Source organism: Solenopsis invicta, chromosome 16 (assembly GCF_016802725.1).
Source record: "Solenopsis invicta isolate M01_SB chromosome 16, UNIL_Sinv_3.0, whole genome shotgun sequence".
In the NCBI taxonomy this organism is placed as follows: domain Eukaryota; kingdom Metazoa; phylum Arthropoda; class Insecta; order Hymenoptera; family Formicidae; genus Solenopsis; species Solenopsis invicta.
Genome location: NC_052679.1, coordinates 7,847,974 through 8,080,465, shown reverse-complemented (window position 1 = coordinate 8,080,465; position 232,492 = coordinate 7,847,974). Strand labels below are relative to the sequence as shown.

The 232,492-nt window shown below is 37.3% G+C and overlaps 16 protein-coding genes and 2 long non-coding RNA genes across 45 annotated transcripts; 9 read left to right on the top strand and 9 right to left on the bottom strand.

The window, feature by feature from the left end:
• The first annotated feature begins 14,066 nt into the window (after positions 1-14,066).
• LOC120359709 lies at positions 14,067-21,859 on the top strand. Its single transcript, XR_005576483.1, has 2 exons — positions 14,067-18,717; positions 19,661-21,859. It is a non-coding gene; the product is annotated as an uncharacterized LOC120359709 (long non-coding RNA).
• A 1,773-nt stretch (positions 21,860-23,632) lies between these two features.
• LOC120359710 lies at positions 23,633-30,877 on the bottom strand. Its single transcript, XR_005576484.1, has 2 exons — positions 30,531-30,877; positions 23,633-27,089 (listed from the first exon to the last, which is right to left on the bottom strand). It is a non-coding gene; the product is annotated as an uncharacterized LOC120359710 (long non-coding RNA).
• Positions 30,878-33,666: 2,789 nt separating this feature from the next.
• LOC105204719 (cyclin-dependent kinase 8) lies at positions 33,667-36,985 on the top strand. 2 transcript variants are annotated; one of them, XM_011173908.3, is made up of 11 exons: positions 33,667-33,925; positions 34,550-34,652; positions 34,753-34,863; positions 34,956-35,096; positions 35,195-35,384; positions 35,483-35,597; positions 35,674-35,772; positions 35,848-35,920; positions 35,995-36,092; positions 36,190-36,295; positions 36,621-36,985. In XM_011173908.3, exons 1-11 carry the CDS (start codon positions 33,795-33,797, stop codon positions 36,819-36,821), a joined length of 1,368 nt encoding a protein of 455 aa, XP_011172210.1. In that variant the 5' UTR covers positions 33,667-33,794; the 3' UTR covers positions 36,822-36,985. The 2 variants fall into 2 exon arrangements, with proteins under 2 accessions (XP_011172210.1, XP_039314553.1); XM_039458619.1 differs by lacking the exon at positions 33,667-33,925 and adding an exon at positions 33,957-34,107.
• A 297-nt stretch (positions 36,986-37,282) lies between these two features.
• Positions 37,283-62,270, top strand: LOC105204716. Its single transcript, XM_011173904.3, has 26 exons — positions 37,283-37,453; positions 45,511-45,611; positions 45,702-45,817; positions 48,420-48,579; positions 48,954-48,987; positions 51,839-51,980; positions 52,220-52,399; positions 53,070-53,459; positions 53,665-53,856; positions 53,934-53,995; positions 54,684-54,872; positions 54,966-55,137; positions 55,224-55,331; positions 55,577-55,647; positions 55,723-55,849; positions 55,955-56,207; positions 56,428-56,543; positions 57,100-57,238; positions 57,453-57,587; positions 57,675-57,825; positions 58,012-58,139; positions 58,221-58,361; positions 58,501-58,652; positions 58,842-59,202; positions 59,492-61,080; positions 61,376-62,270. Exons 2-26 carry the CDS (start codon positions 45,545-45,547, stop codon positions 61,634-61,636), a joined length of 5,436 nt encoding a protein of 1,811 aa, XP_011172206.2. The 5' UTR covers positions 37,283-37,453; positions 45,511-45,544; the 3' UTR covers positions 61,637-62,270.
• LOC105204717 (ecdysone 20-monooxygenase) lies at positions 62,175-94,948 on the bottom strand. 8 transcript variants are annotated; one of them, XM_039458615.1, is made up of 13 exons: positions 94,589-94,948; positions 94,094-94,193; positions 93,757-93,806; positions 68,517-68,652; positions 67,932-68,075; positions 66,729-66,927; positions 65,967-66,157; positions 65,476-65,674; positions 64,936-65,098; positions 64,427-64,593; positions 64,242-64,320; positions 63,953-64,150; positions 62,175-63,866 (listed from the first exon to the last, which is right to left on the bottom strand). In XM_039458615.1, the coding sequence occupies exons 4-13, from the start codon at positions 68,635-68,637 to the stop codon at positions 63,741-63,743; spliced, it is 1,587 nt and encodes a 528-aa protein (XP_039314549.1). In that variant the 5' UTR covers positions 68,638-68,652; positions 93,757-93,806; positions 94,094-94,193; positions 94,589-94,948; the 3' UTR covers positions 62,175-63,740. The 8 variants fall into 8 exon arrangements, with proteins under 8 accessions (XP_039314549.1, XP_039314552.1, XP_039314550.1 ...); XM_039458618.1 differs by lacking the exons at positions 93,757-93,806; positions 94,094-94,193; positions 94,589-94,948 and adding an exon at positions 90,112-90,306; XM_039458616.1 differs by lacking the exons at positions 93,757-93,806; positions 94,094-94,193; positions 94,589-94,948 and adding an exon at positions 89,939-90,075.
• On the bottom strand, positions 80,382-86,264 carry LOC105204718 (uncharacterized aarF domain-containing protein kinase 2). Its single transcript, XM_039458621.1, has 3 exons — positions 85,808-86,264; positions 85,199-85,315; positions 80,382-84,427 (listed from the first exon to the last, which is right to left on the bottom strand). Exons 1-3 carry the CDS (start codon positions 85,814-85,816, stop codon positions 84,242-84,244), a joined length of 312 nt encoding a protein of 103 aa, XP_039314555.1. The 5' UTR covers positions 85,817-86,264; the 3' UTR covers positions 80,382-84,241.
• Positions 94,949-95,101: 153 nt separating the features above from the next.
• On the top strand, positions 95,102-96,494 carry LOC105204715 (transmembrane protein 216). The gene has a single exon (XM_011173903.3). The coding sequence runs from the start codon at positions 95,509-95,511 to the stop codon at positions 95,935-95,937; it is 429 nt and encodes a 142-aa protein (XP_011172205.1). The 5' UTR covers positions 95,102-95,508; the 3' UTR covers positions 95,938-96,494.
• Positions 96,445-99,491, bottom strand: LOC105204714 (adenosine 3'-phospho 5'-phosphosulfate transporter 1). Its single transcript, XM_011173900.3, has 8 exons — positions 99,460-99,491; positions 99,050-99,258; positions 98,764-98,969; positions 98,380-98,604; positions 98,060-98,210; positions 97,351-97,562; positions 97,160-97,285; positions 96,445-97,065 (listed from the first exon to the last, which is right to left on the bottom strand). The coding sequence occupies exons 1-8, from the start codon at positions 99,489-99,491 to the stop codon at positions 96,898-96,900; spliced, it is 1,329 nt and encodes a 442-aa protein (XP_011172202.1). The 3' UTR covers positions 96,445-96,897.
• A 7,269-nt stretch (positions 99,492-106,760) lies between these two features.
• LOC105204712 (RNA-binding protein Nova-1) lies at positions 106,761-126,439 on the top strand. 5 transcript variants are annotated; one of them, XM_026139310.2, is made up of 6 exons: positions 107,840-109,162; positions 111,922-112,068; positions 112,154-112,311; positions 112,639-112,990; positions 113,381-113,835; positions 119,763-126,439. In XM_026139310.2, the coding sequence occupies exons 1-6, from the start codon at positions 108,781-108,783 to the stop codon at positions 119,793-119,795; spliced, it is 1,527 nt and encodes a 508-aa protein (XP_025995095.1). In that variant the 5' UTR covers positions 107,840-108,780; the 3' UTR covers positions 119,796-126,439. The 5 variants fall into 5 exon arrangements, with proteins under 5 accessions (XP_025995094.1, XP_025995095.1, XP_025995096.1 ...); XM_026139311.2 differs by having other exon boundaries at positions 118,455-126,439; XM_011173898.3 differs by lacking the exon at positions 119,763-126,439 and adding an exon at positions 113,906-113,935.
• A 794-nt stretch (positions 126,440-127,233) lies between these two features.
• On the bottom strand, positions 127,234-133,745 carry LOC105192944 (probable maleylacetoacetate isomerase 2). Of its 2 annotated transcripts, none has more exons than XM_011157235.3 (5): positions 133,512-133,745; positions 132,338-132,389; positions 131,898-132,046; positions 131,608-131,812; positions 127,234-131,231 (listed from the first exon to the last, which is right to left on the bottom strand). In XM_011157235.3, exons 1-5 carry the CDS (start codon positions 133,527-133,529, stop codon positions 131,002-131,004), a joined length of 654 nt encoding a protein of 217 aa, XP_011155537.1. In that variant the 5' UTR covers positions 133,530-133,745; the 3' UTR covers positions 127,234-131,001. The 2 variants fall into 2 exon arrangements, with proteins under 2 accessions (XP_011155537.1, XP_039314554.1); XM_039458620.1 differs by lacking the exon at positions 133,512-133,745 and adding an exon at positions 132,499-132,699.
• Positions 133,746-134,387: 642 nt separating this feature from the next.
• On the top strand, positions 134,388-137,395 carry LOC105192941 (protein salvador homolog 1). Of its 2 annotated transcripts, none has more exons than XM_011157228.3 (7): positions 134,388-134,478; positions 135,058-135,134; positions 135,729-135,856; positions 136,041-136,274; positions 136,388-136,612; positions 136,703-137,005; positions 137,100-137,395. In XM_011157228.3, exons 1-7 carry the CDS (start codon positions 134,388-134,390, stop codon positions 137,200-137,202), a joined length of 1,161 nt encoding a protein of 386 aa, XP_011155530.1. In that variant the 3' UTR covers positions 137,203-137,395. The 2 variants fall into 2 exon arrangements, with proteins under 2 accessions (XP_011155530.1, XP_011155531.1); XM_011157229.3 differs by having other exon boundaries at positions 134,422-134,478; positions 135,647-135,856.
• On the bottom strand, positions 137,033-138,075 carry LOC105192943. Of its 4 annotated transcripts, XM_011157231.3 has the most exons (4): positions 137,899-138,074; positions 137,636-137,841; positions 137,416-137,570; positions 137,044-137,197 (listed from the first exon to the last, which is right to left on the bottom strand). In XM_011157231.3, exons 2-3 carry the CDS (start codon positions 137,802-137,804, stop codon positions 137,416-137,418), a joined length of 324 nt encoding a protein of 107 aa, XP_011155533.1. In that variant the 5' UTR covers positions 137,805-137,841; positions 137,899-138,074; the 3' UTR covers positions 137,044-137,197. The 4 variants fall into 4 exon arrangements, with proteins under 4 accessions (XP_011155534.1, XP_011155535.1, XP_011155532.1 ...); XM_011157232.3 differs by having other exon boundaries at positions 137,033-137,217; positions 137,636-138,075; XM_011157233.3 differs by having other exon boundaries at positions 137,033-137,193; positions 137,636-138,075.
• A 2,610-nt stretch (positions 138,076-140,685) lies between these two features.
• LOC105192940 (serine/threonine-protein phosphatase 2A 56 kDa regulatory subunit epsilon isoform) lies at positions 140,686-160,540 on the bottom strand. The gene is made up of 9 exons (XM_011157227.3): positions 160,402-160,540; positions 145,724-145,920; positions 145,208-145,402; positions 144,965-145,095; positions 144,692-144,809; positions 144,010-144,285; positions 143,696-143,925; positions 143,362-143,516; positions 140,686-143,053 (listed from the first exon to the last, which is right to left on the bottom strand). Exons 1-8 carry the CDS (start codon positions 160,538-160,540, stop codon positions 143,366-143,368), a joined length of 1,437 nt encoding a protein of 478 aa, XP_011155529.1. The 3' UTR covers positions 140,686-143,053; positions 143,362-143,365.
• Positions 160,541-164,318: 3,778 nt separating this feature from the next.
• On the bottom strand, positions 164,319-167,643 carry LOC105201058. 2 transcript variants are annotated; one of them, XM_039458610.1, is made up of 4 exons: positions 167,386-167,643; positions 165,499-167,266; positions 165,060-165,389; positions 164,693-164,950 (listed from the first exon to the last, which is right to left on the bottom strand). In XM_039458610.1, exons 1-2 carry the CDS (start codon positions 167,571-167,573, stop codon positions 166,573-166,575), a joined length of 882 nt encoding a protein of 293 aa, XP_039314544.1. In that variant the 5' UTR covers positions 167,574-167,643; the 3' UTR covers positions 164,693-164,950; positions 165,060-165,389; positions 165,499-166,572. The 2 variants fall into 2 exon arrangements, with proteins under 2 accessions (XP_025995107.1, XP_039314544.1); XM_026139322.2 differs by lacking the exon at positions 167,386-167,643 and having other exon boundaries at positions 164,319-164,950; positions 165,499-166,516.
• On the top strand, positions 167,458-169,664 carry LOC105192939 (JNK1/MAPK8-associated membrane protein). 4 transcript variants are annotated; one of them, XM_039458611.1, is made up of 6 exons: positions 167,458-167,579; positions 167,649-167,871; positions 167,973-168,156; positions 168,256-168,725; positions 169,007-169,176; positions 169,246-169,664. In XM_039458611.1, exons 4-6 carry the CDS (start codon positions 168,280-168,282, stop codon positions 169,536-169,538), a joined length of 909 nt encoding a protein of 302 aa, XP_039314545.1. In that variant the 5' UTR covers positions 167,458-167,579; positions 167,649-167,871; positions 167,973-168,156; positions 168,256-168,279; the 3' UTR covers positions 169,539-169,664. The 4 variants fall into 4 exon arrangements, with proteins under 4 accessions (XP_039314545.1, XP_011155528.1, XP_011155527.1 ...); XM_011157226.3 differs by lacking the exon at positions 167,458-167,579 and having other exon boundaries at positions 167,642-167,871; positions 168,059-168,156; XM_011157225.3 differs by lacking the exon at positions 167,458-167,579 and having other exon boundaries at positions 167,642-167,871; positions 167,977-168,156.
• Positions 169,665-169,736: 72 nt separating this feature from the next.
• LOC105192938 (maltase 1) lies at positions 169,737-175,271 on the bottom strand. Of its 2 annotated transcripts, XM_011157222.3 has the most exons (10): positions 174,814-175,271; positions 172,604-172,982; positions 172,259-172,512; positions 172,055-172,180; positions 171,749-171,975; positions 171,489-171,669; positions 171,181-171,407; positions 170,610-170,615; positions 170,248-170,397; positions 169,737-170,160 (listed from the first exon to the last, which is right to left on the bottom strand). In XM_011157222.3, exons 1-10 carry the CDS (start codon positions 175,084-175,086, stop codon positions 170,079-170,081), a joined length of 1,905 nt encoding a protein of 634 aa, XP_011155524.2. In that variant the 5' UTR covers positions 175,087-175,271; the 3' UTR covers positions 169,737-170,078. The 2 variants fall into 2 exon arrangements, with proteins under 2 accessions (XP_011155524.2, XP_011155525.2); XM_011157223.3 differs by lacking the exon at positions 170,610-170,615 and having other exon boundaries at positions 174,814-175,269.
• A 550-nt stretch (positions 175,272-175,821) lies between these two features.
• Positions 175,822-178,105, top strand: LOC105192937 (vesicle transport protein USE1). Of its 2 annotated transcripts, none has more exons than XM_039458612.1 (5): positions 175,822-176,112; positions 176,457-176,506; positions 176,847-177,085; positions 177,139-177,483; positions 177,667-178,105. In XM_039458612.1, the coding sequence occupies exons 1-5, from the start codon at positions 176,011-176,013 to the stop codon at positions 177,705-177,707; spliced, it is 777 nt and encodes a 258-aa protein (XP_039314546.1). In that variant the 5' UTR covers positions 175,822-176,010; the 3' UTR covers positions 177,708-178,105. The 2 variants fall into 2 exon arrangements, with proteins under 2 accessions (XP_039314546.1, XP_025995106.1); XM_026139321.2 differs by having other exon boundaries at positions 175,860-176,112; positions 177,157-177,483; positions 177,667-178,097.
• A 3,478-nt stretch (positions 178,106-181,583) lies between these two features.
• On the top strand, positions 181,584-209,825 carry LOC120359739 (RNA-binding protein 38-like). 5 transcript variants are annotated; one of them, XR_005576522.1, is made up of 4 exons: positions 181,584-181,757; positions 198,617-198,743; positions 208,060-208,207; positions 208,298-209,825. XR_005576522.1 is itself a non-coding variant. In XM_039458556.1 (3 exons), the coding sequence occupies exons 1-3, from the start codon at positions 181,686-181,688 to the stop codon at positions 204,896-204,898; spliced, it is 348 nt and encodes a 115-aa protein (XP_039314490.1). In that variant the 5' UTR covers positions 181,591-181,685; the 3' UTR covers positions 204,899-205,544. The 5 variants fall into 5 exon arrangements, 2 of the variants coding, with proteins under 2 accessions (XP_039314490.1, XP_039314491.1); XR_005576521.1 differs by having other exon boundaries at positions 208,293-209,825; XR_005576520.1 differs by having other exon boundaries at positions 181,591-181,757; positions 208,060-209,825.
• Positions 209,826-232,492: the final 22,667 nt, after the last annotated feature.

The window sequence follows — 232,492 nt, the reverse complement described above, 5'->3', positions numbered from 1 at the left end:
TACGAAACATTTTCAGCAAAACACTTTCTAGTACTGATTTCAATGACTGTAAACAGAATATTTTTTTCCTCCCTCCAATATTACACCGTTAAAAATGTCACGAAATTACATAAATTTTTAATACACAATGGTAAATGATATTTAAATCATTCGTAACTGAAATGATATTTAATGTACATGTTAACAAAGTTAAGTTTAAGTGAATTAAAATACGTAAGTACTAAAATTTAATATATTTTTAATATACAGAGGTAAGTGATATTTCAATTCACCGTACGTTGTGTAAGCATCAATGTACATACATACATGTTCATTAAATTTAGTTTCGCGCCAAAATTTGCACACCTCGCGTTTGTCGTCGACTATGAGCCGCGAGAGTTTTGCCAGTCTTGTTGATGCGGTTATTGTCAGTTATTGTCGTATCGTCCTCGTATTCCTAACTCCCCTACTGGGACGGACACCAATATTTATTGAACTGAACTCGTCGAGACGGTTGAATTATTCGAATAAATGTTTTTGTTGGATCTTGTGGAAGGTTGGATGTAGAGGTTACGATATCGTCCTTTTGCGAAAGAGAAAAGAGGACGGGTTATTTTCATATTGAAAATAGAACTGGAACTGAAACGTTTACCGCGAGGTATCAAATAATATGCAACGTTCTATTTATTCGTGATACAAAATGTAAGTACGTTACACGTAAATGCACGGTTGTAAATTTGAATCGGCGACTTTCTTAGCTGACATTGCGATGTGCGTGAAATAAACACACTTGTAACTAGGATTGCCAGATGTCCGGGATTTCCGGGATTGTCCCGGAATTTGTCGACTGGTCCCGTGTCCAGTAATGAAAGTTTTTTGTCCCGGAAATGATATTTTTAATATGGTCACATGTAGAAATGATAGTAAGATAATTTATTTTTCAAAGTTGATATGAATAGTACGAATAAAAAGTACAAATTATACTTTATGATAATAAATAAAAAAGATTTCATATAATAGTTTTTACTTTATTATTTCCTTTAAATAAATCATATACACCGTTATCAGGCGACTCAAAAACTAGGATATGTAGTTTTCTTAGTTTTTTTTTTCTAAATAATCAGAGAAAAACTTTTAAAAGAAATATACATTTTAGTTTTTTAACTCGCTTTTCTATCTTAAAAAAAAAGTTACTTCAGTTTAAAATTATTTTTTAAAAATTGATTACAGTATACTATGATTTATGTGGAGACATTACTGATACAAGAACTCTTTAACAATAATTAATATCCGTTTTTCAACCATCGTCTCAGAGATGTCTCGGAAATATTGATATTAGATCCGGCAACCCTACTTGTAACGCGTATATGCGTAAAGAATCGGCAAAGATCTTCGAAGTTGTTGAAGTGTAAATAATATCATTTTCGTCGGTGGATTTTGCATTTATATAAAATTGAATTGGTGAAATAACCGTCTGATCGGTCCATAACCAAGAAAGTCGCGAGTACTCAAAGTAATGAATGTGTACATTAAATTCAATAAAAATATATGCTTTTAAAGTAATACACGCGTCAATGAAATTTAAGACATTAGTAAATGAATATTCTTCATTGCTTTTCATTTACGTGCTTAAACCAAGCTTCCATTACATATTAATTAAAAGTCATTTAAGAAATTTTATTCTAACAGTGTGTTTAATCGCTTGGAGTTGACTGGATTTATAAGGATCTGTAACTTTATGTTGAACGAACACCGTTAAATCATTAATTGAACGCAAATCCAGTTTAAATATTTATTGTTATTAATATTTGCTGTAGAGGAACTACATATATTGGAATTGGTTTCTTTCTGTTATAATACCACACCAATTTCAAACAGGTGACGCGTAATATTAACCGTAGGATCGCAGATCGCATTTCTTTGATATTCAATCCATCAAGCATATCCACCCATCGTCGGTTCAGAACTATCAACGCCCGCTCTCGATAGTTGCTATTTGGATACGTGGCAGATAAAAGCATTGTAATGCGGACGTTTAGGTTTCATGACGCGCGCTTATCGCATCAAGTCTGACGAATCGTTTTCCCGCGCCTCCTCCGATTGTGACGTCTAAAATTCTGAAAATATTTCGTTCAAGAGATTGTAAAATCTTTAAGATGTCTTGATTTTGATTTGTTAACAATAACAGAAAACGTACCGAAGACACTCTTACTTATTTTGTATTGGTAAATGCATAAAATAGATACAATTCGATTTTCATATCACGATCAACATTTTCAGCGAAAAGAACAAGCTACGATCAAGATTTACAACTATACTTATTTGTTAATCCACAAATGCAAATCGAAAGAGGAAATTAAATTACTTTGGTATATGGGGCATTCCCAATGGGGTGAAAGAAATCCACCTACAAATAAACTGCTTGGGATTTTTGAAAATGATAATGAAAACATGTTAGTGGACATATTGTATAAGGTTGATGATAAAAAAAAACAAATATTATAAATATTATAATTTACAAATATTATAAATATTATAAATATTATGCGTATACGTAACGCAAGAGGAAATGATTCACGTGGTTTTTTATTTTTTATATGATGATTCAATACGTATACGGTATATAGGCACGAATCTTACAATTAAAACGAAGCGCTGAGAATAAATTCCGAAAACGTCGGAAATTAATTACGCTTTTCCAGGTCAGTCCGTATAAACGCGACATGCGCAAGTCCCAATTCTTGCTTTTGGCACACAGCAGCGGCACTGCGATCGTGTTTCACGCGACCCTTAGGCGCAGTATCGATTGCCGCCACCTTGCGAGGGTGAAATTGGGTCGCAAGTACCCTTCCCATAGGGAGCAGTCGCTCGCTATTCTCCCTCCCTCTGTACATGTCATTTTATATTGTTCTCTCGCTCTTACCAGCCCATTGTTAAATTCGTGCCGTTGTCGTTGCTTTTGTTAACGTGGCTAATAATAATCGGAACAGGATGCATCCTTAATGCTACAATATAATCCCATTTGTCATATTTCTAATGTATTCCTTACGTAACCGTGTTTTATTTTTATTCTTTGAAAATGTTTTTTGTTTTTCAATACGATATTAAATTGTAAGCGATTATTTATGAATGTCAGGGACACTTGTCCCAGATCCGAAATAGTAAATTTACGTGCGCGCGCGCATGTGTGTACTCGCGGCCCATTTACCCTCTTCTCTTTCTAACTTGGTATTTTATTGGTACCCTCTGTCGTCTCCTTTCTCTTTTTTCTTACAGGTGCCTACTTATGAGAATTTTCAGAACATTAACATCACACCTAAATTGATAAAATGCATATTTTAAAAAAGAAGATGATTCAATTCTTGACTTGCGAGTCACGCTGAGTCGAGTTCGTTCTTTAAGTGTCCACTTGGGGAACCCTGTTTACATATTCTATCATATTCTACCCGCAGTTTATCCATTCCCCGGAACTTGTCGGTCTTCAGTGTCACGTGGATAGGGTATAGTAGGCTGTTAGACAGCGAGCGTTTTGCCCCTCTGCCCGGGGTAGGTTGCTCGCGCGTTTGCGTTTTGTGCCTCGGAGAGGGTTGCTAGTGGGTGGGGGAAGGGGGCATCTTTGACATAAATAATCAGTAGTGGAGCACCGCGGTGCCGGTCTGGTCGCCATAGCAACGGCATCGATCGAGGCCTACCGAGAGGTCGAAGCTAAACTACCCTCCTTTTTTCTTCTTCCCTTACTATCTTACTTCGCGTAATCCTTCTCTTGCTCTACACAATTCGTCCGCCAATAGGGTCGGCTCTTCCGCTCTGCTTTCTTAATAATTTGCCTCAGCCGCTTCCGCTTCCTGGTCGTTTAGCCATCCGGCAAGGACAGCACATGGATTCTTATCAATTATCAGCTCATTTTTTTATACAAAAATTTTATACGCGGAGAATATTGCATCATACATTAATTATACATGTAATTATACATGATGCTTTAGAAATGCGCGAGTATAGATTATCTTTTATGTTATTTAACAAATTGTTGGAATTTGTAAACATACAATACTATTCTTCTTAAATAAAATATAAATTATCTAAAGAAGGTTTAAAAAATATTTTTTTTCTTAGATTTCTTTTAAATTATCTATATTAGATACCTCTATTAAAAAAGATAATATTAAAAAAATAGTGTTTTAAAAGAATAGTATTTTTCTACTTTACATCTTACAGATGCCTACAAAAAAATATAAAATATAATGAATGAACTAAATCGAGAACGTTGAAAAGAATCGTGCTGCAAAAGCTTAATGAATCTTTCTAACTGTAAAGTTTTCTTTGAGGTGTAAAATGTCTGCTAGAAATATTTTAGAATGAAAACTGGGTCTTGCCTAGTAACCTACTTTACTATATTTTCGAATACATTGGATCGATATTCCGTTTCATTGGATATATGCGTATACGCGCGCGCGCACATGTTTCTGTGTGTGAGCATACATATATATAATTGGAAAAAAGATTAGAGTTAACCCTAAAACACATTAGTGGGTTTGAGAGATCCCTTTTAAAATTTTGATCACTTGCTGTATGAAAACGGAATGAGATAGGAAATTCGAACCACGGTATAAAAAAAGTTTGAAATCGCCTTTTTCACTTGATATGGTTGATAAACTTTTTTGGTCAACTAGAGTTCGAACGGCACGATAGCAAAGTTTCGTTGGGGTCAATGGAACCTATGTAGTGTGTGAATGTAACTTTTTTATGAGTAATTTTACATTAAAAAACCGGACAAAATATATTCGAACAGGTTTGAATATGTTTTGTCCATTTGCGTATGTTACTCACATATATTCTGTCTAAAGTTAAAATACTATAGTGCTGTGGAGAAGGTTTCTATGCGAAGTCTGAAATATATCATAAAACGCATCAATTTTCAATTTTAGACACTTGGAGTTAATAAAAAATATCTCATATTCTCCTTGTTACACAATTATATTTTTTAAAAAAAATAATAATAGTTTCTTCTTTGTGGAAGCGTGACTCTTTAGCAATAAAATGCCATATTTTGAAGTCATTAAAAGTTTTTTGTTGCAAAGATATGATTTTTTAAAGAAAAAATAAATTTTTGAACAATTTTTAATTTTCGTTTAATGATTTTTTCTTTATAACTTTACAACAAACCATTTTTCGACCATGTCGATTATGCAGTCATATTTCTGTTCATTTCAGATTATGAACGTTCATTAAAGAAAAAGATTGTTGATTGGAACCAAAGTTGTAGATTCTCCAAGTTGAGCAAGGTTAACCAGATGAGAAATACATTAACGTAATTCTCCGGATCGAATGTGTTTAAAAGTTAAATATACTTTTTTGGACATTTTGAAATCGATTTGGATCAAGTCTCTCTCTCTCTCTCTCTCTCTCTCTCTCTCTTTCTCTCTGACGCGCGCGCGTGTAAATGTTAGCCTGACGTGGGAAAAGCGCGGAAAGAAACGGCGAGTCGCGTAATCCGCAGTCCAACGTTCGTGTACGACGTTCGTGACGAAGCATTTCAAGGCTGAGCGCTGTCGTCCCCCTTGTCCGCCTTCTCGTCCCAGTTCGTCCACCGTCGGTTTCATCCTCGTCTGTCCGGCATGTAAGCGGTGTATAATCACGTCGCGTCGCGTCACGTCGCATCGCATCGCGCAGCGGCGGATCTATCCCTATCGCATGACTCCGCAGCGTTACGCAACAGCGTGAACGCGACGTTGCCGAGCGGTGATGCCGAGCGTGAGTGCGAGCGCGAGCGCGCTCGCGCTTGGCCACAACCGCGGCCAAGAGGCGGAGGCGTATATACATATATATATACCAAGTATATTCACATATGTACATATACGTATATAACTCGGTAGACACGCGCGTATGCTTTGTGACGTAGGGCCTGGTTCGCGACTGAGGTTGTTATAGCGGTCTGGTGGAATCTAGGTAAAGGCTCGGGGATCCGACCTGGTTTGAAATCCGCGATCCCGATACTTCCGACGTGAATGCGTGAGCGGTGCGTCTTTGCTAATCTCCTCCATTATCGTCAAGCAAATGCAGTTTTAATTATTATGCGATATTGCACGACTGATTAACTAGATTCATAATATAGATACATGGCATTAAATAACCAAGATCGTAATAATAAATACAAATGATTCGAAGTTGAGTCAGTAGAAGGTCGGAGTAGAGGTCGCTCATTTCCGGCAAAGGATTCGTGTTATATAGTTAGCATCTTCGTTACACTTCCGCATAACGCTGCCCTATCCGTGAAGAGACCCCGTAAATGCATGTACGTAACAACACACCTGCAATCGCACAAGTGCACGCGATGCTCGCGTGCCGCCGCTCCTTATTTAGCGGAATATAAAGACTAATTGTCCTGCCGGACAAACATATCATACTGGAACATTTGAAACCCATGAGATCGTCAAAGTTTACTAACGCAGCAAAGAAATTATATAAAGAAGAGAGAATGGGTACAATGAGATACAACAAATTTCCATTTTTTTTTTATCATCACGAGAGTAACAGTTTACGAAAACGTAAATGTAAACGACAATTTTTACTCTTCAGATAGAGATTGTACATTTGAACGATGGGAAAGAGAGAAAGGAATGAATGAGAGAGATTGGTAAAAAGTCTGCAGCTCTTTCCATCGCATATTTCTCCGCGTTTCTGCGTTACTTTTCCTATTCACTCGTTCTTCCCCACCCGCACACTCTGGTAACGTTTCCTTCTCGAAATCTCCTCGACGCCGAAGAGCGGTCTCTGACAATGGCTCTTTTTTCCGACGACGACGTCCGAAGGTCGAAACACGAGACGCGCGCGAGCCGGTATCGAATAGGAATAGCACAACGCGGACGAGGCAAAATGGCGACGAGCGTAACGTTCACGTAACTGAGGTAGGGAATCCCTCCATACGTTGGCTAAATCTAGCTCGCGATTTTTTCTCGAGCACCCACAAGGTCGATTAATTATGCTCTCGTCTTTTTGTGGCTCGGTGGTCATTATGGAGGTTTCTTCTCATTGCCGCTGCGCGCTTTACGCGCTAACTCGCGTGCTCTTATGTATTTTATTACGCTATAGGAAAAGATAAGAAGATAAGAAGATTCTCCTTGTTAAAGTTTTGCGACGAATATTCTATCATCTATACATCCCGAGAGAGACGGATAAATAAGATGTTATCTTCAATAAATGCACGTTTTTAATCATACGATTGAATATAACGGACGAGAACACGCGCGCTGGAAAATCATATACGCGCTTGCATAACGTTGAGCGAGTAACACCAGTTTTGTAACTACAATTCGCAACCGGTTGCGGCGACAGAATGACCGCCGGCATTTCTTTTTATGCTTTATGCAAAAAAAAATTCGTTGATGCGTAAGTGTACAAACGTATACGCGCGAGCGTACATAGATAAAAGCGATAAATATTTTCAATAAGTAAATATTATGTGCGTAACATTTTTTGACGTATTTCTTTATCGCTTTGTCGTCTATTTCATACATGTACTTAATCTCACAACGGCTTATTGTAGTATTACTATTTCTCTCACATACTAATTAATTCACATTTCAATTCTTGTTTTGATTGTAATAACCTTGGACGCCAGCAATATTATAAACTAAACATGACAGGGCCGTAGCAAGGGGGGTGCCAGAGGGTGCCCAGCATCCTCTAACATTCTTTTGGCATCCTCTAAACAAAACAAATAACGACTAATGTATCAATCTTTCGCTTTTTTAATATTAAGACTTTATTATTGTATTTGTATACATAAATGCAATGACAGACGTTCTTTTTGTTTATACATAGATATAATGCATATTATTATTTTGTTTTTGTATTTTTTATATTAATATATTTTATTTTTTAGTTTTTGAAAAAGGCTTTATATTGATATCCTAAAATGTTATTTCGATTAAATTGTAAACACCCTCTACTTTTCCCCAGACACCCTCACAAATTTCGTTCTAACTACGACTCTGAAACATGATCAAATAGAAAACCATAACATCGTCCACTCCTTTACGCAAGTTAAATTTACAATTATAGTTTAACTTATACCTGTAGAAGTAATGAAGAAGAAAAACATTTAGGCTATTGTTTTATAATAATTCACTATATATTGCAATGGAATATTTTTTATTGTAATAATCATGTTTGAGTACGCAATGCATAGCATGATTATATCATGTAAAGTTACAATTATGATAGTTTCGACACGTAGACGCTGCTAAGTGAGCAAGCAGTACGCTTGCGTGATGTTTTCTACATACCGGGTGCCCTACATCTCTTAACTACGCTCACTGTCTACAATGTATTGTGCCCATGTACTATTGGGCAATGAGTAAAAAATTTTAACAATTAACAAGTGAAATCAAAATGAAAATATCAGAAAAGGTCAGAAAAAACACAATCGTATCATTTAATCCATTACAAAGAATAAGTCTTTGAAGAAATTTCATGAGATAAAATAATTTCGTGAGAGTGTAATGCAATAAATAATATATAAAAAAGATAATCTTCTTATATAATAAAAATGTATAAAAACAAATATATGATAAAATATGTAATAGCTATATTATTTATGATCTATGTAGAATTGTTAAATATACATATTGTGGAGCGTACAAAGGGAAATAATAGAAAAGGTATTTGTTTTTTTCAAATTCGCATAACGTTCAAAATAAAATTAAAAGTTAATTTAGAAAACTAAAAGTTTAAAATTAAATAAATAATTAGAGAGAAGTAAGTAAAAAACGATACTATATACTAAATTTTTGTAACGATTATTGTTATCTGTCCTATCGTAAAAACTTCAATATATAAAGTGAATTAAATTTAAGTTTAAAAAAAACAAATCGTCTCTTTTTGGAATCTATTGATGAAATTCGGTTCCATCTTGTATAAATAGCAAAGAATATTGAAAGAACGCGTTTAGCAAGAGGGCCAAGAACAACGTGCGCGTAATGGTACGCGCGTGTGCAGTGACACAGATCCACACCTCCAATCTTCTCTTCCTTCGCCTTCCCCTTTTTATCGTTTACCCTTTTATAAACTGGGCCATCAATGCGATATGCTATGAGACGACCGTATAAATTTACCTGTAAAGTTTTCGAGTTATCCACAAATTTTCAAATCATTTTCATCTCGTTTCTTCGTTTGTACTTTAAACATTTCTATCCATGAAAAATATCAAAGACACATTTAAATATGTATTTTTGTAGCCTTTTATGTCTGATAAATTTAAATCTCTTATGTTGAAAAGCTTCAAAATTTGACTAGTATCTGCGATAGCACGGACTTCTGTCTTGGCAAGGCTAAGAACCAATGGGATTAACCGTCAGTACCGCACCGGTTATGTCACCAAGCGTGAGAACGATCCGTGATCCTTCCAAGACTCCATGAACATTCCCTTCCTTCTCGTCGGTCTGAGCCGATACGAGGCAAGAGGGCCGACTGTAAGAAATTCAGCTTTCAGGGAAGGCGGGGGTAATTGTGCAGCTTGAGAGGCGAGGAAAGAGCATCACGCATTGGTATTTCCGTTGTTCGTATCGCTTCTCTGTTTGGCAGGTTTGGCCGCAGGAGCATGCGCGCAACGTGTGCCCACCTACCCACTCATCTACCTGCCTACTAATCTGCCTGCCTGGTTACCTGTCTACCGGTTTACCTTGATCCCTTGAATAGGCAGTAGGTGGATTGTTAAGTACATCTCTCTTACGTAAGTTAGTTTGCCGCATATGCCAGAGTATCAGCAAGAAGAGAGAGAAAGAAGGGGAGAGGAGACTGCGCAGAAAGAAAAGATAAATAATAGGAAGACAAAGAAAAAGAATGAGATGAGCAATTGATGATTTTTATCGCTATAATTTATCACTTTTATTTTCTTCTCTCTTTTTTGAATTAAAAATAATTTCGCAAGATATCTCTGTTTTCTCTAAAGAAGAAAATTATTTTTTGTGATAATATTACATTTATTAATAATCGTTTGCATTGATAAGAGAGATAATTTGGCGCGGAGGTTTTCAAATAAATTATACATTACAGAACAAGTTAGATATTTTCAAGTTACAAGTATGTATTATATTTCATGGTTGCATTTATTTTACAATTGTTTTTGTAATTTTGGCTTTCACAAGATTTTAACATAATAATTCATCTATTGACATCAAATTTTTCGTTTTGACTTTCGCGAATCTCTTCAGTCAACCTGTTCCTCTTTCACGACATTGTACGAAGAATCGGGATGAGGAAATACTTAATCGTTTCCATGTACAATGACGAGTAATTTTCCTACATGATGCGCCATGACGCGCGAATCGGTCTGCTCGCGCGTTCACAATTTCCGGGAAGAGAAGAACGCGAATGCCGGTCAGTCCGCTTCCCGTAGGAGAGGCGCTTGTTGTCCTTGAGTTGTTCTTGATCCTCCCTCGACAGTTCCTCCAGCAGAAAGCTTCGTTTCACAGGGCGTGGTTTAACGATGACCTCAGCGGCCATCTTCGACCATGGAGTCGTTTAGGAATGGTGGGTGAGGGTGAAAGTCGGGGTGGGCTTTTGGGCGAACAGGACGAATACCGTAAAGGGTCCGTAGGACGGAAATGGATGGAAAAAAAGAATGTGCCATCCTCCATTCTCATACATATCTCGAAGGTTTTTATTCAAAATGTCGGAAGAACCGATTTTTTTTTCTCTGTAAAAGATATTCAATATAAAAAATAAAATATGACGAAAAAGCTAATCTTTCACACGACGATTCTTCGTGATATGGAAAATGAAGCGCTATTGCTAAAAACGAGAGCACTCATTGTCAGTACTTTTTTTCAAAAGTATATTGTACGAATAACTTGACTGTCACTATTAATGTAATATTGGTATTAACAAACGCGAGGTTGCCGATGACTCTCTTATGCTTCCAAGACTGCCTAATAATTGATATCGTCGTCGATTACGCAACCTATTGGTCTATGCATATATGCATATGTGTACGCGCGCGCACGTAGATACATTTGTACGTACAGGATGTCTGGTAAGAACTATAGCACTTTTTTCTTTCACCGTGAGCAGCGTGAAATTGAATGGAAAAGCGCAATTTTTCTAATAATAAGAAATTAATATTTACAAATGAGTGTGCATCCAAGCGATTTAGCTTGGATGCAAGAGAGCGCTATGCATCAATCGTAGTTGCTAAAAGCGCACTTCCCTCAATGAAGAGCTCTCTTGACGCACGCGTAACAACCGTAATTGGCGCGTAACACTGGGTTGTCTCTTTCTCGCCACGCATTCACATTCATCAGATTTTTTTATTTGTTATCAGTTTAATTGATTCCACTTATCCATGAGAGAGGTGATACAGTTATTATTAAACGCTCTACATGTACGTATGCTACATATTGATGATATGACATTTAATATCCATCAGCAAATCGTATATCTATTACTATATAATCATTTAAACTTATTACATTGTTTGCCACCCGTTACATTCTATTATTTATAACCCTTCGGAGACAATATTCAGATAGATGAAATACAGCCAAAATATGATAATGAAGCTATTTATACATTAGGTATAAAGAAGATGCGGATTCTTTTTCGAATCTTAAATGCGCTATTCAGAGAAAGGTACGCTGACTTCAGCTCGAGAAATAACTGTGCTGACTTCAGCGCTTGAGTTTCGTTCATAAACGATGCGTGCCTTTATCCGTCTTAGTTTCTTCAAGGCCTAGCCACCTAACCCCCTTTCGTCTCCTTCTTCTATCCCTTCCAATCGACGGATTCACTACACGCTTGTATCACGATACCATTTCGCTCGTCTCGCTTCATCATGGCTGCTATCGTTTTATCTTTCTTTCTCTCTCTCTCTCTCTTTTTGCTTCCTTGCATCTTTCATATATCTTCTTCTCTTTCTATTCGTTTCATCTTTGTCTGCCATCTCCGCGTTCTTCTCTAGCATCATATGCTTCAACTCCTCCTTCCCCTTGCAATGATCCACGGTCTTTACCGCTGTCTCTTTGCCCCACGAGCCAACTGTTTCGCAATGATGTCATCCGCGCCATTGGCGTCGACTCGATAACTTTATCAAAAAATTTTTATAATGAAACTATTTAGTAGTGCAAATATTGACCGGTCGGATTTCGTCTCCAGTATTTCAAATTTAATGTAAAAAATGCATACTCAAATTTTATAACAGCATTACATTTATACTTAAAAAAAACGATTGAAAAAATAATAAATAAAAATATATTACTGAGTAATATAATTCTAAGAATACTTAATCTCTATTCCGACAATGTTAACGACTAAAAAATTTGGTTTGCTTATTTTGCACTTTTCTGAAATCAAGTACGGCGCGATGCCATAAAGCAAAATGATGCAATATTGAAGCCAATAACGAATAAAATTAGATGATAAGGATGGAATTTGAGTGCAAAATTCGATCTGCAATAAAAATAAAAATACTTCGCTCATCTATATGAAAGATGGCTGGAATGCTGCGTAAGAAAATGGCGCTTTAGCACTCGCAAATGGTCGTGTGTTCTACGCTCCTACGACAGAAAATATTTTTCGCCAGATATATTTAGAATTTTTTTTTCTCTTGATTTGTTAGCATTTAATAAATTTAAAATAATTTTTTATAGTATCAACATTGCGTGATATGTACATAGATGCTACTATTTCTATCACTTGTGTAATAGTTCTTTTATTAATTTGTTGATATTACAAAAGTCTTGTATTCCATCTACTCTTACGTTTTTCATTCACTAACAAGTAAATACAATATTGAGATTTTATGCTCTATAATAAAAAAAAAAAAAACCATAATCTTTATGTGAATAAAGAAAATTGGTTCCATTTTCTTTTCCTTAATTCATACATGTACGTTTTGTCTATTCTTCAGCATTATCAACTTTAACTCTTTTTTTTGTCACCTAAATCCTCAGAATGCCTACAGTCATGTTGCATAACAATAAAAAAAGATAATGATGTAAAGTTCTCCTTTTACAATTAATTTTTTTTATAATTTCTTTGACAAAATATTGTAAACAGTGTGTTCTCAATCATACGTCTTAATTTCTACAAATGGACACCATTGCGTTGCGTAACACATTTAGATACTAGCTGGAGTATGATTAACGCAAGCGCTGTTTGCTCAGACATAAAGCAATATACGTAACTATTGGCTATACATGTTTCCCACAAACAATTCAAAAATTTATTCTAAAGAATATTAGATAAGGGGAAAAATATTACAAAAAGAAACATGAATGACAAAGATTACATTTTAATATTTGTTAGTCTCTTACTGATATCACAATATTGATTATATTAGTTATTAAGCATTTTAGCTTTGAACTAATTTGTGTAAAAATACATTTTGTGTATCGTGTGCATCATGTTTAGAAATAATTTAACATTTTATAATACAAATAAGTTGCTAACAAGTTGCTCGTATAATTTATTATCCGCTCAATTAAAGCTATCTAGTCTAGTACTATGTTAGTACTAATTATTATTAACAATCATACCATGCTGAAAACATGAATAGTCTTGTAATGTTAGTCGTCGATACCATAAATAAGAATTAGATTATCGACTTTAACTTAGAATATTAGAAAAAAAAAGAGAAAAAACATTGACATGCTTTGTACATATGTGTGTGTGTGTGTGTGTGCGATAAGCTACAAAAATGATAAGCATATATGAGATGCACATGGTGCAATTAACGTGCATGAATACAGTTATTTTCGACTAATGGAACAATGGACTGTTAAAATTTGTAGTAAATACACTATTGAAATAAAAATAAAAAACAATCTTGGATAATAAAATTGTACTTTTAATATGTAGGTAATATACAGTTGGTGATACAAATACACGTTAAAAATATGAAATTTATATTTTTTATTTTGATATCATTTTGTCGCAATACATTATATAAGATACAAGATAAAATATAGAATTGATATATATCAAGTTTTTAAAATATATATTTTACCAATAAATAAAGTATTACAAGCTTCAATAATAAAAACCGATTTAATTAATAGTATAAATTAAGAATTAGAGAATAGGTCCGTAAATTCATAAATGCGAATGTATCGAAGATTTAAAAAATTAAAGATGTACACGTGTATTGATTGAGATTTGTCGATATGATATAATGAAAAAGAATGTGCATGAAAAAATATGTAGAAAACGTCATGTCGATCTAGTTAGTTTCTCGGCCGGTCGAGAAAAAGAATCTGCGACGGCCGGTATTTGCCGAGTTACGAAAGTAAGCAGCTTTAGAAAGTATATAATAGTACGCGACAAGGTGAACGGCGGCCTAAGCCCGGGATCTTGCACGATTACAAAGTCCAACAGCGTATTTAGGCAACACTAATTTCGTATGTAGATGGAACTTAAATTATAATAATAATTTATCGATATTTTCATTCGACATTTTTAATAGCGTGATAAATATTTAAAAAGATAAACTTGTGCAATAAATCAATAATTAATGTGTATGTTACAAAATGCATGTGTGCATATGGTTCCAGAAATATTATTTAAAATCATTCCCTCCAAGCATAATATTTTTGTATTTCTACAATATTTCTAAAATCCAAAGTCTTACAAAACGTTTCATTAAATCACATACTGGAAATAGTGATGGTAATTCTGGAAAATTTTGCACACGTACAATTTAACATAATAATTTACGATATATATATATATATATATATATATAATGAAATAAGTCATAGCACTCAAGGATGTGCGAATCTAAATGTTTGATGATTATTGATACAAGAATAATCGCAATAGATACATCAAATTGAGAAGAAGCAAATGAGTCGTCGAGAGAATTTCCATTGAAGTATGGCCGGTACTCGCTCAGTGTTTTCCGTGATCCCAGAGCCTCTTAATATTGTTTGTTACAGCTGGGGGAACATGGCTTCCACTGTTGAGCCCGAGCAATGTATGTTAAATCGCGAATGCAATAATCTGTAGATCCACGGATCTAAGATTAGATAGGAAATTGAGGAATTGAAGAGGTCAAAAGTTTTAAAAATAGAAGATAAAATGTGTATACATTGTAAAACCAATAAAAGGAATTCAAAACCAATAAAATGTCATTGAACAAAAAATTTTTAACATCAGTTTATAACGTGCAAAGTACTCAAAGATTTAAATATGTAAGATTAAAAGAAAATTATATAAAAATAAAATAAAGCGTCATCTTTAGAACTAAAGATCTGTTAATCAAAAATCTAGAATGAAACGTAAAATTTCCTAAAATTATAATAGGATCAATGGAATGACGCGTGGTTTCATCACGAGAGAGACTTTTAGTCGATTCTGGCTCTCATCCCATATATGCCTCGGTTTTATAAGAGGATTAGAGAATTTGAAGGTTACGAGTGAAGGGATACGATGTGAATGGTAAACGCGTTCTGAGAACCCATATCCTTTCTATATGTACATAAAGACGTAGATTATCGAAATGAATATATCATATACTTATTTTCGATATATTAAGGTGAATCTAAGATCCATGAATAGCAGATCCGCAGAAGATAACAATATCAGGAAAATAAATTAAAAAATGAAGTTTTCGTAGTGTCAAAATATTACACTTCTAGCTACCATACAATTAAATACAATACAAATTCAATTTCCTTATTTCACTGTTCTGCAGAGAGTTAGGAATATTGTTACTATCGCGCCGTACTCGTTCTTTCTTTCTCATACAAAAGAACGAAAGAGAAGGACGAAGATTTAGAATGTAGAACGATTCGATTTTTAGCGCGCACGTCCGACGGATGGAAAAAAAAAAGGGGATCTCCAACGTCGTTGGAAGAAGAAAGCAGTTTACGTTATAATAAAATTGTGCTTTGTCGCGGGGCCGATAGGAGAGAGAAAAAGACTGACTGTCGTTTTGCATATAAGCCAAGCCAGTTTCTCACCCCCACTGACCCAGCGACCGAGAGAGCCTGCGCTGTTGTCGCTGGCTCGCGTGCGCGCGCGCGCGCGCACGGCAAAAGAAGTGGCTGGGACGACTGGGATGAGCCTTCCCGTCCTCCGCTGCTTCCTGCTGCGTTCCTCATCGCTACGTATTCTCCGCAGTCGGCCGCCGTAACAAACGTTAGATCACACACTGGCGATCGAGCCGGAGCTACACGGCACGGTCACGTGACAGCGACAGTTGCGTCACACAGTTCGGCCCCTCTCGCCGAGCCGACCAACGAGTGAGAGGGACCCGCCATCTTTATTCACCGAGTGAGCGACAATGTGCGAAAATGAGAGAAAGAGGGACCGCGAACACACACGGCACCAACAACGATGGACCACCGACATTTTCTTTTCCAATCTTTTTTTCTAATTTCAATTCCAACGATCGACACACGAATGTGAAAGTAGAAAAATATTAACTTGGTAATACTGTAAAGTTTCGTACCTCTAACAAAGTCGAATAATAACGGAGATATTGCGCGACTCATAAAATATAAATTTTTTTTTATAACGGGAGAGCAAAGTATCAAAAATCAATTCGCAAATTATGATTTGTAAAATGAGAATTTGCTGAGCTTATAAAGTATGAAATTTAATGTTTAAAAAGTTGTGAAATCTCGAACAAATTTGGAAAACTGAAAAACTAGTCAATCAGTTAAGCAGTTAGTAATCGAGGAGTGAAGAAATCGACAAGCTGTCATTAATAGCTTTCACCTTTCTCGCAACACAGTTTCGGCAATTCGCCAGACAGAATGCACAAAGTTCGATCGCTAGATCTCTATTCACCACACTGGTTGGCGTTGGTCCTCGAACGGAAATATTGAATGATACTAGGCTTGCGCGATAAGTATATAGAGATGGGAAAGAGGGGAAAAAAGAGAGAACCAGAGAGGTCCAAAGGTTGCGGTAAATAGGTCAAACAGTCACAGTCAATGAGTCGCATACTTTTTTTTTCTCCCGCGTCCGTTTTCCATACGCAGAAGGAAAGTACCTTAAGAGAGATCGATTTTTCTTTTCTTCTCTTTCTCATCTCTTTTCCGTCTTTCTTTTGTCTTGAGAGAAAGCAGATTTTTTTTCGGCGATTAACAGGCCTGTCTTGATACTCACACACAGGAAAAGATCAAATCCAAAAATACGTACGATGTCGAGTGCGAAATCAAACCAGCATGAGAGTCCTGCTTCCGGTCACGCCACGCACGCAGAAATCGCGATTCGTGCGACATTACTCGTATAGGCGGCGCCTGTGGTTTCTGTTGGTTCCTCTTCTTTGAAAATGGACGTTTGTATCTTTGAGACACAATATTACTCTTTTCGGCTTCTCATAATCCCCCTTTTTCTAAACTGCTCTTATTTACGTTTTCTTTTTTTTCTTAATGATATCGCGATAGACAAGTCTTCGTAAACTTGAATAAAGTAATCGATTGAAAGTAATCGATTTAATTCAATCCTCTTGATACTATAAAGCAAAGAAAAGTACTCGAGAAATAGATGGTGCCCGTTACTATAAAGCCGATTAGCTTCTGGAAACCGTTCTGTGTGTATATATAGATTCAAGATCTTGATTAAATAGAATTACTCTGGATTTCTCGTTTCCTTGAATTCCTCCCGTCCCAGCAAAGAAACCGGAAGTTGTATTAATATCGGCACTTTTTCTTTTGAGTTTTCAAAAGAAAAGATTTTGGAAAACTCAAAAGAAAAAAAAGAGAAATACTCTTCGGTGAATTATCCGCAGCGAATGAAGAAAACGACAGGTGAATCGATCGAGTGGCCATTCGAAAAAGCCATCGTTAGGCGGCGAAGGCGAACGAAGCAATAGTACGGACTGCGGACCGAGACTAACGCGAAACACAACCGAACCGGAGAAGGAGCTGCGACGAACGAGAACGCGGACGAGCGCGTAGCTCGAGCCGTACCGCACTCTCAGCTTTTACCCCCCACCACGATTCAGCACGATCGGCCGCATCCGGCGATGACGATGGCGCGCACTCGCCAGAAGTCGCAGGAACACAGTCGCTTGCTGCTATTGGTCGAACGCCGTTGCTACTTGAGTCGCGATTGGTTGACGCGCGCACACACAGCCATTCACGCGAAATATTGCACACTTGGCACGGCTTGCTGCCCGCCTCCCTTCTCCCAACCTCGCCCTCTTCTCCCGACACACGCGCATCGATATACGAGAGCACGAGCGTGCGCACATTTCGCACGCGCGCGCAATATTTCCATTGTCGGCGATCTATGTACGGTGGACGGCGCGGCGCGTATATCGTTAACGCGCGTACGTACAAGTAGGTTCACTCTCGCCAGCACGATTCTACGACACAGCCGAACAGGAACTGCTGGCGGTGCGCGCGAGAACCCGCTACTTATGCTACGAGTGGGAAGAAACAGCGGCAGCGGCGGCGACGGCGGAATCGAGCCGTGCGCCGCGCCTCACCGCGCCGCCTGTGCGGTACGCTTCGCCTTTGGACTCGCTATTCCAACTACCGCGAATTCTAACAGCCAATCGCCGTGGCTACGTTATAGTGCGATTCAAGCCGGAAGATTCATTTGGTTATGTAAAACCTGCATCGCGCGCCATAGACAAGATTAGATCGTGTATCTACACTTCTCTTCAGATTTTTCAAATAATAAAATACGTACGATCCTTTTTTGTTAAAACAGCGAGAGAGAAAGAGGATTTTTCTCTGCTTTTCATCAATCACTAAATAAAAGCCATAATCTATTTATAACGATACAGTAAGACCATTAATATATTGCACTTACTCATAAGGAAAGATTTATCAACACAAAAAATATAAAGTTGATTTTTCCATTCAAATTCTGGATTGCTATTACATGTTTTGCAGCCACGTATAGTTTGAATAATAAAAATCATCACACTGCTTTTTTACACAAAATCCATTATAGTTTTTCAATTTTCTAACCTACACACATCTTTATACATAATTAAAATTTATTCCCTGTTAAATCTGTAACGATAATGAAAAATAAGAAAGAATTTTGTATGCTTATTCGTATCAACGAAATGATTTATAATTTAATTTTATCAATGTGTACTTCACCTTTCTCTCTACACACTTATTTGTGAAATAAAAAATAGAAATTTGTATAGTTTTCTTTCTATTCCTGTTTATCCTTTAATTTGCAAAATGTTCATTTTATGGCAAAGGCGGTGGCCGAACCTTTGACCCATTTTTCTATCGATCTTGCCTGGTTCTGCATCTAGGGCGTCTCGACAGCCGCGGCCCCGGCTGTCGAGATTTCCGCCACTCCCTGAACACGGAGTCCTCGCGGTGACCTCGCACTCTATTGTATTTGTATGTCAGAAATCTATCTAAGTTTTAATATTTTATATAAATATAAAAATCGATAGAAAAATGATTCCAATGTGGATGTAACGTATAATTAAAAAAGAAAAGGTTTCCTATAATAAAAAATAAATGATTAGATAACGTAACGTGTATCTGTAAATGAGTGGATATCGATCATTAGATGCATGTGATATTTTACACTTGAAATTAAATTTATAAAAATAAACTTACTATTTTACATGCAAAATTCAAAACATAAAATTTATGTGCAAAGTTATTGATAACAAAAACATGTAATACGGTAAAATAATATTTGGATATCATGAATATTATTTGTGAATAATATGATATATATGCCATCTTTTTAGGGATTAACTGCGTCTTGCGAAATGTTTTAGTCTTCCGTGATCAGCGTGGATTCCGACAATGTGTGTTTCATCGAAAAGAGAGAGGAATGTTTCATTATCTGTGTGTTACGTAACGCTCGACGATTGTTGAACGAGCATTGAAGAACCGACAATTAACAATTCAATGATTAAACGATTAAACGAAGACAACGGAAATGGAAAGTACTATTTATTCTTGTATTACTATTGAACAAATCTAGTTTACCTATTTATAAGGATTTTTGTTAAACTCGGATAATAGATTACTCCGACAATAAGACATTTGAATGTGTAATCGAACTTGAAAAAAAAGAAAGGTTTTCTATCGAAATGCAACAACTTAACAGACTCGAATGTTAACCGTAACGATAGCGAAGCAGTTGAAAGGGTTAAAGCGATTTGGTAGCAGTAGCGTTCAGTCGCGACGTGGTACGTGGTACAACCAGGAGGATGGTGGGGAAAAGAGGAAGGGTTAGACCGATCCGTAAAACGTCGGGACTCAACTCGTCGACCGTCCTATTTCTGCGCTCGGGAAAGTTCGTACACCGAAGCGATCGCGCACGAAGCGACAGAGATATAAGTAGGTCGTTCGTAGCCGCACGTGTCGTCCTTGACTCACATAGAGTGGCGCGCAGGCGCTCGCTGTTGCCGCATTGCTGGTCGCTAGGGCTCTTTCTTTGTCGTCTCTGCGCGCGTTGCACGAGTGTGTTGGTGCTTTGTGCGCCTGGATCAGATACTTGTATGCGTACGTGCGTTCGCGCGCTCGTTTGCGGATGGGAGCTTCCCGTTGCTCGATAGGTGCGCGTGCGCGTATATACATATAGGGTGTCTGAAAAGAATATGTTTGCGCGGTGAAAGTTTCCTTCTTTTTTTCAGCTTTTTTGCTCTCGAAGCATTCGCGGATTGAATAATTGGAAAAGGATACATGAAAAATATCCAACTGAAAGAGCATATCTGTAGAATTTCCAAAAAGGAAATCACTTTAAACATTAGTAAAGTATTAAAATCTAGTTTTTTCACTCCAACTATCTCGTGTAGCATTTGTGCATGACCAAGAGCGATAATCGAAAGTGATAAAAAAGAGAAAGGTTATCAGAAAAGAGTTTTATTTCCTCTTCCTTGTTGGGAATGAGTGCGATGTATCGAAGCATGCGTGATGCAACGCGCCATGACAAAATTATACATGTTTGATTTTTTTCTTCATGTTTGTTCGCGTTTATAACTTATAAACCATTAGTTGCTCGGCATTATTACGCAAAAGTTAACGACAATAGAGTCTATAAAATAGATTTAGCTTACGACCTTTGCATTCTACAGTCGCGAGACTTAGCGACGGCAATTTACTATTGTTGTCAAGGACATTCTCGCATCACGAAGACCTCGGTACGGAGAATCGACGGTAGCTTAGCTTGGCTTTGGCATCGTGGCATGAGTATTGATCGCAACGGGAACTCAAAGGGGAGGCCACCACGCTGGGCTATTCGAACCCCAATTGGATCACCCTACCTCATGTGGTAGGCAACCAGAGGAGAATACGAGCGAGGACAGCCTATTTTTCAATATGTTAGGAATGAGATATTTATATATATATACGAGATGTGTAGAATGCTGAAAATGAGACTGGAATAGTGATATTCTATTTCTGGTATGTAATAACGATATGAAATTTCGCGAGTTTAATAAATGATCAAACTAGAACAGATACGTTAATTCTGAAATAATGACAGATTGTTAACGTTGTGACTGACGTTACGATCGTACAATCATATATAATTACACTTGAATGTTTGAGCCATATTGCTGTGGTATATTGAGTCAGTGTATAGTCATTGATCAGGCAAAAGAGTTGTACATGCAATTTGACGACCATGAATTTTATGATTTGTAGTGTTGATTTTTTCCTAGATCAAATAGGTGTGCATTAATACGTGGAAACTTTACAAATCGAACATCAAAAGGCTCGTTCTTTTTCCATACTCTAAGCCTGAATACGGTTCATGAGAGAAAAGATAAACCATGCAAAATTCAGTCGTCAGGGATAAAACAAAAAACAAACCTAAATTCTTCTATTAATTATTAATCATTATTTGGAATAATTATAATTTAGAAGATACTAGTAGATTACTTAGTATCTTCTAATACTAGTTCTATATTGTATTAAATAAACTAGGAAACTATTTATTTTTTTTAGAGGATATTTTTTAATATCCGTAAAGTATAACTCAATTAATGAATATAGATCTGTAAGTACGTCGCACTAATTATGCGATGCGTAAATTACAATTTTACAATTCAATCTCTGCATTCAGCTCAATTACGCGTTTCTCCTTGATATTTTCCTTTATCCTTGGCGCCATAATCCAACCGTTCTCCTCCTGCCTTCAAGTCATTAGGAACGGATGTCCGTGAATTATTTTTGTGACTTAGTTACGGAAAATAAGAATAAAATAGCGGAACTTTGTTAAATACAAATATATATGCTAAAAAAGTTAAAAAGAGGATGAGAGAGAGGAGAGAGTTGATGAATACGCTCATACACACATACACACATACACGCGCATGCGCGTATGTGCATGCACGCACGTGCGTGCGATTTTTCTACAATTTATTAAAATTGCCTCGTACCATAGGACATATTTTGTCTCTTCAAAATCTCTTTGCATCGTTACGATTTTATACTTTAGTACGAGGTTACTCGTATAGAGCGACGTTCCTTAGATAAGCATGTTCTTATCTACACGCGTGCTTACGTAAGCAACACTCGCGCAAACCCTCACATGGATCCGCCCCGTTCACCTCTGCTGTCACTTATCTTTTCCTTTTCCTCGTATTCTTTCTTTCCTTATCGGCCTTCGCGGTTCTTCCTTGGAGTGTCGTAATCGGAATGCCCGACTCGTCGTGATTTTATAATACAGAGTGTTCCCATACTTTCCAAATTCATCCTTTGCATCAATTTGATTGCATTTCTTTTAAGATTAAATATTTTGAATATATATTAAATAATGGATATCAATATCTAAAAAAATATCTCTAAATAGAGATAACATGTTTATAATTGAATTTAGATGGTTAACAATATAACATTGAATTTAATTTATTTTTTTTTACAAAGGAAATATCTCGATTTTGAGACAATCTAATTTATCATTTCCAGACGAATAAATTAGATAAATTTGTATCCATTCTTGTTAACATTTCACGTAAATGCTTTTGCTCGTATGTGAATAATTCCATTGCAAAAATTTCAAAAATAGTGTACATATTTATGCATACATTTTATGTGTTTTTGATCTGATACATTGAATTATATGGTCTTTTCCTTTTTGCCAATTTGACATAGAAAAAACATTACATAATATTTCCTATGCAAGTCAATTTAAAAAATATATAAATTAATTACTTTTTAAGATAAATAGTAATGATTTGATTGTTATTTAAGTGTTTTGTCAAACATGGAAAATATACAACTTTCTGCGCCTATGCATCGTTGTACAGCGTATGTACATACCACGTGTCCTATTCTTGCGTGACTAAAGTACTACTAGAAAGCACGTGGACTCCCACTTTGTTAAATCGGATACAAGTGTGAAAGAAATAAATGAAGTCTATGTAATTCAAAAAGGTGAGACAAAGGAGAATAATTACGGAATAATTAGAGAAGAGTTAAGATAAGAAAAAAAAAGGGAAAAAGGTGACGGAAAATTTACACGACAGTAAAGGACGAAAAAAAAAACAAAAAATTAAACAAAAAAAGATGATGAATAAAATAAGAAAGAAATTAATGTTGATGAAAGTAGAAAAATCGATGAGATTAAAGGTGAAAAGAATAAAGAGATTAAAATTGAAAATGACAAAACGGAAGGAAGAGAAATAGAAAAAGATACAACGAGAGAATAGCACAAGAAGAAAAGATATATCATGAAGTCGATCATGGGAAATCATGAGAGAGAGAGAGAGAGAGAGAGAGAGAAGAAGAAGAAGAAGAAGAAAGAAGGAGTGACAGTGAGAAGACGGAAGAAAATGGGACGGGAAGAGTGAGCTCTTGGTGGGGTCGATAGTTGGCCGAGTTGCTGAGAGTGTCGGTTGTGTAACAAAAGAGCGAAACGAGTAACAAGAATCCCTGGGGTGCATTTGATGGCTTCCTCGAACGAGGCGATAACTCCTCTTTCACACGATAAATTAATTATCATCAAATATAATTAAATAAATGTACAAATTGAGAAAAGCCAATCTGCATATACCTGTTTATCAAATTGTGAGATTTAGAACAGCGAATTTAGTGTCTCATATGCCACATTATCTTTTTAGAGCAAAAATATACAGGAGATTGTGATAATTTCGTACCAAGCACCCACATGTGTATAATAAAACTGCTTTATGATGTTACTTGATTATAATGATATCGATTATTGTTCAATAGCGTGTACATAATTGTCGCGTGACTCTGAGATTGAAAGTGAGCGACGCTTGATGAATCATTACTGTGGTTTAGTTCCTTGCAGCGTTATTGATCGAATGGCTATAGTAACTTAATCAATTTTAGATCTTTGATTATACTTTAACTTTTTGAAAATTATTAATCCGACACACTAATATTAAAGTCAAAATACGGCAAGGAAAATATTGAGTAACAAATAATACTTGAAAACGTGTATCGCATGCGTCCCCATAAATTTTTCATGAATTGTTGGCACGAATGACCAGCCGGCTGCACTTGACTCTCCTAGATGCAAGATAAATAGGTGCGGCTGGTTCCTATTAATAGCGGGTCGTTTACGTGACTCTACTATGAGCGGCCAAACTCGTACTGTGTCAAGAATTTCTCACATCATAAATTATCCATAATTGCGCGGTGTCAGTCACGAATGACCAAACTATCATCACAATCAATACCGAATATTTCAGATAATCATAGTTGTATATACAATAAAGTCAAATTAGATATCAGCGATATTTTGTCAATTATAAAAAGAACAATATCTTTGAGATCGTAAAACTTTCATTACATGATCAGCTAATTGTTTATACTTAAGAGTATGACCATATTCAATGGATAATTGAAGCAATATATATATATACATACACTCAGCGATCAATAAGCTCTAGTCGTTACATTAATCATGAACTGCGAGTATGTAGACAGACGGTGATTTCTCAGTTTGGAAAATTTTCCGAGGGACAGAATCATTTTCGCTGGGTGCACTATCAAAGCTACTATATCAGTGGATGCCGCTGTAGCAGTATCCTTGTTGAGATTTTGTTTTATTACACATTTAATAATTGTAATTAAGAAACTTTTACCAGTATTTTCTTCTCCACTAACGTATAATGATGACTTTTTTATCTGACATTATGGTATTAGTGACTCTATCAAATATTCTTTTTTGATCTGCATTCAGTTTTGAAATCATTTGAGACATATCAATCTCTCCATGACATTTATTACCAAGATTTTTAAAATCTTGCATTGCTTCGCCAGCTTGTCACGAATATAGATGCAATAAAAACTCATCGAATCTCAAAGCAAAATACAATTTTATTTTTTATACTAAATTACATACATATAGATATAAATATACTAATTTTATAATAAATAATAAACAAAAGACATAATAAGATATAAGGTAAAATAATCCGTTAAGCCAGAATATAAGTCCAGAATATTTCTTAAACTTCTAAAATATCAACATGATATACATATAAAGATAAACTTATCTTACTGGATGTTTATAAAGTTTTTGAGCTGGTGTATCTACGGAAAGATAGAAGGGAATAGAACTGAATAAAATCTGGCATAAGGGGCATCGACCTTTCGACACGTGTCCCCTAGTATATGTTACATTCGATGAACCAAGCAGTTACAGCTTTTCTAGATTTATTAACAATTTCATTACTAGAAATATTCAGTATTGCTACAGCTGGGCATTATTTTCTATCCCCCCCCCCCAAACAAATTATTTATTTAAAATCTTTAATTAAAAAGCTGTCTATTATCACATATATGTGATACGGTTTATTATTTTATTGCTATAAATTTTTCTTCGCATCTGACAACCTGTCCTGCATTTTGTTTGCCCTTGCTCCATCGATGAGTACGAAGACGAGAACGATAACTGTGACGAGCCTGAAGTATTGATCAAACGGTATTCTAGCTTTGCGTCTCTATACCGCATCACGACACAATGCGAACGGAATTGCAGGTGAAACGCATAGATTATAAATTACAAAAATTTCCTTTACTTGTATTTACATTTAACATTTGATTTAAAAACACATTATTAGAACGTATCACAAAACAAAATACATCGAGTTCTAAATTATTACTATATATATGTATAATATATGTGTCATATAATTTCCAATTTATCTTAGTTTCCTTGTTTATTTAAGATTGTATTTTTCTGTTTTTCTTCCCTTTCTTTTCTCTCTTAGATTTTCACAGTTTCTCTCTTTCCTTTTCTCTACTTTCTTAAATTGTTAAATGATTGTTGAACATTATGTAACTAATTAGTCTGCATGCACTTGTAATATTATGCAATGAAACAGCATAGCGCAGAACGCAATATAATGTAATTGTCAACGCTAGCACAATAATTTGTTTTCATAGAATAGAACTCGATAGAATTGCACTAAATTTTTTCTAAATCTTTCGTCGTTAAACGTGAAGAAAGGGTAACGATAATCAAAACTGAACTATGACCCATTTGATCTCGAAACCAGCAACAGAACTTTCTTTGAATTTATACTAAGATTTCATACATTTTTGCATTCCTAGTGAAACAGTAACGTAAATAATGATTACCATAGATTGAAAGTAACATTAATTTAATAAGTGAGCTATGTATCCTATTGTTAAAAAAATATATTATAATTTCAAGTATTTATCAATACATTTTAAAATAATGTAGACATAAACAGAGTTACAACTGAAGTATATGTTAGAACTGGGTGAAATACATTTTTAAGAATTTATTATTTATGTCGCGCCGCGGCGTGTATAAATTCGCTTTTCATGGAAAGATGAGTGGTGAATAAAACAATAGCATTTTTATAGACATTTATAACAGAGTTTTGCAGTACTTACCGAGAATCAGCAGAAATCTTTTTTTTTTTACTAATTCATATTTTTAGTTTTTTTAGGGCTTTGTGTTTAAGCACATTTATATTTCAAGGTTTCATTAATCCATTGACTTCGTTAATGACAAAGTCATTGTTGATGTCTAGATGCTCTCTTTTTGTTCTAACTTGTGCTATCTTCCGTTGAAACTAGATCACGCGTATCTTTTGGTAAATGTGTCAACCGCCTAGACGCGGGATCAATACTTACGCCCTGGTTTTGCCTCCCCCATCATCCTCCCTCGCCCACGATCCACAGATCTGCGCCCCCTCACCACATCGTGTTATTCTCCTTCTGTTATAAAGCCGGGCTTATTTTAGAGCAGTTGCTTTTATCTTTTTATCTAATACTTATCATTAAACGCGTTTGCTGTCGTTTGAGTGTTCGTAAATGACTCATGTTCAAAAATTTACACAGTAGAAAAGATCTAGTAGAGAAGATATAGGTATATATTTCGGTAGAATCGATTTAATGTATCAACTGAAAATATCATGACAGAAATATGTGATACAAAGACAACATGTATATTTAAATATTTCTTTTGTACACCATAAGTATGAACTCGTTATAGTATTGTATCATTTAATATCATTCCGAAAAATGAATGTTCTTTGTGGTAATTCGGAGAATACAGTTGCATTATTATATTATAGCAATAATTGCAAGTGCATAATCAATGATGCGCAATTCGTGAGATTACTAACACTTACCTAATTTGTTTTGCGAGTATTGTAATAGATCGCTATCTTTGAACTTGCAGATAGCTATTGTAGCAAAAGACTAAATATCTTTAAAAAAAATAACAAATTTGCCAGAAGATGATCGACTGCGCGTATGTTCGCAAATGTGTATACTTTCACAACCATCGTTATTTCGTAAAGTAAGAAATACGAGTTTTCACTCTTTAATATTGCTGTGATTTTAAAGTATTTATAGACGTTTCTTGATAAAAAAAGAATATCTCATTTATATACACGCGCGCACGCGCGTGTGTGTGTGTGTGTGCGTGCGTGCGTGCGCGCGCGCATATATTTATTTTATTATATTTATTATTATTATTATTACATTTGGTTTATATTCATATAAACCAAAAATTTTTTTTGCTGAAAAAATTAGAGAGAAAGAGAGAGAGAGAGATAGAGAGAAACAAACCTTGAGTAGGCCAACTTAAAATAGCCTTAATTCGAATTAATTTTCTTTCTATCTATATCATATAATTCATTAATAAATATTAATCGATATGAGAGTCTGAAGAATAAAAAACATATTAACATATTGATATGTGCAAAGGAAAAAGTGGCCTAAATCATACAGTAATATTTGTACAGTAACATGTGTAACAAATCGAAAGTAACATATATATATAGAATTATAGATAGAAATAAATATATTCGAGGAATGAATCTTCAATAGCGAGGTCGGATCAATGAGGAACGCTTGACCCAATGACCTGGAACTGCGCATACTATATAGTTTACAAAGTACGACCTGAATTAGTCGAGAATGTACGTGCGCTAGAAATTTGACCAGAATTGAATTTCTTCTACGTGTTATTTTTTCTCCGTTACTTTTGCTTATCACTGGAAATGGTAATTACAATTATTATTTGTCAGCGATAATTATTATACCATAGAGCATTTTTTCACAAATGCGTTTTACAGACTGTTACTCGGGAGTTTGGTTATTCTTTAACTATTGCATATCTGCGTCGCTATCATACATGCGTATGGCATTATGTATTTACATGTTAGTTTTTTCAGTGACAATCAAGTTGTCGCTCTCATACATCTCGTTCGTCCACTTTTACCGGCGAGTAAACGGAAGAACCCCAAAATAGGTCAATGACCTAACTGATGTATGACTTTCGATCTTACCTCACTCGATCAATCTATTGATCTTAACCGTTAAATCGCGTTTCCATTCATTATGGGATGTACATACATCCCATAGAATAAACGCAAATTTATTGTAATTCAATTTTTAATTTTTCACACAATTTTTGTAGAAATTCAGCATTTTTGTAATATGTTTGAATTACGGATTTCCTATAATTTATGAATGATACTGCTTTGCGTGTCAATAATTAGTAATACATGTAACGACGTTTATATGTCGTAAAATATTACTCTTTTGTAATAAAGATATTTTTGATAAAAAATATTATGTTAGATATATATAAAATTTTTTGCGTGTATATATATATATATATACGCATATATACACGCAAATATATATATATATATATATATATATCAACACGTTACTGAAATTAAATAGCTCTTATTTTGTAATAAAAAAATAGAATGAAATAAATTAAATACAATTTTGTAGAAAAAACGTATTTTTATTAGCGCATAGTGCATAAAAAGAAAATACATTTATAAACTCGTACTGTTCTTTAATTTGTTTCACTTTATCCATTAACTACAAAACAATTTAATTTTAATAACTTTTCGATTGTTATTCTACAAAATATAGTAGAAATAGCTTTTAATATTCAAACAATTATATATATTTTCACAAATTAATTCACCGAGTAATTTTTGTAACGTTATTCGTGTATAATGCGCATCCGAGTTTTTTATTCTAGAATAACATAATTTTTGTTGATTAAAAAATTGGAAATTTAATGATGTTTTGTTGTCGTGTATGTACGTATCTCGTGCACAGGCTAATTTTTGGCTCAAGAGGTCGAATATATAAATCGATTTTAGTATAGGACATTGATCGATCATATTGAGATCATCATCTCTAAATAATGTAGTTGGTAAACCAACCGCTATATCTTCGATAGTTGATCCTTCGATTATGTAAGAAGTTCTTGTTAAACACTCACAGTAAGAGCGGAGGTCGCGAAGCGATTGCCACATTTGAAAGTGACGGCGGCGGTCTTTTCCTACAGAACCGTCTTTCAATTCGACAAATCTGTGTTTGCTATGCCAATTCGATATACACATTATGATAAGAAAAGAACCACGATTGTATTTTACAAAAAGCAGATGACATGCACCAATTATTGTAATATTTTTATCATTCAAAAACTTCTCAGTTCATTAGTAATACTATATTTTATTTTAAAAGTATTTTTTTCTTTATACATGATAAAAATGTTTTTTTGTTTTTATAAATGTATTTACATTACACTTGCATAAATATATTCATATAATTTTATAATTTATTATCACATATAATTTAACTGTAAAATTTCCAATTCAGTGATAATATATTGTGATTATAAATTTGATAATAGTACAGAATAGTGTATATATAAAGTATATGTATAAAGTTTATTTATAAAACTTCGATCTATACACACAGTCATAACATATTTAGGTGGAATTGTTTATGTACAAGTTTAAAAAAAAAAAATATATATATATATATATATATACAGGGTGATTATTAATGACTGTTTCCACGTTTTACCTTAGGAGCATGATTTATCGACGGATACGTATTTCTAACATATTATTATATTAGAAATTACAAATGCGTGCTCCTATGGTAAAAAGTGGGAACAGTCATTAATAATCACCCTGTATATATTTAAATTTTGAAGAGAACACAGGGATAAAATACATCGAAATGACAAACTTATGAAAAGGAAAAATATAGTAATTTTAAGCATTATTATAATCGACCGCTACTAATAAAAAATTAAAATTCACTCACTTCTCTCTTTCTCCCCTTTCAGATTAAAAAATATAATTGTACAGAGTAAAGATGTAAACTTACACAATGTTATTAGATGATGTACTAGGGTATACCCGTTTTCTTTGTACATCAGCGATCTTTCGAAGGCGCGCACCATTCGTTGGAAAGTTTGGTGAGGGGGCTAGATCTAGGCAAAAGGGGACTGGAAGAGAGAAGCCAGGTCGACGACCTCCGCACGTGGAGCCGTTCAGAAGTAGGCCACACCGTGACATCACGCAAATGGCAAAATGGCCGCCACCGTCGAGAAACCGGCACAGCACACTCAAGCACATTTCATAGAGCGCTCTACGTGCGCGCGTTCATTCCTCGGAATAGGCATACGTTGGCGCGCGCGCGCGCGCGCGCGCGTCTCCGCGGCGTCGCGCTGATCGCGCACATTACACTCGCGTGCGGCGGAAAGTTGGTGTCTGGTGCGCGCATGTGGCGCATGGTGGCGTGTGCTGCTAACGTGTCGCATTGCCGCCCGCCGCCTCCGCGCCGTCAATTCCCCTTCAATATGGCGGCTCATAACGATTTACCGATTGACATCTACATATTTCATAAGACAATTTTATTGCTATTTTGTGCTAATGTCAAGTTAATGACATAAAACGAGTTTGAGTAACCTCGACCTAATTCCTTTTAACTTAATTGACAGTACACTTTTTAAGTAACATCCTTCGTACCGTTTTGCTAACACGAATAGAATTATTATTTATTTTTCAATGCAAGGAAAGATTGATTAGTTTAAAAACAGCGAATTATATAACATTTTATTGCATGACATTCTATTCGAAATGTCAATGGAGTCGTTGACTAAGATAGTCGCAGTTTAATAACGACAAATCTATAAATACAAGTTGCTAATCGGTTAATAACAGCAAGTTAACAGCAAAAAACAGAATAAATTCAATTTTTTCAGATCTATTTATTCTTTTGCTTTCAATTTCAATCAATTAAAATTTTCGTGTTTCATATTATGAACCAATATTCTATAACTGAAACATTTCTTGTTTTGCTTAATCAGAAGATGTATAAACGAAAAAACATGATGCAATTTATTCGACATTCGATGATGTCCACATATCGTTATAAGACAACGGTCATCGTTTTGGAGTTACAAATGACTAAAAATGATATAGCATTACGAAGAATTAAATTTTGCATCTATTAGATATTGCTTTATAGACAAATAGTATAATACAATATAATTTATGGTAGAATTTTCAAAATTAAATTGCCATTAAAAAAAAGTAAATTTTCAAATTCTTTCTATTAATATCCATTTTCATCAATGTAGATTAATTTTAATCTCGATTTAACTTTCTCTTCATCTTTTTCTAGTTTTTTAAGAATTGAAAAAAGATAAAGAGAAAGTTAAACCGAAATAGTTAATGTACATTTGGTGAAAACGGACGTAAGACAATTTTTTCGCGAATATCGTTTTCACAAACCATCCAACAGAGACGCGCGTGTAGAAAATCGCGAATCCGTTCTTTATTCGGCACGCGTGCATACGAGAATGGATGTATGCGCGCGTATGCGCCTGAGTGTCCCACGGGACACTGCAGGACTGCACACCGCATAATACTGCAGTCGAATTCGACGGACTTATATCTTAGCGAAAGCTTCGAGATGCATCACCGCAAAATACGTGCACCATAGCGTCTGCATTCTAATTACGCGATATGTGCATGCGCTCATGACTTGTTCTTTAATTTTTATATATATAACTGCAGTTTGTAGAAAGCTTTTTTTTAATTCTTTCGCAATACTAACGTAATCGTTACTACATGATTACATTATTTATTCTGAGAATGCGAATCACACACGCATGCTTGCACGCACATACACATATATTTTGGCGAATAATAAGATTTTATCCATTTTAACCATTAAACCATGCATATGCACATGGCATGATCCTTTTCTCGTGTATTAAATGTTGTTTGATTGTTCGGATTATCCTGATGGTTAACGAAAAGAGCAGTAGGCGAGCTGTAACAGGTAGCGGAAGTATGTTGCTGTCGAAAGCGGCTGTAATTACGTGTAACGATAGCGCTTACGTAATGCATATTTAAGTCGACGTCGGCAATGTTGCAGGAATTCAAAGGAATTAATGGCGTCGTTTTCTGTTGCTGTTGCATGATTGTTTTTTTTTTTTAGTATGAACGGTATTGAGATTGCATGTTATTTTGTTAATGTCTTTGTATTCTTTTAGGAATGCAAAATAGCAATGCAATAGTTTACTTATATAATTATTATAATAATTTATTTACGTAAGCAATGACTTTCGTTATTTGTATATTATAACACTATTATTGACCGGAATTTAATTTGCAATGTATATTATTATATTATGATACGTATTAATTAGTATTATAGTATTTTTTTTTAATGATTAACTTGTCATGAAATTTTCTTATTTATTTACTGATAAATATATATTGCAAAAGCCTTAATAGTTTTTATTCAATTTCTGAAAAGTTTATTGCAATTAAATTTTGAATATTATAACGATAATGTAAAAAATAATTTATCTTTTGAAAACAGTCGAAAACAGCCGATAAAGAAAATTAATATCAATAATTGCTTTGCAATTTGCTCGCTTGGTGACAGCACAAGTCAATCTTAAGGATTTAAGCATAAAAGTAGTGGGGGGTGATGTCAAATCCGAGTGCTCAAGATGGCTGCTACCGGAAACCGCCATTTTATCCACCAATTTCAAAGCAAATAATTGATCATATTTTGTGATAATGATAAGTTTGAATCGATTCCCATTGTTATGAAATTTTCCGTCATTTAATATCTACTAATTAAATAATTTCAATTACGATTAATATTTATCAACTTTATTCTATAACCCTCCAAAGTACTTCAATTATTTTTATGTAGATATGATATGGTTTCATTATATGTTGTTCTAATATCACATCGTATATACGTGTCTTCCTGTGTAATTACGTATATTTTTGTGTGCACGTTGTATTTGTGAAGAAATATGTAAATAATATTGAAATTTTATATATAATATTATAACACACATCATCCATACATAAAATTGATTTTTTTGCAACGAGACAAAATAATTAATTAAAAACATTTTAGAGTATTCTTTAAACAATAACTCTTATTTTACCTGATTTTTGCAACGCGCATGCGCAAAAAGAAGCGGCACCGCTAGCAGCACCGTCTCTGACAAGTCTGACGTCTGACGTGCGTAGTGTGCTCCCGGAGCTCGTGCGTATGCACACGCGTGATAAAAATGTTTGTTTATAGTTGATAATTGTTCTGATAACGCTAAACATGATGGATTATGAATTTAAGATGAAGACGCAGAAAGACCGCACGAAGGTCGAGGATCTATTCGAGTTCGAGGGTTGTAAGGTTGGAAGAGGTACTTACGGGCACGTATACAAAGCCCGTAGGAAAGAAGGGTTAGTCTCTCTAACCTGACTTATGATTACTCTGCAAAATATCTCTCTTTTATCTCAACACGTTTCGATCGACTCTACCTTCAATAGTTTAATCGCGCGGTTTCCTTAAATTGAAATACAAAGACACCAATTCGTTCCACAAAGTGTCTCTAAATCTACATCTTGAAGCTGAATTTCCGTCGGTATATAAATGCACCTACCGTCATTCTATTGATCGTCTTTTATTCAAGATTTCTTGAATGCTAGAAAGCGCATTTATTTACTATTTACCTTGTCTGAGTTGCATTTAGCGATTATCTAATTTTTGATTCTTTAATTTAATTTGCCTAATGTGAAAATTGTCCTTAATACATTTGCTAATTTTCAGTATAAGTGTTGAACATTAAGTTATAAAATGTTGGCAAATGTAAGCACACAAGCATTATTAAAATCCACATTATTTGTAACACTTTCATGATCTGTTTGAAAGATTTGGATAATATCTGATTATTGTTTTATATATATATATATATATCTATGTGTATAAATTAATGTAGAAATTTGTTAAATCAATTGTACTATGACTTTTTTTTACTGAGAAACACCCTGCTTTCCATAAATTTAATGTACAAATGTTGGGAATAGTGTTTCAGATAGCGAACTAAAGTCTCGGCCTGATACAAAAGACTTTGGCCTTAAGCAAATTGAGGGTACAGGACTTTCAATGTCTGCATGTCGAGAAATTGCTGTGAGTCACCTCATTGCTCTCAAATGATATGGAAACATTTGTCTGCAAGATGGAATAGAAAAGTAGATGGAAATGTGACTTATTTTTTGTTTTATTCCAGTTACTCAGGGAACTAAAGCATGTCAATGTTATTACTCTTATTCGTGTTTTTCTCTCACATAACGACCGTAAAGTTTGGTTGCTATTTGACTTTGCTGAACATGATTTATGGGTATGTTTACTAATTTAAAAAATCAAGTATTTTTGGCCTTTTATTCAAATACATACATTTTGTGTAATAATGCTTGATTATATTACTTGCAGCATATAATTAAATTTCATAGAGCAGCAAAGGCTAATAAGAAACCTGTAATGGTGCCGAAAGGCATGGTCAAATCTTTATTATATCAAATTTTAGATGGTATTCATTATTTACATTCCAACTGGGTACTTCATAGAGATTTGGTAATTATTATTGGCATTAATAAATATTGTCTTTTTTTCCTATGTTTGTTACATTCATGGATCATGTAATAAAATATTGTTTTTTTTTTCTATTTCAGAAACCAGCAAATATTTTAGTAATGGGTGAAGGAAATGAGCGGGGACGTGTGAAAATTGCCGATATGGGCTTTGCTAGATTATTTAATGCTCCTCTTAAACCTTTAGCAGATTTAGATCCCGTTGTAGTTACATTTTGGTATAGAGCTCCGGAATTACTTTTAGGTGCTAGACATTATACGAAAGCTATAGGTCCGTTTGTGTACTTATATTTTGAAGCATATATATATATATATATATATATATTTCTCGCTTGTAGAAAATTGTATTAAAAATGTATTCTGTTGCAGATATATGGGCTATTGGCTGCATATTCGCGGAACTCTTAACATCTGAACCTATATTTCATTGTAGACAAGAAGATATTAAAACTAGTAATCCATACCATCATGATCAATTAGATAGGTGATAATATAATACAGTTTGATTTGTATACGGAATGGAAGTATGAAACAAATAATATAAACGAATTTTTCTTTAGGATATTCAATGTGATGGGATTCCCACTAGAGAAAGATTGGGAGGATATCAAAAAGATGCCAGAGCATCCAACATTACTCAGAGATTTTAAGAGATCCAAGTGAGTTCGTTAGTTTAATATCACGCCGACATTTTATTCGAAATGTTTAAATTTCGGTTCTTTTACTTTTTTCAGTTACGCAAATTGTTCACTTACCAAATACATGGACCGGCATAAGATCAAACCCGATAGCAAGGCATTTAATTTGGTATGACATAAAGAAAAGAAATTAGACAAATTTAGTAAGCTGGATAAACACAATTGTTATCGTTACTATTTTAGTTACAAAAATTACTGATGATGGATCCAAACAAGCGTATTACCTCCGAGCATTCTATGCAGGATGCTTACTTCCAAGAGGAGCCACTGCCAACACAAGAGTATGAATCTATTTTTCTATACCTTTACAATATACCTCGCATAATTCATATGTTTGTCAATTATTTCGTTAAATTGCATTTCTCATGAAAATCTTAGCATATTTGCCGGATGCCCTATCCCTTATCCCAAAAGAGAATTTCTTACGGATGACGATACTGAAGAAAAGACTGAAAACAAAGCGAGGCAAAATCAGCAACAAACGGTAATTACTTCCGAAATATATTGAGAGCATTTATATGGTAATATTTTATATGGTTTAAGCCGCAACTACTATAATAAGATAACCACTTTAATACTACAGATGTAGTTTGTAATATCCAAATAAGTATCTATTTATAATTATATACCTTCTACATTTTTAAAAAATATGGTTTCGATTATTCAAACGGCCCCATATGACCGCCGCAGTGGCAAGGCAAGTGAAGCCCACTTTGCCGCTGCCTAAGCTCCGTCGCTATATGGTAGTTGAGGATTGAACTGATTTTTTGAACGTCGCCTTGTCGCTCATCCGAGTATTCGTGAAACAGCAACAGCAGAATCAACAGCAGCAAGGTAACGGCGATCACAATCACGGGCAGAACGCGAAACGGGTGAGACTGAACGGACCGCACGGTGCTCCCGAGTTCCATCAGCACCAGAGCCACGCGATGACCCATCAACAACCACCAGGGATGGTTTATTCGACTACCCAGCCAACGCAACCGTCGAACTTTCATCAACGTTTTTAATTTTGTCACAAGTAATTAGATCGATGCGACGAAGTCAGGCTGAAACTTAAACTTTCACTAATGCATTAATTTAATTCACTAATCCTGTCAACAAAACGGTCAGTCGGTCCGTGTATATTCCGCATAAGTATAATAATACAACTTTATTTATATATACATCTATATATACATCTATACGAAAAATTATTTTTGTCCCATGTCCGCTTTTACTTCCGCTTTCATCCATCCTGTGTTTCCATTCTTACCAGTGATAGATTATACATGCTAATGTCTTCGGGGGGAAGGTCTTGATCGTAAGAGCGCCGATGATGGTCGCGAAGACGGGAAAGGTTGGACAGAACGGGAAGCGAAAGGAAGGGCTCGATCACGCGTGGGGCGAAGGGGAAGGAAAGTGGTCGGGCGTCGATTAAACGGCGGAGGGGGATCTATCGCGCACGCGCGCAACGCGAATCGCGCGCACGATTGCGACGGACGTCGTGTCGTCGCGGGCTCCTGAAACGCAGTTTCCGCGAATCGCTGCTCGGCGAAAAAAGTGCGTACAACGGAGCGTGCCGCTCCGATCGCTCGAGATGTTAGTCAGGCGATGCGCCATCGGTCCGGGAGTCGTCGCGTTGGTCCGATGAGAGAACAAGGTGAGAGGTCCCGATTGCGTTAACACTCGTCTTTTCTACATTGTATGATGCAGAACCGTTTTTTTTTTTATTCGTTGACTATTACAGGCATCCTGTCTAGAGCCTAGTGAACATTTTGAAAACCTGAAAAAATCTTGCAGGATATTTTGAAAATGTCCAAAAAACAAACATTAACTAATTTATCAATTGTTTAAAATAGTGTATATATATCGGTTATTTATTGAATATAATTATTATATCGAAAAAGAGATCGAGAATATTTAATGTTTAATATTTGTGAAGCTTTTAAGACTACAATCTTGTGATGAAAATTTATGTCGATATATCAATCAGCTTATACGTTTTGGGAAAAATATATTCTTTTAATAAGTGTGAAGAATTTTTCAAGAGCCAAACTAAACTATTCTCAACGGTGAATAATCATATTTACCGCTGGACACGCCAATAACAGACAGACTGTACATTCATGTTCTCGTCGCGCTTGTTCAGGGTTAAATGCTTCGTTTTCATCTCTGAATACAGTCTCCGTATATCGAGTAAGTAAGATGCGACAGATTATGGATACGTAGTGTTGATTAAAAAAAAAAAAAAAAAAAAAGTGGAGAAATACAGAAAAGAAAAAGCCTGCTGCGCGATTCAGCCACTGTATGCGATTCTCGCCGTGTAGTGATTTCAATGCCTCTTCACCCGCAAAGGTGATATCTTTCGCACGATCGTGTTTGAAATTTTCGGGCTTTTCGCGCAACGCAAGGACAACTCGTTGGAAGAAAGATTGTTAAACACCCATACCACAGTCGCAAGGTGCGGTTTCACTTAGCGATACGCGATTAGTGCCGACAGTACAGTGTTGACACTCTGTTTGATGGCACCGTTGAACAGGGCCGCTGCTGTTTTAGGCTATTTTGGAGAATTTCGATCCAACGAAGCTTCGGCTTATAAATAGAGAACGCCGTATTGAAATAAGTATGGGCTTGTTTGAAATATACAACATGCAACATCATAAATATTTAATTAGTTGTAAGTACAAGAGACCGTAATAAAATAACTTTCACATTACATCGCGCTCTATGTTACGCCATAAATCTCATTAACGTTCCATTTAAATCGTTCCGTTTGACGTAAAAATAAGATGTTAGTTTATTTTAATTACATCATAGAAGTATACGTGTCATGCATTTGCAATAGTTTCGATTCTATTCTCTAGTTGACTATTGACTTCGATTAAAATATGCAAATCACATTTGTCATTATTCGTTACGTTATGTTATTGATACGTATGAAGATATATATTATTTTATTTCTATTATCATGTAATAACACGTAATATCATCGAATTCCCAGAGCCTTAGTGAAACCGACCGTTACTCGATAAACAAATGTGGCATTTAGAACGGCGAATGCGCGTTGCACGATAATCATGCTCTTGATTGCAAGGCGTGGAGGAAATGTATCGGTTGAAAATATCTATTTGATTCCATCCAATCTTTTATTTCGCCTTCGGAAATAGAGAGAGAGAGAGAGAGAGAGAGAGAGTCCGTTGGATTAAAAGAATTAAATCGCCCAAGCAGAATGTAAACGAGGCGGAAAAACGCCGGCAGCTGAAATGCTACGCCGTTTAAACACATCAAAGAAATAGCATAGAATAGTATTTCTTATCGCCTTCCTATTACAGTTATGACTATAATAGAGATAAAGGAGACAAAAAGTTACGCAGCACTTGCTTAAGCTTCGCATCAAGCTCAAAAATGCAATAAAAATACAATATATTCTAGGCAACTGTTTAAGCGCAAAAAACAGAGCAAAGATCAACGCTACATTGATATAATTTTATATTCGTAAAATAGGACTACAAGACTTTTTTACTTTTATATATCCACTGCTTTTACAGATCAATTCTCATGGATACTGTTGTAATTAATTGGAATCATGATTGAGCAAAGTATAAAGATTAGAAAAGCGGAGAAAATTTTAAATTGCCAAAGAGCTTTCCTACCTATCGTCATTACAGATCGTCTGCATATCGACGTTCGTCCAGTGTCCACGTTTAATGGTATACAAATACAATTATGAAGTCACGAAGAATTTTTCTCGCTATGCGATATTTTAATCAGCATCGCGAGGGAATCGCGTAATAGTATGCGTGATCGCGATCGATATCTCAATTAAACGCGCTGATCGATTAAATGGAGCAAACGTACATGATAATCGAAACGAATGATAATAGCAAAAAAAAAAACAAAAAAAAAATTTCTCTTTCTCTCTCTCAGTTATCTTTGATAATCGTTATTACTAGAATTAAAAAACACTTTGAATCAATTTGCAATAATCTCATTATTATTGTTATTTTTAAAGATTATAAGGTATTTCGTCGTGTTCGTTCCAAGTGATCTTTTACGATCCATTTTGGGATTGGTTCAATCACCGGGATCGCTCAATATGCAACTCTGATTGTTCGCTCGAAGGACGTAAACAGCAGACAACGGACAGATAAAATCGATCGTAAAATGTAAATTTCGACGAGTCGCGTTCGTCGAAGCGGCGAGCGGCCGATTTCTTCACGTCGCGTCGCGTCGTCGTGCCGCCACGTGCGCGATGAAAAATACCAACGATCTAGTATGCCCGATCGTCCGGATCGCGCATTTTATTTCGCTTCGGGCAAGGACGATCGTATTATGCCATCGCCCGCTTTCACGCCGGCTTTCAAAAAAACGTGACGGTACTTTCAACGAACGAGACATATTCGTCGCTCGGACGCACACTTTTCTGTTGGAGGAGATTTGCCTTAATTCCGCGAGACTCGATTTGCAAACCGTTTATGATCGCTGTTTGAAGATCTCGGAGCCTCGAGACCTGACCATTCATCTTTTCTTTTTTTTTTGTGCACCTTTACCAAGAACACAGGGGCGAACCTGTTATACTGTCGGCGCATCAGCTGTCCCATGCTCACTGATCTACCTCAATCATTCATACAAATTGTATTTCGTAAAATTCACGAAATAATCGATGCCAGAAATAGAATATGAATCGTACTCTAATTAAGTTTTATTCAGTTTATCTCGATGCAATTTTTTTTTTTTATTAATTACATTATTTCTCACATTTCGTACATTGCTCGTCGTACAGAGTGAAATAAAATACAGAAAATATAAAACAAGAGCGCACTATAATATAGTGCAAGATGTGCGAAGGTGAGAAAATCCTGTCCATTGCGTTTGTAATACGTCGTCGAAACTAGCACGACTTAAACCTTCGACTCTCCCAAACTCATCGCGAGGTCAAGGCCATCCCGTAAGAGGTTTTAAGTGGCCCAGGTTAGGATCTAAAAGACCTTCCACCGGTTAGCGCCCTATATGGAAATGTTGATGCCTACCCTTGCCCGAGTCTCTCTTTGATCGTCACGTAATCGATGGGCAACCGCGCCTCGCTTTTATACGCCGCTCGAGTTGGAAAATAAAAAAAGTCTTTCCTCGAGCTCGAAAGCGTTTAGACCGAAATGCGATCGTGGCGCGAGGGCAGCGAGATGAAAAGGGGGACAGAACAGAAAATCGGTCCGATTGGCCGTGACTGCGCAACAGTACATGGCCATTGATTACTCATTTGGCGCGTGCCTTTTTCCGCTAATGGATAACAATGAAAACATCGGCCAGTCTTTATACGTACGCGAGACAGTAAATCAGGCGATTTAGGTACAATCGCTTCTCGCGTTCGTCAAGATGTCGATCCGATAGTTGAAAATGCGTTCGTTCGATCAATTTTATTTCATGTAAATATGAGATTTAAATAATCTGCGTATCAATGATCGCTTGACACAGTTACGTGTTCCTCCTTGACCATATTTTAATCGGGGCATTTTTTTTTATAAATCGCTTTTCGAGCATCATTTGTGTACGAAACCATCAATTCATAACTCTGACTTTCATTAGAATCCTTCTTGGACTTAACGAAAATGGGCGGAATAAAAAAATATCTAGCAATATGTAAAGTTGAAATATCTCTTTTTTTGTTTGAGAGCTTCTTTCTCAGATCCACTCTTTACTCAATGCATGGATATATAGTAGTGATGTAGCTAACTCACCATCGGATTATAATTCTGTCTGAAGAACGCGCACTGCCCACTCGCGATTCTCTTCGGCAATCGAATTCTTAGTGATTTACGATTCTTCGAATGCCGTTTTATATTTCTTTTCGTAAAACTATATTAAATTATATAAGTATATTAAATTAAAATAATCTAAATGCATAGAAAAATATGGCAGGGGTTACGTTAAATAATGTAAATTACGATTGTTCGATTCTTCAACCGGATCACTTACAGTAGTGCGAGTACAGAAAGACAAAATTGAGACAATTCGGCAGTAAACCGTGAAACATGAGGCATGAATCGAGAATACTCCATCTATAAACTCTATTCAGCTAATAAACTCGCCAGGATGCGCATCCAGGATGTTAATCATCTTCTATACGATTTTGCAATCTTTCCATTTTACTCTTGCTGAATTATAATGCAAGAGAGTGTGTCGTCAGAGGACTTTCTCCTCCCTTTTACAAAACTTGTTTAAGTAATATACAAATTTTCCTGACGATTTCCCAATTAGATTGCTTCTATATCCCGATATTATATCGACAATCTCTTCTCCGTTCCCTGTTGCGATGCAGCTGTGACATTTGTTCTTATTACGCCAATCTTGTCCAAGGAACGGGCTTCTCTCTGAATCGCGAAAATGAATCGAATTAAGATCGCGTCGATCGCACTTCTCTCTGGCGTGACGAAGCCGAGGAACGACATTGGCGACAGCCGAAACCTCTTTTGTCGCGAGTGAAAGACGTGGGAGGGGAAGAGTGCGATGGTGGGTGAGCTCAGGGGGACGGAGTGATCGGAAACCAGGGAGGCAGGGAGAAAGAGAGAGAGAGAGAGAGAAAGAGGGGGTGGGTGGGGGGGGGAGGAGAGGCGAGGTCAACAAGGTGCCCGATATGGTATCCTGCGACCGCCGCGAGTGCCATTTTACTTATACACACGGTGATGGTGCGTATACCGCTCGAGTATACATGCGAGTGTGTGCTCGATCGCGCCTTCCTACGCTGCCTACAATTAGCAGCTATCGTCAAGTCGCTGTTAACCTGCCGAATGCAATTTCGTACATCCACCCGAAGTGGCCCTGCGTTTCTCTTCTCCTCTCCTCTCCTCTCCGTTCTTCCACGGAGGAAGACGTCCTTGCGCGGGAAGCGCGCATTTTTCAAGAATCTCACGTTCGTCCCGTCGCGCGCACGTCCATAATTGGCACGGTGCGCGTTATAACGTTTACATTCATACACGGCTAGTCGTAACTTTTCAGTTTCATCGGACCAAATGTTCGTATTATTAAACAGAAGAAATGCAGCATTACTCCCAGGATTACTCATCCTCATTCGCGTAGCAACCACGTCCCAGGAAGGGCACAAATTCCTTAATCAATTCGGGATATAGAGATTCTTTCGCGTCGCGCGTGCGCGTGCGCGCGCGCGCGCGCGCGAACGATTCCATTAGGGAGACGGCGCGCGATCCTTGACGCTATCCTTCCCGGATTAAAAAAGAATCTAAATTGCTCGGCGCACCTGGCTTTTTGCAAGATCGTCACTTCGAGACCGTCCGCGGCCCTCTTAAGATGGACAGCGCGGCCGTAAACGCGTGCGCTCGAGCGAGCGCGCTTCGAGGTCGCGTCTCGCCGCGCCGTCGGTCGTCGAGGAATGATATGCCTCGCAGGAAGCTCGCTGCTGTCGCGCGCGCGCGTGTACCTGGCACGCGCGAGCGTGCTCAATTTACACGGCAAGCAGCACGGCAGCCTGCTCGAGCGACACGCGGTGCACGGTGCACACGCGTGAATCATCGCGTGGGCTTTTTACCTGACTGCGTTTATATTCGGAATTGCAGAGCGCGGCCTGGTGCTTTCGGCTAGCCTAGCAGGTACCAGAGAGCGCTTCTCGTCTCGTCTGGTCTCCGATCTGATCTCTAGTCTCGTCTCTACGCTCGCGTTCGTTTTCTTAATATCCGACCGATCTATTTTTAAGCGTGACTAGCACGAAGTACGTGCACGCGCGCGCGCGCACGCATGATGACGCAATCCTATGGTCTTTCCCCTTGTATTTCCTTCCGTGGCCGACGATAGGATCGAGCCCATGATAGGAGTTCAACCGATTGATGATGACACGTACGCCGGCTTTCCTCGACGAATTAATCTTGGTCAGAGAGAAATCGAGCAATCGCCTGTTGTAGGTCAAAGGATCGAAAGGGACTCGTTCGAGCGAGTCCCTTTCCGTACGTTTACAAGTTTTACGTCAGTTTTAATCGGAGATTACGCGTGTATACTTTAATCCTGTAGCTACCTATCGCTACTACTACCGTCCGACTACTCTCTCTCTCTCTCTCTCTCTCTCTCTCTCTCTCTCTCTCTCTCTCTCTCTCTCTCTCCGTCGTAGCTCTTTCTTCTTTTTCCTGCGTACTCTCGCTTCGTTCCGACTGACGTCAGCAGAGACTTTCTCACTCCTTTCCGCTAACCGTCTGCATCCGGTGCAATGCAACGGTCGCACGACGCGGCGACAGTGACGTTCTCGTATCGACGAACGGCGACTGCGAACGTAATGCCTCGAATTCTTTCGAGCGCGAGAGTTTTACAATAATGCGCGCGCACACGTGGACGGCGCGGGAACGTTTCACGTTTGCACGTGCCGCCTTCCGTCTACGGAATTCTTTAAAGAATATCGCTACGTTCGGGCTAATGATCACGGTGTTACGAGCCTTTCACGAAATTTACACGTTTCACACAGGATAGTTCGTTCCCTTTGCCCGTTTCTCCTTTCTATACGGCAACGTTTTCCTCTTGTTATGGAAGATGTAATTGTAGAATGCATAACGACGGCGACGTATTATAAACTTAGCTCTCGGCATGTCCGGATACGCACGCTTGAGCTTCAACCTAGACCTCGTGCTTCGTGCAGCCTCGATCCACTTGACTCGTTATTGCGAATTCGATGCCTTGCGAGGAGAGGCGATATGCCAAGTCCAATCCCAAGAATCATTAATCTTCGCAGCGTAAATGAAGCGTTTTCACGCTTTAATACAAAGCGATCACAGTCTTCGGACGACGCTTAGGAAATTCACTTTTTTGCACGATTGAGTCATAGAGTCCGAGAGACAGAAACACGTTGCTTATTTCTCGGATCGACCGATGCTCAGTTAAAACCATGATCAATGGCCGGCGTTTTATCTCAGGTCCCACATTTACATTTTTACGTCGGTTCTACGAATTTTCGGTTTAAGTGGGTGTAACGGAATTGCCTCGTCAACTAAACGTCTCTTCGTTGAAGATGGAGATAAATTACAACAAATATAAAAAAAGAAAATAAAGAGAAACGGAATAAATGTCGACGAAAGAATCATTCAATTATTTTATGATCGAGCGCCAAAGTGAATTCTCCGACAGAGATATCGCTTTAAATTTAAATTTCAGTTTTAATACTCAATTCAATATATGTACATGAATATTATCCTCGTTGTAAAAGTGGATTATCAATTCTAAAAGTAATCGTCTAATACATTCACATACACGTGCTTAGAGAGCACTTTATGGCTGCCATTGAGTGCTAATTAGTAAGAGAAGTTTCGTGTCCATTGCGAAACTTTAACTAGTATTGAGTTTTATCATGCGGTTTTCTCCGTTTCTACAACAGTAGCGTCTCATTTTAATGGTGAATTAAGAAGAATTATGCGTGCTAATGCACCGTTACCTTCTACACGCGTTCGAAGCAATTAGCGTTTATTGCGAATGAGCTATCAAACGTTCTATAAATCAGATAGGCGTGTGCCGTTAGATGCCTAAGCGCCTAAACGTCAGTACTTTGTTCCGGTTCTAACGTAATTACAGTCAAGTATAATGTCTTAAAATTACCTTCGTGATGCACGCCAGAAATTTTATTTTCATAGAACAAATTGATTTTTCTGATCTAACAAACGTACACATTTAACACGAGAGTTGAAAAAGTGTGTATACGACATATAGAATTCCTTTTTTGTACCGTTACAGACTGAAAAGAGCAGCATCCGCAGATGCAGCCAATATGGATTCCCACGTCGGTCTCGACTACATCGTGGACAATCCCGATTATTGCGTCAAGCTCGCCTCAGGTAAATTGTTGGACGTTCCCGATCTCCGATTCCGTAATCTCGCGAGATCCATGCCGCGTATTAACGCCTCTTATATCTCAATGATTGCAGCGTTGGAAACGGCGTGCCCATCCGTGAAAAAGCAAGTAGTGGAGTTGCTATCGGCGCTGTGCGTCTACAGCCAAGGCGGCAGGCAAAGAGCCATCGATACTCTTCACACGTACCAGGTGATTATTTATAAAAGTACATCGCGTGTGAAAGTACAATTTTCGTTCGTCTCCGATTACGATTTCGCGTTATATGGCACATTCGCACGATGAAGATATAATGAAACGGTTGGATCGATCGTTAAAATTGCACGAGGCACGGCGCGGTGCGGCGTTTTAGATGGCAGCAGAGATAGCAGCCGCGTATCTAAAGTAATGCCGCATTGTGAGGTAATCGTGTGCCGCGCTTAGATAAAAGTCACGGTTCAAGATCGACAATTCCTTTGAACGCAAAAGAACGAAGCGCACCGAAATAATGCTTCTCCTAAATGCGATGTACAATAACATGCCGTGCTATCCAAGTATAAGAGTGAGTTGCCGTAACATCCCTATTGTATATCGTCGCGAATCAATCGTGTTGCGAAATATATTTTTATTGAGATACCATTTGCATACAGAGAACAGATCACCGTCGTTCTCTCGATCGCGCGTTTCCAGCTGCGAAAGATAAATTTTTTGTCGTATCGCGCACAGGTTAAAGGAAGCGGAATATGGATGCAGCGGAATAAATTATAATACGTTCGATCAATGTAAATTAGAAAATTTAGAGTTGCATAAGAGTCGAAAGTGATTCTTCGTTTTGGTGAAACAAAGGTTTATCAATTAAAACGGCGAAAAAATTTGTCAGTCTAAGGAGAACGAGAGAACATCGATAGTCTTTGCTTTCGTGCTCGTTACAACGGAAACATCGATATCCCGAGATAACATTTTCCGGTATTGAAGACGAGTGATGATACCTCACAGACTTCAATCTAACCCTAGACTGCGTACTACCTCTTATGTATTATATGTACACCCAAGGACTTTGATTCTGTCCATGGGGAAATTTTCCAAACTGAGAAGTCGCTATCTTTCTACATACTTACAGTTTATGATTAACGTAACGACCAATAAGCTCTAGTCGTTACATTAATCATAAACTGCGAATATGTAGAAAGTGGTGACTTCTCAGTTTAAAAAGTTTCCTCACGGACAGAATCAAATTCCATAGGAGTACCCTATTTTGATGTATAGTCGTGAGCTAAAAGGTTACAACACATTTTCTTCGATTGTTTTTGAAATGTAGACTTGCTCATCAAACGGCGAACATAATTGGTTCTTACCTGTGGATCCAACCAATTACGTTCGCCGATCAATGCAACCTTTTAGCTCACGACTGTACTTCTAACTTGTACAAGACGCATGCGTGAAATAAGAGCACAAGGAATATGGCTGCCTCAAGTGTTTGTTTTTCTATGCATTACGATATTTACACATATAATATACAGGGTGTTCATTAATGCTTGTCTCCATGTTTTATCATAAGAGCACGTATTTGTTATTTCTAATATAATTACATGTTAAAAAAACATATCCGTCGGTAAATCATGCTCTTATGGTAAAAAATGGGTACAACCATTAATGAACACCCTGTATACTTACCTGAAGAAAGATTATATTCCACAATTTTTATTTTGTATACTTCGACAATCTTTTATTACGTACCTTAATGGCAACAGATTAAATATATTCTGCATATAGAAACTTTGTCTCTTTTAACCTCTCATCGCTAGTCCACATATGCTAAATAGTTATCCACATAGAACAATAATCTCCAATGGACGTCTAATGGACGTCTGCCGTGGAGGTTTGAACCTGTCAGTGTACGCTCTATAGACGTCCAGTGGATGTTCCACAAACGTCCAGTGGACGTTCCATAGGCAACCAGGCATCCACAATTCCACATTGCGCACGTCCATTGGACGTCTGTTAGACGTTTTCAACACATGTCCATTAGATGTTATGAGAATCATTAATAAAGGGATCGTGGAGCCTTAGTAGACAAACCGACATTACGTGAATCAATAATAGTAAAATTATAGTTTTTTACTATTTTCACAAATGTGGGATAGTATCTGGAATAACTTTTTTTTTATTTGTTTAAATAAGAATGCAACTAGAAAATATATGTCAATATAATACAACAATTAAATTAAATATGAAAAAATCTCATGGAGCTATGGTGGTTGGATGGATGTCTAATGGAAATCTATCTAACTTCCATAATGAAAGTAAAATCCCATGGAGCTATGAAGGTTTCATGAATTTCTAATGGACGTCCGTCTGACTTCCACGATGAAAATAAAATCTCATGGAATTATAGAGGTTAAATGAATGTCTAATTGAAATCTATCTGAGTTCCCAAATAGAAGTAAAATCCCATGAAGCGATGGAGGTTTCATGGACTTCTAATGGGTGTCCATCTGACCACTATGATGGAAATAAAATTCCATGGAGTTTTGGATGTTTCATGGATTCTAATGAACGTCCATATAACTTCCACCATGGAGATAGACGTTCCATGGAGCTATGGAAGGGTGATGGACATCCACTGGAGATCAATTTCTATGTGTTATAACATTCTTTGTGCTCTTATTTCGCACATACCCTGTGTCTCGATTTTGATACATAGATTTTGGATACGCGTATATAAAGCTAATACATGAGGAATTCGCAATCTAGAGTTATATAGAAGTCTGTGTGATAACTCCGATCTTAAATGGCGATCTATGTCCGAATGCAGGAGCGAAAGGGCGAGCGTTATCGATTACGAGTCGTAGTCGACGAGCTACAGAAAGCGACGGCCGAGGATTACCAGACGGCACTGCTGGCGTTTATAAATTGTTTGGTCATCTCGACGCCGGTGCTCAAGGACCGCATACGTATTCGCAACGAGTTCATCGGTGAGTGAAGGAGAACGGTACTCGAGTTTTCTTGGCGGATGCCATTAAGGCGCAGCTTCCTCGTCGCCTTGAGACTGACCCCCCCCCCCCCCCCCTCCTCTCGACAATCGTGTATTTCCTCGAAAAATTTTTTACACCAATGATCAATTTAACGTGAAACATCGTTCGAACATAATTACAATTTCTCATTGTGCGTTGACGATTTCATTTAAAAGGTTTGTCGACTATTTTCTTTTTCTCTATTCTATATCCTCTTCGGTTTCACCTGATCAAATCCTCGTATACAAAACGCAAATTTCGCAAGATAAAATAAACAGATTGAATCTCCGTAATCATATTGATTAAAAATAGCATTGATACGATTTTCGTTGCAGGCCTCAAACTCCTGCCGATCCTGAACGAGCTGCGGTGAGTACACTACGACGACCCGGATCCGCGGCATTAACTTATTAACACCTTAACATTTGTGGAATAATAAATAATAATAAATGTTACGAAAAAGGACGCTTTATTGTACCCGTACCTCTTCCTTCGCACGCCGCCTAACGTAACGCGGAGATACAATTACATAAAATAAAGGATTGGTTCACTAACGAACGCGAGGACCCTTGTCGCGTGAAGGTACTGACGACCTGAACGTTGATTCACTTGCATGCACTAATCCAAATAATGTTTCTAATACAAAAGTGCAGTGACTTTTTGAAATAACTCAAATTTCTGCCTTACTTCCCGAACGGTTCCAAAATTGCAAATTTACGCAAAATATTTGCGTAGACGGACAAATTTTATATTGTCGGAAGATTTTATATTGCCTTAAATAATTTTGCAATTTTGTATGTTTCACGCGAGCAAATTCTACACTATACTTTACATGAAAAACATCAATATTTTGTATTTCAAATTAATTCTTTCTTGTTTCCTCTTGAACATTTTTCTGAGATCACAGTTCGAAGCGTTTATCAATAATGTTACATGTATCGCGATTGTTACACACCGCTTATCGCAGTTGTTGGGCAAACAGTGAATAGCACAATCGAGCAATTGGGTTAGGAGTTCGTTCATGAGATGTATTACGTGAGTTGCATCGCAATTTGCACGAAAGAAAAGATCAAATCTGGGAAGTAATTGTTTTCTTACAGCAATTAATCCAATGTGTGTAACGATCCGAAAAGCGTAATCCAGGGAATGAAATTGGTGATGAGCGATGAGCAAGAAATAGAATGGAGTGTAGAATCCGAGCGATTCGTCTTCCTCTGAGTATTTTTGATACATTCTCGTCGAGGAAAGAGCAAGAGCGAGAGAGAGAGAAAGAGAGAGAATTCTCTCCAATTGGCAAATAAAAATACTAATTCTAACAAATGTTTCAAATTGGAAGATCAAAAAGTTTGTAATTAAAAAATGATTTTCAATTAAAAAAAGTTTAAAAAAAGAAGTAGAAAAGACAAACAAAGGGAAGGAAGATAGATAGAGGGAGGAGGGGTAAGAAAGGGTCGCGACGTCACAGCAGTGATGGGAAAGGGGACGCGAGGAAAGCCCGAATTAACTCCTCACCGGCACCGATGCACCTGCGGCTGCATCTCGCGCCGTGCTGGAGCCAGAAATGCATTCGAAGTCGCGACGCGCCGGCCGGCGTTCTCCGCGTTGCCTCCGATTCTCGGATTCCCGTGACCGACGATTACTCTTCTTCGTCATATTTTGCTCTTTGGAGCTAACGTCCTCGGCATCCGCGCGATCAGCGATACGGAAGAAAAGGAAAGAGGAAAGGAAGGGTACGCGCCGCCGTTTTCTTCCCGACTCTCGATTTTGTTGATCTACGTAACAACCGATATCTCGGACGGAATAAGCTATAACAAGCGTCCAGTATAAAAAAAAAAGAAAAGGTATCGACGAATCTCATCATCATTTCACTGAATCTTGTTGTTGCTGTTTTTTTTTTTCTTCGAGAAACTAGAAGTTCTTAGTGTGTTTTCAAATCGATGTGTTCATTCCTACGCCTTTGGATGTTTCGCAAATGCAAAACGTTCGTATAATTTGTATTTGGCGTGGCGAAATTTCATTCCAGCGGTAAAGTACAAACGTCCGTTTTGCTACGCGCGACACACGCGAAGATTTCGAGTATTTTAAGGGAGAGAAGAAAGCATTTAAGAAAATTCTATCCTCTTTTTGGTTCTTTTCCACGCTGTGCGTGCCGGCATCGCTCTCCGTGAGTCATTACCGTGCTCACATACGTGTTCTTTATCCACTTCTGTTTTGCTCGTAGCAAAGATCGATGGCAGGATTGGACCGCCGCGCCGCAGAGAGTATTTTGGTACGCTCTCTCGGTAGGACGCAACTGGAAAGCTACCCAGATCATTCTGGATGCTCGACTTATCTCACAGTTTGAATCTCAATCGCGTGTCTCCGTCTCGACTTTTAAAATCGCTACACAGTGTATTTATTTACTCTGCTACATAATCACTGATGGAACTGACAAAAGTTTTGTTTTTTTTCTATGGAATGGAAAGCTTCCATTGTTGGAGACTTTCCAAGCATAACAACGAGCCACAATATTGCCAGAAAATGATATCAAAGTGATCGATCGTGATCGATCGAAAAGTGACTTTTAATGATCGTTTTGCGGTCCCTTTGACATCGTGATGACGCCTTGTTCTGCTTGAGTTAAGACTGCTCACTGTGAACGTTTTTATTTGAGTTTCACGACAAATGTATCACCGAGTGACTTGAATGAGAATGACGTCGCGAGTGATTAAACTTGTATTTGTCTTGTACTTGTGCTTTCGTAGCGCCTAGATCATTTCACGTCAACGCCGATCTATTTATTGGATTTGAAAATTGATACCGAAATACGTGGCGACTATTTCCGTGCGCTTTAAAGATGCAAAATCATCCACGGAACGCTAGCTATTCCAACACCCCGCGACACGTGAAATGCGTGCATTCTTGATTTACAATCACGTTTCGATTTGTTCGCGTACAGAATTTAACTGCGTAATGTCTACGGTATTTATCGTAATATCTTGTTATTAACCATTTTTGGGTCAGACGAAAATTCTCAAACTACAAATCGGCTGCGTATTAATTGAAAATATTGAATTGAGAGCCAAGTTGAAAATACAAAATGTGAAGGGAGAACTTTTGTCGTGCTGAGAATCGAATTTTTGGAAAGAATATTTGAAAATCAAACAATAAGACAAAAAGTATAGCGCAATAAAAGCCTTTGAGTGTCGACGGATCAGGATGACGGCGGTTATTCTTACAGGAAAAGTCATGCGCCAGATGTGAGGGTACAACTGGACGCTTTCGACGATCAGAGGGAGACCGACGAGGAGCTCACGAATCACGGACCGCCCGGGATCGATCTCTCCTCTCATGTGGACGTCTTTTACGCTATTCTTGGCCAAGTGAGCGACTTCCGGCATTTCCTCTATTTTCTTCCCGCCAATATTCTCCATAAACTTTTGCGACCAATCTTGGAAATATTAATTTTTTACCGTTGCGCAATTTGTCCCTCTATTCGCTTCAACTAATCATCCATTGAAGTTCCATGCCACTCGATTTCTAAATAAAATTTATTCAAAGTCTTGTAATCGAGTTGAGAGCTCGCGTAAGAGACGCCTGACAAAACGCAGAACATCCACAGGTCGCAGACACTCCGCAGGAGATACCCTTTCTGAGTGTCTTACAGCATCTGCTGCGGCTGGACCCGAAAGACGCCGCTAGCGATCTGGCATGGGACACTGCGGAGACCCTGGTGCATCGAGCCACGTTACTGGAGAGTCGCGAGGATGTTACCAAGTTGTTGAGGTCGCCTAGTCTTCAAGTAAATGACCGAAATTTTTTTTTTTCTCATTTACATCTATCGAAGAGAAAAGGAATAGTTATTAAAAATTCGCCAAGTTGTTTTGCAAAAAAAAAAATAGGATTTCACCTAACGTTTTTCCAATCGCTCCTGCGATCATTTATAATGCAATTCTTCAACGTAAGCGAGAGCCGATAGTAAATTCGCTGACTCTATCCGTTACGACTATGTTTTTCTCGGACTTTCGCCGATTACGCAATCGACGGCGACGTATTTGATGACGAAGGAGAGGACTTTGCGTTACATCAGATCAACTCAAATTTCACGATCACTCTCGCGGGAATCGTCGCCAATGTCAACTACGCTAACATAGGCTAATGTAACACCCGCCATGTACTTTTACTTTCTGACCGTACTTGACCGAAAGACGCGAGTCCATAAAAGAAGAAACCTGTACCACGCTTCGTGTCGATGAATCACGAAGTGCGCGCAGTTACATACACGTAGACTTATCCGTGCTCCTTCCGTCAGTCGCGCAATGATTTTACAATGCAAGAACTTGTCTCCAAAACGTAATTTCAAAGATTTTTTATTTTCTTTCTTGTTTTTTTTTTTACAATCAACTACACTTGGAATAAATAAATAAAAAAAAATATCCAACAATTTAACGATATTCACGAAACTCGAGCAGACAAATCTATGCTGTCACTGTCGCGGTGCCGATCAGACGTGCGGAACGTCGCGAAAAGCATCGCTGCCAGCGAGCAACGGTTCGACGGCGCCCTTACCACCGCCGCCGCCACCGCCGGTTCCGGTGGCGCCGAGTCTACCAACCCCGTCGAATGGTAGCGGTTTCGTTCTGCCACCGCCGCCTCCGCTACCGCTTTCCGCCAACGTCGCCACGTCTGATGCACCGATGGAGCCGCCGCCAATGCCACCGCCCCTACGCGTGCCCTCCGTCGCACGCGCACCTACCCCCGAACCGCCCAGTAATCACGCTAGACTGCTGCCGCAACAAGAAATTCCCACTCCTAGAACGAAGATGAAGACCATCAACTGGAACAAGATACCTAATCATAAGGTATTTGAGAGATAAACTATCGTCTTTAGGGTCTTTAAGTCGCATTAAATAATGTTTTACTCTACCCTAAGTGCATCCTGGAATTAAGTAAAGAAACCTTAAATTAAATTGAGAGAATTCTTAAATTAAAGGAAGAAAATAATGAGAAATTAAATATTATACGATGTCTACGTTCCTTTTTTGTTTCTTTACTTTTACGTTATAGGTGATTGGCAAACGGAACATCTGGTCCCTCGTCGCGAACGAACATCAGAATTCGCCGATGGCGGATCTAGACTGGGCCGAGATGGAGGGCTTGTTCTGCCAACAAGCGCCGCCGATGGTACCACCGGCGACCTACTCGACCTCGTGTGGTACCGGCGTCGATGCCGAACGACGTCGTCGAGAACCGACGGAGGTTGCCCTCATTTAACGCTATGTTGCTCTGCTGTAAACAGTAACATTATATTATTAATTATTTTCTTTTTAATTTAGATCGCGTTACTCGACGGAAAGAGAAGCTTGAACGTTAATATTTTCCTGAAACAATTTCGAAGGTACGAGAATAAGAAACTAACAAAAATATTAAGAAATATTCTACATTAAAAAAATGACTATCTTAACCCGTTGAGGTCACTAAGGGTTCAAAAGACCCCATGTTAACTTTGAGGGTACACAAACCGTTCAACATCGAACAACCTTCTATGAAACTAATTTTTATCTAAAAGTATACTATCTTGAGAATACATCCCTAAATTTTTATTGAATTATTTCAAAAATTAAAAATTTTATGAATATTTTTCTAAAAAAGTCAAGTTTTGTATTTTTTTTATTTGAATTTTTTTATTATGTTAAATTTATTTGAAAGTATACTATCTTGAGAATACACCCCTAAATTCTTGTTGAATTATCTACAAAAGTAAAAATTTTATGAATATTTTTTGTAAAAAAGTCAAATTTTGCAGTTTTTAATTTGAATTTTTTTATTATATTAAATTCTAATTAAACAAAAAAATTGTTGGATGATAAAGAACAGATTCAAAGTATGTCCAGTAAAATTTTTGCGACAAAATATTTAAAAGTTGGCAAATGGCAACTGATTTTGTGCAGGGGGGGTCTAGTGGACCTCATGTAACCGTTATGTTATTATTTAGAAGAGTGACCTTAACGGATTAAAAATTGAAAGAAGCTCTGCAGATTGTACTATTACTATCATCAGAACATTATCAGAGCATTTTTCTTCAGTTCGAACGAGGATATAATCCAATTGATCAAGGAGGGCGGTCACGACGATATCGGCGCGGAGAAGCTACGTGGTCTGCTAAAAATATTGCCGGAAGTGGACGAGCTCGAGATGCTCAAAAACTTTGACGGCGACAAGACGAAGCTTGGTAACGCTGAGAAGTTCTTTCTGCAGCTTATCCAAGTGCCAAAGTAATATTTGATTATATGTGTTGTATACCTAGCGAAAGATCAATATCTTTCCTATTAAATTAAAAGTGAAATAATAACACTGTCGATATGTAGTTATAAGTTACGCATCGAGTGCATGCTACTGAAGGAAGAATTTGCGGCGAATATGAGCTACTTGGAGCCAAGCATTAATTCGATGATTCTTGCCGGGGAGGACCTCATGACGAACAAGCCTCTGCAGGAGGTGCTGTACATGGTCCTTGTCGCCGGTAACTTTCTCAATTCGGTACGCATTCGCTCGCCGTCGAACAGTTGAGATTCCGGACAATGTTGATACGGACAAGGAAGAATTGATTTATATCGCGCTTACAGGGCGGTTATGCTGGCAATGCAGCGGGCGTGAAGCTCTCCTCGTTGCAGAAGCTAACGGAAATTCGTGCGAACAAGCCAGGGATGAATCTGATACACTACGTAGCATTGGTAAGCCATTGATTAATTAATGATGTATGATTGAGTAAAATCAAATGTGTACAGTGCGGTGCAATAATTTGAAGAGCCTAGTAGATGGCTGACTTACCGACGCAGTCTAGCATGTATTGTATAATGTTAGACTGTGGCGTCGATACGACAGCCATCTACTAGGCTCTTCGAATCATTGCACCGCACTGTACGTATCCAGTATAACAATTTAAATGAAAGCGTGTACTTTCGTAATTATATTTTAGCAAGCCGAGAGGAAACGGAAGGATTTACTAAGCTTTGCGAAAGATATGAATGCCCTAGAAGCAGCAACAAAGTAAGCATTATTATACTTGTATTACAACGATCGTAAAACAAACATTGGTCTCATAATAAGGGTTTTTTTTACAAGGACAACGATCGAGCAATTAACCAACGAATTTAATAGCTTGGACACGAAGATCAAAAAGATTAAGAATCAAATCCAACTTTCTTCGACCGAAAGCGATATACAGCAACAGATGGCACAGTTTCTTCAAGTAACGAACCTAACGATTAAATTTGTAGATATAAAAAATACGAGATTAAATTTTCTAAAAAAGACAGTAAAAAGTTAATGAAACTTTTGCTTGAAATCCGAGCAGATGGCTGAACAAGAAATGGCGCAGTTGAAGAGGGATATGGAAGAGCTTGAGGGAGTGAGACGATCGCTCGCGGAATTCTTCTGCGAGGATACGAATACGTTCAAAATCGAAGAGTGCTTTAGGATATTTCATCAGTTCTGCCAGAAATTCAATCAAGCGGTAGCGGAGAACGAGAGACGACGCATCCAAGAAGAACAGATTTTGGCGCGACGCAAGCAGCGCGAGGAGCAACTGCTGGCGAGAAAACGACTACGTAAGTGCACTTGTGTCTTAAAAAAACAAACAGTTATGTATATTTTTACAAAAACTAGTGCAGTATTTGTATTTCACGACTTTTATTTTGAAGCCAGCGATCGTTTCTCCGTAAATCGCTCGAAATAATTCTAAAAACAAATCACAATGAATATCGATTTTTTGAGATAGCACGTTTTCTTTCCTTGCCTTTTGATACATAAGATTCGTTAAATACGCAGTGAGCAATCAAGCGGAGACCCCGGGCTCGGAATCCGAATCTAATTTGATGGACTATGGGCTCTTTGAACTCCATCCCGGTTTATCTCAGAGAAGTTACAGCCGTGGCGAAGCCAAGGTAAATTATATTTTGCCATCTGTTTATCATGTACTTGTTTAAAAAGGATAATAGCGCTAAATGAAATACGAATAAATGTTTTAAAGTAAAAGTAGTCTTTGAGTTAGAAAAAATTGATTCGATTTAATATACGTATAGATGATTTCGTATTTGACTACATGTAAAATATAAATATTATTATGTGGACTCGGCTCACTTTGATTTCAGATCTATCAAACTTAATAATAATATACTTTGTATGAGATAATCGAATGTCTTTGTAAACTTGACAAATTTTTTCTTTTTTTTTTCTTTTTCTGTATCATGAAATAATACATACACTGTAAAAAATAAAATGCCAATTTAACACTTTTGTATGTCCCAGAAAGTCCACTCTAAACTTGAAGTTAAAATTACTCTTATTTTAACTTAATAACTTAAAAGAAGTGTTATTTTAACTTAAAATTTAGAGTGAACTTTCTGGGACATTTTATTTCTTACTGTGTAAATATAGTTTTTAATTTTAAATGCTATCGAAATAATGAGACACGATTAACAAATATTCGACGATATCTAGATAAGAAGGCTGCAGAATAGCGGTGTTACGTCGGACGAGGACGTCTCCGTCATTGGATCACCGAGCATCCGACGTCGTTTAGGATCGTGTTCTGGCGGTCCCGATCAACAATCTACCAAAGAAGATACATACTCACCAGGTATCACGTCGCAATTTGTGTGTTGAAAAAAGCTGAGAAATTAAAAGTTCCTTAAATAGCACGAAACGTTACTTTCTTCTAATTAATCAAATTATTGCCAATAAGAATTGAATATTTTTCAATTCTCTACAACCTTTGCGCAATCTGTTTCTGTGGTTGACAGGCAAATATCAACGTAATCGCGATACGTATTTCACGATATTTTATTTGACAGACGTCACGCCGAACGGCACGCTTCGTCGGCGCAGGAGTAGAATACCTTGCGAGGATGACGACGGAAATTTGATGGACTTCTTACGAACGTCTGGACAGGATAATACCCGGGAGAGAAAATCATGGGGAAGTTTAGGTATTTAATAATATTTCATAGCGCTACAGCGCTATTATTACGTGTGTGCAAAACGAAAATGAATTTTTGAATTGAAAAATTTCCAAGATCGATCATGGGCACGGAGAGCACGCGGACAGTCGCGAAGAGGGGATCTGCTAAACGCTGATTTTTCGGGAGATCGGGAACGGCCGAACTCGCCGTCTCCTCTTGCGGAGAGCAAACCATTTTTGCAAGAGGAGGAAGCGAAACCAACCGGGTGAGTCGCAGTAGCAACGTAATTTGCATTCTACGGCCTTTGAATCGCACTCTTACATGTGAAGATTCGAAATAAAGAGGAATGTGTATATGAAACGACAAAAAAAGAAAGGGAATGAAAAACAAATGTAACGGAAAACAAATTCTTATTGTTAGTAAAGTTTAATTCATCATTTGTGGAAATTAGGAAAGCTTGGCGACAAAAGATCGAAGCTTGGCTTTCGGAGAACGAGAAGGAGGATCGTGCGGGCGAGCAACTTCAAAGAAGAGCGAAGCAATTGCATCAAGCGAATCGACGGTCCTTCGAAGACTCGGGTGAGCAAGTTTACTTTTTGCAAATATTGAGGTAACTTTTTTAATACCATGCTTTTTAACATGAGACGTGTCCAATTGCAGAAAGCGAAGGCAAGAGCCCGATGAACAACACTTTGACGGAAGACCAAACCATGCTCGAAGGAGGAGGGTTCTCCGAAGTTTACGACTGGCGACCGTCTGTCGAGAAAACGGACGTGATGCGTACGATGGAGGCCATTGAAGGTGCGCATAAATTGTAAATTTATTGCTTTATTGAGGCACATCAGTTGGTAAATATTTCTATAATGTAATAATTTCAAACGAGCTAAGATATAACGATCCGTGGCGATTGACGAATTTAAGGGAATATCGTTCTTTTTAGAAGCTCAACCGCTATCGTCTCAAGACAAGTCTCCCTGGCGAAAATCGAGCTTGAACGTACCAAATAGTACGGAAGAGGGTGATCCGCGTTATTCCCGTAGATTTAGATCGAGGCATAGCACGGAGAACGCTCTCATGCCGAGCACTCTGCAGGTAAATGTGAACCAACCAACTTATCGGGCTTAATTTAATGACAAATAAATATAATAATTTATAAACAAGAAAATAATAGTGTTTTCAAAGTGAGAACTTTTCTAATTGTAAGTAGAGTCTGACAGAGGAAAGTAATTGAATATTTTTAGAGAATATTAAAGTTTCAAAGAGTTAAATTACGATTCGCAGGCGATCAGAGAAGAGGATAGAAGGAAAAACAAAGTCAATGACGCGATAAATTTAGATACTCAGGACGAGTTAACAATCTATCTCCGGCAGCCGTACACCGGAACGCAAGCGCCTGCGACTCGGCGATTCTCTAAGCTCGGCAGAAAGGCCACGGATGAGGAAAGAGTCAGCGATAAGATCGAGATCGATTCGGACAATATTGAGACGCCACCAGCAACCAGACGGTTGTTCAGTCCGCCGAAGGAGGTGAAACCTGTGGAGAAGGAACCCTGTAAAAGGGAACGTTGCAGCAGCTCCCTCCAGAATCGAGAAGCAAAGACTGCGATATTGAAGCCGATTAGCCCCACGGATCTTGGTACTGGTAAGCACAGCAATCGGAAACAAACGAAAGTTTGTTCGGCCCAAACTGACACATTAAAATTTTTAATATCTACACGGTGATCCATAATGGCTGGAACAACTCTTTACCATAAGAGATGACTTACCGACTGCACTCCGTGTAATTTATATGAAGCGAAGTCAGTAAGTCATCTCTCATGGTAAATAGTTATTCCAACCATTATGAATCACCCTGTATATATAACTTGTAACTTTAAAAGCGTCTCAGAATATTAATTTCCGCCGATAAAATGATATATCTCGGTTCCCAGGTAATTTTGATAGGTACTCGGCGACGCGACGGACTCGCAGATACAAGAAAAGTCAAGATCCTACTGGAGGGGATAAAGACAAGTCAGACGTGTCGAATCTCGAAATGATTTACGACGAAAAATCGACGGTGCAACGGCCTAATACTTTAGCTCTGACCAATGAGGAAATTTGTCACGAGGACGCGGACGCCATGCTGCGCGTCTGGCAAGATAAGCTGAAGCGACGGGACTCTGCCTCGCCGTCGTTGTCGCGCGACATTGATGCCGCGTTAGCGGAAATCGCGCGTTCCGGCGAGGACCTTCAGCATCTGTCGCGTTCAGCGTCGACAACGTCGACAGCGACGACGACCATAACGGCTCACAGAAATTCGCGTCTTCCGGTCAGTCAACCACCGCCAGTGGTGGCGGTGACCAATACCGTATTAAGTCCAGTGATGCAGGAGTCGCGGCCGCGCGAGCCTGTTGCGGTGCTCGCCGAACGGGCGGTAACGAGTCGCGAGCGTCATCGAAGCATGATCGATCCAAGTCAGGTGAAGGAAGCGGTTCGTTTGACCAGCAACCCACCTAGTCAAGTGAATCAGGATCAGGAAATTATCAATAGCTTCTCACGAAATGGAAGCTCGCCACGCGATCGAAAAAGTGAGCAGAACGAAGCGTCCAAGATCGTAGAAGAAGAAAAGCGCGCGGATCTCAAGTCCGTCGAGGTTACGAGAGAGCTCGAGAAGGATGATGATCCGCGCGATGATCGGCCGACGACTCGGCAGAACTCCATGTTCCGCAGTCGATTTATCCCCGATATAAGTGTGACATCGTCTCCGCTGCTGCCGCCGCCACCGCCGTCATCTGGCAAGAGCAGAGATCAGGAGTTGAACGACGAGGGCTTCGAAGAGACGCAAAGCCTCGTGTCGGAGACCTTGAGCCAGGAAACGTCCTCGGGCAATTACGAAACGGACACGCATGACTCGACGCGATGCTCGCCGGCGGAATTAGGCGGTTACGGCGGCGAACAGCGTCGACGCAGCGCCATCACGGTGGTGGTCGACAGTGAGCTGGACGGTCGAAGATTATCCGTCGACAAATTGCTCAAGTCGACTTCCGACAAACCATTCGACAAGAAGACGACCGCGAGGAATGCATCGGAAAAATCCAGCTTCTTGCCGAAGCGCACTGCCAGCGCAAAATGCGAGTCCACCGTGTTGAGGAAGACTGACTCTTTGAAAAGAACCTCGAACGTTGTCCCATTGAGCGACACGGGAACGTCGAGGAGCGAAGTACAACGTTCCGGTTCCAGGAGCAGCCTGCGCAGCTCACGGAGCTCGCTGAACAGCGCGACGTCCGTCAACACGGTGCGGAATCTGGCCGCGAATCACGCGCATCTGCGGAGCTATACTTCGGCCATCAGAGCGCTGACTAATGATTTGAGAAAGAGCAGCAGTCCGTCCAATAGTCCACTGCCGTCGAAAGACGGAGTCGACAAGAGACGACAGAGTCCTCGTCAAATTGCTGTCAGCAGGATACCTGCCAGCAGAAGCAGCAGCAGCGGCAGCAGCGTTGGACCAGCGATGAGGAACGTTAGAAAAGCACCCGAGGTATAATCTCATATAAAAGACTTACCTCGTATTATATTCAAATCATGAAATACACAATACAAATCTAGAAATACTAAATTTTTTTTCGAATAGAGAAAGAGAGATACCAATTAGTTCCGACGAGCGTTTCTTAACTTTCCGCTTATGCTACTACGTTATATGTTAATATAGTAGTTTTCCTTTAAACGATCTTTTGAAATAAAATGCCATTATCGTATGGCATATCTCTTTTCTCACTTCGGTATCTCTCATTGTCAAACAGGAATGTCCTCAATTAAATATCGTTAATTGTCAGATGGTGCCTGGCATGCCAAAGGTGACAAGAGGCCGGCCGATCGCCTCGCGTAGCAGTAGCAGCGGAAGCAGCGTCGGTCGACAGTCAATCTTAGGAAATCGACCTCTTTCCGGTGATAAGATGTCCGCAACGAAGAGCAGATTGATGCAGCCGCGAGTCAGCTCTAAGAGTCACAGCTTTATGAGGCCTACGGCCGCCAGCGTCAACAAGGGTTCTACACCAAACTTGCCGAAAAGCATGGTCAAAGTTATGGTCAAGTGATAACTCTTATTGATAAAGAAGGAAATTGCATCCGCTGTCAAAAATTTAAACTCAAAAAGAATTCATACATTTAACAATCGCATTAGAATTAACAAACCGTTAACGTTTACGCAAGATAAGCTGAATCCGGGAGTCTGACAGTTGATACTAAAGCTGTAGCTGTAAGGACAATAATTTCAACGGACAGCTCGAAAGTGTTGATAGTTTTATCGTAAGATAGACCTGCAAGATTAGATAATGAAAATTGTTCTCGCTTATTACGTCATTTCTCTCATAATTGTTAAACCAAAATAAGTAAGACTATTATCATGTCTCTAGCTATACGTCGTTATCATACCAAATAACGTGAGTGCCCGGATAAGAGGAAAATAATCAAATTTTTCTAGTTTTATCGCGCGCGACGCCCACGTTATATGATTAAGGAAACTTTAAGGGGAACGCCCCAATCTTTATATCTGGCGCCAAATTGAGGAAGTTTCCCTTTCAGTAGCCTAGAAAACATATTTATATGAAGTATATGTAACATACTCGAATAATGTGCATGTACGATATATTATATAATTCTTACCGTTAACAAAGATAAATATATTGTAGAATATATGTCCGACAAATAAATTAACATATTACATGATAATGCAATTCGAAATACGATGCAGAAAAACTGCGTGACATTATTAAATAAATTTACAATTAATTATATATAATTTGCGAAAAAGAACAAAACTAAAAGTTTGCTGAATAATTGCAAACACGAATAATCCGCATATTGCACCATTTTATATATACGTATATGCTTTATGCCACCACATTCAACAAGAAGTATCTACATATTTTATGTACAAAAATGTAAATCAATGATCATTTTCATCAACGATCTATTTTCAAATTGAATCAAAAGAACCGTGTTTATCCGAAAGAGATGTTTAATGAGATCCCTCTCCGAGTATAATTCGGCACCGGCGCTTTCTAAAAAGCGTAATAATCGAAAAAAAACTGACTTTTTTTTCGATTGTCAACGGATTACGCGTTGCATATAAATCTTTCGTACGGTACGTAAATATAACAGCTAACGGCTAGTCAACCGGTGCGCGCAATCGACAGGCGGTATCAGGTTCGTCTCGCTTTCGCTATAAACGGAATCTGCAGCTTAGAAATAAATAACTATAAATTATAATTAAGCTTGCTGCTTTCTATGTGCCTGACAAATCTAATTACTGTGCGAAAGGGGGGAGGGGCGATTATACCGTGATTTTGACACAGATTAACTCGACTCCCCTTCTCCCTCCTTCCCTCTCCCCTCCCTCCGGATTGTTGGTCTCGATAGCTATACAGAATGACATAGTTTGACAAACAAAATTCAAATCGTTAATAAATTATCAAATGTCTCGACATTACCATATATATATAGCTTTCTATATAACACAAGATCAACATTTCTTTGCGATTCTATATACATTAATTAATTAACTATTATTGCTAGTTATTATGAATAAAACTAAATAGGGCGGTTAAGGAACTCGTGGGCACATTTGCAATTACATCACCGCCGCATCTTTTTCTCAAATATTAATAGTTATATCTTTAATTAATTTATTATAAATATAAAGTAACGCGAGCTCTGTGACTTCATTTTGTGCGCGCAGTTTTCTTACGGTACACGGGGGAAAAAATATAGAGAAAAGAATTGAGAATGATGCGAAGTAGGAAAGTGATACGGGGTATTGCAAGCAATGTGCGTCAATGTCTTAAAAGGTAGGAAGATCCCAATGTTTACGCTCCTACAGTTAGATGTACAAAATATCGTAACATTAAGCAAGAGTAAACAATGAATACCCTCAACGGACGAACGGAGTTCCTTTCAACGAATTAAAAGATTAAACCGCCCTATTACAAATAATACACACACACATACACACACACACACAAATGTAAAATAATAACGCTCGAAAATCAATCAATGAAAAAAAAATGAGGCCGAACCAGTTCAATTCGCGCAAGGAAGTGAAACCTGAACTTCACTCGACGACACTCGAGCGATCATTCGTTCACTCGATTAACATTCAAATGTTCGATAAACAGTCGCCGATGAATCGTGAAAAATCGTTCAGGTCATCTCGGCCCTCGACTCACGATCTCGAAATCCGAGCGACACGGGACTTTGCGGTGCAAGAATAAACTCGAACTGCAAGCCGAGTTCTTCCTCGACGACGATTTCAAATTCTCGAACGATCTAAACGTCAATCAACAACAAAAGCAATCCTGACAGTTTCTTTCAATTTCTCTTCTTATTTTTATTTTATATTTCAGTTTGCATACCTTTGCTAGAATAAGCTGCAGCGCAAGTTCTACAAAACGTTTCCCTGGGCATATTCTTCTACCAGCTCCGAAGGGAGCTACCAATAGCGGCGAATGGGGTGCCATTGGTTTCAGCCATCTTTCTGGCAGACATTTGGACGCATCTTTGAAATTATCGTCACTCAATCCAGCTATCCACGTATGCAATAATACCACAGTCTATAAAAAGTTTCAAGAGACAGCAAATTGTGAATACAAGTATTCCCCCAGTAATCGAACATAGAGGTGTGTTGCTATTTATTTAACTCACTCCAGGATCAAGGCGATATCCTTCCAGTTCTATAGGCTCATCTAGTATACGCGCTATGCAAGGTGTCGTAGGTACGATTCTACAATACAATATGTTCCAACATAGAATTACATTTGCCTAATATATTTTTAATTGCAAAGATATAGAAACGTGTACATAATATTGACTGAAAAAATGAAAAAAACCTGAAGGATTCTGTGATGCACGCGCGTAAGTATTTGGCCTTTCGCAGATCGTCCACTGTGAGATCGCAACCGGGAGGCGCCAGGGATCGTGCCTCGTTGTAAAGAGTTTCTTGCACCTCGGGGTTACGGCCGATCAAGTTGAAAAGGAACACCAGCGTGTTGCCTAGCTGCAAACGTCCAACGACTGTGTCTTTAGCCCTGTAGTGGTAATTGCACGGGTTGACAGTCCGAACGATATAATAGGCAAAAACGACGACTAAGAAACATCTAAAAGACGCCGACGTCTTAAACGGTAAATCTCGATGATTCAGGCTCGTTTTACAACAAACAAACTGCCACGCGCTTTTTCTTTTGGAAATAAATTATTTATCCAGTATATAAAATGTACGTTTGTGAATTGGTTTTTTTTTTTAAATTTAATTACAACGTATTGCTGAAATGTATCTAATGATTTTTTAATAACCACAACGCGCGCACCAACTGTAATTAGTACAATGTGGTTCTCTCACTGTGTGTATTCCTGCCGCTATGAAATCCACTATAGCAGCTTTCTTATCTCTCATATCGAGATCTTTCTGTCGCAAAATAGAGAGAAACACCGCTTCGACGGACTCATCTCTGGCGTCGTCCTGTTTCTCCAACATGGTCGCCTCTACGAGATCCGAGATAATGCTAAGCAAGAAGAAGAGAGCGATAAGATAACGGCTCGATCGATTGTTAGTTTTTACTTATCTTCTAGACTCGCGCGTATCGTGAATTATTACAAACGCGATACAGTTTGCAAAAAAGAAAAAGTAATTTCAATTGATTTAAATCTCGATTTCTTTCGCGGAAGACAAAGTGTTTCGATATCGTGAAACTTGGACAATATCTCTTCTGATTTAAAAGTAAAGTTTAAAACAATTTTATAAAAATAAATTGAAGCGGCTTAACAAATAAATTCGAGAGTGATTCGAGAGTGCGCGGGGAGACCAATCGACCGTTCAGTGTAACTTGAATGAGCAGTTAATAGAAAGCGAGGACACTGATCGCAAATACGCGTGACGTACTTGTATATAGTGTCCTCGCTCTCTATTAGCTGCTTGTACGCGGATGTCGGTAGCAGCTTCCAAAGCGGCAGGCCGTAAAAGGCGTCGCGCGAGGCCGTGAAGTGAATCCTGACCGCTTCCGCTAATCTCGTTGTGAGCGTGCTGCTGGAATTTGGCTTTAGGAAGCCTAGGTGACGTCCCAGGATCAGCGTGCACGTACCTAAGGACGAAGGGAACGAGACAGCGGGTTATCATTTAACAAATCTAACAACGAAAGTTGTAGCCCCTGAAACGCGAACGAGGGGCACGCAACCTCGGTCCTTTCTCTCATCGTAGAACAGATAATAGAAACTAAAAATAGTTGCCTTAGCTTTCTTCGAAACTTAAAACGCGTTGTAGCGCGTCTAAAGAAACGAGATTATCTTACAATTAGAGAGATAACGGACTGCGCGATTAGGAAATACGCCAGCAAGTTCAAAAATAAAATGTGAAACCACATCAGCGAGACTTACTCTCGAGTCCCATTCTGTAAGCGAGCTCTTCGAAGCCTCTCACGGTTAAGCGGCTCGTTCTGCGTTCTCGGATTAGATCGATGAATCCATCGGTGACGATATTGAGCGCCGGAAAGAAACCAAATACAGTACCGGCACCGGTGAGCTCCGGCGTTAAGGCGGCCCGAAGCTTCTGCCATGTCGCGCCTTGTCTATCAGAATTAGTTATTTATTAATGATTATGCGATTGTTCTCGCTTCTCTAAAGATCCTACACGATCCTTATCCCGAGAATCAATCGATTAATATTATTTCTTTCACCCTTTATAGTTACGACAAGGTATTCCAGCACCTTGTAAGAAAAAATACGATTCTATACGAATATTCTCCCCTTCGTACTTCGTCACAAGTACACACTTTTTCTTCTATTATATTATTTATATTTCAATTAAAAAGTTTTAGCCTTTGTATTCTTTATTCGAACGTATATACGAAATTGTTAAGAAAAGAAGACAATCGCGCGCGCGCGCATTGTACGACGTAACGGTATTGAATAAATTTGGCAAAATGCATCCACACAGCACATGTCGATCATTGATACCGTTAATAATGGAACGAGCAGTATCCACCGGATCATCCGGCACTTTAAACGAAAAAGTTTCAATTCAAGGTACAAACCGAAATTACACGAGGCGACCTTAAACTTGACCTCGATACCGCCGCAGTGCGGCGGCGCGTAATCGTTGCGTAGCGCGCCAATCACAACGCGGGCTACTCTACTCACTCATTGACCAGACCAAGGTTGGTGTAACGATCGCGCCGGGAGCGCCGGTAGTGGGATATGACCTCCTGCGGAGGACGAAGCGGGTACCTCGAGCCTCGCTTGAGGACAGCTTCGATGTCGCGACGGGAGAACACGGAGACCACGAGGCAATTCCACAGCGCCTCCTCCTTGCACAACGGCCCGTATCGCTGATTCAAATCTACTCTTGAATCACGGGATAACGAGCCATGTTAAAATACCGTATACCGATATCCGGGCGTGTCGTAACGGAGCGTCGTCGCGTCGAGTGCTCCGAATCGACATTTGGAACACGCATCACGCGACTCTCCTATACGAGCGCACTTGGATGAAAAAGTACAACTCTCGGTTCAACGCACTTATCTTTTGATAAGAATCTCCAACGCGAAGAAAAAAGTCTTTCGATAAACCCCTAACAGCACGAGATATCGTATGAATATTCTAGAATATTCTAGATATCGTACGAATATTCGTACAATATCCACAATATCGTACGTATATTTATGCGATATCACAATATTGATTAGATATGTGCTGCTAGGGACGAGATACGTTTGAATGAGAAAATACAATCGAATAAAAATGTCAGTACAAAATATATATATATATATCTCGCTGATCCGAGAGTTAGTTAACAATAGTTGCCCTAGTGCACGAGCAACTGTTTACCGTTGCGTGCGACGTATATACGATAATTCGCGTTGGATGAATTTCGGATATACACATGTAACGTTCTATGAATAATTTTCCTTCTTATGGATTTCATCGGCATGACATAAGCAACTTTTTAACCAGATGATGTAAAGTAGCTTTCTGCTAGAAGCTCTCCGTATTCCTCCGTCTCTCGCAATTACAGCAATTCACCGCGATAAGATTGGAGTATCTTTGACCCTGACCCTCTAAAAGAGACACGTTTTCCTCGCCTTTCCCCTCGTCCCGATTTAATCGCGTAGGTTTTTTACAGGCCCGGTTGACCCATCAACTATTATATAAATCGAACGGACACATTGGCACATAACGAAATATTTTTATATAAGAAACTCATCATTTTCCTTCTTCCTCTTCTTCTTCTTCTTCTTTTACTCTGTCACGCAACTTTGGGACATCATCGGTGAATTGTACCAAAGAAGAGAATCTTAGACGGCGTTGATGCGCCGCTACAAGGACAAAAGTCAAACTCCTTACCTTTATATGCCTCGTGAATCTTATTCAAGCGATAGTAACCGAAACGGGAGTATATCCATCTGGTGCCCAAAATCGGTAGAGCGAACGGACCCGGCACGTCACGCGCCGTTTTGAACTTTCTGCCGTTGTCACCTGTGTTGTCGTCTGCGGAGAGAGATCATCGACTCTTAGAGGAACAAGGAATTCGCGGAAGAAATAAGAGTTGCCTGAATAATCGAGGTCTTCAGAACGCTCCGAGCTTTATCTCTCAGCTAATTTAAGACGCTTTATTTATCGAGCAACTGTTTTTCGATTGCCTTTATTCTTTCTCGCCAAAGAGGGTTTTACGCAGTAACGAATGTGACATTGTCAACGTCACATATTCCATAATGTTATCGATTAAGAAACTGAGTTTAGCTCTCGACAAATATAACATTCGATAATGATAAAAATGATAGAGAAGAAAGAAAGTCATGAGCAGTGCCATTGACCGATATCACGCAGATGTCAAGGGTTCATGTTAACCGAGAGAGAGAGAGAGAGAGAGAGAGAGAGAGAGAGAGAGAGAGAGAGAGAAAGAGAGAGATCGAGGAGATCCGCACTTACCGGCGTTCGCGTTGTAGTTCCTGGTCCAGAACCACCAGGGCGGTCGATAGCCGGTAGCCAACACCAGGATCGCGAGCAGCGCCGCTGCGATGGTCTCGAACCACACTCCGGACAGCAGCATCCTCCAATCGAATCCCTGCACCGAGGCGGATTAAAGACAGAGAGATCCTTTTTCCCCGACAACGCAATCGCGAAATCGATTCGTTCTTTGCTCGCGCGAGAACGCGGGAGCGAGAACGATTATCTCGCGTTACGACGCGCGAAACGTTTGTCTCTGCTTCGCGAATACGTCGCTCGAAATATGTAAGTATTACGACTGGCAGCGCCCGTATCTCTCGGAGCGAGTTTTGAGTCATTATTTGGACGCCTCGTCGTACCAATTAACGTACGCTTGATAGATTCACTTTTTAGTAACGGCTTTTCAGACATGGGAATCTTGCAATTCTGTGACAAAGCTTTCCCAAATTTGCAGCCCTACTTAATTGGTTACTCTACCCCGTAGATAGAATGTGATATCCGATGGGATAAAACCACGTTACAATCGCGGATGCATTACGAAGATGAGAACCAAGACCTCCTGCATATCCGACACTTAACTCTATATTGTGATTGATGAAGATGCATTTTTCATGGTTTCACGTGTGCGGCTCCGATGAAACACCGTTTGCGCCCCGATTTAGCATCGAAAAAACGCACGCACCGACGCAAAATAAACGACAGACATTGCACATTTTTGTCGACGATTCTCACAGAGACAGGAAGAAGGAGAGAAAAAGAAAAGCAGAAAAAAAATAGAAACAAATCGAGTCAAAATAAGATAAAGAATGAGAAACGTGCGGATAACAGCGATCGCTTATGGATCTCTTCGTAACTGACTGAGTGCCCCAGTGTTATTTACGGACAATTCCTCTATTTGCAATTCGCCGATAACACGCTCTCGGTGTTGCCCCGATGATCCTTAGTCTCTCTCTCTTTCTCTCTCCCTTTCTCTCCCTCCCCGCGCTCGCTCATTCTGAGTCACTGACGTATCAAAGCTGTTACACGCAGATCGGGAAGAAAATAGTGTAAACGATAGCCGTGTAACTGTGCGTGCGGGTGTTGCAATGCCATACTGAACCGAGGGTGAAGGATCCGTTGCGAACAGTCTGTATTGTTTATCCGCGAACATTATATATATATATATATATATATATATATATATATATATATATATATAAAATGTATATATATATATAATATATATAACATACATACATATATATATATATATATATATATATATATATATATAATGTGCGCGTGCGTGCGTGCGTGCGTGCGTTTGTGTGTGTGTGTGTGTGTGTGTGTGTGTGTGTGTGTGTGTGTCTGTGTGCGTGCGTGCGTATGCCTCGACACTCAATTCAACATTAACAGTTAACAAAAACAATAGCGTCAACGCGAAAACACTGTTAACGTCGATTAGAAAGCTAAATAAATTACCCCGTGAATTCTTCGACTAACTTGAGCTCGAACTTTGAACTTGAATTGTTCCTTAGCTCCGTAATTCTTCGCGTCAAGTGTGTAACTACGGACAGAATCTATTGAAATAAATTCACTTGTGTGCGTGTGTGCGTATATATATTCTTCACGTATCTTCACTTTTATCGTGTACCTCTCACCATATCTTTCGCATTCCCCTTTATGTTCGCGGATAAATAAAGAGTACGATTAAGATAATAACGCTGTTTTCGGAAAAATGACAATAAATTGCTCGTCGCGCTCAACGAGGACGACCGCGGACAAAAACACGCGATTTTCGTTGAGGGAGAAAATGCCCGGGGAAACGAACGGGAGGCAGGCAGGCAAGCGGCGCCACATTCCACAACGTTTTCTTATAGCGATTTCCGTGTACACGGGACGCGTCCCGAGCTCCTTGACCGGCTACATTGTTCCTCCTCATTAATGACTTTAATTAAGCGCACCGCTACGTTAGTACCGTCTCATAGTCGGCGCGATATTCCTGTCTCCCACCGGCGATGGGAGTCTTTCAAGGATGTGGTATCTATCGAGGAACATAGAACGTCGCGTTCCGACGAAGCCGCATTCTTCCCTAATAACGTGATTCCGATCTTTATTTACCTTTTGCTCACATTCACTCTATTCTATAATATCTTACTTTATATGCACATTTCGAAAAATCGTTAAGAAAATGTTAAATTCGACGCTTGATCAGTTAGCGAACATTTACGTGTTATTACAGCATGCAAGTAAATAACAAATATGTTAGAAAATAAGAACTCTGAACACTGTCAACGAGAAATTACGAAATAACAATTAATTCCTATTTAATATAATCCTCGATGGGATATTCATTCATCTATATTCATCAACTGTAACGATATCTGCTCTTTGCAAACTTATTATAGCAACGATATCTGTCTTCGCAAACTTATTATAGCAAGATGTAAAAAAACAGTTTAAAAACGTTAAGTATCATAATTAGTAAAAATTTAATTTTATGCAGAATTGATTTCTATTTTCTATTTAATTTACTTATTTTTTGTAAAACTTCATGTCCAACATTTGAACCTGTTCTACGCTTTACGAATAGACTATTCTTAGCTCGCTCAACCAGCGTCAATGATCGGAGCTTTGGATCGAAACTCTAATAAAGGTCTAATAAAGAGTGGAGCGAAATATATCATGCATACCTCGCGGAACCAGTCCTATGCTAAAAGAAAGAAGACAAAGTGCTCACTGCAGCTATCGAAAGCTTATTTCGGTCCTTTTTTTCTTTCTACTCTTACGCGATTTCTATTTTTTCACCGTGGCAAAACACATTAGACTTTATAAAATTAAAAATAAAAGAATAAAAAAAAAACAGCTAACAATGAGAGGGGAAACTGAAACGTTAACGGAAGTAAGACTTTGATCTTCATTGCGTTCGTGAGATTGTAAATGAATAAATTTAAATAAATTAAAAAAGTGAATGATTCTAAGCTCTTGCGTATGTATAATTTAAATTTATTACAATTTGGAAAGTAAAAACAACGTACTCCATATTCGAACATGAACCTCTCTTTTCTTGTTTTGCATTTCAGATTCGCTCTTTTCATAGTCCGCTCCCTCGCTACGTAATTAAGAGTCACCCTGTATGCAGCGTCATGTGCGTAGCATGTATCAAGAACAATAACCCTGGAGTTTTACTCATATTTTTCTTACGTTAACATTACTCTAGGTTAAAATTCATCCACATAATTAAGAGTTCTTTACACTTTTTTCAACTATACATATAGATTACAAAAGAAAAGTGTCAGATTAATTCAAGATTATTTTAATACAAACAAAATCTTATTAAATATTAATATTTTAAGCTATCAAAATTTTAATAACAAAAGTATCAAACTTGAATTGCACTTGAGCGAATTCTCAGCTACAGTAGCATTAACTCTGGAGTTAAATGCCTTCGTATTTACATGGGACCGGATAAAGTGTTTTCGTCCTGCTACTGATTGGAGAAATTTCGCTCTCTGTACGCACTGTGCGTCGTCGCGCAGCCACCGAGGCGTCGCAGATGATAACAAACGCGGGTAATTGTGTGCGAAGACATTGGAATGGCAGCGTGTCGCCACCGACCAGTAAATAAAGGATTATTGCTGGGGAGCAATTGAAGAAAGCGCGAGTGAGAAATAAGAAGTACAGAGGAGGGGGGGGAGGGAAGAGGGGGAGAGAAAAATAATCTGTCGGGTTGCGCCAGATTACCCGTGACGAGACGTGCGATCGCGTAGCTGGATCGTTATCTGTCTTTCTTTCTTCTTTCCTCTCTTTTCCCTTTCCTTTTGTGCCTTTCTCCATGCTCGCGAACGGGCGAGATATGTAACTTGCGGTTTGTTTCGCACGTGAAAATGCCCCTTAAACGTCTTACACGCGCTGAAGAATCTTAGTGCCAGTTGTTTCGCGAAAAATAGATGACATAATAATTTTCTATTTGCTTCGAGGACGAACACATAGGATCGTCAATGATTGCGATGAAGTAATTTAGGATCGAATCGGCTTTCTTCGCGAAGAAAGTCGAGGAGCTTATTGTTTTATCGCCTAGCTCCGTTTCTGTTCTACGCTTCGTCTATCAATTAAGTAAACGAGAAATGAATAACGCTGTGCGCGCGCGCCTTCTTAATGATACAGTTATTATCTACTTTCGCGGGAGCGCCACTCGATCATAAACTTTATTGCTGAACGTTACTCGGCACTTTTTCCCCCCACGTGTGGACGGAATTGTATCTGGTGCCACCGGCGCACACAAGACGGATTAATTGTGCTCTCGTCTCGCCCGTAACACATGTGTATTTATCATATATGGCACGTATTTTGATTTTATCTATATTTCAATTCAAGTTTTCCACTTGTGACGATCGGATTTGAGAGAAAAATGATCAATCACCGCGTATCGTACCAATATCGTCACGGAAAAGGTATCAGCGTAAGACAAATTTCGTAACTTACGTTCCTTCTACGTTCCTTCGTCGTCGCCATATCCATCGCGAATATCGAACGATTCGAGGAAATGTTTATCCAAAGTGTAAATGACGAGTGTCTTCCTGCCCCGTTCGCGGAAGAAATGTCAAAAGAAATGTAAATTCCAGACAGTCGGGGCATAAAGTAATAGTAACGAGGAATATTATCTCATTAGTTGACCTATTTGTCGGACACGCAATTATTTGCTTTCATTTGATAACCCACTGATAAGTTAAACCGTAAGTTAGGAATAGCGTAATGAACTCGAGCGCAAAATTATGCGCTCGGTGTCTTGGAATCAGTGTCGAGTCATTCGTTCAAATTCATTTATTGATGCAAATGTTGGCATTATTTTGGCTCGCTAGTAACGATAAATGGTTTCGCTAATCATTTCCAGCACTGATTGAGTGCATCCCGTTCGCTCTCAGACTCTTTACAATTTGCGTTTTCTAATGTGTGCGTGCGTGCGCGTGTGCGTGCGTGCGCGTGTGCGTGCGTGCGTGTGCGTGTGCGTGTGCGTGTGTGCATGTGTGTGTGCGTGTGCGCGCGCGCGTGCGTGCGTGTAAGAATAAGAGAGAGAAAAAGAGAATATGAAATGTGCATACTCTTCCGCGAGAGATGATTTCAGAGCACCGAGAAAACATGTGCAACATGGGAAAGTGCTGTGAAAAGTGGCGTCGATCACGCGATTATGCAAATCGCATGCCGCCGTTTCCGTATAACGTTCCCGATTACGCGTACATGGTGTTGGGGAAATTGCAATTCCCGTTTCTCGCGATTATACATATACGTTCACGGTACGGTTCACTCTCTTCGGGCATAGCCGTAATCGCCGTAATCGCCGCGCGCGAGTATCAAGCAATTATCACCGCGTGTTGTGTGCGTTTTGTATTGTTAGCGCCACTTAACATTTCGCAAATAAAATGATTGACCGCCGCGCCGTCTCGAGCTTGCCGACTGTCTGTCGCAATTAAACAAAGGGCTCTCCGGAAAAGAAACGTCCCGGGCGCCGATATATACAGGGTGTGTCGAGAGAGATAAAATGACGAAGTAAGGCGAATGGAGTTTGTAGAGTGATTTTTTTTCTTTTAAGATTTCAATTAACATTTCTCTCTGAGATTGCGCAAAGTGTAAGTAGACGTTCGTCACGCATGGCGCGGAGACGCAAGGGATTGAAGGCAGGAAAAGTCCACGACAGATATACGATAGCGCAAGTTGGGTGAGAATGTGCAACGTGTTGTTAGCTATCACACGCAGAGAGGAGATACGCTCCCGTGAGAGAAGATACGTATTACCTCGGTAACAGGAAAAGATTGTCAGGCAGACGGCAGGTGATCTTGTTATCCCGGTTTACAAACAAGGAGCACAACGTTTCTGACAACGTTTTACTTTACAATAACAAAGCTTTCGTTGTTCGGACACATATACGTATACCCGTTGCGTGCCCGCCAAATCGTAGTTGGCTCATAAAAAATTCATACACATCTTTTAGCCTACGAGTCCTCTGTCGCTATCTCGAGACCTTACTTTGTCACATTTGCTACATTCGGCGAAGCTTCGAGAAAATTAATATGTTGAATATTTTTAATTGAGAGGAGAGAGAGAGAGAGAGAGAGAGAGAGAGAGAGAGAGAGAGAGAGAGACAGAGAGCGCGACACGTTCCTCATTGTATCAGAAATCAGCGCTCTGTCGCGCGAATATTTTTAGCCAAAATAACAATTGTTGTCTAGATTGTTACTTCGTGAGTTATCTTACTTTGCGATATCTTGTTAGCAATTTTCTTCGCTTTAAAGATCGAAGCCGGAAATCGCCGTAATTTCGACGACAAGCCGCACCGCGCCGCGGGTGTACGAAAAGAATGTATCTTACCTCAAATCAGCTGTCAAATGTCAGCGTCACTGTCGCGTTCCCATTGTTACGCAGATGAACTTGAAACATTGTGTTTACCCCGCGTCATTCTCGCGGAATGTAAACTCGTCGAAATTACGGCGGCTCCGTATTCCGTATAATTTTTCTCTTTCCTCCCGCTTTCGCACACGGAATTTCCACGCGAGTCGCCGATCGATTGCAATCTGCACTTCCGCGATCCTTCGCGTCAACGCACGCCTCTCGTCTCTCATTGGTAAAATCGGTGAAAAATGTGAAAACTGCCGCGACAGTCGTAATTACCATGACGCGGGAGATGTCCGCCGCGACGAAAACTCGCCCTCGCGCGTTCGTCTCGGAGCCGGGTAGCGCGCGCCGTGCGCCGCCGTCCGCAGTAACACACGATCAGCAAATCGCACGCATGTCCACGCGCCGTCGTCGCACCGCTTACGCGCGCGCGCGCGCGCGCGTGTGTGTGCGTGTGTGTGCGTGTGTGCGCGTGTGGATGTGTTATGTCGCGGAGCGCCGCGCACCAGTCTCTCCCCCGGCGACCGACGACGGCGCGACTTGGCCGCGCCGAATTCTTCTCACTCTCTGACTCTGTGTCTGTGATCCGGTCCGGCGGCGGGCAGCCTGGTCTCTCTGGTCTGGTCTACTCGCGCCGATCGGCGCACGCGTTTTCTCTGTCTCTCCCTCTCGCTCTCTCTCTCTGTCTCTCTCTCTGTCTCTCTCTATCTATCTCGCGCGCGCGGCTAACGCGCCAAGCGAACCCGGAAATCCACGCGGAACGCCTCGCGTGCTCGTGGTACCCTACACACAGGTGGTAGGAGAGCGACCGTAGGATGCTCGCGTTTCTCAATGGATCTACATAAAAACGAATAGCTCCGAACGCGCGCGCGACCACATGCTCCTCCGTCTCTTATAGGGTGTCTCGTAAAAAGCGGGATCACATCGCGCGGCCAAGAATGTCTTCTTCCTCGCCGACCGACCGACCGATCGATCGACCGATCGATCACTCGTTCACTCGCGCTCGCTCGCGCCCGCTTTTCTTCTTCTTCTTCTTCTTCTTACATTTTCTATCAAAATACTAATTGTCGAGACTTGTGTTTCCGACATATGTGTTTTTAATATATTTAATATTTTTCTTACGTTTTTTAAATTTTTGTTTTCTAACCAACGAAGTCAAGCTTTCTTGATGCATACCCGTCGCAATGTATAATAACCGGGTAACAGAATGGAGAAAATGTTTAAGCTTGAAAAAACGTATAGGTATTAAAATCTAAATTAACTTGATCAAAATTATTATCATTCGATTCAAGGATGATAAGATGTGATAGATGACTTTTCAACACAGAAAGACGAAGAACTTTCAAAGTATAATATTGCGAGAGACTGCATTTTAATTAATAACATGTAACAAAAAAAAATTAATCAAAAAGATAAAACAAAATATTTAATGTTGGTTAAAAAAGCTATCGAAACAGTAATTGCGATTGCAATTTACAAACTTGACTAATTGATAAATGATTTTTAAATTAAATTTAAAAACATTTAATCATAAAGCTGTTAAAAATAATAATTTTTAAAAATTATTATCAGTAGTCTCGTACATTCGTATAGTAAAAAAATGCTTTATGATCTGAAATGCTTATAATCTCTTCGAGCATAAAACATTAATTTCAAATAGAGCAACAGATATATTAAATGTTCATACTTAACTTTTAAATGTAGGCTATAAATACGACATATCATTCTAATACTATTCCCGCATTTGAACTAGAAAATCATTGAACCGATAAACGTAAGCACGTGCATTAGCCGTAGGTGTGAAGTTTCTAGAATTAAACGCTTTGCTTGATAAGTGTTAAGTAGCTGATACAACGTATACATATAAATCTAACATGTAATGACCGCCTCGCGGTAGAGAGAATTTTCAAACCTTACATCAAATCTTTTTTAGACGTAAGTTTAAAGAAATAAAGATGATTCTCGAATATAAAGTGACGCATACATATTTCCCACACGAGTAATTTCAATAAAACAGATAGGTTTTATTTCAACATTTCGAATTAGAGTTATGGAGCAATAATACTTGAAAAAAAATCACAACTATTCTCGACTCGATGGGCGAGCGGGGTGTTAAAAGATATTTTGAAAATAACTTACAAGTTTCAAGCGCATTATCATTATCACCGTCGTCAGGATCGACTCAACTTTCCGTTGGCGCCTACAATAAACGTATTATCGTGCACGAATTTCCGTGGAAATCGATCAATCAGGGAAATCAGGTACCGGAGTAGGTACGAAATCAGGTACGAGAAGCGATCGCTGATCCGTCCGGACTGCCACGCTAACGTTGACAACGATAAACCGACTATTGTATTGTCCAACTCGTTGGACAGCCGCGACGGCACTGATCCCAAAAAGTTCCTCGGGAACCCTCATGTTTTCCAAAAACTCCGAAAGCGTGACAGGGTTGGAGGAGGAAGAGGTCTGGCGGTAGAATAGAAGTGGGAGTAGAAACGGAGGTGGAAGAAGAGCGGGTGAAGGATGAAGAGAAGGAGGACAGAGAGAGAGAAGAAGAAAGAGGGAAGAGAGAGGGCCACCACGAATGGGGAGGGTTCTCGCGGTGGGATGCACGAGGGAGGGAGAGGGGCCCGCGACCCGGACGTACAAGTGAGAAGAGTAGCGCGAATACGAGACGAAGGAGGAAGGGTACGCGAGGAGGCGATGGAAAAGAAGAGATATTGCGAAGAGAGAGAGAGAGAGAGAGAGAGAGAGAGAAGAGGAAAGAGGGAGACGCATGTGCCCGGCGAATGAAACTTTTGTAGCAGTTAATTGCCACGTTGTTCGACGTATCGATCGGATTTATGAATGGTAGTACGCCGAAAGAAGGAAGGGGACGATTAGCGACGACCCGCGCAAAGTCCACTCGAGGGATGAAACGAGGAGCGATCATCGTCTCTCTCTCTCTCGTTTTGTCCCCTCGCACGGAGGAATCACAGGACGGAGCTGGGGCCCACCACCGGTTCATCTCCGTCTCGCGACGTCACCGGAGACAAGCTCTCTTATCTCCTTGTCCTCTCTGTTTACATGCCCCGTCGTGCCCTGCTCGTAGGTCCCGTGATCGCGCCGCGACATGGTTGGCTGTCGCCGATGGTGGGGCCCCGTGGGATCCAGTGGGAACCCGCGGCGCGCGCAGTGGGGGTTCCGGATGACGGACGGCCCGGAACGGATCGCAGATGGCGCGTTGGAACGCTTCCCCGCCGCCGCGCGCCGTCGAGGATACGAGTCGCTCCCGATCGGGGGAGAGACTGATCCTCGCGACGTCCCGCCACCGCTACGGGATGCCGTAACTATCCTCGCCTCCTCTCGCCTTTTCTCGTCCTCTCGTCTTTTTCTCAGACGAAAATAGCCATCGGGTCAGTCCGCGAGTACGTCCGCCTTCGAGTTGCCATTTAAACTTTCCACCGTTAAACTTCCGTCATTTCTTCTGCCCTCCTTCTAACCGCAAATCACGCGAACCACTTCGTCCCCGAGACATTCATCCTCGAATTCTCCTATCTTTTACAAGTTGACCCCTTCGACGTTTCTTTTTCGCTCCAAGATCGAAGGGTTAATTAGCGTAAGCGAAGAAATAACGAGTGCGGTAGTGCGGAAAAATCGAGGGAGGGTCGACGAGTTATCGCGCTGATACAACGTATTGATGACCTTTAAATGTAATCAATTATCCGAGGAGTATGCCGATTAGATAAATCGCTCGCGAGAGATTCATGAATAGAGAGATAACGTAATAGAAAGCGAGACGTGACAGAAACGACTCTAGATTTACATAGAAGCTGCGTACATAAGCTGGAGAGGTTCTCGATTTCTATAATAATAATCTTATTCATCGGCTTTTCATTCGCGGAACCATCTTTCTCTCTCTTGTGAAACTTTACTTTGAAATCGAAATCTGCGTGAAACCGAGTAGTCCCGGTCAGCTGCTTTAACAAGTGATGTCGCAAAAGCGTGTTTACATAAAGCCTAGGATTAATTATTCTTAAACGGATTAACGACGCTTACAGAAGTACAGATAATCGGTGAATAGATTTGTTGGCTGTGAAACGAAACTCAATCGTTGCGCGAGAGAAACGTGAGAAACGATCGTCCGTTGATGTATTTTCTGATAACTGAAGTAACGAGAGAATAGTACACGCGTGCAGACGGGATCTAATTTTCGCGTCCAAATCGCAATCTCGTCGCGCGTCTCTCTCGCGGTGAATTTGCGCGATCACGCGTAACGGCCGTCAACCGGATCGAACAACCGGCATTTCGTCCCCACGAAGGGCGTAAACAACTCCAACAAGAAGAGGAGGGGGGGGGGAAGGGGAGGTGAGCAAGATGGAAAAAATCGAGAAAGACCTGAAAACCGGAGCGAGAGATTAGAGCGAACTGTCTTCTACGCCGAGTAGAAAATAGACCTTCAGCAGCTTATCTAGATGTTCTAAAAACTGGAAGTGGCCGGTATAAACATTGGCGGCGGATACGTCCAGTAATTCGGGAGGGAAGGAAGACGGGATCGGGTGACGTGTGTAAAAATCTAGATGGGGCCTCCGCATCTCCTTCGCGGAACGCCACCAAATGAATTTTATAATCAGCAGATTAATATTCATAGCGTAATTAACTTGGAAACGAAATCTAAAAATATACGGACGATAAGGGAAGCTTGTCCCACAAATACTAAAACCGGTAATTTTGGTCCTATCTCTTTTCGCTTCGCAGACACCTGAACACGCTTTTATCGGGAGAAATAGATATTATTTCTACCCGACGTACCGCGAGAATCTAGCCGAAAAAGAAAGAAACGACGCGACGGCTCGAGACCTTTTAAGAACTCTCTTTCCATTTAAGGGTTAGATATTTGTCCGCCGTCTTGCAATGGTGTGAGACCACTGTCCGCGGAGTGGAGCGAACAGCCGCATAGAACGGGCTAGACCGGGTCAGGGGGAAATGATGTAGCTCTATCACGTACATAAGAGGGCGTGAACACGTGGAATGAGACGTCGATCGGAACTCGTTTCTATTCCAACGGAATAAAACCAAGTAAAACCGAGCGTCGAGACGGCGCAGGCCAATCCGAACGGAAGATACGGTACAGTGTACAAGGAAGTGTGTTGTACGCAGACGTGAAAAACATTACAAAGACGCTGGATACAAAGGGCCAGCGTACGTCGCGATGCAAAGATCTGAATTTCTCTGCTGTTCTCCCGATTGCGTCGTATTTTCCTTAAATACATCTTTAGATACACCAAATTTTAATATTTTCTTTTCGTAAATTATTTCTTCTCTCAATGTAGTCTATAATATTTTTATTTTTATTTTTATTTTCATTTTTTTTATTGTTTTATTATTATTTAATTTTTTTTTTTCTGTATCTTTATCTTCTATTCTTATTACTGTCATTGTCAGTATCACTGTTTTTTAATTCTTCTTATTGATTCTTATATATATATATATATATATATATATATGTTATCTGATTTTGTTACTAAATTATCTTGTCGTTCCTAAATTCTTAGAGGGCAGCCTTAGAATTTCAATAAACACTTAATCAATCAATCAATCTCTCTCTCTCTCTCAACTATTTCATTTTTATTGTAATTATTACGTATAAATTGTAACATATATTTATTATTAAACGCGCGTTGCGAACGTGTGTGATTGTCAAGCGTTTAATCTGCACAATCGCCATAGACATTCTTATTTTCTACGAGTGTTCTCAAATCGACAAGAACAAAGTTTTTATTTTTTATTTTTTGGAATAGGTCCCCTACCGAATCTAAACGCGTTCCAGTTTAAATTATTATTATTAACAAGCGGGCATGCGTTGGTTCTATAAATCTCGAAGTATGGAACGCGCGTTGGTCGTGTTTCTCCGATTGCGTATGTCTGGCCGGAGCTAAGTTTCCATAAGTAGGTACAAAAATGCGCCGCAGAACGCGCAAAATAACCAGTGATATTAATAAGCGACACAATCGTTTTCTACGATCTAGCGCGACCTCCTTTTTAAACGTCAATTCGACCCAACCGACCGGGGAAGTTTTGCAATTGCGGATTTAATTAACCCCCTGCCTTCCCGTTAACGCCCCTTTTTAAATCATCTCGTTATTCGTTAAATATTACCTGGGCATGTATCGTGGAACTTTTCGGAATGGATTCCGATTCAAATTATTTAAATTATTATTCAGATTGCTGTTATGTTTTCTAGAGAAAACGGAATAATTCCAGAATCCATAATATGTGCCGTGATGTATTCCCTTTGAAATTTACAATACATAAATTTAGTCCTGAAGCCTAACGCGGGGTCACGTTCGCGTTAAGAAAAACGATGCGCAAATTCTTTCCCAACGCTAATGATAATTTATGAGCGCTGTACCGTTAGCTAGCTCACGCAATTATAGTGAGGCTGCTAGATAAAAGGCGCATCGATCCTGTCGCTAAAATAACTCGTATAATCCTATGTAATAATTTGGGCAAATTTCTAATTTTACATTTATAAATTCAACGAAGCATCTAATGCTTTTGGCCTTAAGCGTGCGTGCAAAGCTAGAGGAATCTTTTGGAGGAGACAGAAAAATTGACAAATGTCGGATGTTTTATAGAGCGACCGGCTATAGCGCGACAGCCATAGCGAGAACGTTACACACTACAGAGTTTGCTAATGGAATAATGCGTTTTTACTTAGAAGTTTAATTTTACAGAACGCTATATTAATCCCTTGATAGATAAGGGATAACGTCCGTTTGAATTAAGAGAAGACCTTTGAGAGAAAAATAAAATGTTTCCTTCGCGCAAGATAAAATTGCGCTCATGTTTACGGAATTGACAAACGCGAAATACCTGTACCGATGTATCAAATTATAAAAAAAATATCTATAACTTGACTGTCGGGTAAACTTTAAAACTAAATTTACTTGTAAATAAATACAAAAATATATGTTCTCAATGAAAGTAACTTGTATTACGAATTACAAGTAAATTTTACTTACTTGAATTAATGATTATTTTAATATTAGCGTAACGATATAGTTACAATAAGTTGCGCGTTAATCGGAAAGATCAATTATTTAAGATCTATTAGCGAAGAGACCGAGACGATTGCCGTTTTCCTTTTTTTCAGTTTTTCCATCACTCTCAGCGTCAGCCGAGAAAACACTCCTCGGTGGTAGGTTCGGCACACCCTATATACGCGCAAACATCTGTTCCTACGGCGCGAAATAATCGCACGCATAAATAAACCACGACAGAGGCAGGCGTGCGTGTCTCACGTGAAGCAGCGAAAACGTGACTTCGCCGTTCACAATTCGGCGTCCCGAAAAAGTCGCGACGCGAAGCGAAGATTCTTCCCGAGAGAGAATCTCCCGTGTGACACGCGATATTTTATGTAGACGTTCGACGCGATATCTAAAAAAAACCGCCACAAAAACGTCATTCACGATATTTCGGCGGTGAACCCGACGCGGCTCGGCGAGTAATAATTTATTCCGAGTAACAATAAGGATATTCCAAAATAAGGATATTCCAAAAATTCTCGAGACACGTTCACCGAATATCTTTTTTTTCTTTCTTTTTCTTGACATTGTATTCCGCTGTATACAGGATGTGAGACGTGAAGTCTGTCTGAACTCTGTTGCTAAAGAGACGGCCTGTTGCTAAAAAAAAACTGGTTTTCGAAGTTGGCCCTGTGTGCGTTGCTTAACTGCGCCTAATTATCACGTTCCGTTTTGAGTCCCACAGGGCAGAAGGAAACCTATTTCTTTTACGAAAAACGACGTAGGTCCGGGATTTGCCCTGCAGGTGACGTGTGAAAGGGAGACAGAAAGCCGACCGTACTATAAAAGCGGTTGGTTTATTTCTTAAAGATGATCGCGCAACTAATTGGACCAAATCTAACCTTCGCTCGGCCTTCCGCTGTCGCGACAAATCACATTTACTTTCTCGTACTTTGTCTCTTGGAATTTTAATTATTCGCCTGTAAACGTGTGAACAGCAACGCATCTTTCTATCGCCACATTTTCGAGAGAGAGAGAGAGAGAGAGAGAGAGAGAGAGAGAGAACACGCGAGATTATTTGATAAATTTGACAAATAGATCCGGCGAATTTTTTAAGAATTTTTTTTTCCTTTTATATCTCTTTTTCTCAAGCATAATTATGGAGTGAATCTAAAAATAGAATTTACCAAGCGAAGAGCCAAGATTCCCAAAATAACAAGCGATTATATGTATATACATTACCATATCGCGTAATCAAGTTCTCATCTTCGACCTTCGAAGGAAAATAAACTAAAATAAGATGAAGAAACAGCGAAGAATAAATGAATAAAAAATGAAGTAAAAGGTGAACAACACTGGAAGATGCATAAATAAAGTAAAATATAAAGTGAAAAAGAATGAGAAAATAAAAGATAGCATTTATTTATTTTTATTTCTTTACTTCCTCTATGTAAAAAGATTTTCTCTCTTATTTGTTTGTTTCGTTAATAAACTGCTATAGCGTGCGTGAATCTAACGCGAGACACGATATCGATATTTGGCTGAATACGCGGAGTCAACGTTCCTTAAAAAGTCTTCGAGGCGGTATGTCGACACGAATCTACCGACTTAGCTCCGCGTATTTGTAACTCGATCAACCACTTGCGGTTTTTGTGAAAAGAAAGAAAGAAAGAAAGAAAGAAAGGAAGGAAGTGATTCAACGAATTTCGATTAATAGTCCGCTTCTCATCCATCACCGAACGGTAAATCCACGCACGTAATTCGGTGTGTGCGGATGCAAGGAGGGTACGGGCACAGGTGCATGTATGCGCGTGCACGTATGCAGTACGCCCCGACTGCGCCGCGCCGTGCGGCAAAGAGACCCGGCTGACCAACCAGGAAGCGATCACGCACAACTCGCCGGAATTCTGTCGGATGCGATTACACGGCGCGGTGGTTCGTTTTAAAAATGGGAATCCTCTCTCCATTTTCCCTTCCTCGCTCCCTCGCCCCCTTTTTTTCCCTCTCTTTCTCTCTCGCGCAAAGGCGCGCATCATCGTCTCTGACCGCCGCGTTATTAAAGCTGGAATTCGCCCGAGCCCGGAACCATACCTTATTCCCTCGATTTAAACTGCGCAACGAGAATAACGTTTATTGGGCATGTAGCGTGTTTAACGCGTTACGAGACAACGAGAACATACATAACGCATTCTTCACAATTAAATGCAAACGATCGTTTTATTGTTACGAGAGACACGGTATCAAATGATAAAAAAAAGTAGAAATGTTGTAGAAATGACATTCCGGAGGAACTTAACTCTCGTTCGCGCACAGCCTCGTCTTTATTCGTTGTTATATGGCGCTGCTGAGCACGTAGGGCAGGAGTTCCGTGAAAATATCGACGTTGGGATCCAGGCATCGGCCGAGGCCCTCGATCACCAGCATGCTGAGAATCACGCTGCTGAAGGATCCGTCCTGCTTGACTCGGTGACGGACCATCGCGGAGAATAATTCCGACACAACGGTACTTACGTTTACCTGCGGATAAGCCAGGTGCCGTGCGTACATAGCAATTACTTCTCTAAACAGGAAAACTTATACGCGGGAAGGCGTGTTCTATACGGCGCGGCGCGGCGTCACGCTCTTTCGACGACAGATCGACAAACTTTTTCGCGTCGTGGAAGCGCCTATCTTTAGAATCGCAATAATCGCGATTATCCATTATATACGTTACGATACCGGTATGAAAAACTGGTTAGTCCACCCTTAGCGCGTGTTAATACTTTATACGATATACGCCTCGTAATTGCGCGCCGCGCCGCGCCGCGCCGCGCCGCACCTAACCTATACGCGCGAGTACATCTCTCAGAGGCCGATTGATCTCGATTGAATTCGTACGATCTTAAATAGCGCATCCGACAGTGTAATCATGTCATTTACATTCGCGTTGTTACTGTTATTATTATTGTTGTTGTTGTTGTTATTATTACTCCGCGCTACACGGTGATTCGACATAGTTGAAACGGCGGAATGGTATTTGATACAATCATTCTCGGTACAATCGCTGTACACGGTAAAAATAATAACTATGGGAGGGATACGGGGATCGGGATCGATTCCAAGAAGGGAATGCGATCGAATCAAGGTTCAGACAGGCAGGCGCGTAAAAAATTAATAACAGTCCCGTACAATTTCAATCGAGCGACGACACGGTGAATGGATTTCGCTTTCGCAAAAATACGATACGATTTTTCGTCGCTTCAGCGATTTCTCTCTCTCGAACTTGGTAGGGTATACCTCGTTACTAACGTTAAACGGATTGCAAAGGTGAGACTTGATGATGTTTCTCATGGAGCATTTGAAGCCGTCCGGGTCGGGGGTCATGTGCGAACTGTGCTCCAGAATGTACTGCGCCGCCATTTCGCCCTACGTTACATTTTGCACATAAAATTACAAGTCTCGGTCGAGAAGAACAACGTGAGATATGCTAAAACAACAAGATGTGAGAAAATAAAAAGCGACGAGCGTATGTGCGTACACGTCGATTGCATTCAAGTATGAAATGAATCTTTCTCCGCGGATCGAAATTCACGTTCGCGCGAGTAGCGCAGCCGATTACTTTTATATATCGTAAATATTTTACCGTCTACTTAACAACGACGATCTCCTTGCCCGCGAGAGTGGATACCGGAAAAGATGTGCCTTGATTAAAAATAGGCGTCTCGCCTGGGGGGAAAGGGGGGAAGGTTTACGTCCCCCATTAAAATACCGGAGGAAAGCATGCTTCAGTAAGAAGAGAAAAAAAAGAGAAAGAAAGGAGAAAGAATAAACGTGTTCCGCCGACTCAAGTTCCCCGTTAAGAAAGCTCGAGCAAAGAGCGCATGTTAATAAAAAGTGAACGTTATCTCCCGGGCTTACGTTTCCCATTAGCACCGAGTAAAAAACGTCTCGGAGATTTTGTCGGCAGCGATCATTCAGAGATACCACTAGGCCGCAGTCCAGTATGATCAGGCGTGGGTCGTGCGCCACGTAATCGAGGGTAATGACCCGCCGAAAGGTGTTGAACAGGCTCGCCTTCGGGACGACCGCTTTTTCCACTAGAATGTTGCCCGGATGCAAGTCACAGTGGATGAAATTATCCTTAAATATCTACGGTCAAATGACGATATCAACGCGTTATTTTTCATTTTCGATCGAAAGTAATTCTATATACGGGGCATTCCACGTGAAAGGGGTCGCACCTAAAAATAAACTGTTTCGGATTTTTAAAATGATAATGGAAATATGTTAGTTGACACGTTGCATAAGGTTGATGATAAAGAAATAAGTATTATATGTCTTGCATCAAAGACATCGAAAGCTGTCGTTTAAATTAAAGAAATTTTTTTCTTTTTTTAACATTTGCACCTAAAATTGAAACATTTTTAGAAACATGATTTTTTTTTTAATTTTTCTCGTAAACTTTCAGATGAAAAATGTTAATTTTAGTGAGAAAAATTTAATAGTATTGAAAAAATTAATTTTTTACTCTTAAATAAAAAAATGAACGATTATATATCCATTTTTGAAGTCTGAAAAAATTCTCAAAAATACTTTAATACATGTAGAATATCGTACCATAAAGCAAATTTTGGGATTACAATGGGATCCTCTCGAAAACGAATATTTTTTTCCAATACAAAATTATAATTTCAGCCAAAAGCTACAGATAATATCAATTTTTATTGAAAAAAAATATTTTACATGTACTGAAGTATTTTAAAAAATATTTTCAGATTTTTAAAAATGGATATAATTAGGTGGACCCCTTTCACGTGGAATGCCCCATATGTATAGGGCATTACGTCAATCTTGCACAAAATTATGTGATTGGAGACTCGTTTAAAATTCGACATTGATTCCTTTTTGGAATTGAAGAATTTTAACGCAATTGCATTTTGACAGTTGAATTCGGTTGATGACAGTAGTAATTAGCAGGGTTGGGTAAGTTAATACATTTTTTTAACTAAATTAAGTTAAAGTTGATGGTACGTAAAATTAATTTAGTTACGTTAAAAATTACCTAAATAAAAAATTAACTCAGTTAAAATTACATTATGATTAAATTAACTTAAGTTAAAATAAAAGTTAATTTTAAAAATTATTATTTATATAAAATTAGAATATCATAATTTTTAAAAATTGCATTATTTTAAATAGCAAAACAATTATAATGTAAATTATCAAATAAATTTCTTGTTTTATTTATAATTTAAGAGTTTATATGAAATAAAAAGAAATAGCGTTTTTTATATAGTCATGTATTCTTTTACAATTTTTACATTTTATGATCAAATTATTAAAAATATGATTTTACATAATGTAAAATGTAACCTTATATATGATATACCGATAAAATATAATCCTATTTAAAAAATTTATCATTATTAAAATAATTACTAAATTTTAATAAGAACATTATTTCAAAATGATCAGTTAACTGTCCTTGTAAGTCATCAACCAATATTCGTATCAATAATAAACCATGCCTGCACTAAACATTCGTTCTACATGTGCTGAGGGTGATATCGACGTATTATACTGTCATATATATAGATAAAAAAAGTTAATAAGTTAATGCATTTAAAATTAACTAAATTAAGTTAAAAGTTATTAACTTTTTAACTTTTTGTTTAACTTTTAACTTTTTAATTAGTTACTACCCAAGCCTGGTAATTAGACACGGTTCAAATTATATTGACCATTTTAAGGATCGTCGCGATTCCTATCTTGGCAAGTTTCCGCTGTAAAGCAGCATCGTCGTGTTCAAGATAATCGGATATTGGTGAACCTTCGTGAAAACTCTCGACGAGTATCCCGCGACGAGTCAGGTGCGTGTAAGGATACGGGAACGCGATGTCGCTTCTCCTCGAAAAATTTGCCGAAAATCTCACGAGATTCGAGGCTTCCAATCGCATGTCGACCTTCGGCAAAATCGATTTACTGTTAGTCAAATGCGAGCCGGCGCTTTGCTTTTAAAGTAGAGATTACTCGGAGATTGAATTCGGCACAATTGGAACGAGTCACCGTCTGGATTATTTCTGTTCTCTCATTGTCACGAGTGAAGTGACTACTTCTTTTATTTCGTCTCGCGCGCGCGCGCGCGCGTGAACTCATTAGAATTATGCCGGGCTCCGACGAGTCTCAATCCCCGGGACAAAATTCTTCAAGGATCCCAACATGGTTTGTTTTAACTCAAAACTTTTCTCAAATTATGCAGAATGAACTATGTAAGAGTCGTGGGAAATTACTTGGTCTTCCATTATGCGTGCGAATTCGTCGATACAATCCGTGAGACTGAGCCAATGCAAATTCGGAATCAAGTACGTCACGCACTTGGAAAAGCCGCGCATTATCGCGATATCCCTTCTGAAGTAAATAAATGTAAAGTGTCTCACGTGTTATTGTCGCATTGACATTTGGAAAACAAATTATCTCTAATGAATTGAACTTGTGTTCGACGAAAACGTTCTGGTCCCGTCGAGAGTGAACTTTTGGTTGTTGAAAACAAGAGAGATATCTCGTGAATTAATAGCGCCGTCATAATTAATTTCAAAATTAATTTCCAAAGACTTGCAAGTTAGGAAGATATATAAACATTTTCGTCGAAGGAAAATTTAAAGATAGCGATATGAGACGTCAGGTATAACGTAAATTGAAATGCAGCCACGGTCTTTTATCATGGGGGCTTTTATCGGTGACGCGTGATTGAGCGTTATCGCAAAAACCTACTGTGAATTATCTACGCGATATTGCAAAGAGAGTACTTGAGTTGGTCTTTGATGCCGGGATGCAACACTTTTACCGCTACGGCCTGCAATTTCCTGGCACGCGGACTGGTAGGCGCGAATTCATCACCTTCGTAGAGAGTTCTGTCTAAAATTGTTGATATCGGTTTTGTTTCTAATTTATTATTTACAATTAATAAATGATGATGCTACCGTGACAAAAAATCAAACAAAATTTTATAAAGCGAATTTGACAATTATTTCATTTTTATTATATAGTTATTTTTCACCGTCCACTTCTAACATTCAGATTGCGAGAAGAAAACCATTATATGTTCAAATTTTTTGGAAGGCCATCAGATACATCCAAACATCTACTTTTATATCACAAAATGTGCAGGAAACAATTAAACAAAATAATAATAATAAAAAGTTTGATTTGTCTTAAAAAGATTTCTTTCCAAATTGAACAACAATGTCTTCTGCGGTCGCAGCTAGGTTTTCGTGCTTGTATTGTTTGTGTGATTTTATATACTTTCCTCAAGTTCAATGAACTGCGCGCCGAATTAATTTTCAGTCATAACACAATTCTAAATTGAACAAGATTAAGTAACATCACGTATTATTAAATATTAACCTTTTTCCCCCCTGAAAAAACTGTAAAGAAATTATTGCAAAAAATATCACCTCAACCAGGGTTCGAATCTAGGACCTCCCGAATCTCCGGTATGGATGTCTTAGCCAACTCGACCACTGAGGCTATGATAATATTTCTCGCAATAATCGACGAGTTAGAACGCTTTCCAAGGCAGCGTGACTTTTAAAGTAGTAGAGAGAGATATTTTGATCGTCGCTGTATCAATACAAATTGAACAAGAATGCCTTCTACGGTCGCAGCTAGGTCTTCGTGCTTGTATTGTTTGTGTGATTTTATATACTAGATTTCTTTTCTTTAATATAGTTAGTAATTGCAAGATAAGTAATAAAGTATCATTTCAATCATTTCTATATTGTACGAATGTTTTTGCAAGAGAAAGAAAATTTGTAAGGCTTCGGAAATAGTATCATCTCAACTATTTTGCGTTATTTTGGGCCTGCGATTGGCCCAATTTCTCTACAGGTTCAGTTAACGCGGCTATGCAAATCGGGCAGGCCCAAATATCTGCCGCTTAAACACTCGTCATTAAAGCGACGGTGACCTTTCGCGAAATAGCGCCCGTGCGATTTCTATCGCGACAAGAACGCACGCGAGGGGAGCAAGTGAAAATGCTTTCTAGCTTACTTTCCACGAAACGTGACGTTCGAGGATCCCGCGTCGCACTCAGGTCGATCCACGCCTTGTACACCTACGCATTTCAATTTTGGATGACGCAGGATCGCGCGAATAACATTCATTTCGTCGATTGAATTGGATCCTTATAGCACACCAGCCTATCTTATCGATCGACCGCATACCTGCGCGCAGCAACCTGAACCGATCGGTCCTTCGTCGTCGAACTTGACGAATAAGTTCCGCCACGAAGGACCATACGTGGCCTCGAGGAGACGCTCCGTATACAGCCAGGGATGTGAAGTCGCGTTCCGTTGCAACTGTGACAGCGTATCGCAGACGTTCCGTGGAAAGACGTCTCGTCGCGTCGACACCCACTGGCCGAACTTGATAAAAATCGGCCCGAGAAACTCGATACCTGTGGAAAAATACGCTTTCTCGCGATCAAATTCCACGAGCGATCGAATCTACTGATTATCTCGCTCCGAACGGGAGCCTTAAAGTTGACGCGATAAACAATTATTTCTGATACATTATTGTAAACATTATTAAAATATAAATAATTTATTATTAACGATTAATAATAACGATTTGGAACGTCCAGATAGATTAATTTTCGCGAAAATTATTTCTTCACGTAATTCAGATCTGCAAAGCTGAGGCTAAAATAAAAATAAGAGAAGTTTTTTTTACGCAGTACAAAGAAAATACTAAAAGTTGAAGGTCGAAGGTATTTTCAAGTACGACATTAACTTTGAAAATCGTGTAGAATAGATCATTTTGTAACCATTTAAATAATGTATCTGTTCTATGTCATTATGCTATGAAAAGACAGATTCTATTCAATTTCTGCTGACAGGACTCGCAGCTTCGATATCAAGAGGCGCGGTCGCGTCTCGCGCCAAATTGAACGCGAAGCGAGAGAGACCGCACTTTGAAAATCGAGTAGACTAGATCATTTTGTAACTATTTAAATGATGTATCTGTTCTATATCATTATGCTATAAAAAGACAGATTCTAGTCGGTTTCTGCTGACAGGACCCGCAGCTTTGATATCAAGAGGCGCGGTCGCGTCTCGCGCCAAAGTAAACGCGAAGCGAGAGAGAGACCGAGCCTCTTTTTCCACTCTACTCGAATCTGTAGTGTTACCGCTTATAAATATAATATTTTGCTTCCCGGATTACCTTTTCGCAGGATATTGGGAAACGAATTTGCGTGAGTCAGGTGCGTTATCAAGTACGCGGCGAGTAGGGTGGTAATGACCGAGGTTACAATCGCGACCCTCGCTAACACGAGGATCATCTCTCGCGCGTCGACGAAAAAATCGTCCCTCTGTAGCTCCTCCTCCTCTTCCTGCTCGATGGAAACCGTTTGTGGTTCGCGGATGTGCGCGCGAGGATTGCGGGACAGCGTGGTGGATGCGAAGTTGCGGTTCGTCCAATGCTTAGGATACTCGTAGCGGCAACGCGCCATCGTCGGCGAGTGAAAACGACGTCCTTCTCGAGAACGATAACGCGATCGTCGACGGAGACTCGCGAGAAGCCGTGCGAGACAGTTCGGGCGCAGCGACATCGCCGTGATTCATAATTTCCTGGACAAACGTTTGAAGGGTTGGGAGGGAGAGAGGAAGGAAGGGAGGGAAGGACGGATCCTATGTCTCGCGATCCGCGATATCGTTCTCGCACGCGTCCATGTCGCAAATTGGCGCGAAACTTTTTCTTTCTTCCGAGATAAATTCTGCTCGATTTGATCGCATCCGCGCGCGCGCACTTTAGCGCATTTTTCCTGGTAAGTAATCTTGGTTATACGCCTGGTTATACGTCTTACGTTCGACAGTAACACACATTGCTCTGAAGTCCGCACAGTATTCGTTTATAAATGCCAAATTGTAAGATAAATGTGTTTTGGTTGATAATTACCGACGTAGGGAAATTTACCTACTGTGTACTTTCAATTCAAGAGAGATAATTTAAAAAAAAATTAATTCCATCTTGTAAATAATTATTTGCCGTAAACGAAATATTGAGAGAATGTAATCGATCGGTATAAAAATTTTAACGTTCCCTAGAATAACTACTCTAAAATTAATAAACGAATGTCGATAATTACTAATTATATCAGAAAAAAATTAGTGCTCGTTGATGATATTTCACGTAAAATATAACTTAAATTTTAAAAAGTCAATGAAGTATCGCATAGCAAGGATAAATAAAAACTCAAAATCACAGCAATCGATTATCAAATAAAAAAAAAAAATAATCCAACATATATTATTATAGTCTTCCCACGAAGAACAGACAGTGACTTTTCTTGATGATGGCAATGTCGCGCCGTTCAAGACTAGAGTTAATATATTTGAAATTTCAAAATTTACAGGCCAAAAAGTCCAGACATTTTGTTTGCAATTCCAGACGCATAAAAACAGTGTTTGTTATAAAGCTCTACATTCACACAATTTTTTTCAAAAATTTTTAAAAACTTGACTATCAGTGATTTTGTCTAGAATTTTGTCTGTTTAATATGAAATAGTAACAAAAAAGAAACAATAAAACAAAATTAATTGCAAAAATACCAAGGCTGGTAAAAACTATCAATAAACATAAAGGAAAGTATGCGTATGTATGTATACATACATATACAAATGTATTCCTATTTTGTTAAAAGCGCAGTACATTTGTTATGCAGTTATGTATTTTCGACTAAACTTTCGACTAAATTTAAATAATAAATTAATGATATCATTGATATTAAAACGCTATACATAAATAAATATATACGTTTAGTTTTGTTCTGTTTATTATTTACTAAAAAATGTAGTCAAATTGGTTGTTATACAGTCATCAAATTCGATCCATCTAGTGTTAAAAAACAGAACAATGTCCGTAGAAAAGAGGACGGATGACAACCTTATTCAAGACGAGAGAAAAGTTTAAGAGCAGTCATAGTCACAATTTAACTGTGACTTTATTTCGGAGCAGCATCTCTGTGATCACAAATTGCACTGTAAAAAAATTTTCTCAAAATTACCCACTGTAATAGGTGTAAAGTTATTAAATAGTTGTAAATTGCCACGCATTTGTAAATTTGCAACGTACGAGGGTAAGATTAATTTTGTAATTTGTAATTCAGTAGATTGGAGAAATAAATTTACAACATGTATGGAAAGTTATAGAAATGATAAGGTAATAATACGTTTTGCAGTTGCATTATTGTACCTTCAAATATTGTCTCTCTAGCATACATGTTGTAAACAATAGAGTGACTACTATTATGTCCGCGCATATAGTGATGCTAGGCGAGACAAATCACTTTTCACGCATGCACGCCGATTGCATTATATTTCACAGCGATACATGGATATTGTTGTATTATGTAATGTAACAAAAATTTAGATAATTAAATATAATATTTAAAATATTCTGTTACGTATAATTTTCCGTATAAAATAAAATATATTTAGTCGATAAAAGCAGTCTTACATATTTTTTGTAGGATTACATAATTTATATAAAATTACATAATTTTTTTATATTTACGAAATTAATCGTATAATTTTTACATTTATTACAAGTAAATTTTTTACATGTAATACATTACATTTATTACATGTGAATTTTTTTACAGTGTGTGTAGATATTGAGCTACGTAGAAATGCTTTAAAATAAAGTTACACTTTTAGTACTTCTATTTTAAGTATGAAACGCTGTACACTTGCTTGCAACATCTTTGTATTGTTATTAAATTAATGCATACACGCATCTAAATGTGTGATATGTACATTTAATAAAATTGTCATCCGTTACCTCAATAAAAAATTTGTCCAACTTACCAACTGATGCGCAACAGCGGAGTTACGTCTGCCACGTAGCTACGTTGGTTCTGTAACACAAATATAAGATTTATAACGGTTATTCTTAATCACATCAATTTTTTTCGTTATTCCTATTAAATACTTACTTCCTACTAAATACATTAAAATAATTATACATTGTCTGAAAAAAAGAACTTTACAAGAATAAATATTTAAAAAATTTTAGAGATTATTATTTAATTCTATTTCTTTAATTATTTGAAATTATTTTGAAATTATAAGACAACACAATATAATTTAAAAAATTGAAATTAATATAAAACATTCATTTTTTATAAATAAAAAATATTAATACCGCAAAGTTGCTCCGCCGGTGTCTGATGCTTCTCCTAAGCCTCTTCTTTTTCTCAAGCTGTTTGGGTTGTCAATTCCGTGCAAGACTCTCTCACACAATACTGTATTCGCAAAAACGTGGGAAACCGTAGCACAATATTTTATATACATATTTTTAAATGATCATATTTCGGTCCGTTAAAAAGTTCTAATAAAAAATTGAATAAAAAATAAAAATCGTTGGACCGAGTGATGACGCTACAGTCGCACGATGCTAACTTGACAAATCTCTGATGAATGGGGCCCTTATTTTCATCACTACTAACGCCCCACTCTTATTTTTGCGCTATATGTATTCTAAATTGACTCGATTGTAATCTAAATGCAATAATGAGCAAAATTCTTAATTATTACAGTGATTATTATCGACTATGTATCAAGTACGCTCGAAAGAATCGTGTGAATCTCTCGTGCGAGTGTACGTCATCGACGCTATACTTAATTCAATGCACTTTACCCAGTGGCAAATATGCGCCTAGGACCTCGATATAGAACGAGGGCTTCCGAATCAAACTGGAATTAGAGGCCCCAGAACGAATTAGACCGGAATACACTGATTCACTGATGCACACCGATTCACTGCTTCACCATCTCACTCCACTCGTCGATATTCACTCGCGATACACGGTATGTAACGCGTTACGACGCGTATCCCCCACACTCCACAGGACAGTCACGATAATCTTTCGCGCGTGATACTCACTATTGTGACAAAAGCATCTATTTTGCACGATAAAGACCGCGCGAAACGCGGAGCGTTAGTTTAAAGACACGACTCCACGAGCCGTTACGACGCGTACTTACATACAGACTTGTTTTCGACCTTTTCAAGTTTCGAGGATCGCAATTTTACCTGTCGATATATCTCGAATCGGGAGCGGGCCAATAGCGTTGCGATATGGTGGCTCAAAGTGCCACTGACAGCTGGCGCCTCTCTCTCTCTCTCTCTTTCTCTCTTAAGAAATTCACTTGAGTTTGCGTCATTGCGCGCGCACGGTGTCGCTCGCGAATCTAGCGATATAAAAATAAACGCGTTATGAGCCGCATGAGCGATGAGCATGGGAATTGAATTCGCAGGGTTTGATACACAAGTCGCATTACTCCCTTGCACCCCGCAAACGAGCTGGTATAACAGATATATTAAGCCGCGGAGCGTGCATCGTAACGAGAGGAAAATAAAGTGACGCTAAGGGACGAGAGAGATCCTTTCGTCACTCCTTTTCTTGGAAAATGGTTCGTGATTAAAAGGAGTAGCTAGTTAACAGTTGTGTACGAACGATGCCATTCGTTGGACTGTGCAACATTCATTCGTAAAGCCGGCTCCGAAGCTTTCTACCGCTGGCGGCGTTCGAGTGAAGAGGGTGTCGTCCAGTGACAATGACCATCGTAGCCAACTCCTCGCTCACGTACGAGATTCTGATGTATCTTAATTCCTTTTACTTCGGCATGTTCGCCGTGTGCGAGCTGAGCATGAGGATATTCAAGACCATGAATCTGCCGTCGCCGGGCGCAAGCAAGACCTTGACAGAATTCGCGCTGCTGTTCTTCTTGATACTCACGGAGAGCGGTAGAATTTATCTGGGAAGAAAGGGAAATCTGACTGAACGTGGGCTACCGATCCTCATTGGGATCTTCCTGACTGTTCCCAGTTCCCTGGCAACGGTCTACTTCCTGCTCTGGCAGGACTACGTACTCAAATTGGAGGTGATCCTTTGCAGCATACAGTTGGTTTTACTGGCGTCCGAGGTGATCATTGCGATCATGTGCCTTATAGCCATCTACCGACCGTCAATCCCTGGGAAATAATTAGCTGTTGCCGTTATTAATTGTATTCTAGTCGCACCATGACTTTTTCATGTTCCATACTTGTCACACTTAAATATAATCTCTTTCAAGTGTCGTTGATTCATCAAAATCAAAGTGCTTACTAGTGTTTTTGTCACACAATAAGACTTCTCAGTGTGTACAATTTTTATTATTATATTTCTACGTGTAAGAGACAACCCTATAAAAGAGTACCACATTATTTTCTCAACAATCTTATGTAAATTCATGTAAATCCTGCATACTACTTTTGCTGCAAATATTTTTTAGTAAAATATAAAAGACTGGTAATAAAAAATTTGTATGCTATTTATATACGACTTCTACGCAATTAAAATTATAACACTGCCATTTATAAATTCTCACATTTAAGCATAAATGTGTAACTGTGTCATAAAGGACAAAAGGGACTGTATGTAAAGTATGTAATGCTATATTCCTATTTCTATATTGGACGTAATTATTTATGGTAAGAAATTTGCACATATGTTTGTTGTGTATATGCATTTTTATCAAAATAAATATTTTTCAAATAAATAGTACAATATTTACGCCATAATACATGTGGCGTAATACATTTTCAATTCGTAATGGTATAATGCCGACATTTTTTTCAGATCACATATCTTCAAGTACATATCTTCCTAAATATGTTACATCTGTATGATATATAATGAACATACTCTACAAAACTTATAATAAATATTTCTCTCAAAGTCCATACAATTAAAAACTATTGATATACATTCGTGATATTTAGAATATGAAAAGAAATTACAATAGCATTATAAATGAAGGATTAAAATTTAGCGTCCATAATTAGTCAATATCTAATTACTACGACAGAATCCTATCCTACTCTAGGACAATTACAATAAACAGTTGATAAAATTCTATTTGTATGGCAATTAAAATTGCAATTCTGCCTAACTAATACAACTCTTAATGCTTTATACTATTTGCCGCGACTCTGCGTTTTCTGATTGCACTTAATTGTTTGTTGCAGTAAATTCGTAAAAATACCGAACTAAAAACCAATACTATACCAAATACTCCGACAACGGTGATTTCATGTTGATAGATTAAACATGATAGTAGTATCGCCAAACCCTGCAGAAAGCAATATTTAAGTACGGATTATATTAAGGATTATATTTGAATTTAACCTTTTTTTTAACAAATTGATAATAAATAAATTACATACCTGACGAATAGTCATCATAATGACAAATGTAATGGATCCAAATTTCGAAATGGTGTAAAAAATATACAATTGGCCACTTGCTGAACAAATCGAAATCAGCAAACAGTCGATTATAAACCTGGGATACTGTACGATAAAAATCATTAGTCAAACATTATAAGCAACTAATGTGTCTAACGCAAATTAATTACCGTTGTCATGAAAGAAAATATTAGTGGAAAGCTTGATTGTTGAAACAGAGACATTGCAGTCAACAAACAAGAGAACATATTAACTGCACACATCATTTGTACGCTTGTTACGCCATAATCTATAAAGAGTGCATTTTGCCAGGTACTTGTAAAACTATCTAATAATAAGTAACCTCCAAGTAAAATAACACCGGAGAGCGTTGTTGCTCCATCTGAAAACATTCATAAATTTGTCATGCTGATTGCAATTAAAATAGTATAATGTATTGCACACGTTTAACAAAATATTATTGCAAACACATGAGAAGAAATGTCACTTTTTGGTCTAAGCAAATCTTGTGGTGCTAATAATATATTTATATCAATTATTAAATATATTTTTCAGTTTTCTGAACTATGTGCTGATATGGATTGTAAACTGAGTAAAAAGTTAAAAATAATATCTCAAATTAAACTGATTGTCAATCTTAATAACGATACTACAAGAATCTTAGAAAACCGTAAAGAATTTATTGTAAAAAATATCCCAGCCAACATAGGTGATATTTATGATTGCGTTTTATATTTGATAATCCATATTAGTTTATACAATTGAAAAATGTATGAATTAATGATTAATACAAAAATATTATCAACATCAGGTTTGATCAAAGACATTTCTTCTCATACTTGTGTTATTCCATATCAGTTTAATATTCAACTCTATTACCATTTTTATGATCAGAACTGTCCAACATAAAAAGCGTCATTCCAATAGAAATAAGAATTGCGGTAACATATTCGTAGTATTCGTATGTTGTATGCGAAATTATTTTTCCCATTATCATAACTGGAATAATTTTCGAGGCTTTAGCTAAAACCTAAAAAAAAATAATTGCACATATATAAAACACTTTACATACATATGTAACATACATATATAAATACTTATAGCTGGGGATATAAAAAGTTCTATTACTAACTAGAGAAATGATTGGAAAGTTATGTACAGATATATAGACTGTATAAGAGTAAAATACAATTTTTTACCTGCGATGGAAAACTGACATATTTCAAAGCTTCATACTGACACCAACTGCTCATGATATTTGACAGCGAACAAAATGCATACTTATATAATGGTGTCTTATGTTGCGGCTGACGTTGAACAAGTAGATACAATCCTGACATCAGGAAAGCAAGTATGCGATTCACGAACACTAAAAATTGTGAATCTTGAAATCGCGTTTTATTGCCAGAAGCATCTTCGTATTCCTAAAAATAAATCAACATAATTTTGGTTTAATTAGGAAATTATGTTATAAGAGCAACATTAAAATCTCACATTAACTTGTAATATTATAATAATGTAAAAAGCATAAACACTGTTTCTTTTATAAATATTTCTTTCATCAATAGGAATTTGACCAATACCTGCGTCATTATCTTTTCTTGCAAATAACCCCACGTTAAATAACTAATTTGCAATCCAAGAAAACAATATATCAGGAGTAGAGTATCTTGAGCGAAGGTACGCTGGACGTGAGTGGAAGCATTAGAAGCATAAGGTGAGTCCAAGAGACCTGTCTCGCAGTGTCCCATAAAGCACGAATGCACCAGTCTAGAAATACAGCCTTTTCCTGCATAAATATTTTTTTCAATTTACATAATGTATGTAAGAATATTATATTATAGTGCTTTTTTTCAAATTGATACTTGCCATTTCTCTGAATGTATTTTGTATAGCGTACATATTTATATATAAGGCAACCTGGCAACAGCACAGTGGCGTATCCCAATAAATTTAAACATAATCGAATGATCCAACTGTATGTAGACGTTTTGAGAATCTCATCTCCATTGCTTGTGAATAATTTTATAATCTCGCTAGTTCCAAATATGACGCTAACTGAAAGTAGTAGCAGCACGCTACCAAATATATTCTCTTTAATTACGTAACAATAAAAACATGAAAATTATGTACCTACTAATTAATTATAAAACACGACATGAAAAATTCGAGTGATGGATGTGTATGCTAAATTAGCTTATCCAATGCATTATACCATAAAAACAGAAACTATATGCAATTACATTTACGCTTTCGACAAAGTCGAGATTGAAACGTACCATATCACGATGTCACCCACAAAGTTTCCCATACTCCTCGAGAGAAACTTTGGCGATGGATATCAATTATCCCATAACCTTCGTTACGGACGTCCTCTTGTCCAGCTCACAAGCACGCAGGCTTAAAGAAGCCTCCACCCGTCCTGCATCGTATTTATATACTGTAAACAATTGTCATTAAATCTGTAATTAATCTTATCTCCGGTCTACTCTAATTTTATCATGCCACAAGCATGGTGTTTCTAATCTTCGTCATAGACGAAACGTGCAATATATACATATATAGGACATCTAGGACATGTATGCATGCTCTGACATATTCGCGATACGTATCGCAGATCGCAGGAAGACGTCAGGACCGAATCGAGTCTTTTAGGGTGCCCCCAATCAACATATTTAGATATTATTTCAAGTCATTATTCGAATAATGAAAAATTATTGTTATTAAGCGATACATTTGTTTATTGCCTCTAAAATTTTTATACTTTTCGTCCTTTTATTTTATATACTATCCTATTATAGATTTATTTCACTTGACAAGTGCAGACAGTGTGACAGTGACACAGCTATAAAGAATAGATAAATTTTGTTAATACATTAAACGGATTAATTATACAGCCGGATTCACACCTGGACGGAAAAGCAGTGAGCCAATCAGAAATCGCGCTGGTAATGATATCTAATTCTGTTTACTACCAGCGCGAGTTCTGATTGGCTCACTGCTTTTCTATCAAGAGGCGATATTCATAATCAATTCTTATTTCAAGATCGTCTTAAATAACGTCTTAAGATGCTAATACGGTTCTCTGATTGGTTGATGACATCTTAAGGTGGTACTTAAGACAATCTTAAATATAAAAATCGACTATGAATACCGACCACTGTGTGAATTCTGTCTGACGAATAGGTTCTTTCTGCACCCTTTTCACGCACGAAGTAAATACGATCCTGTCAATATGGCGTGCCATGAGCGCGTGCGGCATGCGCAATGGTGATTAGTTCGCGCCTCGAGGGCGATTAAATTTGATTCGGCGTTAGAAAATGCAAGCCTAATGCTCGTAATCGTGGGCATCTATAATGATGACGAGGCGAAGGCCGGCGAGAGACGCCTCGTCGTTTCTGCTACGTTCGTTGGCAAACGGCGAGCGACCTTGAGGCACACGCATTCGGTTCGGACCAGTTCGGACGCGCTTCGCGTCGTCGTATTATGCATCGTCGCGCTGCCGCTTGGCGCTTGCGTGGCACAAGCGCCGAGTACCGGGCATGAGCGACTGAGCAGTGAGCGATAATGCACCTGTACATACATACATGCGATATATAGGTATACATGGGTATACATATATATGGCCGACTAACCCGGAGCCGTCCTAAAAAAGCACACGAGGTGATCTCTGGCTCGGTGCAAGGACACGCACGCGCGGCACACGTTGCAAAAGCCAACCCTCAAACGTTTTCTTTCTCTTCCACCCTGCCCTGCAGCCTGCAGCTGATGCGCGATACCTTTAATTCCGGGTCGAGTCGTCGAGTAGTCGCGTCATCCCACTGCACTCCCTTCGCCGCCCCTGACGTCGCGCGAACGAAATCGTATTTATGGAGATGACCCACGATCGATTTGAAACTGATTTTTTTCCTTAATGCATTTGAGACTCTCAAATTTCCGTCTAATTTCCAATAAGAGGAATTTGTCCAAGATTAGATAAGGGATAAGAATTCGTTTCGCAGTTTACAGCGCGATAAACGTATCGAGCTCGAATAAATTTTTCAATTTTCCTTTCTTCACTTCTTTCAATCCTCAACGCGAATTATCTTTAGAAAAATTCACGTTGCTTCGTGCACAAGTTTCTCAAAACTCGATTAAATTCAGTCTCTTGTTTAATATAAGTTTTTTTTAAATATAAGAATCTTGACGAATCGTTAAAACACCCGCAAACCAATGTTTCTTTTTTTTTTTAACAAAAATTCTTTTACTCGTTCGATGCAGTCGATTGCGTCGACGTTTAGCTGAAATCGAAAATTCAAGTATGTTTAAACCGGTTGACCACAGCTATTACATTACGTCGAGAATGATAGACGGAGAGAGAAAAGAGAGAAAAGAGCGAGTGAGACAATCGTCGGTTTCCCCTCTCGTGTTTAGCGGATGCTGGATAGGTGACGCAATCGAGGAAAAATTCCATGATCGTTAACCAATGACGCGAAAGATCCGAAAAGTTATTAAAAGATTTCTTTCACTAACGATCAGTTTCGTTAACCGTCGACTCGGCAACTATAATAATAATAATAATAATAATGCTTAACCGACTACGAAAAGCATTTTCTTTCCCTCCAATATAGAAATCGTCTTCTTTTTTTCTCTCTCCCTTCCTCCCGCCCCTTCACGTCGTTCGTAATGCATTAACGGCCGGTTGTTATCGGCGTTATCAGGCCCGTTAAGTATCGCAGGCGTACTTTATTGAACGGAGAATTAATGGTCCAATGATGGTACAGAAAATTAATGGATAACGCACTCGGCGCGACCCGGAGGTCGCGATATATCGGCATCGTGCGAGCAGAGCGTGGCGAATGCTGCGAAGAAGTCGTTTGTTTCCGCCTTGAGTTACGACTGGATGAAAAGACTCGAATAGAAGCGAGTCCTCGTCATCGGTACCACGCGCGTTATTTCTTCAATTATTATTTACATATTTCTTCACCTATAAATCATGCTTAATCTACAATAAACGTTAATTGATTGTATTACCCAAACGCACAAGCTGTTGGAGATTGACAATTTATTACAAATAATCCAATACAGTACAGAAGATTGCAGTAATATTGTAGCAATGTTGCAATGTTGCAAATTGCAATGCAATATTGCAGAGATATTGTAGAAACATTGCGACGTTGAATGTTGAAGTGTGAATATTTTTTTCAATATTGAACCCGTGTTGATTTTTCTACATTAGATATTGCTGCAATGTCTCATTGACATTGTATCAATATTTCACAATGTTGCTGCAATATTCGTAATCCTGCGATTACATATTGCTGAGACGTTGATACAATATTAGCGTGCTGTATGGGTAAGATGGTTTTCTCTGCGTGAAAGCACTTTGCCGTAAACTCGAACGTTTCTCCAAATTTTTGTGCAATCGATGGAATATCTTGACGACTTATACATCTTATTAGTTATTTCGTTACCGTTCGCATATTTAATTCGAAATTCCATTTTCTTGGCGCGATTGCGATACAAAAATTATTCACGCCTTGACATTTCGTTAAAAAACGATCTCTTCTCGACTCGGTCGACGAGGAGCATCGTGTTTATTACTAAACTTCTCGTATTATGAGCGAACGTGTGAGTTCGCGCTTGTCCCATCCATTTACCGAGGAATTCTCTCTCTCTCTCTCTCTTTCTCTTTTTTTCTTTCTGTTTCAAGCACGCGTAATACGCGACCGCGATGTTATGTATTATTATGTATATAAATATACATGAACCGAAGGCCCAATCTCTCGCCGTTCCACTTTTTTTCTCGCGTCGCGGTGAAACCTTGAAAATGGTACACCTATATCCCTGCCCTACTTTGCTACGCGGGATTACGTCTCGGTTTTCTAAACCGTCCCGGATCATTCTGGTGGACAATCCAGGATGCGCCGTATCGTGCGCAAGCGTTCGCACCGACTCACGTTGCAATGAGGAGTGCGTTAACAATGAGCGTTGTAAAATGCCACAACATTCATCGGCGTCAATGCGTACGAGTGCTCTTTGCATCAACACCTAACGTCCAAATGCTATATGTATATCATGACTAATCGTCGTAAGGAAAAACAACTAACAATGACCATCAGTTACTGACACCTAGTACCGCGACGACCGTTGCATTGTATGAAGTTAAAGGAACACTGGAATCAAAGCACGATCTTTTTCCATATATAAAATCTGCTGATAACGAACAATAGATTGAAAAATGCATCAATAAAATTAATGCACATGATTTTATGCCGAGAGAAAGAAAGAGAGAGAGAGAGAGAGAGAGAGAAAGAGAGAGTTTGATTGATTGATTGATTGATTGATTAATTGATTAAGTTTTATTTATAATAATGCGCTCTAGGACATTTTCTCTCAAGCGCTTACAATTACATATAATATAATTGTACAGCAAAAGTATAAACATAAGCAGACAAATATAAGAAACAAGATAGAAAGTTAAGAAAGATTGAGAAAATTACAGAAAGAGTTAACATAAAAATATAATAGAATGTTAAGAAAAGAAAAGAAAAAGAGATGATCTAAAAGGAGCCGCATAGTAAAGAAAAATAACCGGAGAGAGAGTAAGAGAAGTGAGTGAATTAGATGAAATAGAAATAATGACTCACAAAAAATCAGAATACGTAAGTGATACAACTGTATTTAGTAAAAGTAAATTATATACACTGTAAACAATTTATTGCCTGATTTATAATATTTGAATTGTAATTCTGATACACGTCACAGATCTTGGTTGAAAATTATTGTTAGACTCGATCTCACATGAAGAGATATTTTTCGACTTATTGTTAGATAATAAAGCATTAGTTAAAAATAATATTAAAAAAAAATTTAATAACAATTGTGATCCCAATAGGTTAACTGTCCGCAGACTAGCCGTTCTATTTTTTTTTTTCATTGCTATTATAGGTCAGACTACCTGGGCCACTGGATAAATGGTCGGGTTTGTGTTTAAAAAATTCTGTAAGGTTGCCGAAATCGCACCACTTTTGACATAAAGGCTTATAACTAAGGAATTATGAAGAATATCTATAATTTTTTTACGTCATAATGAAGTATGATATTTCTTCTTTCATATATATCTTTTTCAGAATTTTATGTATTGTCATAAATTTTTAAATGACGATTTTTAAGAAGCCTTCAAACAGTGCGATTTAGGCAACTGATCTCCTAAATCGCACCACAGGTTAATATTACTCTTCCTAGAGTAAAACAACACTTTTTCTGCTAGATTTTTTTCTCGAGCAAAAATGCGTTAGATAAGCATAATTTTATTAATGTTGGAGATAAATACCGTAAACTAAATATAATTTCAGTCAGTGTCATCATATCGATAATTTTTCAATGATATTGTAATAACATTGTTACATTGTGGCAATATTAGTACAATGTATGCTTGTATGATTATTATATTTGATTATATATATATATATATATATATATATATATATATATATATATATATATATAGCCACGATCAAAGCAATTTAGGAGACTAAAGCATTTTGTAAAACTTTCTTTGTTTAATTTACAAATAAGAGTACAAAGTTATTTGAACTTTGCTAATCTAATTTTAATAATATTGTGATCATTACAAATTATCGAAATTTTGATTATTTATTTTACCTTTTTTTGCAATCAAGTTACAAAATGTGTTGAAAAATAGCAACAAAGTTATCATTTTTCTAAAAATATTAATTACAAAATTTCTATTGTTCTTAACGTGTCGAGTTCAATAGAGGATAATGATAATGTTATGTAGTTACCAAACAATCCTGAAAAGAGTGTACAAGTACTGTAGTTGAATTTATACGCAAGGTGGTGCGATTTAAGAGCCGGTGCGATATCGGCAACCTTACCCTATACTCTTTTAACATTTAGGAATACAGAATTTAGGATTGTACAATTATGTGACTCTGGTTTTTATTTTTTTTCATACATATGTCCGAAAATGGGAAAAATTATCTGGGTCATTATGACCTAGGTTGTCTGCGAAGAGTGGACACATTTTTATCTTGAGCTGAACCAATTTTTAATCTCGAGAATCTAACTGTTTTATGATTCATTACCAGATAAAGCGTGAACTGCAAAAGTCTCTAACGAGACTAAACGAATTGACGCGGAAAGCTCGAGACAGTCACTTTTACAATTTGATTTTCTAGATTCGTAATCTCGAGTGTTCGAGATTGCGAATATCGTTTTAGTAAAGTGCGGTTAAAAGTCGCTGCGCGACGAGAGAATTTGTTCAAGCTCCAAGTGCCTTTATCATCCAGCATTGACATTGGCGTAAACATTTGTCAGTTTGCTTAGCGTTTAACAGATATTTGTAACCCAGTATCTTTGTTCCGATAATTTCGAGTATTCTAATTGTTAATCATATCAGCGCAAGCTGGGATAATAACTCGTGCTTGGGAATTTTTTTAATAGACTCTTAATTCGAGACTCTGATCAACGTAACGTCCGCTTATCGCGTAAAATGTTTCTCGTCATACCAATTAGTTTAACGTTAAATTAAAGAGGAAGAAAAAGAAAAACAATAATGTTATCAAGCGCAGATACGTAGTCGCGCAACGAGTGCCTTTTCAAGAATATGCATCTGGCGAGAACGCGCGAGGGTATTTGACGCTTAGGCCCGATTTTTCGTTATGCGGTTAACTTATGGTTAAACTTAACCTTGTGTTTTATCCAATGAGCTTCACCCAGGATGATGCCATAGCTGAAGCTCATCGGTTAAGACATCAGGTTAAGTTAACCACAAGTTAACCAGAATACAAACTGACGAAGAAAAAAAAGAACGTACTCGGTGCTCTTCGTAAAAGAACTTTGCTCCGGAACGGGCGTAATTATCGTCGAGGTATATCTATGCCGCGATACATTTATAGACCGCCAAGGATAAGAAATCCGTGAGAGCGCTATCGCGCACGATCCGCCGTTCGCGTCGCGCACGAATGCAGCGAGTCGCGCTATCGCATTTAAAGGAAAAAAAAAAGCGCAAAGGTCGCCGAAGATTGCTCATCGCGCGCTCGACGCGCGGAAAGAGACGCGAAGTGAAATCCTCAGGACCAAGAACGCTAGCTCGTATGTCACGAATATAGAGGAGTGCGACGCGGACTTGGGAATTTCATTCTACATTGGGAATTCTAACGGTCAAATTCGAGCAGTCTCGTCTCGCTCGCGTAGTATACGTCTAGGCGAAAGCAATTCCGCCAATCGGGCGTAATAATTAAAAAGCGGTCGAAGGCGGCAAACGTCAGAGTCCGCGCCGCGCGTGGTGGGATGGGTGCGCGGAGGAACAGCCAGAACAGCAGCGCGATGCGGCGCTGTAAGTCGTAAATTCGATCTGAAGTGCGCGCGCGCGGGTCACGAAGGCGCGCAGGACGACGCGACGCAGCGCCAGCAGGTTATTACGTCCGTTATACGCCCCCCGCCGCAGCCGCGGTGGCTTACGTAACGTAGCGTGTGTAGCGCGCACCATCCGTGGGAGTTGGGACTCGGAAGGGTCCCGGAAGCATCCGTCCGTCCATCCACGATCGGTCCAACTTTTCGCGCGCGCGACCGCGGCGGCTGCATTCGGCTCGCTCCGCCACCGAGCCGAACGGGAGCCCGCGCGCGCGCGCGCGCTGAGCGCTACGGAAGAGGGAGAGGGACAGAGATAGAGAAACTGCGCGCGCACAAGAGGGAGGGAGAGAGCAAGCGGTAGGTCAAACTCGAGTTGGACGGAGACGCGGCGAAACTAGAGAGAGAGAGAGAAAGAGAAGAAAGAGGAGGTGTATACGTGTGCGAGGGCACACCGACTACACCGAGTTGCGCGCGAGTATCACAACCAGCTGGTTGGCAAGGGAGTCGCGAGCAGTGGAGCAGTCGCCAGTGAGACGCGGCCAGGCACCCCGCGAGCGCGTGTGTCGTTCGTTCGTTCGTGCGTGCGCGCATACGTACCCGTGGCGCGTAGAAATTCCCATCCTCTCTCTCTCTCTCTCCCCCTCTCATCCACTGTCACCTCCTTCTTTTCCCTTTTCTCCCTCTCTTTTCCTGATTCCTGGTCACACGCGTTCATAACGTATATTCGTAACGTCGTGTGCCTCTCTGTGCTCTCGCGCCTCGCGCCTGGTACCTCATTCTCGGACACGACACTTGTCCCCGCGAAGCGAGTATCGTCTGCTCTGCCTCCTCCAGCAGCGCGTTTCTCTCTCTCCTTCGCACCGTTTTTTCTCTCGCTCTCTCTCCCTCCTTTCCTCCTCCTCCTCCTCCTCCAATCAGAAGGCAAGAAGTGAGAGAGAGAGAGAGAGAGAGAGAGAGAGAGAAAAAAAGAGACACAGAGAGAAGCTGTGAGTACGTGTGGCGTACATCATTCAACTTTGATTGTGTGGGGCCGCTCTGCTGGTGCGCGCCGCCGTCTGTTCTCCCCGTAATCTCTGCGCGGTGGTACGCGCGCGCGCGCGCGCGCGTGCACGATCTCGCGCGTGTGTGTGTGCGTGGATTACGTACGTGCGCGCAACGAGCGAATCAAGATGGCCGCCGATTCAGGAATGGAGACGTGTCCCTCCCCGGAGATTGCGGACTCCAGAAAGCGGCCGCTCGACTGCGACGCGGAGAACGGCGCAACCAAGAGGTCGCACTACGGATCAGGTATTTTCGATCGGGCGTCGTTGACGCCGCTTGTCAACGTCGTCGGCGACGCCGTCGCGAAATCGCGCTACCGATTTCACTCGTTCGCTCCGTTCGCCCGTTCACCACGTCGTCGCCGTCGTCGTAGTCGTAGTCGTAGTCGTAGTCGTAGTCGTAGTCGTAGTCGTAGTCGTAGTCGTCATCATTGTCATCATCATCGTCATCATCGTTATCGGAGTTTAGTCTCTCATACATACTCGCACATTGTCCGCGCGACGATTGACGATGATTGAAGATACGTAACGTCCGTCCCTTTTCCTCCTTCTCGCTCCGTTTCTTTCTCTCTCTCTCTTTCTCTCGCGCGCGCTCTCGCCTGTCTCTTTCTCCCTCTCTTGCCTCTCGCACGCGCCTTTGACAATCTCGTTGTCGTCATCGTCATCGTCATCGTCGTCTTTCGCCGCGCTCTGTGTTGACACAGCGGATCCCCGATTCCCTTTCGTTTCCCACTTCGTGGGACTCTAATGGTCGATGGATCGTCGTTTCTCGTCGGTCGCATCACGAGTATCACGACGAACAACACACACGGTGCACAGCGCCTCGCCTCGCGCATCCTCGCGCGCCCGTGCCACGTCTCCTTCCGCCTGCCTCGTCGTCGCTTCGTTTTTCTATTTCCTCTCTCTCTCTCTCTCTCTCTCTCTCTCTCTCTCTCTCTCTCTCTCTCTCTCTCTCTCTCCTTTTTCTTTATTCTCGCTCTATCGCGTATGTATTTCACCTTCCTCGATCTACGGAGTCGCACGCGTGGGACACGTCCGAGTTTGACGGCGAAACGGTGTTTTGAATTTTGACGTTCCATCCGCGCGACATCCTTCACTTCCTCTGTTTCTCTTTCTCCCCCTCCTCCTCCTCTCACATGCTCTCGCTCTTGCTCTCGCCCTCAACTACGTGTGGGCGGTCGTGCCTGCGAAACGTCGTTAATGGAGGACCGCTTCCACGGCGGTGGCTGCTCCTACGGTGACTCTGCAACTTTGCCGTACGAGCATCGTGAAAATAACGGCATACGTTTCCACCGCGCCGCCGCCACCGCCGTCGCCGTCGTCGCCGTCGTTGTCGTCGCCGTCGCCGCCGCCGTTACGTTCTCGTCATCGTCATCATTGCCGTGCATTATACGCGCGCGCCTGTCACGGCACTCCGCACCGCTCCGTTCCGTGTCACGCTCGTCGCAATCGTCGTCGTCGTCGTCGTCGTCGTCGTCGTCGTCGTCGACGTCGTTGTCGTCGTCGTCGTCGTCGAGAAGCCGCCACCGCCGCTGCCATCCGCGCGCTAGAACGACGGCGCCCACTAGGATGTGGCACATCGGTGAGTGAGTTTGTCACGCACGCACGTACCCGCCTCGCGTCTCTTCGCCTCCCCGAGGAGGTTGACGGGTCAAGGTCGCCGGGCCAGCCAGCCAGCCTGCTAGCGGGCGAGCAAGCGAGCGAGCGAGCGAGGCCGAGCCGAGCCGAGCCAACCAGCAAGCCAGCCAGCGCGCAGGGCCTCCATCTGTCAAACAGCTGTTTGCCTTCTGCACGTTCAACTTCCTGCTGTGCACCGTCCCTTTTACTCCGATCGCATCGATCTCGGTTGACCGTTCGACGACGTTCGCTCGTCGAAAAAAGTGCAACCGAGTGAAGTTGGTGAACCGAGACTCTCCATCGAGTCTTGCGCCACGTCGATTCTTTTGCCGTGACGTCTATCTTAGAAGCTTAACGTCTTTAATTTTTTTTTTCTATTTAACGCTTTTTAGGTTATTTCCTGTTTTGCCCTCCCCCACCCTCTCCCCTTCGTTGTCCTCTGTAACCACGTGACGAATTATGGTTTTAAAAAAAAGTGGTTTAATCGAAAAGTAAAGTTGATTAATCGAGATCACCGTTGTAATCGTGTCTCTCGTTTTGGTTTAGCTGCCTCTAACTCGCTGCCCGCTCAGTGTCCCTTTTGGCACGTTCACATCCAAGTTAGTCATCGTGTTGACCGTGACCGAGTCGGTTTCTTTTTTCTATAATACCATCGATTTTAATGCTGTTTAGAAAGATATACGTGATAAAAAGTTTTATTAAGCTGGGATGCATTACAAAAATTAAAACGAACCAAGAAGCGAATAATTGTTTGAATAAAATTGCCTAATCAAGATAACCTATGCAATTGAAAACGTACGTGCGTCTTATTCGGTCCGCTTAATCGTGCGTTAAATTTTTTTTTTTTTTTTTTTTTTATAATCTTTGCCGATACATTTTTTTCGAAACTTTAATAAATCAGTTTGTCATTGATCACGAAAAGGTCAAACGAGATCGTTTCTCAATGCTTTACGCAAAACTACGATCTCGATCGATAATCGTTAATCGATCTGTTTCTTCATAAGTGGACATTTTTTCTCGTTTGCGTATCGCCACTCGATTAATCAACATCGTCGACGTCATTCGCTTTTCCAAAGTTTCCTCAATCGTCTATGATCAACCTCGATTGTGTTCTCGAACGCGAGTCGAGATCTCGCGATCCACAAGATCTATGCCGAATCTCGTGGCCGGGAAATTCCGATGTACGTAGATCAGAGAGATCGATCCGGTTTGATCTTGTGCCTTTAGTCGATGAGTCGAGTGTTTGCTCGACTGACTAGGCAACGCGCGACGTTTCTCGTGTCGCAATGCACAAAGAACGGTGAAAAGACAGATCCATTACATTTGAAAATTAATACATAGTTTCAAGAAAGTTATTGTATTTACATCAAATGTTTAATAATAATAATCATTTTCGTAAAAACGTTATCATATGGAAACACATCAATAACGTCTTGGATATCGATAGAGCTTTTAACTGATGATCTCATTTTGTTTGTTTTTCAGGAAAATGCATAATAGTGATAATTTTAATCGTGCTGTTTCATTCCCTCGATTATAGATTACTTGTTTGAAAATTTTAAGGCAAATAAGAGTCAAATGACACATCGAATTATTATTTCACATTGAATTATTATTTTACAGTAAAGAGAATTAAAACTATGGCTACGCGTCACTTAACTTTTATTACCGTTTAATATTTTCGAGATGATAGTTATCCTAAACAAGTAGATGCAGCAACAAGATTGAATTTATCACAATTACACATTAAATCAGTCTGTCACAAAATAATGGGATGGAAAATTTTCATTGATCCATATTGAACGTGTGCTAAATAACACTGCAGCATTAAATATGAATAATTACTCATGAGCTTTTAGTTATATTTTATTGCGTGATAATATACAAGGTGTCCTAGAATTTGCGCACAGTACGATGCACAGTACGATTCTCTGTGCTGAAAGCAAAAATTTCCCCTCTGATAAAATTGTGCTTAAATTATACTTTTAAAAGGGAATTAATCTGAAGCTAATGAACGAGCGTCATACGTGAATTAGTGACACAGATACTATTTTAGAATTCTTTAAAGGTTTTAGAAATTTCATGTATGATATTTAAATGTCATTGTTATGAATAGAACTTACTTAATGAGAAAAAATGTTCTAATGTGAAATTGACTAATATTATTACTGCTGCTTATCTAAAATCGAGGCTAAAAGTACAAAATGAATGAATAAATTAGATTCATTTGATAATATGTGAATAATGCTTTATTTTAAAAATATTATGTAGTCCTGAAAAGAGATAATTTAATATATTAATATTTCAAGGCGTATGTTCAGAATATAGCCAAAAGCTTTTAAATCAATTATGTACATGTTATTATCTAATCCATTAATTTCACTGCACAGTCATTATTTGAGTGATACCAGTTTGAGAAATGCTCTTTTATTAAATGAGTTTTATTGAAAATAACGATTTCAATATCATGCAGTTGTTACATAATCCTTCGAGAAGTAGTAAAACACGTGAGCGCGCCACTTGTACTTGATTCGTTACGAATTCTCGTTCGTTAACTTTAAAGTGCTACCGTTTAAAACATATATTTCTTAAACGCAGTAATGAGGGAAGTTGTGCTTTTCTAGCACAAAAAATCAAATTTCATGTGCGCGAAATCTGATATACCGATGCTTGTTAAATACACGAACATTATTAAGAAAATGGCGTTTCTTTTTTATTTTGTAGGAGGAGATGGAACGTATCATCTCAAAGTGTTGGTTCCCGGCGTGGCAGCCGGGGCCATTATTGGAAAAGGTGGCGATACAATTGCTCAACTTCAAAAGGATACAGGGGCAAGGGTGAAGATGTCTAAATCGCACGATTTTTATCCGGGTACGCGTTTACTTTTGTGCACGTGCGAAATGCGTTTTCGCGGCTACCTTCATCCGTTGATTACCGTTTCGTTCGCCTGTTACAGGAACTACCGAGAGAGTATGCCTTATCACAGGCACCGTAGACGCTATTATGGAAGTCATGGAGTTTATCATGGACAAAATACGCGAGAAGCCTGATCTTACTTCGAAGACTACGGTTGACTTCGACTCTGGAAAAGCCACTGCGGAGAGGGATAAGCAGGTAAGCAGATAAGACTGAAATATTTTTGTTGCAAAATTGATTTCTTTTTTTCTTTTTTCTAACAAGATATTTTTCATACGAGATATATATATATTTTTTAATGACACAGATTCGTTATTACTAAAAAAAATTGCTCCTCGTGTAAAAGTACGTAGTGCAGTGTTAAAAAATAAATTTGCAGACAGATTTGGAATAGCCTCTCACACTTTTTTCTAGGCATTGTACATTCCAGATGTCTTTCGATAACAATTACCCAAAAAGTTTATACAACGACGTTTATACAAATTTTGTACGCGTGCATTACATGAATCTAAACTGCTATTTCAGGTCAAAATTTTAGTGCCTAATAGCACTGCGGGAATGATAATCGGCAAAGCTGGAAACTATATTAAACAAATTAAAGAAGAATCTGGCTCGTATGTTCAAATCAGTCAGAAAGCTAAGGATCTGTCCCTTCAAGAGCGATGTATAACGGTGATCGGTGAGAAAGAAAATAATCATAGGGCGTTACATATGATCTTAGCGAAAGTGGCAGATGATCCGCAAAGCGGCACCTGTCTTAATGTCAGTTACGCGGACGTAAGTGGTCCCGTTGCCAACTACAATCCTACAGGCAGTCCGTACGCTCAAGCTCCCACAAGCACTCCTACATATACATCTACAGCTGGTTTAAATACAGGTTAGTTAACGAGTCTTTCAATAATGCAGATAAGTCATTTCGTATGCGATGAATATGTTCTAGTACATTATTAGTACAATGTTATCGATTTTAAGATTATCGTCTAATAGCAGCATTTATAGATGTAAGCCTACAAGTACGCGCTTTCTCATTATTCTTTATTATTTAACATTATTTTTTAACATGTCTATTATATAAAGCGATACAAAAACTTGTGTATTGATGTGTGTGCGAGCGTGAAAAAGAAATCGCGCGTTTTTCCATGTTGGTTTACTTGAATTCTATCCATCATCTGCTTGGATGTCACGTACACGAGGCTTACTGACGAGATTCTCGTCGTCTTTGACGCACGTGATTAATAAATACGATGGTTGCCTATTTATTTTCCAGTGAGTCTGTTGAACGGCGCTGGTTTGAGTCTCAATCTGAATCTGGGCGCGGCTATCACCGCCGGCACAGCGCCGGTGACGACGCAGTTGCTAGAACATATAAAACTGAATCTACGTACGACAGGTTTCTCCGAGCCCGCCGCTACAGAGATACTCGCCGCGATCGCGACTCTCGCCAAGTACAATATCCTTGGGATGGGAATCGGGATGCCGTCAAGTATGAGCTATTTGGGCAATCCGATGGACAGTACGACAACCGCGAACGGCTCGAACAACAACGGCGGTGTGTTCGGACCGATCGGGACTGTGCCTGCGCTCGGATCCACCTCGCCGACGCCGCGCAACACCCTTGATCGGTACGAGCCGTTCGATCCATTCCGACAGAACAACACCGCCGCCAGCGCGATACATCTCAACAACAATTCATTCGGCCTGGGCACTAACCAGTTATCACTTGTAAGTAAGAGTCCTACACAGGTAGACGCCAACAACAAGGAGACCAAGAAAGTAGACATAGAAATTGCAGAGGTTATAGTGGGAGCTATTCTGGGACCCGGTGGTCGTGCCCTCATTGAGATTCAGCACCTAAGTGGCGCCAACATACAAATCTCTAAGAAGGGCATGTTCGCCCCTGGTACCAGGAACCGCATAGTGACTATCACGGGTTATCCCAATGCGATCAACACTGCTCAGTACTTGATTGAGCAGAGGATCAGTGAAGAGGAGGCGAAGCGAGCACGTCAGAATGCCATCGCCAGTATGATCCATTGATTTCAAGTACAGCACTCCTCTTGTTCATCCCCATTATTGAGCTCCGTTGTTCACCTCTTCACACCCTGAGAAGAGAGAGCGCGCCCGGGATACGGCGGTTCTCTTCTTTCCTCTTATACTTTTGACATATACATATATATATGTACACACATATGTATATATATATTTTTTTTTTTTTTCGTCCAATTGCCAATTTACCGCCCGTTGTCATCTATCGCGCTGCGTTGTCACTATAGCGCTTGCATTGTCGCATCATTTATGTTCATACATCCATCATGGCTCGTCAACATTTATCTATCTTTTAAGATTATTATGATATATATGTATATATATACACACATATATATATATATATATATATATATATATATATATATACATGTATGAATATTATGTATGTTGTATAATATATAACTACTACGATTGTTCTGTGATACACCACATTACGGGGCTTTATCACACACGACACGCGCGTACCGCATCAGAGTTGCCACGAATAATAATTAGTTGTTATTGTCTATAGCGTATTACCGTTGAGGTAATCCACTATGTAATTGTTATCGGATTCAGAATATACGATTCGACATCTCTTTTAGTCACACAAATGTTCACGCCACACCAACTACTACATTATATCCGGAAATAAGGCTTCTTCTCAACAGACAGACTTTTGTCTGGATAATTGCATCCCCAAGTTCTTACGGGATACGGTCACCGTAACCGAAGCGCACCTCATACAGAACTCAACATTAAAACGGCACTGTAAATCTGAGTCAATCATCGATCGGTCAACTGAAATGATTGATCAATGAAATTGGAGAGTTCCATGATCAACATTCTGCATTGTCTTTCGAGATAGGAAATACTTAGACTAATGAATTTTTCTCACCTTTACAAAATACATTATTTACTACTTTCACCAAGTACAGAGTAATATCTTGGCAAAACCAAAGAGTTTATACATACCGGATGTTTCACGAAGAAAGAGTTTGCGAGTTTTTGAGACTTGAAATTGCTAGCCTTAAAAATGTGTAACTTTTTTCCTGAAATATCCTGTATAAAGCTGAAAGATCTTGGCTGGAAGTTTAATATATATATATATATATCCCAAGTGAGAGAACTATTCTATATATATATATAAACATATATTTATATATTTACAATGTGCCGCTGGCTGGTCCAGCTAAATAAATAATGAATAACTCCTTATTGCCAAGTTATATTCTTAATTCTAAAGTGTTTGAGTCTTCAGAACCTCAATTAAGTTTCGTAGCGTTTAGAGTAATACATATACATATACAGAGCTATATATAGAGATTTTAACGTCAAACGTTGTTACTTTTTAACATGTATTTCTAAGAAATGGAAATCTATTTGCGCTAGCATTTGTTCACTAGGATAAGCAATATTTTTTGCGCATCACGTTAGATGACATTCTCAGATAACAATTTGTATAATTGTTCCATTATTTATATACAACTTTTTAGTCTAATTATTTCCTATTCTAAGACGATCGGCAGTTGACTACGATTAAAATCTAAATATATTTTATTTTAGTCTCTTTACTTTAATCGGACTTAATATTGGAATTTATTATTACGTGCCTTTTGGGAGAAAGTAGTGTGTATGGGCGTTTGCTTTCTCTAAATGACGTGAACGCTTGTTCGTTTAAAATCCTTTTCGTAAGTCTTTTATTTATACATGAGCGTTTCTTTGATCGTTTCTTCTCGCTACGCATGAGACTTTTTACCGATATAATTTCATATATTTTACATAATTTACCAGATATGTTGATTATTCGATTGTAGACATCGTAGCGTTGGTACGAGACTATACTTTTTATTGATTATTTTAATTATTATCTTGGAAAATTTCCATTATTATATCATATTTTGGGGTTCTGTATGGTAAAACGAACGTTTGTATAGAATACTAGAAAATTTCCATTTAATGGCAAAATGTGAGTCAAATAAGAAATTTTAATAAATTTTGAAGCTTTCTCGTGCAGAAGCGAGCCGACAAGTCATTGAATGTGTTAGAATCGGTTTAAAAATTTTCAAATAAATCTATTGCGTTTCCGCCGTTTGATCAAAAGAAAAAATATCTGCTACGAGATGTTTTTACAATCATTCTTTCTGTGGGAATAATTAAAATATAGGAAGGGATGATACGAGCTAGGTAGTAATCAATAATGGGTTTAGTTAAAATGTTTATTGAAATGTTAGCTATATACCGTTGAATGAAATATATAACTGTACATATGTGTGTACATGTGTACGTGCGCGTGTGTGTACACACACGCACATAGGCATACAGGCATATGTATATATATATATATATATATATATATATATATAATATATATATATATATATACACATATACACACACATACATACATACATACATATGTATACACAAATAATTCATCATTGTAGGCATTGGCCCATTTTTCTTTAAACAATGACTTGTATATTTATAAATATTACATAATAGGAATAATTATAATAACATATTATGCAGAAAGAGGAAGATATATATATATATATATATATATATATATTCGTATGTGTGTGTATATTCACACACATATATATTGTAATGAAGGAAGATACAGGTTATTACAAAAAGAAGAAATGATAAATTATAAATTATGTGTATATGCATGTATGTATAAACATTAATATAAATATACACACACATTTATACATGTACGTATACATACTTATATGTATATGTATACATGATACAAATATATATATATATATATATATATATATATATATATATATATATATATATATATATATATGGTTGTGTGTATATAAAAGAACATGGAATGATATTATAAAAGATTGTTGACAAAATATTTGCGTCCGCAAAGAGGAGAAAACACATTTATGTTTATCCATAAATTCTATGTGAACTATTATCAATTAAACTTTACTGTGTTGCCCAAATATATTGAAAAGTCACCGAAATATGAAATAATTAACTAGGTTGCTGTAAATAGATCGATTCTAAAATTTTAAGAAAGCATAAATGTAAATTATAGTGTTAATTTAATTTATATGGATTAGTGTGTTCTAATGGCCTTTGTGCTATTAACGGCAGCATAATATATTTCATTAATATTGATTAATATATAATAATATCATCGTCACGCATTTTCTGGTCATCATATTAGATTGGCTACCATTTTCATTCAGTTAAAAGTCTTCTTCTATTATAGTTGGCTACGAATATTATCTGGCTGACTGCCGGTAGGGCGAACGATGTTGCTAAATTTGTCGCGCAATATAGAACCGAGCGCATAAAAAAAAAGAGGCATTTCGAATGTCGAATTCGGATTTGCCTTTAGCCACTTGCGGATGTTTATGTAGGACACAGACACTGTTTTACATTGCCACTGCTACAAATATGTACGTTACCTGTTAGATTTAATATTATTTATTCGTTCTTCATATTCACGATGATACATTATTTATCGTCCTTAATATTTATTCGCAGACAGATGCGTTAAATTGTGAAGCTATCGTCTAAAGATCGGTATCTTTATTTTATATTTCCTCGTTGTTAAAGTTGTGAGAAATAGCTGTATAGTCTTATCCAATGATGTAACGTCGGTTAAACGAGATTGGACGACTGAAAATTTTGACTTTTATTTGAAAATCGCTCGTTGGCTGTGTACCTGATCGCTGAGAAGCGATCGCTCGCTCGTCGAGTGACCGCTATATCTCTTTTAGGAGATTCGAGTTTTGAATCGTCATCCGTCTCCAAGCTCGTTCATCGTCCGTTATCGTACATTCGCAATAGTCATGCAGTAATCCTAGCGCCGCTCGAACGATACAGCTTATATAAATTGCAAGAAACAATCGCCGTAGGCATATATATTCCATCTTCGTTAATGCGGAGTGTGAAGCACACTAATTTTGTGATATGCATCGCCTGTTGGTACAAATGACACGAGTTATGACGTACATGTTTGTAGAAACGCAATACCCAAGCGAGAAGAAAAAGTATAGGCGGAGGACGAGGAAGAGGTGATTATCTCTCTCTCTCTGACGAACAACTTGTAGGTAGCATCATGTTAAACTATAATAGGATAGGGTTACGGGTTCTCTCTGATATTAAAACATTCCGTAGTAGAGCAGATTACGTATAAGACTAGCTGTGATGGAAAGCTGATGAAAAGAGATTGTATATTATACCAGCTGCCAGTACATGAAAAAAAATGACACAAAACGACATCGTCGTTACGTCATCTTTGATAGAATGTAAAATTGTAGGATTTATTTGCGCAGGTAAAGTAAAGTGCTTGCGACGACATGTGAAAAGTTCGGCCAAGGCAAGGAGAGATCAAGGAAGGAAACGGAAGCTTTGTCAGTGTGCACGATTAAATTTAACATGCCCGGTTACAAGCACGTTACAGAGCAATCTTACGCGCGCAATGATGTGTCCGTGTAGTTTTTATCACGATGGGGAATGACAAGAAATCAGGACGAAGCCGATTCCCTTCCTATATGTGAAACGCGCATTAACTCGTGCAACACGAATCTCCTTGCGAGTATTCCTTTGCGGTAAGAATCAAATACAGGAAAGCAGCATAGATCACGTATATAGAGGCCATAGCGCGATCAGCCAGTCTAACATAAGTATTCTCTTTAGTGTAACGTTGGTTTAAAGCGTATCGCCTCTTACATTTTAATAACTACATCGATATGTACTACTGTGCGTAGAATTTGCAGAATTACGTTCGAAAATGTTACTTCGCTGCCGGTTCCAAGAGTCAATTTCTTTACAGTTTGCTTAATGCAATCTGTTTAATCCGGTATAGCGAGATACATTTTGAGAGTATCTTTAATTTAAGGTATTCATTTTCAAAACCCAGAAAATAAACAAAGTGTTCGGTATACATATATTTTTGAAGATTCGAAAAATCGACAACGAGAAAAAAATGTAAAGAATTTCAATTTCCAAAGCATAATGATGTGAAACGGGCTTGCTTTTACACTCGCTTCTAGAAATTGTCACGCTCCATAGTAGTCCGGAGATGAGCGAACACAAATCGCCATACCATTGTCGCAGTAACACTTTCGACGGAATTTTCCGATGTTGCTTAACGGCGTAAGCGTATATACTCTAGTGCACTAGCATGTGTGTGTGTATATATATATGTATATATATATATATGTGTGTGTGTGTATCTTCGATATATTACGTAGTATCGAGATGTTTAACAATAACGTCAACAAGTGCACGGTTCCGCGTGTAAACTCGAGCTGTGTGAAATCGGTCCCTATGTGCGGCCAATATTGAAGCAGATATACTTTTGTCGAATATTAGGTCGACAATCGACATGCCGCAATATATTGTACGTATATTAATACATATATATATGTACAATGTATATGTATTGATGACAAAACTATTGTATCACATATTGATCGCATAGGTACCGTTTAGTCCTTTCCGAGCCAACGATTTCAAAAGGAATCGCTTTCGGCGGGACGTTTCCCTTTAAATTTTTCATTCAAAGATCATGCAATCAGCAATTATCGAAAGAAGATATGAAAAATATTTCTCGTTTATATATTTTTGCTACATTTCAGAGGAAATCGGCGTACATTCGGTGTCACGAATAGGACAATTCGATTCCAATCGGGGAACGGAAAGGACGAAATATTCGCACGTGCGTCGTTGAGGATTTTTCTAAAACGATCGACGCGGTGATGTAGCGGCTGCATCTGCACAAGATGGCAAAAGCAGTATTGATCGGCCAGTCAATGTTACCTACGAGTTGTTTTAACGAGAGGACGATGTTAGAGTAGACCGGCAGTCGTCGCCCGCCCTTGTTAGGAGAGTCTTTTATTTTTTCATACAGCGCTTTGTTTTGTACAGTTTAAAATATATTTCTCCGTTCGCAAATATACTGCTAAGCACGAAAATCGCGACGCGACGGATAACGCGCGTGTACGCGTCACTTCACCAGTCGATAGTTGTAACCGCAGAACACAGTTAAGCATAGATTGTGTGTAGCTAGTTTCTTAAATCTCTTACGAAATTACGTAAAAAAAGGGAAGAGAAAGGGAAGATAATTACGTATCTGTATACATACGTGTACGCTCGCATGTGCACATGAGAATACACAAGAAACGAATTAAGAGAGGAAAAATGAAATTATAACTCTCGTAAAGAAATATATATATATATATATATATATATATATATATATATATATATATATATATACATATACATATATAAATATAAAAGAAAACGTGGAGGTGTAGCGTAGTAATCAGGGAACTGTAGGAATTGCATTGACTCGCCTCAATTCTAATTATGAATATTGTTACAGTAACTATTAACTGAATTTGACACTTGTCGCCGTGCGCGGAGGGTGACTCGCGTGTCACGTTACTTGGCTGTGTGTGTTAGGCTACATCGTAAAAATCATGTTCCATCGTACTTTCATCGCTCCACTTTGCATTAAGCTCCATTGAATTGGATGTGAGACGAGAGGGGAAAAACGCGAGAAAAGGAAAACGCAAAAAGATGCAGGATGACGGTATTCGGAGTCGCGTTTTATGCTAAGGGTAAAAAAAAAAGAACAGAAACTTCTGTCTGTCACCCGCACTCCACACCCATTAGTGCCATATCGAACCCTCTCCATCTCTCCCCCCATCCATCTCCTTTCCTTGCCATCCATCGGCCACCACACTTGTTAACGTTTGACAGTAGAACATGTTGTTAAAGATATGTATATTCTGCGCGACGCACGCAGGCCGTTTTCAATAAAAAAAAATCGGACTATATCATTTATTTCACATTATATACTGAATAATGTTATGGAGCAGATACTTTATTATACACACCTATTCTTAGTTTGCAGTACATGGAAAATAGGCATTCTCATAATAGCTAAAGATAGAAAAAGGAAAAGATACTATGGAAAGAGTAACAACCCATGCTGCAAATTGAGAGGGATGTTATTTAATAGATACTTTGATTCCAATGTCGCGTTACACGTTCGCGTTTCCTGGTTTTACATATACACGTATAGTCATGTGTCCTATTTTAGTCTTATCCTACGTTTGATCGGTGATAATAGCTAAAGTCAGAAATGCAACAGTGTATAAAGTGATTGATATAGGCGCATGGTAAATTTGGCAAATTATATCGAAATTAACCATCGCGATTGCTGCCGAAGAGAAAAGAGAAAGATCGATCGTGTAAATTTTACCTCAAGGTCAGACAAATTCAACGATCTCGCCAAAAACGCGATGGTTTTAAAGATCATTGACGCAAAAAAAAGAAAAAAATTATAAAATGTTCGTATCAATGGATCGAGGGCCTATATACCGATTGACCAATAGCAGATTAAAAAAAAAAAAAAAAGAAGCACAGGCATATAGAAGTAAATTGTTCGAGATACATGACGGTTAATTATTGCTTCAGAAAGAATGTTGCATCTGTCTCTGTAAAGTTTCCTCTAATTGTTAGTTTACTGCCACTTTTTTGCAATCGTTCACTATAATCAAATATCTAAATGATAGGGCAAATATTTGCCGATAGCCAAGGAAATCTATGTAAAACGTTATATAACATTAAGACATGTTACATTAAGATATCGCTATAGAGAAGGTCAAAAAAAAAAAAAATAAAGAAAAAGAAAAGAGTTTATTTATTGCATCCTATTGCATTGATTGACAATAGCAGAGGCGAAATTATTTATATAGTACGAAAGTATAAAGATTATCGGAGATCACAGGCACAGGAAAAATCATTCGATTAAACGTGATTCGAGATATTTCTCATATCACGAATATTCGTTTTCTTAATTGTTAGCGACATTCTCATGAAGTGTAGCGAGCTAAGCCCATCTTCTATTGAGAAATAAAAAGAGAGTAAAGTAAAATAATAATAATATATTAAAAAAAAGAAAATTATGTATCGAAAACGTAACGAGGCGGCGTTACAATGTCCGCGGTAACTAGAACGCGCTCGTTAAAACATAATTAAGAGGGTTGTACAAAATTGTATGTAATGTTATTTTGTCGGAAGTGAGAATATTAATAGAGTTAGACTGTTAATATGGTATATTATTTTTGGGTAAGCGTAATGTAAAACAAAAGGAAGAAAAAAACGAAAGGAAAGGATTAAGAGACACTCGGATGTGAGATCGTTGTTGTTGAGGTAGAGGTAGCACATAGCAGCTCGGGGATTAAAATGGAGAATTAAAGAAAAACAATTAAATAACATTAAGTAGATAAAGAAAGAGGAGAAGGAGGAGGAGACTATTGAGTACCTTGTTGAGTATAAGTAGTCGTATATTGCTATAAATCGCAAGTGCACATGGGTGCGCGTGTGCTCTCACCCTACATATTCGTTCACACACGTACATACATACACACATACACGCATACACATTGTATAATGTCAAAAGTGCATGCTTACACGCGAATAGAAGATATTGCAGATTGAGAGAGAGAGAGAGAAGGAGAAAGAAAAGGAAAGAGAACGCGCGTTTGCGTTTTACTTTCGCGATGTTAGTCTTTTCGTGCGTCACAATTACGACGTACTCGGTGAATTATTAGAAAGAGAGGGAGAAATAGCGTTATCTTCCATGATATAATATATATATATATATACATAAATATATATAATCGAGATATATATATATGAGGGCGAAAGAGAAAGAGAGAGAAAGAGAGAGAGAGCAGCTGGCTGCGAAGGTACCATAGAGATTTATTCGTCTCGCACCGATGGTGAAATCACGATCAAGTATTGTACCTTACATTCCTTCGGCTATAAAGTAATTTAAGGACATACACGGACGTGCATATGCATACATACATACATACATACGTACATACACGCATTACACACATGGCAGCGCGTTTTCTCATCATACGTTTTACCGAGTTCGAATTATGCTGCACACGATTAGACGAAGATCCATTTTGTCACTCATTACACATTCTATCCCGCAATTGTGTACACAAGACAGATTCGGCTTGTTTTCTTTCCTTTTTTTCCTTGTCGACACGACACGAGAATGACGGTGCATTACGAGCAATGGGCAAAATTGCGTATTTTTTAATATTCCGAGGTGTCTCTCGTCTCTCCGCGAGAGAGGCTGGAGAAAATAGAAGAGAAAAGGGGGGGGGGAAAGGGTATTGCGATTCAGCTAAGAAAAATCTAAGATTATCGATATTTACAATAAGTTTTAAGTAGTAAAAGTAGTCGTAACTCTACGGAAGGTACGGATACACTTTAGACGAGTAAGGGATTCGGGGAGGCGAAGCGAAAGATTGTAATTCGGCTGTCGTCGCGAGACGAGACGAGATGAGATGAGAGAGAACGTCCGTGGTATCTTTGATAACGTCGAACTTTTTCCGTCATCGCGTAAACGTGGTAATCTCGTGAATTAACGGGAGAAACTGCTAAAGATACGACCCTAACAGCATGAGATGTTGTATGAATATTCTAGAATATTCTAGATATCGTACGAACATTCGTACAATATTCGTGATATCGTGCGTATATTTGTAAAATGTCACAATATTCGTTCGATATCTTGTGCTGTTAGGGGAAAGACCGTTTTCACATTCGTTCGCACGCGATCCGAAAATAATATCTCGACAGTTCTCAAACGTGTGGATCGCGCATATCTTCGGATACTCGCGAGCGAGTGCTCATCGAGAGAGAAAGAGAAATGTAATACCAAAAGTCACAAGAGCTGGCGCATTCTTTTCAAGTCCCCGTTCGATTCGTCGATGTGTCAATTGTTATTTATTAGCGGGGTCGGCCAGTCGTGACTCTTGGTACTTTGCTTCGCATCTGCCGAGTGTCGTGAGAACTGTCGTGAGAACTGTCATTCGGTGCTCAAAAGTTCGGAAACCGTAACGTAAGGTTCTCCAAACTCGAAAGAGCAACGCTATACTTTTCGGTTCGATGGTGCCAGGTCGACGATACCAGGGACGTTTATGCGGAGAGAGATGGTTGTACGGCAAAAAGATAATCATGTGTGAGGGATTGTGCTATGGGCAAAAGAAAGCAAAACGAGAGGCACGGTCTTGTCCGTGAGCTGTCAGGGTACGCATATTCATACCGCTCGTAAAGGCTTCGATAGAGAATCCTCTATTTGTTGATCAAAACACAAAGGAAAAAAAAAAAGAGAGTGATGATTAACGCGTTTTACTTTTGCACTTTCGCTCGTCGATAAAGTTTATAGATTGTCTGCTGTCCTGACGTGACCGCTTTGGGCACCACTATTGTTATCGATAAAGTATAATTTAGTTCACAGGCATTTTTTTTTTCCGAGAAGGGCTAATCTTAATATTATTACTTTACACTCTAACCACATTTATTTGCATCCATAAATTGTTATTCTCTTTCATCATCAATTTATTCCATTCAATGTTGAATAATTATATAAAAAGAGTAAAGGAGAGAGAGAAAAAAAAGCAAACAGACAAACATAATATATTAACTATTTTCACTCATTGAGAAGCATCGTTACCTGTATGACAAGTGACCATAATAAGAGCATAATAAACAATCGCTCATTAAATGCATTCTGTTGTTCTTCATTTCATGACCTGGCCACCGTCCATACATCCATCCATTGGTCCATTCAGTGTCGCAGTATGATCATACGTCATACGCGTTCTCATCGTTTCTCATTCACCAAGATCTCTCTAGTCTCCGTTCTACGTACTCGACCTAGAACAAAAGACGAAGCACAATTGTAATTTTGTGGAAATTCGGCGGGTCCCTGTTTCGAGTTCCCGCGTTTGGAATGCACGCGACGAACGAGACGGCCCGGCCTTCCAAATTTCGACAAAAAAGAAGGGAGAGGAAGAATTTAAGAAAAACACGTACAATAGCGAAACGCGGAAAAGCCGAAAGTACAATATAGTAGAGTAGCGTGACGCTTGTCGTATATACATTATTATTTCGATCTTTATATGGACGCTCGTCAATCCGAGATTTCTAGCTTTTTCTAGTGAAAGAGAGAGAGATGCAGGAAGGCAATTAATATATCTAGTAATTTTTATAATAATAAGAAAGCGCGTCTCGTCATTATATTTTATCTGTTATTATTGATATGAGATTTTATTTAGAAATTTTTTTTTCTAAATAACGCGACTTTCCTCGGCGGGGGGAACTATTCGCATATGTTGGTGCCCACCGTGCCGTTTTGCTCTTTCCTCGTTCCCCCGCTCCATTTTATTGTAAAATACTAAAATGCACGCGCCGCCGAATAGAATCACACACGTACGATATTTATGCTCGCGATGCGGTTTTCGCAGCGATGCTCTTCGCCGATTCTGCGTATATACGGCCCGATTTTCCGAAAGGCTGGAAAGAGAGGTATCAGCGGAGTTTGACACTTGGACCGCCGAGCTAATTTTGCGCGCGACTGTAAAGCGAGCGGAGTCTCTTGCCGATGTGTTGCCCTAACAGCACGCGATATCTAATGAATATTGTGATATCGTATAAATATACGTACGATGTTATGATATTGTACGAATATTCGTACGATATCTAGAATATTCTAGAATATTCGTATGATATTTAGAATATTCTAGAATATTCGTACGATATCTAGAATATTCTAGAATATTCGTACGATATCTAGAATATTCTAGAATATTCGTACGATATCTAGAATATTCTAGAATATTCATACGATATCTAGAATATTCGTATGATTTCTAGAATATTCGTACGATATCTTGTGCTGTGTTAGGATGTCGCTATGATAAATCTATATCTCTTTCTTCCGCGACAGGCGCACGTTATACATGTTATACGAATGATATTCTTTGTTGTTTCTAATCGATATCGTTGTAAATATCTAATAAGCTAGGTCATTTATCCGATCGGGAACGAAGCCTGTCTGTGCAGGTGCAGACGAGGTCTTTGCGGAAATTCATCTGTTATCCACACATGACGAGGCACTTAAAATGTTAAGATAGACGCACATATCACACGTGCACGTGATTTTTTGTATTTAACATTCGAACGAACGTTTGTATTCTTGTATATACCACATATATATAAACACACATACACATACACATACAATATGCGTGTAAAGAATAGCACGCCGACAATTAGCTGATACACGTCTTTGTTTTTCTCTTTTTTTTTTCCCTGTTACACATTCCCATAGGCGTACAATCTCGAGCGTATGAGAGATGCTATTCTAACTAGTCAGTAAAAAAAAAAAAAAAAAATGAAAGCAAAAGAAACGAAAAATTGTATTTCTTTTTATGACGAATTATGTAAATAAGGCAGAGGAAGTATATATTTTTTTGGAGGTGATATACTAGCGGATAGAGTACCAACGATCAAGTTAAACGGTCTATTTCGAATGATCTTATCGAGCTTTTGATAAAAAAGAGAACGACATGTAATGTAAACTGAAGAAGTAACAAATAAAAAGCTATTTTTGTACGGATAATTAAATCAGCCCCGACAATTTATTTCGAGCTGCTGCGCGTGTATTTTAATGATTTGTTGTTGAAATCATGAATCGTGGAAGTTGCCTGATTCTCTCTGACCTTCATGATCCGATTTGTCGGATTCTTTTAAAGAGAACTTTCAAAATAGCTGGAAGACGAAGCGTGCGTTCCATGCGGTTCTCAACGGTAAGTCCTATTTTTATTTTCATATAGTCTCGCTTTGGTTAATCCTTTTATTTTCGCGATATATGTATTTAATTAAAAAAAAAAGTCGCATTGAATCAAACATCAACAACATATTTTATTTTAGTAGAATTTTAGACAAATAAAATTTTTTCATGTTGCTGTTGATTTTTCGGTTTGCGCTATACAATCGTACCGTAAATAACAATTAACGGTTGGAGTTAAAGGGGGATGAGTGATAGATAAATTTAAATACTTGAGAGTTTAGAAATAAAAAGAAAATTGAATTTACACTTGCGAAAAGCTCGCCAAAAGATATCCGCGGAAGTGTGCAGATCTTGTTAGATAGGAGAAACATGTAGTTATTAGAGTATCTGTAGGATATCGTTACACAGTTCGCTTGAAATAAAAAAAATCTGCCTCTACGGACAAAACGTAGCTCTTTATTTATTCGAGTAATAAGTGTACAATTACGAATGCACTTACTGTTTTGATCTTTTTTTTTTTTCGTTCGCGACTCTACTACGAAGTACTTATTATACATACACTATCGACACAGAATTTTTTTTATTCGCTATAAGCAGCGTGAACATACATAGCGCGATCGTTTCCCTATTTATTTATTCTCTCGCTTACAAAATATCTACGCGCCCGGTTTCACAAAATCGACGTGTCCCAATCGATTTATAAATGTACAACTCTCTCTTGCTTAAAACGATTTCACGCTCGTCCTTTCACGAATATCTTACGCGCTGTCTAAGAATCTATTCAGGATCGTCATGACGGGAGATTTCAGTTGTGTGTACCACGGTTATATCATTTTATCGGACTTGTTACTAACGTACGCATAAATCGGTTTTATTCAAATATTATCCATTGCTCATATTTTTTTTTACTCCCTACTTACAGAACGTGCGTGTCGCTTTTATCTCTCGCTTTATCTCACGCGTGTGTTGATTATGCGTGTCGATGATACGCCAGCTCATCGAAAACGAGACGGCAGGAAGATTAATACGCAGCGAGGAGTCTACAGAGTTATATGGAGAATCAACGAAAACAAATATGGTCTTATCTATAACTAGGGATCCGTACAAAAATCAAATAATCATCGGACTCGAGAGATCTCGATACGAAAGACAAGTATACAAATGAAGTTTCTAGATCTACTTTAGAAAACTACGAAGCGAGAACATGGAGTAAGGAAGCGTGAAAGTAGATTGGTTCTTCCTCTTGCGTATAAATGTAAGATGCACAATACAATTCGCCGCTAATATTAAAATATCACAAGCAGTTTTCTCATCTAAATCGGAGACAAAAACTCTTGCAAACTAAACGGTTTCATAAGATATAGACTAATAAACTATAACTGCTTTAACGTGAATTAAGCCTCGGGGAACTAGACGGTAAATTTTTTTTTCTTTATTTACTTATAAAGTCGACTGTACCTTACGGAATTGTGATATTCCAGAGTTAGATATCTAATATCATATCAGAGCTACCGATAACACTACAATAACACAGCTCGTTTTCGATAAAACCAATTTTCCGCTTTTACATGACTACTTGTCGCTTGTACGAATTTTTGTAAGTTGTGAAGAAGAATGCGAAACGAAAATACGATGGAGGGAGTGTAACGTCACATTTAAAAATGCGCGAGATTCCATTCATTAAATACATTCAAAGTCAGCGCAGACAGACTTGATTCGCTCGCATATTTTTCCACAAATTGAATCATATATAAATCTTAATTATTAGACAATGTTATCACAATGAAATAAACACACAATTTTTGTTGAAGATTTCTATTGGTTTTTCGAAAATACGCCTATTGGTACTGCGAATATTTGTAGAGCGGAAATGAGATAGGAAGTTACTTCGTACAAAGATTATATACATATTATCTAATCACTCGGTCGATTATAATATACGTCTATGTGTGAATGTATAGACACGGAATGCATGTTTTTTTTACCCGTCCCGGAATACTATACTATACGTAGGACGATGATTTCAAGTTGCGACGATCTTATATATTTAATCCTTAAATCCTCCGTTAAAAAGCGCACGAAGTTGTTATACCTTCGTTATACGATACTATCTCCTATAGAAAAATAATTGCGAAGGCTGGAGGCTACATGGAAGAAGTACTCGTCGAAGTCTCGAAAAGGCAGTTGACAACGTGCGCGATATACGAGAAGTCATCGAGGTGTGGTATATGAAATTTCGAGTATGTAAATGCAATCGTGACGTGTTGTTTAATTACAAAACGAGGACGAGAAGGATAACGCGGCAATAAGGAAGAATGCCAAGTGAAACTCGATCACCGGTTTCAGATCAGTCACGTTCGATATCTACACGATTTGACTTGACTTTTGACGAACGTACGCTCGCGTATAAAATTTTTCGAAGCACATACGGGAACTATGTATAACAATGGTTTACAATGAGCGATCCTATAAAAAGATTCGTGAAAAATATCGGTATATCTCTGCTTATGCTCGAACTGGAAAACTATTCGTAAGAGCATAAATATATACTTTGATTCTGTTTGCGCGGACACACGTTTCTCGTTTGTGTTTAAAATCGTTCGCGATTGTACTATAAAACGGTATTTCAATGGCACATTCTAATCATTGCAGTAACTTGAAATAACTTCAGTTCTGCACAACACAAATCACAGATTATCTAACTACAGTTATATAAGTCAGTTTTTCAATTAAAAAAAGGTGTACATCTCTCAATACATTTGCTTATCTCTGAAATATCGTTTAAAAAATAAACTTAAAAATTAATATTCTGAAATAAAAAGGTCACACTATAGTCATTGGAAAAACAAATTTGTTGGTTTCACTCGTATTTTCTACATTTATATTTTGTGAACTTTGCCAGACTATTAAAAATATAAAATTAAAAAAGTTCAAAAAAGATAAATGAATGATGCATATAAGAATTATTGCTTTGACTTTTGAAGTCTTGTATCATAAATTCAACATAATGCATTACAGTAATCTATCATATAATTCTTTAAACGTTCAAATTCATGCGATTACAATTGACACATTTTTGAAATCTCTTTAAATTTCTTCAAGTAATAAAAATTTTTTGATTCATTCTAGACAAAGAAAAGGCGTAACTATAAACAATAACAAAATATTAAAGTGTAAATAAAACGTAGAAATTTAATACATTTTAAAATTGAGATATCAAAGGAAATATAGGATTTGTACTTTTTGTTGGTATTCTGGGAGATATTGAGCAGAGCGCATTCCCTTATTACACGTTTCCCTTCGAATTTGATCGCTTCACGTTTGAATTTATCTGCGCGTACTTCGTATCACATGAATACGAGTCACTATCCTATATATCAGCGAAGATTTCGGGGTATTCATTAGAATTCAATTAGCGACACCTTCTTTTCCTTTATGCTACATACTACAAGCAAGTATAAAATAAAAAATTATAATACGTATATAAAAATTAAACTTTTGATTTCAACAGAACCTATTCAGAATAGGTCAATATATCTTTATAAAATATCGTGTAAAAATACCGCGTGAAGATAAATTTCGATTGATCATGTAAAATCGTAGAAAACGTAACAAAATAAAAAAATAGGCCAATATAGCTCTTCCTTTGCTCTTACGTGAGTGTAGAAATGGCGTATCTTTGTTCTAAAATAAGCGGCATTGTATCATAACAGGATGTTTAAATCAAGACCATAGCTCGATATAATCGTTTTTGTGGCGCCGCTAGCCATTTCAGTGCTAATACGCAGTTCATAAATGATAAAAGGTGAAACTGTATCGAGTCTGGAATAAATTTCTTGAAACACATAAATACTGTTATCAAAATGATGCAATTTATCAGCTAAAAATGTAAAAATAAAAGTTTTGTTTCTTGTATATTTGTTATTCCAAAGATTGGACCTATTCGTACAATTAAAAATACGTTCAATTAATGTTTGATGAATTAGATTATGCTATTTAATTTAATCTTTTTTTAAGACCATTTTTTTGATGTAGAAACAAAATTTTTAATCGCTACAATTTAAATGCAGAAGAACGAGAAATGCAAACAAATGCGATAAAACTCTTTCACCTTTTATCACTACGATACTACATAATGTTCGACCATCCCTTTTCTCCCTTCTAAAAGATTAGAAGAGGAAGAGGGTGGTCTGCCTCGCTTGCTACTTAGTCGCCTCGGGCGGACAGTCGGGCTGATTGTTGGGGTGAGCTGCAGTGAAGGCTGGATGGTGTTCCAAATGACGGTCCACCCTCAAAATCGTAGGAAAGGGTCTCAAATCAACATGAAATCTTCGTGCGTTGAATATTTGTGGAACCAGGCAACAGTCCGCTAATGTTATCTCGTCACCGACACAATATTTACCCGCACTCGACGATAACAATTTTTCCACGGCTGAAAAATAGTTTTATCAGTACTTAACAGAGTAATTATACATGTAAATATATCATTGAAATGTCATTATTTCCTATATTAATAACTAGGCGTGTCGATTTTTTTTTTAATAAATGCAGAAATCGCGATGTTATCTAATGTTTTTCTCGACAATCTTGATATTCAAATAAGTTATATTATAATTGCAAATTCTTAATTTTCATATTACCAGCATTTTAAGACAACACACTTAAATATACAAATTTATTAAAAATTGTTTATTAGAGATCGATTTATCTAAATTTAAAGATTTAAAAATTAAAAAAAATTTTAAACTCGTCTTTCTTGCAACCGTGTTACAATCACCTTACTGCAATTTTTATTATCATTACGATACCTGTAAACCCTCTAGTAATCCAATGCTGTGCCCATTCCTTCTTACGTTCCTCTCCGACATAGATTAGAACAACAAGATTTTGCAACGGTTGTATACCACTGGCAATTACTTCACAAATCTCTCTCACTCTAGCTCTCTTGACAGGATCCGCTGGCATCAATGGACGATTCGGCCTAGTCTCTTCCAAGTATTGTAGAATATTTAGCTATATTTCAAAAAAAATTGTTATTATAAATTCTGAGAAATGATCATGATAACAAAAATATTTAACTATGATTGAATTTACTCACAGACTCTATCAGGGTATGATTGTCGATATGGAGCGCGGGAACTTGTTCCATTGGGTTAATCTCGCGAAATTCATTAGAATGTTGTTCTCCACCACTCTTCACCAGACTAACGGGCTTTATATCATACGGTATCTCTTTTAGATTCAACGCTATAAATAAACATCAAAAACACATTTAAGTTTATAAACATTAAAAATATATTTAAAAAATAAGCTGTCTACACAGCAACATAAAATTCATTCTATTTACGAAATAACGTTTATAAATTGCAACAATAACATTCATAAAAATTAAAAATTAAATTCAAATTTTAAATTTAAAATACAGCTCACATATTTGATATTGATGCTTATCTTCAATGTATAAAACAATTTATATATATAAAATTTACCTATATAGAATTATATATGTAATATAAAAAAGAGCAAGCTCTTACTCACCAATTCTTACCCTCCAAGAGCAGGAACTCCGCCAGTAGGAGTAAAGTACCGGCTATAAAAAGAAATAAGAAAGGGCATAAATATACAACAGTGTTCAATTGTGCAACTGGCCTTGAAAATTCAACATAATTGAAGCTGGTTAGAAAACCTGATTAACATACTGGAAAAAAACCATCGGCAGATGTAAACAGGAACGAGTTATCGAGTGTTGAAACGCGCATTCATTAAACGTGATCTTCACAACCGTTGGTGTTAATGACGATGAATTTATTTATAATATAGTTTCCGTCTATTATTTTAAATAAAAGGCGCTTAGCAGAACTTAATTGTTGCATACAAATATTTTATTTTTCTTAATAAGTATTAATAATAACAGGCAATACGTACAAAATTCTGAAGCTAGCTTTTAAAATCATGCAACTTTTACGCATGCAAATTTGTTTTTGTAATTTTTTTTATAAATTAATAGTACAAATTTTAAAAAGAAAGTAGGAGAGAACTCATTTTGCAATTTCAAAATAAAAAGTACAGAAATATTGAGTTTTCAACTTGGGACAGAAATAGTACTAAAAAAAACGCTGCAACTTTTGCACTTTTAGCTTGATCATTCTCGCGACTTTCATTCGCTTACACTTTAGGCTGGAATTTCGAGAGAGGTAGAATTCCGCGCGCGCGCGCGCGCGTAAGCACTCGCACGTATACGACGCGTTGACACGCTGTATCGGCGTGTTACATTCTCGTTATCGGATATATTCACTAGCCGAGAAGAGAGTTTCGCCAGCAGGAATTCTCTGGAGTTTCTCGAGTGAGAATTGAAACCGACTGGCGTTCGATTTCCCCGTGTACCTCGCGACAATCGTCGACGCGCTTCCGTCGCCTCAATTGTCGCGAGTAAACGTAGGGTTTTGATATTCGCGCGACCGTGGCTCTCAGGATTTCGAGATGGCGAAAGTACCAATCCCGAATACATCGTCGCCGACGCGTCAACGTTCCTTCGAGACGTTACAGCGAAATGATTATGCGTGATCACCAGCGATCACCGGCACGCAGAGCGGGCGGTCTTTTTTTTCCCTCCCCCTCTCCCTCTCACTCACTCTTTCTTTCTCGGCACTTGTCTAGCCGCCTGCCCATCTACCTGCGTCAAAAGAAGGTTAAATCGCGCGCAAGTACTCACCTTACCCATCACGGACATCGTCAGCCTCTCGTGACAGCGTTCACCTTTCGCCCAAGTCGATTATCCGACCGGCGAGTCCGATACTATGCCGCCGAGTCCGTCGAAAGTAATTGAGAGAATCGCGGTGAACGCGCGAAATCGTACCTCTTCCCCCTTTTTATTCGATTGCCAGCCGTTTCCTCACCCCCTGCTCCGTTACTCCGCGGTCTGGCCGCTCCGCTTTCAAGCCGGCGAGTCGCGCGCGCGCGCGCGGTCTCTGAGCACGTGTGTGTGTGTGAGTGTGTGTGTACCGACTGCTGCCGACTGCGTTCGGAAAACACACGACGGTTGAATAAATCTTTAACGATTGGTTCTTGAATTTAGTTCCGCGCTGGATCCGAGCAATCGTAATTAAGTATCGCGCTGAGCTGCCTTTTCCACTGAATGCCATTGGCCGCTTTCCGTTGATATTTCTAACGGCAGTCGCGTCGATATTCGAGTTAACTCGAGCCAATGAACTCTCTGCGACTCTAGTGAATATTTCGACAACGCTGGAAGCGACATCTCGACCCTTCCGGGAGAATTAACCCACGACCGTCGATGATGACATCTTCGTGGGGGTGAAAAGCGACATTTCTAAATACTCGAGATGTGAGGCGACGGGCTGGCGATGTTAATTTCTCTCTCTGTTGGTTTCTACTCGTTAACGCGATAGTGCTCGTTCTCTTTCTTTTTAACATACTCGGCCTTTTTTTCGCGTAAATGTTGCGACTCTCAACGCATCCAGTAGGTTAGATTGCATCGATGTTTCGTTAAACGTTCACACCTGACCGCGATTCTGACAGTTCCCACTCCGATTCTATGTTTATGTTCTGACGCGATTGGACGTGAGCTAACATGCTATCGAGAAAAAACAAGGATCTAAGGACGATCAAGGAGGGAGTAGTCGGTAAATATGTGAAGAAGGAAACTCCACCCGAGATGCCGAGTACGTATCTCAGAAAAAGTCGTTTCTATTTTCCGTCTGTCTCCCCCTTGCATCTCTTTGTCACTTTTACTCAGTACTTCTCATTACTCTTTTCATTTACAGTAGCTTCATAATTCAGCTGAAAGACAAATGATTTATTCAGCAACGTTTTTGTACTAACACTTTTTATATGTGTGTGTACGTTTTATATTTAATGTACAGATCGATGACAAATGTATGTGTATTACCAGGAGAGATATTAGATTATTGAGAGTGAAAAAGGGAGAGTAAAATTTTAAAATCAAATGAATGCGACGTTTTGTTCCTATTATGTGTATTATCTTACATGTACACAAAATTCTTGAGAATTTTCTTTTGTTTTCATGTATCTGCTATTCATGTATCTTACACATCACATTTGATATTATCAACAAACTAGCACGTAAAATTTATATTGATAAATTTTTAATGAAACAATGGATTAATCAAATGCATTTTCTTTTCTTTTAAAAAGAAAACAAGTATATTGTTGCATTCCATTCGTCTGTAACACTTTGCAATCAAATTATCAATTATGCAATTTGTGTTACTTGTATTTAGTTATCAACGTGTGGACGACAGAGCCGAACAAAAGGCAGAGACGGCGTAACAACCATTCAATGATGCCAAGTTCTACGGTAAAAATTATATCTTACATAAATGTATCACATATTGTATAGCATTACACAATGTTCCCTTACACAAATCCAATAAAAATAAAAGTAAATTCTAAAATTTACTTAACTCAAGTGAATATTACTGAGATTTGCCAGTATTAAATTATAAGCTTTTATGTTAAAAAAAAGGAATTATTTTTATTCCTATTATATACAGGGTGATTATTAATGAATGTCTCCACTTTATATCATAGGAGCATGATTTACCAACGGATACGTATTTCTAATATATTATTATATTAGAAATTACAAATGCGTGCTCCTATGGTAAAAAATGGGGATATTCATTAATAATCACCCTGTATATATATTTTTTTAATTTATACTATTACAATATGCTGCCAAGATTAATGCATCCTGTATCATGGATAATGCTCAAAATATATTTTCTATGAGAGTACAATTTACGTTCATCAATTTTCCATTGATGAGTCTTGAACAATTTTCTACAATGTCTCGTAATTCCCAAGCAGCAATCCTGGCCAAGAATCATTGAAACATATAAGGAGACAGTTGAAGATGTTGATTTTTATCGATGCTTCTCTCGTGTCATAGTCCATATCCCCACAACCTAGTATGGTGCAAAAGTTTGGAAATACAAAGACCACGACCAGTGCAGTCGGTCTGGGCAGCCACGAAGGAAAATATACGCCAAACACTTCTGTTCCTGATTTAGCTCAAAGGTTAATAATAAGCTTTACATACATTTAATTTGGTTTTATGAAACGATACTTGATTAACTGATAAACAACAATGTTAAAAAAATAAAGTACAGTTTTAGAAACATAAAAAAAAAGATGAAATAAATTATAGCAGAAGAGCGAGGAGAGGTTGCAACATATTTTGATGCTTTTATTTTCATGATAGATTTACTCACCTTTCTGTTAATATTGGAATGAATGACGGCATGTGTTCGAGAACCGCGACACCCATGTACCATCCCGAACTATCACCTGCAATGTCACATACTTATATCAATCAATACGCTGGATCCGAGTACCATTTGGACAGGGTCCAAACACCACAGATGCCTTATATGCCTTTCGATGTCGATGCCGGCTACGAGGAATATAATCATTCCGTTTATCGTCACAATGCTGGGTACGATTTTCCATGGCTTTTATATTAATTATAGACATTTTTAGTATTTACTTTTTTATACTATAAATTGCTATTTTTTTTTTTTTTTAACGAGCTTCCATTTTCGATCATAGCTACAGTAGATGTTATTCGGAAAGATCGAGTTCTCGGAGTGAGCAGCAGCAAGACGAGTTGCCTTTGCCACCTGGATGGTCAGTCGACTTTACGCTCCGTGGCAGAAAGTATTACATTGATCATAACACCAAGACTACGCACTGGTCGCATCCACTTGAGAAAGAAGGTCTTCCCACGGGATGGGAAAGAATCGAGTCTCCCGAATATGGCGTTTATTACGTCAAGTGAGTAAATTTAAAAGATTTCATAAGCATCATCGATATCACATCGTGACGAACGCATTGTAATGAAAATATCTTACTTTCCCATTTCAGCCATATTACACGCCAGGCGCAATATGAACATCCGTGTTATCCACACGAGATGCAAGCAGTGCGGGTCGTACCACCGCGGCATACTCACTTTCACTCTCACAGCGTCCTGGTGCCAGCCAATCCTTATCTCAATGAAGAGATACCACACTGGCTGTATGTATACAGCAGGGCCTCAATAGCCTTAGACCGCAAGCTGCGTTGGGAGTTGTTTCGCTTGCCCGAATTGGACTGTTTCAACGCCATGCTCACCAGATTGTACAAACAGGAACTGGAGGAGGTTGTGATGCGTTATGAGGAGTACAGGTAAGAAATAAGATACAAAACAAAAACTTCCTTGATGCATGTACAATCTTATAGTTATATTTTGTATCTTGCATATCCATTTTTTTTTTTTCAGATCGGCGTTGCTATGCGAAATGGAACAGAGACTGAAGGAATTGAATCCAGAATCTGGCGGTTCCAATGTTGGCGCTGTTGCCTTACGAAGATCTCTTCCTTGAAAGAGAAAAAGTTTGCTGAAAGATTGTTATATATTGTACGTTTCTTTCTTGACTGTCCAAGGAAAGATTCCTTGGAAACATTACGACGAGTGTGATTAATATAGCTCTGTATTTTGTATACATGTAGATAGTGTAAAGCCTTACAAAATTTGCCTTTTGCTAATACATATTATTCAATATTACAAAAGAGAAACAGTAGTTATTATGCATTACCTAATGATCGTCTGTCTTAGTAGTTGTGTTTTCGTTCTCACTTTTTTTCTCTTCTTGACTAGACTTCAGATCAAAATCATTGGTAAGCGTCAAACCTGATACTTGATATACATGTATATTGCTAGACATACCACTCAAAAGTCCATAGGCAATTCCTGCGAAAAATAGATGTTTCATTAATCTCTTGGACAAATTAAAAGTCAATAAAACGCAGACTTACTTCGTTCTTTAGAGTCCTCTGGTATTCGATCCTTCATAATTATATAGAACAAGACGCCAAAAGCATTCCATCCCATGAAAGCATAAAGCAGCGAAAGTCTTCGCCTTATGTGCAAAGCGTCTTGTTTGTTTCTTACTTGAAACCACTTTTCTAACAGTCTGCTTAACATTTTCTAGGTTTATACGCGAACCGAGATATTACATAACCTATAAAATCAAATCTGTAGTGATTTTTGCAGGTATTATCCAGAATACCCTTATCACCTTCGATTTTGACGAAATTAGGCTCATTCGATGCGTTTTTGCATAAAACGAACGAGTCTGGCAGAAAAAAAGTGTCGCTCTGCTCCGCGAACCGATATCAAACGCTGAAGTTGGCGACTATTGAGGTTAGGAAACCTGTCATACCGACGTAACGTAACAAACTGATCTTGCGCTGTGACCTTATGCGTATGCAAAATGTGCACGAATTTGAAATGTATAAATAAATATTCTCTAATTACACAAATTCTCTGCTTTAATAACACAAAATTTCTTTTATAATTTTTGTGTTTTTAAAGCATAGATTATTATTCAATTATTTTAATTTATTGTTATTTAATTATAAATGATTTAATACATATATTCATGTATCATATTGGACCATGACTGAAATCTTTCGCTTAATTGCTATTGCTACTTTGATGAGTCTATCACATACGAACAATAAAAACATAGTAAAAATTAACAAAAACTTCTATGCCAAGTTTCATTGTAAAATAACATTTCATTAAATTGTTGCTAAAATCTTTTGCCTTACTAAACTTAAATTCTCAAACGTTTCTTTCAATGTTACGTAGGACAAGATAATTTTTCAATAAAAATTATTTTTATTATACGTATTGCAAGAAAAATTAATAATTAAATTAAATTAAAAATAATGATAATTTAATTATGCGTTCCTTAAAATCGCTTAAAAAATCGGTAAAAGTTAAAATTGGACGGACGGCGCCATTTCTCTGATATTACCTACTTCCTCCTGTCGTAATTTACTTTCCTTTGATGAATTTTCGAAGTTTTGAGAGGCACATGTGTGTAACATGTTCTAATAAAGGAACCTTTCCATTTGGCATATAATACTACATAAAAAAATTGTTTAATGCGTTCAAACTTTTTTTATTATTAATATGAAATCATCTTTTGTCTTCTTTAATTTTGTTATTTTATTTATGTAAAAAAATTTGGAATTGTGTAAAATCAGGATTGAAGTTAATGGCCTATAAAACAAATTTATTAAAATTAATTTAAGTCGTAAATCCATGTGGAATAGAACAATACATTTCATAAAATTATTGCTAAAACCTTTCGCCTTACTAAACTGATAAGTATGAAACATATGTTAAATTAAAGCAGGCTACAAATATCTGCTTTGCAACAAAATTAATTTTTACTACATTTTCATTTTTAGTATACAATAGACTCATAAATTTTACATAAAATAATTATATTTAAAATATGATAATGTTGAAATCTCGATTTGCTAAATTTATGAATCTATCATGTATTGTACATACACAATCATATATATCTGCTAATCAACACTTGAGAATAATTATTTCTAAGTTGAAAACATCTGGGTATTTTATACACCATAACTGTTGGTGTTTCAATTGGAAAGTACACCCAACATCCAAGTTAAAAATTGGATATACCTATTAAGGACAGTAGACAATATAATTGTGAAACCATGTAGGACAAAACTTACCTATTTTTGCTTCTTTCTCTTGTTGCTGGGTCGACATATCCAAATTTTTTCCTCACACTGGCTGCTTGCATTTTGACTGAATTTTTAAATCAGCTTCTTTTTTAGTTTTAATTATAGTTTAAAACATTTTGTTTTTAGAATTTCAATTACCTATAACTTTTAATAAAATTATAATTTTTTGAAAGCGACCTATCAAATAATAATTTTTTTAAATTAAAAAACTTTATAAAAATCGATTTAATATTTCTAAAAAAAAAAAAAAAAAAAAAAAACAAAAAAACAAAAAAATACAAAAAAACAAAAAATACAAAAATACAAAAAAATTCATTATTTTATAAGAAAACGGTTGAAAGATTCATGTCAAAACTGTACATATATTATGATTTATTTTCTTTGCTTTAAATCAAGGCTGAAAATAAAAAAATACTATTACGTAACAAATAATTATTCTTTTAATTTAATTATTCATAATCATTTACTTTTAGCCGTTATGATTGCAAAAGAATTATATATTCAATTCTTTTTAGACATTTAGATATATTAAAAATTTTTGTATAACTCAAAATAATGCAGACAGTCTATTTAGTGTAGCAGGATATAATTTCTTCAAAATTCGAAAATTGTGAGATTAAATGTTATCTTCGAGTTCTGAGATTAAATGTTATCATCGTAAACACGAGAAACCACATTCATAAAAAAATTTGTTATCTATTTCTGTCAATACAGATTAATGTCATTGTCAGTTTAATTTACTTCCTACTTTTTTTAATTTTTATAGAATTAACAAATGAAATATCTTAAACTAAGAATAAAGTTACTTTACATTAGAAACAGATAATTATCAAAATGTTTAATTTTGAGTATTAAAAGAAAAAATAGAAAAAGTGTAAAAAGTATTGATTAAAATTTCAAGAGAAAATTTTTTTAGGAAAAATCCACTTAAAAGTCGTTTGGTTATGCAGTTGAAAGCTCAATTAACTTGAGATCCTGTTGAATTTTTGTATGGAATATTGCATAATCTTAATTTAAACGATGAATTTCTAAACAAGTTTAAAGTCAGTCTTTTCTTAACTAAATTTATGAGGACATGTGGTTCCTCAGTTTTTGACATGTCTTTATTAACGTTAATTTATAATTGTTTTAAAAATCCATTTGAAACTAATCTCAGTAAAATTTTAAGATAGTACTCTTGCCCCTTTAAATGTATTTTTTTTTCAGTGAAAAATCTGAAAACGAGACTGATAATGCCATGATGTTATAAACGCGACTTTTAATAATATAAATTAAAGGAAAATCGATGACAATTGTAATTAAAACGTAACGACATTACGTTTAATGATATAAAGAACTGTTCCAAATTTGATGTTACGCATATACACACACACATACACATAAAGATTATTGTTCATTTATATCGTAATTTTATGTAAAACGATCATTTTAGGAAATACAAGATGTCCTACGGCAATTTAATATAATAGATGATAGATTTTCTAATCTTCCTAGAGTCAGATTTTTTCCTTTCGCGAAAACATCTTTTGACACGAGTTAAAAACTATCGCTTATATTTTTGCCAAGATCAGTTGCACATTTATCAGAATATTCATCGAGGTCATAAAGTGTGAAACGCTCTTTTTACACCTGCCATTTACAATTTACATCAGCATAAACACAGTGCGTCATGAAGAGCAGTCAAAAGAATGGAAATAATTTAGACAATTCTTTAATAAATGTGTATCTATTTACGCGTAAAGAATCTTCTCTTGGACTCTCACCTACGTCTTCAAAGTCACATTACATTATTTTACAATAATTATATATATATATATATGTATATATTTATATATGTATATGTCACTCTCTGTCTCCTTATGAGGTTTTACGTAGCGAAGGTGAACGGAGCATAACACAAAAGCGAGCACAAGTCGTGTACAAATTGTGAGAAACATTTGACGAGAAAGATCATCGGAAAGTAATCGGAAGAAAAAAAAAAAAAAAAAAAAAACAATGAACAATGGCGATTCTCGTTCTCTCCTCGATTATATCCATGAAAATATGTATGAGCAAGCGATCACCCATCTCTGTTAACTATCATATTTTACCTGTTAGCTATTATTATTTGTTTATCATTGTCGTTTATTATTAACTTTTCTTTCTCGTTTAATTACTCTTTATTGTTACCATTATCATTATTCGTATCATTAATTACTATTATGCGATGGTAAGAAATTTCAAAAACGACCCCTACGGTTGTCAGCATGGGAGCACAGCTCCGAAAATGGATCCTTACACCTGCGCGCTCCGTATCGCTATCACGTAATTATATTTATAAGCAACGGATGTTTTTGGTACAATCAAATCTGTTTTTCTTTCTTTTTTTTTCTTTTTATTATATACTCCTCTCGTCTCCTCGCTCCCATTATTTTTTCCTCCTCATTCTCTCTTTCTCTATTAGAAAACAACATATATATATTTTTTTTTCTCGCACATCTTCTTTCCTTTCGTCCGCGCGAATTGAACCTTATCACTTGTTAACTATTGTGTTCGTGTATGCCGTCCTCGCCGCGGCTACACGCTCATGAAAAAAGGTTTGTTCACTATCAACTCGCCGCGGGCACTCAGTCACAGCAGTCTCTATGTTAGTAGCACAACGGCCTATATACGTTTTACACATGTATTCTCATTTATCGCAGTTTGGTGTACGCCTCTGTGTATATGTGTGTTTGTGTGTGTATATCTGTCTGATTTATTTTGTATCTCGTATTAACTATATTCTTTATAAATATAAATATATATACATACATACATACACACATATATATATATATATATATATATATATATATATATATATATACACACATACATACATATATACACATATACATATATATATATATATTTATATTTATATATAATATTTTTATATATATATATTTATATTTGTTTTCATTTTTACCTAATTTTTATTACGTACCTGTTACAGTTATCATTATCGTTAATAAGAATATATGATACATATATTCAAACACTCTCGCTGGCTCTATCAGGAGCAGCAAGAATCAGCGTAAGGGTCAGTCAGGAGGCGACACGCTGGTCGTCTGAGAGAGTACGCAAAGTGTCGCGTCCTCCAGAAATAAACATAAGGATCACAACGACGTGTACAACTTCGTCCATTCCGAAATTTACACACTATGATTGTCCCCTCCTACCGAGAGCGGTAACATCTTAGTTAAGAAGGGACTAACACATTGTTGTATTGTTGTGTGCTGACACTGAGTACATCATGCAATGGAAACGTTTTGCAGTTTCCAATTGGAAAGAAAAACTAAAGTGTGAATATACTCGATATACGTATATAAAATCATTTGGAATTCACTAATCGCCACGTTGTTGTTGGTTGTTGTTGTTGTTAATATTTAATATTGTTATTGTTGTTAAAGAAGAATAATGCGTGATTAACTCCCCATTGTCTCTTTTTCTTTTTCATTTCTTTTTCCTGCTTCCATCATTCTGTCATTTCAGTCACAACTAATAAAATGAATTACATTACGTCAAGAATGCTTTCGTGAGACACTTTGTTTCACTAACAACAAGAATTTTTTGCGTGTAGTATATGGACAATCGATGTAAACTAAGAACTAACAATCGGGCAGCGTGACACCTTACTTCCACCTAGAACAAAAAAAAAGCAGTATTTAATTTTTCTTTTTTCCAATATTTTTCGCGTATTATATTACAAATATTTTGTATCTTCTAAATTAACAAATTACTGGGAGATCTTAATGCAGAACTTAATTAACAGAATATTTAATTTTAAAAACAAACAAAAATCGTGTCTAATTAAAATTTGGAAAGATCGGCTTCAAATTATAGAGCATCTATAAACATAGTTTAAGTTCAGAATTTTTGAGTATTCTATGTATCCTTACATTTGAGAATATTTTTTAAATTTCTAGAAATAGATGAAACAATATTCTTACCAGCTCAGGGGCGAGTTCTCGACATAGATGTGTTAGTGGCAGGAACTGGATTATTGGAGGAAGCTGCGAGAGCATTACGTTCGAGAGTGTTGCGTCGTTCTAATTCAGCCAGTTTCTTCCACATTTCGTCCCTTTCCTTTTCCTTCCTTTTCTCTCTACAATTCAGACATATACATGTAAAGAATATAAATAAATCTTTATTCTTCATACAACTTTAGATTTCACTGGACTTTTAACATGGCATTAAATTATAAAATGTGTTTAATAAAAAATTAGATTAAAAAAGTTTCGCTTAATTTTGCAAAATTATAAGAGCTCAAAATTTGGGTCTTACTTTTGCCTGTCCAACTTATAGTTGGCAGTAAGTTCATCGAAGAGCTTGCTGTTCATCTCCATAAAAGTTTTTAAAACATTGTAAACAAGAGCTATGATCGTCTGGTTCCAATGCTCCTTGCTAATTTTGTACAATGCGGGGAACATAATCTTCATTATTACTTGGTTGTTTTCTTCAATTAAAGACATTATATACTCGTTATTCCAAAAGTACAATGCTCTCTCCGCAACCTGTAACAAAAAATAGATATTTCATTATTTCGATTGCACGATGAATCTATCAAAATAGGTACGAAATTGGTATCTATAAATTACCTGAAAGTGTGGTGACGACACGCAACGTGCGACTTGCCTGAATAAAGGTTCTTGTATTTTAACAAATTGATTAGGTTCTATAACGTCCAGTATTTCCTCGATTTCCCCAAGGAACATTACCTCCTTCTGGCTGCACGTTTTAGGCCAGAACTTAAGGAGGCCTCGTACAACTGGTTCTGTTAAAGTTGCGTCTTTTTCCAAAAATTGCACCACACAATACGCTAACTGCGCGTGATAGAGTGATAAACATTTCACTTTATGTAGTGGTAACAGCACCTACAAAAATAAACACATAGATGCTTCTTTTAATAATTTTTCTTAATTCGAGTTTTACAAATCCCCTTTTCTCCTACCCCTACAGTATTAATACATATTTAGGAATATATATATATAAAAGATTAGGCAAGAATTGGAATATGCATCTCTCGATAGCTTCAAAAAAATATTGTCAAAGTTATTAGAAAAATATATTTCAACAACAAGTTACGCAAACCAAATTTAATTCCAATTTTGCGTCTTCCAAGAGATTAAGTAAAACTGAAATAAATGGCAAATTTGAATTTCAAGAATTAGGTAGCAGATCTTAGTATGCAAAAAATAAAACAAATCATTTCAAAAAAACGCAAAATTTAAGTTGAGTTTGTGTGTACTTCAAAATTCTTTGAATAAAATATAATCATACCTTAACCAAAAATTGCTTGTGCTCAACTTTTAAAGGAAGAGCAAATCCGTTAATAATGCTACCCAAAATTTCAAGAAGTTCACCGACCCCGTTGAAATGTTCCGTTTCGTACACGAACCTGTAATAATGATAAAGTGGGACGTTATATAAATACGTACAAATTTAAATAATAATAAAAAACAAACTAAATTATTGTATTACTGAATCACTTGACACAATATTACATAAAAATTAAATTTCCATTAGAATTTAATGCAAAAATCAAATAAATACCTCAGAAAAATGTTGTTAATTTGTTTGCGTATGAAGGCTCTAAGACCCAGGAACTTGCCATAAATACGATGCAAAACGGTTTTCAGGAAATCTCTTTCCCTGGGATCTTCCGAGTCAAATAAGTCCAATAACTGTAATAAGTAATTGTAATAAATTATAATGGTATTCATTAATTTAATTATATCAGTATAATATGTATTAGAAATAGGGATATTGAAAAGTAATAATGTAATAACGCTTTACCTGTAACACAAATTTTTGGTCAATAACTTTTTTGCCAATAGCAGGCTGAAAATCTGAAGACTCAAGAAAACGGAGGAAGACTTCATAGACCAACTGAAGATGGGGCCAACTCGCCTCCAAGGTCGGATCATCTTCTTCTGGATCAAAATCTGGGTTTTCACTAGGTGGCAATGTACGGAATAGATTTGCAGAAACCTTTAACAAATATCATTATTTAACACTAAAAGCTGTTGAATATGTAATAAATTTTCAATAGTTTATTGCATTTAGACCGGACAGAGAGCGTGAGAGAGATGCAAATATAAATAAGCTATTACATTAAATTGAATTTTAATCTTATTAACAGAATAATTTTCAAATTAAAAACATAACATTCTAAGAAAATAAGTGTACTCAGTGAGAACTGACGCATATGAAAGATAAGAAGTTATTAACAAGAATAAATAAGACAAATGGAATTTTTAAATTCTACCAGATAATTTTCTTATATCTTGCAATTTTTTTTTAATTACATACCATCTTAATGGTTTCCGGGTAAATGGGCTCAGTGAGGACACCTCGTCCTGCTGTGATATATTCCACTAATTCATTGAGCGTACTCCGTTTAATTTCCTTGCCTTTGAGATCAGCCATCGGGTCCATGAAGTCGAACGCCACGCAGCATTGGCGTAGCTTTTTGATAAATAATTCCTCCTGCTCTGCGGCGTTAACATCTGCAACAAACAAATAGTGTTAATATAATTTTTAATTCTAAAAAAGTGAAATTTAAACGTGAAATTCCTGCCATAATGATTCTTAAGTGAATTATAAAGAAAAACTCGAGGGAATTACAACAGAACATTTTTATTTTTGACTGTTTCATTATAAATAAATATTTATTCATTATATATGCAAAATAAAATCGAAGAACAGAGTGCTTGGCTACTATTTTTAACAACTCTTCGCTGCATGAACTAGAGCCCAATAAAATGTTATCATTTCCTTTGCTTCTAAATGTGTAAGCAAACAATTTAATTGAGCCGATAGAAACCAGAATCATACAAGTCGCACGAGTTATGAGAGACCAGGATGAGCGAATGCTGAAATGATTGTACGAGCGGATTATGCAGTACGCATCTCCCGACCGTAAACTTCTTTCAACGAATCTAAGATTTTTATTTCTTCGATTCAGTTGACATTCAAAATTGAATAAAAAAAAAAAATGGAACTTTGTTATTCCGTTGTTAATATTACCAAAGTTTATCTCGTGAAAAAAATTTCATGATTTTGATAGGCAAGATATTTTTGTCTTTGTCAAATTTTTCATTTTCTGCGACAAGAAACGAATTAGATGGCTCAAAGATGGATTGGATGGAAAAAAATGTCATGTTATCTTTAAGGATAACTTCGACAAAATTCCAATTAACTTAAGTGACGACTAACGGTAACTTATTAAAGATACTCGTACCATTTTGTTAACACAAATAAAATTAATTTTTTTTTGTTTAATAAAAAGAAAGATTAGATAAGGAACAATAAATTATATAATTAGAATTTTTGCTTTAAGTGATTATATAGGTTAAATTAATCGGCTAAATTAAGTTAATTGGAGTTTAATCAAAATCTCTCTTACCCATTATTTAATACTTATTTAAACAAAATTTTTTTTCCTTGTGAAACGTTATTACAAACACTTACATATCGATTGTAAGTACCTAATTCTATGTTATTTATACAACAATTATATAAATATACTAATAATTATTTATATATAATTTATAATTTGGTATTATATATATTATATACCTATATATTATATGTAATATATATAATATTAATAATATTTATATTGATACACCTATCAGTTAATCAATTATCCCAAGTTAATCAATTATCCCAATATTTAAAAAAAAAAAACAGAATCTTTTATTGCTTAGTTTATCCTACCCATGATAAAAAAATGAAATAAATTGAAATGGAAATGTGAGATTAGACTAATTCGCACTTTTTATCGTCTTCTCCAGATTATCGCATTTTGACAGAAATTTTCGAAAAAAAAAAAAATGAAAGGAGCAAAGTTACATTCGCCGTGAAAGACGAGATTCGTTGTCATACGCGTGCCTGGTGGACGCCACAGTATAACAACCTTCACAAAGCCGTGCTTTTACGCTATCTTACTCGTAATCGCGAGTCAATGTCCACGGATTGCGCTCAGGATTAGGATCGATTTTTTTCTATCATACGTCGATTAACGCTTATCACGCTCGACTGTGAACTGATAATCACGGTCCGTGTATCATGCCCGATATTGGATATCTGCAGCTTGCATGTTGTGCACTTTCCGTAACCCAGAATGAGATTGGATACGACAAACTTTAAGTTATATATATAAACACAGCATTATTTTCACAACTACTGTACGTTTGCCATATTGTAATAGAAGAAAGTCATAAAATAATTTCAAATCATATTAATTATTGGAACAAACAATACGATTCGAAATTATTTATTGGAATAATTTGAGCCCCAAGATCAAACCTAATTTGAAATATTCTGAAAATTTATATATTACGACTCAAGTTCTTAACTGCAGGCCTCGTTTGGGTACATATACCTCATCTAGACATCTAATCTTCAAATAAAAAATCTGAAACTAGATAGACGTACCGCGTATATTCGTTCCGTACCATATTTCGGTATGCGAAGCATTTGAGAGCTTTACAACCGTGCTACCGAGAGGTGCAAGGATGAAATAGAGGAGCAATTACGTGTGGGTGTCACAATGTGATTAGCTAAATTTCGTTTTATCTTCAGAGTGCGTTCCAAGAAATTTCTGTCACTTTGACACAGAGCGAAATTTCCCAACAGATTACAAAGCCACCGGAATATATATATATATATATATATATATATATATATATATATATATATATATCGAAAAAAATATTTCAACGCGATCGAAAAAAAATCACAGGTGAAGAACACCTCGACGCAGATCCGGGACACCCTGTGCGCCCAGTCAAAGGGTGTAACACACATCAGCTAATCAGTTTTTCCCATGCGCTTCACTTCGCTTCGGGGATGATAGCGTGGTTGCAACGTCCCGTGGCAACTTCGCTCTTCATAATGGCACACGGCGTGGCCTCAATGACTTTATCGAATTATGCCAAACTCTCTCTCTCTCTCTCTCTCTCTCTCTCTGTGTGTGTGTGTGTGTCTCTGTCTCTCCTTTTCATAACAGACGGCCGTCCTGCGCGAAATACCGCCGTGCGGGTAAATCGAGGCGCAAAGTGGCCATTCTGGGGAAAAATTGGCAGCACACGCAATCTCCGCGTTATATTTATCCGCCGAGATTTTTTCCGGAAGTCTCTATCCATGACGCGAGTGAAAAGGGGAGGGGGAAAAAAAAGAGGCCCGAAAAGGAAGAGAGAGCGGATCGCTAATCGTTCCGATTACAAATGCCCGGTGTCGTCATTCTTGAATGGCGACATTCGAAATCACGGGGACGAAATAGTTGTTCATGGCAACACAAGCTTGTAACACGTCCAAGACATATTTAGACGATTTTGTCGTCGCCGGATCACAACTGTTGGCGGTCTTATTATCGTCGCTACACGTGAGAGACGTGCGTTAATTTTTCCCCTCCCTCCCCCTTTCCCCCCCAACAGCGCATGATATCAAACGAATATTGCGATATCGTATAAATATACATATACGACATTATGATATTGTGCGAATATTCGCACGATATCCAGAATATTCTAGAATATCCATATGATATCTCGTGCTATTAGGGGTTTGATTGACCTACGAGATGGAAAAATTGAAAGAAGCATGCCAGCCCATCTCTCATAATAAATTCTATTATACGCGATCTTACGATTATCCATAGATAGATCCATAAATAGAAGAGTTGGAATCGAGTGTCGCTATTTACGCGACAATAGACAGTGGGGCGAGTCTGCGTCACATCCCGGATTATAACGAGATGAAGGTGCAATTAATTTTTCATCCCGAGTTCGGAGATTTAATCGATCCCAGACGCACGATTGCTCCATCAGTAGCGTCTCGGCTTCTGCCTCGACGAGGAGGAAGCACGAGGAGCGAGTTGCGCGAACGGTTGAACGGCCTTAACACGGATTTTTTTTTTAATCCGCGGTAAAAGGACTCAGGTGAGCGCAAAAGGAGACAGAGAAAAAGAGAGAGAAAGAGAGAGAAAGAGAGAGAGAAGAAAAGACGCAACGAAAATCGGCCGTCGCGACGCGACGCAACGCGACACGACACGTCTCGCGTCGCGAAGGCCTCCAAAAATAGCGTTATGCGGGGCGTATCTCGCCCCCGTTTGCCTAACCCGTTTGTTCGTTTATTCCTTCTCCCTCGGCGTTACGTGCGCGCAATCTAGCATGCACATATTTATAATTTCATTCATAAGGCGACACGTACCCTCGTGTCGTCGCGCGGCGTGTGGCGCGCCGCTACAGCAGCGCGAGGTACGCGCTACTAGAAATATATTTTCGTCTACCTGAGATGTTCTACCTTTTCCCGTCCATCACCTTTACATTATTCCGTTCGAATGACTCTTTTGAGATATTCAGACGCGGATTAAAATATCGCGTTGAGCCAGCTTAAACCGAGTTATCTAATAATTGACCGGAGACTCTGTTCATCGCAAGAATTCTTTATTTTTTAAATCACTAATCGCGAAACTGTTTACTCTTTCCGACCAACCTGCTCAAAATAATCGAAAAAGGCTTGCAGTAACAATCTGCACGTGTACGGAAATAAATTTAGTATTTCGGACTCGTATTTCAGACTTTCACGATATTAATTATTCAAAAAGGGTGAGAGGTCCGCCTGGTGAGAAAACGTGAGTTTGTTGTTCATGTGGAGTTATTGCGGTTGCCGGAATCAAGATCGACCAAATGTCGAGAGCAATTCGGCGATAAATCATGCGTAAGCCGCAAAATATACGGCAGATGTATCGATGAAGGGGGAAGAGAAGGAAAATAGGGTGCAAACGCACAAGAGGAATAAGATGAATGAGGGCAGAAACGAAATAAAATAAGAACGAATAAGACTTTATATACGAATAGAAATTAACAAAATAATAATAATAATAATAATAATAATAATATCAATAAATCGTTAAAAACAGAATTATATAAAAATTAATAAATCAAAATAAAAGCAAAATGTAACGAATCGGGGTAGCACGAGAAAAACGACAAAATAAAAAAGAAAAGAGGAAGGAAAGGGAATAAAGATTGAGATGGAAAAAGAGAAATGGGGAAACAAAATAGAAAAAGAGCGCGACACGAAGAGAAAGAGGCGAAGCGGAGGAGGAGGCGCGAGAAGGGGTAGAAACGCGAAAAGAGGGAGGAGAGGGACTGGGTGGCGAAGGAGTAGAAGAGCGCGTTCCGTGCAGGTGGTCGCCGGCATTCCGGATCAATACTTCCACCGCTTCTCTGGGGGGTACCGTCAGGTAGCCTCTTCTCGTCCCCTTTCCAACCCTTATCCCTCTCCCATACTCTGACGACGCTATCTTCCTCCTTTCCCTCCTACCCTTCGTTCTACCGTGCCTTGTCCACTCCCGTTATTGTCGTCTGCGCTTCGCCTTCTTCTCTTTTCCTCTTTGATCTTCCCGTTTTGCGTTCCTTCCCCTACTTTTTGCGCACTTTTCTTCCCGACGTTTTCCTCTCCTCTCCTCTTCCTTCCTTCCTTTCTTTCTTTCACTCATCGTATTCCTCTTCTCCTTTCCATTCTCCATTTTCCCCACATCATACTTTTTATATTTTCTTTTAATACCAAAATGTATGTCGAATATACATATTATTGTTCGATTTTAATCCCGTTTAATCCATTATATTTACTATGTAAATTGTTAATTATACCAAAAAGGTACAATTATGCATTGATTTATCCGATAATTGTATAGGACGGTGCTTTCTATTTAGTGACACAAGTCGACACTTGGCGTCATTCTATCTGTGTTACTCATTGAATACTCAAAAAAGGTAGAACGACGTTTATGTCGACTTGTGTCATTAAATGGAAAAGCATTCATAATCATTAGTGAGTACTATAATTTCCACAAGACCACAGATTTGAACACACGAAAATGATCTCATGTTTTTCCCTTTTTTTTTGTAATGATTGCATCACAACGAATGACGTAAGATACATACATTATCTACCTGCCTATAGCATATAGTATGGCAGCGAATCTATAGCATCGGATATTGAACTCGACAAAATTACAAGCGGTCTCACACTGTCAGACTCCCCTTAAAAACCAAATTATTGCATCGCAATATACCACGGTGAAACGAAATGGAAAATTTAAACCTTATCTGGAATAAAATTATTATGAGGCTCAAAGATTGAATAATTCGTACTCAAGGAATAAACATTCGTAGCATCCTGCCACGCGTCGATATCGACTCGAATTTTATCGAGCAGAAAGACAGTGGCCTCCTGGAGATGCATACAGCCGTGCGGCGTAACAATTGCAAATTTTTTTTTATACCCCACAGTCGATTTCTTTACCGACCGGTGCATCATTATGCAGTCGATAGTGTGACCTATTATGAACGTGACTTAACGAACGCGTTTCGTCCACTTTCTCTTGTTCCCTGTTAAAAAGCGCATCGTCGCATCCTCGTGCTCCTGTCCCGTGATCTTGACACATGGCCGGCGTCAATTGATCAGAAAACGTATGTATGTATGCGCGATTTGTTACTAAAATAACACAATAAATATAGAGGGTGATTATTAATAAATGTCCCCACTTTTTACCATAGGAGCATTACCGACGGATACGTATTTCTAACATATTATTATATTAGAAATTACAAATGCGTGTTCCTATGGTAAAAAGTGGGAACATTCATTAATAATCATCCTATATATATTTCACTCACATAAATTTCTGCCAAAATTGTTAGAGTATTTACTACCAAAGGATATTTGTACAACGACATTCTGATCTCTCAAAATTAAAAAAAAAAAAAAAAAAAAAAGAAATGAAAATATCAGATCGATTTCATCAAGAAAGGTACATCTGTGAAATTCATACCGTCAATTTACCGATATTTTACGCCCTGTGTATCCGCGCTATCGCCCGGTTAAGTGTATAAGAAACGATCCACGGAATTATTTCGTTAATCATTTCTACTTCCATTCTCGAGTTTTCCTCTTCCTTAATATGGGCTGGAATGGAACTCCGACGGGCACGCGGGAGACGTCTGAACAAAGAGCACTATTAATGCTCCCACTTGCGCATGACGCATAATTAAACTGTGTTTACGTCTGACGTAATGGTTTCAGCACATCGCGACGGTCGGATGCATTTCTTACTTTGGAAAACTAATAGTTTCCTTTAACCCGGAAAACGTACGTATACGCTCTGTGCTGCTTTGCTCTCTCTCTCTCTCTCTCTCTCTCTCTCTCTTTACATAAATACACGAGATGTCCCTCGCCGCGTCATCTTATTTTATCATCGCTAAAAAAAAAAATCCACAGTTATTAATTTACATGCGTGAGAAACGTATCGCAATCTCTTTATATAAACATAAAAAGATAAACATATCGCTCTAAAATCGAATGCTGGCTAATATAAGTGAGAAGTTCACGTTTATCTTATTAAAGCCTTCATTTTACAGTAAGTTTATCTTGTTCGAAATTTAATTTGAAGTTTAATTTCCGAGAATAAGTCTTAGCATCGTAGAATAAAGAGTCACGGGGGGGGGAAGAGGGAAAGGAGTGTCTGATACTCTTTCACCGAGAGGAAATACAGTCCAACTTGCTTCGTTGATAGCTTACGTCACATTTATACATATATAATACGCACAGTTTCCTACCCCAGCGAAGCATCCCATTTTCGGAATTTAGGTGATAATAAAGACCATGGAATTTTCCCTTTGGGGAAGGTCTCCTCTCAACACATCAGGAATTCTAAAAATGGAACATCAAATCTCTCTCCCTGTTTGCGAATCGTTGACGTGATATACAGCATGTTTAAGTTGTACACATTCAGTTATTTTTTTTTTTAATAAATAATAGAGTTATAAAAAAACGAATTTTTCAATTCGTACAACGACTTGGAAATATCTTAAGTCATTATACCGATATACTTAAAATAATCTTTACGTGAAAAATCTTTTTATAATTCTATTACTGAAAAAAACAAATAACGAGTATTTATAGTTGTGTCAAATAGCCCGTACACTTGCGATACACCCAGAGGTATCGTACCGAGAGCACGTTGGATTTCCGAAATTTCACGGATCGTCCAACGGTGTTTCGCTCGTCCATGGGAATTTGCTTCTCGAGCATCGCACTGCTTTTTCACTCAATTTACACCGTATTCAAGCGCGTCATTGAGTATCCCTCTCCCTCTCCCGTTCACGAAGAAGCGATATATCGGTTACGATAAAGTAACGACACAGGTCGAAATGTCATCCGATGTATCGAGCGCCGAAAGGGTTCGGTTTAAAGAGGATATGCCGCGCCGAAATCGTAAAACTTTTACGATCACCGCCGCCGCCGCCGCGCCGCGGCAACGATCCCATGGATCGTTCGCTCCTGGAGACGGGTTCGAGCGTCTCGCGAGCTCGTTCGAATATAGGGCAGCTTCGAATCCTAAATGGTGTTTCGAAACTCTCCGCGCTGAACGACCCAACGAACGGGAGAATGTATACGATAACGATAACGTACGCCTTTCTCCGCATCAACTATAGTCGATAGCTGATCAAATATTTGACAGTTTTTAATTGTACAAGTGGAGGATAGTTAACGGACGCGTTACGAATTCCCTGCTTGTAACTCTCGACAACGAATTCGGATAAAATCTTTTTGTACATCCACTAGGCTCAATCATTTTGGAATTTAAAAACCTATTTAAATTGGATGTATCTAGCTAGTATCAGAGACGAAATGGTACTTTTTATGAGCGCTATACACGCCCCGTGAAGTCGAAGCGAGATATTGGAACTAATCCGTATCTGCGAGTACGTGCTGAATTCGCTACTACCTCTATTTGTTTCCGCTCACCTGTCGCAGTTTACGGGTCATAATGTGTTCGCGCAACGCAATGCTCGTGGTAGGTGCGATAATTTATTATAATGGTCGTTCCCAGTCCGCAGAGGCGCATACTTTGTCGTGATGGAATCAGTATATCTTTAAACATTTTAATCTATTTTTATCTTCTGATAAAGTTACAAGCAAAATATGTATACATATATACAGGGTGTCTATAAAGTTGATTCCCAACTCTTTTGAAGGAATGGAGGGCTAGAGTAGCCTCTCGAAATGATCGAACTCGTATCTCGCAGTTTTTCATAATTTCGAATTGTGTCCAAAATATGAGTGGTAGGAGCAGTCTTTGTAGATATTAGATATTATGTGCACGGAATGAGAAAAGTGTTTGGTATTCCCAAATGTAATTGGCGTGGCAAAACGATTATGGTTAAGAGCTCTATTTTTATAATCATTATTACGATAATGTTAGTAACAAATAACGTTGTGTTTATAGCTGTACTGTGACAATAATTTTAAAATTACGATGTAATTTCAAATATTAATATATAGTGACACACCGAAGTATAGATGGCAAAAATTAAATAAACGTTTCTAAGCAATAAAGGCAATCACAATTATAGTAAATGTAACTTTTTTTTAAATATTCGTTTACTATTTATTACGTAGTAATAATTAATAGCTATATTCTCTGCAATAATAGATAAATAAAAGGATAATCTTATGATTGAAATTCATCGGTGTAGGGAAAATTATAAGTATTTTGCGGTACGAGTCTCGGCCTATAACAATATTCGCGTCGTAAGAGGATAAATAAAAACTCGCCGTTTACTTCATTATTTTATAAAAAGTAAACGTGTGTCTAGGTTAATAAAGCTTGTAAATGTAACGAAGAGAAATATAAATGTCTCGAGAAAAATCGACGAATGGAAAAATACAGATCAAAGTGCAAACGAGATAATTTTGTAGAAAAACTTTTATATTCCACAGTTCTAAGCACAATCAAAAAGAATAATCAGAGAAGAACTAATTTTCTCTTAGAAAGATACGTAAATGAGAAGCAGAAATTTAGATAAGTATCATCTCGATTTTTGCCTAAAGTATGGCGGAAAACAGAAACAAGCAAGGAAACACTGAATACATATTCTCATACGAAAATGTCAATAGTTTTATATCTCTGTCAACGCTACAATTTACAGTTTGAATAACGTCGATACAACTAAAGAGAAAAAGCGTGCTATTGCCGACAATGGTGAACGACATTGCAACGTGGAGGTCTATTCCGTATGGCTATTCGTGTCGGTTAAAGTTGTGGGTCAACCAGTAAAGTGGAGGGGGGAGGGGGGGGGGAGATTCTATTTAATTTGTATTGATCGAAAATACACGATCGAAAAATTTGACTGTCCCAGAAAGTTTTCAATGTCTTTTCGAAGTCGCACAATTGTTACGTTCGAAAAGGAAACAGAAAGAATCTAAGAACTTCATATCTCAGGATAGAATATCCTCTATTGTTTACATGCACATTATAAGTTCGCAATGTACTCTCCCCACCACTTCTTTTTTCATTTCGTTAATGAGAAACAACAACGATAAGTGAAGCAAATATTAGTGGAGAATTTCAAGAAAGTTATATTCACTAAAATATTCACGCTCAAAATATTAGCCGCATTACGTGAACATTTTAAGTTATTCAGCAAAAGAAGAGGGTCTAATTTTAACGGAAAAATCAACTTTGGATTAGCGAAGAAAATCGTGAAGAAGAAAAGTCTCTCTCTACGAGGAGCTTGGAACGCTTTGTGTGAGAGTTTTCCATTATCTCAAAGTATCCTTTTGCTGGGACGTAATTGTGTATTTTGTGTATTTTAAACACATGTATTTTAAACACATGCTACGCACGAATTTTGAGATAATTTAAGTACGCGATTGTAGTCAACGGGAAAAGTTTGTTTTTCAGAAGAGATCGGAAATATCGCCTGTGAATAAACCGGAAGGAACGACGAATGCAACGATTTACATATCGCGTGTAATATTGACTCGGAACAGATAGTTGGACAGCTCTTATTCTACCGATAATTCACAGCTCTTACGCCTTTGTGTCTCCTCTATTACGATTGACTACCAATAATCCTCTAACACACAATATGGCGCGCGATCGCTCCATTATATCATACATTCGTTTTATACATCTGAACTTGCCACGTTTCCTAATTCATAAGCGTATCAATTATCTCGATAATAATCGCACATATTTGCATCTCATTAGCAACGCTACCTTATCGCCTGTCTAAAAAAAAAATTACATAGTAGACCAGGCATGCAAATATATAGAAGAGATAACAAAAAAAGAAAAAATATGTAAGAGAAGAAAAAATTGCCTCGACTTTGCCGACTTATTTCGAGTCTCGAATCTTCAAATAAAATATCTTTTCTGTGACAAAATAAGTGTCACGGAAGAGCTCACGTAGAAAAACGTGTAAAACGAAATAGAAGGGGCGCCCGTTTCCTCTTGCTCTCTTCGCGAATGTCATTTACATTGCTAAGCTAGTCGGTCTTATGGGATCTTTATCACAATTAGCGTGACTTTTTTTTCTCCCTTCTTTTTTGAGCCCTTTAGGTCGCCATGTTGATCCCTAGTTCCCTTCGATGCGACTTTGTTCAGATGGCGGTGGTGAACGCAGGAGAGGGAGAGAGAGAGAGAGAGAGAGAGAGAGGGGGGGGGGGGAGTTTCCGGCCACTACACGTGGTGGAATACTAATACTATTTCACGCGTCCTGGGAGCGCCACATTGTTCGATCGCAGCTTACGAGTCGACAGTCAGAATCTTTGAGATTCATATCGCGTGACGATCATGGTTTCCCCTGAAGGACATAGGCTTCGTGAGTACTATATTGTTGTCCTCTGTCTCCTTCCAAAAATAAATCCCACGAAGGCAGGAATGTGTACTTTGAGTCGCGGTCAATCCAACGAAAGCAGGTATGCGCACTTTGAGTCACGTTCGTGGTTACGAAGACTTACTTCCGCCATAAATTCTCGCAGAGTAGCACGAACGACAAGCGGTAGCGAGATTGGTCGAGTCCTAATTGAAGTCTCCTTGTCGATTACGTAATCAGAGAGTAATACACTCTTTTTTATTTTTGTCTTTCGTCCTGTTCAATTGTAGTTGTTATCCGTAGCATCAGTCGTGAATAGGTCCTCGAGGAAAAACATGCCTGACTAAAAGCGGCGCTGGATAAGAATCTGAAAACGAGTGGGACGTCAGAATAGGTAAACGATTTGTGCGATTACAGAATAGGTATTATAGAATACTGTTCGTGAATGAGCCATGCCCGAATGATCAAACACATTTTTTATAATTTAATCTTGGTAATCGTTTTCAGAGGCACGGCTGAATCCAATATGGAAGAAGGCAATCCCACACAGTCTATTTATCCTTGCCGCTTCATTGTAGATGCTTTGAACAAGTTTTTTTTTTTCGTGCAGTTATAATATATACTAATTGTAACAACCAGGATTCGTACCTATCGACCCGAATTATCCATCAGTCGTCACTCGTCGCCCAACGAGAATGCGTTGTCGTAGACGAACGAGCGATAGTAGGCAACATTTCTACATTTCCTCATTTTCTTCTTACAATCACAATTATTACCGAGGTTCGGTTTCCTCTTATTTTCTTATCAAGCAAGCTGTCCGCACGTTGCGCGTTTCCAATCGTTACGTTCGCCCGTGCACGTTCGCTCGAGTGGTGAATTCGATCGTAAAAAGAATTATACAGTCGCACGTCGATAACCTCGGCCGTTTCTTTCGGCGACAACACGGTCGAGTATGCGCGGGTGCACGACGCGTGCCCGGAAAGCGAATACTCGATAAAGTCAGCGAGTCTTCGAGCGGTTCGGAGCGCTATGAGAATTGTAAGATGCATCTTTTACGATCGACTCTCGGAAAAGTGAAAAACCAATTGCGTGCATTATCACGTATCGATATGCGCACGGCCGCCGCAATCGGGATACGGCTTCTTGCAGCAATTAGCTGCGGTTCGCGCGTGGGTTCTCCACGCCGGAGGCGTATCCGTGTACCGCAATGCACCGCGGTTACCGTGTCTCTCGCCTGTGTTTCGAGAGAGCAGCGAAAGCTAGGCTGCGATATCGGTGCCCGCTGGCTACGTTCCGTAAACAAAACTTTTACAGTCGCGTGTAACAAGTGTTTCACCACTCGGCAGACGGTTGCCACAAGGTGTCATATCTAGCCGAATAGTCCGTGGTCATGTAGTGGCAAACTTGGTAATTACTCGCTCTGCGCGATTACAAAATTCACTTTGCACCTTTTTGCTCCTTCCTTTCCTTCATCTCGTTGCCAATTGCGTGGCGATTCACCGAACGCGTTCTACGCGCCTGGCGTAGATGACTGCTGAGCTCGCGATGCGATCAGTTTCACCCTTGAATCGTGGATCTTTCGAATCTCAAGTGTGCGCGTGTGATTTAGCGGCACTAGTCTGCGTCTTTCGTCACTCTTGACAACACAAACGTGGTTAGCCGTAGCGGCATCCCTCATGAAAGCGTGCTCGCCGGCATCCTATGTGCTCGTCATTCAGACCGGCTCCGTAGCGGACGATCGGCGCTGTAGCCTTCGCTCCAAGATCCCTTTGGACTACAAGTTCCACGAATCGAGAGCAGAGGCTGGCCGGACGTGGCTCACAACTTTTGTCGTGGGAGGCGATAGTTATGGTTTCGTCTACGTCGACGGAGAATCACGTCGACACTCGCAACCTCATCGATCGTGTCATCGGTACAATCTCGTGCCGGATCTCACAGTCAAAGGCGCAGTCGGAAACTGATAGAATTCGACGTTGAGATCCGTTGGAGATCGCGGCCGGCAAACGAACTGCTGGGATACGGCTGAAAAGCGGAAGACAGGGGGTTACAGACTTGCCATCGAATCTCGACGATGCTCTCTACGACGTCGTTGAAACGACGCGGCTGCATCCGCGATCCACGTGTGTCTCGTCTCGAGGAGCGCGGAGCGCAACTTTGCACTCGACTCGTATCGATTTACACTGCATTCAGCTGTTCCCTCCCGACAGTTCGCCGCACGAATCGCGAATAATCTCCGTTATTTAACTACCGACGGATTAACGCTAACGAGCGCAACGTGACGACTCGATAAACAATTTTTTGCGATCCCACATCTCGCCAATTATACATGTGTAATAAAATGAAATGTTAATAACGTCAGTAAAATATGCAAGCATAACATAGATGTTATTCAACATCATCTCGAAAACTGTGGCGTGAAATCGCTCCCCCCTCCCTGAAACTTTCGTCAACGTAGCGTAACTAGCGACTATTCGTCAGTAGCGGGAAAGAGGAGGGGGGGGAGGAGGAGGAGGAGGATACGCCAATCGGTAACGTATTGAAAGAAACGCGAACGATATGTTTATCGCCGAGCATAGTGCCATACACGTGATGCAATTGCCCAAGTCGGGAATGACAGACTTGCTGCCAATTATTTAATGAACTCCAAGGATATTATGCTTAAGCCGTGCCGCCGCTCCGCTCGCGAGAAAGTGCGATAGATCCGCGTTGAATTGGACGAAAACTTTGCCAGACGCGCGCGTTCTCTACCTTATCTTCCTTAACGGCGTAATTTTACGAGTCATTCGAGATGAATAAATTTAGCCGACGTATTCGTATTAAGGTAAAAGAGATACCGAGTGGCTCGGTTTGCAAACACTCCCGAATGATTCTCTACAAGATTTGGATCGTTTTTGCTCGCGACATTCCGCTCGAGTTCTCTCGAAATCTTTATCATCTCGCTTTGCACTGAAAACATACTACAGTTTTTACAGAGTTTAAAACGACTAATAATAACAATAATAATAGTAATAGTAATAATAACAATAATAGTAAGGTTCAATAAATAAGGTACCTGATTCGTAAGCAAGACCCGCTCGATCATATTTCTTAAAAACCTGTTAATTTAACAGAGATTGCAAAAAAATGAAATAAACGAAGAGGGCCTTGCACACAGATAGGTATAAAAATAGAATTCGATAGAGAGAGAGAGAGAGAGAGAGAGAGAGAGAGAGAGAGGCAAGCTCGCTTCTCCAGATTCTCCAGCGAGAGAAACGGAAAGAACAACTATCCGGCGACTCTCCCCCGAGGTCGGAGAGCTAACCAACTAACCTTTGAGCAGGGGCAACTGCTGGAGCTCGACATCCTGCGAGTTGCGATAGCGGGAGGAACCCTGCGACTTCTTGGACTTCTTCTTGAGGGATCGCTTGGCGAAGGGGTCTATCCTGTCCACGAAGGCCCCTGACGACATTTTGGCATTAACGGAGGCACTGTGGGACTGTCTTGCTGTGCTGATGCTCGAACGGAAGCGCTCGCGCGCGCCTGCTGTCGTGTCTCCTTTCCGCGTGGACAGCGGGGAGGGTGAGTCGTCGTCGTCGTCCTCGGCACGGCACGGCACGGCGACGGCGGCGACTAGAGACCGAGATCACCTCCGCCTCGAGGAGGCCGCGACATTCCGTGGCTGTGGCTACGACCGCGACTGCGACGAATAACACGCACTCTCGGCTCGCGAAAGAAAAAAAAAAGAAAGGCACACACTACTGTTACGCGGATGCACGTGACGCGGCTTTATACCCGATCGCATCAATTCCTTCTTCTTCTTCTTCTTCTCTCTCTTTCTCTCTACGTGCCTCGCGACCAAGGGACCCACACTGCACCAGGCACCACAGACACGCGTTTTTTTTTTTTTACTTTTTTTTAGCGTTCACGCCGTGCACCATCGAGAAGAGAAGTGTCGAGAGGAGGTGACGGAGGTGGAGGACGACGGCGAGGTGCGCTGTCGAGGACGACGTTCGTCGCGCATAGCACACACGCACGCACACGCACGCACACGCACGCACGCGAACAAGTCGGAACTCGCCGACCTCCACCGCACACGGTCCGTCCGCGCCCGTTCCTCGTAGACCTTCGCTTTCCCTTCGAGGACTCCGGACACCGGCTCTCCGCTCGTCGCTGTCACCGGCACACCACCTGGAGAAAGGGGCGCGCGATGATCTCTAGATGGCTAGGCGTTGTCACATGCGGTGCCGTATCCGTCCGTCCGTCCGTCCGTCTATTCAACGAACGAACCAAGCAAGCAAGCAAGCAAGCAAGCGAGCAAGCGACCGACCGACCGACCGACCGACCGATCAACCGTCCGTCCGTCTGTCTGTCCGTCCGTCCCTCCGTTCTTCCTTCCTTCCGCGAACGTAGTAGGTGCTCCCACCTACACTGTACGAGCGGTACGCAATACGACGTTGCAAAACGCCCGACCGGCGACTTTCTTCCGGCAGCTGCCTTCCCAGCTCGGTCCCACCTCGACGGTTTACTCGCGACGCAGGGTGGATTCGATCGGCAATAACAACGACGATGACGAAGAAGACGACGACGATGGCAGAGATGGTGCCGGTCGGTGGCTAACAGTAGTAGTAGTAGTAGTAGTAGTAGTAGTAGTAGTAGTAGTAGTACTAGTAGTAGTAGTAGTAGTAGTAATCGCCGCCGCCGCCGCCGCTGCTCGACGATGACGAATTCGTTCTTCGTTGGTTAGTCGGTCGAGGGCTTCTCTCCCACGACGATGCGAACTGCGTGTCGTTCACACTCGCTCTCTTTCGTTCGTACGCGCGCGTACGAACGCAGGCAGGCGGGCAGCAGCAGCAGGCAGACGAACACACACACACACACACGCGCTCGCGCGCGCGCACGTCGAGTCGAACCGTGTCGAAGCACCGGTGGCCGAAGAGGAAAAGAAAAGAAGCACCGTTACGAAATAGAACGACTTGCGCGTATAGTTAATCCAGCGGCGCACGTCGTCGTCGTAGGAAGTATGGCCGCGCGCACCCGCACGGGTATACGATCCAACGAGAGAGAGAAAGAGAGAGAGAAAGAGAAAGAGAGAGAAACTCGGCGGATTGTCGACGGCCGTCGACGCTGCTGCCGCTGGTTGCCTTTTCACGCGACGCGCGGCTGCGGCGACCGCCGAGGAACGCCACCAACAGCTACTCCGCCTCCTCCTCCTCCTCCTCCTCTTCTTCCTCCTCCTCCTCCTCCTCCTCCTCCGCCACCACCACCACCACCACCTCACGCACTCGCACGCCCGTACGCCGATGTGCGATGAACAACGACGTTTTGGGTAGACGTGTATGTTAGGAACAGCTCTCGATAGCACTGGGTTTGGCCGCCATCAGCTGCTCGCTGCGACGTGGAGGTCTATCTCTCATTTTCCGGCGGAGCGAACGCGACCGTACGTCAGGCGTCGAGAGTCGCCGGAACGTGGCCCGACATCGCCTTGCGCTGTCGCTGTGGCCGCTCTACGGCTGCACGGTTGATTCGCTCGCTCGCTCGCTCGCTGGCTAGCCTAGTTAGATGGCTGGCTGATGGTTCGAGCGCGTTTTATCCTCTCGTCCAATCTTTCGGCTTCGCTCCGCTCCGATCCGTTGTCGCGCGCGCACGTACACCACTCTCTCCACCCGCCCTGACCGAATCTCCTCCACCGCCGCCGCCACCACCACCACCAACACCACCACCACCACCACCGCGCGCGATCAACCGTCCCACTCCAAAGTCAAGAGAGCTCCGCTCTCGGCCGGCGGCTCACGCAACGTCCGTTCGCGACGATTCGCGATTCACGAGAGGCGAATCACTCGCGGAAAAGAAAAAGGAGTACGATCTCGAGCTATCGCTCCGCGCACCGCCGCCCTCTTCACTTATTGAAAATCCGTCAAGAGGTGCCCTGTGTGCCTGAAAATAGTAATATGCGCTCGGCAATCGTCGGCCGAGGGCGACCGAACGTCGCCGGAGACGTCCGAGCGCGGCGGCGCAGGTGGCGACGGCGTCGCGCGCGACCAACTTTTTCGGCCGCGGCGCGCCGTTGGTCTCGACCAATGGCGTGCGTCACTCGGCCAACGCCATTGGTTGACGATCGCGCTCTCGCGATCGATGCTGCGCGTGCGAGAGCCACACGCGAGATGGCGCGACGCGCGTTGTCGGCTTGGTCGTTAATGACGAATCATGTTACTACTTTTATACGAATGTGCATCCTACGACGGTGGCTTCGATCTCTCTCTTTTTTTTTCTCTTTCGCTCTCTTTCTCTGTTTCTCGTCATTTTTTCATAAGTTTAATCGCAAGGAATTGTCAATTGTCTCAAGTCTCAAATATCACTTGAAATTACAAATTCTTAAAATATTTTGAAAAATGCAAATCCAAACTTGGAAAATATCAACGTTTTCAAATCTTAAATCAAATTAAACGAATTACAAAATCTCTTAATGAAATTATAGAAGTCGTACATGTACATCATAGCAATTTTTCGACGTTAATTAAAAATATTGTATCGCATTATGGAAATTTTAATTTTGGATTTGAAATGTGAATAACGTACGTTTTGCTTTTTGAAATTATTCGGAAGCTATTTAATTCCTTATTACAATTTCGGCTTGCATTCTTTTCGCGTTTGTGCATATATACATACGTGTTCGCGATGATTATACGCGGATCTTTTTCGATGTCATCGTGATAGATAATGACGCGCATCAAATACGTGACATGAAATGTCAAATGTCGCGCAAGAGATTTTATCTCTATTATAATTATCATACGACTCCTTAATTAGTATAATGATTTTAGAGATAATTATATTGGTATGTACGATATAGCGTTGAGACTTCAAAGGTCTCGTCTAAACAAATGCACATTAATTTATAAATAGCTCGCCTTTCTTACGTCACTCATCGTCGATCCTCGTCGTAATTCCATAATTGTTGCGCAAGTGTCTTTATCAACGGAGAAAGCGCGTTTCTCGCGAGTTCGTGATAATCGACGCTCATTCCAAATGTCGTTGCTTTCGCGAAAGTTGACAGCAATTGGCAGCGTGTGTTAGGGCTTCCAATCTCCCGTGTATTGAAGCCAGCGTTAGTGGCGTCCTCGCTGTACCACCTCAAGTAAAATGGAACTACTTGCTACTAAGCAATATCTGTCGGTAATATTTAGGTATTTGTCGGTAATACTTATTATTAATAATAATTAGGGAAAAAAACATTACGAAGGAAACACTGGTAGAAATAAAATTGTCATATTTTATTTTGCATACATGTAAAATACAAAATGTATTATGTATATTTACTTAATTAATCATACATTAGAGATTAAATATATCAAAATATAAATAAAGCAATAAATTCAATTAGTAATGAAATAAATTAGCAATAAATCGATAAGCAATACGCAATAAATCAATTTACAACACAACTTGAACCAGAATTCTAGTCGCAGCTAGATCTTTGTGCTTGTTTTATTTGTGTGATTTTATACACTTTCCTGAAATTCAATAAACTGTTCGCCGAATTGTTTTTTCAGTCATAACAGAGCCTTGCATTGAACCCTGGCTGAGGTGATATTTTGTACAATAAATTCTTTGCAGTTTTTTCAGGACGGGGGGGGGGAGTTAATATTAATTTCAATTTTAATAATACGTGATATTACTAAATCTTGTTCAATGTAGGGCTGTGTTATGACTGAAAAAACAAATGCTATGTGATTACTAGATGAGCTTATTATACTTGATAATGATTTACGTTCTTTTCTGTTGAAAGAGTCAAATAAATCGTCAAAAAATAGTAATGTGTCTGCTGTTATTGCAGCATTGGGCGACAAGACTATTTGTCCTTTAGAAGTATCTACAAGACCTGTAATGAAAAATGATATTAGAGTATTATGTGTTGTATTTTGTACAAACTTTTTGTAAAAACTTCATAAACCGAAAATACTTTCTTTTCAATGATTATAGTATTTTACCTTGATTCCATGTCAGAATGACATCAATGAAATTTGCTACTGTATGGCTAATTACTTGTGTCGCATATTTTACTCTCATTTTGGGAATACAATTTGGAAAAATGTGTTTATTGGTCAATTTTGGCATTTGACGCTGTTTTAAGAAAGAATATTTATCTATTTCATATACAGTAATAATGTCGTTCCATGAGGCGAATTGTCTCTCAGACTCTTTTTTAAATTTATCAACAACCAAATCTTTTGTTAGCAAATTATTGCGTACACCTTTTTGTAAGTGTACATAATCGTACAAAGGTACAACTTCACAATTGGCTACGATAAATGTATTTTCTGTAAAAAAAGAATGTATATTTGTATATATAACAACATAACATATATAATAAAAATCAAATAACTTTTATAATATGTAACATTAAATATTTGATACATTTTTATTTACCAGGAATCTTATGTTGCTTTATTCGTTTTTCATTTGCCTCTTTTATTAACATATTTATGGCTGCAACATTTGGTCCTCCTTGATCGCAGACAGTAGCAACAAGTTTAAAACCGCATTTTACTATCATATTCAGCCATTGTTTAATGCACTGTACTAGTTGAATACTTCGAGTTGCGCTTTCACAAAACCCGTATCCAAGAGCCATGTGATTCCCCGATGCAAGGCATCGAATATAAAATAAGATTGCGTGATCGGCAAAGTTTCTTTTTCTGCGCATTCCCCAATCTTCAAATCCAATTATTATATCTCTTTTTTTATCATAATGTACGGCAGGTTTTAATGACATTTCATCCCACAGTAAAACTACGTTTAAATCTCTGGAATCTACTTCCTTTGCAACTAACTTCAAATATTTAAACGTAATCATATTGCACCCTGCATTGAAAGGAATACGTTGTAATTGCTTATTTAAAGTAGTTATAGAAGAACACAGCAAGTATTTGGACAGAAAGGAGTAGGATGAACGAGATCTACGGTATAATCTTATACAAAACATCTTTTCTTTCAGCGTAAAACGTCTCATCTATAAATAAAGTTAGAACAATAAAATTTACAAAAATTGAGAAAAATAAATACAGTATAGTCTCCTTAACTTTGGCTCTATGGGGCGATAAAAGCGGAACACCAAAGTTATAGAATACTCTCACCACAGCCCGAGTTTACGAATCACCTTGTACTTAAGCGAATAAAGTACACGGTGATTGGTAGACTTGTGCTGTGGTGAGGGTGTTCTATAAAAGGAAGGGATGTGAGTATTTGTGATGTTAGTATTTGTAAAAATACGTGTAAAGAAATGCAAAGATTATAAAGGGCTAAAGTTAAGGAGGTTGTACTGTATATACAATTTAAAATTAAGTAGATAAATATATTCAATTTTAAAAATTTCATAAAAATTTAGAAATGGATATTAAAATTTGGATTTAGGAATGATGTACCTGTGGTGCTACATGATTATTTCTTATAATCATATTTACAAAATTCTGCCGCACATGTGTTGTTGCATCAACATTCCCTTTATAAATTACTTGTACTTAGTTGTATTATTTGTGACTTGTTTTGTTTTGTAGTCTTAAAACGTCTCTTTTGCTGTCTTTTAATTTTTTTCATTTTAACAATTCTATCATATAACTTCCTAGCTTTAGGACTTAATAAGATTTTTCGAGTAACTTCTTCAAGATTGGGTCGCGCTTTAGCTTGAACTTTCAATGTTTCTTCAATATTAAAAATTTTTTCTTGTTGCTGCATTAATGTTTCTTGTTGCTGTGTTAATATTGCTTGTTGCTGTATTAATATTTCTTGCATCTGTTGTAATTGTGTCTCGCTATTTGTAACCAATTCTTCATGTTTTTCTTGTGAAATTGTACTTTGTTCGTTTAATACTTCTTGTTCTTGTTGTTGTGCTACATGTTCACTGTAATCTAAATTTTCAACTGATTCTGCTATATGTTGCGGCACATTTACAAATGGAATATTTACAGATGGGACAGCAAACTGTAATAATATTCTTTTTGTTCCAGATCCGCTAAAATCGTTGTCACAAAAATGTCTATAGCATACTCTCAACTTTTTTATTTCTTTTTCGTTTTCTAATGGTTCCATATGCAGAATCTCGAACCATTTTTTTCGCCGTTCGGCATTCTTTGGAAACTCATGACGAGGAGCTTTGTAGCCCGAAGAACATCCAGAGACGCAACAATTTCTCATATTTCTAAATAGTCAAATAACAAGTTCTCATATTTATAAATAGTTGTTATTAAACTCAATTGTTATTGGTTTGGTTTTTTTTTCTTTTACGTTATTTTAGGTTATATAATAAAATTCACTTACCTTATCAATAGATTGTACGGGTAGGCCTCTAAACTACTTCTTTCTCTTCTTTCCGGACAAAATCTGAACACTGTTGAACACTGCTGACCACTGCTGAACACTGCTGAATACTTTTGAAATATATTGAAATATAGATCCGCGCACGTTCTGCGTTGCACATGGTTGCACATGTAACGAAAACAAAGCATGAACCAGTATGTACCATGCGAGATTTATCAACCATTTTACCGACAGATATTGCTTAATAGTTCCATTTGGCCTAGGGTGGTACAGCGAGGACGCCATAAACGCTGTCTACAAAATTTACATAAGAGATTATAGGCCCTGGCGTGTGTGTTCGCCGTGTTCGCATTGTTTCAAGTCGAGAGAAAAAAAATGTCTTGTTTGTTATTTGAATGAATTAATTAATAAAAATACACCTGTGTCCAGACTCCAGTGTCGAGAGAAGATTCTTGATGAATTCCTGTCGGATAAACAACACGCGAGGTATTGTCCTTTAAATGACAGATATAACAGATTAAAGGAAAAAAAAATGTAATATTTGTGACAAAAGGTGAAAATAAAGAGTAACATTTCATTTTCGAAAGATAGACGGATATATAATAAAAGATAGAAGAAAAGAAGAATCGTCGAACATGTAACATGTGGATATAACCTCTTTTAATTTACAAAGGGTAACCAGAAACGAGTCAACCACATAATGTACAAAAGTGAGAGGAGAGAGAGAATTCAGAACACTCGCAATCATATCAAGATTTATAAGAAAACTGGGTATAATTATTTTATGATATCAACAGAATCTAAGATCTAACAAGATCTGGTTAAACATGTTAATAATCTCGGTGGGCTAAAAATGCTCTTTATTTTTAGAAAAATTTGAGAAAAGCAAACACTATGAATGCCCTTGCACGATGTCCTGGATTATACTGTGGCAAAGAGTTGTTGCTGGATGGAAACTGGAGCGATTGTGGCGCTTGCCCACGTGGCTTCCGTACCAATGCTTCGTCTGCATGTGAACCCTGCGAGGATGCGCCAATATTCTACGACTGGCTCTACTTAGGTTTTATGGCCCTGCTAGCTTTAGTGTTGCACTGGTTCTGTATCGATATGGTAGCCATGCGTCGTAACATACCCAAGGAAGTGATCGCCCTTCACTTGTCTGCGTTGTTTGAAGTGATCCTGGCATCTCTCATAGTTTTACAAGTCACAAATCCTATTGGAACGTTCAGTATCAAATCGTGCAAAGTGAAAAAGTTGTCAGACTGGTATACTCTACTGCACAATCCGAATCCTAATTATGAAACAACTTTACACTGCACGCAAGAAGCAGTTTATCCATTGTTAGTATTATATCAGAATATACAAAGTTTTCATTAGGACTGTGGAGATTGTAATGCATCTGTATGCCTAATAAAGATTATGACACTAGTACATTTTCATCAATACTTTTAATATTTAGTCAAATAATAAAAGTATCAAAGACTTAATGCTGTTATAATCTTATTAGTTTTCACTTGTCTCATACAGAAATGCATTACTGTCTTTAAAACCATTTTTTTTAATAGATATTCTACTGTCAGCATTAATATAATGTATCTCTAATTTACATTTGATTTTGCAGGTACACTATGGTTTTTGTGTTTTATGCTTTAGGAATAGTCCTTATGCTTTTAATAAGACCATTAATAGCCAGGAAGTTTTTGCCAAAGCAGGGCAAATTCTCTATTTATGCAGCATTGTATTTTTATCCAATCCTCGCACTGCTACACGCCGTCGGGGGAGGCCTAATATGTAGGTTGAACATTCTATAGAATGATACGAGAACTATATACTAATTACTGTCATGTATTTTTCTTACAGATTACTCTTTCCCTTACATTACTATTATCTTGTCGGTGCTTTCGAATGCAGCCCATTTCGCGTTTAAACTGAATCAAACGGTAAAATCGTTGCTGTTGAGCTCAGTCTCAGATATAAAAAATGTAATCGTCATTTTGGGCCATTGGCTATTACATGGATATGGAATAATAGCGGTCGCGACTCTTCGTGGTATAAGTATTCATCCTGCGATGTTGGTCCTTGTTGTGTTACCAGCTTTGTTTTACATTATAACGGCGAGATTCACCGATCCACACAAGCTCCATATCGAATAAATCTTCCAAGCAAATCTCTTATACATACTATTTCCCGCATATGTACCATCTTTAGGCTGTGTATTTGTTATATAATAAAAATAAAATCTTACGCACATGTGTGTGAAAACATTCATGGCGTTATCTCAATAAGGATTTTTTTTTCAATATTTGCTGCAATTTTGAATAGCATAGTGACCCCCTAAGAAGTTATAAAACTTTGTATTTGATGCTTGCTATATATGCATATATTTCATTACATGGACATCGAGATACACTTTGCTGCATAATATAATTGATGCACACAGGTATACATAATTCGCACAAATTACAATTTTTCACATATCGTTTCAACTCAACACATCAAATAAGCTTTTGCATATAAAAGAAATTTCACATTTTTAGGACCTCAAAGTTCTAGTTATTGCAGTTACTTTGAACTTCAATGAAATTCAATTCTACTCCTTTGATTAAAACCTTTATTTCCTTTAGTCCCGTATATTGAAGCAAAAACGTAATCGAGGATACATCTGATCGCGTCTGAATAATCTTTTAGACCAATTATGATTCCTCCTTCGGTACAAATGTTAAAATCAGTGTACTCTTTGGTGATATCGGCACAGCATTCGACGGCAATTTTGTTCTACAAAAAACGATAAAGTTCCGATATTAAATTATTGAACATAGTATTTAAAAAATGGAGACTTTTATAGATCGCAAAGATTCTTACTTCATAACTTCTGTATTTTGGACATAGTTGGGACTATGAGCGACTACATTGATTTCTTCCGCTATCCGTGGTATTCCGGATAGATTTATAACGGCTGATTCTTCTCCTGTCTGATATGCAACGAGATATCCAGGATTGCCGCTTTTTAGCCTATAAATTTAATTTGCATAATTTTTATTGCATATATTGATATATTTTTGGAATTTATTCAAGCGCGTATAGCAAAACATTTCAAAGCATATATATAATACAAAATATAAGTTATACACAGAACATGCATAGCTGTTAATTGGTTTTATTATATTCTTGCATACAGTTAAATTTTTATAGTAAAGCATAATCGCGATATGTTAGTGACTCACCAACTCCTGTGTCGCATATAAGCATTGCGGAACAAAAAAAATCTTTAATTAGTCTATTATATTTATTATGTGCACAAAGTATTTTAGTTAGTTAGTATTTTTAGAGATTTTTTAAACATCACATTTAATTTAATAAAAAAAGTATCTAAGAGTTTTATCCATCTGTTATGAAGCCGTACTTCTCAATACGAGATGCAAATTAAGTGACAAATGTATCGCTACAAGCGCTGTGAGAATACGGGCAAAGACATTTAAGAATAATGTAAAGTCAATTGTATGAGTAAGGATGAATTCAATTATCCAATTAAAATTCATCTCCTTCATTCATGCGTATAGAGAATATATCCTGTAAATCTCTTCTCGTGTGTAAATTAAATACTTGGATAGAAAAAAATTGAGGAACAATCGTCTAAACGACTGATTTTCAAAGATATTCAATTCAATTGATAAATACATATATTACGCTAATCTGTTACTTAATAATCTAAGTAGATCGTAAATTTAACGTATGTAAATTATTCAAATCGTTACCACATATAACAATTTTTTAATGAATTGTTACAAAACTCACCTCGCGTATACAAAGACAGTCCCGTTTACTATTCTCAGCGTCGTATTCCCGTGAAGGAACGTTAAACCACTTCGAGCACTTGACAAGGTTGCAAATGCATCTTTCGCGGACATGACGTCGTCTAATCGAAGAATTGGCGTGCCCGGTAATAACATGGTCATTAAAACGATACTATCAGCGACTTCTTTAGGCATGCGTTGCCTTAAAGAAAGTTGTTTGCCATTCACCTGCAATCAATATATTCCATAGTAAAAATTACAACCGACATTTTTAAAATTACGTAATAAAATTAATTTCGTTATACTTACGTTCCATGCGGGCCACGGCGTAACTGCAAGCCACTGCGATATGCTTTTACGCAAGTCTGTCGCATTTATGTTCACATTGGCAGTAGTGAGGAAATGCGAACTCTGCGGTAGGTCAATCGTCATTTTATCATTATAAACTTGCAAAATGTCTGCGCCAATGTCATCTTGCAATGCAAATAATCTGTAAATAACAATACGCGTTAGTTGATAATGATAGCATGTGTAAAGTTACAGTAAAATTATAGTACAAAAGAACATACCCTTTGCCAGCACTTTCGTTGCGAACTATTTCTTGCCATTTTGATAACACTGCAGCATTCTCCGAACGATCGCGCGTATGAACATGCACCAATGATTGATAATTATTTGATTCTACAGGAAGAATGCCCCTAGATTCATCGTGCAGTTCCACATCTTCCGTTAGATACTGAGTGTTAACTAAACGAAAACCGCTAATGCCTAATTTCAACCAATGAGTCAAGATATCCTTAAATGATAAATAAGACATTAAATATAATCAAGACGGGATGAATTGGACGACTAAAAATAAAATGTGAGAAACATACTCCAAATTCTGTTACCACTGCTGGATTGTTATAGTTCAAATCAGGTTGCGATTTGTTAAATTGATGGAGATAATATTGGCCTCTTTGTTCGTTCCATTCCCACGCGGATCCACCATACACACTCAACTACAAAAGTATATTTTAAATTAATATGCGTCACAGACTTTACTCTGATATTACTTATCAGAAAGCTGCTTGACTAACCCAGTTATTTGGAGGACTTCGTCTTTCTTTTCCACCATCAGAGCTGGTTATTCCATCAGCCCAGACATAATAAGACGTGAATGGATCCTGCCTTTCTACGGATTGTTTAAACCACGGATGCTCTATGGAGGAATGGTTGGGATCTAACTCCAAAAAGATTTGTTGATCTTTCTCCTTTGCCATTTTGATGAAATTTTCCAAATTGCTGATGTTTCCTAATTCCGGTTTGACAACTTTAAAATCTATGGTCCCTCCTGTCACAAAAAGACAAGAATATTAATATAATTAAGATTACAATATATTCTAAGAAAATAAAACATGTATGGCAGTTAATTTTATACTCACCATCCGCGCTTGCCTTCACCACAGAAGAGAGAGATATAGCGTTGATATGTTGGTTTTTCAAATTGTTCAGTTTAAGCTCCAGTTCTGTCAAGTCATCGCTAAAAGCATCTGAAGCATCTAACTCGACAATCGGGCTCTCTTCCCAAATTTTCTTCGGCTCAGGAGCGGAACACTTTGGTGCCATCACGATAATGGCTATAGCGCCGGCCAACATGGCAGCCCACAGCAGCCAAAAGAGAATGAACAGGGCCCATCTTAATCTGATCCAGTATGGATCGTTCGCGAATTTCATCAATTCTTCCTTTCCCATTCCAGAGAGCACCGCCTTTACCATCTCAATATCGATTTTGGCGTCGCCATTTTCCGAAATAAATTTCACCTATCGAAGAAACATACATTTTGGAGTAATTTGAATAAAAGAAAAGTCTAATATAATTATAAAAATATCTAATTAAAATGATAGCTCTGTTACGTCTCAAAATGTTAAATGTCAAGGGTGCATTCAGAATGAATGTCCGGATGCATCCAACTATCATTTTCTTCTTGTTTAATGTTCGATAGGCAAGAAGGATGAAATGATATCTGGGTGCCTTTGGATTCTGAATGCAGCCCAATATATAACACATAATAAATCAGGGAATGGAAAGTTACTTTTTAAAAGTAACTCGTTATCGTTACTCGTTACCAAATCAAAAAAGCAACTAGTTACTGTTACTCGTTACTGACTTTTAAAAGTAATTCGTTACCGTTACCGTTACATAGATAGTAACAATTTGTTACTTTTTTAATTTTAAAATAAAATTAGATTGTTTAAAAATTTTCATATAATTCTAAACCTACAGTTCTTAAAATAAATAAAACTACAAAAATTATATAGAATTTTCTGAATAAGATTCATATAGAATTTGTTAAATATAAATTACATACAATTTTTATCGATATTTTTAATAAGAAGTTAAATAATTATGTCACAAAGATTTGACTTTTGTCTAAAGGTTTTTTCAGATCTGTCCGCAAAACCTTTACTTTGTAATGTAATGTAAAAGTTAAACCATGAAAATGTTTTACTTTAGTATTACATTTTTATCGGTATTAATTTACTATTTACTTTCAACAAAAGTTGACATCTATAAAGTTCGTTTTTATGCTAATACAATTCTGTGATTGATTTATTTTATAACTATTTTTCAAAACGATCTTACATATAACAACCATGAATATTGATTAAAAAATAAGGATTAAAAATTATATTATAAATTAAAAAGTAACGATAAAAGTAACTATTAAATTCGTTACCGTTACTAAAAAAATATAACTACATTACCGTTACAGTTACAAAAAATAAAAAGTAACTCCGTTACCAATTCGTTACCAAAAAAAGTAACTGTAACGGTAACAGCGTTACAAGTAACTCGTTACTTCCAATCCCTGTAATAAATATTAGTGCTAAGTATTCTTAAAGATAGGATTGGTATTTTTTTTATAAATCATTACTTTTTCGTAATAAAAAAAAAAGAATGTATATATTGCTATAAGATATACAAAAAAATTAAATTAAATCAGGAAATTGTTATCTGCTTATTAAAATTAACCCAGTTTAAATATGTAAATTCTGAAAGTTAACATTTCCATATTATATATTTGCCAGACATATATAAGTTAAAGCTTCCATATCGTGTATGATGCAACTTTCATGGGGCTTGCATATTTTTCAAAATTAATCAACCCATCTTTCCTTAGCATATTGTTCGTAGCATCACGATACAATATGATGTGTTTTGTTCATATTACGCTCCAATAAATTTGAATAAAAAAAGAATGGTGATTTCGTTAATTGACATTAAAATAATATCCCATCTACTTTTCCACAACCCGCAAGGGTGTATCGAGTAAAAGAAACCCCCAGTAATTTTCCATCCCCAATTGCTCAATCGATCGCTCGTACAATGGCGAGATAGGCGTGTCCATTGCGAGATAAAGAGCTAACAAAAAGATAAAGCACTCCGGCGCATCCATATTCGGTTTCGAGAATGACGACGACTGCAATGTGGCGAATTGAGGTTAAGTTAAGTTAAAATTTTGCGGACAGATCTGAAAAAAGGCGTTTGGCTCGCTGTCTTCGAAAGAGCTTCGTATCATGCTCGCGAGAAAATAATTTCCGAGAATTTAGGATCTCGTATATCAATGTCCCGAAGAAAAGTGATCCTCACCTCGGTGGTCTTCTCATCCTTGTCGTCCTTCTCAATCGCGATCTTTGCGGTGCTGTCCTCCTTGAGCATCCGCTCTTGCGCATCCTGATCCAGATCCTCGCCGTTCTGCTTGCCCATGACGATGGTGTTATCCTGTTCCTGTTGCTCCTGCTGCTGCTGATCGTTACGACGCTCTACCGTACCCTCCTTCACAGGTTCAGCAACGACTGGCGGCAATGGCGACAGCATCCCCTCCGCGGAGTCGTTCAACCCGCTGTCTCTCCCACTTTCCATATCGCGCGAATTGGATGACACAGAGAGGAGCGTTATCTCCTAATTTCTTCGACGATCTCGATTCGCGGGAAGACTCGCACAATGCAAACGTATTTATCGCGCGAGAAAGAATATGTGTAGAATCGAGAGAGCTCGCGAAGACGCGGGAAACAAAGTCAGCGAAATCCGAGGACATTCATTCGCGACTGTCGCAAGACGAATAATCCCACGTTTGTATTGTCCTCATTTCGTTCGGCCTGGTTTCCCCGGGATCATACGCGACACGATAAAGCGGTGACCTTGTTGACCCGGAAAAGACCTCGTACCTCGATCTGTTGATCGATAACAGCTCGCAACTCGCGGAAACTTGCAGGAAATCCGAGGACGACGCGCGCGTTAATGTTTTTTCAATATTTATAAAACAGCCAAAGGCGATAATTTAAAAAGATAACTAATTATAGCAAATAACACAAGAGATAACAAGCAATTTATATTCGTGGCGAGTGGCGAGTGTAAATAAAAAATGATTTGAACGCGAACCAGTCGCAGTAGTGGCATTATACGTTACTTTAATGGCACCATCGCACGATGAATATTCGAATCGTGTGATTTGTACATGGACCAATTAAAAAATAAATTTTTTAATTATATATAAGTTTATTAAATTAAAAATTTATAAAATTACTTTTTACTGCATAGAAATATGTGCTTGCACACATTTAAAACGAACCTCATTTAGTCGAGACTCGAACCACTTCTTGTTTTTCATTCTATCTTTATCGCTCGTTATACGTGGAAGGGAGACAGAATGAAGCTTGTAGCGCGTCGTCCGAATGGAACGCGACTGTCATCAACTGTCATCAGAACACATGTGATATATCACGGAATTTCTGCACACGTTGAACGAGAAAACATGTGGCTTTTTCATTTTTCTGTTCACGCCAAATGATTCAAATGACCAGGCTGGAAATTAATATTAAGCGACTTCTAACGCGTTGCGAATTAATAGCGAAAGATGATCCGCATAAAGATTGGAAGCTCGAGAAGGTGCATAAACTGTAACTGTTTCTAACCTCAATTTCTGTCATGTTTTCTATAATTTTTAATTGAAGGCCCGATGCTTTATTAAATAGATTGGAATGACCTTATGTAATTGCTTAAAGCAAAGCGGGTATATTGAAAATACCATAGATAATTATAATTATAGCATTTATTATAAAGTGTTTATTTAAATTAACATGCTTAACTATGCTTGTATAAAAATAATAAAATTCTTTTGAACTATATTCCTTGAGAAGATATTGTTCACAATTATATACATACTACAAATATCTATTAATTGCATAAATTTTGTTTATTTCAAAAAGTGATATGTATATTTTTTGTTTCAGTATATACTTTCTCTGGATGATATGATGAATGAGTTGCAAACTCTACCAAAGTAATATTTTTAGTTTTATATAATATATGCATTGATATAGTACATAAGGTATAGACTGTGACAATAGTTAATGACAGATTCTTTATGTTATTCTGAGATTTAAAAAATATTCAAATTGTAACGGTGTTTAAATGAGAGATGTTGAAAATTGGTCAATAAAATTGTTAAAAAAAATTCAAATGTGATACATAATTTAACAGCAAAGATGTTTTTAAACTTTGTTATTAACTGTTGTTATGTAATGTCTAGAACAATCTGTATATTTGAGATTATAATATACATTACTATTATGAACACAATATTAAAAATGTATAGCAAAAAGTTAAATGTTTATTTATAGTAAACCATCTAAGGATACCATGATGGGCTACACTAAACGGATAGATTTTCTAAAAGGAGTAATAAATGCAATGAAGCTGTCAAACCCTGTGGAGAGAGTGGTCGCTGCACAATTGCTATCAAAAAATTCAGCATCTATTAATAATTCAGCAAGTACAAATATCACAACGCAAATACATCAGAAGACTGTTGCCAAGTACAATCAGGAATTACGGGTGGAATTATTTCACAGTAACAAAGGTGACTTGCTTTTATGAATATGCAATGAATTTTTACATGACTCTGACATTAAGTCTCATTATGTATTACAGATGCAAATAAGGATGGTGTACGACAGAGATTGTTGAACTCTAATATTCAGGATGAAGACCTGGATGCTATTTTGAAATATAATCGTAATATCCAGGAGAAGATTGCTGAAAATATGCTCTCCATGACTGGCACTATGAAGGAACATGCATTAGCAGCGAGTGCTATCATAAAAAAAGATATCGGCAAACTGGAAATGTCTGATAAATTGACTGATGTAAATGCTATTAAATTAAAGAAAGAATCACTGAAGTTGGAAGAGCACACTAAATCAAAATGGAGGTGTTGGGTATGGATTATGATAGCTTTCGTTCTGGTTGTATTTTTCAGTGAGTATCTCATATTATCAATTATACATATGTTTTCTAGAGAACAATGAAATTTAATTAAAATTTTTTTGATTATTGTTTGATACAAATTTCGAATTTGCATAAAGTTATATTATTACCAATAGGCTATAAAAACATCAGAAACTGAATTATCATTTAAGTTTTATTCTATATATCTTTCAGACATGGTGTTATTTATGAAGATGGCAAGGAAAAAGATTTAGATAATTTCTATCAAAATTGGGGTGTGTCAACTACAACTGAAATATGTAGCTGCGCGTTACTGTGAATATGACTATGTGAGTCATTGGATTGATATGATGATAGAATTACACAGCCATGAGTGTACTTGTAAAAACACCTGCATCTCCTAAAATCATTTGGAAACCTGGTAAATATATCATAGAATAGCGATATATTGGTTTATAACTTTATCCAGCGCTGCAATATCTAATTTACGATCTTATTATGCACAATTTAATAACAATATTTAAGTACATATTGTATAATTATTGAATCATTATTGTTTCCATTGAGTGATTGTATATAATAGAAGAAACTTAACTATATATATGTATGTATATCATGTATTATATAGATTGTTATTTTATGTTAAAATTATATTTATAATTATATTTATAACATTTTTGTTACAAACTTAATAAAATTCTATTATATATAAATTTAAGGTTATGTCGTATACCTCAATCCAGTATTTCTTTTTGAAAAAGAATTTATCAAGTATGAGTAAGAAACTTGAAATGAAAAAAATCAATAATCTAGAAGAATTATAGTTCCGCTCTGATTAGTGGAAGAGAATATTTTGCATAGTTTTTTTTGCTAATTGTATATATAATTATTACGTAGTTTAGAGGTTAGAGTAATAACCTACTTTTGCAAACAAGAATTTTATTTTTTAAATAAAATATTTAATATAAATTTGTTAACATTATATGTCATATTTAAGGTAAGGTGAAAGTGGTCAGAACATTATGCAAGTATACATATAACACAATGTGTAAGTATGTACATTTTATTTGTAGTAATCTATTAACAAAATATGTTTGCTTATATTTCTTATATACTTGCACATGATGTGTATATTGAGAGGGCCTCTGTGATTCACAAAAATGGACATTGAACTACGTAGCCAATGTCCATTTTTCTCGTCGATAAAATCAACTTTTAGATGGTTCTCAGCGGTGCTATGTCCATTTTTACGGTTCTCTTCCGTGCTATGTGCAGGAGTGAAAGATGCATAAGTTGGATAGAGACAGATAATGGATCTCTGTCCGTCTTCTGTTTCGAGCATCGGTTAGAGAGAGAAAGTATCGCGGTAGCAAACACGGAGCGAGCGGCGATGTTATCTCTACGGATACCCTCCTCTCCACTCCTCTCTCACCTATCACGTTTTCCGCGCTACGTTTTGGCCGTAAAATTCAGAAAGTCCTCTTCGGACGATTTCTGGGCAAGGACGTAGAGAAGCCAGAACGCACCCACTTTTTATAAATGTTTTATATTTTGTTATATTTGTTGTAATGACGTATGCGCGCATATGTATGATTTAAAAATGACAATATACGCGTGTTTAATATTGTACAAAAAAATAATAATGTAATAAAAGTTAATTGAATTTATGGATACCTGAGAATTATATTTTTATTTTCTTTCAAGTGCGATTTTACATGAAGATTATTGATCTGATTTCAATAGAACGTTTCAACAGTTTTTACAAAATATTACGTAAAAATTATTCAAAATTTGCAAGCAGAAGAAATTAATAAAAAACTATCTAATAATATGATGTATCAAAACGTTGATCGGTAGAGTAACGGATTTTAATAAAATTCTTCTCGATATTAACTTTTGAGAAAGTGCAGCTTTCTCAAACATTGTCGAAAAATCAAAGTTAAAAAATTCCGAGAGCTTTATCAGTAATTTTACGGACACACGTAAGAATTCGTGGCTCAGCGGTAATATGCCCCGACTCATACTTGCGAGATTGCTGAGATCGCTGGTTTGGATCTCTAAATTTTATTTTTAATTAGTGTGAACGGACGCGCGCGCACGTATGTGTGTGTGTGTGTGTGTGTGTGTGTGTGTGTGTGTATGTGTGCGCGCGCGCGCATGTTGTGTGTGTACATTGTTACGAGGGCAACAATTTAATTAAAAATGTACCTTTTATGACACATAATTAATTAATTATTATTATTATTTTCACAAAAATATATTTTAGTTATTATAATAATAATTATGATTATGGACCTGTGTGTCTCTCTCCCCTCCTCTTATTGTTGTCCCACTTCCTCTACCTCCGTCTCTAGATCTTCCTGCTCTTCCTCTTCCTCGTCCTCTTCCACGTCCTCTTCCACGTTCTCTTCCTTTCCCTCTACCTCGAGTGAATGCCGCATTTATAATCTTTTTTAGATCTGCAGTCTGAAACAAAAAATTTATGGAATATGTAAAAGATCGTGAGAAATGTTTCGACAACACGTTCGTTTTTTAATAGCGAAACTGTAATATAAAAATTCGTTTATATTTAATTAATTAATACTTACATTTATGGTTACGAGTTGACCTGGCGACGTTGTTGACATTGTCGCCGTGTCAGTCGTCGCCGTCGTCGTCGGCGTCATCATCGGCGTCATCGTTGCAATCATAAATATGCATCTTTTTATTCATACTCATTCATTACCAATCTCGCACATACAGGGTACGCGCATCCACACACATACACACATCCACACACACGGCACGTGTATGATGCACAGATTGAAATCTATCTAATTATGATTTAATTGTAATAATACTCGTAATTCGCATAACTTCAATAAAACATTTATATACACGCGCGCGAATTAACTTTATATTGCATTATACACGAAATAAGAATCTTAGCCGCTTACAAAGCTGAGCCTCTTCACCACGTCAAGGTGATTCTCACGAAGGGGAAAAAATGAGAAGCAGCAATCAGCTAGAAGTTAAATTTGTATTTTCTTTAAAATATAGAAAAAAGATGCAAAAAGGTAAAAAAAGCGCATCTCTCTTTATTTGTAAAATATATAATCTTTATTTGATATTTTCAACATGAAACGCATGTTTAAACAAAAACGAAATTATTTAAAACCATAAAATTTCAATTATTGTTGGTATTTTTATTATTAAGCATGTCACAAAGATTGCAATCACAATTGAAATAATTGCATAAATCTGAGTTTGGCAGATGTTATCACAAAGAAGTTTACCACGTAAACTAAATAATATTTTTTTCTTTTGTTCTGAAATTCTTCGTATATTTTAATACACAAGTGTGTATTAAAATATTTTTGTATCTTATCATTAAATATTGTGATTTTTCAAAATCACAGTACATAATATGTGTATATACATGTCTGTATAATTTATTACCAACATAGAATGTACTTAATATATTTCCTTTCATTCTTTTATGCTTTGTGTCAATAGGCGCAATCAACTCAGTAAATTATTAGTTAATAATTACAGAGTAATAAATATTATTTTTAATAGAAATTGAAGAGTGAAGAAAAATGAAAGTGACAATACGTTCGAATAAGGTGTATTCTGCTGAATGCGCAAATATTTTGGGAACAGCAGTAGCAAGAGCAATTAAAAAGCGACGAATAGTGATTGCAACTGCTATAATGTTGGAATTGCAAAAAACACAAGAGAAACGGCATTACAAAATGAAACAGTATTGGGTAGCTCCATACTTAAAAGACCGTCAGAATCATAGTTTTTTTCACGTATCCGTTCCTAAACTGGTATTTGAAGATATCATACATTTTTATAACTATTTTTGAATGTCAGCAACACAATTAGAAGAATTGTTGACATTAGTTGGACCACAACTGCAAAAACAGAATGTTGTTCGAGAGTGCATAGGACCTAAAGAACGTTTTGCATTAACATTAAGGTTTAATTGTAACGTTTTATTATACACTGGCCAAAAATGTGTCGACTTGTCGCTGAAGTTCAGCCAATAAGTTGAACTTCCGATTTATCGACGGATTCCAACAGATTCGGTACAAGTATGTATAGAAGGGGAAAATCGAGGTAGAGGGGAAAAGTCGCCAGCGACGAATTTCCTTTTGTGCAACGGGACTCGGGAGTTGTCTGCCGGCCGGGAAAGAAGAAACTTTATATCTCGTGCGCGACGTGCCTTACCCGCTCCCGCCTGCCCAATGTGTGTACTTTTCTTTTATCTTCATTACATCTTTTCTTTTATCTTCATTACATCTGGCTATACACAAGAGGTATGTACTCTTCGATTTGCTAGCTTTCATGTGAAAAAAATCTCATTTTGTCTCTCTTGCTCCCTCGCTTCACTTTCTTTTCTGATGTACTGTATTTTTGTATTTTTATAACACTTTTCCTTATTTCTGTGATACGTGTTTATTTGGCGTGTCGCATTTGCAATAAATTTTGGTAATTATGCAGTATAGGGAACCCAGCTCCAATTATGTTGACATATGTTAAAGAGTTCTAAATAAATAAATAAATAAATAAATAAATAAATAAATAAATAAATAAATAAATAAATATATATATATATATATATATATATATACGTATATTGTATACACATTACTAAAAAAAAATAGGCGACACTTTCCAGACACCAAAAATTAGGCTATTTTCAAATGGCTATAACTCGCCAAAAAATCATTGTAGATAGAAAATGAAAAAAGTATTTTGGAGCTTGAAGTTTCAACCTTAACGCTGTATCAACTGATTTTGCGGATTTGTGAAGTTGGAATAACATTTTGTTAATAACCTGCATTTTTTACAAATGTTATCCATACTCCGTGAAAAATTATCGTAGGCAAAAAATTAAAAAAGCATTTTAAAGCTTGAAGTTTCAGCTTTAACATGCTATCAATGGTTTTCAAAAATTTTCTCAATTTCTTAGTGCTATGCCCCAAAAAAATACACTATTTTTTCCTTAAAATTTTTGACAGCCTGTAGCTCAATAAAAAAATTTTTCTCGACAAATGCAATGCAAGTACCATAAAGTATGACATTTTCTCTACAAAATGCTTTTTTTAAAATTTTTCTATAATTTTTTTTGACCGAGTTAAAAAACTTTGAAGAAACACATTTTTTACAGTACATTTTTCCGAAAAATCCTACACACCACGAAAGGTTTCTATAAGGGTTCTGAAAGGTTTCATGAAAAGGATTTTTCTGCAATAATTTGTTATATTGTTTAAATAATTTTTCGTAGCCGTGCGCATTTTTTTTAATTTTTCTCATTAGTCGAGATTTATTTAGAAGGCTATAATGATGTTCTAAAAAAATTTGCAGCCCCGACCGAAGCTTCGTTTTCCTGTTTTTGCAATAACTTTTATATTGTTTAAATAATTTTTCGTAGCCGTGCGCATTTTTTTTAATTTTTTTCACTAATTGGGATTGATTTAGAAGCCTACAATAATGTCCTAAAAAAAATTGCAGCCCCGACCGAGGCTTCCTTCCCTTGTTTCTGCAATAATTTGTTATATTGTTTAAATAATTTTTCGTAGCCGTGCGCATTTCTTTTAATTTTTCTCACTAGTCGGGATTGATTTAGAAGCCTACAATAATGTCCTAAAAAAAATTGCAGCCCCGACCGAGGCTTCCTTCCCTTATTTCTGCAATAATTTGTTATATTGTTTAAATAATTTTTCGTAGCCGTGCGCATTTTTTTAATTTTTCTCATTAGTCAAGATTTGAAGGTTATAATGATGTTCTAAAAAAATTTGCAGCCCCGACCGAGACTTCGTTTTCCTGTTTTTGCAATAACTTTTATATTGTTTAAATAATTTTTCGTAGCCGTGCGCATTTTTTTTAATTTTTTTCACTAATTGGGATTAATTTAGAAGCCTACAATAATGTCTTAAAAAAAATTGCAGCCTCGACCGAGACTTTCTTCCCTTATTTGTGCAATAATTTGTTATATTGTTTAAATAATTTTTCGTAGCCGTGCGCATTTTTTTTAATTTTTTTCATTAGTCAAGATTTATTTAGAAAGCTATAATGTTTCTAAAAAAATTTGCAGCCCCAACCGAGGTTTTCTTCCCTTGTTTCTGCAATACTTCGTTATATAATTTAAACAATTTAGTAGACCTGCGCATTTTTGTTAATTGTTTTGGATAGTCTGATCTATTTAGAAGCGTATAAGTGTATTTCGTACAGTTACTTGCTAGTTTGCCTTTATATGTCGAAATTGCTTATGTATTTTATTTTGAATAAGAATCCTTGCTTTGACGAATCTGCTGTTGCGAATCCACTGCTAACTTCAACGTCATAAATAATATCAATGAATTATTTTATTTACGCGCATATTTATGATTTTAAACGTGACTTTTGTTCGTAAGTAGAACATAATATTTGCAATAGCAATTTTCACTTAAAAATTATGTGTATCATATATAAATAATTTTAACAGGATGGTAAAAGTTTTGCATAGACATTTTTTTTAAATGTATAAAATAAGAGAAATCGCATCATACAGGATAAGCATATATGATAAAGTGTGAATGCGGTGGCAGTAGCGAAATGGAAAGATGAATCAATTTTGTTCAATATAATTGTAATGTAATTGTACAAAGATTAATGAAGCATCAAGATATTATACCCAGTCGGCACACTGGGTAGCATTCTTGCACTCTTTTTAATTACCTATATATATGCATGTTTGTATACACAGGTATATATTGCTATTGTGCAATTCACATTTAGTACAAGACACACCTAGATGGAAAAAGTAATTTTATAATTATTCTATGTACACAGTCAGCGGCGATTAATTCTGTCACCCCCCCCCCCGTTTGAAAATATTTTGCGCGTAAACAAAATGTGGCAACAGCGCGTATGGGATAAGTTATAGTTTGAGCAGTGAGTGTGTTCAAATCACGGCTAATGCTCTGCATAATCGGTGGCAGAAAAAAAGTGGTTGTAATATGGCTATCTATAAGAATAATTTAAAAAAGTTAGTTTAGTTTAGAAGAAACACAGTATCTTGTTACAAAATCATGTATTTTTAATTTTCCATTGTTTAGAATTTTCCTAATATAGAATTTTCTTGCGTTCAGTAACTTTAAAAATACCATTAGAAATTTAGTTAGAAATGTCATTTTATCCCTGTTTAACATTAAACAACAAGCATAAAATAATGTTTTTAATGTTTCTAAACACCGCTCTCTAGAATGACGATCGATTTATTGAAGAAATATTTCAATATAAAAATTTTGCTTAAAAGGCCATATTAATAAAATTCCATGTTATTGTTTTAACTTTGTATAACTCAAAATATGTATAGCTGAATAAAAAGGTAAATAATAAAAAAAACACTCAAGTGTATGTACATTCGTGTGATAATATACTCAAGTTTAAGAATAATGAGAAAATATGAGTAATTAAAGGTTAAAGATGAACCTTGTTTAGAAGTGCTCAAAAGTAAAAATGCCTTATAACAATTGTCACTTATTATGTATTGTCATATTAATATCACTAAAAAACGGCGGGCTACTAAATGAATAACTCTATAAGCAATTGTTAGAATACGTCATCTAATAACGGAGATAATAGGGGTAATCATATTGTCGACAGTAGCCATAATACTCTCTTCTTTTCTAATATTGTGTACTATTTTTTTAACATTATTGTTTTCTCCTAGAGAAAGCTTTTGTGATAGTATATTTTTTGAGTTTCGACAAAAAAGATATAAGTTCAAAAACATATGTTTTGAAGTTGTAAGAATTGAATTATAGTGTTTTTAAAAAAAGTCTGTACTTACCACATTTAAAATGAAATTCTTACGCATCAATTTTTGCTCTAGTTTTTGTATGGTCTTGTTAGGATCACCGATAGGAAAATATTCCTCACATAATTTTTGCTGTGTAACTAAAGAAATTGGAGTATTTGACGTAGCTCTCATTTCATTCTACACCTTAAGTGATTTTATAATTTTGTCAGTGTTTTCTTGTTTCAACGACAACTGATGTAGATTTTTTAATATTTTTGTCTGCTTTTCTAAACAAAAAATTTTACATTATGTAGTTTTGTAAAAAATGTTATCAATTTTGTACTATATTATTATTACTACAACTATATATTATTACTTGACATTTTATGTAATGCTTCTAATAACTGTGAATTAGTAGGTCCAACAATTTTTGATTCTACACTTTCAGGCTTTTGTAAAATTTTTTGACCCGACATTTCGTCATCCGAATCAACGGATGGACCAGCTTAAAAAAATATGCAATATAAGTTAATTGAAAATTGTCTTGTATATCGTAAAAAGCACCAATTGAAACCGCCTACATCATTTAAGGCTGATAATGTTGTAACTTGCGTTGAACGATATGAAAAATGTATTAAATGTATTACTGTACTTTCTCACATACAGTATTATATTATCTTTATATGCAACACATTTATATTTAACATCGTTGAACGTGAGTTTCAATTTTACGATTTTATAATTAATACGAATGCGAGGGAAGCTAACAATTACAAACGATGTAACGCGAAAGTTTAACACTCTCGGTAATAATTCTCCCTTGATACTTTTTACGATGTAATAATTCGATGAAACGTAGCTTTATTCATGCAAGTAAAGTTTTAGCAATATTTTCAAATCAAAATAATGTTATCACTACTATTTTATGGACTATTTACATTCTATAGTACTTGCGAGACTTCTTTTATCAGACGCCGTAAGTAATTTATTGTACGATGAATTAACATCTGATGATTTGTATCTTGGCAATTCCATTTCGATCTGATCTGAAGTAATGTTGTTATCATCACAATGTTCGCGTGAGTTATACTCATCACTATCATCATGATCAATACTAAAGTCAATTTTATCACATTGCGTCTTACTTTCTCTTGTTATATTGTTTACGTTAAGTGTAGGTGGTACGTATGAGTTTTTCTGATTTACATTTTCATCACTTTTATCAATATCTTTGAAAGATTTTGATGCAGATGCTTTATCGACCTTACTTTTTTTTTGTCAATGGTTCTTGTACATAATCTTTCATAGGTTTAGTCTTTCTTTTACCTCTACTTGTTTTTAATTTCATTGCATCATTTGCATCACTTAACTCAGAAATTCTATCATTCAAGAATTCAGTAGCTTCTATGTAATTGTCTACAATTATATTAATTATATTAATAATTTATACCTACTTTAATAATTATATAGTTATTATGTATTTCAAAAATTATCATTTTCTTTGATGATTTTTAATATGGCAATTTTATCCCAATCATTTTCAGGAATAATCTTATCTATTTTAGATTGTTTTACAGATTCTTCTGGAGGAATTCGAACATGTTTCAAATCCTCTGTAATCCACAAAGAAGGATACACTTTCTTTTATTAGAAGAATCGTGAAATAACATACTCCTTCATTGTTCATTATCTAAAACATTAAACAAACAATTCAGCACTATCTTTTCATTGATTTGGACATTCCGATGCTCTAAAAATTATTTTATTTTTTTGCTTCTTTGAATAAGCTTAGTGGTAGTAATTTTTTTTATTAAAAAAACGTCATACGAGGTGTGTTCAAAAAGTATCGCGAATTTTGTGTTTTTTCAAAAATTATTTATTTATTCATGAATATCTATTTTGTCCCCTTCAAAGTAATCCCCATGAGATATTATACACTCGTGCCAACGGTTTTTCCAATCTTCGAAGCACTTCAAAAAATCATTTTTTTTAATCTTGTTCAGCTCCTTCGATGCCGTCTTTATCTCGTCAAGCGTAGCGTAACGTCGTCCTTTCATGGGCCTCTTCAGTTTAGGGAACAAGAAAAAGTCACAGGGGGCCAGATCTGGGGAATACGGTGGCTGCGGCATCATTAGTGTGTTGTTTTTGGCCAAAAAGTCGCGCACAAGCAACGATGTGTGAGCAGGGGCGTTATCGTGGTGCAAAAGCCAATTTTTGTTTTTCCACAAATCCGGGCGTTTCTGGCGGATTGCTTCGCGCAAATTGCGCATAACTTGCAGGTAATATTCCTTATTGACCGTTCTACCCTGTGGCAAGAACTCATGATGCACCACGCCCCTGCAATCGAAGAAAACTGTCAGCAAAACTTTCACATTCGACCGAACTTGGCGCGCTTTTTTCGGTCTTGGTTCGTGCGGCAGCTTCCATTGAGATGATTGAGCTTTGGTTTCCACGTCATAACCATAAACCCACGATTCGTCACCAGTTATGACCCTCTGGAGCAAATTTGGGTCGTCGCGGACAGAGTCCAACATCTCATTAGCAATGTTCATGCGATGCTGTTTTTGGTCGCAATTGAGCAATTTTGGTACGAATTTCGCGGCGACCCGTCTCATGCCCAAATCATTGATAAAAATCGAATGGCACGAGCCAATCGATATGTTTAGGTCCTCAGCAACTTCTCTAACGGTGATTCGACGATTGGCCAATACCATTTTCTCCACTTCATTAATTTTTTCGTCTGTTGTTGAAGTGCTCGGGCGTCCGGCACGCTCTTCGTCGTTCACATCTTCTCGGCCTTCTGAGAACATTTTGTACCACCGATAAACGTTGCTTCGGTCCAAGGTAGCTTCTCCGTATGCCACAGTCAACATTCGGAATGCATCCGCGCACTTAATTTCGTTTTTCACACAAAATTTGATACAGGTTCTTTGATCCATTTTTTTGAATAGGTAAAAATCGAAGACGATCCAAAACACGTGCAAGCAAAGCAGCTGTCAACAATTAAGTGAACATTCAAAATGGCCGAGCTTGTCGGCATAAGTGAGAGACATGAGTACATAAACGCCACAAAAAGATCGAAATTCGAATATACGTAACCCGCGAAAATTCAAAATTCGCGATACTTTTTGAACACACCTCGTAGAAATATGTTTTCTTGTTATAGGGATTAAAATATTATTAGAATAAACGGGTGTAGGTATGAATGTGCGTATGCGTGTGTATGAGTGTTGCACCCATATTTCGCAAACCTCATACATATTATACATATTATGCATATAATATTTTATAACATACAAAACAAAATAAAAGTTAAGGTTCTTATAAGTGAATTAATTTAGAGAAAAGTGAGCTCAAGAGCCACGCAGGATGTCGGGTGCAAATAAATAATAAAAATCTTCAATGTCAGGCAAACGTTTCGACCTTTAATGACGGTCTTCCTCAGTGATAATACAATTCTATAAAACAACAATCGCACTAATTAAGATATGAATTTATCACAATAAACAAATAAAGAACAGAAATAAGAAATGAAAACAAGTTACCGAATAGATAGAGATTGTGCAAAACCGCGGTGTACATCTTACTACAACGTTTTAGAATAAAAATATTATGAAAGACTTCACAGAGCGTGTGCCGAGACAAGAGTTTTGTGAAACCAAATTATCAAAAGATCCGATTCAAAAATTAACCAAAGAGGCTCGTTCTCTTCTCTCTCGGTGGAAAGAAACAGGTTTTATTGAACAACATACATATAGTATATTAACAACGGACGGTGTTTTGCCGAGAGCCTACGGTTTGCCGAAGATCCATAAACCTAACAATCCCTTAAGAATTATAATTTCTTCCATAAATAGCCCTGTATACTCTTTGGCTTATTTTTTACATAACATGATTTATAACAGTATACCAGAGGCAGATAGTTTCGTTAAAAATAGTTTCCATTTGGTTAATAATTTCAATGGTCTTCACGTGGAATCGGATCACATCTTAGTGTCATTGGACGTCGTGTCTCTTTTCACCAATGTCCCAAAAAACTTAACGATGGAAACCGTCACGACCAGATGGGATCTGATTTCAAAAAACACTACTATTCCGGTTAATGAATTTCTCAAAGCTTTAAATTTAATAATTGATTCCATGTATTTTAAATTTAATAATACTTGTTATAAACAGATCTTCGGTCTGCCGATGGGATCACCGTTGTCTCCTATCTTGGCGGATTTGGTCATGCAGGATCTGGAGTGCAAGGCGTTAAAACTTCTTTCTTTTCATCTACCTTTTTACTGCAGATATGTAGATGACATTATATTAGCCCCGGCTAACTCGCTATTGGGCATCCTTGACACGTTTAATTCCATGCATGACCGTTTAGAATTCACCATGGAGAGAGAGATCGATGGGAAAATCAGTTTTCTTGATGTTATGCTTATAAATGTGAATAATTATTTTCGATCAATATCGCAAACCAACTTTCTCAGGAAGATACTTAAATTTTTTCTCACATCATCCCCTATGTCATAAAAAGGGTGTTATTTTTGGTATGGTTGACAAATTACTATTTTTATCACATCCTCAATTCCACCGTAAGAACTTCACAATTTTAGTTAACATTTTATTGGAAAATAACTATCCTTTAAATTTTATCTTCTCTATGATAAATTTCAGATTCAAACACCTTTTTTATAAAGATGACACCTAGGTGGATGATAAACGTGTGAGAAGATTTTTTACGATCCCTTACATTGAGTCCGTATCAGAAAAATTTTCGTCTTTCTCATGTAAGTTCGACTGCAGTGTTGCGTTCACAATCCCTTCCAAATTGAACAAATTTATAACTACTGGCAAAGATCATATAGAGCGTCTTTCTTGTACTAACGTAGTTTATAAAATTAACTGTAAAGACTGCGATTCTTCTTACGTGAGACAAACAAAACGCCAATTAAAAACAAGAGTTAGCGAACATAAAGCAGACATTAAAAAAGCCAGTTCTCCTTCAGTTATTTCGCTATACCGCATCGGAGAAAATCACGAATTCGATTGAGAGAACATGGAAATTTTAGACAAGGAACCAACTTATGTCAAAAGATCCATATCTGAGATGCTACACATCAAAAATCAAATGCACGGACTCAATAAACAAAGCGACACGGAACTTCTCTCGGATGCGTATCTTCCTATCCTCGAGCGTATTCCCCCTTCTTAGGTTCATCACCCCTCCTTTTTCTATTCCTTCCGTTAGGGCCACCCAGGCTATCTCGTTTTGGTCCTTATTATTATCTAATCTCACCGAGATGTAACATCCTATCTCAAGGCTGTGACACGAGTTTTGGTGCTTAGAAGTATTTTGTATATAATTTTTGCTTTGGCTTATTTCCTTTTTGTTGAATTTACATTAATTTATATAAGCGTTTTTTTTTACAATTTTATATCTAATGACTTGTTCCTATCTAATGACAGTTTCCATTTTTATTCTTTTTTATTTATTTATTTAATTTTTTATTGATTTTTTCTTTGTTCACTTTTTTTAATTAATTAATTTTTATGGTTGTTTGCCACAAGTTTTAAAGTCATCATTTTAATATCTTTCTCTTATTTATTTATTTATTTGTCAGCAACCAACTATGTGGTTTCACAAAACTCTTGTCTCGGCACACGCTCTGTGAGGTCTTTCATAATATTTTTATTCTAAGACGTTGTAGTAAGATGTATACCGCGGTTTTGCACAATCTCTATCTATTCGGTAACTTGTTTTTATTTCTTATTTCTGTTCTTTATTTGTTTATTGTGATAAATTAATATCTTAATTAGTCCGATTGTTGTTTTATAGAATTGTATTATCACTGAGGAAGACCGTTATTAAAGGTCGAAACGTTTGCCTGACATTGAAGATTTTTATTATTTATTTGCATCCGACATCCTGCGTGGCTCTTGAGCTCACTTTTCTCTAAATTAATTTTAATTTGATTATGCTAACATATTTTATTTAATATACAATTTTATTTTTCAAATGTTTCAATTGTATGAATTAACGAATAGGTTAATTACATAAACATTTCCTGCACAGGGAATTTTAAATACTTTAGCATTTATGCAATCTAAAGACCAACTTTTAATACAGTTTTCAGACTCTTTTACAATTTTAATGCCCAAAGAATCGCTTGGTAAACCATTTATGATAAATAATTGGTTTTTATTCTTTAACTTTTTTTTCTATGATGTATACAATATCATTACTTTTAGCAATATTCAAAATATTAACAATAGATCCATTTTTTAAAATCACACAATTATTTCTGTCATCACTAATATCTATTTTACATGATGGTGTTATTAACATTTTAAACTGCGATTCGTATTGATGATCGGTAGTTAACATTCCATTATAATATTGTTTCTCAAATCGAATATCATTATTATCAAAGCACTTTTTAAAATTATGAACTAATTCATACTCTCCAATTCTTCTTGCAAGTTGTTGCAACGACTTCTCTCCTTTTCTAAAAAATTTTTTTAAAGAGCAAATATAATTTTCAAATGGGAAGGCGCTATAGAAATCGAGAGGACCAAACTTTTGTATATCTTTACTTAAATGTATCAAATTGTGAACATTATATGTTACATTTCCACGACCATAAATCTTTTGAAAATCGTAAACAAAATAAAGTAATAAATTTTCAGCAAATTTAATATTTTCAATGTTTTGTATTAGCACTTTGTTTGATAATATAACAATTGCAGTGTGTAATTTTAAAAAATGTTCATAAACTTTTGATTTCAAAATATCTTTAATACAACCGGACCAAACTAAATCAGAAAATGTCTGAATTCAGTGGCCTTCCAAATTTTATAATATTTTAATGATCTTGAGCGTCTGTTAGATTCGAAAGGTAGTACATACATACTTTAAATTTTCTAACCTTTCTGAAACTAATGCTATTTGTTCTGCAGATAGTTTATACATTTTATTCCTTCTGCCTTTATCACCAATCCAATGTCGCATTAACTGTTTTATAATACCAAGATAAACCAAGTGCATACAATCTAAAGTTACATTAGAAACTAAGCCTACTTTAGGCAATTCATTTAAAATTGTAGATCCACGTTGATAATCGCCTAAGTACTTAAAATTTTGAAAATCATTATCAGATCTTAGTAAATCTTAGTAAATCTTAGTAAATCTTAGTAAATCTAGTTACATAGCTTCCAAAGACTTTTAAAGGTTTTAACTGGACAGCATACAGAGTTTTCGCAATCACCCTCAATACTACAACTAAAATAGCCAGAGGGATACTTTGTGCACAAAACGTACGATTTAGCCGGAGCATCGCAATTTGTAATTTTAATGAAGTCTTTGTACATTTTGCCATTATGCAAGAATCCATCATTTATAAGTTGTTTTGCTTCTTCTACGAACGATCTTAACAGATTGTTTTTATCTTCAGGTTTGTTTTCACCATAATAAACTCCAGAAAAGTGTACAATATTTAAAAGAAGATCTTTCAGTAAAATTAGTTATAGACCTTTTTCATTTGATCTTCTTATAATCGGAGCACCATCAATATTAACGGAAGATTAATCAAATTTGTGTAAAATTTTACATTCAATTACTGTTTGAACAAAATTTTTAACTCCCAAGTGACAGTATTGTCCATTTTCTATATTAACAATATTTGTTACTCTAGCTGTTTTTAATAAAGTACGAGAGTCTTTGGGAAAAACCGTATCGGTATATTTCTTTAGAATGATTAATAATGCAGCAATAGCATTATGTTTTATTTGAAAATTTATTGCCCATTCAGCAATTTCTTTTCGAAACTTTTATCACTAGATTAAAAAAGTCATATACATCTTCATCGTCACTACTTTCGATGTCAGGAATGCTTTCTGCGTCACTATCGCTATAACGATAAACGTCATCCTCAGAGATACCACTCTCATCGTCTAAATCATTATTATTTTCACCATCTGAATGATGTAAGACAGAAGCATCTACGTTTAATTGTTGAACATCAGAGTTGTCACTTTCGTGTATAATTTAAATCGATGTAGCATATATGCAGTGGAACATTGATTATTGAAGATTGGATGCTACTTTGAATTTGTGATTGCAAATTTTCACTTTGCATAGACGATTGTTCGGATATGGTATCTTCTTCTGTCGATTTGGAACTAATATTTTTATTTTTTATATTTTCAATTTTTATTAAAAGTGTGGTAGATACTGCTTCATTTTTAGAATCATTATCTTGACTAGAAGTTGAAAATGTATCAATATCACGCAAATCTTCTTCCATACGTTGATGTGCTAATCTTCTAATATGTCTTTCAGATATAGGAGTATCTTTCGCTTTTCTTTTTCTTGACATTTTAAAGCTATTCTGCAGATAAAATTATTATACTATATTACAATCGCTCTTCTTCAATTATACACTAAGAAAAAAAATGCTAAAAAATGCTTTAGTGTTTTTTAACAATAATAAAAAAAAAAATGTAAAAATGTATGCCTTACACTTCACAATTTATTATAATCTGGCAAAGATACGACGAATAAATTGATCGGCCTAATTTAAGAGATTATTCTAGTTTAGACGTTAAACAATGCTTGCTATGCACACACAAACACACACATCTACCCAACCAAACCGAATTTATTTCAGATATTTACTAAAATTAGTATATATTTTGAGTCAAACTTCTATGATGTTTTGTAAAAAAAATGAAAAATATGTAATAAGTAGAGAGAGAAGGAGAAACAATACATACCAATACATAACAAATTATTTTTTTATTTTGTAATTTTTCTTTGGCATTTTTTGAAAGCCAGATATAAAGATGCATATTTTACTTTATTATTTATAAATAGATTGGATAAAAGTGATCGATTTTAGAAAAGTAAAGAAGAAAAATGACTTACTAACTTATTTAAAATGTAATAGATTTATAAATATAAACATTTTATTATGTTAAAAGACCACAAAATTGTTTTTTCTGATTATTTAACTTTCTATTGTAAAAATTAAAACTACAAAATACATGAAAACTTCAAAACCTAATTAAATTTAGTAGTTACTTTATAATACTTGTTTAATAATTAAATTAATGTATGAAATATTATGTACATTACACTTACACAGTTTCCGATACAGATAGCAAGCAGCAAATTTAGGCGAAGATGGAAATTTATTTTGATGTTATAATAGCTGCGATTGATGCATAAATTGTAAATATGAAATAAATATTTAAAATTAGAAAACAATAGAATACAAATTGAGAAGAGACGACAAACAAGAAATAAGAAAAGGATTGCTTGTAGATAAGAAAAAGATAAGTCAATGCAAAATAATAAATAAAAACAACAAAGCTAGATGTATGAACCGACGCATGAAAACAAAAATTTGTGAATGCACAGGAGAAAGTTTTGACAGCATGCAAGGTTAAAAACACAGTAAAAATCACTATTGATAGTATTGTAATGTACTTACAATATTTAAAGCAACTTTTGATGATCAGAGCTTAAGCCATTATACAGATAATTATCACCAAGATTATGAAATGAATAGAAATTATGATTATAGCAGGTGATTGAAGAAGCTGTAAATATAAATAATAAAATATAATTAACCCTTAAACACGTAAGTGGGTCTGAGAGACCCCATATGAAGATTCGAACGCTTGCTATGTGAAGACGGAATGAGATAGGAGGTTCGGACCAAGACGTAAAAAAAGTTTGAAATCTCCTCTTTCGATTAATATGGTTGATCAACTTTTTTGGTCAACTAGAATTCGAACGGCACGGCAGCAAAGTTTTGTTAAGGTCAATGCGACCCATATAGTGTGTAAGTGAAACATTTTTTGTGAGTATTTTACAAAAGACTGGACAAAATACGTTCGAACAGGTCGGTTTGCGGATGTTACTCGCATATACTCTGTTTAAAGTTGGAATACTATAAAATGTTGTAGAAAAAAGAATTTTTCCGAAATATATCATGAAACATATCAATTTTTAATTTTAGACACGATTTAATCAAAAATACCTCATATTCGCCTTGTTACATAAGTACATTTTTTAATAGAAATAACAATAATATAATTTTTTTTAAAGTATGAATCTTTAGCTTTAAAACGCCGTATTGTAAAGTTCTTCAAAGTTTTTTGTTGCAAAGATATGATTTTTTTTTTTAAGTAGATTTTTAGATGCCCCAAAATACCTTATAATCTCCATGTTACATAATTATACTTTTTAAAAGGAATGACTTTTCCAAATTTTATTTTGAAAGTGTGACTCTTTAGCTTTAAAACGCCGTATTTTAAAGTCCTTAAACGTTTTTTGTTGCAAAGATATGATTTTTTGAAGAAAAAGTGAATTTTTTACCAATTTCTCATTTTTGCTTAGTGTTTTTGCTTTTATAACTTCACAATAAATTATTTTTCGGCAATGTTGATTGTGCAGTCACACTCCTGAGATTTTAAACTTTTGTTTAAAAAAAAAATTCTAGAAAAATATTGAGTGTAAAGTTATAGCTTCTCAAAGTTGAAAAGTCTCTTAGACCCAAAAATGTGTTTCCGTATTTTATAGGATCGGTGTGTTTAAGGGTTAAAAAGTGTATAAATAAAATGTTCTTAATAAAGTATATAATGAATCTGTATATAAATGTATATAAATTAAAGTAATTGTAAATAAATCACTTTCTTCTATTATTGAAAACATGTATGATATGTTTCGTAGGTTAGAAAAGTAGAGAATATAAAAATTATTCTATAAAAATAAGAAATGTTAGAAAATTATTAATTAAATGAAATTAAATACTTATGTACGTATTATTTAGCACAAATGTTGACTATTATTCATTTGTGTAAATTAAAGATATGTAATTTATAACGAAGCACTAGTGCTGCCAGCTAATGATGCAAGAATTTGGCGACTAATGCCGGCATGGCAACTAGTTTGTTTTTTGTAAAGTCACTAGATTTATAAAGTACCGCAATCATTCCGCCATTTTGGCTCCAACATGCGGCACGTTTAAAACGTGCATATGTGTATGAATGCGTATTTACTCATACAGCACAGAAAATTGCAGCAACATTGCAGCAATGTTGCAATGTTGCAGATTGCAATGCGATATTACGGAGACATTGCAGAAACATAAATTAACAATATGCTTGCAACATCGCATGACATATGCGATAATATTCCGGAAACATTGCAATATCATAATTTTTTAATAAAGTAGTGGCAATAAAGAGAATATTCGTGTATAATAATATATTAAATTAACTCATCCATAATTATTACTAAATTTTCCGCTGAATCTCTACATTCTCTAACAGTGCAACCGTCCATATATCAACTGTAAGTCGACTCATCCAAGTCAGGCTTTCAAAGTTGACTGCAAATCGACGTCTGCAGACATCTTACAAATGTTGACTCTAAGAAATCTAGAAAAAAGCATGCGATCCTGTGGTGCTATGTGCATAACAATATTGTTAAGGAACATAAATATTTATATCAATAGACGAAATAGCTTCATATATGAAGAAACCTCGATCTACAGCCCAATGAACAAACAATAATTTTTATTTGTTTTTTTAATACAAATTTTTTCATATTTAATTTAATTATTGTATTATATTGATATATATTTTCTAATTACATTCTTATTTAAACAAATAACAGAAAAGTTATTCCAAATGCTATTCTGCATTTGCGAAATTAGTAAAAAAAGTTATAATTTTATATTTGTTTATATAAATACTGTGCTTTAATTATACATATTTTATTTTTTCGATAACGTGTATTGACTTGATCTACCAGTTATATACACATATCAGCATAAAGTGTTTACAGGTCATCATGAGGTATCAATTTGCAGCAATCACGGAAGTCAAGCAACGTTCACCAGAGTCGCAACTTGGATGGGTGACCGCTTGGAAATTTCCGAAAAATATTCCCAAGATTTTTTTTTGCGAAAAATGTTTTTTAAAATGTTACACAAATATTGTTTTGTTCATTGGAATTATGTGGTGTAATAATATTTATGTGAATATTTTGGAAAAATGGAATGTTTCAACGCAATATTTCAAAAAGCGGACATCTTAATGTTGCTGCAATCTTCCAGCAATGTTGCAGCAATGTTTTGCAATAAAAATGCAATATTACAATATTTCAATGAAATCATTCTGCAATGTTCCTGCAATCTCTCTGTGTTGTATGGAACAGGACGTGTAAGGCAGAACGAAAGATAGTGAAAGAGGAGAGGTCGGCGATGGCAATACAACAATATGATTATACGGCGTGCTGCATCGATTTTCTGCAGCAGCTGCCACTCTTGAAAACCCCGAAAAAAATTTAATGGGTCGAGAGGATCGAAGAAGCGTCGGTTCCCAAGCCAGATTGTTTCCCCAAACGATGGCAGCTGCTGCAGAAAACCGGTGCAGCACGCCGTATAATCATATTGTTGTATTGCCATTGCCGACCTCTCCTCTTTCACCATCTTTTGCTCCGCCCTACTCTAGACGTGTCCTGTAGCTCATGTTGAATCGTTCGAAACGTTTGCGCGAACAGCCGTTTTTCTTTAACGCTACGGTTTGACAAACCTCGATAAGAAATACTTTCCACAATAACATTTATATCTTATTCAAAGATACTACAACGTAAAACACGACTGTGTCACGCTGAAATTCAAAACCTAGGTTTGTGAATCATCACAAACCAAGTCTAAAATAACATACAGAATAATATTCTTTATTTGCAACTTGCAAGAGTTAACAATCTTAAATTTTTCTTTAACTACTGTTTTTATAAAAAAAATATTTAAAACTACTGCTTTTATAAAAAAAACGTTAGACCCGCCCGCGTCCACGAAATTCATCGCGAATAATAGGCCGGTTCAAATTTGGACACCGAGGGTTTCTCTCCTCCATCCCCCCCCCCCAACGGCGGTTACCTGATCACGTGTATAGGTATGCCGCCGCCGACAAAGCACTCCTGTTTTGAGTTCCCTCACAGTTCCCCCGCACACTTCACCCTCCCTCCCGCCTTGTTGCTCCTGGATTCGAACCGATATAGACCTACTGCTAAAGCCGATTAGATTTAGCGAAAGTTATTAATAAATTTTGTTCCTTATTAATGTCAAAGTAAAGCTGTAACATTTTCATTTCAAGTTGTACAATAATTGGTTACCAATTATTTTGTAACCGCCCTTCGCCCCCGTCACCCCTCTTATTTCTAAATGTGAGTAAGAATTAAAATAAATTATTTTGTTTTTCAAGATATTCGTTGAACAGAAAATGAAAATCATTTACGAACTATTTGAGCAATTTAGAAAGTACGTATAGAATACATATCCGAGCTTATCAATAAATAGTGAATTTATTCTATGTACATAGGTCGTCATGAGAGACAGATCGGCCGCGGAGAGAGCATGCAAAGATTCCAATCCTATTATCGATGGTCGTAAAACAAAAGTAAATTTGGCCATTCCCGGAGCTAAGCCCAGAGATAACTTGCAAACATGTAAGTATAATATATTTTAATCTATATTTTGATTACGAGATTACTAGTGTTTGCCAATTAATAATTCCTAAATAGTATAAAATAGTATAAATAGTATAAAATTAACTTTTCATAATTTACTTTCATTACCATATAAGACAATATTTAATTACTTGAACAATTATCAGAATCTGATTCTCATATATGAATTTGATACGAATTTTCGTGCTGTTGATATATTGTTAGGTCTCTAAACTTGTTTGTCGCACACGATACGCAATGCGTATTTTGGGCACATTGGATAAGAATTTGGACGCATTATTTTTCTGCCACATATATCTCCAAGTCTGAAGAGGCATTTAATCAAAGTAATTTTTTCCGATATTAATTGTGATAGATAAAAAATATTGTATAATTTAAAATGATAATGGTTTGATTTCAAAGTTTCATCTAACCAGGGACTCTGACCGAACTGAAACCGATAACCGTATCCTAACCGATTTTTTTTATGATCGAAACCTAAACCGAAATATTGTTTAGGCTAATTGACCGTAACTGTAACCTGAGCAAAAATACTTTTCCGGTTTTTTTAGTCGGATTTTTGGTCACATTTTTTAAAATGCTGTTAAAGATCATACTGAAGATCAAGTAAAAAAAAAGGAGAAAAAGCACGTGCAGTGTAGACTTTTCTCTTTACGAGATAAGATTAAGAGAAAAAGATACACGACATATATATTTCATCTTTTTTTTTAAATATTTTTAACGTTCTATAGATATGTAGTTGATTTTAAAAATTAATTTTTTTTTCAATTTGTGAACATATAATAAATATGATAGAACAAGATCTTTGTAATGTTAAAACTAAATTTTTAAAGCTGAAATTATATTTCAATTTTCCGGCTCTTTTAGAGTACCAAAAAAGTTTGACAATTTTAATTGAACTTTTAAGACCGTAGATGTTTACTTATAGGTTTTTGATAAATAGCGATATTACAGAGTGTCTATGGAGGGTTATTTTTTTATTTCTTTGCTTTTATTATGATAATTTGAATAAGATTAATATGTTATTTTATAGAGAAACATTAAACCAAGTAAACGACAAGTAATGCTGCAAGTTGCTAAGAATGAAGTAAAACAAAAAAAAAGATTTTGAATGACCCGAAACCTCTATTAATTTTTAAACATTTTTATATTAAAAAAGTGTTCTAATAAACAGGAAGTTTTTATAATATAATATTTATACGTGTATTATTTTTATACATTATTATTTTATATATTATTAAATTTTACAAAAGGTAATTGCACATCTATAACCGTAATCGTAACCGAAAAAAACCAAAATCGAAACGGTTACCGTTACTCTTATCTGTAACATGAACGTAATCGAAACCGTAACAAAAAATTGAAAATAATCTCTGACTGTCACCGTAATCTGACCAAAATTTTATTTTGGACAGGTTCTTGCATCTAACAGATAATCACGGGAATAAACGGTAATGATTTCATTTATGTACATACATATAATGATGTGTCTGCTTTATACGTATTTATTTGTTTTGACAGCACCGCAATAGCAAAGGGCATAATTATTAAATAATCTTTAAGGAGAAATTCGGTTTTTTTAACCAAAAACATAGTAAAATTTAGGATTTTTTTTTCAGAAACTAACTATTCAATTAATTTAAAATTTGCATCATGTTTTTATTTATGTTTAGAACGTACAGTTTTTCTGTTAATTTTTAATTATAAATAGAGAAGTTATATGTGATTAAATATCACGCTGCGCAAAGTTCTTCATCTACTGGCGTGCACGATATTGATCTTCCAGATAATTTGAAACAAAAAAAATAAAACGGCCATACACTTGTAGTTTCAGTTTGATGAACCAGATTTTTAAAAAATGATTATTGCGGAAGTTATTAATTTTCAAATCAAAACTATGTTTTTATTATAAAAATTTGTCCATTTCTATTATGTAAAAAAAAATTATCTAACTTATCAATATTCTGGTTCATCAAATGATAAAGTAATGTTTACTGAACATGTAGGCCAAGTTTGAAGGTAATTAGTTCAATGATTACAAAAATATTATGCACACTATCCGCAAAAATGCTGTTTTGAGAAAACAGTTTTTAAAGTTATAAGTTTAGTTTATATAAATATATCAAGTACTTTTATCATTTTTTTGTTACTCAACTATTTCAGGGCTTCTCATATAGTAGTCCTTCCTCTTCTTCGTAGAATTAATTTTGAGCCATTTATTTATTTCTACGTTCTATCCGAGCTTCTTTTATGGCTTCGAGGTTTCGTCGCGCTAATCTATCAAGCCGGCATTGATCTCGCTCTTTGGAATATATTTTAGCTTTTTTTCCCGTAACTCTTCCTATCAATGTCATAGTTTTAAGGACAGTATAAAAACCTTTATTAAAAATTCCGGTTGCTAAATAAGCCGTGATTTCAATTGTTTCGGATTTACAATGAAGGTGTTTAGTCACAAATCGCAGGTAGAGTAAAAACCTCTCGTTATTATTTTGAGTTTTACCACCCAAACATCTTTCTAATAATTCTCTTGATGATAAATTTTCAAAAATTGGCTTGCTGAATATCTTAATGTAGTGGCAGTTCATGATCAAATTCAAGACTTGCGCTCGGGTCAATTAAGGCCAATTCATAACTCCGGAAGTTTTACGAATTTTGAAATGAAATTTTCTGGAAATATTCTTGAGATGTTAAACTAAAATGTTTCGTAAAAAAGATTGATTTTTTTTACCCGAAAAATCAAATTCCTACGTTAATTGAAATTTTCGACAACACGCTTAGAAAATAATGTCAACGGACATACAAATATTTGCGAATCGATTCCGAGTTTACAATCGGACGTTTTGCTCAGTTTTGGTCAAAATTTAACATAATTTATGTGAATTTTTGTTTGTTCAATTATCTCTTCAAAAGATATCACGTTCTATTTTTGCCTAATAATAATTTCATACCACATATCGATCCGACAAGATCTAAAAGGACACACTAGGTTTACATTGATTATATCCATAAAACACGACATTACTGGAACATATGACACAAATTTCTGGCTAAGAATATGAATTATTTTTATTATTTTTTTCACTAATTTTGTATGAATTAATATAATGAAATTCTACAACTAAATTCTATATAAATTATATCAAGCTTACAACATTATTATTAATAAAGATAATTTTTAACATTTGTTTTAAAATCTAAAAAACTAAAATAAAGTATTCTCTCTCATTGTCTTTCTTTCTCACGTGACTATCTCTTATTATACATTTTTAATTGAAGAAGTCTCTAATGAATTATTATCTTTTAAATAGAAGAGAGCAGTTCCGAAAAGGTAAACTCTCCGATTTGGTTGCAAATTGGTACACTACTGTATTTCGTTGCGCTGCTTACGAATATGATAATAAAAATCACCGACAAAGTCTTTTAGTAGAACAAAATATTAATCCAATATTGAAAAATAATATAAACATGATATTATACATTGGTTATGCATTGGATTTTTAACATTGATTCAATATCAAAAGCTTGACACTTTGTCTTATTTAACCAATATTGGAATTGCAATATTGGTTGCATTTTTTTAGGAAATTTTTAAGCGGTTACCCATCCAAGTCATAACTCCGGTGAACATTGCTTAACCTCTGTAAGCGCTGCGAACTGATCCTTTGTGATGACCTGTGAACACTTTGTGATGATACATGTATATAACTGGTAGATCAGGTCAATATATGTTATGGAAAAAATGAAACATGCATAATTAAAGCACATTATTTATATAAACAAATATAAAATTATAATTTTTTTACTAATTTCACAAATGCGTAATAGCATCTGGAACAACTTTTAATTCTGTTATTTGTTTAAATTAAAATGCAATTAGAAAATATGTCAATATAATACAATAATAAATTAAATATGAAAAAATTTTTATTAAAAAACATTTTTTTAATAATTAAAAAATTTTGTTTGCTCATTGGAATGCAAATTGAGATTTTTTTATTTATAGACTTATTTCAACTATTGATAATATTTACAATACAATTAGCACTTGGCTCGTACATTGGCAGCACATTAACGTTTTTTTGATAACCAATATTCGCTTTAGATTGGCAAACTTTGGCCAATGTACTTCCAATGTAAGTGCAATATCGTACAATTAATATTGACACGTAACATTGACAGTATATTAACGTTTCTTTTATAACCAATATTTGCTTTAGATTGAGAAATCTTGGCCAATGCACTTCCAATGTAAGTGCAATTAACGCATAACATTGCAAGCAGCACATTAACATTTCTTTTACTACCAATATTTGCTTTAGATTGGGAAACCTTGGCCAATGCACTTTCAATATAAATCTAATATTATATATTAATTGGCGAGCAATATTACAAGTACATGTGCAATTAATTCTATGACCAATATTGGCTTTTCATTGGGAAATATTAGCCAATGCATTCCCAATGTTTTGCTAATGTTAACCAATGTAAAGCCAATGTACTGTGCTAGAATCATCTTCAAGGTAAAAAATTAAAATAAAAACCAGGTTTTTTTTTATTCTTTTACAAATATCTTGAAAAATATTAATTTCTTAAAAAAAAGTGTCAAATAAAAATAAAGCTCTTGAAATTGTCTACAATAAAGCTATGCATAATTTTTGTAATCGTAAACGTATATGCGTAATCATACTTTTAAATAGCGCATGCTAATAATTGTGCGAAATAAAGTATATATTTGTTTTGTTATATTAATTATATATATTCTGTATATTAATTATATATATTTTGTAAAAAAATAAAATAAAAGCATAAAAAAAATACTACAAAATTGATGAGTCGTAGGGTCCATGCACGTGTAATAACCATACATATACTCATACATAAACACACACGCACACACGCATGCACGCACGCACATGCGCACACATGCACACACTTACATGTGGTAGTTTAGAGTCACAAAATACTTATTCTTAAATCATTCATATTTCATACAAAAAAATATTGTAGGATGAGAAAGAGAATTAATAAATATTTTTAAATTAAAAATTTGGATTTAACATTTTAAAAATTTATTTACTAGATTTTAACAAATATGTAATATTTTATTGTTAAGACATATTCTGACATTCGTGTAGGATTGAAATGACTCGTTGGGTAAGCGAGCGAACTGCAAATTCAATTCCTTATTTAAAAAAAAATGCGTTAACAGTCCTACATGTAATAAACACATGGTTCACTAAAGTTAAAGACAATTTTATTAGTAAATTTTTTTCTCAGTGTATATATTGTAATATAAATAATCTTTTGATATGTATACTTTACATATACACTTTACATATACACACATATGCTCTATGTATGCCCGATAGCACTCGAGAGATCAGATTAGAGAAACTCAGAGAAGTCAATGTAAATCAGAAATTAGTAAAAGTAAAGTGAATATTTCTATCCTGACTAAAACTCTTTATTTCTTTACCATTCTTAACAATCCTACAATATTTTAATAGAAGATAAAAGAACTTGTAGATTAAAAAATGCCTTAAAAGTAAAAAAATATATTCCCTGAAAATAAGAAATTGTTTTGTTTTTTATCGGATATATTAAGTTTACGTTTTTTTAAAAGAAAACAATTTGTTTTTAAAGATATTTATTTCTTTTGAATAAATTATTTATTAATTTTATGACTTTGAAAAACTAAATTTAAACAAATATTTACGTTATTTTTAAAATTAAAAAATCTGGATTTAATATTTTAAAAATCCATTTACTAGATTTCAACAAATATTTTATCGTAATTTAGTAAATCTGACTTAGATTTAAATAAATTTTTCAACAAAAAATTATTTTTTTATTTCAATAAAACAATTTAGTATAATTAAGAAAAAAATTTTTCTAATTAAAAAATTGTTTTCTTCAATTAAGTAAATTTAAATTTAGTAAATACATTTTACTAAAATTAAAAACATTTTTTTCTCTGTATTACTGATGGACTGCCGCGGGCCTGCCATAATTCGGGCGGCGGTGCGAGACTCAAGAAGAGATCGGACCCTTCCAGACCTAAGTCTGGTCCAAAGAGGAACCTACCACCTAGGCAAAGAAATAGAAAGCCACCCCGGAAAACATTTCTTCAATGAAGATTTCCTCATGCTAAAGATTTCTCCAGAGTGAAGTACTATAGATTCGTAGTATAAAAAAAAATTAAGTACGTTATCATACAGTATTACCCTATCAGTAGACAATGGTTTTAAATGTTTTTTAAATATTTATTCTTTATTATAACGTTTTTTAAATATTTAAAAAATATTTAAAAGATATTGTTTCTTGATAGGGTAAATGTCTATAAAATTATCATTAATAGTATACATTAATATCACATTCTTGTAATAGATACCCGTATGTACAACTCTTTTATTTTGTTTATATAACCAAAATCTACACAAAACAAAATTTAAACATATTATAATTATTTATTTTATAATTATTTAATATACAATAACATTTATACTCAGCACGTGATACGATTGCATTTTTGTATTAAAAATAAATATTCTACACGACTCATCAACTTCCAAACACATGAGATTATCATATCTCAATAACTTCTGAATCGATCAAGTTCTAAATACTCTCAAACGATGGATAAAGTTCTATAATGAAACTGTTTTTATTTTTTCTGTCCGTATTTTACGGACGGAAATATCATAATGAAAAGTTCACCTCTAAAATTTTATTTTCTGAGATATACGTGGTCATTAAAAAAATCTGCAAACTCGTGTTCAATTGCATTCTTTATTTCTTTTGTCCTTTATTTAAAAATCTTTACATTCTCACAATCAGCCTTCTTTAAATCCTTTCTACTTTCTTTTTTCCTATTTTATACTCTCACAATTCTTCTTTCTTCTTCCTTACATTATTTCACACATTTTTTTAAATTTTTACTAAAACAGATAATGTTCGGTTAATGAAATAGTAATTCTTAAAACAAAATGTCAATATACCATAATATGCATTATTAAAGAAACCTTCAAATTCGTGTACAATTACATTTCTAACTTCTTTCGTACTTTATTTAAAACTTTACCTTCTCCACCTTCTTTGATTCCTTTCTGCTTTATATTTTTTATTTATTTTACATTCTCACAATTCTTCCTTCTTCCTTCTTACATTATTTCATGTCTCTCCGTTTTGCTACCCTCATTGCACGTATTTTAAAATCTTTACTAGAAAAGATAATGTTCGATTAAAGAAATTTTCATTTCTATAACACAAAACCTCATAACATGTGATATGATATTTATTCATTATTAAAACAATCCTCAAACTTATGTTTATTTGTATTTTTAATTTCTTTTGTTTTTTATTTACAAAACTTTACCTTTAATATAGGTATTCAAAGATTATTTTACATATATTGAGTGTTGTACAAAAATTACAAAGGACATAGCAGGATAAGTATGTGTATGCTGCCCCCGCACGAATCTAGTCGAGATTTTTACCATAAGTTGGCAGACATGTAAAACTATGTTTCCCAAAAGATTATATCTGAAAAAAATTTTTTATCGGAATTATGGGGGTAAAACTAAAAATTAAAAAAATTAAATTTTTCTTCAATCGATGAACCGATTTTGACCAAAAAAAATATGTTATGGGGATCAATGATGCGGTGTTAGAAAAAAATTAAAAAAAAAAAAATCGGTTGAAAAAAAATTTCAAAACTTTTCAAATTTTTATTTTTTGGATGCACTTGAGATACTATCACCATTTTTTACTAAAAAAAGCTTCAACTTATTTAGTATAATATATTAAATTTTCAAAACAATCGGAAGGGTAGTACATAATACTTCCGCTTTGTCAGCGCGTACGCAGCACGTATTCGGTCGTTGCCCGATGCGTTTTCGGGATTTCGGGTTTTTGATTTTGCCTTGTGTTGCGAAGGTCTTGCTAACAATAAGTGCTTTTACTTCCGGGGCATGGTAACTGATTCTTATTACCATGCACCGTGTTATGGCCAGATTATAACACCTTATTTGTATCTATTGTGCGTTTCGTTTAATTTTTATTTCTAATTTTTTGTATATCTGATATTTAATCCATACAATACATAAGTTTGCAGCAATTAACATTCTAACGTTAGAATATTGCTGTAAGTATTCCTCTTGTGTAATGTTTTGCTGCAATATTGTTGCAAGTACTCCTCCTTTGTGCGCAGAGTATAATATTACATAAACGTTATATTACAATGTTGCTGCAACATTACGTAGCAATATTGCTAAAGCGGACATTTTAACGTTGCTGCAATGTTGCTGAAACATTGCAGCAATATTTCGTAACGTTTCTGCAATATTGCAATCTTGCAATAAAATATTTCTGCAATGTTGCTGCAATATTTTTGTGCTGTACGGAATCGCAAAATAATTGATATTTTTTAATTCTACATTCTTTAATTATCTTAAATCAATTATCTTTCAAATTCTTAACATCTTTTAAATAATGATTTACAAAAGTTTTCTCTTTTTTTAATTTTCTCACGATGACTGAAAATACATCTATTCTGTGAATGATATAACAGAAAACTGTCAAACTGTTGTCACATGTTCGGTGTCTTATAAGGACTTTACATTATAAACATTGGCACTCAAATCGGCTTAACCGTATTCATTTAAATTAAAAAGATCCAATTTGGAACAAAATCCGATTTATCCCACTCTCCTCTAATATTGACAGATAACAGTATTTAAAAAAAAATGTTATCGCTCGTGAATTGTTTAACGCTATCTTTTGTTAAACATATACTTAAAAATACATAATGCACAGTTGTTAATGTACAGCTTTTAGAAACAGTTGTTAATAATAGCTTTTTAGAAACTTTTTACCATATTCTTTATCATTAAATTATTGCATATTATTGCACGTCAAATTATAGCACTACTACGTTATTTTAAAGCAAACGTGGCACTGCAAATTTTATTTCTGCGAATGAATTCATTCATCAGTGAATCAATATTTAAACTCTTTGCTATGTCAGAGTATACATGTAACAATGCTATGGAACTTAATAGAATTTACAGCATTGTGGACGTAGATACGTTTTCAATCTTCTTAATTAATACTGAAAACAATCTTTGAGATGATTTACCGACAATTTTCTAAGCAGTTGTCATTTAAGAAACATTTATGAAAAAAAGTGTAATTGGTAAAACATGCTCCTATGGTAAAAAAGTGGGTACAACCATTAATAATCACTCTGTATATAATTTGGAAAAAAAATTCATTTAATTTTAATTTTGTTCTTCAGGATTCCAAGTGTGGAATTCCACACCTGAAAAATTTCAGTTGTGGAGTACTCCATACCTACTACGCTAAAGTCGTCGCCCCTGTCTGGACGTATCAAGGATGAAGCCTGTTTTACAATAGTAGTAAACACAAGATCGTAAGGTTGTAACGTAAGAAATAAAAATTTTTTATTTGCTTACGAGCTCTTAAAACCATGCCTTACAACCTTACTGTCTTGTGTTTATGCTATTGTAGAACAGGCTTGAAGGACACCGCCTGCTAACCCGCTGACTGGGTTTAGATTCGGAGATGAGAAAACCCTGCCTTACCCCCGGTGCCATAATCTCGAGGCTGTAATTAGCGAAAAGGGGGGAATTTGAGAAAGAAGAGAATATGTCGAGAGGAAGAGAGACAGCTTGAAGGAGACAGAAAAGTTCCCTGCTGACGATTTGTTGTAATTCAAATCGACTCGGCGTCTGTCCCGCGCACACTCTCTCGTATGGTGGCACGGACATTTTATAATTCGAACTGACCTGCCGTAAGTCTTGGTCTATAATAAGTGTAAGCCTTAAGCCGTAAGAAATTGACCAATCATAATTAAGTATGAGAAGAATAATCGACCATAGTTGATCAGTTTCTTACGGCTTAACATGGGCGGCGACTTTTGTGGGATGTGTGTGGAGTACTCCACGCATGAGAATTTTTCATGTGTGGAATTTCACACATGAAAAAAAAACTAAAACTAAAAACTTTAGATATCGATGCACTTATGGATGAATTTATTATAAAAAATAAAATTCGGAGTACAACGTTTGCTCTACGAAATTAAATTTTTTATCAAATTTTCTTCATTAAATTTTGTTTTATGAGCTTAAGTATGTTTTATGTTAAATTATAAATATTTATAAAATTTTTACAATTTCGTTGCTCATTATTGTGTATAATTTCTTATGATAAAGAGATCTTAATATGAAAATTAAATAAATTTTGAAAACTTTTTGTTCCACCCCTCTCGATCAAGTTGTCCAACTCCTCACATGACGAGCCGACAAGTCGCCGTCCCTTCTTAATCAATTCAATGGTACTGATTTACATTACAATACACTGTCAATTGAACGAACAGCTGGCGAACATCTGTTTGCGTCGATCTCTCTTCCGTGTTCGTTCTGCTGTATTATAAGCATGAAACAAGAATAAAAAGGCTCAACTCCGTGAAACGAAAACGTTCCCGATTTATGACCCCCGTCCGTCAGCTTTTTTTGAATCGATGGTCGTTACTCTGTATATTGCGTCACTCACCGACTTTATGGAAAATATAAAATTAATATTATTTTAAATATAAAATTTGATTAATAATTTGATTTTAATTGTTATTTTGATGTAAACAGCCAAGAAATTGCAACATTAAAAATATATTGTCCTAATTGTGGAATTAATTTTAATTCATTATCATATTAAAAAATATATATTTTATTTAAAATATGTTCACAAAAAAGATATTTTTATTTGTCATAACAGTAATTGTCTTAGATCATTTCATAGAAAAGTTTTAAAAAATATATTTTAACTCATGGATATGTTACATCTGTAAAAAAACTTGTAGATGTTCCTATTCCAAACACAATACAAGTGTTCATTACTTCCATTCCTAATACTTCTATTCCCAATTCAGATACAATATTATGTCCTAAGACAGAATTTTTTTCAGACAATGCAAAACATACATTAGAGAATATTGCATCGTTCCTTAACCAAATTGCTATAACAATTCAACATTTAGTTGCTCAATTAGATATATGATAATTTTTCTTTAACAAAATCTGATATTCAAAAAATTATAAAAATTAAAAATTTTTGTTGTTCGAAATTATTAAATCGACTTGAACAAGTTATTTTAAATTGTGATTTAAATGAAGTTGTAAGTTCTTTTAAAATAATTTCTGAATATTTTAATAACTTTAATACAGAGTAAATACAGATAAAAGAAAATCTTTTTTTTTTAAATTTGAAGTATTATATTAAGCTATCATAGACTATTATAGGCACTTCACCTGATAAATCCAGGCAGCATAATAAAATATCACTTAAAATAAAAGATAGAACTTGTTGTTATGTTCCTATCCAAAATCAATTATAACAACTTTTTACACTGCCCAATGTTTTACAACAAATTTTGGATTATCAGAAATATTTGAAGATTAATGATTCAGAATCTTATAAAAATATGGTACATGATTCTTTGTGGAAATCCATAAAAACAATTACAATTTCTAATAAGATAATTTTACCATTAATTTTATATTTTGAAGTTGGTAATCCACTTGGAAGTCATGCTGGTTATTATAAAATTGAATGTTTTTACTCTTATAGTATTACTTTTATAGTATCCCAATCATCCCATCAAAATAAATATAGCAGTCGCTTAGAAAATATATTTATCTTTACATTATTTTATAGTTCAGACAGATGCTTTTATGGCAATGGTGCTGTTTTAAATCATTTGTTAAATGAATTGAAAGTTCTGGAAAAAGATGGTTCATACATAGAAAATTATAAAAAGCATGTATATTTTGCCGGCGGGTCCCGATAGCGCACATTCCGATAGCACACAAACCACTCACAATGGTAGATGCCTAGAAATTTTCCGTAGATTGGGTTAAATAAGTCAAAATGATTGATTGGTGGGCTATCGCACCGTGCGCTATCAGAACCCGTCCATATTTTGCATTATCTTTTGTAATAGGCAATAATTTAACAATTCACTCAATATTTGGGTTGACCCAAAAGTTTTTCTTCTAATTATTATTGCAGATTTTAGCAGATTAGCTTAGCAGACCAAAATATAACAAAACAAGATCACAGAGCAATCAAGTCTAATAAGATCACAAGATCAATATGTATTTCATTTGGAAAACAAAGATTTCGGAGTAAAAGACACGTGTATCTTTAACAATTAGAAATATTTTCATATTTATGAAAATCAATGCTTAGATATTATGCCCGATTTGTATGAAGGTGTTTTAAGATAAGATGTGGCAAATATTATATCAAAATTAATATATTCAAATTTTTTACATTGGAATCTCTTAATTTCAAAATTAAATACAACTTATATAATTCACATAAAAAAAACATGCCGTTATTAAAGAAATCATCTAAAAAATGGAAGTATAATCTGTTCAGCTGCTGAAATGAATACATTGGTAAATCACTTTTGTTTTATAGCCGGTGATACTGTTCCTCAAAGCAATAAAATTTGGAAATTTTATTTATTAGCTTTGAAAATAGCAGAAATTTGTTCCAGTCTATGTATATCTAAAACAGCAATTCAACAACTAAATCTTTATATTTTTGAACACAACAAATTATATATATCTCTTTATGGTAATATTAAACCTAAATACCACTTTTTAACACATTATCCACGCATTATTGAAAAATATTGAACCATCTCATTATTTATCATTTATGAGATTTGAAGCGAAACATAAAGATTTAGAATTAAATGCCTAAAATTGAAGAAGTTGCGTGAATTTGCCTTTTACACTTCTTAATCGAACTCAGTTTAAATCTATGTATCAATATGAGAATAAGATTTTCTGATAACATACAGTGGGGTCATATAAAAAATTTTAGAACTGAATCAAACATCCAAAAATTTTATTAATTACATACTACGAAGAAAATAGTTATAAACTTTTTCTGTGATTAGAATTGCAGATAATATTTTACTACAATTTAATAAAATAAAATATGTTTAAAAAAAAAACTTATAATAGTTGTTACCTGTATTGTAAAAAATTAATAACATTAAATTATAATAAACACTTTCATGCTTATGAAGTAATTAATGATAAACAAAAAAATTTTACGTTTTATTATATTAATGAATTAAGTTATCTTCTTCCATTTAATTTACATATAATTAACGCGGGTAAGATGATGCTTTATCTTCCAAATTATTAAATGTGGACAATTTTTTATCTATATAAATATGGAGGAATAATTTATAATAATTTCAAAACATAAATAAAGATTTCTAATATAATATTTTTGATATATCTAATACTACTGTATGTTTAGATAATTTCATATTATTATAAAAATTAATAAATATTTTTTTCAAGAATTCTATTTTTATTATTATAATAAAACCCAACTGCGACTTTTATTATATAACTGTTTTTAAATTAATACTCAAATACTACATTATTAAAAAAAATACACACACACACACACACACACACATGTACATATATACATATACATATATAGTATATACCCTAGTAGCATTTTCTGGCATTTTTTGCAGGACAAAATCTGCGTGCAGTTAATTGCAGTAGAATTGAGTCAGATGTGCAGAAGATTATTCCCAAAAGAGCCATGCTGGCAGACTGCTTCAATATTCGTGCACTGTACTTGTATATGAACTGCTTACAGAAACTTGGTGCAGATATTGAGTTATCTTGAAGCAGATTCTTCCCGCAACTGCAGTCTGTAAGCAGTCTAGCAACGTTCTTCAGCAGAATGACATAAGGTTCTTTTAACAGAAGTAGCGTGCAGATCTTGTGCAAATATTGCACAAATATGATCTGCAGATTTCTGCAAGTTTCTTACAACAGAAATGACGCGCAGATCTTGTGTAGATATTGTACAGATTCTGCTTAATCAGCGGCAGAAAGATCTGCTGCAAGGTTTATAACAATTTCGGAATTAAATGGATTTAACAAGTGAGTGCTGGTGCCACCGCTAGGTGGCCACACCGCGGAAGATCTTTTCGTGAGTCGAGTGCGGCCACAGGCGTTATATCTCGGCGCCACCGCGGCCGACTTCTCAGCTCATACTCCAGTGAAATTTTTATGAGCCGTGTTGTAACCTCGAGACGAATACTCGCTCTCATTTTTTTCAAACATGACGTGTGTGTGGAACGCTGTTCCATATAAAATTTTATATTTTTACATGTAAATAACAATTTGTATTGTTATTTAATCTTGTACATAAATGAAATGTTTAATTCAAATTTAATCTGTTTTTAATCCATTTTAAGCCTATACTAAAATATTCTGGTGAAAGAATTTTACAAATCTTGCAGCAGATATATATACAAATTTCTTGCAAGAATTTGACTGCAGAATCTTTCAGAAGAATTGAACAGAATAAGGAAGCAGATCATAACGTCCTGTTGGCAGAATCTTTTAAGAATCTACTGCAAGATTTACAGCAGGCTTGCAGAAAATTGCTACTAGGGTATGTAGCAAATATCTTGAAAGACTGTTGCTAGATTTATAGCAGATACATTCAAGTTTCTTGCAAGAATCTGCCAACAGAGATATGTGCAAGTTTCTTGCAAGAATCTGACTGCAGAATCTTTGAGAAGAATTGAACAGAATGAGGAAGCAGATCATAACGTCCTGTTGGCAGAATCTTTCAAAAATCTGCTGCAAGATTTATAGCAGTCTTGCAGAAAACTGCTACTAGGGTATATGTGTATATATATATATATATATATATATGTATGTATGTACGAGGGCGGTCCGATAAGTACTTAGCCTCACCGCCTGATGGTGCCAGTATCGCAAGAGAAATTTACTATCGTGTAGTACATTCTCGTAGACGGCTACTGTCAAAATTTTAGCCGAATCGGACTCGTAGTTTTGTTTTGACCGCGTGTGGAAGCGGGCGTGTCTACGGTATTTTAGAAAAATGGAAAAAGAGCAATATCGGTCAGTGATTCGATTCTTGTTTTTGGAAGGGAAATCACACAGCGAAATCAGAGAGCGCTTGGATGCTGTGTACGGTGACTCTTCTCCTTCGATGGCGACCGTCAAAAATTGGTTTAACAAGTTACAATGTGGTCGCACATCGATTTTTGATGAGCCACGCCCAGGTGCCCCGAAAATGGCTACCACGGAGGATAACGTGACAAAAATCCACGATCTCGTATTGGCAGACCGCCGATTGAAGGTGCGCGAGATAGCTGGAACAGTAGGTATCTTAAAAGACCGCGTGGGTCATATCCTGCATGAAATTTTGGGCATGAGAAAGCTTTCGGCGCGATGGGTGCCGCGTTTGCTCACTCCAACAACAAGCGCAACCGTGAGACCACTTCAGAGCAGTGCTTGACGCTCTGAAGTGGTTTAAGTGCAATCCGAAGGAGTTTCTGCATCGTTTCGTGACCGTCGACGAAACATGGATCCACTGGTACACACCAGAGACCAAGGAACAATCGAAACAGTGGATTTCACCCGGCGAACGTGCTCCGAAGAAGGCGAAGACTGTCGGCCGGAAAGGTGATGGCCACCGTTTTCTGGGATTCACAAGGTGTGATCTACATCGACTACCTGGAGAAGGGCAAAACGGTCACAGGACTCTACTATGCCGAATTTTTAAGCCGATTCGACGCCGAATTGCAAAAAAAACGGCCCCATTTGGCAAAGAAAAAAGTACTCTTCCACCATGACAACGCACCCGCCGGCCATGACACGGCTCACGCCTCCTCCGTCGCCACGGCCAAATTGGTCGAATTGCACTACGAACTGCTGCCCTATCCACCGTATTCTCCAGATTAGGCCCCGTGCGACTTTTTTTTGTTTCCAAACTTGAAAAAATTACTCGCCGGAAATTTGAGTCGAATGAGGAGGTCATCGCCGCCACGGAGGCCTACTTTGCAGACCTCGAGAAAACGTATTTTTCAGATGGGTTAAAGAAGTTGGAGCATCGCTGGGTCAAGTGTATCGAGCTAAAAGGAAACTATGTAGAGAAATAAATTGACACTTTTCCAAAATTTTTGTTTTTCTTTTGTAGGTTAAGTACTTATCGGACTGCCCTCGTATGTATTAGGAGTATAAATAAGTTTCCGCCGTTTCACAAAAAATGGCGCCAGTATGTTATGGTTGAAAGTGTCTGTTGTAAAACGTTATATCGTAAAGTTGGACATCTGGTAACAACATAACCTTAAAATATTAGCGATTTTGTATCAGCATTATATATGTTTTTTCGTGCGAAAATGTCGAGTTTTGAGCCGAATAAGCGTCATTTGCGAGAGCTTTTGATTTACTTCTTTAATTTGAAGAAATCTGCAGCCGAGGCTCATCGATTGCTTGTAGAAGCATATGGTGAGGCTGCCTTAAGTGAGAGAAGTTGCCGTGAGTGGTTTCACAAGTTTAAGAAAGGTGAATTTGACGTCGAAGACAAAGAATGTAGCGGAAGGCCGAAAGTGTACGAAGACGCGGAATTGGAAACATTATTAGATGAAGATTCGTGCCAAACGCAAAAAGCACTTGCACTTACATTAGGAGTGACTCAACCAGCAATTTCACATCGCTTAAAATCATTGGGAATGATTCAAAAACAAGGAAACTGGGTTCCATATAAACTGAAGCCGAAAAACGTTGAACGCCGATTTTTCACATGTGAAATGCTGCTTGCCAGGCATAAACGAAAGAGTTTTTTGCATCGTATAGTCACTGGTGATGAAAAATGGATCCACTACGATAACTCAAAGAAGAAGAAATCATAGGGCCCACCTGGCCATGATTCAACATCGACAGCCAAGCCAAACATTCATGGAAAAAAGCTCATGTTGTGTATTTGGTGGGATCAGCTTGGTGTCGTGTATTATGAGTTGCTCAAACCGAATGAAACCATTACTGGGGCTCTCTACCGAACACAATTGATGAGATTGAGCCGAGTACTCAAGGAAAAACGTGCCCACTACTACTCCAGACACGACAAAGTTATTCTTCTGCATGATAATGCTCGTCCACATGTTGCGGCGCCGGTCAAAACCTATCTGGAAACACTCAATTGGGAAGTTTTACCCCACCCGCCGTATTCACCAGACATTGCTCCTTCTGATTACTACCTGTTTCGATCGATGGTGCATGGCCTGTCTGAGCAACACTTCACATTATATGAAGATACAAAAAATTGGGTCGATTTGTGGGTAGCTTTAAAAGATGAAGCATTCTTTCGACGCGGTATCCGTATGCTGCCAGAAAGATGGAAAAAAGTAGTGGCTAGCGATGGACAATACTTCGAATAAAACATTAGGTACCGTTCTTTCACAAAAATTGCCAATTTTTGATAAAAAACGGCGGAAACTTATTTATACTCCTAATAAGTATGTATGTATGTATGTATGAGGTGTGATTAAAAAGTAAGATAACTTTTTGAATTTTGCGCGCTCTGTTCTACTACACTCTAATTTCAAAATTTTTTTTTTTGTGTTGGTACACTCGTCACGATCATATGTTCACAGTTTTGACTATATAGCATGTGTTGTTTTTATGTGAGAGGCATAAAGGTTAGACTCGTGTTTGCGTGCTCGGCGACTTTTTGCTGTTGAAAATAATGGAGCAGAGAGTTTGTATTAATTTTTGTGTAAAAAATGGTATTAAGTGTTCAAAAACTCTTGAAATGTTGACAGTGGCGTACGGTGAGTCAACTTTGAGCAAAAAAAATGTTTATAAATGGTATAAGTTATTCCAAGAGGGCCGAGAAAATGTTAACGATGAACCTCGCTCTGGACGCCCCAGCACGTCAAAAACCGACGAAAATGTTCAGGAAGTGAAAGAAATTGTGTTGAAAAATCGTGGAATCACGATTAGAGAAATAGCTGATGATTTTAACATATCGTTTGGCTCATGCCAATCAATTTTAACGGATGTTTTGGGTATGACACGTGTGTTAGCGAAATTCGTTCCAAAACTGCTTAATTTTGATCAGAAGCAGCGTCGCATGAACATCACCCAAGACATGTTGAACGACGTCAATGATGATCCTGATCTGCTCAAAAGGGTTATAACTGGTGACGAAATATGGGTATATGGTTATGACGTCGAAACCAAAGCCCAATCATTCCAGTGGAAGAGCCCAGGAGAGCCAAGACCGAAAAAAGCACGCCAAGTTTGTTCGAATGTGAAGGTTTTGCTCACAGTTTTCTTTGATTACCATGGCGTTGTGCATCAAGAATTCCTACCACAAGGACGTACGGTAAACAAAGAGTATTACCTTGAGGTTATGCTGCGTTTGCGTGAATCAATAAGAAAAAAACGTCCGAAAGAAAATTCATGGATTCTGCACCATGATAATGCACCTGCGCACACGTCGTTACTAGAGAGTACTTTTTTGGCCAAAATCAATACTATCATCATGCCTCAGCCACCGTATTCACCAGACTTGGCCAATCCCCTGCGACTTTTTCCTCTTCCCAAAATTGAAAAGGACGAAGATTTGCCACGATTGAGGAGATTAAGGCTGCATCGCTGGAGGAGCTCAAAGCAATACCCAAAAGTGCATTTCAGAAATGTTTTGACAACTGGAAAAAGCGCTGGCACAAATGCATTGTATCAGAGGGGGATTATTTTGAAGGGGATAACATAATTTTGGATGAATAAATGAATATTTTTTTATAAAAATGAAAAGTCACCTTACTTTTTGATCACACCTCGTATGTATGTATGTATGTATGTATGTATGCATGTATGTATGTGTGTATGTATGTATGTATATATGTGTGTGTGTACGCGCGCGCGCGCGCGTGTGTGTGTGTGTGTGTGTATACAGGGTGTCTCAGACTTTGCATCACACTTGTTAATAACAGATTTCTGAGATTACTTTGTTGAGACGAAAATACTAATTCAAAATGTTTTGAATCTACAATAATTTTCAGATGAAATGAATTTAAACGCTTAGATATGGCACATTACACAGTAGTGAAAATATTCTTAAATATGATAATTAATTTTCTAATTAATTTTGCATTCTTTTTCACGGTACAATTTATTTAAAAACTTATAGCCTCGACATTTGGAAATAAGCTATAATATTTGGGTTTTTGTTTCGAATTAATATCAAGAGTCTGTTACTAATAGTATCATGTAAAGTCTGGAACAGCCTGTGTATGTGTGTGTGTGTGTGTGTGTGCGCGCGCGCGTGTCTGCGTGTGCGTGTGCGTGCGTGCGTGCGTGTGTGCATGTGTGTGTGTGTGTATTTCAACATTAGTATTTATTTTAATTAAATAAAGAATGTCTTATATTTGAAGCAAGAATAACATTCTTTCTTCAAATTAATGAATAACTTATTCTAAAATATTAATACTTTAGCACTAAAACACATTTTCTTTTTGAAGATAAATAATTATTCTCTAAACAAGTAAATACGAGGTGTGTTCAAAAAGTATCGCGAATTTTGTGTTTTTTCAAAAATTATTTATTTATTCATGAATATCTATTTTGTCCCCTTCAAAGTAATCCCCATGATATATTATACACTTGTGCCAACGATTTTTCCAATCTTCGAAGCACTTCAAAAAATCATTTTTTTTTATCTTGTTCAGCTCCTCCTTCGATGCCGTCTTTATCTCGTCAAGCGTAGCGTAACGTCGTCCTTTCATGGGCCTCTTCAGTTTAGGAAACAAGAAAAAGTCACAGGGGGCCAGATCTGGGGAATACGGTGGCTGCGGCATCATTAGTGTGTTGTTTTTGGCCAAAAAGTCGCGCACAAGCAACGATGTGTGAGCAGGGGCGTTATCGTGGTGCAAAAGCCAATTTTTGTTCTTCCACAAATCCGGGCGTTTCTGGGGGATTGCTTCGCGCAAATTGCGCATAACTTGCAGGTAATATTCCTTATTGACCGTTCTACCCTGTGGCAAGAACTCATGATGCACCACGCCCCTGCAATCGAAGAAAACTGTCAGCAAAACTTTCACATTCGACCGAACTTGGCGCGCTTTTTTCGGTCTTGGTTCGTGCGGCAGCTTCCATTGAGATGATTGAGCTTTGGTTTCCACGTCATAACCATAAACCCACGATTCGTCACCAGTTATGACCCTCTGGAGCAAATTTGGGTCGTCGCGGACAGAGTCCAACATCTCATTAGCAATGTTCATGCGATGCTGTTTTTGGTCGCAATTGAGCAATTTTGGTACGAATTTCGCGGCGACCCGTCTCATGCTCAAATCATTGATAAAAATCGAATGGCACGAGCCAATCGATATGTTTAGGTCCTCAGCAACTTCTCTAACGGTGATTCGACGATTGGCCAATACCATTTTCTCCACTTCATTAATTTTTTCGTCTGTTGTTGAAGTGCTCGGGCGTCCGGCACGCTCTTCGTCGTTCACATCTTCTCGGCCTTCTGAGAACATTTTGTACCACCGATAAACGTTGCTTCGGTCCAAGGTAGCTTCTCCGTATGCCACAGTCAACATTCGGAATGCATCCGCGCACTTAATTTCGTTTTTCACACAAAATTTGATACAGGTTCTTTGATCCATTTTTTTGAATAGGTAAAAATCGAAGACGATCCAAAACACGTGCAAGCAAAGCAGCTGTCAACAATTAAGTGAACATTCAAAATGGCCGAGCTTGTCGGCATAAGTGAGAGACATGAGTACCAACATAACGCCACAAAAAGATCGAAATTCGAATATACGTAACCCGCGAAAATTCAAAATTCGCGATACTTTTTGAACACACCTCGTATGATACTTGATTCAAAGAAAGGTATAGTTTTCCTTCAAAAAAGAGAAATATCTTTATTAAGACATATGGTTTTCTTCTCTCGACTCTATATAATAAGCAAATCGAATTTTTGATTTAATTGAATATTCTTGATTGAAGGTTTAAACTAACTAGAATTCAGAACATGTTTTGAATAAATATATATAATGCTTATGATAAACTTACGATAAATTTGCACAAATATACAAACTTATGAAATATTTGAGATAAGTAATATTTATTTAAATGTAGTATGTATTTTTCTGTGTGTAAGCATAAGAAAATACATATACATATGCATAAGGAAATTAATTGGTCCATTTCTTTATGCATGTTCTAAATTTGTGTTTTGGAATGTTATCTTTTCCGATATGTTCCCATGGTGACTTGCAGTCAGCAGAGAGTAATAAGAGTGCCTTCACTTTTTTGTTACTTTTAACGTTTGAAAATTTAACACCAAAAGTATTCTATAAAAGTTTTAAGTAGATGTACCCGACAACGATACTCGCCGTTTGCTTTCTCACGCGTTAAACGTAATTGTTAATCAATGAACTCATAAGCTGGCATATAATATAAATGTATGTGTGATGTACGCAAAAAAAAAATAAAAAAGGGGGTTTGGAGAATTGTGCTAGATATTACATCCCAGATCTTAGCTTGCGAGCACGGCACGTGCGAGATAGCGAAATAGATTCTTTTCAACTGTAATCCAGAATTCCGCTGATGGTCTGGGTGTCCTTGCAATTTCGTGAAAAAGGATGCTATATTATAGTAACCGAAGAACTTCCTCTACGTCATCGATACTGCAGATTATTTTTTGAGCGAGACCAGGCTATCTCTCTTTGTCCAAGGCATAGCTCTATCTTTGTTTTTCGATTATTTCACCATCTGTGAAAAGACCTATCAACTATTGAGTGGCCACAGCCACTGCTCTGCTTGCTACTATTTACGTGCGTTAAGCGAAATTTGTACGAACAGCTGTTTAATTTTTCGTTGTTGATGGACAATCCCTAGTAGCAATTTTCTGCAAGACTGCTGTAAATCTTGCAGCAGATTCTTGAAAGATTCTGCCAACAGGACGTTATGATCAGCTTCCTCATTCTGTTCAATTCTTCTGAAAGATTCTACAGTCAAATTCTTGCAAAAAACTTGCACATATCTGTTGGCAGATTCTTGCAAGAAACTTGAATGTATCTGCTGTAAATCTTGCAGTAGATTCTTGAAAGATTCTGCCAACAGGACGTTATGATCTGTTTCCTCATTCTGTTCAATTCTTCTGAAAGATTCAGCAGTAAAATTCTTGCAAGAAATTTGTATATATTATATTTGCTGCAAGATTTGTAAAATTCTTTTACTAGAATATTTTAGTATAGCCTTAAAATGGATTAAAAACAGATTAAATTTGAATTAAACATTTCATTTATGTACAAGATTTAATAACAATACAAATTGTTATTTACATGTAAAAATATAAAATTTTATGTGGAACAGCGTTCCACACAAACATCATATTTAAAAAGAATGAGAGCGAGTTTTTGTCTTAAGCAGTTCATATATATAAGAGCTCACTGAAGTATGAACTGGACAGTCGCCCGCGGCGGCGCCTAGATATAACGCCTGTGGCCGCACTTGACTCACGAGAAAATCTTCCGCGGCGTGGCCTAGCGGTGGCACCAGCACTCACTTGTTAAATCCATTTCATTCCAAAATTGTTATAAACCATGCAGCAGATCTTTCTGCCGCTGATTAAGCAGAATCTGTACAATATCTGTACAAGATCTGCGCGTTATTTCCATTGTAAGAAACTTGCAGAAATCTGCAGATCATATTTGTGCAATATCTGCACAAGATCTGCGCGTTATTTCCATTGTAAGAAACTTGCAGAAATCTGCTGATCATATTTGTGCAATATTTGCACAACATCTGCACGCTACTTCTGTTAAATGAATCTTATGTCATTCTGCTGAAGAACTTTGCTAAACTGTTTACAGTTGTGGGAAGAATCTGCTTCAAGATAGCTCAATATTTGTACCAAGTTTCTGCAAACAGTTCATATACAAGTACAGTGCACAAATATTAAACCAGTCTGCTAGCAATCTGCCAACATGGAAATAATCTTCTGCACATTTGACTCAATTCTACTGCAATTAACTGCACGCAGATTCTGTCCTGTAGAAAATTACAGAAAATGCTACTAGGGATCCGTCTAGTGGTACCCGATGATTGCTTGCGGCTTTGGCGAAATTCTTCGTTCTGGTGTTCAACTAGGAACATGATGTGTTCCCGCAGTCGACTGAGGTCCTTTTCCGTGTAGATTCTGTTACTGTAAAGGTGTTCCGTGTAACGCCACTCCGGTTGTGAAAGTGGATCCAGTGTTTGTGGTAAAATTATCGCAGTAGATAGCGGAGTTAGACTGATCCATCCGCTCTTTGTTAGATACATTATAGGAATAAAGGAGCTGCAATCGATTGCTGTACCGGCATTTGTAATTACTTTAGTTTTGGGGGTTAGGAAAGCGGAGCGGTTATTAATGGTAATCAGTATTTCAAGCTAGCACTCTTGTGTTGTCCATTTGATGAGTTGGGATGTATGTGGCTTTTTGGAAGATTATGTTTTGATAGAGGATCTGAATTTGGTGTTTAAGGTGTCTCTCGACATAGATAAATTTCGAATTTACATAGACAAATTCGTTAAAGTTGTTCGGTAGGTTGATTTCTTTATACTGAATGGATTGTCTCTAATTGTTTCAACAATGAGCTTAGAATGTTCGGTTTGGATTAAAGTGAATCTGCAAATCATTCTTTTTTATTTTTTTGATAAAGTAAACGTCAGATCCTCTATGATGATCGAGTAAACAATGGGATAACAGAAATTGGAATCAATAATCTTGGTAGCTAGTCCTTGATAGAATACAGTTAGGAGCTCTAAAAAGTTGCAACACATTTTCTTTGATGGTTTTTGGAATGTAAACTTCCTCGTTGATTGACGAACGTATATGGTTGGATCCTCAGGTAAGAATCAATTACATTTGCCGCTAGATGAGCAAGTCTACATTTCAAAAACCATTGAAGAAAATGTGTTGCAACCTTTTAGTTCCTAAATGTACATTGTAAGAATAGAATTGACAGGAATTATTTGGTAGAGGGGACCAGAAGACATTTGAACCGTCCTTGTCGATGCATGTGAGTTTTGAAATTTTGCAGTGCATGCCAGATTGTAAAATTATTATATTCTGCGACAGTTTTGTAGCGCAATAGCTCTTATACGAGGTGTGTTCAAAAAGTATCGCGAATTTTGAATTTTCGCGGGTTACGTATATTCGAATTTCGATCTTTTTGTGGCGTTATGTTGGTACTCATGTCTCTCACTTATGCCGACAAGCTCGGCCATTTTGAATGTTCACTTAATTGTTGACAGCTGCTTTGCTTGCACGTGTTTTGGATCGTCTTCGATTTTTACCTATTCAAAAAAATGGATCAAAGAACCTGTATCAAATTTTGTGTGAAAAACGAAATTAAGTGCGCGGATGCATTCCGAATGTTGACTGTGGCATACGGAGAAGCTACCTTGGACCGAAGCAACGTTTATCGGTGGTACAAAATGTTCTCAGAAGGCCGAGAAGATGTGAACGACGAAGAGCGTGCCGGACGCCCGAGCACTTCAACAACAGACGAAAAAATTAATGAAGTGGAGAAAATGGTATTGGCCAATCGTCGAATCACCGTTAGAGAAGTTGCTGAGGACCTAAACATATCGATTGGCTCGTGCCATTCGATTTTTATCAATGATTTGGGCATGAGACGGGTCGCCGCGAAATTCGTACCAAAATTGCTCAATTGCGACCAAAAACAGCATCGCATGAACATTGCTAATGAGATGTTGGACTCTGTCCGCGACGACCCAAATTTGCTCCAGAGGGTCATAACTGGTGACGAATCGTGGGTTTATGGTTATGACGTGGAAACCAAAGCTCAATCATCTCAATGGAAGCTGCCGCACGAACCAAGACCGAAAAAAGCGCGCCAAGTTCGGTCGAATGTGAAAGTTTTGCTGACAGTTTTCTTCGATTGCAGGGGCGTGGTGCATCATGAGTTCTTGCCACAGGGTAGAACGGTCAATAAGGAATATTACCTGCAAGTTATGCACAATTTGCGCGAAGCAATCCGCCAGAAACGCCCGGATTTGTGGAAGAACAAAAATTGGCTTTTGCACCACGATAACGCCCCTGCTCACACATCGTTGCTTGTGCGCGACTTTTTGGCCAAAAACAACACACTAATGATGCCGCAGCCACCGTATTCCCCAGATCTGGCCCCCTGTGACTTTTTCTTGTTCCCTAAACTGAAGAGGCCCATGAAAGGACGACGTTACGCTACGCTTGACGAGATAAAGACGGCATCGAAGGAGGAGCTGAACAAGATAAAAAAAAATGATTTTTTGAAGTGCTTCGAAGATTGGAAAAATCGTTGGCACAAGTGTATAATATCTCATGGGGATTACTTTGAAGAGGACAAAATAGATATTCATGAATAAATAAATAATTTTTGAAAAAACACAAAATTCGCGATACTTTTTGAACACACCTCGTAGATTATAGGTGAAAGGAGGGTAAACACGAACGCGGGGGAATCCCAAACTGAACAATTGTACTATGTTAAAAAAGGATAAAAATATTGTGCTCGACACCATCTTACAAATCACGCCACCACTAATGCCAGACCGCAAGCCGAGTGAAACCGACGAGTACATCATTCAAAGTATAAATTTTTTAAATATTTTCTTATATACGATGTAAATTTTTCATAGATAAAACTTCTGGTAAAATTTTCTTTCTATAAATTATTCGAGCATAACATTTACAGGCCTAAATAGTAGGTAATCATAAACTTCATTATGAATGTTAAAAGCGGCGAAACCAAACCTAACCTAAAACAATCTTACATTTTTTTTATTTTTAATCTTAAGGGGCAATGGCGAACAAACTAGGTCGAACAATCTCGAACGTTCGACATTACCCCATTCTATAGTAGTAGTTGCATACTTAGCTCTAATATATTTACCACTGCGCATCACTATTTATTAAATATAATTGTAAAATCAAACGAACTTACCAAGTGAAGTTCGATTTGAATTATGCCTGTTCGTCTCGTCCGGATTAATTATGTAGTGGTGCTTCTGCATCACGCTTTTGCCAACAGATTTTAGGAACACCGTCAAATCGACAAGAGCGACGTCCCCCGCTTCCGTCGCTAGCGCCCTCGCGCTTGTCCCCTACTTCATTATTGAGAAAAGGAAACAAATCGCCAAAACATCTTTAACGCTTTAGGGATTGGGCTTGAGCTGAGAATGGGGAGGGTATCCGGACGAGACGAACAGGCATAATTCAAATCGAACTTCACTTGGTAAGTTCGTTTGATTTTACAATTATGCCTTGTTCGTCTCGTCCGGATTAATTATGTAGATGTTTAGAAATCAGCGATTTTTTTTTTTTTTTTTTTTTTTGAAGGTGTCCGTTTTATTATAAAGACATATAAGATATTTGAACATTTTCCAAGGTATAAGACTAAATGTAGAAAGTACAGCACTGAGCTAATAATACTAATATAATACTCTTAAGACCGCAGAATGGCATTACTAAATTCTTCCGGGTTTATTATGGGCCGGTTGTAAAAACGAGCAAATGTGCGGGATGAGCCCGACCAACCTGCTGCTTTCTTTATTAAATCGAGAGGTACTCCTCTATGTTCTGCTAACGATGTCGCCGCGTGACGCGTGCTATGTGAGGAGAAAAGATTTGTATCTATCCCACTTTCTGCAAGTCCTGATCTTATCCACCTGCTTATTGTCTGGTGGCCTACTGGTTTGTGTGGCCATGCGATTGAAAGAAAGAATGCATCGCAGGACGGATCTCGTAGCCCTTCTGTTATTTGCAAATAATGTTTAACTATGGTATAAATGCATATATTCTCGTTGCTCTCAAACGGAGAGAACGAGAAGAAAGGTTGGGAACGTCCCGGCGCTGAGGTTTTAGTCCGGTTCGGGAATCGGATGACTAACTTGTCTGTGAGAGAAATTTGGGACAGGCGCAAAGATGCCAGAGTTTGCACACGTTGCCCCGTACCCAGCGCTAACAGAAGGATTAGTTTCTTCGATACCGTTTTCAGCGGAAGCTTGTCGTGTGGATAAAGGGCTGCTAGACTGGCAATAACCGGAGCAGGGTCCCAAATATAGTCGTAGCGCGGGCGCGGAGGTTTGAGTATTCCTGCTCCCTTGCAAAATCTCTTAATAAGCGAGTGTGAGCCGATTTCGTTTTCCGTCACCAGGGAAACTGCCGAGCGGATGTTATTAATTGACGAGTAAGAATTCACCCTCTTCCATTCTTGGGCTAGAAATTCTAAGAACTGTGCTGCACTTGGCTTGAATATGGGAATCTCCGAGGTTTGACAAAAAACCCACCAATCTCGTAGCGGCTTAGAATATTGTTTAATCGTCGAAGATGTGATTGACGCCATTGTTACGTCCATTGCGTCCGGTGGTACCTTGCGGTTAATTAAAGCTAACCTGATAATTTCCCTGCCGCTAGGGACAGCGATTTCCATGCCGGGTGACGATTCCTGAAAGGAGACGAAAGCAGTTTCTTAGAGGGGGAGAAGATAATGGGATCCCCTATCAATAAGCAAGAAAAAACTGGAAACCATGCCTGGGATGGCCACCAGGGGACCACAACTACTCCTTGAGCTTTTTCGTTAATAATTTTTCTGAGAACGCGGGGGATAAGGATAAAAGGGGGGAAAGCAAAAAATTTTTGTCCCGCCCACGAAATAGTAAAGGCATCTACTGCTATTGCGCCTGGATCTGGAAGCCAGGACACATAGTTCGGGCACTTCGCATTAATTAAGGATGCAAACAAATCTATTTCGAATGGACCCAGCTCATCCGATATCTGTGAAAAAACTTGCGATAATGACCATTCGGTATCTTCGCTGATGGCTCTAGACTCTCGATCTGCTATTGTGTTGTCCACTGATGCTATATAAGATGCAAAAATAAAAATGTTGCGACATTCGCACCATTGCCAAATTTTTCTAGCTATCTTGGATAAGTGAGGGTATTGAACCGAGCCGAATCGATTGATATAGGAGATCGCCGTGGTGTTATCGATCCGGAGAAGAATTTCGCAGTCCTGAAGATCGGCTGCAAAGCAGAGTAAAGCGTAGTAAGCGGCCCTGAGCTCTAAATAATTAATATGGTTAGATCTTTCAGATTCTGACCACCAACCGTGTGTGCGGTATGGACCGCAGGATGCGCCCCAACCTGATAGAGAGGCGTCTGAGAAGATCTCTCGTATTGGTATTCCTGATCGAATTATATTGTGCTGGTTTGAGTCTGAAAAGACTGTAGTCCACCACTGAAAATCTTGAGCTAAACTCCGTGGAATGATCATTTTAGCGTTGTAATTTTCCTGGGTTCTTGAGAGAGCTATAAATTTCTCTCTCTCGAAGTTTTTGGTGTATAAGATTCCGTATTGGACTGCGGGGCATATAGAAATCAAAGATCCTATCATACTAGCAAAGTCTCGAATTCTGCTTTTCGACTGTTTTGAATAATAAGATATCATTTTAAGAAGATTATTACGTCTCTCTAGAGGAATTGCTATTGATTGTTGTCTTGAATTGAAGATGAAGCCCAAGAACCTACAATTCTGAGTAGGTTTTAGTTGCGACTTTCTGCAATTAATTTGGAAACCCAGTGACGATAATAGGTGCCAGGTTAGTGAAAGGTTTCGTCGGCATTCTTCTCTTGAAGTTCCGAGGAGAAGAAAGTCATCGAGGTATGCTACAGAACATTGACCTTTGCTTCTTAGTAGTGCCAAAACTGGTCGTAATATTTTCGTAAAAATATACGGGGCTGTACTCAGACCGAATGGTAAGGCTGCAAATTCGTAAGTCCTCTGGCGCCATTGAAATCGAAGGTACCGACGATATTCCTGTGCTACCGGCACCGTAAGATACGCGTCTTCCAAGTCCAGTGTCGCCATCCATGAATTTTGAGTCATTAATTGGACGACCATGCGCCAATCTTCCATTTGGAAATGCTGAGAATGTAGGAAATTGTTAAGATCTTTGAGATTTAAAATGAAACGCATTCCCCCTGACGCTTTTTGAATTAGAAAGAAGGAGGACAAGAATTGTTCTGGTGAGGAGTCCGTAGGAACAATTGCCCCCTTAGCGAGCAATCGAGCTATTTCGTTATCGCATACAACTGCCATTGATTGCGGAAATACTGGCTCTGATAGAGCGGCACGAGGCGGAGGGAGAGAAGAAAATGGAATGCGATATCCTTTAATCGCCTGCAATACCTCCGAATTTTGCGTTATTTCTCTCCATCTGGAAAGAAAAAAGGATAACCTTCCCGCGGTTCTTACTTCGTCTAACGGCGTGGTCGAGAGCGGGATCGGGAGCGGCGGTGCGAATGGCAGCTCGTCTTGTGCGTGGTCCCTGCCTGACGAGCCTTGGCTTGAGATCGTTGAGCAGGGACTCTGTAGTTTCCCGGACGCTGAGCCGACGAATGCTGCGCCGGTTGCCGTTTGATCGGTTGATGAGTTACTTTAGGTAGAGCCGCTGGAGTCTGGATGGACCTTGATAACTCTCGTCCTGTTTTTTCCAGAGCTTGTGCTGATTTAACTTCGTCCGCAAAGGTTGAACCAAATAGCCACTCGTCCACAGTCGAGTGATCTGCTGCGGACTTGCCTACGTAGGCTAGACACGGTTTGATGAAAGCTCGTCTTGCGAGAGAAAGTCTATATTGGTGATCCGCGAGTAGGTGTATGCCCTCTGCTATCTTGGACAGTGCCTCTTTCTCATTTGCAGACAAATCAGATCGAGTTTTCAAAAATTCTGAGACACCCGTGCATAGTGCGTTAAGACACGCGCCAACCTGCTCCTGAGCTTTAGCTTGATAATCGTCTCTTTTCAGTATGCTTTGGCGTTTGGAAAGCGCAGATGTAACCTCTCTATTTAACTTAGGCGGGCCCAAGCATGTTAACTCGCCCTTGAGTTGGTGCTTGGATAATAGGGCTGAGCGTAGCTCTTCTTTTAAGCCTGTGTGAATCTCACCCTTTGTTGATGATAATATGACTGGATCCCAAGCCTCTTCGCTTGCAGTCGTTTGCTGACCTCCAAACAATTCGTTGGCAAGTGACAACTCATTTTCCTTATTCGCATCGTGCATTTCCAGCGGATCTGCAAACGCCCCACTGGATCCAGGCGCTACGTGAAAGTTACAGAATCAGAATTTTGCAGTCGGTTATGTTCTCTCTGTGCTTAAACGAGAGAGCATACCTGGTTCGCTGCCCCGGTCCTGGAGGACCGTCTGCTCATCTGTCTGTGTTAGTACCTCTGGAAAGATCGTCTGTTCATCGATCTCCAGGGAAAGAACAGAATCCGCTGATTCTTCTACTCGTGAAGAGGTTGCTAGAGTTATATAATACATGAGTCTTTGTATATAGCGAAAGCCGCCATGGATATATATATATATATATATATATATATATACATATATATATACCTATATATGTATATGATGTACTTATGCATAGATACACGTTTTTCCTATAATATGAAACTTGCAATACTTACTGGATCTTTTCGCAGAGGTTTGTGTTTTCATAAACAAGAATATTTCTCGCAGGGCCGAAGCCACCTCATTACCTGAAGCTGAATAATCAGGAGGTTTCCTATCAGAATTCGGCATCCTAACCTCTAATGAATGATCGCTAGAAACGGATCTTTCTCTCGAGGATCGCGATCGTTTACGGGAACGATGTCGAGAGCCGCTTTTATGCTTGCGTTTTGTCATGTTAAAAGATGATATAACACCAGAGAATCTGAATATGATAAAGGAAACGGACACGACTAACTGTTCGCTAAGCGCAACAGAAACACAATGAAGTAGGGGACAAGCGCGAGGGCGCTAGCGACGGAAGCGGGGGACGTCGCTCTTGTCGATTTGACGGTGTTCCTAAAATCTGTTGGCAAAAGCGTGATGCAGAAGCACCACTACATAATTAATCCGGACGAGACGAACAAGGCATAATTTACTTTGTTTTAGATGCCTCAAAACTATAAAAGGAAGACAGAAACACGTTACAAATTAGAAGACCTGCAGAAAGCCATTGACGATGTTAGAAGTAAAAAGTTAACTCTAGCAAAGCAGCAATTTTTTAGTCGATACCTAAAACTACCATCTTTGATTACTTGAAGAAGCCGAGATGTGGTAGGAAACCAGTCTTTATCGAAAATCAAGAAATGGAGTTGGAGAAACATATTATAAAATGCAGCAAAATATTTTATGGGTTAACAATAAATATAGTTCGTAAAATTGTGTTCAAATTTGCAGACCAAAATAAACTTCTACATTCATTTGGCCAAACAAAGAAGATGACAGGCAAAGATTGGTATCATGGTTTTATGCAGAGACATCCTAAAATTGCTTTGAGGAAACTCGAGGCTACTTCACTGAATCGAATTAATGCCTTCAATGAAATCGAAATTAAGATATTCTACGATAATTTGGAAGCTATACAGAATAAATACCACCTCAAACCAAGTAGAATTTTTAATTTTAACGAAACGGGTATAACAAATGTATAATGGAATTCAAAAATTTTGACACTGAAAGGACAAAAGCAAATAGGAAAGACAACAAGTGGCGAAAGAGGAACCACCACTACAGTGGTATGCGCTTTTAGTGCAGCTGGTCAGTATATACCCCCATTTTTTATATAAACGAAAGTGAATGAATGCGCAGTTAATAAAAGAAGGTAATGTTGACATGATTGCTGCCGTATCAGATTCTGGATGGATCAATGGAAAACTTATTTGTAGATTGGCTTCACCATTTTACTTCCTACGCAAAACCTTCTAAAGATCGACCAATAATGCTGATTTTAGATAATCATGAGAGTCATGTCAGTCTTGATTCATACACACTGTGCCGAAACAATGGTATAATTACAGTGACTTTGCTACCACATACGTCCCATAGACTCCAGCCCTTAGAGTTGACATTTTTCGGTACTCTTAAAAATGCGTACAATCAAAATTGTGAATATTACATGATGGAGCATCCTGGAAGAAGCATAACACAATACGAGAGTGTGGAATTATTTACAAAGGCTTTCAATCGATATAGCAATCTTGAGAAGGCTGCAAATGGTTTTACAACTGCCGGTATTTATCTCCTGCGGCCAATAGATTTCAATTAAGATGATCTCAGACAGTGGCGTGCGCTCCCTTCTTAGCTATGCGCACTCTCCGCCAGCTGGCCGACGACGAGACGGAGAACTAGCCCTTAGGAGTTTGAGCACTTCGTGGGGAAGTTTACATGGACAATATCTTAACCGGTGCCTCTACCTTGGAGGAGGCGTGCGAGCTGCAACGGCAGCTGACCGGATTGTGTATGGCGGGCGGCTTTCCTCTACGTAAGTGGTCGGCAAACAATGCAGCTATTTTAGCTGACGTTCCTGCGGAGCACCGAATGCAGCGTGATCTTTGTGTGACCTTTGAGATTGACGGCCACACGAGACGCAGGGAACGCGGGTCTGCGGTGGCACCCAGCCGCTGATAAGTTTTCCTTTGCCGTTCCGGAAGCTACGCTGACTGACGTCACCAAGAGATCGGTTCTCTCATTCACAGCACGCCTCTTTGATCCCCTCGGTTGGTTGGCACCTGTGGTGGTGAGAGCAAAAATCTTTCAGGTTACCTGGCTGCTGGGATTGAAGTGGGACGATCCGCTGGACAAGGCTGCCGCACGACTGTGGAATGCCTACGCAGAGGAGCTTCCTCGGCTCGAATGTATCCGTGTTCCTCGCTAGCTGGACGTCGCATCGTCAGTCGACTGCGGAAATACATGGCTTTGCCGAAGCTTCGGAACGTGCCTACGCGGTGCTACACCTGAGGACCGGCGTCGGCGATTCTTAGCGGACAAGTCTGGTAGCGGCCTAGACCAAAGTCGCTCTTCTGAAGACGGTGTCGCTGCCTCGGCTGTGTGCCGCCTCTCTCCTGGCTAAGCTCACCTCTCATGTCTGTTCCGCGCTCAGCCTCGGTTTCAAATCCACCTGTGGTCGGATTCCACGGTTGTCTTGGGATGGATACGCAGTCACCCGACCCGATGAAAGACCTTCGTGGCTAATCGCGTGGCCGATATTCAAACAATGGTCCCGGACGCTCTGTGGCACCACGTGCCCGGACTCGAGAATCCTGCCGACTGCGCCTCTCGTGGATTGTTCCCCGGAGAGCTAGTGAAACATCCTCTCTGATGGCAGGGACCACCGTGGCTCCAGACGGCTCCATCAACATGGCCCTGCGACGCTTCAATACCCGACAAGGATGGCTGGCCGGAGGAGAAACTGGTGATTTATGCTACCAAGATTGCGCTCTCGTGGAGGAACCTGACGAGCTCCAACGATTCTCGTCACTCCGTCGGCTACTGCGTGTGACAGCCTGGTGTCGTAGATGGCTTCTCCGCGGACTTGCCGACGGACCCGAACTGACTGTAGACGAACTGGAGGAGGCCAGGTTGATCTGGATCCGACAAGTCCAAGCTGGATATTACAAGGCCAATTTAAGAGCTCTTCAGCAATAACAACCCTTACAAGGCCAATTTAAGAGCTCTTCAGCAATAACAACCTTTACCCACTTTCAGTTCACTTTTACGATTATGTCCATTTTTAGATTCTCAAGGCCTTCTGCGCGTGGGTGGCCGACTGAAGCACTCACTCCTGGCGTACGATAAGCAACATACGGTCATTCTCCCAGGCGATTCTCACCTGACCCGTCTGGTGGTGGAGACTAGCCACCGCTGTCTGCTGCACGGCGGAGTCCAGATGACTCTTGGAGCGGTCCGACAACGCTACTGGATCCTACGCGGGAGAGCCGTTGTCAAGCTGTG

Bases quoted from the DNA above. Each gene is read 5' to 3' on its own strand.
- LOC105192940 (XM_011157227.3), bottom strand. From the start codon at position 160,540: ATGTCGTCAGGGGCCTTCGTGGACAGGATAGACCCCTTCGCCAAGCGA. The intron at 145,921-160,401 runs GTTAGTTGGTTA...TGTTTGTTGCAG, and splicing joins GCAGTTGCCCCTGCTCAAAG to ATGTTAACGCCGCAGAGCAG. The intron at 143,517-143,695 runs GTAAGACCCAAA...TCTGAATTGTAG, and splicing joins TATAAGTTGGACAGGCAAAA to AGAGAAAAGGAAGGAAAAGG.
- LOC105201058 (XM_026139322.2), bottom strand. From the start codon at position 166,081: ATGAGACGTTTTACGCTGAAAGAAAAGATGTTTTGTATAAGATTATAC. The intron at 165,390-165,498 runs GTAAATAAAAAT...CTTTTTTTACAG, and splicing joins AAAGCAACATAAGATTCCTG to AAAATACATTTATCGTAGCC. The intron at 164,951-165,059 runs GTAAAATACTAT...TTTTCATTACAG, and splicing joins CATTCTGACATGGAATCAAG to GTCTTGTAGATACTTCTAAA.
- LOC105204715 (XM_011173903.3), top strand. From the start codon at position 95,509: ATGACCATCGTAGCCAACTCCTCGCTCACGTACGAGATTCTGATGTAT.
- LOC105192941 (XM_011157228.3), top strand. From the start codon at position 134,388: ATGCTATCGAGAAAAAACAAGGATCTAAGGACGATCAAGGAGGGAGTA. The intron at 135,135-135,728 runs GTAAAAATTATA...CTCGTGTCATAG, and splicing joins CAATGATGCCAAGTTCTACG to TCCATATCCCCACAACCTAG. The intron at 136,613-136,702 runs GTGAGTAAATTT...TTCCCATTTCAG, and splicing joins TATGGCGTTTATTACGTCAA to CCATATTACACGCCAGGCGC.
- LOC105204719 (XM_011173908.3), top strand. From the start codon at position 33,795: ATGATGGATTATGAATTTAAGATGAAGACGCAGAAAGACCGCACGAAG. The intron at 35,921-35,994 runs GTATGACATAAA...TTACTATTTTAG, and splicing joins ATAGCAAGGCATTTAATTTG to TTACAAAAATTACTGATGAT. The intron at 36,296-36,620 runs GTAATTACTTCC...TTCGTGAAACAG, and splicing joins GGCAAAATCAGCAACAAACG to CAACAGCAGAATCAACAGCA.
- LOC105192943 (XM_011157232.3), bottom strand. From the start codon at position 137,804: ATGTTAAGCAGACTGTTAGAAAAGTGGTTTCAAGTAAGAAACAAACAA. The intron at 137,571-137,635 runs GTAAGTCTGCGT...TATTTTTCGCAG, and splicing joins AGAGGACTCTAAAGAACGAA to GAATTGCCTATGGACTTTTG.
- LOC105192944 (XM_039458620.1), bottom strand. From the start codon at position 132,558: ATGCGCGTTTCAACACTCGATAACTCGTTCCTGTTTACATCTGCCGAT. The intron at 132,047-132,337 runs GTGAGTAAGAGC...GTTTATTTATAG, and splicing joins CTCTTGGAGGGTAAGAATTG to CGTTGAATCTAAAAGAGATA. The intron at 131,813-131,897 runs GTGAGTAAATTC...TTTGAAATATAG, and splicing joins ATCATACCCTGATAGAGTCT to CTAAATATTCTACAATACTT.
- LOC105192939 (XM_039458611.1), top strand. From the start codon at position 168,280: ATGAATGCCCTTGCACGATGTCCTGGATTATACTGTGGCAAAGAGTTG. The intron at 168,726-169,006 runs GTTAGTATTATA...TTGATTTTGCAG, and splicing joins CAAGAAGCAGTTTATCCATT to GTACACTATGGTTTTTGTGT. The intron at 169,177-169,245 runs GTAGGTTGAACA...TTTTTCTTACAG, and splicing joins CGTCGGGGGAGGCCTAATAT to ATTACTCTTTCCCTTACATT.
- LOC105192938 (XM_011157222.3), bottom strand. From the start codon at position 175,086: ATGGAAAGTGGGAGAGACAGCGGGTTGAACGACTCCGCGGAGGGGATG. The intron at 172,983-174,813 runs GTGAGGATCACT...TTTCTTCGATAG, and splicing joins AGGATGAGAAGACCACCGAG to GTGAAATTTATTTCGGAAAA. The intron at 172,181-172,258 runs GTTAGTCAAGCA...ATACTTTTGTAG, and splicing joins GAAGTCCTCCAAATAACTGG to TTGAGTGTGTATGGTGGATC.
- LOC105204716 (XM_011173904.3), top strand. From the start codon at position 45,545: ATGGATTCCCACGTCGGTCTCGACTACATCGTGGACAATCCCGATTAT. The intron at 45,612-45,701 runs GTAAATTGTTGG...CAATGATTGCAG, and splicing joins TTGCGTCAAGCTCGCCTCAG to CGTTGGAAACGGCGTGCCCA. The intron at 56,544-57,099 runs GTAAATTATATT...GACGATATCTAG, and splicing joins ACAGCCGTGGCGAAGCCAAG to ATAAGAAGGCTGCAGAATAG.
- LOC105204712 (XM_011173897.3), top strand. From the start codon at position 108,781: ATGGAGGACCGCTTCCACGGCGGTGGCTGCTCCTACGGTGACTCTGCA. The intron at 112,069-112,153 runs GTACGCGTTTAC...CGCCTGTTACAG, and splicing joins ATCGCACGATTTTTATCCGG to GAACTACCGAGAGAGTATGC. The intron at 112,991-113,380 runs GTTAGTTAACGA...TTTATTTTCCAG, and splicing joins TACAGCTGGTTTAAATACAG to TGAGTCTGTTGAACGGCGCT.
- LOC105204718 (XM_039458621.1), bottom strand. The intron at 84,428-85,198 runs GTTAGTAACGAG...GCTTATCCGCAG, and splicing joins ACCTTTGCAATCCGTTTAAC to GTAAACGTAAGTACCGTTGT.
- LOC105204714 (XM_011173900.3), bottom strand. From the start codon at position 99,491: ATGGGAAACTTTGTGGGTGACATCGTGATATG. The intron at 98,970-99,049 runs GCAAGTATCAAT...ATATTTATGCAG, and splicing joins AAAATACATTCAGAGAAATG to GAAAAGGCTGTATTTCTAGA. The intron at 98,605-98,763 runs GTATTGGTCAAA...ATTTATTTTTAG, and splicing joins AAGAAAAGATAATGACGCAG to GAATACGAAGATGCTTCTGG.
- LOC105204717 (XM_011173905.3), bottom strand. From the start codon at position 69,140: ATGCATCTTCATCAATCACAATATAGA. The intron at 68,653-69,113 runs GTTAAGTGTCGG...GCCTCGGTGCAG, and splicing joins TTCATCAATCACAATATAGA to GGATTCGATTGGAGGATGCT. The intron at 65,675-65,966 runs GTAAGTCTCGCT...CTTCGTCCTTAG, and splicing joins TTACAGAATGGGACTCGAGA to GTACGTGCACGCTGATCCTG.
- LOC105192937 (XM_039458612.1), top strand. From the start codon at position 176,011: ATGATTCAAATGACCAGGCTGGAAATTAATATTAAGCGACTTCTAACG. The intron at 177,086-177,138 runs GTGACTTGCTTT...TCTGACATTAAG, and splicing joins ATTATTTCACAGTAACAAAG to TCTCATTATGTATTACAGAT. The intron at 177,484-177,666 runs GTGAGTATCTCA...TATATCTTTCAG, and splicing joins CGTTCTGGTTGTATTTTTCA to ACATGGTGTTATTTATGAAG.
- LOC120359739 (XM_039458556.1), top strand. From the start codon at position 181,686: ATGTGTGTACTTTTCTTTTATCTTCATTACATCTTTTCTTTTATCTTC. The intron at 181,758-198,616 runs GTATGTACTCTT...CTATGTACATAG, and splicing joins CATCTGGCTATACACAAGAG to GTCGTCATGAGAGACAGATC. The intron at 198,744-204,749 runs GTAAGTATAATA...TCTGTATTACTG, and splicing joins CAGAGATAACTTGCAAACAT to ATGGACTGCCGCGGGCCTGC.